The sequence below is a fragment of the Trachurus trachurus genome (genome assembly GCF_905171665.1).
Source record: "Trachurus trachurus genome assembly, chromosome: 20".
Classification (NCBI taxonomy): domain Eukaryota; kingdom Metazoa; phylum Chordata; class Actinopteri; order Carangiformes; family Carangidae; genus Trachurus; species Trachurus trachurus.
In genome coordinates this window covers 10,568,375-10,840,521 of record NC_139911.1, presented here as the reverse complement: position 1 = coordinate 10,840,521, position 272,147 = coordinate 10,568,375, and the positions used below count along the sequence as shown (strand labels likewise).

The 272,147-nt window shown below is 41.5% G+C and overlaps 4 protein-coding genes across 6 annotated transcripts; all 4 read left to right on the top strand.

Annotated features, from left to right (window-relative positions):
• Positions 1-49,371: 49,371 nt before the first annotated feature.
• On the top strand, positions 49,372-112,566 carry neto1l (neuropilin (NRP) and tolloid (TLL)-like 1, like; the record flags this gene model as incomplete). Its single annotated transcript, XM_083995778.1, has 11 exons — positions 49,372-49,399; positions 50,198-50,254; positions 50,356-50,490; positions 50,883-51,131; positions 91,344-91,385; positions 91,674-91,801; positions 99,361-99,443; positions 100,496-100,641; positions 106,971-107,084; positions 110,986-111,613; positions 112,506-112,566. 11 exons carry the CDS (start codon positions 49,372-49,374, stop codon positions 112,564-112,566), a joined length of 1,671 nt encoding a protein of 556 aa, XP_083851904.1.
• A 4,538-nt stretch (positions 112,567-117,104) lies between these two features.
• On the top strand, positions 117,105-119,256 carry timm21 (translocase of inner mitochondrial membrane 21). Its single transcript, XM_083995786.1, has 6 exons — positions 117,105-117,693; positions 117,925-117,987; positions 118,078-118,175; positions 118,349-118,422; positions 118,602-118,707; positions 118,806-119,256. The coding sequence occupies exons 1-6, from the start codon at positions 117,336-117,338 to the stop codon at positions 118,896-118,898; spliced, it is 792 nt and encodes a 263-aa protein (XP_083851912.1). The 5' UTR covers positions 117,105-117,335; the 3' UTR covers positions 118,899-119,256.
• Positions 119,257-120,261: 1,005 nt separating this feature from the next.
• LOC311003802 (uncharacterized protein) lies at positions 120,262-129,952 on the top strand. 2 transcript variants are annotated; one of them, XR_014596283.1, is made up of 6 exons: positions 120,262-120,758; positions 121,007-121,105; positions 121,740-121,899; positions 125,309-125,441; positions 127,633-128,541; positions 128,574-129,952. XR_014596283.1 is itself a non-coding variant. In XM_083995667.1 (5 exons), exons 2-5 carry the CDS (start codon positions 121,086-121,088, stop codon positions 127,851-127,853), a joined length of 534 nt encoding a protein of 177 aa, XP_083851793.1. In that variant the 5' UTR covers positions 120,262-120,758; positions 121,007-121,085; the 3' UTR covers positions 127,854-129,952. The 2 variants fall into 2 exon arrangements, 1 of the variants encoding a protein (XP_083851793.1); XM_083995667.1 differs by having other exon boundaries at positions 127,633-129,952.
• Positions 129,953-148,048: 18,096 nt separating this feature from the next.
• sema5a (sema domain, seven thrombospondin repeats (type 1 and type 1-like), transmembrane domain (TM) and short cytoplasmic domain, (semaphorin) 5A) lies at positions 148,049-268,313 on the top strand. 2 transcript variants are annotated; one of them, XM_083995338.1, is made up of 22 exons: positions 148,049-148,308; positions 177,799-178,010; positions 190,953-191,052; positions 194,070-194,115; positions 204,199-204,261; positions 207,574-207,672; positions 212,874-213,087; positions 214,408-214,693; positions 216,941-217,076; positions 221,861-222,065; positions 225,716-225,923; positions 227,593-227,710; positions 230,321-230,502; positions 231,371-231,514; positions 235,859-236,006; positions 245,301-245,526; positions 256,257-256,466; positions 258,712-258,882; positions 259,134-259,289; positions 261,145-261,186; positions 262,606-262,817; positions 266,900-268,313. In XM_083995338.1, the coding sequence occupies exons 2-22, from the start codon at positions 177,863-177,865 to the stop codon at positions 267,017-267,019; spliced, it is 3,234 nt and encodes a 1,077-aa protein (XP_083851464.1). In that variant the 5' UTR covers positions 148,049-148,308; positions 177,799-177,862; the 3' UTR covers positions 267,020-268,313. The 2 variants fall into 2 exon arrangements, with proteins under 2 accessions (XP_083851464.1, XP_083851463.1); XM_083995337.1 differs by having other exon boundaries at positions 261,142-261,186.
• Positions 268,314-272,147: the final 3,834 nt, after the last annotated feature.

The window sequence follows — 272,147 nt, the reverse complement described above, 5'->3', positions numbered from 1 at the left end:
ACTAAAGCAAATTAAGACAGATACGTCAGGCAGACTGCCACGCCGGTACCTGGGCCATTGCTCGGAAACCTGCCAAATCATCCGAATGTTGCTGAGTCACAACGTTTTGATTCAGCGTAACTACTGTACCGCACAGGCTGTTCACTTTCATCACCGATGTTTATGTACAGTATGAAGTTTCCATTACCTCTCGTGACACCATAACATTGTTTATTTGCTTTCCCTACTCTATGTATATGCTTTTACTGATTCTCCATCGCATGTCTTTGCTTTTTATGTTGCTGCCAGGATCTGTTTTATGAAGCATATAAAATGGATGAGACTCACTTCTGCTTTTACTGTGGCAGATACCCTTGGATTAATTTCCCTGACCTCACTGGCCATTGCACAAAAATAATGACCCCTGGATAGGGCAACATATGATGTGCTCTTCTGGGTAAATGCCAGGAAATAAGAGCACATTATCACCACCATTTTGGTGCAGACTGAAATGCCTTGTCAAGTAAATTATCAGTTCCCTGTATTCTGTGGGGGAAGGAAAAATCTCAAAATCAATCAAATGGATTGATAGAAAAGGTTTTCAGAAGATGAAGCGTAATGACTGTGGTTTTAGGTGGAGTGCCTTGACAACTATTGGATGAATTACCATTAAATTTCAGGGTTTCAGGCATGGTAGCATATTAGCATAGTGAACAGCAGCAGCATTTCATTGTGAGCATGCTGACATTAGTATTTAGCTCAGAGCACTGCTGTGTCAAAGCTCAGTCTCACAGCTGTAGACTGTGAGTCATGTTTTGTATAAGGAGGATAAAACCAGCAGAGCAACGTGAGCGAGCACACTCAGCAGTGTTACACTGAACAGGATCATACATTCAATCTCAACTCACACTCCACCAAAGTCGAAGTGGAAAGTAAAAAGGTCAAGTATGGCGCACCTTGCTTCATTATGCCGTCATCTTAATCAAATCCAATTCCCTTTACTCACTCACCCATTTCATTATTGAATGTGTCAGATCTATATGGGATTGATGAATGTTGCTTTGCCAGAGCAACAATCCCTCAGGTGCTGTGTTAAATAATGATCAACATATCTGACTAATGAGCGCGGTGAGTGGTGGCTGAGGTGAGGGTTTCCGTTTGTCTCTCTTCCGCTGTGTGGTTTGTGATGAGAGCTCTCCATTTGCAGGTATGATGATGATTGATACCATTAAGCCCCAACTTTTTCACTGGAGTCTCCACACTTCATGATCATTCACCTCAGGTATTAGTAAGATGAATGGTCTTCCCAAGTCTAGAACCAGAGAGGTAATTTTCTCTCACGCTCGTGTGAAGGCAATTGTGGGAAAGAGAGAGAGAGAGAGAGAAAAGGAAAACATATGACAAAGAGGAAACAGCTTAATGGTGATTGCTGGAAATAGTAGGGATCATTTTTCATGTTTGCATAACTTGTCATGCCGTAAACATCCCCTATAGCTCACAAAGCTATGTGTAGGCTTCGCAATGAGATAAGAGGCTTTATCTTTAATCACAGAGAAAATCATAGGCATTACAGAGAAGAAGAAAAAACACACTGGATTTGTCTGTTTGCCTAAGAATAACCTTTAAAATGTATGTTTCATGCTATTCCTCAAGGTCATTTATTTCTAATGTACTGTGGCTACTGGCAGTGATGCACTAGTGAGCTGGGAGCTTGGAAGAAAAGGAGGAAATGTGGCCACAAGAAGGCACTGAAGCGCCTTGTGACTCCCCCAACCCTTTTTTTTTCTTCTTTTTACCTGACAGAGAGCAGCTATGGCAAGAGGGCTTTTTAGTAACAAGATCTGGTCTTGTGATCTTTTACATTTACAGTGTATGCACTGTATTTTTCCTATAATAAAACAACCACACAGATCATTCCTAGACCTGAGAGTAATTGAAGTCATTTCTGAGGATTGGACAGGTCATAACCCAAATGTTTTGGCAGAAATTCAGAAAATCTCCTCATATATATTGCATGAAAGTTTGCTTGATAATCGGTTTTGTTGTTTTCCCGCAAAGCTTGTTTGGACTGATTGCTGGTCATGGTCAATAAAACCTCGATAATATTGACCCAGTACTTGAAATGAACGATGAAACAGCAGTTTAGTTTTCATGAAAAAAAAAGAAAAAACTGCCTTGCTTGCCCAGCGACTTAAGACCAAAAGCAAGGCGGCAATAGTTCCCCTAAAAAAGACTTTATTTGCAAATGATGCATAAGCTTTTGTCATTTCAGCATCTGCCAAATGTCCCTCTCCATTTTATGCAGCAGATACAGTATAGATATGAAAGAATTAGATTGTTCTGTTGTTCCGTTCATTGTGTTGTGTTAGCAAAAATAAAAAAGATACAGATTTGAGAAACAATACTGGTTAAGCTGCTGTCATTGGTTGTTTTAATCAGTCCATAACACTTTACACAATGGATTTGTCAATTTTTGCTTGCACAGACTCCAAGATGGCAGAACAACGAATTAATTAAGACAGTGGCACTGCTGCAAGAACCCACAGGGGAATGAAACCATGCAGACTGTAGTGTAAGGAGCTTATCTTAATATTTGTTGTCCAAGTATAGTGAGATAACATAAGTGTTAGGAAATGTGCCACAGTATGAGAGTAGCTACTTATGCTGTAGGTACTCATGGTTTGTCTAAATGGGCAGAAGAGAAACACCCAAAACAGATCATGGAAGAGAGCCGCTGCAGACGACTGGTCCCTATGGGGTTATGGCACAAATCATTTTCAATCAGCAGCTCTCGTGACTCGGTCCCCCATCCTCCTCCTGTGGCCTTGCTGTACTGGCTCCCACACCTTCACGTCATCAGTTTTTTGCTGTACTCGCAACCTTGTGGGCCAGAGCGCACACTGCATCTCATCAGAGAATATTACCTAACACTCGGAGGACAACATTCATCAACGTCATAAGGCTTTTGCCAACAGTGCATTTCTTTCTATGGTTGCCCCAAGTCCATTTCAGTTGTTCCAGCAGCACCGCAGGGTACCTTGTTGTGCGACCTGTGCCACTTCAGGAATGCACACGCGCAGTATCTCTTTCAAGGTTCTTCTGTATTCAGTTTCTGCTGATATGAACAGTTTCTTCCATGTCCTGGTATCAGTGCTACTCAGCCAGTGCCTCTCTGTGTTTCCATAAAGATACTGAAAAGCTGGCTTTGCTATTTTCTGCCTTTGCTCCTTGTTAGCAAAAGTTAGTCACATGTCAGTGGTGTATAAGTGTGTGTGGACCGCTCCACTGGACTCACAGTTGAGCATTCAGTGTAAATTACGAAGTGAGAAAAATTCAGTACTGAAATAATGAAGACTAAATCACCCCAGCCGATACACTGTGAGCTGATTGGCCAGTATAATGAAACAAGGAAAAACACTGATGGTTACCTAATTTGCTAAACCTGGCTTGGCTTCCTTAGGAGATAAGATTTCTTTAGTATTTGTTTCCTGTTTTCTGAAAAAGAAAAAAAATACACAACTCCTGAATTCTGTGTAGCTTACAGACAAATTCTCAGCATATAGGAATAAACCATATCTAAAATGCAAAACCCGATTTGACTAGTCTCCAACCCCAACATCTATGAATTAATTGATCCCCAAATCTGAGCCAAATATGTTCATGAACAGAAACAGGGGTGTAACTATCACATCCTTCCAGATGGAAAATAAATAACACATTCAATATGAATATTTCCCAGAGTTTCTTTACTTTTGCTGTATAAATAGTGGTCTGAACCCAAACACAACACCTAACATGCCTAAAAGCATGTTAGACATTAAACTTTCATGAGCGCATGTACACAAACATCACCATAACTTTGAATGGCAAGCGTATACTTAGTTCAGAAGTCCACTTAGTTTGCAGTCCTTGCATCACTTATTATATCAGTACATAGGCAGGCATGGCATAAGCACAGCTCTGGGGGCTGCATATTATTCAGAGCCTCTTAAGAACAACAGCCGTCCAAAAACCACCCTCGGGAATTTACAATGATCCTGCTATCTTCGAGAGTCACGTAAGAGCTACAGCCAACACACAAATGCAGGGAAAATCACATTAACTACTAGAAAGCCTTTTGATTTAAGAAGCACAAACACGTAAACCCTTTTAACTAGTGAGCGTCCTTGGCGTTTTTAAACACTGTAGGTGTAAATCTTGAATATACAGTAAGTGTTTTGAACAAAAGGGACAAAAAGTGTTTGGACCATGATAAATGAGACAGAAGGAGATTTGAGTATGACTAAGATATTCCAGACAGCTCCTCACCCTATGGAAATGAGTTATATGTGGATCCCTTTGAAACCACATGAAAGATAGAGAAAATAATTGCAGTATATCTGAATATAAATATGAAATCACAGGGACGAACAAAGCAACTATTAAAATGGGTTTTATGTGGCATATAAATACCTCTGTTCTTCTCCCTTATGATATAAATGTTCCACTTTACTGACATGACATATGACTAAGGGCTCTTTCTTGGGTGAAATTAGTAATAACAAGGCAGAGTGTGTTATTTCCCACCACAACTCATCTTGCTTTGTGTCCTTTACTGCTTTGCCCTTTCTTGTGGCTGATCAGTGCAGCAAGAAGACGACCTGGATCCTGGTGTATACACACAGGTAGACCAAAGCCAATTTCAGATGTGTCAGTGGAACTGATGCTGCCAGCTTCCTGTGACAGCTTGAGTGGAACAGCCGCAGTCCTCCTCTCAAAATCACTGCTGCTTACTGAGCGGAAACCGTTCGTCACATATGCCTGAAACGCTCTGTCAATCCCTGTCAGCACACATCCATTATATTTATTATGTCATTATTATTAGTATTATTACTATTGTCAGACAGAGCCATGCATATTCTCCTCTGTGGTGTAATTGGCCTTTGCGTAAGTCCTGTGTCCATTTTACGAGCTGTTATGCTCTACTTTACTATGTCATGTATATCTTGTATTGGCATTTCTTTAATTGTATTATTTTCTATACATGGATCATCAGGAGGATGATGCTTTTTGCAGGTTCAGTCCTAATTGTGTATAACACAGGCAGATGTAGCCATCATGTGTATATGAAATGACCTTTATGACCTTTTCAACCTTTTTAAACCCACCTGTTTGAACCTAATTTGCATACATCGCAGGCACACCTAATACAGAATAACTGTAAACCCAAAATGCATGTAAAACATCTCCTGAAATGTATTACTGTATGTTTTAGTTTATGCATCCATATTTCACACCCCCTGCATCCTATTGGTCTGAGGGCCTCCCCCTCTGCTCTGATTGGTCAGCCGAGACGTCCATCTTCCTACTGGAACGTCACAAGTCCAACTTAAAAGTGAAGGATATTTGTCTGCCACTTTATATAGCTTTTCTTATTCTTATTTATTTATCTAATTTTATTATTTATTTATTTCATTGTCTTTTATTATTCTTTTGTTTTATTTATTTATTTTTTTATAGTTTGTTTATTGTTAAATATAAATAAAGATAAAAAGAAATGAAAATGTATATCTGTTTGGGTATGTTACAGTAGCTGTCTCTCTCCAATTCGTCAGAAATGAACTTTGTTTAGCTCTAACGCCGCCATTTTGTGGCCAGAAAGGTATCAAAAACAAACGCACCTGTTGACTGACGCATGCGCAGAAGCAGCAGGAGAAAGTAAGTGAATGAGCGGTGATGGAAAGCAGGTCAAGGTGTGTTTGAAGTGGATTCTCATGAATATAACTCATCCTAACTAACTTGGATTACCCTCCTTTTTTATTTTTTATTTTTATGAAAAAACCCTTTTGATTTTTCTGACCTGTGGACCTGTGGACGAACAAAGGAGTTTAAACAATGGAGGAACGGACGAAATCTTCTAGAAAAACGTCTAAAGGTAGGGATGAACATAACTGGTACCTGTGCTCGGGTGATTGTGATTAGTGCACAATGAACTTAATAACTAATGAGTCCATGCACGGGCCTGTGAGATACGTTTTCTAGTCTAAAACATAAGGAAACATTGAATGAGTTATCAACCGGGCTAACGGTTTAGCTTTAGCGCTACACCTGTTGCAAACAACAAACTTCAGAAAGAGGACATGGACAAAGATGCTAACTTTCATCTGACAGAGTTTTCACCAGCTAGTCTCAATATGACAATCAAAGAGATCTTAGACGTATTAAATGTGCTCACGATCATGATCTACGATGATCCATAAGGAGTGACTTCACTTTTACCGGTAGCCTAACTTTAAATGGCTTTTAGTGATGATGACTAAGCAGCGGTGTGTTTGGCAAACGGGCTTATTGGCTGGGGCTGTTAACTTCCCCAAATCCAATAAAGAACAGTAGGGAGCTGCCAACATCGCCATAACCTCTGAAAGCAAAGCAGCATACACTGTTTTGCTGTTGTTGTTTGTTTGTTTGTTTTTTGTTGTATCCTGTAATCTGACAAACCTGTGTGTGTAATGCTGCTTGGCCTTGGAAAAAAAATTCTACTTAAAATTGTAAACTAATTAGCTAAACATACTAATTAGTACACACACACACACACACACCATGTGGAGAAATCCAAAGTATCTTAGCCTCTGTTGGAAATTGCTGTCTGAGGGAGGGAGGTTTAGCTTATGTGATTTAACCCCTTAATACACAAGTGAATCAGCCTATAGATTTTCTTTTTGTATTTTTTTTTTCCTCTCTTGCCTTTTCTTAGATGAATGCCAAGTGTATTCATTAGCTTCACCTCCTCCACCAAAAGCTTAACAAGATTTTGCATACTCTTCTCCCTCCTTATTTAATTTCTGTGTTCTGGGATCAGTGAAATAAATCTTGTCAATGTAATTGGAGCCTGACAGTACACCACAAACCTAAGGCTGGGTGCATACCGTCTGAACTGAAGCCATTCCCCCCCCGACATAAAAGCAGAGGGTTAGCGAGACAAGCAAGAAGTAAACTTTAAAGAGTACAGTAATGTATGCGCGTCCCTCCGTATTTGATGCTGCTCTCTTGCATAAAGATCCATCCCTCAATGCCCATATTTAATGTGTCGAGTTGGAGCTTTTCTGTGTCACAGGGTTGCAGCAGAGCACAGCGGGTGTCACTGGGGAGCTGCGATCACACAGTCGCGCTACAGAAAGCATTCTGTGTTTTCCCCCAAGGAGCTCATTCAGCGTATTTCTGCATAATTACCTCAAAGTGATTACAGAAATCAATGGAGTACTGTCTCTGCCGAGGGCACTCTCCCAGAACCTGGGATAATCACTATATATACATACCTGTCCAGCTTCCTGGGATAAGATTTTTGTAAACACTCAACATACTCGACACACTTCAAATAACACACACATTTGTCCTACTCCAACTTGTTGCCCGAAGGACTTCATACAATTATTGGAAGTGTGAGAGTGGGAGTGTTTCCTGCATTTTATGAAGCCCTGGAGACAAGAGTCAGGACGCATCCCCCCCATAGTAGCCTACTAACTGCATTTTTTATGAAATTTGGTGCTGGGATATGATGACTGAGAGCACAGAGTCCACTAAATCATCCATTCTGAGACTTACTTGGCAAGAACGGTCTCTTTCTAGTAATAGCAGCACACCAAATACACCTATAGTTGCTTAATTTTTCATGCTGTTGACAATAAATGCAAGTAAACCCAGAAGTAAAGCATGACCTTCAGGAAAAAATGCACAATGTAGTCTGTGAAAGAGAAAATGTGCCCAATGTGAACAGTTCACGTCTCCACTGTGCCAACAAACAACAATATTGTTGAATTTGCATTATGCATAATTGGCATGCATTTTATATGACAGACAGGATGTTATCCCCCTCTGGTCTATATACCCACGCCTTTTGCTGAGATATCTTCATCTCTGGTTGGGACAAAATTTGTCCTCCTCATCCCCCAAAGTGATAATGGCAGCGGTGAGTCAGGTTGAGTCAGTGAGGGTTGATACGAGCTCAGTCTGGGAACACACACGCAGCGTGTTCTCAGTGAGTGAGTGGCAGCCACACTGAGAGAGGGTGGTAAAAACCTAATGGATTTTCTGACCGGCCCACTGGGATTTCTCCCGGTGCTCCCGATGGCCAGTGTTACCGTGGTCAAGTCGAGTGCAAACAGCAATGAAATCAGAGTGGAAGTGTTTTGGCATGCCGGCCGGGCAGAGTGGCGCTGTCCGTGGTACTTAAATGGAGATTTCATCCTTGGGGATACTGGGTTTTTACCCAGTGTTACACCTTCTTGAACATATACTGTCCTTGAAATAGTGAAGTTTAAAGGAATAATGCATTAAGATGACAAAAAAAAAAAAAAAAAACCCTGAGCAACAAATTAAAAAAACAGGCACATACCTACTAGCACCTACTGTACCCAAATATTCACACCAGGAAGGTCATATTATTTCCCATTCACAAACACAAACCAGTAAATAGCACAAACGGCAAACTGATGGATATTACTCATAGTGCAGACTGTTTAATTAAATTTTCGGTGATATGGGAATGTGCCTGTTTTTCGCAGCTCAGGTGAGGTTGTCATAGCAATAGCTCTCTGAGAGCAGAAGACATTCATTGCATTGCTTTTTTAGTGAACACATAGCTGTGAAATTGCATTACTTATTTATGGCACATGTGATTTGCACGCCATTTAATTCTAAGGAGACATAACGTGGTTATGACTTCCGTATTGTGTTCCTATTATTTCCATGATCACAGCCTATTTGCAAACACCTAGGCTATTCATTTGGTAGATATGACTAAATTTGTACACTACACACGGTAATGTGATACTTGTCAGGACGACCATTCATAAAATGGAGGTTTTTGCTGGGAGTGCTGACACTGTAATGCTGCAATGTGGTTGATATACGATAATGACTCCCGGGTTGATTGTGTTGGGCCTGTCAAGGACTCCTCACAACACGCTCAGTGCAGAGGTCAAAACCATAATTGGAATTTAGGAAGCTGACATGCAGGCTCGGTGTAATATGCTGACCTTGGACCGGAAAACCTGAGACATGTACGGAAGGAGGTTAGGGAATATGAAGAATGAGGGTTACACAGAAACACATGAGGAAATATAACATGGGTCGCAGAGAAAAAAATAGATTTTTGGTAATTTGTTTGTGTGTGTGTGTGTGTGTGTGTTTACTTTCACAGCTCTTGTATCATTTTGAGACAATTATTTATACATGTTGATTTTAATGAATTATACTTTTACTAATTTAGCCCGCTAATCAAGCCCACTTCTACTAAATTAGCACTTTTACTAATTTAATACGAAATTAGCCTGTGTTTTTTGATGGAGTTTCTGAATAATTTTTGTAGGATATTTCATATAAAATGCAATCAATTGGAGAAATACAGGGTGGCTTTTATTGTGAAGCACTGTGTGTTCCCGTGCCATGGTGGCGTGGCTTTGGAGTTTGGACTTTTGGATTGTGTATTTCAAAAAAGTGGCCTGCTCGAACGTTTTTCCAGGGTCTCCTCCTCTCCCTTTAACTGTGGCCATGAAAGTTATGGATATCTAAGTTTACTGACACAAGTCATGTTCTTATGCATTGATAAACTCAGCATACTTTCTTTGACCTTTTTAGGTTTTGCGGTGTCTCACATTTGTAGCCAAAAAACACATCCTGTAGCAGAGAGACATTGTTTGTTTAAACAAAATCCAATTGGGCTTGAATTATCTCTTGGCATCCCCCCCTGCTCCTCTGTGACACTTCATCATTTGTTCTCTTTCACCAGCTTCTCAGTTCTCTGCAAATGCATGAAGCAAATGATGACACAGAGTTGACAAACAGCCTCTGATATTGCACAAGCTTCACTTTTTCATTTTACATGACACCTAACAAATTCTCTCTCCGTGTTATCTCCCACCACTACAAGGCTACATTATTTAGTGTGAACGCTGAAGGCATTAACAGTATTGTTATTCAAATCTTTCTTTTTATTATTCTTATTCTTCCGTTCTTCAGCATCTAACTCCTCCTACACCGTTTGTGCTGCAAAAAAACAGTCATCTGTACAGTACAGCATACTGAAAACATTCATTATGTCTTCAGGATGATCAAGAACAAGAACTCTCTTTATACAGGACAGTGGTTAGTACTGTCGCCACTCAGCTTGGACGTTCTTGGTTCGATTCCCGAAGAAGGAAGGGACAGAGCATTATAAAGAAGTGTAGGTAGGAGTAGAAGTACAGTAGTAGTAGGCCAGAGGCAGCAGTAGTTAATAGCAGCCGTAGAAGGCTATTCAATTAGTAGCAGTAGAGCACAGTTAGTGGTGCAGTTGCCTCTCAGCAAAACACACACACATACTGTACTGGACCTTCTCTCACACACACACACTTCTTACACTCAGGCCTCTAAGCTTTTCTCAGATCAGATTCTAGGCTACTGCACACATTCTTTCATACAGGTCTCAGGTCAGATTTTTAGTGTTTGTACAACATTTCCAAAAATTTCCTAAACTATCTGATGTTCGGATGGAATTCATCTCTCTGACACGATTCCACCTTCGGCAATGAATTGTTTGGCTTAAGCTGTTTCAACATGTTTCGCTTCTCTCTGTTGTAGCACTTCAGGGCTGCTTTTCAACCATTTTAACATCGCTTCCGACTATTGCTTCTGATTTGGCATTGCATATCTTGCTGGTAAATTTCACACAATTTCACATTTTTCTCTCTTGGACATTTTTCTACACTATTTTATACTCATCTATTAATGTCAACTATTTTATGCCATTGAACCTCTTGCTTACAAGTTTTATTTTTTTTTTTATCTTAAGCTATTGCTTCAGCAATGTTCCTCAGCTGTCAGTTTGTATTGTATTTAAGCAGATTTCAACTTTTCCAACTCTTCAGCAACACTTGAGCTTGTAGGGTCTTTAATTTGTTTTTCTTTTTTTTAACAATCTGCTGCTTTTTAAACCATTTAAGGCCATCCAGCTTCCATCGTAAAATATTGCTTTTCATTTATAGATTCAGCTTTTTCAGCATTGCTTCAGTGTTTTCTTCCGCTACTTCACCATTGCTTCAGCAAATCTCATTAAGCCTTCAGCATTCAAACATATTTTCCTCGGAAATCCTTTTTCTAGTTTAACCTGTTGTTCGTGATTGAATCCATAAAAGTATTTCACTTTGAAATGTAGAACACATTGTGCTTCAGCTTTCCCCCAAGCTAAATTATTAACAAGATTTAGTGAAAGTCCTTTTTTTTCTCCCTCCTGTTTGGGGAGTATTAAGAGTGAACTGTGCTGAAGGGGAAGCTATTACTCTCCCTCCATCCTGTGAGGGCCAGCAGAGCAGGATTAGATGATAAAGTGCTTTAACCTTCAGTCATAAAGCATCAGGAAAGTGCATTTGTTTTGCCTCTTATGATAAATGTATTTCATAATAACTCTAATTTTGACAGGGACAAAAGAAAAAACCTTGAGAAAAGGTGAAATAGCCTACAGTACCACTTTAATGCATTGCATGTTAACACAGGTTGACTGCTGTAATGTTTTGCAGAGGTATTTTTGGGATGTGTCAGATTGGAAAGAAACAAAATCTTGATAGTTTGTTGACTGTGCAGAATCAGACTGAATCATATCACGATCACGATATTAGCACAAAATACTGTACTGTACTTGGCAGTGTTAAGCGCTCAGGTACCTCCAGTGTGTGTCCCACAGTTGAACCTGTCCTTAATCTCCCTCCAGATGCTGAAGTGAAAACTTTCCTCCGTGGGTAAATAAAAAGCAATAAAGTATAGATATTATTGTGATATCATTAAATCCCACACTGGAACTGACAGGCCAGTTAGTTAAGCTTCATTTACTAAGCCTCTGTATGGAGTAAGAACAGTGATTTAAAATCATTTTCTTGTTTTGTTTCTTTTCTACTTGCCACTTGAAAGCAGAATGAATAAGTTGTGAGCACGACACCGATAAATTATAACCTTTAAAGTTGATCTGTGGAACTTAATTTGCTTATTTTCATTTTGTTACAGATTAATTTGTAGTCAGTCTTTGAGCTCCATGTTTAGGCTCCATGCACCAACCTGTTCAGGATATGTTTTGTTGTTCAGCTTCTAAATGCTCCAGTGTACTGTGTACACCAGCTTTTTGCTACAGTAGGTGTCTCTGTGGTGTGTGGTGCTGAGGAAGCAGTGTTTAGAGCTGAAAAATGACACAAAAAACAAAATAATACACTATAGCTAAACAATAGGTTTGCCATAAAGGGTTATAGGTCCATGTTCACACTTTTTAAGGACTTAAAGTAAATTGGACTTAAGGTAAATTGAGGCATTCAGGAGATTTGTGTTGTACAATGACACTGAATTACTAGATCAAGTAAAGTAAAAAAAATAAAGACTATATAATAATAGTAATAATAAAAGACTATAGTCTGTAGGGATGAGTAACTCTGAGATCAAACATCTTGCTGACCCACTTTTTTTTTTTTTTTTTTACATTAGGCCTTCATTTAAACTCAAAACCATTTAGGGCAAAGACATTGGGCAAGGAGAAAATAACAAGAAGATGAAAGAACATAAACTAAAACAAAGAGAATTACAAGTAGTAAATAATATAACAACAAAACGAATCAAAGCATGTGCAGAAAATTAAATGTTAGATATAATGGCTTTTAAATGACCAAGAGGTACCAACAAATTTACTATTTTTAAAGTGCTTCGTGCTGATCCAGGTGGATGGTGGTAAACAGAAGCAGTTCTTCCAACCTCATGAGCTTGAGGGACATGAAGCGTTTGCCAGTCATTAGTCGTGGTGCGATGCGGTCCAGTGGACGAAACGACCACGGAGGCAGCTTTCCAATAAGGGCCTTGTAAATGAACAAATACATATGCAAATCACGCCTCTCTGAGCGAGAGGACCACCAAACCTTTTTGTACAGGATGCAGTTAAGAAGAGTGTTATAAGCATCACCAGTAATGAAGCTGATGGCAGAGGAGTGGACAGCATCAAGCGGCTTTGGAGTCGCAGCAGAGGCATGTGTGTACAAGATGTCACAGTAATCTTAAACTGATAAGAAAGTAATGTTTTCTACAACGCAATAGAAAGCAGAAAGACAAAAAGCCAGTCTTCTGCCGTAACACTCACCAGATTTGAAAAAATCTCACAATCTAAATGTCAAGATATAGATTGACTCATACTTTCATTATAATCCCCTCAAATATGACATATTGCTTAAATAAAGGAAATCGCAGTCAGTATATCAGAACAAGACTAGAGTCTGGTTTTGGTAAAGGCTAATGAGTGTTGAAGGGAAATAATTGACAACTAAATAATCAAAGGGCGTTATCCTGTCAAGCAAATCAGTCCATCAGCTTCAAGTAACAAAGAGTCTGCTGAAATAAGGGAGGCGTAAGTGCTTGTATATGGTAATCCTACACTGAGCGAAGCATGTGAGTCAGATTATTAAAGATGACTGCAACAGGCTTATATTAATACTCAATATTTTAGAGCATGTGCTGTGGCATGGCTGTGGAGTGAGCATACTGCGTGACGGCATACCTTTTCATGTTTGTTTTTTGTAGGATGAATAAAAAAAATGTCCATGTTTTGCCGACACCTCTCCGACAGCAGCAGCAGGTTGGCAAAAGTGTGAGATTTACAGTCGGCAAATGACTAACAGAGTGGGAAACTGTAGGATACCGTCTGCAGATGTGCTCAAAGACGCTGGCGGTGTTCAGAAGGCAGAGACAGAGGAGAGGGAGAGACTTAAGATTTGTTACAAAGTTTAATGCGGCACTTGCTCAGCGAAGCCCCGACCCTGGGACTCTTTGCAAACTGAACATGCAATCGGCCACGCCGGCGTGAAACCCGCCCAAGTTTATTTGTATCAGAAGCGCTGTCCTGCTGCTCGACTGACTGATTACCTGTAACGCCTGACGTAAGCTGCACGGCTGCCTACTGCAGGCCTAAACGCTTTCCCAACACCTCTGGGTTTCGCTCTTTGAATTTCAGATGGCTGACGGTGAAATTGAACTGTTTGAAACATAAACAGGATTAGATGATCCTTCTTCGTCTCTCGGGGAAGAAAGCAGAGATAACCCCCACCACCGTCCATTCTCCTCTGCTGGTTCTGTAATGATAAAATGTGATTGATATCGATCTTCTGATTATTTAATGATGTTACCTTGCTGCTATGACACGGTTGGTATGAAATATGCGGTCCTTGTTGCATTGCAACATCGATAAGCAAGTGGGGGAAAAAAAAGACCACAAGACTCTTCCTGTTTAAATTCATTATACCTAATATGCATGTAATAGCTAAAATAATTAATGCTTGATTACATGTGATAAGCCGCTCTCTTCAGAGATCCATTGATTTAAAAAGATCAAATTAGATGCATGATGATTATATCATGTACGAGGCTTCTGTGCTAAAATTGTGATTGTAGACGGTCATTTCCACACCGTGAACGCTGGGTCCAGACATGTTGTGGTATTAATTTGCTAATGATTGCACAGTTAAGTTTCTTTTAAAGTGAGTATGAATGAATACATACCGGCTCGGTGCATTTAGTCCTGCATTAAAGGGATAGTTCAACATTTTGGCAAATTGGCCCATTGCCATAATCCCTATAGTCATAGCAATAGGTTTGTTACCTTTAATTGTCGATGCAAGCTATTTTTAGAACGGCGGAGCAGAGCCGTGAGCTGCTCAGAGCTACACTACAGAGGCTCATGGGATTTCTTGGTTTTTCTCATCAAACTCATCAAATATACAATTTTGCAGGGCCGCCCCATGTGTTGAGGCTATAGTCCTCACTGCAGGCGGCACTATCCTGCGTGTCATTCCCCCCCTCTCTGCCTCCCATTTCCTGTCTCTCTCTGAACTATCCTGTCCATTAAAGGCAAAAAAGCCCCTAAATATATATATATATATATATATATATATATGTATACAATTTGCATTTTGGAGTTGTTGGATTGTGTATTTGATGAGTTTGATGAGGGAAACCAAGAAATCCCATGAGCCTCCTATACGATAGCTAAGTGCAGCTCGTGGCTCTGCTCTGCCATTCTAAAAGTAGCTTGCACCGACAATTAAAGGTAACAAACCTACTGCTATGACTATAGGGATTATAGCAATAGGCCAATTTGCCAAAATGTTGAGCTATCCCTTTAAATAACCATGAGTAATGCATTAAATATGCATTACTTTAACATGTGTATGTGTAAAAGGTTATCTAAACGCTAGATTTTCTACAACACATTTGAACATCACACAAAGCCAGAATATTTCCCTCATATTTGAAGTCTTTCACTCACAAAAGAGGCTAAGCAGCACAGAAGAGCTAAGCCTTTTTGTGGTTCAGTGGAGCCGAATCTCCAGCTGCGGAGATGCGTCTCCTCTAAAAATAATGCAGACATGTAGTAGCTAATAGGAGTTCAACATTTTGTTCAAAGACGTCAGACTTTGTTTGTCTGTCGATGACTAAACAGGATGAGTCACTGCCGTTCCCTCCCCTCAGTCATCTCCTCCGGTAACTCAACAGGATCAGATTCAGCACTCCCTCCAAACAAAGACTTGAATCAGTTTTCTTTCGAAGCTTTGCCATATTGATTTGCGAACTGCAACCGGCGGATACCGCCTTGTCTAAGACAGGAGACTTAATTTAGCCCGACGCCACATTCTGTATCATATTTACTTGTGTAGCAACATCACCACAACGCCGCATGTAAAGGAGCTTCGCATGCATCGCCACTGCTTAAAATCCACTGATCTCCCTCTCATGACCTCCCATGTAGCATTTTGTGCTTATCTTAACTGACAAGCTCAACTGTTTTGCATGCAGGGTGGAAACATTAAAGACTGAGTTAATCCTCTCTGATTCCCTGCTGCTGTCACTCACACAGTCTGACTAAGAGCCACAAAATGTTCCTGAATCAAATTACACAGCTTCACACCGCTGTGTAATTTAAGACTAAAATACAGTCAGGACTGCATCGTTTGAAAGGATTGCGACTGCTTTTTCGGCAATCATCTGAGAGATGAAAATAAGAAATATAAGGGTCCTACCACTCCAATTTATCTGCCTATATCTGCGTTCCTTGCCCCTTGTTGTTATGTCATCAAGGTTTTACCCTTTAAAGTTCCACTTGATTATTGTCTCGACCATTAATCTGATGATTAATCATTTCAAATCAGTCAGGAGCAACTTGCAAATTAATTTCCCTGGCATCAGTGTGTTGCCTCTCATTAGCATCATGTTCCATTCCTTGCCAAATAAACTTGTTCAATAGAAAGATAACAAGCCTGTGTATATGCAAATATCCCAATGTGATTTTGGCCGTGGAATTAAAACTTTGAATCTTTTTGTACCTGTGCCCAAAAATACATTCCAGTACAATTAGGACGATTAAATGCTTTTGTACTGTGGCCATTAAAATGCGCTGTTAACTTGATTTACTCGATGGAAATGTTTTACTAGTAGCGTTTTATGCCTGTGTGTGTGTGTGTGTGTTTTCGTCATGTTCTTCTTAATCCTCCCTCTGTAAAGATCAGTGAAATCTTTGCCGTTCTCCATGAATGAGCAGACTGCAGGAAGTCACTGGTACATTTAAAAAACATATCTACACAGCGCCTGGTGCACATGGGCATTTTCGTAAGTCTTCTGTTTTGCCCCCTTTTCTTCCATCTTCTTTGAATAAGGGCTCCACCCAGTGCTGCTATCATTTATTAATCTTTCCATAGGCTGACAGCTGTGCACAAATTTCTGCTCAAAGTCATACATTTAATGATCTGTCAGATCAAAAGGCTAAACCCATGCCGCCTTCACTTGTTTACAAATTGTCTGCTTGTGGCTGTGCAAATAAATCAAAGTGGGAGATAACGTCAAAGTGATGCACACAGTGTGCTGCGCCCTATCTTTTAAACTTGATTATTCAGCATTAGATTAGAAAAGGCCGGGACACAGGCCGTAACGGAAAGTTAAGCATCTTTACATTAGTTACTATTGAAGGATAACAAATCCACACAAGTCCACAAGTCCTAACTCTAAACTCCCCAAAAAACATGAACCTGTTCCTTTAAGTCAGGTTTATAGCAATGCCCAGTGTTGAGTATTTTGTTCGTTGTCATGTACTGGTTCGTAAGTCACTGCATTCAGTTGTGTACAGAAGGAAAACGTCAATAACTGATTAACTTAGTAGCTGTTAAAATATGGTTTTCACTTCTGGTTCTGGTCCTTTTCATTTTTATTAAATTATAAGAACTAACTGTCATGATAGATGATTCCCACACCCTACCCCGCCCAAATAATAATAAAAAAACTGATGGGAAGAAGAACATCTTTGACAGTGATGGCCGACACCAGAGTAATAAAGTGCAGACTCAGTGATTACACTTGACATTTGTTTGGTTGAGGTCAGATCTGTAATTTAATGACCTTACTTCACTCCCATGTATTTGAAAGTGGTGAAAGAAAGGCCAGTCTTTATGAGGCAGGCAACGTGTGCAGCCTGTGGACAGGCACCAGCATGCATTATTCAGGGGATGGAGCATCTCTGCTCTATCTCACATATGCAAACTCCTCTGAATCTCCTCTTGAGCTTAGGTTCCCCCCTCCTCCCTCCAGCCTCAGGACCGAGGTGTTTCCCTCCTGAACAAGAGTCCAAGTCCTATTAATCCATCACTATAACCTGCCATATGGATTTAATAAGTCATTGTATTCTAACATTCTAACATAACTGTGATGATATTTAATGGCACATCTTTCAAAACTCTTGAGGACTCACTTAACTTTAAATTATTTCTCGCCCTCGGAACTAAAACTGTTTTAATTCAAGGTCTGCTTGCTTCAATTCTTCTGGGGCTTTCAGCTGCACCTCATCAGCCTTCATTAGCTCCGCTGTCATGATGAACTAAGAAGTATTCATAAATAATTGAAGGTGTGATTTTAATCAAGATGAAATATGGAGATATGATGACAACTCTTACAATAACAACAGTTGTATGACATTAATACATATCAAGGTTTAAAATTCAGAAGTGAATATACCTGCTGCCATTTATCACCAGCTCATGAATGTTAAATCAACTGTTTTCAGTCTACTTGAATCTCCCCCGATTCACCAGATATACATTTAAAGTCTCCATATAATTCGTAAAACTACACTGTGTACAGTATATCCTTGAGTTCTGCAAGCAGCTGCTACAGGTAAACACATATGCGTGTAATCTCATTATTTTCTTAAGCTTCAGTATTTACTGCACTGAAACCTTGTTGTGTTAGTGTCGCCCAAGTTTTTTCATTCAAGTTTTCCTCTCCTTTGTATCATTGGCAGATGGAAGGACTCAATTTCCAATTTATCAAATGCATGTGAGAGGGGCTTAGATGAACAGTTGCAGTTTTCAGCACTTAAACCTTCATGATGAAGATGAAGGAAGAGACTGCCAGCTCAGGCGGCGACGCTCCTGTAAGTAAATAAACAAGCAAAGTAACATATGGTTGCTGTTTCAATCCACTTCCTCTTTAATTATTGTCTCCACACTTCTCTATAATGTCCCCAGCTTTCTCCAAAGTTTGGAATAACTCTTTGAAACGTCTTAATGTGAACTCGACTGAGGATGCATCATCTTCAATGACCTTTTAAAGACAAATCCTCCAGCGTCTCCGATGCCTAGAAGTGGTTCAATAGTCCCTCGGAGAGTGTCTCTCTTGATGGGCAAAATCAATAACTGGTTTTCCACACAACGTTCATCTTGGTGTTTGCCTAATCAGCAATAGAAAAATCACTGGCACTCTCTTCAACTCTCACAGGCCCCCTCAGTAATGATGCTGTGTGCTAATGCTAATCTGTTATCTCATGTGTTGTGGCATTTTCTGCTGCAGAGTTCTTGTTAATTGCCCGTGCTGCCCTGATGTTTGCTTATTAAAGCTATAGCTTCAGACCTCTGTCTCCTCCTCATGTCTTCAGTCCTCACAGTCCTTAATTAGCATATTCACGCATGAGCATGAGGCAATCAGCCATTCAGGCTCTGGATGTTTCTACAGTATAAGGCACAGGAAGAAGAATTTATCTCTATACAGCCACTTTACCTTTATTTATGTACATGTAGTTTTTATCATTTACGCCGCGGTGCACACGTCATGTATCTGGTAATTACTTTGTGTAGTGTTTGAAAAATGGGATTCCAGGAATCATAAGTTTTCCTACCTGCGTCCTCCTTTCTCTGGCGATTATTTCACATCAGACAGGTGTTTTAAAGCATTTGCATTTGCACAGCGCGCACATAATCCACAAGAAAAATCGTGTTCTTAATTTTCTGCAGTGCACGTCTTCTATGAAAAGTGGCCAGCGCTTGCATTTTAAAGGGAAGCACTGGGGGCACCAGCCTCACCAGGACTTGTTGACAACTGGTGAAATTGAACAAGGATGAAAACATGATTGGAAGCATCAATGCTGCAGACTGAAAAACAAAAACCCTTTCTGCATACCAACCACACGGAAACTTTTTTTTTTTTAGCACTGACACATCTGCACGATACTTTGCCAAATATGATTTACATTCTTTGCTTTGATTCATATGTACAGGGGCCACATCGTATCTGGATCTTCTGGTCTGTTCGTCATGGTGCCGTCGGCGTCGAGCCTTTCACAGATGTCAGCACAAGGAGCCACTATATTTCAGTTTTCAATCAGCTTCTAATCATTAAAGTCAGCAGAGGACCACTGATCTGTCTCTCCCCGAGCATCTCCAAAGGCTCCCGCGCGGTCACGGAGCCACACATGATCGATGCCTCCTGCACTGTTCTTGTCGCAGAGGCTGAGCAAAGGCAATAACCAGACCATGACCCTCTCAAAGCCGCTCCCCTTTGTCTTGAACACCTCCTAATCCCGCAAACATTCAGACCGCGACACAAAGACCGTCACACACACACACACACATGTGGAGGAAATACAGTACATTCAGAAACACACACCCCCCGTCCTCTGGCGAATCAGAGCTGTGAGTCAGCTATTGGAAATGTGGCAACTAAGGCAAGCACTTGATATGCAGGCATCTGTTTTGTGGCTTATCTCCACTGCTCAACTGTGCAGAGCAATTGCTGCTTGGCTGGCCCCGTAAAAAGCTTTCTCTTCTCTCTTTTTTTTCCTTCTCTTTTCCCTTCCCTCCTTCTCCTCCTCATCATTTTCTCTGCCTTCCTCCTCAGTTTGGTTCTCTCAAGTCGCCTGTGGCTTCACTGCTCTTAATTGCTATTTTGGAAAGACATTATTGCAATCATTTCCAATTATGTCACTTGCAATCAAATGGATGATTTAACCCTAATGTGAAAGATGGTCCAATGCCATTTCAAATTACGTTGGCGTCGGAGCGGTGTGTCGCTCATAGGAAAATGAGGGTAGTAGGATGGAGAGCAAAGAGGTGGGGAAAAGAAACTTCCTAATCTGTGGTACAACAACGATAAGACAACTAAGTCACCAAGGTAATCTAAAAAACTACACAACTACACATGCCAAATTAATCCTCATTAATCCTCATTATGCGATTATCTCCATTCCAGAATATTAAAAACATTGGCTAAGCTTTCCATCTGGTCAAAAACATCTTTTGGGATTAAGGATCTAGGACCTACAGTACTGGATTCTTACAGTGTTTTTATATTTGCCACATTTTCTCAGGCAATTTTATGGCCAATTTTAAACCCAGGCTAGGGTCACACCCCGCCAACACTTTGCACAGTAAATTTGCTTCCAGAATCAAATGCGTTTTTCTTTTTGCAAAGCCTTTTTGTAGTTCGATTTCTGTAAACACAAATACTATATGCTGCACTTCATTCAGTCTTGAGCAGCAGGCTGTGCGGCAGTGTTTCCTTAACGTAATCGTGTTCATCTTTTGTTTGCGAGCCAGCTTCCAGTGCTGTGTGACAACAGAAATACGCCGCCGTCTGGTTCAGCTACAGGTCAGACTCAGTTTACCGCCGTCAGTCACGCAGGTAGTGTGAAAGAGAGACGCCTCAGTCTTGTGTATACAGTAACACACACAGTGGAAGTTGCATCTCAGTGTGGTTTCTTTCATTGCTACAATGAGCTGAAAAGTAAAGCTCTGTAAAAACTCAAGTAGAGTGGCGAAGTTGGCGAAAATCTGTCATAACAAGACACCGTCACACATTGTTGCATCACTTTCACATCATTGTCAATAATGGGACCGAATGGGACCCACTTTACTCTCATACAAATGGACTAAACACATCAACACACAATCATAACCACAGTTTTATTGTTTCTTTGTTATTAAACACATCATATTGCTCGTGTAGATAAAAATGTTAACCAGAAATATGAATTAATTAATTTTTATTTTCAAACATGTATATAAAAAAATGTATGTAACTATTTGTACATACAAAAGAAAGAAAAAAAAATAAAAATAAAAATAGAGCTAAGACATAACAAACATTGTTCGAAAAAGGAGTGGGAAGAAGTACAAAACTTTTAATTTCCCACCCCTTTTTAACTATTCTTCAGTTTGTAACTATATATCCTTATAACTACTGTACATAATACACCTATATAAATATATACCATATAGCCTATACACTTCATAAATATCTATATAAATATATAATTACAAAAATAAAAATATACTACATTATAAATAAATAATAAATAGGTATCAAAATGTTTAGGTCATAAAGATCCTCAAGATTACAAGTTTAATGGCCATGTTATAGCCTATTTCATTACATCACATGAAATCCAAATTAGTGGATGAGAATCATCAGTGAGCGTTGATGTTTATGCTTTCTGTTGATTTTCCACCCCACATGGTTTATGGTCAAGTTTTTATTCATGAGCACAGTAACATGACACAAGTATACTCCACATGTACTCTATAGCTTCTTTTATAATTGTATAACCATTAGAGCCCTGCTTATTTCATTTCACTGTGCATGGAGCACATCTGAAATGTCACTTGGACTGTAAGGAATGATCCAACCCAGCCAGTGGCTCAAATGAGATATTAAAATATTAAAAAGTTGAAGGTTTCCCCGGCATGGAAGAGAAATGCTAAATGCCCGGAATCCATTGAAATCTTCACCACTTTTCTATAATGCATTCAATCTGCTAATTATTAAAAGGTCATAAGAATTTAACAACCCCGAGGACACCGCAGGGCTTCAGGCCTGTATAAAGTTTCATTCTCAAATAGCACAGTGGATCTGTCATATCAAATCGGTTATAACTCAATGTAATCAAGTTCTATTGAGTTAGAGATAAAGGAATGTACAAAACTCACAAAGCAATTGTTCTGCGCATTACTATGCTCAACAGCATGAAAGTAAATGTTCATAATCGGCCACTGGCATGAGGAACAAAAGGTTAATGTAAGGATATAGCAGAACAGTGCTGAAGAGCTGGTTTACGACATTTTCTTTTTTCTATTGAATTTCTTTGCCGTATTCAATTACACCCCTCTGAAGTGTGTCTGAATTCACTCTGATGTATAACTGAATAGCACTGATTATTATCACTAAATAGCCTGGCTGAATTATTTTGTTGCCACCTGCTCAGTGTAATTTGCAGCTGAGAGTCTTTCTCTGCAGTAAACCTCAGACGGGATTCATTTATTTTTGCCTGTGTACACGTTTTTGTATAACCTTTGAATACCTTTCTCTTTTTTTTTTTAATTCCCAGACCAGTGTAACAAGGGGAAAGTGGCAGACAAATGATAAGGACTGTTTGTCAGTTATTCCCAGTTCACAGCCATCCTATTATTTTTTTTTATAAGGGCGTGTGACACCTTCCCTGATGCCCACATCTATCACTTAAGTTTCCTTATGCTCTCCAGCAATAATCAGGTTGCTCGCACAGTCTATATTTAGTCCATTCAATGTCGTGTAAGGACAGGAGGAGATATTCATAGCGTAAGCATAAAGTGAAAGAGGTTGTTAAGGCTGCTGTCTCTTATGTTGCCCTCACCTCTGTACACAAAGCACTTCATTCTCCGTGGCATGGACTTCACACAATCCCTTTGAGGTTTTGGCTCGTGCTAACATGATTGTATCACAACTTCTGCAGGTCTGTCAACTGCACGTTCATGCTGCTAATCTCCTGTTATAGCTACCACATCCCGAAGGTGTCGAGCTGGGTTCAGATCTGGTGCCTGAAGAGGCCACTGAAGTTCACTGAACTCCACCTGTTTAACAAGATTAAAAAGGATTTTTTACCTTAACAATGCTACATTTTTACCTTAATCAAACAACTTTGGTGTAATTGTGGTGGTTATGATTTGAAATGACTTGTAACTTTTTACAGGGAGAATGGAGGCTCTCTGCATTCCACATACCGTATGTCAGGGGTCGGCAACAGGCGGCCCGCGGGCCGAATGTGGCCCGCCGGACCTTCCAATGTGGCCCGTGACTGAGTTCTAATAGTTTAAGTGGGACACGGAAACACGTGTCCCAGCCTATGGTCCCAGCGCATTGTTTGTGTGTGCCTGTGAGCCCCAGCACTGGGCTAAGGAAACGCCTTGCAGCCGGCCGCAGCCGTTGGAGAGCCGGCTGGACTGCAGGGTTTTCCCTGCCTGTCTGCAAAGGATATGGGTGATTTTGGCCTCGGTTCACCTTCGTGTGTGCATCATGCATGGGGGGCCGTTCAGATGGAGACGCGCGTCATGTGCGCTCCCAACTCAAAACCTGTAGCGGCGCGCATTTGATGCAACGCGGTTGTTTTTCCGTGCACGTCCGCGGCGCACAGTTGCACGTGGTTGCACGGACCTGCTTCTCTCCCTTCGGCCTGTGTCTCTCCTAAAGTTTCCCACTGAGCTCTGCCTCGTTTGAAAGGTGAAGGAAGCCCGTGAAAGAGTCGCCTCTGAGATGTAGAATGTGTGTTATAGAAGAGAAACACACATGTCAGGACCAATGACTTGTATCATGAGAACAGACCTGATTGTCAGCCTCCTTTCATATTTAAGATGAAAATCACAGGGCATGTCTCAGGATACAAGCCAGCAGTGTAAAGTTCCAGCAGCATATGTAAATGATGATATGATGGGCTATGTCAAGATTTTTAATTTTATATCATACAAAACAAAACACCAAAGATGTGTATAAATAAAAAATGATGTGCACAAGAGAAATAAAAATATAAAATATAAACAACCAAATTATTAAGCAAAAAGGTGAATTTAATTTCAATCTAGGCCTATTTGAATGTCCGGCCCTCGGGGTGTCTGTCTGTCCCTTCGACAAATATAGTTGCCTACCCCTGCCGTATGTTGTCTTGGCTGAACACCAACCCTGCAAGATCAGTGCCTTTGACCCGGTGTCCCTATTCTCTCGTCTCAGCAGCACCGTGACACAAACACGCCCTGTTACCTGTAATCTCTTGTTTATGATAGATAAGACTACACAAACATACACGTCGGAACATCGTATATGATAACGTTATCCATCGCACCATGGATTGTTTTTCTCGGCAGCTTCATTAAAAACAAATGCACATGACTGGGAGGAGGGTTAGCAAAACAGTGGAAAAGCAACCAGACTTGCATAGTTCCCCTTTAAAACACTTAGAAAAGCTACATTTTCAACTTCCCCATCCACCACAGATCATTTTACACAACTGCATCGTATTAATACTAAAGGGATATAAATTTAATCCATGGTCCAGCACGGTGACTCTTCGTAAGACCCCCCCCCCTCGAGAGATCAAGTCTGCTGACTGCAAACTTCTCTAGTTGTAGCAACTTCAGAAAAGACTGTGCGATAGCAAAACACTGGAGTCTGTATCTCCATGAGCAAACCACAATCAAAAAAGCCACTCATAGGCACAAATAATGCTCAGAACAGATACATACTTCAGAAACAGTACAAAAGGGGTCCCAGCACATAATACGAGGCAACTATCATGCGGTCTTTGCTGAAGTTGCGGTCGGCAGACTTGATCTCTCGAGGGGGGGTCTTACTCTGTATCACGGTGTGTTAGACCATGGATTAAATTTATGCCAGAATATCCCTTTAAACTAATCCTCATATCTTGCAGTTGTAGTTCATAATAAACTTCGAATGGTGCTTATGTTGCCATTTTTTAAAGCATGTCATTTAAGCCTACTCCCACGCCTTTCCCTGCACTAGTTCCTCTACTGTCTCTCTTGTTCAGTGTCAGTTATACTTTTAACCATTTGCCACGCTGCCGCTGATTACTCCTTCCACCTCCATTATGTAGGCTATGTTACTATTAACTTCTGATGCTCTCCCAAATGCGAGTCTGCTAATTGAAATGAGGCACTTTGTGAAGGCTGAAAGTGATTCCAAAGTATTCGCCTCAGTTGTTCTCACTTGTTGTGTGGCGCACTGTAATACAGTTATCTACTGGCTGTCAGATGTAACTGCTGGGCCAGGGAGACAAGTGACATTGAGTGCCTCCCTGTTGTCAGATAGAGCGCCTTGGGGGAGACTTTTAAGTGTGGGTCCAGTGTAGTGACTGGTTGATAAACTGTTTTGGTGAGATGTGGTCAATATAACTGATGCTGTCATGCTTAATGGACATGGACAATGGTTTCATGTGGTTTTTGTTTAAAAAAAGAACAGAGAGATACAGAGTCTTTCAAATGCAGAGAGCCTGACTGCAGAGATTTGCTTTTGAAGATGAAGAAGACAAAAAGCTGAGTTTTTTTCTTTTCTTTTTTTTTTACTGCGCATCAATCCACCTGCGCGACATCCATCCCGTTTGACAATGGTGGCATGAAATATGACCGCGGTCCAACAGCGTGTGTGATTGATAATTGCTGTACTGTGGCTGCCCGTCTGCCATCTCCACCGTGGCTTGCCAATTCATCAGGCATCAGAGGCAGATTGGGCTGATGACTAATGTCTGCGTCTGTCTGTGACAAACCACGGCTGTATGCTTTCTTGCTGCAGCCAGACGGCGTGCCACTCGCAAATCTGGCTTATTGGTGAGGTGACAGTCCAACCTCTTGAACCTGACATCAAAAAATGATATGAAAGGGAAAGAAATTGTTTGTAGTTGCCTAACCTTCCTGATACTGAAAAAGTCAAAATAGAGCCCATAAGTCAGACTTTCATCACTTCAAACCAAGCTTTTTTATGAACCGTATTGCTAAACAATTTTATTGATTGATTGATACTTTATTGATCCCATTGCTGGGAAATTCAGTTTGCAAACCCCAGACTATGCTCCAATGGGGAGTACAGTGTGGGAACAGAAAAAAATGCTCAGAAAAACTGCGCTAAATTAGCGGATGCTGCCTCCTGTATACACAACATCATCCCTGGTGTTAATGAGGCACTCTCTCTGTTCTTTGCTGATTGGCTTCCTATTTCTGGCCCCGGTTCTTAGATAGGGTCTGTTATTAAGCAAATGACTTGCTGCTCCAGCGGGCTTTGCCATCAGATAGCTGTGACTGAAGGTTAATGACAGTGTTGTTCAATGGGGAAGTAGAAGTGCAGAGGGGGGAACTCGCCAAGCATGACGCCCAGCTATGTACATGTGGCCCCCTGACCTGCTGTCACCTGTGTGGTGCCCCGGGCTCTGACTCCCGGGGGTTTGCAATCTGTGGAGAACAGGCGGCGCCAGATGCTCGATGCTAAACAGAAACAACATCATTAATCAGTGAAGGTAGAAAGGTGGCTTTGGTTTACTTTTTTCCTTTCATAGTGTACATAGCTTGTTTATGTAGCACTGTACACCAAGCAAGTTAGCCAACAATCAAGGGAGGCTGACTTGAACGTGCCCAAGGTTATTTTAAATTGAATACCTTGTACAATTGAATTTTACGCAGTCAACACACCACACACCCAGTGGGTACGTCCAAGGATTGTTCCTCCTATTATTTCCTATTATGTTGGCGGTGATATTATTTTATGTAAAGATGCTTTGCTGCTGGCAATGTTATAATCAAATGACTGTTATGTGCGTTATAGTGACAGAACAGCTGGACCACAGAGTGCATTATGTACATAATATCATTATAACGCAGCTCAAATTAATTGCTTTCCCCATTTGATCCACTGTTTCTTCTCGGCCCTAAGTTTCCCTCTTGTAGTAATGTGTTGTTGAACTTCACTTAAGCGCTCCGTGTTGTTAAAGCCATTTGCATCTGCTTTATAATTAGGTTTTCTGCTTTGCTCCGTCAAAGCGCACCAAGCGACTACAGCAGCTAAGGAGTTTAGCTTCTCTTTTAGAAACATTCAAAATCCGCACCAAAAATCTCTTTTGCCGTAGGTTAATTGCGCCGTTTGAAAAGTCAACCCCCTTTTGCTGGTCTTGTATGAATCCTTCCTTTGTCTCCTGTGTGCCAAACATGAAAAGAAGAAAAAATAAATAGCTAGAATCCTTAGGGCTGGCAGCGCCAACAGACATTGCGCTTGGCTCGATGCCTGGTTTCAAGAGAAGATTCTTTCATTTACAGCAGGCTTTCCTCCCTTAACAGGGGGATAGCGGTGGATTTTCCCATATTACACCAGAAAATCGCTCTTTTAATTTTGAAATCTGGGTATTTTTGTCACTTTTTGCTTTCAGGGGGGCAAACATTGGCAGTTATTCTCAAACAAGTAACAGTATATTTTAATGTTACATTCTGGTATTAAGAAAGTGACAACAAAAGAACACAAACAGCTTTTATTTTGATGTTAGTTTTAGTGGTTGCGCTCAGATGAACACCACGAGACACAACTCTAGTCAAGTATAAGTTTTGCCTAAGGTAGACCTCTGTTAGCACTTTCCTGCTTTTGTTGGTGTTTGAACTCCTCAACAAATCCCTGTGTACTTTGATAAACATGAAAGAGGTTGCATGATAACATCACCTGATATCAAATGAGCAAAAAAAGAAAAAACAGGCGATTGAATCTAACCATCAACTGTACACAGTTTACAGGGGGGAAGGTGCTGCTGATGTGTTTGATATTCTTCTTATTCCTTGGTGCATGCTGTAACTGGCGTAATATTGTGATAGAAAGCAGCGCCACCAAACACCAAGGACGCACTCTCTGCAAGGCAGAAGCAGTGCAGCTGAAGGATGTGTGTGAATGTGTGAATGTGTGTGAGTAGCGAAGAGCTTGACTCCTTGCTCCACGCAGCGGGGAGGGATAGAGTCCATGGAGAGCTCTTTCATACGGGTTCATGAGAATTGAACTTGCAGGTGGTGATGCCGACACTAATGCACCACATATGGTTCTCTGATGTCAAAGAGGAAGTGGTTCGGATGAAAGGGGTCAAGAAGTATCGTCTTTTCCTTTTGGCTTGCTTTGACACTGAACACACCAGCCAGCAACCTTCGCAGCCATTCAAATGACATGCTGCGTTTTGTTTTTTTTTGTCTTGGAGATAGAAACGAGGAAGAGCGTCTTCTGTTGGGGCTCGAAAAAAAAATCACATTTTGTATTGTTTTCTATAAGCACAGAGAAAGGAAGAGCCTGTCAGTCAGTCCTCATCTCCATATCCTTGTGTGAGAGTGTTGACATTTTCAAGGGTGATGGGAGCTTTTGCTCATTTCTTGTGTTCACTTGCTGTTTTACATCTGAAGATCTGTGCTTTTATCTTCAAGGCCCATAGAGGAGGGCAGAGAGCGCCAGCCACTTAATTAATTACAGTACATCATTACTTCCTTGGATAAATATTATGAAGGATGGCAGATGACACAAGTATAAATAAATTAATAAATAATTAAATAATGCAAAAATAAAAAATATGCTTTTACATGTATATATTAAGGCGTTTATTTATTCATTCATTCAAGTATTTATGCCAAGATGGGAATAGTGTTGCTGCAAGGTCAGAGTAGGACAGTTAGACAAACAAACTGGTAGATTTTGATGGGCGAGACCATGGAGTCTGTTTCGTTTCCTACCAACAACAGGTTTTCTTTAAACCATAGATCTGTGAAGAAGGAGTAGTTGGGGAGCTACAGTATTTTCAGGCACTGCTGGTTCTGATAGAAAAAAGTCATAACTATTTTTTTTGCAACAGGCAATCTTAGGTCACCCACCGATGGCACACAGTACGAAACTCTGCAGGTTGAATTATTAGATAAAAAGATTGACGACTGCTTTAGAAACGATCCAGTTCTGTGATAAAAAAAAAAGTGTCATTTAGGTTTAAGGACTAATAATTGAATAGGATATTTCAGCATACAGTAGTCATACTGAATTAAATAAGAATTACAGAGAGAAATTGCTCTCAGTTGCCTGGACTCTGAGCACCATGATTAAAGCTTTGCCCATTGATTTCTTCATCATATTACTTGATTTCTCACTCTCTGTTCTCTTCTTCCAGTTCAGACTAATGACTTATACATGGTACACAGGGGAGTGTTTCTATCCCATCCACCTTTTTCAATTAGAAATTAATTATTTAGAGAGCGATCTCAGTTAAATGCCAAACCTTGCCATTTGGACATCTATCATTGCCCATTTGATTAGTGATCATTTGTTCATCAGCTTGATAACTTTTAATAGAGGGTGTCCACGGACAGCTGAGTCTGCAATTCGGAAGTGGCCATCACGAGAGAGAAAAGCCCAAGGGTAATGATTATGTCACAAGTTATTGCTCTTTTCTTCATTTTCTTTTCTTTTCTTCTGCCCTTTCCCAGCTCTTCTGCACAACCATCAGTGATCTGGCCCAGAAGTTCAAACATTTCATCTCCCAGTGAGGAAGAGGAGCAAGCAATTAGACCCATAAATAAGAGAGAAGTCCAAACTAAAGGGAGCCAGACTGCCTGTTTCGTCATTGCGCTGGGTTCACAACGAGGTCGAGACTTAAAATGATCCACGGTCCCCAAAACAGCAGAAATGGTGAGGAGCAAATGTCGTGCAGTCTGTACACCAAACAATGTGAACAAAACACACATGTCACAACCCACAAATACAATCTTAAATGATTCATGTTTCATTTCCCATGACAGTACGTCTATCTGTTAGAGTTGACCCATTTATCATATACACTCGGGGCAATAAATTATGTTTTGTATTATTAACGATATCTCTGAAAGACAATCGTCACCCTAATCCACCATGGAGCGTTGTTCCCAATTTATAATTTATGTTGTTCAATTAAGTTGGATCAAACAAACTAGCTTGGCTTTTCCCAGTGTCTGTGCTATTTGGGTCTTTACGCTCCATGGAGACGTACAGTATATCAGCATCAAATATGATAATCTGGGATAAGACTTTACTTCAAAACATCACATTTTCATCTCCGACGCAGTGTCCGGCTTAAAAGTGAACATTTTTCTGTATCTAATTTAAATCTCCAAAGCTGAACTCGCCACATTTCCCACATCAAAACCAATTTCTTCTAACAACTTCCAAGACTAATCAATTTAACCTCTCCTTTGTAATTCCTTCCCAAGTATTCTGAACTAAATCGGTTTGAGCGGCTCCAACCTCCATTACCTACTTCACCTCAGACCGGTAGCTACAGTACGAGGAGGGACTTAACAAAATACTTAATGAAGGTGAACTGAAGAGGAAAGCTGAGGTCAGTGCTCAGTGAGAACAGGTGTAGCTTCGAGTCGGCCTACTTCTGCCAGCGTGTTGCACGTGCTGGAGCGTGAGCTGCTACAAAAGCGGAGGCAGCGGACCTTGGGATACGGATACAGTATCATGCGGGTCACAGTGGACCGAGAGGAATTCAGCAGCTCTTTATCACAAAGGATGGGAAAGGACAGACAGTGAGGTGGCATATGCCTTAAAGCATTGTTTATCTCTCCTGCCAACAGCCAGTCTCTTTTTCACACTATCCATGATTTGTGGGAGCAAGGCTACAAGTAGGCCTATAGGCACGTCATATTTTGACCTAGTATGATCAAGAAAATGGATTATGATGGGGACTTAAGGAGGGCAAGAACTAGATTGTTCCTTAAAACTCACAGCCCTATTTTAATTAATAAAACAAGCTAACACAAGACTGCCACACTATCCCCTTTGTAACTAGCCAGATATGAGAAATTTTGCAATCAGTTGCCTGTTTTTATACCCAATAGATCATTAGCTTTCATTTAGATTAATTTGTGTGTCCACCTGATGAAAGTGTGTCCAGTATTGAGGCTCTTTTTAGCTAAATACTACGCAAAGCTTACAAGCTAGCTGCTAACTGCTCTTTATCACAGACCAAAAATAAATTAGATGTCATTGTGGGTACATACTGTATCTTTGAGTGACTCCAGTTCTTTAGTTTATAGCTGTTTTAAATTATAATTACAGGAATGGATGATTCATAGTTATATAGTTATAGTTGATTGTATCGGTGCTTAATTATAACCGAAGTTGAGTTGATCTTGATTTAGCCACCGTTTTTTTTAAAGGTTTGTGCAGTCAGTTCACTCTTGGAAAAGAGGTTTTAAATCTCAATGAGTTTTTACCTGGTTAAATAAAGGATACTGATTGTCGAGAGATTTAATTGTCTTTAACAACGTACTGTCAATTACCATAATCTATTCTACCAGCTTTAAGATAGTAAAAGAGTCTGTGGTGTTACTTCTCGCACTACACTCGCAAGTTCAACTGGATAAACTCCTTTCCTGAAGGTTGCAAAAAAGATGTACGTATACCATGTGTGGCAATTTCATGGCCCTTGTATTTTTCTTTGAAGCCACGTTTAATTAGAAATCATTTGAGTGTGAACAGTATCAACAACAAGCTCATTACAGGTTTGCAAATTATATTTAGAGTTAACAGTTTGTTTAGCCCATAATACTTATTTGCCACTTATTTTTGATGAAGCAATATGAGGAGAACATCATGTTTTTCCGGTGAATAATAAGAAGTTATGTACACCCATATGTCAGGCTGCTTCATGCTATGCTTTCGATATTTTTTAGCAACGTAACAACAACGGGCTCTGGGACACAGGATTAGTGAGGAGTAACTGAGGATGGTAAAGTTTGGAGAGCTGTAGAGAGAGCATGGCTCGGTGCTGTTTGTGTGTTGAGTGATGAGTTTTATTAGTTACCCAATTACAGGAACATTTGAGTGAACAGCATAAAGATATAGGAAGCTATTCATCATGTAGAGCTAAAACAACTGTGCAGGTAATAAGGAAACACCCATTTATTTAAAACGCACTGAGGAATGGGATTGTGTGTGCAGCCCATTTCAGCCTGTTGTCACCTCTGCTGCCTCTAATTTAATGCCTGTTTCAACCAGGACTACAGTTAAATGATTGATTGAGTTACTAAATACTATTATTATAACATGATGTCATACAATATTGGAGTGGACTGGGATTCTTTTTTAAATGATCAGCGTCATCCATCTCGTCTCACCGTCTCTTCTTTCTGTGAAACCTATTTATCCCATTGATTTCTCATTAGCCATTAAATTACAACGCTTCCATGTTGTTTTCCTCTCTTCTCCCTTTGCTGTAGGATATTCTCAGGAGGTTTGGGTTTGTAATGAGCTCCTGCTTCAAGTTTAAATGGTGACTCACGAAGAAAAGGCTTTTTACATCTGCTCTCTGATTCAGCTTCACTCCCGACCCTTTTTGTTTTTGAGTGTGTTTGTGTGTGTTTGCTTTGAGTAGACAGTCAGCAGCGGAGATGACAGGAAGAAGATGGAGAGGTAACCTCAAATATGTACTATTAGCCACACAGGCATTTTGTTTCTTGAGTTTAGCAGACAGCTCCGTCAACAGCGATGAGTCAGCCACAATAATGACTTCAGACCTTCAAACCTCCACGGCACTGGGGTGTTTGTGTTTGTAACCTAGTTACTAACAAAGCCACAGTGATTGTCATTTGTCCAAAACTGCCTGTCCAAAGAGCTTGTTTAACAAAAATAACCTGAGGCTGACAAAAACATATTGCATCACATTCAGGCTGCCAGGTTTTATTAAAAACTCAAAGTAGCATCAAATACGAATAAAAATGAAACATTTGCCTTCAACACTCAAAACACTCCCTAGAAAAGCCTTGTCTAACAGTGAAACAATACTTTATACCAGGAATTTGACTTAATCCTTGACTACACTGTTCACGCACACCACAGAGCTGCTAATTTTGCAGGCTAACCCCATTTTCTGCAACCACCATATAGTTTAGTTTCAACCCTCTGATTCCATCCATCCATAGGAGTGTGTGCCATGGTTTGTGTGTGTGCATGCATTTATCATATCTTCCCACCTGTATGGAAATTACAAGTGCCCCTCTCCCCACGTCCTTTGACCCCAATAATTTGAGTTTGATTAGGGGCCGTTTCCATTGAACACGGAGGTCTGCTGAGATAATAAATATGGGAAGTAAATGTGGATGTGGACACTCGCATATGAGTGCCTGGAAATACAAGCACCCAACAGCTCAACTCCTGCTTTAATTTGACTGCTCCTATAGTGCACTAGCATTTTTAATCCGTCTATTGTCTCCTATAGTTAAGAATCTGTATATCGAGGCCTGTTTGTCATCTTATTATTCTTAGAGCAGCTGCAGACAGAAAAGCAGAACACAGATGGATGTGCCTCTGTCATAATTTGACACGTTGCTGTTTTAGCTGCCATATCTTTGCTTTTATTTTGATAGTCCTCCGTGCTGCTTAGTGGAACTACAGTATATGAAAGGACTCTCTTCCCTTCCTTTTAATCTAACCATCATCAGATACTTCACATACTACACATAAAGGGCGAAAGGCAAAAAGGCAGAATCCTTGACTACTGACTTTGGAAGCTAATCAGCCTCGGCGCACTGTGTGTAATATGTTGAACCTTCTGGACATTAACAGTGGCTTACTGGCTGCAAGTGACAGCAGAGTGCTGTTTTTCAAGGCTGCCGGGCCTGGAGATGCAGGGTGCTGTTTAATATGCATGGACTCACTAATTACAGCCCTCTTACTCTAATGATGTGGCCTTGAGACTGCCATGCAGAGGAATGGGCTCGAATATGCATGCATGCGCACACGCTTGGTGTCTTTTCGCAGGCACGCACACACACACACACATACACCAGTGCGCACAAGTCGGTAAAACACATGACATCCAGTCTGGCTAAAATGTAATCAATCTGATGAACAACTTGAGCGAATCAGCATGTTAGTGGATATTTGAGATGCTGGGTGTGTAGGTTGATAAAGTACAGATGCCACAATAGATCAAATAAGCCATGAATACAGATGTAGAAAAAAAACATAAGCAGGCAAGATCTGTGATGACAGCATGACACAAGACACCCAAGATTTATGCCACAATTAGTTAAAGTATACATGAGGAAAAGCGCACACAGAGAGAATTGTAATGTCAATTGACAGATCAAATTGGTAATTTTGGTTTTTGGAGTCACAGCATGAGAACCTCACGCTGTGACTCCTTCAAAGCTGGCACCAGGACGCCAACCTGGGAGGCTGCCTAGCACACTGTCACCCGGTGTCAGTGAGTAATCTGAAGTCTCCCCTCTTGCCTCCCTAATCAACCATCTATTACGCCGCTGTCTGCAGCTCTCCAGGAAAACACCGCGGCTCACATGTGCATCACCCCCTCTGTGCACACACACACACACACACATACATCCATGCAAAATACAAATACGCACCTCCCTCGGTACTTTGGCTTCAGTCTCTGTCTTTCATACAGAAACACACACACCCAAACAAAAAAATAAAATAAAATAAAAGTAAATACAAACTCCTTCTCTCTAGCACTCTCCAAAGGCACTGTGGGAGTGTGCTGTGGTGGAGACATTAAATACATGGAAACAAAGTATCCTGTTTGAGCCAGGGCAGACTGACACCACACTGCAGCTATAGTCTTTGATGAATGCCCAGCTGAAATTTTACAAAAATACATTTCAGCAAAAAAAAAAAAAAAAGTGCTGCACATTCAGAAAACAACCCTATGTGTTGCGGATTTGTGGGAGGTGGCGGCTGTAGCTGTGTTTGAGGAACACAAAGCAAATTAGTAATTCAAACAAAACACAAAGACGTGCTCCACAATTTACACAGCACATTTGCGTAACCATTGTGCTGCTTTTAGTTAATGATAGAACAAGTTTTTTTTTAGTTTATTTTTAGGGGTCTCTTGTACAAAGATGCGCTGGCAGCTCTCTTGAGAGAACTCAGGCTGAAATTGGGAGCAAGGCATCCTAATTGTTCCTCAGCCCTCAGCAGGGCTTCTGCTTCTACATGGCAGGAATTCCACAGCTCCGTCGCAGCAGCGGCAGCAGCAGCAGCAGCAGTGGGGTGGAGATTATAGCATTGTGTATGCTTTCTGAAGCCAGATCCTCACCCTGCACCGCGGGTGGTTTTCACACCCACAAAATGGATCAATTATCCAGTCACAGACACCCATCCACACCACTCTCACACAATTAACTCAGCCAGACACATGACAAGACGACTGGATGATTTGGGGAAACGCTTTCCCGTCAGTCGTAAAATCGATCTAAATGCAGACCCTCCCAACCTTTACCAAATCTAACAGAGCTGTTTTCTGTTTCACTCCGGCTCTCCTTCAATCACAACTTAGACCATCTGTGACTGCCTTATGTTTTAACGGTAAAGGCAACCAGAGAGGACTATGACAACCAGAACTGCTTGGACTTAATTAGACACGCGTAAAAAGCTCTCAGACTGAGCGGGCGCAGTTGTTTGCACAGTCTCCAGCGTTGACCCAATTGGCAAAGTCATATTCGTTACAAAGTGATACAGTATGCTCTGAATGTGAACAACCCAACCCACCCACCCCCTCCCTCCCCCGCAGGTGGTTCTTCTCATGTGGTTGACAGAGAACACAATGTTGCTTTAATTGCTGTTTTGTTCTGTGCTGAGATGCAGAGGACACATGGAGGCAGGCAGGAAGGCAGGGACACATTTCACCAGTGCTTTGAGTGTCAAAATGTTTGACATGTTTTACTCACCTTGTTTGGCCTAGATTAAAATGTGTTCACACGAGAGGCTTTTTTTTTTTTTTAGATTTTTAATTATTTATTTTAGAACAAACATAAAAGCATGCTTAGAAAAACAAGCATGTCCTTCAGTGAGGCTCCGAATGAGTAAGCAGACTCTCGTACAATTAGAGATCTTGTGTTGGGCAGGAAGACATCACTGTTGGAAAAAAAAATTGCTCAACTAAAAATAATTACTGGTAGCTTGAATTTGGTTTCTTTGCCCAGGCTCTTCACAACTTCAAATCCTCTCCACTGATGTCAGAAATTCTGTAGGCTATTTGAAATACAAAATGCTGTATTTTTACAGTGACAGCTATCTTAACGATGATTGTAAGCAACATCCTTAGCAAAGCATTGTGGTAAATACTAATATTATTACATTTTTCAGTAACCATTGGCAAGGATTATAATTTGAAATTCAGTATTTACATTATACCAACATTAGCCCAGTAGCCTATTGTTTTATTATTTTGACAGTTAGCATAATGATTTTAGCTAGTAGGCTAGTAGTGAAAATACGACCGCTGGTAACTCTGAAGTTGTTTTTTTTTTTGTTTTTTTTTTTTCTTAATATTTGTTTACAATAATTTCTCTACATATAAGGGACTGTGCATATTAATGAACGTACATTACACGGTTGCCATACTGTAAATAGGCTACACCTGATATAGCACAACTGCTAGTTTCCATCTGTGGTTACATCCCGCCTTTCCGAAACCCTGCCTTTCCGAAAATAGACTTCCTTTTTATCGTAATAGCGGGGTTTTCTATTTTTTCTAAAGACCCCACTATTCCGAAAAGGCTATTGGGGAAAACCCCCCATTTCGAAACCCCCCCACTCCGAACGGACAGACGGACACAATCAGGAAGGAGGGCGCATGACGTCTGTCCGACTACCCATTTCTCCGACCATACATTTCTTTATTTTTGCGTCCATTAGTCCGACCTCCCACTTCTCCGACTTAAGTAGCCCTAACCCTTAACCTTACCCTAAACCTAACCTTAACATTGTAGAATGGGTAGTCGGAGAAATGAGCCGTCGGACTTTTGGGCAGTCGGACTGACGTATGCTCCCCCAGGAAGGAAACGGAGGCTGCGCATTGATACTTTTTTCCTTTTTGGGATCAAACGGATCATGTGCATAATTAACAGCGGTGTTTCGGAGTTGGTGTGTTTCGGAACAGCAGTGTCTCGGAATGGAGGTGTTTTGGAATGGAGAGCCGTCCCCTCCATCCATAGTCCCAGCAGTCCCCAGACATAAAAACAATATCACAAACATAGAGACAGTACATATCACACAATCCAAACGACAGTTGCAATAGAATAATACAGTCCTAACAAGGTAGAGCTACCCAAAAGTGCTAGATTTTAAAGTGCGTACAAGGCAGGAGCCTGTCTGTGCTTGTTTTTTGTGAACACAATTCTGATTCTTATTCAACCACCACTGATGTGCCTAAATCCAATTGTTAAATGATTTTATTCAGAGGTGGAGGGTGAGTTAACCCTGCCGGCTAGTTGTTAATTGTTAGGAAAGCTGTCTGAAATGCAGTTTGGCTGTTTCCTGAACCTGCATGTTTCATTTTCTGTTGTGTTTGCAAAACAGCAGATTTAAGTTTATTGCGGAGGCTATATCGAGGTTGTGTTTGGAGTTGTTTAAAAAACACCTTTCGGGGAGCCGCACTAATGTAAGCAAATTAACGAGTCAGTCGTAACTTGTGAGGTATTGTCGCTCCTTCAAAGAGTAATTAATGACGTTTGTGAAGCATCTCGCTTTATACACCGAGCGCACACACATCCGCAGACATACTGCTCGCACATACGCCTAGCTGATGAATGGCTGTCCCTTTCAACCCTGATTCTGCAGCTAAAGGTAAAAAAGCGTGCAGCCATCCATCGTGTTGCCCACCGTGAACTTGTGCATGCATATGTGTGTGTATGTGGCCAGGAAGGTAGTGAAAGAGGAGAAGTGCTGGAGGAGAGTGAAAGGCAGTGTGGGTGAAACAAGTGGAGAAGGACAAAGCCATGGCCAGTACACTGACTCCAACAACCACATGACTTCATCATGCTTTGTGGCGATCATGGCTCTTACAGAACATGAATTTAAGATCGGCCTTGCTACATTTCTCACGATCTTTTTATGATTTCATACATAGTCACGTCGTGGCGATTACTTTGGGACAAACCCCTCGGAACAACTCACATTTCCATTACCATATTTTCAGCCAGACATTTTATTGCCTCCCTGGATTTTTTTTATTGCTCCAGCAGATGTTCTAGTGGCTATCATCAAAGAGATTTATGCAAGCTGATTACAGCCAAAGAGTCTCCAGAACTGAATAAACATATTGAAGCCGGAAATGGATCCAGGCTCCTTCTGAAGCTGAATATGGTCTGGCTACTTTTGGTCTGTAGTTTAACCTACATGTGGTAAGAGACTGGATGGGTTTGCTCTAGACTCGAGTGTGCTGTGCTAATAGCAATCCTTAAAATCTTAAAATTGACTATAATGCACACAAGAAATGTGCAAGAGAAAGTAGCTGCTTTTTTCCCCTTATTCTCTATTTTGCATTAGTCCCACGGCAGCAATTCCACACATTATGTTATCAAGTCATCCCCAGGTCTTAAAATGTGCGTGTGATTTCCAAAAGTTTTTCAGTTTTGTCTCGTCCTTGAAATGTTTCTGCAGGAGATGTCCAAGTTATTTGGGAAGGTTTTTAGCAATTATCGTTGTTTTCTGCAGTAAATGACCAGATTCAGTACCAAGAGCTCAGGTCAAATAATGTCAACTGTAACGTTAACAAACCAACTTTCCTGCTACTTACCAGACTTAAGTTTTCCAGAAAGTTTCCCAGGCAGTGTTTACTCCTAGCAAACCCCTCCAATTAAGAAACGATGTGTAAGCCTATACCAGCCCTTCCTCACTCCAGCATGACATCTAAAACTCCTTATTTTGTCTGTAGAGATTATTGGGATCAGTACAAGCTCTGGGAATGGGAACTACTCCATTGGATGAATTCAGTTTGAAAGCCAACAAAATTGAACAAGATGTAACATTCAGCACTTATGATCATGTGTTACTTTTGGTGAAAGCACATTATAATTATTTTATTATTTCCCCTACTTTTTTATGGCAAAATAACAAAAAAGCTTTGAAAATGTGTTTTCCATTTTTCAGAAAAGCTATTATAAATTCAGTCTTAACTGAGCCACATAATCAGAATATACTCTGAAGCTTGGCGGGATATTTTATTTGCATTCCTGTCTTTGTTTGTGTATGTATTTATGTATATTTTGGCTTTGTTTATTTCCACATGTTCTGTTTTGAACCTGTTGCCAGTGCTGGAGTCAGTGACTGTGAACAGTGGGGCCAAGAGTGGCAGCTGACATTGTTATTTGCTTGTTCCCTCTCAGTGCCAGCACCACTGAAGGCAATGAATTAAGAAGTAAACAGGTTGTTTGTCTATGCCTAAACACTTAATTACCAACAACTTCCAACCGAATGCCTCCAAATAATCACGCAACGTCCCCAAACGCCTTCGCCGGCCTGTGGCCTGACCTGTCGATCAGCGCTCAACTACAGGAGGCATTCAGTCTTCAGTGACACCAATTCATTACCGACAGGCAGCACCACGGTCGGAGACCACCGAGGTCTCTGCCGCTGCCGTCTCCTGGGTCTGAGCCGTCGACAGCCAGTCGGCCCAAACAGTAATTAACAAAATAACCTTTTACATTAATATAGGGCCCGGCCCTTAAATCAAACTGGAATAGTAAATACCTCACACTGTATTGCTCTCCTGTGTGTGAAATTTACAATTAATGCAGCACTGGGGCATTTGGGTTAATGAATTCTAGTCAGGACGAGAAGACATTTGGATAAAGTCATACATTTTATTTCCTCACATTATGGATGTGAACTACTGTTGCCTGTCAGGAGCGTGATCCAGATCTGGATCAGCCAGATTTGTATCAGTAGACTGGAGTGATACAGAGAGACTCAGTCACTGAAACCGGCTGAACAGTTCCTGTTTGCTATTCAAAATGAAAATATAGTTTATAGTTTAAATGGCATTTATCCACTTTAGAGTGTGTGTTGCCCTTATCTGTGAGGGTAATGGGATTCCCCCATTATGTTAAAAGCATAATTACAAATGTTTTCCATTTAACTACTCAGATGTTCATTAGCTGCTCAATGGGAGGGTTTTCCAACATGACACTTTGTTGCAACATCAGAGTAACATCTGAGCAATTAACGTCCTCTGTTATTGAGCAAAAAAACCAAAATCTGCTCATGACGAAGCATGATCCTCCTGTCCAGTCCAAGGAGTCCCGTCGCTTTCATTGTGAGTTTTTGCTGAATGCCGGTGATATTGATTGATTAAAACACTAGAATTATATGTCTCATGGCACAATTAAAATCATTGATTTTCCAGGGGGTGGCTAAAAGGGTTTTTCTGTCCTCATTGATTGTTTGTCCATTCCAATTTCTTGATTATTTCGATTGATTTGAAGCTTTGGCGGTGATGACACCTCAACGAGATAAGTGCAGCTTTGTGCATCAGGTTCATCCGATTCTCACATGGAAAATAGTGAACTGTCAAGAAAGATAATGGCTTCATGTGCAGTAATTGCTATTTTTTGTCGTTGTTGTTTTTAGCAGAAGAGCATACATTGGAACAAGGAATGATTTCCTATACAAAAGTCTCATCACAATTATAAGCTCTCTGCTGCTCAGCCTATTATGTTATTGTCTAAGTTAATCTAGGAGTTCAAACAATGTTATGTCTGAATGGAATTACTCTAATATTGTATCCTATATAGGCTACTGTAAGGATTAACTAGCTGTGCAGCACAGAAAGAACAATACTTTTTTTTATTTTAACATGTTGGGGCTTAAACCTCGGTGTTTTAGCATCATAGCATCAAGAGCAAGATTGTGACAGTCAACAGACTCCTTTTAAACCAGCGAGGTCTGGTTTTTTTAATTGTTTTTTATTATTTGATTAATCACTTAAAACTGCAGATGCCCCATGTTCAAACAGAAGGCATTCATAAACGATCAGCTCCTCTTTCGTATTTGTGGTTATGGTTGTGCAGCTGTAGACCTGCACCAACACACATACAGTATGCTTTCTCTCTTTCACTCACATACACAAGTTGGATCAGAGTTGGTACAGTATGGGCCTGTGAAGCGCCTCCTGCTCCCTGTGGTCTGCTGCTGGCTAAGCCTCTGTTAATTTCACTAACCACCTTGGCCATCTTCTCTACAGTCATCATTAATCATCTCTCTCCTCTCCTCTCCTCTTCCCTCCTCCTATCTCCTCTCCCTTTCCGCTCTCTAGTCTACTCTCCACCCTTCCCCCACATCCTCCCCTTTATTTTCCTCTCCTAGAGTATTTTCTCTCCTCTCTTCTGCTGCCTGGTGCTCCAGTATGTGTGTAAGAGCTGCAGTGATGAGATAGCACCAACAGGCCTAATGGCAAGAATGCAGTAAAGTTAACAAAGAACCCAGGACAGACAAATAATGCAGATAATGTTCTGCTGCGACACTGCTGTGACACTATTAACTAGTGCTATAACCCATCTCCAGCATGAATATACATTTTTTTAATTGCATTTTTTTTTCATGATGCAGCTCTTTTTTTTAAAGGCTGCACACTTAAATGTTGAGCATAACACAGAATCAAAAAGCCGTCACCCTTTTAATCATTTCAACATGCAGTTTAATGGTTTTCTCATTTGATGTGTTGGAGTTGAAGGGGTCAACTCTTGCAGGGAACATCAGCTCATTGAAATGAGAGATCACAGGGATTCTCACCAGGATCTCAGGAAGTGAACATGGTAGTAGATTAGGGCAATATGGCAAGAGCCTGCCACCTAGATTAATTATTGAGCTGCCATATTGCAGCATAAGGCCAGACCCATGATTCACTCATGAATCCATATGCTTCCACAGCCTTTTGTGTTTTTGCTGAAAATAACTTATAATTTAAGGAAGTTCATGTTTTTCTTGTTGTTTTTCAATTTAACAAACTGTTGCAATTACTAACTGCACACATGCCGCCGGCAGAGGTAGCCAGGGAATACAGCTACAGTATGTGTGCAACACTTTCTCCTAGAAACTAATATGATAATATGATACTAAATCTAATATACGTTCCTGTAGGGATACAGTAACCTTTAGTTGAAGTTTATTTAACTTACTGCATATCTGTGTACCGGTATTTACATACTTTAATGCAAGCAGTAGAGATTTTCATAAATCATCAGCGAAATGTTCAAACTGAATGTGTCTGGAAAAAAACATAAAACATACTTAGTGTTTTTGTTGCTATGGTTTGGCAACAAAACACATGGTTGAAGTCAGGGACAACACATCAGTTTAGTTAAAGTTCGAGTCCCGAGAAACGAGCCCATTGATCATTTGTGCAGCAGATTATTGTGACTTGTGGTTACGTTTTGTTGCTATGCCACATCCCTATCAAAGACCTGCGCTCTGTATCCCACTACCTGCAAAATTAAAACACAGCCTACAACCTCTTTCACTTCAGAATCATTTCCACTGATCTTAGTCCAGGAGGCAATTATCTTTGCACTGAAATATTTAGGATACAGTGTTGGTGTGCAACAACACATAGTTGGTAAAGTGCCAGTCAGCACCACCAAGAATGTCTGCTGACTTTCTGATTATGTCCTTTGTTCATCATTCATTATTGTTGTGTCTGGTCATGAAAGCAACAGCTATAACAGTAGTGAGTTGAACTATCTCAGTTTTCTGGATTTTGATTGTTCTGTTGCTTCCCAACTGCACAAAAGTGTCCATTGATCAACTGCACACAGTGACAGTAGTTTTAGTATTTGTGTTGAATACATCCCCACAGGCATGACCACAGCAAGAATAAATGTAATGTCAGTGTAAAGAGTTCTGCTTCAATAATGGAGGTAGAGGCAACATCCACAGTGGTGATGATGACTATACATTTCTTTTGGGTTCAGATATTCGTCCCCACAAAATCAAACTTGTGAAGTTCAACTTCAAAGTTCAAACTTTCCTCTTTCACTTAGACAAAATGATTTCTTCCATTATAGACATTAACTTCTGCCCTGTGCCCCAGAAAGCTGAATTTCTCACACATCAATGCCTGACTTCACATTTCAATGAGCAGGTTAGGACTTTTTCAACCACAGCACTTCCTGAAAGGAAAATGAGAAAGCTCTTGTTGGATAGTCAAGTTATGTTGTATAACTTAAAATACATACAGGATGTAATGCTATGTTAGAGTGCTGTATTAAATGAACCCTTCTTGATAATAACTGGCAGCACTTCTTATTTCTGGTTTTATCCAACTTATATTCTTCAGAAGCAACATCTCTTTGAATCCTGAATTATTTCCCCAAAGTGAACATGTACTCGACCGTGACATTTTCCAAAGCAACATCCCTCACTGCAGTTAAAGTGAATGAAATGTACCGTGGGCAAACAGCGAGGTAAATGACAATGTGGATGTCAGAGCCTGGAAGTGAGTGTGAGAGGATCTCAGCAGCCAGGTTCTGTCTTCAAACATCGTGGCCGCTCTGAAAGGTCATCTCTGCCCACTACACTGAGCCCATTCCAGCAGAAATGATCTCTCTCCCTGCCAACGTACAGCGGGATTCTTCAACACAAGACAAGGACGAATAACACTTTCACACCTCAGCACAGGAGTGTAAATTAAAAACAACACTTAAATATGAATTTGTAAGGGTCATTACTGGCATGACCTCGACATTTTGTTTGCAATTAACTATTTTATTAATATGTGGCTCTACTGTAATTGCTGCTACACCTGTCAGGCTTTCCTCTCTAGCATTGCATGTAAGGCGTTTGCAGCGGTTCTACTTCTAAATGAAGTTTAGTACACATAATTAATCAGGTTATAAAAACAAAAGCAGGTTGTTTTGTTTATTTGTAATTGAAAATCCTAATCTCTCTTGCAAATGTCATCAACCGTAGCTAGTTAACATAAACTAATGCTGATGATAAAACCCACCGTCTCCAGCTGAATTTTGAATCTTTCCACATTTTGTAAAAAATAATAATGTTGTAAAGGAATCTTAGATATGCACTTGGACTTGATGGACTTAAATGTAACGCAATATTCCAGTCCTGGACATTGATTTTTCTAATGTAAACTGTTGACTGATAAAATAGTGTAGTAAACAAGTCAGTGTGGCATGTTAACATTTGCACCTTGCATGAGAAATAATAAAGCTCTCTGTTTCAGCAGACCTGATGAGCCTTCTTCCAGTTGCTAGACTACTGGGTATTTAGTCCATTGCATTGCATTTTCTAAATTGGATTCCACAAACTACACTGCATAAGCTTCGCACAACTGTTTTGAAATCCATCCGATTTGAACCAAATGCAGGAAATAAGCACAGGGGTCTATCTAAAAATGTATTTTGCTGGTGGTATTACATTGGTGACTAACTCCCCCATCAGGGGTGTTATGGCCCACAGAGTGTCACTCCACAGCATCCATGGTACCCCCCCACCAAGTGGCTAATGAGGTCAAATGATGAATTACACAGTCAGTTTAACCCAGAGGCTTGGGACTGCATACACAGAACAGATTGCAGAGGGTATGTTAGCCCAAATCCAGGACACCTGTGATGCAGCAAGTCACTGCTTCCTTCAAGTGTGATCATAAGGACAGGAAGGCAGCATGAAAGGCCTGCAGAGAAAACAAGAAAACAAAAGATGTGTTCAAAAGCACTATAAAGACAGCCCTCTCTCGTATAACTACTCTCCATACTACAACTAGAGCAGGAAACTGCCGACCAGCCCCAGCAGTTCTGCACACATTTAGGTTCATAGACAGTGCAGCTGCCTCTCTGGGGCTGAGATTAATTGCTGGATGGATAAAGCCACAGTGATTGACAGATGACTTGCAGCATTGAGGAGACAAGAGAGAGAATAGGCGTGTAGCAGTTAAAAAAAAAAAGTTAAGTCCTTTTGGATTCCTGAAAAGAAAGTTAACTAAAACCATTGTGACAAACCTGGTTGCGCATTCATGCACTAAAGATTCTGTTGATGCTTGGCTTTGTTACCTGTGCACTGTTTTGTGTGCTCAGTATTTTCCTATTAGAAATGTTCACCTGAAGGTCACGTATCTCATGTTGCCTCCATCTGTAATTGTACACGTGTACAAAGAACAAAGTAAGGACATTTGACCTCCCTGATGTTCTGAAACACAACCTGTAATGAAATCCTGTTTAAAGAAGGAGTGAAAGCATCAGACAGTAACCTTTAATCACAGGTTACAATCGCCGAACAGTAATTACAGCCTCCTCCAACCATCTCATCAATATTCAGCTTTAACCATCGCTGTACTCTACAGTTTTTCAATTCAAATGTGTCAGGTTTGTTAAATTCAATATAATTTATGTTTATTTGTATAAAAGGTAAATAGTTGATCTATTGAAAAAGTTTCAAAGTAATTTTCTCAAGCTTAGAGTATTTACAAGATTCAATTGTTGTGAATATTTGCCACTTTTTGTGAATCTCAATTAGTAAACAAAGATACATTTACTGTAGGAATTCAACTGCCAGTCAGTTAAAACAAGCTATTTTTAGGGATATTTCTGTTTGCTGACATTTCAAATACCAAATCATTAGCTAATTAACTGCCCAAATAATTGGCAGATTATTTGATTACACCACTAATGTGATTTTTCTACATGATAGCTGCACAAGTAGCAAATACATATTCTCGTCTCAGGCTTTTGGCGTCTATCTGATTTTTTTTTTTTTCTCTTTTTCCTCGGTTCTTCAATTTGCATAATATAAAGTTGGTCTAATGCTTTTTGTTGAGAGATTGAGAGCGCGCGGAGCTCGAAAAAGCCAAGCTGCATTGCAAACTAACAAAGGCGCTTCAACAAAAACTGATACCACAGGTAGTTCATGAGCTATCATTTGATGGAATTATTCTCTGACTGGCTCCAGGTGCAGGGCCAGGATAAAGGCACCAGAGACCCGGGCGGCTAATGTAGCATAAAGAGCAGCTCAAATTTTGCCTGTAGTATGAGCGACCCTTTCTTGTAACTGGGTCCTGCTTAATGAACTACAAGGCGCCTTGAATGACAAATAAATGATGTTTTTTTTTTTTGGAGGTGGGGGTGCAACAAACTGCTCAATGCATCACTAATAAGGTTAATTTGAGTCCCACCAGACAGGAGGCATTAGCCTAAGTGTTTATCCGCTTCAGCACTGTCCCCTGTTAGAGTGACAAAAAGAAACAGTGCTTGCAGTGTCATTAGAATGACACTAAGTAGAAGGTGAATGCCCAATTTAGCCATCGGGGTTGAGCCAAATGAACAGGATGCAATCATGAATTACTTACCGCTTTGTTTATGCTACACGATGACAAACTTGTTGTGACAGTGCATTTACTGTACCTTTTTTAAAGTAAAACACAAGTGCAGCACTGATTTAGACAAACAAGCTGGAGGTTATATGTACAGCAGTGTGTGTGTGTGTGTGTGTGTGTGTGTGTGTGTGTGTGTGTGTGTGTGTGTGTGTGTGTGTGTGTGTGTGTGTGTGTGCTGGACAGTTATGTATGTAAAATGTGTGCTTCCTGGCCTGGATGTCCTATTTTCCCTAAACTGATTCCAATTACAAATGTAGGTGAGGCCGACGCAGCACAATAGTTATCAACAGCAAAAACGATAGACTTCCTTAATTAAAAATGGCAGACTTTGAGACTGCAGTTGAATGAATTATTTCTTAGAGATGCGCCACAACTGCCTCGGTGCAGTTCAGTCAAACACAGTTTATACATGCCAGGGAGCTAAACTGGAGGCTGCTGTTGAATTCTCCAGGGCTACTGTTGCATACAGTGGGCCTGATAAGACTCATTTGAATAATTCCCATATAGCTGTGCTCCCTTTATCTCGGGAGTTTACCCATCAGAAATGTGTGGCGCTGCGCTTATAAAGTTGTCAGACAACGCAGCGCCAGTGTTAATCAATAACAAGCTTTGGGCGCTGCATTGTATTTTGGCTCAGATATTATTGACATCCCCTCAGACTGTAAGATCTATAATAGGCTTTGCCTTTGCAGGGAAATTGACATTTGAAATTCTTTTCGTCCATGTTTTTGTTGCGTTTGTGAATTTTTTTTCGGAGAAAGCAGAGCGCGCTACGCTACACTGTTTGTTTCTAGGCTTCGTGGAAGTGGACTGCACATAAGCAAGAGTGTGACTGACTAAGATATGGAATTGTGTTTTGGGGGGTGGGGGTGGGGTCTAAATCCCCAGTCCATTAAATCACTCTGTATAACAGATTAGCAGGAACCTATTAGCTGAAAGGAGTTCTGTGATTTCCCACTCCCATACGTATTCTCAAAGTCAGCGTGGCACCTGCAATGTCTGCATTACCTGCTATGAAAACCAAACACTGCGAGTGATGAGTAACAGGCCAATCTGTGGCACAGGATGTAATTAAGAGGAGGGTGTCAGACACAATTGTAAGTCTTTATCTCTGAGATCTCAAGAGGGTTTCTGCACTGGAAAACAAAACACAGAGGGAGAGAGAGAGAGAGAGAGAGAGAGAGAGAGAGAGAGAGAGAGAGAGAGAGAGAGAGAGAGAGAGAGAGAGAGAGAGAGAGAGAGAGAGAGAGAGAGAGAGAGAGAGAGAGAGAGAGAGAGAGAGAGAGAGGACATCTTTGTAGTCAAGTCTGTCATTGGCACAACTCCAAAAGAGTTCACACAGACATCCACTGTCATTAACGTTTTATTTCAATCCGATCCCAATCGTCCAGCGGATCCTAACCGGTGACATCAACATACATGCAGACGGCCCGGGTCCAAGATTGCCTCTGCAGCAGGAGCATCTGAAGATGGATATTGTCTGCTGGGTGCCAAGACTATTTTAGGAGCAGGCCTCTGACTTGTCCCTGGGCACCCTCTGATCAGCTTTGTCATCAGGTGTGAGAGCTGCTACACACTCAGCGGATGAGCGTGGATACATCTCGACACTCACACCTCAGGAAACTATAATGTGTCTTTGTCATTTCCTTAAGAAAAAAAAAAAAAAAAGAACACGTGAGGAGGGAAAAGGGGGAAAAATAGTGCAGCCTCTTTCTGCCTATTCACTTTATCTCTCCGGTTCTTGTAGAAATTGGAAACATGGAGAGGTAAAGAGGAAAATCTGAAGATGCCATCCATGATAACCTTGGGAGTGGGTGACATATGGGGTTTTTATTTTGGGATGCAGCCATAAGAGGAGAGTGATAGTACTATAATGGTTCTTTTGAAGGAGTAAAAGCTTGAGTTCTGTGACTGCGATTGACCAAAACCAAATATGAAAGGCATGATTTTCTATCTCTTTATGCAAAACAGAGCTATAATTCTCCAGCCTCTTTCCCTCTGCAGGTTTTTTTTTCCACGTTTGATGACGCTGATAGACTCTTTGACATGTTCGTGTCTCTTCTGCTTGTTTATTCCATTTCCTCTCCCATTTATTGTCTTTTCTGCTTACCTTTCCATTTTCTTTGCGCCCAGGATCCAGCGAGCTGTAATGAATTCTGCGGCGCGTGCTTCCAATAACACGCGCGCGCACACACACACACACACATAACACGTGCACATTAGCGCTTCCTCCTCTACTTTTTCTTTCTTTCTTCCTTTCTTTCCTTTCTGGTGTGTGCTCGTGCGTGGATGAAGTCGTGTCCTGGAGAAGTTTTCAACGCGTGCGTGGAGGAGTGCACGAGGACAGTGGCGCATTGGACGACTGTAGTCAGTGTTGGAGGAGCGGAAGGAGGAGGGAGATCATACATTAACTCCTGCTGGCTGCGGGGACTCTCCAGTTGATACAAGCCAAGACAGAGGGATGCACTCACTACAACACTGACAGCTTCTCAGAGGAGCACGGGATGAAACCTAAAGGAGATTCCTCTTGATTTCTTCAATTTCTCTTTTCTTTCTTTCTTTTTTTTCCTTCAAATTTGGCAACACCGTGTTTTCCAGGGGATTTTTACGCACCGCAAAAAGAGTGGAGAAAACGCTGCAGAGATGAGTGTTGCGCGGCTCTACATGCTCCTGAAGGATCCCCTCTCCTGATAAAGGGACCAAAGAGGACAAAACAAGGCTGTCCATTGTATTTCCCAAAAAGAAGATCGCAAAGGTGGAGCGATTAGAGAAGGGCTGATGACGGGACTATTAATCCTTTCAGTGCATCAAAAGCACCAAAGGGTATTAGAAACGTTTGGATGGAAATCGGGCGAGTGTTTAGAACTGTTTTTGGTTTTATATGAAACTGGTGATTAGTTGTTGTGACACATCTGCAAAGATTTTTTGATTTTTTTTTTCTTCTAAGGAGTCAATTTGCGTCTTTTTCCAGCGGAACGGTGTATGGTTGTATCTGAGCCTGTTCCCTCCGGCGTGAAATTTCCCACAAACTCTCGTCTCAATCTTTATTTTTCTTTTCAAGTATTCCTACATCTAAATGGAATTAGTTGAGTCTGAAGCCGGTTGTGAAAGGAACAGACATGGTACATGGACACAGCTTCCATCACGGTAAGACATCCATGGATTCATCAGCTGAAGCTCACTTTGTCCAAGCTCTTATTGCTTCCTTACACCCTGATGAAAAAAATAAATAAAAGAAGTAGCGTACAGTGATTTTTATTTTTTTTTATTTTTTTTAATCTGCGTTAAAACTCCAAATATCAGAGCAACAGATTGAAAATGAGTGAAAATAGGAACAGACAGTATGAGGTGAAACACTGACATCCTGCATCTTACAACCTGTAAACTCACTGTTGAAGGTCAAGCAGTAAGTTGTTAAAGGGTTTGTTTTTCTTTTCATTCATTCATTTTTGTGTCTTTTTTTGAGGAAAAACTCATACTAATTAAGAAAACTGTTTTCACTGCAGATGTTTGATCATTTTTAGTCATGTTTAGTTTTAATTTTTCCATTATTATGTAATTGGAAAACATGATTTTACACGTGATTTCTAAACATTATGTACAGTATATGCAAGTTACAATGAAAGCCTGCATGTTTTCTTTCTTTTATATATCGCAGACTATTTGAATCCTCTTATCTGAGATTGTAGTTGCTCATTTCGATGATTATTTTAGGTATTGTTTGGCATTATGGGATTCTTTACAGAGGTCACACACAGGGCAGGTTCAGCATTAGCATAATGCTGATGTACAGGACATGAAATCCCAAACCTGAAATGTGTTCCTCGCTGACTCAAGCCTCTCTCAGCAAATCAAAGCTGCGCACAACAACAGAAAAATGGCAAGGAGCTCATGTCACACAGGTCTTGATCACAAATGCATTTATTTCCCTTTCTATTCTTACAGTTGTTGCAAGTCTTCTCATACTTGGGTTGTCTGGGGCAACAAAAAAGGACACAGCAGGTAATCATCATCACCAACTCTCTCGTGTTCAGATGCTTCTTCTACTTCTCCTTCTTCTTCTCTGAGCCTCAGTCTCTGTCTGTTTGCTTTCTACGACTTAGTGAAAAACAACTCTGGAGTGAAGCCTGCAGGTCAATGTGGAACGTGGGTGAAAGAATCAGAAGGAGGGCTCTTCACTTCTCCCAATTACCCAAACAAATACCCCCCAGACACAGAGTGCGTCTACATCCTTGAAGGTAAATATTCTCTTTAAGCACTTCACTAAAGAAGCAAGGTGATCCAGCTGTTTATTCTGAGCCAAGGCCTTCCTGGGGTTATCCTGGGGTGGGGAGGGGGGTATCACAGTAGCTGTTCAGGGAATGACTGGTTTATTTGAGCAGGTTTATTAGGAGAAGCCATTTTATAGATCTCACAAATCAGTACAGGTAATAAGGTTAATTTTTTTTTACACATGAACAAGGAGACTGTGTTTTAGAGATGAATTGACTAACAGCAGTCCTTGCCGGTGTGTATTGAACGCGTGAGCCTCTAATAATGAAGTAGGTTGAGGATCCATCAATGAAAGCATGACTAATGTCTTACTCCCCGGTTTGTGCTAGGTGGTAATTATTTTCATTGTGTCTTCTAGCGCCCCCAAGGCAGTGTATCGATCTACATTTTGAGGAGAGTTATTCAATCGAGTCGTCTTGGGAATGTAAATTTGACAACATCGAGGTTCGGGATGGACCGTTTGGCTTCTCCCCAATTCTCGGACGCTACTGCGGTCAGCAGAGCCCACCTGACATCAGGAGTAGCGGCCGATACCTGTGGATAAAATTTGTAACAGATGGTGAACTGGAAGCGGTGGGATTTTCAGCATATTACAACTTCACTGCAGGTATGTTTTCTTTTTTTCCCTTTTTTTCTGGTAGTTGTTTTGCCTTACTGCCACTGTCAGATCATTTCTTCCTTTGGAGGCATATCCATGCTTTATAGCTCTAACGGCAAGGCTCCAAATGAATAACAAACATCATCCAGGGAACTCGGCCTTGTGGGAGCCTCTTGCAGCTTTATTGATTCTCTGTCTACAGACACTCAGTATTTCCATTGGCAATATACTGTCATTGGCTGGGACACTCTTGTGACGGGCTGGGCTGTTATTTCTCCTCCCTTCTCTGGATCTGGAGTGATGTGGAAGAGTGTTAGATTTTAATTCAGTTCAGCAGCACCACTCCTTAGTTTACAGGCCAGGAAGAAGCTGAGAGAGCGTGGCAAAGTAATCTGTATTGTTGAACATAATCATGGCAATTACGGTTGTGTGTAAAACCTTGACTTTCTTAATTTGCCTCATCTTTGCTTGAGATCCCATTACTGAGGCTCTGTGAGGATTGATGACAAGGAATCAGGGCATAACCATGATTTAATATTCCTTCACCTACACTTGACTGGGTTTAATAACACTGTCAACTTTTTTAGCGTGTTGAAGGCTTGAAAGGCACCGTGCCAGGAAACATGAACAGTATGCCAATTTGTCTCCACATCCACTGCACGTTCAGACGAAGATCTGAGAGTCTCATTGTTTATATGACGAACACTTGTGCATTTCGTCTGTGACACATGCTACTACCTACAGGCGTTGCAAAGCAAAGAAGGCGAGGTGAGGAGGGGCTGTAGATTTATGTGTAGCTGCTTTATGTGCGCGCTGTTATCAAGAAATCAGAATGCTGAAGCTCTTCATTGGAAATTACGGTGAAAAAGTGCTTTCGGTCACAATGAAATCTACTGAGAAATGAAGTGAAGAGCCTTATACCATGGATTGTTGAGCAGAAATACTGCTACAGAATGTAAAAATATACTGAGGGAACGTGTCGTTGCTCAAATGCATTGAGTTACACAGTTACACTGTCAGTTATGATATTTTCCATACAATTCAGAGAGGAGCTGGGAAGAAAAAAAGGAATGTTAGAAAAGTAAAACTTGAATCAACACAAATTTCAAGAGTGTCAGGCGCGGTTATGTTCTCTGCTTTAGAGATTGCTGCCTGCCGAGGCATGAAACTCTTATCCTGCTGCTGGGTTGTACACATCATTCGCTCTATCAGCTTTCAGTTGTTCTGCTCTTAAGAAATGTGCTGTGATATATTCCATCAGCAGGGGCAGTTAAGTATCCAATTCTGTTACAGGCAATAGGCTACAACCAGGTAGCTCATATAAACTATGCCACCATTAAAGGAGTGAACTCCTCCTTTGATTTTAGCACTGATTTCTATTGAGCTTTAGATATGAAAGTATGGATACCACCCATGTGTTTGTGCAACAAATACCCAGTTAACTTGGCTTTAAGTCTAGAACCAAGAGGGAACAGCTTGTTGAGCTTTGTGGGGTAATGAAAGGTAATGAACTCTGTCTATCACCACATCTAAAGGTGTTTTCTGGCACAACAAAAACAGAATTTTCACCTTGGGGTTTATTTTTATTTTTATTTTACAAAGTTGACCACTGGATGGTTTGTTTTGCTGTGCCCCAAACACTCCATGTTAAATCTATTGAGATGTTAGGTAGCTTTAAGCTACGTTAGCAAAGCGCACCCACCCCAGGCGTGACTGACCTCACAGCCTCAGAAGTTATTTCACCCCCAGTTTCTTTCCTCTTTCTTCTCCTCTCTGTGCGTCCATGAGATAGACCAGAGAATCAACACCGATCTTTCACTCAAGGTGAAGGATTTCCATTTCAAGCGATGCATCTCTGCTTCAGTTCACGCCATAACAGACCGGTCTTCTTTTAGGACTTTGCAACCACATCAACTCTGAAATTCAGCTCGACATACCTGTACAGCTTGAAACTCAAGGATTAACACATCACATTCTCATACATAAATCAATCTGACGTTTTCTTTTACAGCTATGTTGCTAAGCTAACCAGCTGCCAGCAGTACACCAACAGTGATATTAATCTTTTTACCTCTCAACGTGTCAGAAATAAAGCGTATTGTCCAAAGTATTAATACAATAGCATTTGCTTGTTGACATTTGCAGCCCATTTTGGATTGAGTTCATATCTAAAATGTGTAAGGGATGTTCTACAAAACTGTCTTCCCTACTGGATGTTTATGAAAAATGAAGTAAATCAGAAACATCACTACTGTAACTCCAAAAAAATTCAGAGCTACACAAGAGAGATAATTTGTTGTTTTCAGCTCTTATAGTCAGACAAAGAATCTAGACTAAATTTTCTGTAATGTGCAATTGAAGTATTATTGCATCTTCCTGCTTCTCTCGGGAGTTTCATTGAAATTTTGCTGAGAGGAAAGAAAAGAAAAAAAAGCTCTGCCTCTCGACTTGATAGGAAATATCTGTGGCATATGATTTACATAATTAAAGAAGATAAAAGTCCTGAATTCACTTGACTTGATACTCGAGCAGAATCTGGCAGTGTGAATAGTGTCTCACATCTGCAGCTGCTCTGCTAACCATGCTAATTCACACAACCCTCCTCTGATGAATGGGAGCGGGGGGGAAAAAATAAAAAGAAGCAACAAAGGTGACATGAATCAGCTCCTACTACTCCTCTTCCTCAGTCATTTTAGTAGCTCAGAGATAAAAACTCTCCTGCCTCTCCTTCACATTCTGCCAGTGTCCTTTCAGAGCCTCGTGCGCTTGATGACTAATGCGGCCCGCACCACAGCAGTGAATAAAGAAACAGCAACTGGAATCTCACAATATCCGTGTCATATTATATGCGAAGCACTTAAAGTCTGCAGATGCTATTCATTCAGTCGATATGAGGCATCAGAGGAAGGAGGGAGCTGCTGTTGATACAGACATGAGAGATTCACTCAGAGCAGTGATTAAATGAACTTGGCTGCCACAGTGATGTGATGTGTAATTTATTTGTCAAACAGATTACACCCAGATGCCTCATAGTTGGTCTCCTTTTACGTCACAGAAGAATCAGTCTTCTTTCACCTCAGAAAAAACTTATTGTAGGTAACTTTATGTAAGAGTCTGAAAGGTATATGGTAGCCTGGGTACTGTATACCCATACTGCCTTGTGTGCGATGTTATTCGCTCTGCAAGTCAGCCTGGAAACCATGGACCCAATTTTTTACTTCAATGACGGAGCCAATCACAGAACGGTGGGAGGGGGCAGCAAGACTATGACGACACACCGAAGCGACTTTGTTGATAGCTTGTCGATCCAACATGGCGGCAGACGCTTTCGATGCAGCGTTAGAAAGTGTTTTAAGTAGACCGCAAGTTTATTTTGAAAAAAGAGCAACGTTTAGCGAGCGGATTTCTGTCTCTCTACATACATTCATAGGGTTGATACGATTGGCTATAAGCTATACGTACAGACGCATTTGATAGACAAAGAAGGCCTTTCGTAAACCACGCCTCAAATACGAAAAAATGGGGTTTCCAGACCGAATCTCAATCTACATTGATATGAGTTCTGGTGTTAGCCAGGCTAGATATATGGGGCAGTTTGATAAAATGTTTAAAATCATACAATCTGATCCATTATTATCCAAGACACACTTTCAGCAATGAGACTGTGAGGCACCTTTTTAGTCTTCAGTACACCAAAGCTTATTAGGCTGCAGACTCCATCTGGCAAGCTGCATGTGTGACTCACTTCAGTTACCCTACTGAATGAGCATACCTCACACTAAAAAAAAGGAAATACCTTCGCCCACCTATCACATGTGGGCCGACAGCTGTAGATCTACAAAAAACAAGAGTACACCCAGAGTAACAATTAAGCTTTCTAGGAGGCACACTTATTCAAATGTCAACACCACTCATGTGTCCTTATGGTAAATACAACGGTGCAACTAACAGCTGGTTAGCGTAGCTTAGCACAGCTATGTTTGACTTTTAGAAAAATCAGCCAACATGTGCTTTTGAAGCTCACCAAACATATCTCACCTGTAAAGGCCTAATCGGTGCATAAAACCAAAGTGTGAAGACTGCACTGTGTTGTAAGGGGGTTATTTCTCCACTGATGCCCTGATAACGTCAAAATGACAAAGACTCCAACAAAGCACTACAGAACTAGTCCAAGAAATATTTCCACACACACTTTAGTTGAGTCGAGTCGTAGTTATAGAGTCCTTGTGCTTAGCTAACAGGCTGTTGGGAGCTGGCCTAACCCTAATAGCAGTGGCTTCACATTAGGCATCTTCTCCTCTGCTCAGACAGAAACCACATATTATGAAAACATGTTTAATAAGCGGGTATTTAAAAAAAAAAAAAATGCCACTATGCATTAGACTCAGCCTTAACATATTATCCCAATACCACTTTGAAGCAGTATGCAGAGCTATAGTGAGTGTAGGGCGAGTGATCATGCACTAAATGCTGAACAATTGTGTACATGTAAATATAAAGCATTTCCGTCAATTAAGATAGGCAGACCTGGGACTGAGGAGGAAGCTGTAAACCATCCACTAGAACAGTGTTTTATGAAAGAAGAGGAGGCCTCGGGCCAGTGAGGGGAAGACTGTGTTTGAATTTACAAAATTAATTCTTGAGATAATTTGTTGTATACTTTATGTCTTTCTTTCTCATTATTCTGTCCAAATATATTCATAGTGAAGCAATAATTCAGTTTGGAAATGGCTGCAACTTGTAGAAAGTGTGACATTGAGCTATTGTCTGTGCGGCATGGTGACGCAAATGCAACCAAAGCATAATGAGTAAAAATTTTTGCTGTCTGCCATAAAAAAACCCACTGTGGTAACAAGCTTTCTATTCTTCATAGCTCTGATGTTACCTCGCCCAGATTCACATCATCTCTATAGAGGTCAGCGACGAAGCAGAAGGGTTATTTTGTGACAGTCAGCCCTGCACTCTAGTAATGACACATAATATAAAATTGCAAGTGGAATACAACTTGAAATCTCACATTGGACACAACATGTGGAGCAGAGGAAATGGAACCATGGTGTGTGTGAATATAAATGTGTATGTGTGTGTGTTAATGTGTGCAAGGCTCTTGGGGGACTTGAGCAGCGGTCTGGTATTCAGGTCGTCCTAGGGCGCCTTGACCTCAGGACCCTGTGGACTGGTAGATTAAGTGGTGTTTCAGCACCAAAGCCAGAGCAAATAAAAGCTGCAAGTTCTCCCACTCCTGCTCCCTGCTCTCTGATCGCTGAACATGCTGTTTGCAGAGTTGAGACCTGATCCTGAGGCAGATGTTGCCATAGGGAGAAACTGTATTTTCCTCTCTGGTAATATATTGTTCAAATATATATATATACTGTATGTGTGTGTGTGGGTGTGTGTGTGTGCGTGTGCAGCACTTCTTAGATGTGCTGTGACTTGAAGTATTTCACCTCTCTGTGCTCCAGGAAAAATGACATCCTCTCTATAGGATTTGTGTTGCTTTCCATTTGTGATGTAAATTTTGACTGGGGAGAATGCTTCGTCATATTTAATTCCTTGGATCTTTAACATTTGTAATTTAAATGTAAAAGTTGTACTAAACATGAACTGATATACACCAGTGTGTAAAAATAGATCCTGCGGAAACAGTAAAATACAAACTCATCAGCTTGTCATACAGCCTCATATGTTACATTGATTTGCATTGTAAGAATACAGGCCGTTACTAATGAGTTTAATCAAGGTGACACTCATTGCTCCAGGTGCCTCATCGCCCCACCAAGCTCCAAATGGATGAGAATCATTTTGGAATAAAATGAGTCAAATGACATTTAAGATTATATCTGGAATAGGATATATGGGCCTATCATAAAGGAGGCAGAGTCATGAGATTGAACCTAGATGGACTCAAACTGGAAAATTGAAAATTGAACCAAAGAGATTGACTCTTTGCTCTTGGAGGGAAGTCACAGGTACTGTACTATAGTTGGGTTGGACAGAAAGTTCAGTAACTGCCTACGTGGTTTCACATCTGTCTCCAAAGTCATTTGCTGGTGGAAACCTAACATTTAAAAGTTTTCTTTTAGCGGTTTCATTCAGTCACATCCACTAAATTCTCCATACCACTGCCATTATAGAGAGGCCTATAGTAATTGGTAGTAACAATTGTCACTTACTGCATTGTAAGTTATTCTTTATCCACAAACATGCAAACAATCAAGTAGATGGTGACAGTTAGAAGTCGGGTGTTTTGTGTTGGTGTTGCAAAATTGAGCTGTCATTGGCATTTGCTGCTTATTTTCAAAAAGCAAAAACAAAACTATTACCCAACTCAGTCTGTCTTTTAAGGGTAAAACGCTCCATGCAGTTGCAGAAGCATGACACATAGTATAAACAGATTTAATTCTTGTCAACACAACTACATGCTCACGAGATGTCATCTGGCTGTTTCTATTGCTTTTCCTTCTAAATCCAAGAGAAAGAAAAAAAAAAACACTGTCAAGCTGTTGTCCCATACTGGTATAGCACCCAAGGCATTGAGAGTAAAATTTCATTTGCCATGGCCTAACACTAGTCGGGGCTCAGATTCACTGTGGAGCAGAGGAGAGATGAAATTCATGAGTAGAAATGGGGAGAGAATTCTCCTGTGGTGCATTTTCTGGTTTTCTCCCAAGATCTGTGTGAAGGGTGTGTCTGCCCGAATGAGTTGCTTGCATGTAGTCACTCCTAATAAACCGTGCCACCAAAAAATACAAGAGCATCTTCCCTTCGGCGTTCTGCTCTAATGTTTATTGTCATTAGTGCTCCCTGTGGTGCGGGTCACATTTTCTGGGAGCTCTCTCGCTGATTGTTCAGTTCTGCCATACTGTTTCTCTGATTGTTACGGGTCTGTCTTTTCTCCGCTGGGAAAATGTGTAGGTGTACACTTCTCACAGCTTAGGTTTGCTTCTGGTGTATAATGCAATTTCCCTAAAGTAATGCTATCAGCTTGAAGGGCCTTGGCGAAGCAGAAATAACCCTCCTTTCTTTTTGTGTTTATTTTTCAGATGACTCATTTCAATGTAAAACAGCTGATAGCGGTCTAGAGAAAGAAACAGACCTGTGTTTGGAGAGCTGGCTCTCTCTCTCTCTTTTTTTTTTTTTTTTTTTTTTTACTGGGGATTCTCTCATGGAGCCTTCAGGTGTTTTGCGATCTGGCTGCTCACACCAATCTCATCTCAATGAGACCCTCCTCCGCTCAAATGTGGTGAGGAAGAATAACAGTCGCTGCGTCTGAGCTCAGCCGACACGCTTCCCTTCATACTGCCTCTGTTAGCAAAACGAGATGGACGGAGCGAGTTAGCATTGCAGGCACACCACTTGCAGCTGTGGAGGAGGTCGGTCGCACCCTCACTCCCCTCGCTCCCCTCGCTCATCTCTCTGTCTCTCTCCTTTTGCAGCTAACACTACTTCTTTTCTTCTCTCCCGTCCTCTCCTGCCTGGTTCATGCCTTCAATGTTGCACTACCAGAACCAAACAAACCAAACAAAAATAGAAAAGTAATTTGCTCACCTGAACAGTAAACTTTCCATTATTAAAGATCCAACACAGTTTACAGACATCAGCCTACTTGAACCTGATCATTGCAGACAATGCAGTATTTATTCTTTTCTTTTTATTTCACCTCCAGATAAAGATAATTAAGATAAACCTGTCTTCCATGGATCTGGAGTTTCCATGTCTCCAGATCTTAGAAATGATGGACAGACACGTTGGACAAAGCAAGGCTTTTATCTGCACTCTTGACCAATCACACTCTGCCCCACTCTGGGGAAATGCACAGATTTTGGCTTGAGATGGAAATCGATGGAACCAAACATCTCTTCAAACTGGGTGGCTATCTTATTAGCAGTTATCTTTACCTTTACCTTTAGTTTTCCAGTTCTACCTGTGGGTTGTTAGTGCATCACTAAGTTTCCAGAGACACATAACCTCACCTTGTGGAGTTTTGATGAATGGTTCTCATCGGTTTTCTCCATCTTTCACTTCCTACTCCACTTCTTCCATCCTTCGCTCAGCCGAGGATGTTCACCAGCTTATCAGTCAGCAAGGGTGTCGGAGTGCATTGCTCCGGAGAACTTAACTCACTGTGCAGCAGGGGTGGCTGATATTTACGTCCTTTGGTTTTGGGTTTTTTTTTTCAGTCGCTTCTAGCCAATTACCCGGCAGATCAATCAGTGACTCAGCCTGCCTCCTGCCTGCCTCCTGCCTGCATCCTCTGTGGCACTTTGTTAACCAGGCCTGCTGTTCAGCTGCAGATGCTGTGTGGGTCAGGGCACTGCACTGTTGTAACTGTAAGTCTGCAGTATACCATAGTGATCTGTGGCTTGGTTTAGGGACTGGAGTAGAGGGGTTGTGTGTGTGTGTGCGTATCTACTGTGTACACACACACCGTATGTATCAATACCCATGTGTACATACAGCACACTGGATATGTTTGTGCTGTACATCATACATCTTTCCCGTCAGTAGCGGGGCCTTGGCTGCTTTCCTATTCAAACCCCTGCGTCCTTCCCGTGCTTCATCCACAATGGAGTGACCCATTGTGTATTCAGGCATGCCTCTTTCTCCACGTGTTGCGCATGGTCTTTGCTCTCTGAACTGCATTAGAAATTAGCCGGGCTGCTGTAAGTGCCTTTTATTCCACAGCTCCCTTCCTCAGTAGGCATAACAGCTTGCCTAGGGCTCTTTGTTTCATTAGCCTATCACCGTGGTAGATCCCTGGCTGTCATGCTGAGAGCCCGACTCTCTCCATTATGCTGTATTAGGCAGCAATGAGATTGAGCTGTGTGTTTTATCTCTGCACACATTAAGGCCTCAACCCATCAAAAATGTCTTGGAGAATTATTCTCTAAAGGGTTGATAGAAAAGGTCTTTTTTTCTCTTTTTTTTGTTCTTTTTCTTTTTGGAACGTGAGTGAGTTACGTTGGCTCGGGCTTCTCATTTGCAGCCTTGATTTTGAAGGACATCACAGAGCAGATTGCTTTCCATGCTTGACGAGTTTTGCTTTTGTTTTTTCATCTCCTCATCAGTGGGATACCTCCTCGGGGAGTTAGTGTATTAACATACAGGGTGTAACTGGCTCTAAAGGAGTATGAATGATGAATGCTCTGTTTCCATTATCTACATGTTTCTCTCCCATTTTCTTCCATCCTTTCTGGCAGTGGATTGCACTCGCCATCTTATCGTCTAAGAGCAAATGTCTGATTCCAAAGGGAGGCCTAAATCACATTTGGCATCATGGGTAATCTAATAGGTAATGGCGAGCTTTTGTTTTGCCGCTGGGAAAAGGATGTCAACATTCAACAATGACAGAGGGCAAGACCATGATGGGATTATGAAATGTGGAATTTGAGTAATCCTCAAAACATTTCACAATGATAAAACAGTTGTGGATTCAAGCAGACTCTCACAGCAATATGTAATACCCCCTTGCAGGGAATGACAATGCAATGAGTTGATGGTATACATTTCATGAAATGAAAGTGCAGCTTTGGTCATATAATGCCTTTCCTACGCCACTGTACTGTTGGGACTGTGTTGGAGGGTTAATGCATATCATTACCATTTGATAGGCTTATAGAATAGCCATGACAAGTGGTTTAGGGTTTACTGCTGACAGTAAATCTGCAGCTTCTCTCAGTCCATCACATTATATTTATTCCGGGGTCGGTTGGGTTCAGCCAAGGAAGAAATATTCAATGTAATGATAATAGGACAAAATGTGTATACAAAGCAGAACACAAAAGCCAATATCAGTCTGTATCAGTTCTGTGTTTGGAGAGGTGGATGAAGTGACGCCTTATTTTGCACCTCATTTATAACCATAATGGCAAGATTTCCAAGCAGGCCGGGGACTAAATTTTCCACAAAAAGACCTGCTTAGTTCTTTTCCACCTGCATCTGTTTCGCCCTGTCTGTGTGAAGGATTGCCATTGCACAGAGAAGATTCATTATGTGAGCTTGCGGGCTGCTAAACAGTTCCTACAGCAAAGACCAGGTTAAATTTGAATGTTTACTGTTTGGCGTCCCAAAGGTGCAGGTGACATTTGGTGTCCTCGAGGTGTGAAACAGATTGTGCAATGTTCTATGCAGTCGTTTGAGTACACTTTTCCGCCATTTTGCCGAAGGTGTCGAGCATTTGCTCGGCTCTGAGACCTTGAGTCAGAGCGACTGAAAAGAACTGTCAGGATGACAGCGAGGTGTTGGTTTCCGTCCGCTTTGCTCGCACATTTAGTCGTCTTTCATCCTTGTCAAAGCTCAAATTGCTCATCCATCTGTGATTATTGAGGTGCAGGAGTGTGTGAGAGAACATTTTTATTTCCTCCTCAGACCACTGACTGTACACCGGCAGAGTCCAGCAAGTCAATTAAGACCATCTTCTTCCATTGGACAACTGAAATCTCTCTGGCAGATTGCCGAGAGCAAGGACCTGGAAAAGTTAGCAAGTCGATCATGTGTGTTCATATCTGTTTCTCTCTCAAACAAACACTAACAGCCTGCTGAGCAGCATGGCCTTGCTGGCATTTCATTTTCCATTTGGCAAGCTCGATTAATCACAGCGCTCCTATACAATGCGACGCACATGGCCACCCACCAGCGCTGGCTCTCATTATTCCCCGTTGCAGGAAAATGTACAGCTAGGGGAAAGTGAGGCAGAGGAAGAGCAAGAGGAACATCACAGCTCCACTGCTGCACCGACTGTACGTGTGGGGGGACAAAAAATGTGGCAGGAGAAAAACGGAACAAGAGACGAAGAAGGAGGAAAGGAACCGGGGATTCGGCGATAGAGAGGAAGATTTGGATCACTGTGAATAGGTTATGGCGATGCTGTGAGGAAGACTGATAAAAGATTGGGGCTGCTCCATGTCCCCTCAAGGCTCTGCCCCGATCTGAATATTCATTGAGCTGACACTGGCTTTTTCTCGCCACCGTCTATAAAAGGATGCCAATTGGCTTTTTACCTTGTGGCTTCTAATAAGCCTCTGTGCCTAACATGCATACAAACAACTCTTCGTAACACTGAGGCATACACAGTGATTCCTGCACTTCCATATAAACAGCTTTTAAACAGCTTTAAGTGCCTGAACAGTTTGCTGTCCTTATGTTTGAATTGTCGTGCTCGAAAAATGCATTACTAGATAACAGTCTCCCTGTGACGGTTGTTTGGCTTCATATCTCCAGGACTGAAATTGAGACTTCCTGACTTTATCTCCCTTTATGCGTGCACTATGATTGTTTATTCATTCTGTATAATGAAATGTCTGATCTGCTGCGGGGGGATGAAATTGTTTTTGGGAAAAACTACAGTTTGTCAAAAAGAAAGTTGATTATTCATCCGTTCAGCACATTTATATAATTTTTAAACAGTCACAATCATGGATAGTCAGAGTTGGAGTAATGCAACATTTTACAATATTCTAACACTGTGCACAGGACAGAGGCTGACAATGCTGAACCAGGATCAGCTTTCTGGAAAAATCTGCACTCTGCAGATAGAACACCCTGCAATGATCTCCCACACTGAGTTTGTTTGTGTAAATAAGAGAAGTACTTTTTTTTTTTTTTTTATATTCACCATGCACATGGGTGGGAATCATGCACATGCAAAAACACAAGGCTTCTCTTTATTTATTTGTATCCTAATGTGCGTAGAGGACATTTCTCATCCAAGGCTTGAGACAAGCTGGATTTTAGCTGGAGGAAACCACTCAAATCTGTATGCTACTCCTAATCCCCTTGCACAAACACAGACATGCTCCACACTAGACCTCCGCTGAGTAGCTACGGCTATACTCTTAGATCAAAAAATCTGTCTCATTTTGTTCTCCAGTTTGTTTGGAGGAGTCACGATGGTTCTCGGTTTGTATGCCAGAAGTGAAAACAGGCGTGGAGAGAAAATAAGGTGAACTTGCTAAGCAGCAGAGATTTAGATTCATGCGGGATGTACACACAGCAGAGAATAATACTGAACACATTTTGTCCATTTCCATCAAAATACTTATTCATAACCACCAGTGCCATGTACAGCAATCTTAAATATTCAGGCATAATCCTTCTGGGGCTCTTCTGGTAAGATGTAGAATTCAAGTGAGATTGAAATCATCCCTTCCCTAGATAGCTGTGTGCCACAAGGACATAATTTTCTTTTTCTTAAATTAGAAAAGATTAGGTTGAATCTGGGAGGCTCGGCTGAGAATTTTGTCACCCCCCGGGCAACACTTTATTTCCTAGTATTTCAAAACTCTTCCAACTTTACCTTCTGATTTAGTTGATATTTCACAGTTTCTCTTTAACTCCCCGTCTCTTTGTTATAGAAGCGGGGAATATGTGTGTGGCTTTACCAACTGGAAAGTAATTTGTCTTTGTGTGAAATGAACTCCACTTATCATTTCCAAAATCAGAGTCATACTTGAGTCTGTTGTTTGATGTGAAGCGGAAAAAAAAATGTAGAAAAGCGGTGTAAAAGTTTCAGCTTTTATGTAACACCACACACACACAGACACATTCAAAGCATAATTTATTATGTTTATGCCCACACACCCATTAATTAATCTCTACAGCCACAGACATCATCTCACCACATCATAAGAGAGAGGTAAGATAACCTGAGACAAAACCACAGGGTCAGACATCATACAGAGAAATAAAGAAAGGTGGCGGGTGGGAGATGGCTGCAGGATTAGGTTCAAACCCCCTTAAAAAAAACCTCATTGTGTGTTTGTAGCTTATAAGAGAGACTGACTGTGATCGGGGAGGGAAGTCTGAGTCATTGATTTTATCGTGCTCTGCCTGTGAAGAGGCGAGGCTTTGTGGATACTTAGATTGTGGTTGAAAGAGCTCAGTGAAAATTCTTAAATTGAGTATGTGGAGTGGAGGGCTTTGGTGTGGCTTAAATATTCATTTGCTGGTGGCGCTAGCTCGGCGGTGAGGTTTTAGCTCCTAACAGCGGATCTCTCAACACACTGCTTGTCAAACATCTGTGGGTTTTGCCTTTTTCACAGAAACAAAGCGGATTTCAAAACAGTCTGGCATTTTAAGTGTCGAGCAGCAGCGCAGCATTTGTTGTTTTCCTGGAAGGAATCTGTTTTCGACGGAAGCCTTGGCTTTAATGAAGAGTCATGCATCGGGCGAGTTACAGGAAATATTATTGCAATAGTCTGAATTCTGGTCACAGCAGTCAAATAACTCACAGCTGTATATTTAATCATGTATTTGTGTGGTTTAATCTGCACTGCAGTCCTTGTCATTGTAAACTCTACACATATTTCTCTGATAGTATCTGTTCATGCATATTTGGCAACAATTCAAGGAGTTCATTTCCCAAATTGTGTTTCCGTGCATTGCTTTCGAGTCACAGGATCTTTTATGTTCAAATCGAAAGCTGCGGCCGTGACAACCTTCTTTTTCCATCCGTTCAATAAAATGCTTTTACACCTTTGAGTCGAAGCGAAAACAGCTGAGGACATCAAAACGAGCATGATCGGGTGTCACTTTCTGCCGCCAGCGTCATGTCGCACTGGGTGACTTCTGGGACTACAGTAATACCCTTGCCTACACTTAAATTAGCGTGTATAAGTCGTTTGTAAACCTGCTAAAAAAAGGCAATTGACTCCTTTCACACTGCCAGAGGAGTTTGCCTTCTGTTGGGACTGAGAGGACACGGACACACAACTGTGGGGGGGTAATGTTATCACATGCACACACACACACAGAAACAGACACAGGGGTGGGAATCTTAACAGTTTCAAATAGCAAGCTGCTAGCTCCTGTGTAGATGGGTAAAATGGATCAGTTGCTTTTATCCTTGGGTCGCTGCTCCTGCAAGTGTTGGAGCTCACATGTGAAACGCTTCAGTGTCCGTATTTGCATGTTTTTCAAACTTATTTCAGGGCTGCAGATGGTTTAGTAACTGTAGCATTTCTGCTAAATCGATCTGATATGGGCGACGTGTTTACATCACTAGAGCCAGTAAATTTCTGTGACGACTGCAGAGTCAGGAGTGAATTTGGATTACATGCTTTCACATCTCAGACAAAAGTTGGTGGGTTTTGTTTTTCCCACAGTGAAAAGCAGATTGTTGCACCTTGAGGGTTTGATTTCATATGTATGAACAGAGGTTATGGTGGGATCACACTAACTTCTGTATAGCCTACTCACCTCAACTACCCAGACAAAATCCTTCACTAGATTCCCATCGCTTTATTGAACTGCATAACTCTATAAAGCTTTATTTGAAGGTGAAACCCATAACTTTCCACTCATTGTAGCCCGTCTTCAGCAGCATGGGTAACTGTAATGATGCTGCCATGTCCATATGTTGTAGTCATGACATGTGGGTTGTTGCTATGGCGCATCTGCTAAAAATAAAAATTGTGCCAGCTATAAAAGTGTGCTAAAATAGTTTTCAGCACAAACTCGGTATATTTTCCTTTTACAACAAGTTCTCCAACCTAAACGCCCATATGGGTTGTTCTCGTGGTAACAATGATAAACACGTAGTTAAGGTTAAAGAATCACAGTTTGATTGTGGACTTTGCGTCACTGTCGTCATGGTTACAATGATAAAACGTGACATTTGTTCCTTTTTCTTTTTTTCCCTTATTTCTCCTGTTTTAATTACTATGGTCGCTAGAAGTCATCCAACAATAAAATGTAACCATGGACGACTTATTGCCTGCTTTTTTTTTTTTTTTACAGGAGGACATTGTCTGTCATTGACATTTGAGATACCAGTCTGAAAGGTATTTTTGGTTCAGTGTGTCCCGCTGTAGTTAAACTGATGTTACTTTTTATCAGCGAGTGTAGTGCTAATGTTTTGGCACAGCTTGTGTTTTGTCAACAAGCCTCAAAATCTCTTTTGGATGTTCTCTGCGCGATCCTGATTGGGACTGAGTTTTTCATTTCATTAAATGTGTGAAGGATTTCATCAGCCCGAGGCAACAGTTTGCCCGGGGTTCAGCGGTGTGAAGCAACAGTAACGACGGAGTTTTCCCCCCTAAACCAGCAGATGGGATTGTGAAGCAGTGACAAAAGATTTTACACGGGGGCAATGTGTCCTTCTTTTGTGCCAAAGGTTTCATTACATGTGATATAACGGAGGGACACTGAGGTCTTAACGACTTTCCCTGCTTCCTGTGCTGCAACTTGGCCCGTGTGATTGGCCCGCACACCAAAGAGCAGCGTTTCATTACATTTGAGGGAGATCTTTATTTGATCCTACTTTTAGCACATTTGCCTGTTAATACCCTTTCTGATGTCTGATTAAAACTCTCACAGTAATGTGCCCAAAACCCCCACCTACCCACACACACACACACACACACATGCACATCGACACACACTTGCACACACATTTCTTTCCATCGGACACAAAAAGACAGTTTGAGAAAATTAAAAATCTTTTTAAAGGATGTAGTTATCTCACCCTTTTCCAACGGACATTTTTATGTAACTCAATTGATGCATGACTGCTTCCATTAACTTCTGATCCCTAAGTTGGTATAAATACTCTTTTCAATTTAGATAGTGGTGAGTGGTGAATGGGGCGTTGCGTTGGCGTGCATGTAGAGTACCGACCTCCGCCAGACTTCTTGACGAATCATTCATTCTTTTATGATTAAGCTGATATCCACCTACTACTGCGACTCTTTCCCCCTGAGCCGCCTTCATTGACGCGGTGATATACATCTCTCAATCTGTTCTGGTGACTAAAGCCTGAAATTGCATATGTAAATCTTTTGTAACACACCCCCATGTGCCACTATCTGATTCCTCCACTCATTCCCCGCCATCTCAATCAATTTGCCTCTCCGCTTTCGAGCGGCAGATACGGGTTATTTATCTTCTTCATCATCCACTTCTTCACCCACTTTACCCCGGTCTTGTGCCGTGGCAGCGGAGCAACCTTGTGTTTTTGCCCTCACACCCATCCCTCGGAGGCTCATAGGCTTTAAGTGTGTGTGTGAGAGACACACTCTAATGGGGTTTATCAAAGTCAACCTGAATACTCTAACAGTCTGGGCCTGAACATCAAAGCCCTACTCCCCACTCCACTGCCAACTACTCTGGACATCCATCAAACACCCAGGCTGAGGGAAAGCCTAAATAGGCTAAATTGGATGACGGAAATGTTTGTATTGTAAGGACAGATACTCTGATGAAGGTCTAATCCCATTGTGTGTGTGTGTGGCTGTGAATGAACCTGACATTTATGGGGGAGTTAGCTCGAAGGCGCCACAAGAAGCTCCTTTCTATTTGAAACTACATGGAGAGGGGGGGGGGTGAAAAAAAAAAGAGTAGGCAGTCATCCTCATTGGTACAGTAGATTATAGCAGAATGCTGCGAGGTCTGCTCCAACATACTTTATGACATGCTATCGATTCAAGAGAAGATGAAAGGAAATGCTGTGTGATTTGATTTCTCATTCAGGGGTCTTAATTCCCTTTGACACGCATTGAGAAACAGACGGTCCTTTTGAATGCAGTGAATCTGACCAACAGTGTTATTCTCTCAGGGAGATCAGAGTGTTTCTCCACGTTATTTTTATTAGACTTCAAAGGGTTACATGCAGAAATATATGCAGTGTGTAATATACAGCATATATATTCATCTTTTTGATTACTGTGGACATACTTATGTCAATCATAAATGTGAGCGTCTATTCATTTGGCTGTCGACTGCAGTCTGTGTACTTTTCCTGGCGGTGATAAATAAAACTCTATTTCTATATTTAACAAACATTGACGCTCTCTTGCGCGCGGGAGAAATTCCATTATGTGAATTGTGTTTTGCATTTTCCACACGTCACAGAAAGACATATTTGCATAAAGTAGATCATGCCTCACTTTGAATAGTGACATGGTGAATTGCATAGTGACAGATCGTCTTCTTAGCAGCCATATTTTGCCACTGTTAAATGGGGCTTTCTAGTTAGGCTTGGGCACCAAATAGAAATGGATTTTGATATTATGCTGCCGCTCAGTGAGATTGCAGTCCCCCTTGTTGGGTGCATTAATATTGTGAGAGGAGAGGGTTTGAGATGAGATAAAGGGACCGTATTGACCGTGTGCTTCAGTTTGTGGCCTGAGTGGAGAAGGAAGCTGCACAATCTTGAGCAGACGCATTAAAATCTGTCTTAATCATTTAAAAGGAATTGCAGAAATTGCTTGCACCTCCATATACAGGCAGGTATATTATAGGCAGGATAATGGAAACGACTATAATCAAAAGAGGAAAAAAAGATAACAGTTCAAGCTAATGTATAGCAAGTATAATGTTCATGGTCCCCATATTAGTTAAGGTGAGTGCTAAAATATGCTATTTTGAACAAAGATCGAAATTCGTCCGAGTCATATTTGTCACAAACCAAAGTTTAAGCATTATGGTAAACTGCCAGGACTGCCATCTCCTTTTGGAATATGTCTCAGTGTTTCTCTGTTTTGTGCAAAGTCAGCTTCATTTTACTGTTTACTGAACTGAGCCATATTGTAGCTCTATTAAGTCACTGCTAATAAACTGAACTTCTGGCTGTTGCTGCTCTTATGGCTTTCCATCCTATGCCTCAGTGCAGCTACCCCTCCCCACTATAGAAAAACCCCAGAGGTCAGCTGAGAAATGTCAGTCCAGAAAAAATGCTAATTAGAAACTGTCTCTCACCATTACAGGTAATCAGCTAGTTAAACCATGAGAGAGGACAACAAGTTGATTTTGAAAGTGGGTAATAACATAAAAGTGAAAAAAAAATCTCAAGATTGGTTTGGTAAAATCCCCAAATCAATTTCAATATCATGCCACAAATATCCAGTATCACCGTGGCGATCAGGAGCAACATCACCATCCAGGGCCTCGCTGCTAGCATCGCTACAAAGATACAGATACAGACTGACAAACATGCTCGACCCTCTGTCGCTCATATACCATATATTTCTATCTGCCACATAGATGCAGTGTAAGCAAACTGTAATAGTCAATGCACCAGTAACACACACACACTTTTAGGAGTGTGTGTGTGTACGTGTGTGTGTACGTGTGTGTGTACGTGCGCAGCCAGCCACACACCTTAACTGTGTAGTTATTGATTGCTCCTCTCTATTTTGCTGAGACAGATGCTGTCTCTTCCAGGATGGTACTAGAACACTTGGCTGGTGGCCGTTTTCTTTCCCCTTTCTTGTGAGACAGCTATCCTTCATCTGCAGCCACGCACACACACACACACACACACACACACACACACACACACACACACACACACACACACACACACCTCGAGTCATCACATCACTACTAATCACCTGCCTCTCTCATCTGAGTCAAGACAGTTTGCAGTCCTTCACATTTGTCTTTTTTTTCCTCCGTCAGACTCTGTTTTACACATTTCCCATCACTTGCTTTTCCCATTTCTCGATACCGTTGAGCAACGAGTTTTCTTTCACTTCTTTCCTTATTCTCTTTTTCCCCTCCATCTCTCTCTCTCTCTGTCTCTCGCCTCTCACTATTTCAACAGCCAAGACCGATTTCATTTTTGTCCATATCTGTCTTTGTGTGTCACCCTGCTATTCCTGCCATTTTTCAGTGGACATGTTGTACCCTGTCTGAGCACCATGCTGGCCATCTCACTGGCTTCCCACTCAGTACCCCTCCTCAGTTTATACTCTCTATCCCACTACTTGGTTTACCATCTTCTTTTTTCACACTTTGTTTTTTAGCATGACCGCTATATTGACTATTAACTCCTGTAACAATTGTTTTTTTTAAATTAATGATAATAATGATCATTTTTCCATTTGATTATTTTGTCTAAAGTCTTCAGAAAATATTTGCTTAAACTCCCAAACCAGTGAGGCACATGTGTCTAAAAAAATATAAAAAAAACATTCATTTTACATATGACCACTAAGCATACAGTAAGTAAGGCTTCCACTGTGCAAGCAAAGAGACATTGCACTACTTCTGCCTTTGGATCCCATTTACAAGTTGCATCATCTAAATGTTCTGTTTACTTAGTATATCACACAGTATTTCAGGGCAAATTGCAACATAAGTTTGTCCACTGCATTTTAATACAAAAATAATTCCAAAAATAGCAAATTTGAAAAAAGGCTTCTGCAACGAAAAAGCAAACAAGCTTTATTTATACAACACATTTCACTCCACGTGGAAGCACAACGCTTTACAGAACATTCAACAACACAGTTAAAACAATAAAAACAGTAATGGGCCCCCAAAAATCAAGATTAATAAAATAAATAAATAAAATAAAATCCATAACAATAAAAAATAAATAATTAAATAAATAAAAGTAAAAATAAAATAAAATAAAAACACAGTTAAACAATAAAGGGAAATTCAAATTATTTATAAATAGGCGGGAGAGCACACCACCACACACTCCTAATGGCTGCTCCCTCATCGTGTAGAAGTGGTGTATCAATGTGAGTGTGAGTATTGTAAAGCACTTTGAGTCAATAAGACGAGAAACTCTCTCTAAGTGCAGCACATTTACCGTTTATGCTTTCATTATATCTATGCCATGCACCATGGGACAACATGGAGTCTGCATTGTACGGTAGGATACATTTAAGAACTTCTGAATCCAGAATTTCACTTTCTCCACATTCCTGTATATGTCACACCGGTTCCTTGGAAAGTCATCTCAGCGGGATGTGAGTCGCTGATTGCTTGCAAAGCCTCTGACAAGCACATCCAGACTCAGGTGAAGCTTTCGCTGGGTTCAGCAAGGTGTTACCGAGCACTATGCTGTGACTTTGACATTTCCTTCTTACTGTAAATCCAACTCAGGCAGCCCTGTGGCTTTAAGCAACTGTATGGAGGAATATGTAGCATTTTGTTGGATTATTGAATAGACAGCACGCCAGTGTATTTTAGCGCAGGAGGTTCTTGTTTGTATTTGAGTGGAGTCACAAGCTGTTTTTTTTTACATTGCTTATTTTGCTTGCGGGAAATAAGCCGTAGAGGTAATGGGGCCTGCATAATTGACTCAAGTGAATATTGAATTTGGCAATTTGACCACTGTCCTTTTACCAATTACAGTTAAATGCGAGAAAGTTGTTTCAAAGTCAAAGAAAAAAATGGTAGTGCATTCAAACAGCCTGACCACTGATGTAGTTGTACATGTCGTGGGCGTCCCTCTTCACCCCAGGCTTCCTTGTTTTCTAACAAGTGAACTGTGACCTGTTGAGTAATTTGGTTGTGGGAATCACGGTTGGTTGGAACAGCTTAACCAGCACTAATCTCCTCATCTGGCACTATGTGCTATGCGTCGAGCACAAGGGTGCTTTATTTCACTTATTCGTTGGCACCCATCAAAAATAGATATAACTATTTTTAACTTGGCACCTGTGAAATAATGCATGTGGGGAAAGGATAATGAATGATCATAGCAGGTGTCAGAAGTATTCTGGTTGAAAGCCTTGGGGCGAGGGGGAAAATTGGACAGATCTTGCTAAGTTTATTTATTCATGCCCAAATCTGGCAGACATGTAGCAAAAGCTATGTTGCGGTACAGATTCCCACTGCTTAGACCCTACAGCAAGTGCTGAAGGCTAATGCTTGGCTAGCTTCCTGTTGCCTTCTTATTGTGCTGGTGGCAGGCGAGAGTCCCACTGCCAAGTAGGCCTTATTCGTACTTAAAGCTGCAAGTACTGTGGTTGGGGGGTGGGTGGGGGGTTGGATAGAGATTTAATTCATTCAAGCTAAAGTTGTACTTAAAAAGAGGTGGACAAAGTTCACAGCCCTATTACTTGAGTGAGAGTGGAGATACTAACTGCCGTGTTTTGATGGCCGTGTTTTTAGAGTGCTTTGGTGTATATTGCGTATAGGTGGCCAAGTCCCTTTGTACTGTCTCTCTTCTGTGTAATTATCACTAAAGCCAAAAAAAAACATTAATCAAATTCAAGTGAAAGTTATGCAATCAAATGTTTACTTGAGTTAAATATTGACTACTTGCTTAAAAAAAATCACCTTTTCATGTCAACACATTTTTGATTGATCCACATTTGAAGAGCCTATAAACAACCTACATTACTGAATGACCGATGGACTGTAGAATGAAAAGCTTGTAGATTATGATACAAAGTCAAAACAACTGATTCAACAATCAATACATTTTGATGTTTCCTTTTTTGATGATTGGTAGTGGTAAACACAGCAAAACTGACTCTCTTTATTTGTTGTGTTGTTAAGATGTGGCTATGGTGCTCTGGTGAAACAGCTGCAGGTTTTTATCTTGTGATGAACTGGTCACATTTACAAAATATATATATATATATTTTTTTTAATACTGACGGTAACTACTGATACTAATTATATTATCTTAAGTACAGCAAATTGCAGTGTTACAAAATGTCAGAGTTTCTGCTTAATTTTCTTTACAAATGATCTTCTTGTTAAGGCCACAAAAAAGACTCACTTGTTTGTGTTCTCAAGCTCTGATGATTTAATTAAAAGAAAGGCACAATCCAGGAAATCAACACCTCCTACTTCAAATAGCGACTGCTAACAAATTTGAATTTCCAACGACTGTAAGAGGAAAATAAGTTAAATTTGAATTTATGAATCTTGTTAGCTGAATAGAGAGCCTAAGGAGAAAAAACGCTTCAGCTGCGCTCACATGTTGGCTTTTTTTCTTCTTTTTTTGTCTGTTATATATCCTGCTGTTCTTTACATAAACAGAGACACAGATGCACAGACACTGGGAACAGATCCTGTCACACGAACTCCATCAGAATCTGCACTGACAGAACAGAAGGCAGATATTTGCAGAGATTGTGTTAGTTGTGATAAATTGTGTGTTTCTCAGACTGGAGGAGGTTGTAAATGTTCTTTTATTTCCTTTACATTAAGTGGTTTTCCTCTGGATCTCTATAGCGGATGTCCAGTAATGTGAACACTGTGTTCCTTGTGTGTTTTCACGGAGCTTAAAGCGGAAACCTTAAACTTAAAGCTACAATTAATCACTTCAAGAGGAGCTGCGGTTGCATTTAATGGACTCTCTCTCTCTCTCTCTCTCTCTCTCACAGACACACACACACACTAATACAATTTATGCCCTAAATTGAACATCTTTATCTGTACACCCAGTATGTGTACTATACGACATGTACTGTACAATACACACAGGCTAGTGCATCTGAATATTGTGCCATCAAAACTTCCACACAAGGCTGTGTCTGTGTGGTCATAACCTGCAACTTGTTGAGATTACACTCAGAAAGTAGTACCGTAACAACATCTATGTGTCTGCACATACACATATTGAAGGGAGTTGTAATTGAAGTTTTCCTCAGACTCATAAACAAATGCTGATATAAAGTTGTTGATTTACACTCTGCACCAGTCTCCATGATGAAAATGTAATGAAATAAAAAGAACACTCATATCTTTGTCACATTTGCATGACTTGTTGGGAGTTTATTGGTCTGTGAGACTCATTTGGACCCAGACCTATGAGCACTACACATTTTAACACTACTATATAAGCAGCTTGATTTAAAGACTGGAGTTGGCCATAGCAGGAAGCAAACGGTACCTCACACACGTTAGGATTTAGACTTTATATACATTCAAGTGAATGGGAAAGTGGTGTCAGAGCTCAGCCCACTATATTTTTACGCAGATATAAAGTCGATGAAAGGCCACAGGAGGAACAGTGTTAAGAGTTATCACATGAGAAAAAGATAAACCACAGGAATGAATTTGACAGTGCAATATATTATTCGCAGATTTCCATCAAATTTGCATTTATTTTATTAGGCCTATAATCACAATTCATGATTGTTAACACAAGTGTACAATTCAGCATTTTGTCATAATGATATGATTATATTAATGTAATGCAATAATAGTAATAATCTCAAGTCAAATAATCTCAGCTCAAATCATACATTGGGTCATGTTTCATACATGTAGTTGTGGTAGTAGAAGTTGTTGTTAGTGCTGTTATTGTATAAGTATTATTGTTTGATAGAAAAGAGCATTTTGACTGTGTACTTACTCACGTCCGTGCATAGGCACAAGCGCCTGTAACATGTGATGTGTGAGTGAAAGTGCAACCCTGACTCTTATTTAGACACGTTTTCTTATATTAATGCACTTTCATCTACTTTTTGAAGTTTGAGTCTGTACCAATGTCCTTCTGGATGTGTACATTTCCCTTGGGATCAATAGAGTATCTATACATCTGTAAAGCATCTGCAATTGCAGCCTTGTATATCATTAACCTTGTAGCCTACATGTTGCTGCCCATCACGTTGGGTGCCGCGACACAGATGTCATGTCACTAACAGCGCAGCGCCCTGCATCCCTGATGCAAAGTGATGCTAGAAATGTGTGTGACATGTTGAAATGATGCAAACCTCAGGGTCTGAGCGTGGTGTCTCTGTTTCAGCGCTGCCATCGCTCTCGTGGGTCCAAGGTTAGTGACCTTAGATCTGCACAATGACAGTAGAGCACAGAGACCACAGCCACAGAAAGCTACGCTAAAAGTGTTTATGTCAAATACGTGAACTCCAGGATATGGAGCCTGGATGTTAAGCAGTAACCGATACAATGCGTACGTTGGACTCTCAATTTGATGGGTGACAATGTTGACAGTGTGTCATACAACTGAACAGTGACTGTCTGTTTGACATTTCCAACTCAAGGATGATGGGCAAAGCCAGAAGGATGAAAGAGGAAAAGAAAGGCTTTCCTAACCCCTCTCTGTTCTGCACCATGGGATAGAGAGCACGAGTGGGGAGAGGATGACAGGACAGGAGAGGGAAAGGTTGGCATGTTGACAGCTGCAATCTCTCTCCCCTTGACACACACACATACACATACACACAAATATGTATATACATAAACAGAGTAGCAGCGGATGTTAACACAAAAAGAGAAAGACATATAGGATACAGCGTTGCACTCCATTTGTACTGTGTAACTCTTGTCTGAGGTCAGGCGAACGGCTTCTCATCAAAACTCGCTTTCAAAAGTAGTCGCCCTGTCAACACTATCACCTTCACAAGTGAACTATAAAGTTGGGCTTTTAGGATGCAAGGTGTGCCAGCAGCTCCCTAAAGAGCATTGTTAAAATATTTTAGCAAGATAATATTAAAAGTGAACTGCAGGAGCTGATGGAGGGCAAAGCTATTAAAACTAAAAAGTACACAGAGCCCACAGAGAGGATTATTATCTCCCTTTTTTCACTGTTTTCTAGATTAAAATCAACCAAACTTTTACTACAAAGTGAAGACGATAAAGAAGCAGTCTGTGTTGTTTGTTTCTGATATGGGGTTTTAAAGCCTGAAGAGTAATTTTCAGTTTCATATAATTATGTATATTTTTCCATTATAAAGTGCCTTTTCAGTGTAAGTTACAGAAGAAATTCTGCAATCTTAATGTATCTGCCCAAAAGGATTACTGAATCGAAACTCATATCCAACAATTTCTTTCTTTTTATCCACAGCAGAAGCGGATATTTCAGTTGGCTGCTGAGGGGTTGAGCGCAGTGGCTTACAATCGAGATCGAAAGTAGATAGTGGGGAAGGGGTAAATGAAAAAAAAATAGGAACAGGATATGACAAAAGTCCAAAAGAGGCAGCACTATGATTCAGTCATTAGACCTTTTTCCCTTTTCTCTCAAGCTTCTGCGTCCTCTGACTGTCCAGACCTGGTTTTGCTACATTTCATGGACATCCTAAACACCAGGGACACATATAGATTATCCCTCAAGGGCAGTCTCACGGCGAGCCCTCGGTACAGACTGATTATAGATGTAGGTAGCCTGTTCTGCTTCTGCTTCGACTTAGGATATCTGTAAAAGGGGACAATACTCAGTGGTGCTGGATACTCTGCTTCCTTAAGTCACAGTGAAGTCTGTAGTAAATATTTCACCACTCGCTGTCACCGGTGTCCTACCTTCACAATTTGCCCATCCTGACAAGGTTTTTTTCTTTTTCAGTAACAGCCTACTTTTACATTCGTGTGCAGTAATAAAGTTTTCTTCTTCCTTGGATCTCACTCCAAGCAGTTGGCGAGGTGGAGTGAGTGTTAGCTATTCACTTTCTTCTCTCAGATATCAACAAGAAACCCTCAAGCCCGCCTCTCTAACCTTTTTGACCAGTTGCACCTGCTGTTTTTGTTTTTTCCATCTTTTTCTGTGGCCACAGTCCACTGCTACATGCCCAAATGTCTGTGAGGGAGTGAGTGAGTGACAAAGTTGAGTTTGTGATGGATTGGTCAGCCAAGTAAAGGATTTTTCCCATTGGACATCACGCTGTCAAAATGTTTTGGCATGAACATTTTCTATTATGTTGTCATTTGGCAGTTACATTGGATTCAGGACATTTTTATAAGGTTTATACGTGTCAAATCTAAAAACTGTTTAAACAAACTTTAGTTACTCTCCTTAGAAGTCGGTTTCCAGTGCTGCGCTCAGTGCACTTTGAGCCAGAGGCAAACCTCCAGCTTTATTTCTACTCTGTCTTGTCTGTGAGCTTTTTGAAAGACAAAATAAAAAGTTATCTATCTCTTCTACCCACCAACACATTGTCATACCTACATGACAAGAAAATTCTATGCAATGAAAAATATCTATGATTCCAATAGGGTTTAATTTTCACATTATCTTCCCCTCCCTCTACATGGACGTGAGAGTGCAGGTTATCAACAGCAGAGCATCTTAAGACGCGTGAATCGATGTCTTGATTCTGCCAGACACGCGACCTTAAACCTCTGCATTGTAGCCGGCATCTATTCATTAAACAGCAACACGAGCAGTTTCTCACAGCTCAGGGAAAATAAAGGAGAGACCATGTTGTGATCTAGTGAAGTGTCTGCGCTTTGTATGCGGTCAGATCGTTAGACTGACAACACGAACACTGAGCGTGGTTGCGATGCATCAGCGGTGAAAGTGCGGACTCGGAGCCCTTCACTAGATTAGAGGTGTGTCCATATGGCAGCATGTCAGAGCAGTCATAAAAGCAATCACAGCGTGCAGGGCAACAAAATGGAACATCTGGGCGCTCAAAGCCAGGCGTGCATGCAAATCTTGAAAGTGCACATGCAGCCACAGTAAGTGGATGTCGTCGGTGCTTATTATGTATGCACACTTGCACACGTGCAGTTTATGGACACATGAAGATAAATACACAGTTCCTTTTATGAACTCTCCCTCCAGGACGTGTTACCCACAGTTTGATTGACCACAACACCATAACATCCTCATATCTCATCCACCTCTCAATAAAAATCCGTCAGCGCTGACAACGATCAGTCATGTGCTGAGATGAGGGTGTAATGAAATCTGGTGTGTGACACTGAAGCACCCCCCTCCCTCCCTTATAGCATGATGATGGTGAGGAGAGGTGTGCGAGGAAGAAAAAAAGATGGACACAGTGTTGTGTGGGTGGGGTTCGACTGATCACGTTGCCCCTGTGTGCATGCTGATATTTGTTTCTGTGCCGAGTCGACAGAGACCTAATCAAGTGTCACTGCGCTGAGTGGAAGTATATTTATGTGTGCGAAACTATTTGTGTCAGTGTGAGAAAGTGGAGGGACTTAGTTGTAATGGATAAATCTCTACTGCGAGGGTGTTTATTTTGATTATTTGCTTTCTTACTGAGAGTTAGACGAGGACATTTATACCACTCTCATGTCTTATAGAGTTTATATGAAGCTGAAGCTACCAGCTGGTTTGCTTAGCTTAGCTTAGTTTAGCATTAGCAGGATCAGGAAATAGCTACCCTGATTCTGTCTAAAGGAAACCAGCCCCCCTCCCCAAAGCTGACTGATGTATCTCATTTGATTCATCCTTATGAAAATCTTTGAACTCAGAGCCAGGTTTGCTCTTTATGCTAAGCTCAGCTATCAGTCTGCAGGCAGTTCATATTTGCTGGACATATAAGAATGGTATTGATTTTCTCATTTAGCTTTCAGCAAGAAAATGAAACTGCAATTTTTCATAAAAATGTCAAAGTATTCCTCATATATTTTAAGATAGATATGCTGCCAAACTGCTGGTAGATAATCATTTACAAATATACACACTGTAGCTAATGTTATACAGCAAATTAAATACTCATTCACACCTGTTGCATAGCCCAAACCCTCAGTATTTGTAGTATCATAACTTAAAGAGGAACAATGCAAGTCCGATCGCTTTTCCACTGTTTTGCTAACCCTCCTCCTGGCCTTGTGCATTTGTTTACAACAAAGCCGGCGAGAAAGCAATCGATAGAGCGGTACATAACATTATATATCATATATGATGTTATGACGTGTATTATGTATGTATATGTGACCTATATTTGAGTATATATATATTTTGAGTCTTATCTGTCATAAACAAAAGATTACAGGTTACGGGGTGCGTTTGTGTCACGGTGCTGCAGAGATGAGAGCTGGGACACCGGGGTGGTGGCGCTGATCTTGCAAGACGTGACGAGGAAGGCAGAGAGCCGACATTCTCCCTGTTACTAGTTACATGTCATTTATTAAACCATCACAATTACTCCAGAGCTGTTTAACTAAGGTAAAAATGTAGCAGAGTTAACCTAAAAATCCTGCATAGTTCATCTGTAACGTATCTCCATATGGTCGCGTGCATGTGGATGTCAATGGCTTTGAAGTAGGCCTACCCATGTCTTGCTGTTAACTCCAGGCTCAGTTGATAGCAGAGTAATCATGACTGTGGGAGGACAGAAGGGCTGAGCTTTTAGACTTGGATCATTATGCCAGAGGAATCGACAGATACTTAAACTTGCTGCCCTGCTCTGCTCCACTGTGAGTCCAGGTGAGAACTGCTGTGCTGCCTGGGTAGTCGCTGCTTTAGAAAATGTAGAGAATCTGAGACCCTGTAGAGAATCAACAGGTCATTTTCATGGCAACAGCTAAGAAACATGTGGGATTATTATGACAGCCTCTTTGCTTGACACTTGTGTGAGTAGCAGGGTGTTTCTGCAGTTAGCACTGTTACTTGCAACAGCATGGAGGTTTTGGGTTCAGTCCCCGGGTCTGGGTTAGTGTTTCTGCGTTGAATTTGCATGTGCTACCTGATTCTGTGTTGGTTTTCTGGCTTCCTCCCAGTCCAAAGACAAATTAGGTCAATTGATGACGCTATAGTGCCTGTAAGTGTGAATGCGTTGTTTGTCTATAGCAACGTGTTCTCTTCTCACCCATATGTCCCCTTATTGGATATTCACAATGTGGCTCTGCTTTACTTGCTGGTAAAGCAGAGCCACATTTTCAGGGCAGATGCATAAAGCTTAAAAAAATATGTCCTTGCCTTTACTCCCAGTAAGTAACAGAATAAAATCTAGGACTGTGAAGCTTATAGACTAATACTTTGTGTGGATTTCTACAGCAAGCCTCATTTCAATTCACTGTTCAGACTTTTGTAGCTGTTTCATTGTTTCCAAAAATGTCCAACACTGCGGTCGCCCTTCATTACCTTCTCTGCTGGGAATTGTTTGGAGAAGTAAAACCTGAGGTTTCGAGTGTAAATGCAGTCTTCGGCGTGCAGATAGAAATATAATTCCCATTACTGACTACAGTACCACCCTTCCCTCTTTCAGCATCCCTCCCTCTCGCTGCCTCTGCTGATTGCATTTACTTATTTGGATGTAAGGGACCATGGCTGGAAAATATGCCATGCTGCAAGGAAAGCACTCAGCTCTGGATATTTGCCATCATTATGTTTAAGCACACGGGGTGATTACTTACCTGGTAATTTCATGCAATTTCATACTTAATGTGACATTTTGGGAGAACCGACAACAATCTTTGATGTACACAAAGTGAATTCTCTTAATCTCCAAATAACACCCGATGAAATGAGCGTTCCCGTGAATGCGAAACCAGATTTGGCAGATTGCTGCCAGTCACTCCATCAAGTAGTCTCTCCAAGAATAATTTGCTGACTGGCGGAAATATTTTCTGCTTGTTATGGCCTTAATGCACAATCAGAATTGCTTGGCTAAATTTAGCAGGCTTAAGTGTTTTGGAAATAGGCTGCGAAGGGGGAGTCAGGGAGGGTAAGAGCAAGACAGAGAGCGAGACAGTGCCACATGGTTTAGTCCCAGAACAATGAGGACGGTATATTACTTTTATTATGAGCTTATGATTTTGTAAAGAGGAAATTAATCCAACTGAATCCAATTCAAGCTGATCAAACCTACTTTTGCTGTTTATGAAGCCACGATTATGTAAAAAAAAAAAAAAAAATACTGTATGTAAAGGAGGAAACTAATCCAGCTCAGTTTGATTCAATTTGAATACTGGAATGAATTAACAAGAGGGTCAAATACAGGCTCATGTGTCCTCATACTGTGCAGTTTCTGGCTGAGGAGACACCAGCCCTGCAGCACGGATTATCCTCCGGGGCTCAGTGGTAGTGGTGGGGAAAGAGACCTAACACAGGTAGCCCAACACACACCAAATATTTCCATTGTGATTCAGCCAATTTAACGGCCGCTGTGTCCCAACAGACAGAGGTCAGAGTGAAGAAGACAGAAGATCGAACCTTGTGGGTTTGCGCCATGTCAGGGTCCAGTAGCCTCACAGCATCTTTCCCCATCACATGCTCACTTGGTCCGGTCAGTGTTTGTGTGTTCAGAGGGGCCGATGTCGGGGTGTGAAGAGAAGCTACAGTACATCTCCTCAGTGACAACAGAACGCAGCGGCTTGCTGACATGTGTCGAAGCGTGTTGGTTGACCTGCCAGGCTGCGATCTGCACACAGGTTAGCCCCATTTTGAAGTAGCGTTTTGGTCCAAGTGGATGTTTAAATGGATATTAAATTATCATCATCATCACATAACTGTTTTCACAGGCTGAGTTATACGCCACATGCCCAGTAAACTAAAGTATTCTCCTTTTAATGTTACCATGTGTGGAATATACCTATAATAATGCTGTTTTAAAAGTCATAATATCAGGTTTTAGCAGCCATTCCCCAAAGACAGCATCTAATTAAATTATCTCATTCTCCACTATACAAAAATGTCAATCTGAGCATTTCCTGGGTGACATTTGCTGTTTTCTCAAGTGCTCAGTGTTGAAAATCACTTTTAGATTACTCCTCAAATGAAATGTGTCATTTTGTAAACGCCCCACTTGTGGGCCAGTAAACTACACTTCACGCTGCCAGCTTTGTTTCCAGGAAACACAAACACACACATATTAGAAATAGATGTGAAGTCCGTGTGCTGAAGGGATTATTTTCTCAAAGGGAACATGAATGTTAGAAATGTATCCGGCACAGCTGACAGTTGTGTTTGTGACCAGAACTGAAGGTTTTATAGCTCGGCTCAGCCTCCGGTCTAATGACCAGTTCCCTTCAGGGCTCTTGTGCGACACAGCTGCACTGGTGGTGTAATATTCTTAATGCAGCTCTAAATCCTATTACAGTCCTTTTCAAGAATTTGTCAATCACTTTGGTGATGGAAAAGTGTAAGAAACTGTGGAGCTCAAGGACCAAAATCTATCTCAATTTCTCCCCCTCTCTCTTTCTCTCTCTGTTTCTTAATCTCTCTCTGCCTGCCAGTCTCTCCATCTCTTTCCGCTTCCACGCATTTTCTCCCCTTTATTTTTCCTCTGCTCGTTTATTCTGTTTATTTAAATGCTAATACTTCACACAATTTCTCCTTGAAATCACATTATTTCTAATCTTTAACCATAAACCTAACACCATCACTGTTACTATGCTAACATGGTAAGCAATTTGTTCAGCATCCCTCCCTTAAATCCACTCGTGTTTCGCATTGGCTACTAGCTAAAGTGTGTTTGGCTGCAGTTTATCACCCCACTGGGTCAAATTGCAGCCTGTTGTTGGCTTAGAAAAAGTCTGTGAGCCATTGATTCCCCCCTGGGCCCTCAGCAACAGAGGCAGAGCGGCAGTGAAAATTGAAACAGGAGTCTGCTACCCCTCATAATTCCATGACAGTGAAATGCAACACTATCTCAAGTAAGCAATCAGACTCTCAAATTACCTGTCTTGGGGGGGTATTGTTTGCAGATCAGCAGAACTGTTGTCGCTCTGTCCCTTTATGTCACTGTGTCTCTCTCTGTCTCTCTCTCTCTCTGCCCCTCAGACACTCTCTGTGTGCAGTAATGAGTGGCAGAGTGGAGATGTTGTGTTGATTTATTGCATGGTTGCCCAAATGGAACCTGGATGGAATGTGTCTGTCATTGGGGCGTCACTTAGAAAGAAACACCTGTGATGCCTAGGGACGCCTAACTGCTCCGTCAGGAATGGGTTCCCGCTTTAGCCATCAGTGTATCTCACACACACATGCACAATGACACACAGACACACACACAGACAGACACACAAGCAGGGTCAAGCAAAACTAGATGCATTTTGTATTGATAAAGCTCCACAGTTATTCACATTCACATATAAGCAATGTGCAGCATACCTTTATACACTGCAAAAAATCAAATATCTTACCAAGAATATTTGTCTTATTTTTAGTCAAAATGTAATTTCTAGTCAAAACAAATCTCATTAAACTTAAGATAAGACTCATCACATTAAAAAGCAGCTTGTTTTTAGACACTTTTTCCTTCTTTCAAGCATATTTTCACTTAAAATCATCTGATAGTGGAGCAAGTTTTTCTTCCTTATTACAAGCACAAAACACCTGCTTTCACTGGCAGATTTTTCCACTTATTTCAAGTGAAAATGATCTAAAAACAAGTAAATTTTTAGGTGATGAGTCTTATTTTAAGTGGAAAGGAATTGTTTTGACTAGAAATGAGACATTTTGACAAGACAAATATTCTTGGAAAGATTTTGAGTTTTTGCAGTGTATATAAATGTGTGTGTGTTTTTGATTACTATTTTCAGTTCAACACACTGTTACTAATCCCAGTGATGCTCTGTTACTTTGACATTTTGGAGGTTGGCTGTTGTGCGTGGAGTTGGATGGTGTGAAATCCTCTGAGGGCGGGACTTCTGGAGAGCTGTGTATACACTCCAAGGCTAAAGCAGCTGTCAGTGAATCCCTCCAGTAGGGTTGCCGGCTGGTGAAGGCAACACACAAAGTCTCATTTTCTATTTTTGCAGGTGATCAATGCAAAATATGCAATGTGTGGGTTTTGGAGGATCTGGAGCTTAAGGGTGCACCTTTTGACTGAATCATGAAAGCAAAGTAACGAGTAATGCAACTGCTGCTTTTTCTGCAGCGTAATGAGTAATTCATTACAATGACAGTTTTTAGTCACTAGTGCAGATAAAAGATTTTCCACACAAAACATTCGGTCGTCTTAACGAACAGAAAAGCGCTGCTATGATAAGCTATACCCGATGGCAAAGCTGTAAAAAGCCCCACAGCGTATCCGCCTACCCAAACACCACAACACTACTGCAGTATATCAGCGCTTATCCAACACATGCGTTCACATACAGTAAACACACAGGACTGTGAACATTGTTCTCAAGGTGCCGGAGTAGCCTTGTTTTGAGTGTCAGCTTTGTGCCGTTGTCATTGTTTCCCCAAGGGCATTCTGGGAGGAAGGAAGGAGGAGAGCTGCAGTTAACAGCTTGATCAATGGAAGAGATGGAAGAACGCTCACACTCACACCCCTTCAAACACACACACACACACACACACACACATACGAACAGATGTGCGTGCACACCGACACAAAGCCGTAAACAGATTTCTCAAATCCATCACCGTGAATAAAGGTGCAAAATGAAGTGAAACTCCATCCCACCAAAAAATTCCCTGCCGTCCCCTCAAAGCCAAAATCTTCCGTTCCATGTTGCGTATACACTGCGAGTGTTAAGTCGACTGCGGCGTTTGCTTTGTCGGAGCGTGATACAGGGGGATTTGAGGACAGAGAGGTGGATGAATGGACAAATAAGCAGATTAATGAACAAATAAGAGGTTTGCTCTTTCAACGCCAATATGCTCAATGAGCTGGAGACGTTCGGTGACATTTAGTCATTGAAATCAAAACTAATTAAGGAAGTAAATGAACAGAACACACTATTAAAGACATTAAAGCCCATCAGCGTATTTTCATAATGCAATCTATTGTATACTGATTACAGGGGTTTAGTGCAGTGATTGTCAACAAGGGTAGTTGCACCCCAGGGTGTGTGGAGAAGCTCGACTATTTACTGAGTCAGCTGTCACCCCTGAGCATGAGCATTAAAGCTAGTTAGATAGTGAGCAGAGCAGCTGAAACGGTAAACTAAAGAATAATGAATAAGCTTGAAATTGCTGAAACAGATCAAAAGTATTTTGTAATATATCAAAGGCTGAATTTATGTTCACTCTAAAACTCATAGTTTGAATGCAAACATAACCTGACTCGATCTAAACCATGACGAAGCTGTAAGTAGACACTGTGGTATAATAAATGCTGTTACATAACATCCAAATAAACACATTTAGAACACAGTAGGTGGTGTTGATGAAGAGCTTGTTGTTGTTCTGCTGGTTAGGCCGTGCATGGTGGTGCTAAGTCGGTCGGGAACCGGCAGCAGCGGCGAGGTTAGAACCCGGAGAGTCGTGAGTTCGCTCTGCTGAGGCGTCCTTGAGTGAGACACTGTATCCCTGCATGGCTGTCCGCTCCGAGAGCTTTTCTATAGCTGCCACCCTTATGGAGATCAATAATGTATCATATGAATCATTAGTTCACACTCAAGGGCAGAGATCACACAGTTCTTGTAATGTATATGCCTCTGAAATGCCGGGACAGTCCGTCCTCCAAGCACTCACTGACCTGACAGACAATCTTTTTTTTTTTTTTACTGATATATCTGGATGCTGAGCAGCTCCACTGGGGTTAAGTGCTCTGCTCAAGGGCACTTGAACCATTGGTGGTTGAAATAGAGGTGGGGATTACTCAGAAGCCCCCTTTTTTTTATTCCACTGAGGATTTCCCAGTCACAAGCTCACCTCACTGACTATTTGTTGGATTCAGCGCGTTTGGTTTCGGTGGTTTCCATGATAAATAGAGGTCAAGGTCACGCTGTCTGTATGAATATAAAACACACTGAGTTAAGCTCGCCTGGATAAATAAAAGAAACAAATCATGTCACTTTTCGCACCATAAGCACAAGGCGCGCTCCTTTTTATTCTGCCTCTTTTCCCTCTGCCGACGCCACAGTTCAGTACGGTTCTTAGTGGGCTCGCTGGTGTGTAGCTGGTGTTGTTCGTGGCGTGGCATCGGGGGTACACATCGCTGCTAATCGCCATTCGGGGCACACACCCAGCTCACTGGCCATGACACCCAGGGTGTGGTGAATCCTATCAGTCCTCGGCAGATCCTGTGGCCTCTTCTTCTCTTCACCATCCGCCACCGTTCTGTAGAGTTACGGCCGTCATCCGCTGGGTCAACAAAGCACTGTTGAGTGGGTATTAGCTACGTATATGGTTAATCTTTACAGCACTGTTTGATCAAAAAAGGGTTTTCACAATAGCTCTTTGTTTGCTCAGGCAGTGTTTTTGAATAGTCCACTATGTAATGTGTATATTTGTTTTTGTTGGGAGTAGTGGAGAGAGGAAAACAGCAGATGCAAACTCAATACAGGAAGCTGTGAGAGTACGACGGAGACAATCCCCTCGGCCGAAATAGTTCTTTCGCTGTGATTGAAAGGACGGGAAGTAATCTCAGTAAACTGAAGGAAATCTCTCCTTTTCCCCCCTCTTTCTCGTTTTTTCCACCTCTTTTCTTTATCTGTCTCTCCAACTCCATCCACAGCTGTGCCTAGTGTGATTAATGGCAGCCATTCATTAGCTTGATCAACCACTTTAGCAGAGATTATTAATCAGATGCTTATTTAAATGTCACTGCTGAGCAGCTGAGAGGAAATGAGGCCACTGGGAAATTGAGTTTTTGTGTGTGGGCTGCTTGTCTGTGTGTGTGTTGTGTGTAGGGGAGGGGAGGGGAGGGGAGGGGGGGCACTCTGCATGTTTGAGTCCTTTGGATCCGGGAATATTGCCACACAGTGATAAGCATGGGCCTCATTCACATGCTGTTTTACATACATCGAGCTCAGCAGCTAATACTGAAGGGATGTGTATGTAGCAGTGGAGCCTAATGTTCAATTCCAAATGAGATGAGTGTCTCATTAATAATACATAGTGTTGTGCCTGTATTACAAAGGGGCGATACAATACTTTAGGGATCGAATAGTTATTAGAAATTTACATCTCCTGACAGTTCTGCAATGCTCGGTTTCATTTCGTGCGCGTGTGTGTCTGTGTGTGCGTATTCTTTCCCGACAAAGGACATTTCCCACGACACAGCTAAACAGGGCTAATCACCCACTCATCATCTATTTTAGTTTTTCTTTTTTTTTTTACTCAAACAAATTCTTAATGATTGTTTTTTTTTTTGCATCTGCCAGCCCAGCTGAATCACCGCTGCTGCCCTGCTGCTGCTGTTGCAAACATGTTTTTTTTTTTCGCTGCCAACGTGACGACCACATTGGAGCTGCCATTTGCAAGCTGCTTGTGTTTGTTTCTCGGGGCATTTTGCACATCATTTCCTCTAAATTCTGATTTGTCACCGCGAGTCTCTGCTTCGACAATCAGGTGCACTCCTTGCTGTATACACTGGTGTGAGTCAGTGTAATTGTTTTGTCAGGATTATGCTTCGCAAGGATGATGACGGTGTTTTGCTCTTGAAGTATCTCAGTGTGTGTGTGTGTGTGTGTGTGAGTGGAGAGTGCTGCAGGGCAACTTAAAGTCTGTGTCCCGAGCTTTAAAGTGAGCATTTTCTGTGTAGCAGGGTAAATACAGTAAGCCTCAGAAGATTACACTGTTAGCAGAGCTTTATGAGGAGGGAAGAGGGCGTGGCCATGTGTGGATGTGCTCTGAATTCAGCCTGCTCAGGCGGAGGCAGTTGTACAGAGCCGTGCAGAAGGCACCATAGAGCAGCTGCAGTAGGAATACAATGGAAACACAGGACACACAGGAAGGATACAGAACAGTGGTGAACCCCCACTACCTGCCAATGCGCTCACCGTGGTGTGTTTGGTGTTGGGATGCTGTAGACGTGCGATGTTCAGCCTGTAATCAAATATCACATAGTGTGACTGAGCTGAAGCATCCAGATTAATAACGGGGTTAAATCACCCGCCGTGGAAAAGACACACACATAACACATACACATTCTTTATGTAGTTCATCAATCATTTTATCAATCCAGATAATTGATTCAATCGATTAATCAAGGAGGACAGAGAAGGGGAGGATGTGATTGATGGCGGAGGGGATGGGTCCGACCTGATTGAAATTCAGGAGCCAGAGTCTAAAAAGGTCAAGGGTCGCACGGGAGGCATTTATAGGCAGAGCAGCCTCTCAGTGGGACCTTTGTTGCCATGTTAAGACTAGCCTTTATCAGAAAGTGCGTATGTGTGTGTGTGTGTGTGTGGTGTGTGTGTGTGTGTGTGTGTGTGTGTGTGTGTGTGTGTGTGAGCACATGCCTGCTCAGGTACATGCATCTTTTCCTGTGAGGTTACTTGGCCTTGTGATCGTGGCGGGTTAAGTGATGCCAAAGCCCAATAATAAATCTCTGGCGCAACCAGCACAGATGACCTGAAGGTCACTGTTTCATTAAGTGTCTTCCACTTTGATTTTCTCATCCCTCATGCTTGTCTGCCTCCCTGCCTATACCTGCCCACTACACACACACACACACACACACCCCTAAACATCCAGTGGAAGGTAACATGGACAGATGTGGATAGAGGACGAAGGCTTTCGTTTATGGTACAAATACATGTGCTTTAAGGTAGAACCTGAACACTGATGAACCTGCTTGTTGATAGTAAGGTGAGAAGATTAATGTCACTCTCATATCTGAATATTCAATATGAATCTGGGATAAGACTTGTTATATTAGCTTAGCATACAGACTGCCAGCTTTGCTCAGTCTAAATGTCCACTGAGCAACACATTTTAAACTCAGCAGTTGTGGTTTTAATTGTTCAAGATCACCACACAGACAGATAGATTTTTTTCTTATTTAATGCTGACTCAATGCTAAGCTAAGCTAACTATTTTCTGGCTCCACCTTTAAATTAACAGAGGAAGGAAGTGGTGGTGGTCAAGTGGTCAAACAGTGAATAAACATATTAACTGTCATCCTATTAACATAAACATCAGCTGATCAGTGTTTTTGTCAATTAACAGGAAGAAAGAAAAAGAACAATTATCATAATCTACTGTTTTCTTGTTTGTCCTGATTTGATTTAAAAGTCAATTAATATTGACTGTTGGTTCAACAGAACAAGCAAATTGAACATGTTTCAGTTTAAGGAGATGATGCTTTGCATTTTCTCTGTTTTCTTTTGTTTTATAGACTGAAAACAGCTGAATAATAGAGAACTAATCAGCAGATTAATCTATAATGAAAGTAATTGTGAGTTGCAGCCCTACAGTGGCTGTGTGGTTTCTGACTCAAATATTCAATCACTTGTTCATGCGAAGACACTGATGAGTCACCTTTATGAGTGATGGAAATCAATACTGTCTGTGCATTTGTCTGGCCAGAGAAAGAGGCTGGGTGGCTTTGATCCACTCATAAAGATGGAATTACAGAGTGAAAGAAATCTAGGCGAGTGCATTTGTTTGAACTGTACAAGCAAAGCACTACTTCCCCCCAAAAGTTATTCACCACCACTTAGCCGTCCAAGGCCAGAGGAGCCACTTGTGTTTTTCAATTCACTGGTATTCCCCATTCAGTTTTTTTTATAAATCGAATCATTTGAAGCTTTACTTGAAAGCAACAATTAATCGGGAGGGGAAATGTAGCGAATGCCTGAGCAGAAGCTCTTGAGCAGACTCTAAGCACCTCTCGCGACTGCTTTTGTCTTCACACGAATGTTTTACTTTGTCCCGGATGGCGTTGAAAGCACCAGGGGGAGAGGGGTTTTTTCTGTAGCCTTGTTAGATTTGTCACAGGTATTCAACTTTCTCTTTTTCCTTTTCAACGTAAGGGGTGGTTCATCTTTTCTCAATCCCCACAAGAACACAGCTGAAATCGGGCCAAGAATCGCTCTCCTTTGATTATAGGTTTTATCCAGCGAATGTCATCATCAAACACACTGACTGCTCATCCTCCTTCACCCACTGTTTCATTCACTTTTTTTTCTCTCATCTAGTTTTCTATCACCAGGCGCACGGCGTTGCCAGGTATATGGGTCTTGCCCCTCATGTCTACTGTGCACACACTGAAGCTCTGACTCATGTCTAGACAGAAAAATTAGGGCATACGTACAGACACACATACACACACACACACACACACTCACACACACAAAAGAATGGTGACATTTAGGCAAGGTGTTCACGCTGTGCAATCAGAGTTCATTTTCCACAGTGAGCTCAGTCAGTGGTAGCCATGCCTCGGTTTGGTAAGGAACAATCAAATTTAATGTGAAGCCTTTTTTGTGTTTCCTGTTTCTGCAGAGTGAATGCAGCCCCGAGCTCTCAGCTAAAGGCTGTGAAAGCACAACTGCTCTGTCACTTTAGGTTGGAACAATCAGCAGGGTTGCATTTAATGCTGTGGAAGTTGTTAAATTTCATTGTTGTATGCAATATAATATGCATTGCAAGCTCAGTAATAACCAGTGATTCATTTGTATTATTTTTTCCTTTTAATCATGTGACAAACTATTTATTGGTGGTATATACACATCCTTATGGAGCACATACTGTACTAAAGTGATGACTCTAGAAAACCATTCAGATTGTTCAAGAGTCAGCTTCTATCTTATATTGATATACTATATACTGTATATTGGTAGCTATCTTTCAAGATAAGATGAAACTGTGATGTTGCACCGGCAAGATGAAGCAACACACCTCAGCCAGGCCTGGCCTGTTGATGTAATTTATTGCAATATTATACAGAAAAACTCTTAAGAACCTTTTCTGCTTCAAGCTGACTTTTAGAACTTCACCAGACACTTCCCTTATCTCGTTCACTCGACTAATGTATGGCCTGAACTCGGCTTTGTTCAAGTTCTCACTGTGTAAAAGTTTGGTTAAGGATTAGATTCATAGTCCCCAGCGGTCTGTTAAATGTTTCTGAAACCTTTCTTTAGGACATTTTTAATGTTTTTGCTCTTTCATTTATCTCTGTTAAGCTTCAGCTCTGTTTTTTTCTGACGCTGCGAAATAGAACAAAGATAAGAACTTAAACTTACTGGGGGAGCTCTGACTCAATTTTTACTGTTGCAGTCCAAAAACATTATTCCTGTTGTGTTCTTATTGTGATTTCCAGCGTCATCAGTCGCATCAGTCAGCAGGTCAGATGTCACATGACAGCGACCTGGCCATCAAAACACCTGAGCACACCTACATCTTTAAAAACCCCAGTGAAAAATCAAGTTTTTAATCTTTTAAATATGTCCATATAGTGTTTTTAATGACACACGAGACGTTTTTCGTGCAGGAAAAAAAACAGCCAACGCCCTGACTGAGTCTTTCCACCTTGTAACTGAAATGAACCAATGGCAGACTGATTATAATGGATTCAGTCAGGCAGGGATTCATACGTCATGTCACCTAAGGAATCGATCTTGTCAACCCAAAACCCCGCCAGTACATGTGCTGAGAGTTTGCCTCAACACAGCCACTAACACTGTAACAATGTTAAAATAAACTGCACGTCACAGTTCTGATCGTCTGAATTCAGTCCAGTGTTTTTCCTGATAGGCAGGGCCTGATCCATATTTTTTATAACAAGAAAGTAAGCTTGGATGACCTTAGGGGCTCAGTTTTCCTTAGTATTTTTACACATTAAAAACAAATCTGGACCTTTAATATCACTGGCTGTTATTCCTCAAGAAAACAATAGTGGTCAACCTGTTTGTTTTATCTGCACCAATCATTTTTTTTCCTGCTTCTTTGATCTGTGTATCTTCAATCTTCAAAGGGTGCAACAATCGTGCATCGCGAGTGCAGGTTCAAACGAAGAATCTCACCTTTAGGACTTTCATGGCCTGAGAGCACGAGCCTCCGACTTGTGACGAGCGGTGACTCCAAAGAAGAGAGAGCGGCAAAAAAACATTTAAGGATTCCAAAAGGATCCCAGCTATTTGTAGTTTTCTGTGCAGGAAGTTCCTCGGTATATTGTTACACCTGGTTGTTTTTCCCTCTGTGGTTTTGTAATCATGTATTAAAAATGAATGCCCCCTCTTCTGCTCTCTCCTCAGATCCGGACTTTGCAGATTTGGGAGTACCTCCACCTCTACCCTGTAGGTATACTCCTTCTCTCTCTCTTTCTGCCTCTGTTTTTTTCCTTTCTATCTTTCTGTCCCCTCTTGTCTTTACATTCACTCTTTATCTTACTAAAGCCCACGCTTGTGTTTCCTCCAGTTACATATATATATCCTTTGTGCCTTAGTTGTCTAATGTCTGGTGTGTACGTGTGTCATATTTGTGAGTCAATGTGTGTTTGCTTGAACCGCACATGTATATACGTGTGCATGTGTGTGTGTTTGTTTGTTTGTGTGTGTGTGTTCATGCATCTGTGTGTGTTTCAGCATGTCAGTATGACATGGTTGGTCCAGAAGGTATCGTTGAGTCTCATCAGATCACCAGAGACGGGAAGGCTGGCGCCGGCGAGGCCGTCGACTGCAAATGGTACATCCGCGCTCCGCCGCGCTCCAAGGTTAGTGACATGAGCCGTACTGTACTGTACGTTCGCATCCAACTGTGAATTAGATTTAGAGTCAAATTTAGAAATGTCACGTAAAGTCAAATGGAAATGAAATTGTGTTCCCATCAGCTGGGTTGATGACAGCAACCCTTATTAATTTGCTGTTTCCATTCAGCATCCATCCGCACATGCAGCGAGATTGGAGCGTTGCATCAGGAAGCTTTGATATTGCATGTGGGTTTGTCTGCAGCTGTCAGCAGTATCCCAGTGTGAGTGTTCGTGACTGCGGGGGGACTTGTTCCTCTGCTGGGGTCAGACAGATAGGCAGAAGGGTTTACTTGGGGTCAGGCCCATTTTTTTAATCAGCAAGCTGTTGCCAAGAGGAACAGAGGGATGGAAGGGGAACGGGAGAGAGCGATAGAGGGAGAGCAGGGGAGTGGGAGTGGGGGTAGACCGGACAGACAGAGAGAGGGAGGGAGCGTTAGCGCTGATGAAATAGTGTTGCCATGCAGTCTGACCCTAAGGCCTGCAACAGCCTTTATTTGTTTTCTCTGCCAGTGTTCTCCACGCTGCCCTGCATGCATATACAAATACAAATACAGGCATGCTTATGCACACACACACTCGTACACACACACCTATGCTGCTTCTAATACAACCCTAGACATGCTTCCTTATCTAGCAGAGGTACCCGTGCTGCATTAATGCTGCAGGATTAAAAGTTTCCCGAGGGTAGAGCAGCAGTGCAGGAAAAGGCCACATTTTATAAATGTTATAACTTCTCATAGAAGTCTATGGCTCGATCATATACGCCCATACCCAGTCCAGTCTATGACTGCAGTAAATCCCCTGCTGGAAAAAAAAAAGTGCTGGCTCTCTTCTGGGTGCATTTAATTTAACAAAATAAGAGCTCATTTTTTCTTTGACTTTTAAGGTTTGAACAACTCTTTCAAGGACAGGAATTATTTTATGAGCCCACAACACAAAGATATAAAAGGCTCAGTTATATTTATGATTCTGTATCACTACAAGAACCTTTTTATTTAGATATTTCCAACATATGTGTGTGAGTGTATCTATGATAAAGATTTAAAGCCTCCTCCAACCATAGTACTGCAAAATGTTATTGGAGCCAGTACATAAGAAACAGTGTTTATATTCCTCTCAGGGGTGTGATAATGCAGCTGATATGGCAGCTTAACCGTGCCACTATTTGTTTCACTAATTCAGCGCCTGTTAATACTACGACATGTTATCTTTTCCCATTTGTGGCCAACTGAGAGATCTCTTTAAAGTCATACAGCACACATTAGGAAGCTTTTCAGCTGCGTTCCACCTCTGATGAAAACTTTCATTTGAATCTCAGCACTTTCACGCAGGTTTTTTCATTCTGCGCTGCAGGCTCTGCAGGCTCCCGCACCGTATACACACACACTGGTTTATGATATGTCTGGCTGATAATATTGCAGTGACTGTAATTCACAGCGACAGCAGTTGCTTTTATCTGGCGTATTCTTTGGGCTGCATATTTACAGCTAATGCCCTTGATTCCTTTCAGGCACGTCCTTCAGATTCAGCTACTTTAAGCCTCAAGGCCACACTAGCTGCGAGACTACGTCACCTACCGGGATTCATTCTCTTTATCTTAAGCACTGGGCAGCTAAGTGTAACATTGAAACAGTTTCAGACCTGGCCCTGGTTAAATGTTGTGGTTGATTCAAAAAGGCAGCAATGATTCCTCAGTCTCTCCAAGTGGAGCACATAAGTCAGCTGCTACATCGCAGCAACAGCGCCAAGGAGGCCCATAAGTCAGTTTTGTGTGTGTCACATGCATGCATCCATGTGTGTGAAGCTGGGCCTGGGTATGTGGATGAAAGAGCAACAGAGTGAGTGAGCCTGGCAGCATGATGTATTTTACCTGGTCTGAATCAGTGTCATATTTTGCCCTGCAGGAGTGTCTCACAAGGCGAGTCATGAGCCACAGGCTGACAGTCATTGGCACTGATGGACAAGGCAGCAAATAAAATTTTTAGCACAAATCTATCACACAGTCCTGAAGCCCTCACTTCCCCCCACCGCCGCCGCTCACATCCACAGATATGAAACTTGCAGTATCTTCCTTTATCTCCTTTGGTTTCTCGTTTCATCCCACTAACTAAATAATACACATTCATGCTCACATATGTCTCCACCGACGGAGATGATGGAGAAACATGTGTGTGTCTGCATGCGTGAGGTTGCGCTGCATGCGGGCCAGGGCTTTCATTTCCCTATGCTGATACAGTGCTGCACCGTACGCAGTGTGCCAGAAACAGCAGAGAGATAATGACTTCCTATACCGGAGGCTCTAATTAGACTGCACCGGAGCGCTCCAGAGAGAAAGGAGGAGAGGGGGACAGAGTAGGAAAAATGGGAAAGAAATACTTAATAATGCATCTTATCGAAGATCTATATAGGGATGGAGTTTAGGGGTGAGATGGCAAATGGCAGAGCTATGAATGGCACATGAGTTAAAGAGAAAGGGGATATACCTGCAAGTTAGCAATAATGACCAGGTACTGTTGCCAGAAGTGTCAGCACGGCACCAATTTTTATATCAGGTTGTGACTGTTTTACACCACCATGTGTCATTTTAATTGCAGCTTTTCTTATTCATAGGTTCCACACAAAAATAACCAAATTAATTTGGTTTTACTGGGAAACCCTGAGTATCACTTTTTTTAAAACATGTTTCCAAAATAAAAGCCCATGGTGTGAGTAAATTAGTAAATGATGACATAAATGATGTAGCAACTTGTCTTCCTCGTGGTATTTCTGTTTAGACAGCTGTCCGGAGTCAGCTGACAGTTGTGTGGAGGAATATTTTTACCCGCTTCATTTTGACTCCTAACAGTTATCCACAGGCATCATTTGTGTCCTGTCTGGATTTTTTTTTTTTCCTCCACCACACCTGCCTGCGCCATCTGACACCGTCTGTTTCTTTTCATGAAGATAATGGCCAGAATATGGACATTCATTCGAACTGTAATGAACAGCACGAACACTGTTACAGGCGCCTTTTAAAAAACAGTGAGAACATCTTCTTCCCCCAGTCAGTGATGGATTCAGCGCCATTATTGGGCGCCGCAGAATCAATGAAGAGGCAGCCTATTTTCCTGCTGCAGCCAATCTCGTGCCTTACAAATTGGTGATTGTATCTATCTGATCCATTGCCGTCATTTAGCTTTGTGATGCCATCTGCACTCTGATTTTTCTTCATCATCGGTCAGATAGAAGAGTTCGGCAACGGAAGCTGCCGAAAAAAACAACCTCGAGAGCGATTATTTTTGTATTTCTCAGTCTCTTTCACATTCAGCGATGAGGACTTCTTTTTACTAGCATCTGTCAGGCATTGCTTTAGTGAATGCAAATGCTGAGCAAAGATATCGCAGGCGAATTACAGTTATTAATCAGGTTGTCATCTCAATATAGCAGCATGGTTTACTAAAAGCTTTTTTTTTTTCTTTCATCACTGTGTTAACCCACTCTGCCAAAGTAGCACTAACTAAAAACACTTTTGTACTCGGTTAAAGCAGATATCAGCTTCACGGCCGTTTCGGCTAATGCTGCGTTCAAGGCAGGCTTTTGAAACCGTAAGTTACAGCTTCAAGTCACAACTACGACTTGGTAGCGTTCCAGGTAACCCGTAGCTCGTGTTTTTACCATCCTGTTGTCTGTGAAAGTTCCCTATAACGGCCACTCGTAACTTCCGACCCGTGAACTCGTACCAGATCGAACTGGTATGACTTCACAGGAAGGAAAAACACAAAGTACGAGTTTCTTTGAACGCACCATGAGTTAGCAGCCCCCGCCCTTGTCAGGCATCAATTGGTCCTCGTGCTACGTCACCACATTCACGCGCATCCCTTGGCTGCACACACAGCCCTTCATGCCGTTCTCTCTCCTCATTGGATAACACTTGTATCCCACAAGGAAAATTTTCTCCTCGGGTTACAGCAGAGCAGAGTGACGGAGAGACTCGTGTTTAGGCTGAAATACTTCATGTAAGTGATTGCTGACGGAAAATAGGACTATTTAGGACTTATATTAACAAAAACATTCCACTGATATCTGCTTTAAGCCTGTAACTATTATCTCTTGAAGTCACGGCCATATACCAAAGCCTAATTTCTGTTCGTCCTTCACTAGTGTTTTAGGTTTTACATGTTACATTTGCAGCAACAGTAAAGTAAAAAATATATAAAAAAGTAAATAATTTATCTCTGGTGTCTTCTGGGTACAAAACCCAATGAATAGATTCAGCGAGGTGTGCTTGATTGGTATATTTTGCATGAGCACATCAGAAATTAGTATTTTTCTGTCCCATTGCTCCTATTACACTGCAATTCCACTTCAAACATCCAGGAACTAGGATGACTAGGAAACTGTCCTCATGGGAGTACAAACATGAGCTGCAGCTGTAGCATGAGGTATACTGCAACACCTCCAGGCAAGAGCGCAGGAGCCCTAATTATTCTCGTCTGCTTTGAGAACAATTATGATCCGTTACCTTCTTGTGGAACTGCGTGAGGAGTCAGCAAAAACCTGCAACTCATCTCTGATGTTAATGCAGTTCTTCGAAGCTAAGGGAAGTTGACTAAGCTCTGTTTAATCAAGCAGGTCGTGCATGGCCTGAAAACATAGATAGAGGGTATTCACACTAGTGGATGTGCTAATCTAGTCAGTAGCTGTTGAGTTTTTCAACAGGATAAGTTATAATTTTGTGATAATTCTGGGTTTCTCTTCAATGATTAATTTATTCCTGAATTCATTCAGTTGTAAACCAAAAAATGAATTGCTTTGTATCCGTGATTAGATGATTGATTGAGTTAGCCTTTATTGAACAGTTTGCCGCATTTAATAAATTGTTTGTGCTGTGGGTAGAAAACTTTAAGTCTAATTAGTCTACTATAAGATAGTTACGTAGAAGCCAGTTGGCTAATTGCTAACCATGCAATGACGGAGCAAATGTCCTAATTAGTACGCTTGTTACTTTCCCCTTTATTTTCCTATTGAACTATAAAACAAATGGAGACAAATTTGGCGAGGCCACCTAACCATAACCTTAACCTTGACTACAACCTTAATAATTACACATTAAATCTGACTGCTTTGGCAAAGTGCCGCATGGAGCGAAGCCATTTTGCAACGTCATCCACCCAGAGCAACTTTGTTCATAGTCAAAGTAATTTCTGAAAGTTTGCCCTCCATCCTAAATGTTTCACATATCTGAAAAACTGATTTTTAATGCATCCGCACCGGCGACATCTGTGGCCTGGAGCATTATGTTCGGCCATAACTTCACTGTGATATCAAAAATGTTCTACAAAAAACATTTTCCATTTTTCCACACCATAACACAAGATGATTGTGACTATATTTCACATTTGGTCAGACACTGAATGGGTGGCAGTACGGCGGCCCCACCTTGAAACTGTGGTGATTGTATAGATCTTCTGTGCTGCCAGACTGAAGATGGATGTGAAGCATCCAAGTTTTAAAATGTGTGGCTTCTTTACAGAAACAACATCAACATCTGAAACACTGTCATGGCTTCAACCTTGTGTCCTGTCAGTAACATCTTTATTGGCTAAGCTTAATACCTTGTATTTAATTTATGTCTTCATTGATTGGTTGGCACAGGCATACAATCATGGGGCTGTAATTCTACTTTTATTTTACTAGCTACAATGTCAAGTGACATTGCTCTTACTGACCTTACTGTCCTTCTGGAAGTTTCCCCCATCTCCACACAGGATCTCTGAAGCTCAACCAGAGTGGCCATCAGGTTCTTGCTCACCTCTCATATTAAGGCCCTCAGTTTGGCCGCTCAAGGAAGAGCCCCGGTTGTTCCAGACCTCCTCTATTTTGGGAGTTCTTCGTATAGCTATCCTCAGATCTACACCTCAACACAATCCTGTCTCTGAGCTCATGAAGCTTTGGCTTCGCCTCATGGCTTGTTTTTTGGTCTTATAATGCATTGTCTTCTGTGAGACCTACAGTAATCTAGACAGGTGTGGGTCTTTCCAAATCATGTTCCATTGATGGATTTTACCACATCTGAGCACCAATAAAGTTGTAGGAACATCTCAAACATGATCATGAAGAACGGAGGTACCCAAGTTGTATTTCAAGTTTCATACAGATTTTCCTTGGAGACTTTCTTAATACACTGCATTGATATTTTGAACTGCTTTGAATTGCACTAGTATAAATTAAGTGTGAACATCTAAATAATTGTTTATAGCATAAAAAGGTCTGACAGTATCAGGGCCCTGTGTGTGGAAGAGTGCATCATGTGATTTTCTTCAATAGATAACTTTGTTTCAGTGCAGTGATCACACCATTGTCGTTGTCGTGGTATATAATTTTTTGTTTTTTAAAAGAAAACAGCTTGGGCTGAATTTTACGTTTTCAACCACAGTTTCTGCACATTTCTTGGTTGACAATAATACAAGTCTAGATGATTTGAGGGGCAAGTAATGTTTGGAAAAGACACATTTACTCCCCATTAACGTCCATCTTTGCATCATGAAGCCAGCAGGTGATATTTAGCTGTGTTTCATTCCGTTGTCGCACTATTAAAAAAAAACCCTGTTTCTTTGACAAAGCCAATTTAGCCAAGACACTGGCAGAATGTGACATATTTTTATTAGATGGAAGATTATTGACACCAGTATGAGACCTCTGGGGAATTGGGAGCTTGTTTTCGGCCTTTGATCCATTTCACTTGTCATGTTGTTGAAGCCGAGTTGACATTGCATGGTCCATTATCCTGCTCCATCTGCAGCTTTCGTCTTTGGGCATTTAAAGCATCACATTTCCCTGTCACAGTTCGGGAGTGGTCCACTCATTAACAGTAATGATGGCAAGTGCTGTGCGCGGCCGACCGGAACCAGAGCTGTGATTGGGTGATCTCGGCCTGATGAATGAGTGACAGACAATAATGCAGAGGCAATCGGATGAGTCAAGGTGGATAGCAAGGTGGATATTTCACGTAATAGGGGGATTGTTAGGATGATAAAATAGTTCTTATGCTGTAGAAAAATGTCGTGGTATTAAAGTCTTTGTTATATACTGTGGGCTATATGTTTGAATTTCAAAGGAATGGTCTCTTAAGTGGATGACATTTTCTCTCTTGAACACCCAAAGCTTGTGGCAAAATGTCCAAGGTCTACTTAAAGTTTAACAAGGGTGTAGGTTTTTGTGTAATGCTTTATCTCAACAGATATGGATAATGAGTCTAAAGCTAATAGACTCTGTCTGTCTCTGAGTCCTCATTTGATATGCGTCTGTAATGACTTTGTACAAGCTGCAGTCTGTCAGTCTTATTTCATTACAGGGCTGCTATATCAGGCACTGGTACAATGAGGAAGATGCAGAAAGCTGAAATCCTGTTTCTCACTCCTCTTTCCTCTGTTCTGTTCACCTCTCTCCACTGTCATGTCCAAATGCTGTAGCATCCTCACTTGATCTCTTCTTTCTTTTTTTTCTCTTTTCACCTTTCCTCTCCTCTCTGCCTCTCTGGACAGATCTACCTGCGTTTTCTCGACTATGAGATGGCCAATTCCAATGAATGCAAGCGCAACTTCGTGGCTGTGTATGATGGTGGCAGGTGTGACATGTTGAATCTCTTCATTTTAATAAATCCTACAGAGGCTCAAAGGCACCGTAGTTAATTTTTAGGCTCTTTATCTCATAATCATGACTTAATCGTCTCTTTATCTTGCAGTAACGACTTACATTTTATGCTTTTCTTGTGAGCAAGATTTAAATATATAATTATATTAAGACAAGCAACTAATGCTTCTCATTATTATTTTGACAAGTTACAGTATCCCTGCCCCTGTGTGTTATATTGGCCACACTACTGAGATTCATCAGTGAGCTCCTTTTCAGTCAAAGGAATCTTTTGATATTTTAGGAAACACACTCATTTGCTTTCTTGTTGAGAGTTACACAAGGCGATGAACACCACCCCAACACCTGGAGAATAAATATTCAGCTCCTGCAGCAGCTGGTTAACTTAGCTTATAGCTTTACAAAGTTGGAGAAGTTTTGAAGTGGGAACAGAAACGAGCTGTTTTGTTTGTCAGTGTAATATTTTCAGGCAACTAGCGAAGCCCTTAGGCAAGCACTGCACCCGTCCAAGAAATACTCATCACCCGATTGTAACGGCGCAGCCTGTAACTTTTACAGTTCTTGTACTTATTAAATGAGCAAGATTTAATGTGTTAAGTGGTGAGCTGTAGGGGAGCTGGTAGGCAGATTGTATTATCTTTTCACAAAGGAGGCTGGCTGTTTCCCTCTAATTCCAGTCTGTACGCTAAGATAAACTAACCAGCTGCTGCTGCAAGTAAGAGAGTGTCAATCTTTTCATCTACAGTAATGCTCAGCAAGAGGGAAAATGTCATATCCCCCAGATATTGAACAATTTCTTTAATAGAACAGCAAGAATACACATTAACAAGTTCACTGGAGGAGCAGTAACTTTGTTTTTCCATGCAGGAGACTCATGTTAATATCATGCTTAAAGAAAATAGCTCTTGATATGATGACATATGTTATGTAATGTGATCATTAACTACAATGCACATAGAAAATATCAACTCCAAGTCACTTGATATTAAACTATGTTTTTTTTTTTCTCCTTCCAACTCCTACTAGTTCGGTGGAAGACCTGAAGAGCAAGTTCTGCTCCACGGTGGCCAACGACATCATGCTGGTTTCCACGCTGGGCGTCATCCGCATGTGGGCGGACGAGGCCAGCCGCAGAAGCCGCTTCCGCATCCTCTTCACAACCTACCAAGAACGTAAGGCACACTGCACTCGGACTTTTTATCGTAAAGATGTTTACTGAAACATGATCCACCTAATGAGGCATAGCTATCGGCTTTACTACCACACGTTGACGGCCCGAATAAAATGGCTTCAGTCTGGGGTGGTAGACGCGGAGATGGAGCCATAGTGACCACGTTTATGGTGCGTTCTAGCGGATGTCATTCATTGGGAAGGTGCTGTCACAGGTTTCCATTTATTTTTATGACCATCTAAACTGCGGCAGGCAGGAAACCAAGGAACATGATTTCCATTCTAATGAGCATTGCCTTTGGGTGATTGTGAATGACATTATTGGTGGATTTGAGCTCGACTCTATAGAAACACCACAGGTGGGGGCATCTGCACTGGTTAATTCCCTTATTGTAAAAAGGTGAAGAGATGAAGAGAGAGCGAGGGAGAGAGCGAGCCTGAGACAAAGGCATATCAGGGTGAGCTACGGTTTGTTCGCATCTTTGAGCCAAACACCATAGGAGAGATTAAAATTCACACACACACACACACACACGCACACAAATGCTCACACACAGCCTTTCTCTTTCTCATTCACTGGCTTCTCAGTGATGGAGCTTGTAGTTTGACAGGGGTTGCAGAGGGCATTCTTTGTACTAGTGAGGTGAATGAAGAGGGTCTGAGGGCTTTGCTGTGCGCACACTACGTCAATATCATTCAGGGCCCTTCAGTGCCACAAACACACAAACCTACCTCCACTGTTGAACGTTGCATCTTCGCGGCTTTAAGTGAAATCTCTCAAACTGATACAAACACAGGAGTCGGGTTAAATCTTTTCAATGCATTCCTAAGAAACACTGTTCCACTGATATTTCAAAGAGGCGCTTTGGATTTTATTTATATTGTGACAAAAGGACCCTCTATGCGAGATGCCTCCTTTCAGAATGCTCTATTAATGCCACACTGTGTCATATTGGGATTATGGCTACAGAGGAGCAGAAATAATGCATCTTGGATTAAGGCATGTACAGAGAATGGTTATTTGAAAGTGAGCTGAATTTGCTTTTCCCTCATCCTGCATGGTTGATTGGATTTACTAAATGTCAAAAAGTACACCCACACCAATAAGGAACCATCGAACGCTGAGGGACAATCAGTTGATGCTGCTTACATAACTACAACATGTCTACAGGGGATTGCATGTGCATGTTGCAGCGATGAGATAAGATTCAGCTCTAAGGACCAGTTTCTTCAGAATAGGTGACACCGGCAGCTCAGTTGTTTGTGTTGTGAAGTCAGTGTCCCCTTTTGTAAAGGCCTTTTTTCACCAAGCACAGCCAAGATGTGCTGTTGCCGGGGTAACGCTTCTGTCTAAGTCACTCAGGCGAACCCCGGCCAAACCTCAGCCTTTAGAGCAACATCCACCACAGCTCAGCAGCACTGCACCAAACCTGTCAACAGTCAATGAACAGGTGTATCAGGGCTGTGGAGAGCAGACACAGCAGAGCAGCTAATTCAGTCCAGTCCACACTCTTACCAACTCCGAAACTTGTTTTTTAGTGCAGACGGAGCAACTTTTTTCATGGATTCTGTAAGAGTAGATCACAATACTTTACTGGTGCTTGTGAAGTGTGGCAGCTCATTTATGGAGCAGCATCTGGCTTAAAGAAAACAGGCTGAAAGTACAGTGGGTTTATTAGAAAGAATACTACATTAAATTGACTAGATAGATAGATAGATAGATAGATAGATAGATAGATAGATAGATAGATAGATAGATAGATAGATAGATAGATAGATAGATAGATAGATAGATAGATAGATAGATAGATAGATAGATAGATAGATAGATAGATAGATAGATACCAGCGTACCAGGAGCTACAGCATTTCATGAAGAGATATTGTCTGCCAGAGGGAAGAAGGACAAACTGGCAGCAGGATGCCCTGTAGGTTCATTTACAATATTTAAGGAACAGGACAGAAGCCTTGAGCTGTAGATGTCTTCTAGATCCCACATCAGTTTATTCTCTTTTTCTTCACGCACTGACTTTTTTAAATTATTATTCTGGTAAAGTGAGTGTTAACTGCCATAATCTTCAACTGAGAAATTAATTGTTTAGGCAGACATACTGTAGTACAGATAGATGATTCTACAAAATTTGGCAACATTGCTCCTCCCTCAGGGACTGAAAGGTCACCAAAGTATTTTAATGACTCAACTAAGAGAACTAGATTCCACCTGACATTTATGTGAATAAGCTTTTAAAGGATAAAAACAAACCTTTTACCTATCTGCTGTGTAAAATGCACTGTTTTTCAATAAGTATGTAAGTATTAAGAAGTCACATGTTGCACTCACTGAACTTACTTTAAGTTATGAGATGCTGTTAAAAGCTTTGGAAGAAGTAGTAAGGGGACCTTGACAGTATGACAGTATGTGATTCCTTGACAGCTGTAGGACTAAAGCACTGCTCCCCTCACTCAGGTGGAAGGAAGGTGTTGTACAACTACAAGCGAGTGTGTGTAAGCGTGTGTGTGTGTGGGTGCGCTCTGTTACAGGTGCACTAGCTGGGTTTGCAGCTTATAGACCATTTTTTACAATAAGTGTTCCCTTGCCGTAGTAGATCCTGAGCCATTATATTTTTTTTCACAGCTGCTGGTTCCCAGTGGGACCAGCAGCTTTTAGAGAACCGTTCACAGCTGCTGACTCCCAGCGAGTTGCTCCAATGGGAGAGACCGACGTTCCCAAATGCTCACATCCACTTTTATCGCCCATGCTTTGTTCACGCCTACTGATACTGGTCTTGGTCTTGCTTCGTTTTTTTTTAAATCGTATGCGGGGCTACAGTGTGAGATTAGCTATGTGAAGTAGAAGAAAGTGAAACCTATCCTTACCCACAGAGCGATTATGTCTCAGGTGATGAATCTGCTCGTGTGACGTCTCAGCTGTCAGCGTTGTTACGCCTCATCAACGGATATCAGTCTCTGGGGTTGTAGATGGAAATTTGCTCTGGCTTCACTACACACATCACTTCTGGTTTCTTGTAAAGCCTCTTTATTGTATGCATGAAAGCATTAGAGGCCAACATAATATGCTGATGTCTGCTAACATATGGGACTTTACTGTGCCTTAGATCAGATTACATCATCTCTACTCCCTTGTTATCTCGGTAGCTTTGGGATTAAGAAGAATACTGCGCACTAGGTAAATGTAATCCATTCAATTTGCTGAGAAAGCCCACTGTTTTTGGCTTGCACATTTTCTTTTACTACATGTAGTGTAATCCGTGGCAACACTTGCAGATTAACTCTCTCTGCAACAGAGGTCAAGCAGAATACAAACTGAATTTTGTACATGTCACATGAGCCAGAGTATAAGTCAGAAAACACAGACAGAAGAAGACAGATAATATGGGATGAATGAGGAACAGACAAAATTGAACCAGGCTCATGGATATATTAATTATTTAAAAAGTAATAATTATAAAAGTGCCTCTAAGGGACAATTGTAAAAATGTGCTTGGGTTTTAAAGCGGAGGTAAACCGCTCCACCGTCTTGAAACAGCGATGACAAAGACGCGTTCACCTTCGGACTTTAAAGGTCAGAGGCGTCTGGACATGGACATGGAGTGAGGTGTCCAGGAGATACAAGCTGGTGCTCTTTGCTGTGCTGTGCTGTGCTGTAAAAGCACATAAAATAATATTAAAATCCTTTCCACGCTATTTGTCACCACGGTAACCTGTGAAGGGAGACCAGTAGTTTCATCAAACAGACAGATGGGCTGTCGTTACTTGGTAGCAGCGATTTGCATTTTGAACTTGCTGCAGGCAAAGTAGATGATGATAATAAACACTCTCACACAGTGTTTATTATCATCCATTTGAATTGTTAATTAATTGTTCGCCGAATTACACAGTGATAGCAAGAAAATGTGTAACGAGGGATAATTACTACTATCATTATGGCAAAAATGAGAATAACATTGATAGCATCAGACAAAATAAGGGCATAGACACGTCATCCACACAATGCAAGACAAATGTGTAACGGTTATTTGAGTTGAAGCATCCTTGATGTGTGGCTCCCAGTGCTTCACTGCAGAAGCCTCTTTGCTCTTAGAGCTCCCCTCTGCAGAGACACCCAGACTATTTTCATCAGCCACTCATTTAGGAGTTAATTTATGCTTCCAGCAGTGACTGTGAATGTTTCTGTGTGGGCAAGAGGGCACTTTTATTACAGAATGTCTTGGAATTAATTTTGCAGAAGATTAGTGTGGATCGCGCTCTTTATAACGTCTGGTCTCGCCCTGTGGTGTGTGTGTGTGTATGTGTGTGTGGAGGGAGCCAGGAGAACGAGAGGCAGTGAGCTCCCTCTGGTGGTTATTAACTTAGATAAATGTTGCACTTTTGGCAGATAGCGTATGAAAGAAAAAAAAGGGGAGGGAGGAGGGGGCAAGAACAGAAACTGAGGTAGGGGGAGAAAATGAGAGGAGTGTCAGAACACACACAGAGAGCCAGTATGACTCAGGAAACGCTGGCAAAGGCCCAGAAAGGATGGGATACAGAGAGAGATGGCGATAAGTCACTCTAATTTGGTGTGTTATTTTTCACTTGGGATGAGTGCAGGGATGAAAACAACTATACATCACAGTGGTAACACTGTCAAATAGTCCCCAGCTCTGCCATACCACTGGCAAGCTGCTTTTGTTCGCAGTGCCAGTGTTGTATGTGACAGAGGGGAGAGTGGGAGATAAAGAGACAGAGTGAGAGACACACGCTGAGGAAGAGAGAGAGGGAAGGATGCCTCCCCCTCTACCAAACTGCTAGCAACGAAATAGAGCCATCCATTATGTTCACGTTAGTGGCACAATAAGCAACTTTGGGAACAGTGGGGAATTTATCGTGGCTATATGTTTCCCCCCAGGCGGATAATACATGGTTCGCTCTTTAATACTCTTCCACAATGGCGGAGCCTAACGAAGTACATTTATTCAAGTGCCACAATTTTAGCAGGCATGTTTCTATTCACTTATACACTACCAGTCCAAAGTTTGGACACAACTTCTCATTCAATGGTCTTTCTTTATTTTTATTGCTTTCTTTTCCATTTACTACATAATTCCATATGTTCCCACATAGTTTTGATGTCTTCAGTTTGAATCTACAACGTAGAAGGTGATAAAAATAAAGAAAAAACATTGAATGAAAGGGTGTGTCCAAGCTTTGGACTGGTAGTGTACTGTACTATAGTTTAATCAAATAGTTCAAATGACCTCCTTAAACATGTGTAAATACATTTAGCTGATAATATTAAGACTAAGAAGGAAGATTTCACAGTCTGTTGTTGATACTTTTTCCTAACTACAGTGTGAATTCAGAAGTTAAATGTGGTTTCAGCCAATCTAGTTAAATACATCACATTAAACCGATCCACAATTCCCTATATCAGCCTTTGAAATAAGTTGTGTTGTATAAATCATGTAATAATCCTAAAGCTCTGTGGGTAACTTTCAGTTCAATTCAATAGGACAAGCTGTTACAGCCTGTGGTTAGTTTGCAGTGCCATTGTTCCTGCTGTGATTGACAGCAGGAAGCAATGAATTAGCCAATCAGATGGCTTATGCATTAGTATGATTGGTAGCTGAGAGCAAGGGCACCTTGGCTTTAAATTATGTGGCTATAGGAGGACGGAGCCTGTAACATTACCACGCTGACTTTATGACCATGTCTCGTTGATGGGCGGCGTGGCTCTAACTCTCACTCTGTTGTCATGGAAAGGTGGAGGTTGGGGCGGGGCGGGGGGGGCAGGTGTCATGATGGATCGTGTGCTTGAGGACACGCTCATGTTTATTACCTGCTTTTGATTTGTGTTGACAAGTGCTGTGCACAAATAAACAACTTCTTGCATAAATAGAGAGGATTTGTTCGGGGGGTTGTTGTGTATGCAGATGATTGTGAAATGTCATGGCTCTCTTTCTCTCCAGACACAGCAAACACACACTTGCACACACATTTCAAGAAATCCATTCACATCCACGAGTTGTCTCTGCAAATGTTTGAAGAGGGAGGATGAGGATGAAAATTCATGAAGAACAGATGGGTTCAAGGGGAACAGGTCTGATTTGAGTAATGCCCATCCAGTTTTTTTTCTTCAAAATCTGGCACACTGGAAAAACTCTTCAGCTGCACGATTTTATCCCTGCAGCGAGTGTCCTACTCATTCACTACTCTTAATTAAGAGAAAATCACTAAAAAGAAAAACTGAAACTGTTCCAGATTTCTGTAATCCCTTAATTAATAAATAATAAGCTCTTACAACTCTTGTGTTAATCTGCTCTCTTCTCTTCCAGCTCCATGCGATGCAGATGCCTTCTTCTGTCACAGTAACATGTGCATCAACAACACACTGGTGTGTAACGGCATGCAGAACTGCGTGTATCCCTGGGATGAGAACCAATGCAAAGGTAAGATGTGACGTTCCAGCCTTCCTCGTTTATCCCGCATGAACTGAAGGTTGTAAGTTTATAACACAGAGCTGATTCACATGAGAAGAAACAAAGGTAGAATGTTTCAGCACCACGGACAGCGACAGATAGTGAGCCACCGGGTCTGTGTGGGTCTTTTTAACCGAGGAAGGTCCCAAACTGAGGGAAATTACCCAGAAGTCTGTGAGCAGCGGCAGCAGCAGCCATGATAAGAGCTGGTCGAAGTCTTTCAAAGATAAGGAAAAGGAGCTTCAGTGCTTCCTATCTTATCTCCTTCAGCATAGGGAACACTGGGCCTTCCTGGATGAAAGAGAGGAAGAAACGCTGTCCCACAATTCCTTACTGCAGCAACATTTAAATGCACAAATGTAGTTTCACCACAACAGAGCAACTTTTCAGTTAAAGTTAGTTTTAAAGCAGTTGGATTTTCTTCTTCTCTCCTGGGTTTCCTTATGAGGTCTCCTTCACATCTTTCCTTGACCTCATGACGTTTTCCATCAAGGTCAAGAAATAGTGCGTAGGAGAGGAGATTAGTTTTACTTTTCAAGCGCAGCCAAGGTTTATAGGCACCGTTATTTCCCCAGTGACAACTACAAACTAGCAACAACCGTGGACTGTAAAAATCTCATCCACTTGAGTTTTGATCAGGCATTTAGTGCAATTCACAACTCTTCTGCTTTTCTCCCATTTAGCCTTTTTTTAATCTAAATATCCAAAAAAAAACTAATTTAACACTTCAGATTAAAGGCATTAATCTAAATATCCCCCAAAAACTAATTTAACACTTAAGATTAAACATCTTTTATAGAAATGTTATTGAAGTTATAAAAACCCTAACCATTATAATCTAATTTGCCTAACCATTATAATCTAACTTGTATGAGACACGTGACAGTTCAACCTCAGATCCAGGTCTTGGTCCTGACTGATGCTTTGTTTTATGGTCTTTGAAGGTGCCCTCACCTTACCTTTGTTTCTGTGCCTTGAGGCAGACAAGGTCCTGTGCACTCATACGTACTTGTGATCCCATCAATTTCTTCTTCCCCATTCAGAATTTAAAGCCACTGGATCTATACATCGATCCCCGGTGTTTTGCTACAGTACTGGCAGCTCCATAATTTATACACACCTCTGACTTGAGATTTCCTCGATGCAGCATCTTAATATGACGCTTTTCCAGTAATTATCTGTGATGTGTTAAGACTCTTGGGATAAGCTACTTTTTCCTCTGCGTTATATTGCCGATTAATTAATCTTCTGTCCCTCGACCTTTTTCTGACCCATCACTGTAATCCAAGTACATAGGGTAGATCAACACTGTAGCTCCCCTGGGCCCTCTTACATCAATAGGAGCAATGTGTTTCTGATGATCATTAATGTACACTGTTTCTACCCACACTCTCTCTCTCTAACCTAGTTAAGCTTTTACACTAAACCTCCGGCTGCAGTCAACCACAGCTCTTCAAATCAGACGGAAAAGTGTTTTCTGTTGTACTGTAACTCTCTGAAGCTTTAAACAGAGGCAATGACAAATTGAATCAATTAAATAAATCCTTTACAGCCAATTCTTCACTCAGACCGAGATACCTTTCCACCCTGCGGTCTGAGCCGTGTTTGAAAATGTGCAGATCTCAGCAAGTGGAGGCCTTGTTCCTCGGCCTGTTCTGCTTACTCTCCGCTCTAGTACCGCGTAGGTCCACCACAGAGCCCACATTTGTCCTCATTAGTGGTAAAATGTCAAGTTTTATTCCCTTCTCCTTTACATCTCAGAATGTAACCATCGACTGTCATTGAAGCTCAGCGTGCTGTGCTACAAGTTCATCCAGCATTTAAATGTCACAGATCTCCCCGCAGATTGCCTCTCTCCACACCGTTGGTCCGCGCTACCCTCCGTGGTTTCTCCGCTGATAAATAGACTCTAGCTGAGACTCAATATGACCTTTTGTTCTGTTTGATACCTCATGAAGGTCGCGGCCTTAACCTTGTACATCATAAGAACCATTTGTGCAGAGATATCTTTCCGTGTGAGCTGTGGTTGGTCTCAGTCAATGAGCTGTTGCTAAGGACACCTTCCCTACATTTACAAGTCCCACCCCTTCAGTTTCAGTTGCCGTGCCTGTCAAGTGTCTCCTTATGCAGTTTACAATAATGATAATTGCAGATTATGCTACTGTTCAATAGAAATATTAGTAATATGAGCAATGTTATAATTAATTTGTCCTTTTACGACAGAAGACTGCAATTCTCGTTTCTAGCCAGTGACAGCTGATTTTACTGGCTGGAATTATAATATCAATGGCAGTTAATTAAACTAATGTTGAGTTGGTTGAATGCCCAGTCTCTACATGACATTTTAATTTTTTAAGTGGACCTGACTTAAAATAAAACAAGAAATCTGTAAAATATTCCTGAACCTGCACTTGGTGATTACATTATGTAGAAGATATGGAACAAAAGGGAGAGCACAGGACCTGTACTGTAGTTTAGAGCCAAGTAGTCCAAGTATTTGTCCTATAGTCCAAGTATGATTAGGTAAATTGTGAGGTCAGATTTAACATAACCCTGTTTGATCCATACTTGGCTAGAAAAACAGAGGTCAGATTCTTTAAAGGTGCAGGAGATGCTTAGACACTTGGGGTTGGCCACCAAAGCATCAGTGTTTAATGACCGAGGCCATGGCTCTGATTGGTGGTTTTTGGTCTTGCTAATGAGGTTAGTGGGTTTAAGAAGGAGCCAGAGGGAATTTGTTTTCATAAAAGTTACCTAATGAAGCTAATGGTTGGTTCACTTGACAGTAACAAGAGAAAAGGCTTTTAGGATGAGGAATCGATCATGTGACTGGTGAACGAAACACCATCTTGGGCACTAGATAGAGACAGATTGACTGGACCTTCTGGAGTGTAAACAAAATCCAGTTGAGCAGGGAATAAAGTAGGTAATATTATCTTAGGGTGGCTCGTTTGGAGCAGTTGTTCCGAAACAGGGAGCGGTTAACCCCCCCAAAAAAGCTCTGTTTGTTTGGGCATATGTGAAAACAGCAATGGTGCTCGGATGCAGGATAAAACAAGCGGGCCAAGATTGCTTAGAAGGGGTGGTCTCGTTTCGCTTCCATTCAAGTCCTGGAGTGGTTCTTTGCAGTGAGAACGTAATCGACTCAGTAACCGACACAACATGCGACCTGCTGATGATGTCCCATGGCTCTCAACGAGCCAGGCCGGCCCAACCGGTTCGAGTCAGGTTTGGGACGAAAATAAATAGGATGACTCGGGTCGGCTTACTTTTTGTTTTTGGCTGGGGTTCAGGCCAGAAATATATATATGACTCAGATCAGGTTAGGTCCGGGCTTCAACCACAGTTGGGGTCATGTCGGACTCGGGTTTTATTTTCATGCCCTCTGAGACCTCTATCCCATCCTTCTGGGTAAGATTTCTGACCGATGAGAGAACACATGGCATTTGTTTACAACTTTGAACCGCTTGGGACTGTTACCGTGTGAACACAAACAACACAAAAGAAAAACAATTGCTGAACAACAATTGAAAGTCAACAAGAACAACAATTGTATCGTTTTAGCCATTGAAATGGAACAAAGCAAACGAGCCACAGGTCTGAATACACCCTTAAACTCTGATGAGGAAACGTTTCTTCACAGTGGAAGAAGCATCACAGACTGAATGACTGACTCAGAGCTGGACGGGTCTGCTGCACCTATGGTTACTAATGCTCAATTAACTAGGAAACGGTTGGCATTGGCAATCACAGTTAAAATCACACTCTCAGATGTCATTTGTTTTGTGATAGTGATAATTATCTTATGATCTTATAAAGACTCAGGTCATTTTCTTATGAAAACTCTCTCTCTCTGTTCTGCTTTGTACAGAGAAAAGGAAAGCCAACATCCTCGACAACCTGAACAACACCAACGGGACCATAATCGGTGTCACGTGCTGCATCGTCCTCATCCTCCTCATCGTCTCTGTCATCGTCCAGATCAAGCAGCCGCGTAAAAAGTACATCCTGCGGCGCGAGGACTTTGACCCCACCATGTTCCAGGAGGTCTTCGAGCCGCCTCACTACGAGCTGTGCACGTTACGGAGCGCCACCACGGCCGCGGCGGCCACGGCGGACTTGGTGGACCTGGCGGAAGACTTCGAGAACTACCACGCCCTCCGCCGCGCCTCCTCGCGCTGCGTCCACGACCACCACTGCGGGTCCGTCTCCAATCCCGGCTCCGCCCACATATCCCAGCTGTCCCTCAGCGGACGAGGAAGCCGCGGAAACCTGAGCGCTCGGGACGGGGGGCCCGCCACTCTGCTCACAGACCTTCCGCAGCCGCCGATGGCAGTGCGGCCCTTGCTGCCGGCCACAGGAAACCGCAGGAGCATCCTGGTCATGAAGCACAGCTATTCGCAAGAGGCAGCGGACAATGGATGCGACCTGGACGACGACCTGGAAGAAGTTCCCACCACCAGCCACCGGCTTTCACGCCACGAAAAGGCAGTACAGCGGTCAGTATCTATAGATTTCTGATGAGGGAAGAACAACAACCCTATAGAGTTAACCATGGGGATGTTTGAAATGTGTGTGGGATAATTACATTTATTTAAGTTTTCCTCTTATTTTAGCTTTGTTCTTCCTCTTCCCCTCATTACTTTTTTAAGGTTATGATAAGCTACTTTTTTTTGCATTGATCCTTGTTCTTTGTTCCCTTTCTATCATTAAAAACCTTTTCAATTTTTCCACAAAGGGCTAAATTACAACAGATAAATTTGCCCCCTCCTGCATGCTCATCCTTGAACATGTCAAGCTATAGCTGCTAGCTTTCCCCACATACCTGCATCTATAAACACTACTGTAGCCTACTTTGAGGTTTGTCATGAATCTTAAAAAGTCAGACCTCATATTTTTTTTAGTTAATTCTATAATCAGACCAGTTTCGACTGTTAACCCAAGGGCTTAACCTGGTGCCTGGTATCATAAATATGCAGTTGTATTCCTAAGTGTGATACTGAAAATATTTATGACTTATATTCTATATAGCTTAATATTTTGGCATGAACAGGATTTTCTATATTTGAAAAAATATATATATTTTAATGTGTACTTGCACCTTGCTTGAAAAGTAACTGTATATGTTTCCAAAAAAAGAAAAAAAAATATGTGAAAGGTATCAGAATACAAAATACTTTGAAGATGCAACTTTCTCCTGCATGCACTTTCTATGTGCTCTTTCCAGAGCGTTCTTGACTGACTATTAGTTTTCTACAAGTCTGCATGCAAGGATCCCAGAGACTAGCAAAGCACTAATGAAGTTTGTTGCCGTTATGTAGCACAGTATGCATTCTGACCTCTCTATGCAAAAGGAATTTGATATTAAATGAAAGAGCCGTGACATTTCAGGTTCTGCCTCATTGGCTCTTTGAGCAAACATGAATCAGAGTACAACACAACTAGGGTCTAAGAGACAATCTCAAGGTAAGAACCCCTTATCCAACAATCAACATCTATATATGTTGTGTAGTCATCATTTGCCCAGTCAGTATATATTTTTTATGTGAGTTATTTTTTCCTCCTTTCTGTGATTTTTGCACAAGTTTCTATTTTGTTTGTTGTTGTTTCTTTTTTATGTTTTTTTAATTGTTCATTTTCACCAAGATGGTTTTCTTGCTTGCAGCCATCTTGTCCTCCTATAGTGAGTTTGTTTGAAGTCTTTGTGATGCTCAAGTTTACTGTATGTCCTCTTTTCCCGAGGACATACATTTGATCATAAATATTCATTAGCATGGACTTTTTAGTTGAAGCTGTTATCAGTTTATATGTCTAACCTCTTTTTCTCCCACAAGGCCCACAGCAAATAATTTATATCAACAATGTAAAAGTCAAAGCACAGATTTAAAAGCAAACACAGTCCCAGATATTTTTCATTAAATAACATCAGTGGGATTTTTTTGCACACATTAAACAAAGCACACTGAGATTACTTAAATACTTTATTAAGCTCTTTGTAATTCACAGATCTTTACTGACCACACACATACAGAATTCCTCTGTAGTTCTGCATGATTGATGTCACTTCTTGTAGTATTTGATTTTGTGTTTGGTTAATGGTGAAGCATAGTATTTATGCCTGTGTGTAACATTTCATGTGCATGCTCCACAACTATGCTTTCATGAGGTTGTTGTAAAGCACAATTTAGGATATTAATATTACAAATTAGTTGCATAAACTGCAAAGAACTAATGAGAAACCTTTTTTTCTTCCAATTCTTCATTTTAGAACTTAATTAAATCCAAAGATAATCAGTGGAGAGCTATATAAGGTCCTGCTTGCAGCTTCGTGCCAGCATATAATGGAGCAGTCACATGAAGTGTTACCCATTGTTGTGTCTTTTGGTGTGAAAAATGTGCTGTCCTGTTGTGTGTATGTGTGTGTGTGTGTGTGTGTGTGTCTGCTTATGTTCTACATTATGTTGCATTGTCTCCATCATGTAGACTTCTTGAGAATAGTGAAATCCTGGATCAGTACGAACGGGCGTCACTGACATATGAAAAAGCGGAGCGGAGATTTACACCAGCATGATGCTGATGATGATGATGATGATGAAGGGACACAATGACGAAAGGATACTGAATATGTGTTCATGTGCAAAGACGAACACAGTGGACAGCTGCAGTGCTGTTGAGAGGAAAATTCGGTCAGCTTTGTGCTCTACGTACTGTAGTCAGTCCAGATTTTTTTTTTTGTCTCATTGGAAAGATATGGACCTTTAAAATGAACATGATTATTGATTATTGATTATTGAAATTTCAATTTTGAACGTTAGTCAGAAAACTTACCTGTCATTATCATAGATTCCTCGCTGATAACAAAATTAATGTGATTCCAACATCTTCGAGTTAGTTTTGTAGCATGTGTTTTTCAAATTAGTGGCATACATATTATGATTTCAATGGCACAATGTAGATGCTTGCAGTTTGTTAAAGTTGGGAAATTTACTTTATTAGTGAAAATTGGAATTAAACTCAATTAATTACTAACCTAGTAAAAATGTAATACTGTTGGAATAACCAGAAGCCGTTTAATCTGAATAACCACTCGAGGTCCAGTTGTATGGCTTGTGCATGCTTCCTTTATATCCATTGAAACATTAACATACTAACGTTAAAGTACAAAAGGCCCCCTCCACTAATACATTAGTCATATTGTCATAAGAAGCGACTTAAAAAAAAGCATCCTTAAATTCATTAATTGCATTGCATGCAGTTGCTTAGCTACATCATTAGATAAAGAGAAATATGCAAATTAATATCACCATTTTCATTTGAAGTCAAACTCCCTTTGAATTGACTAACTTTTTGACTAGCAGCTTTATTTCGGCAAGGAGTATTTTTTTTTTGTTTCTCTGTTGTTGTCGTTGTTGTTTTGTTGATTTGTGTGTTTGTTTTTTGTTGTTTGTTTTTGGCAAACATATTTACTTCAAGTCTGTTTGTCTTCTAACCCTCTTCTACTGTAAGAGCTTCATATCTTTGTATTAAAAACAGACTTTTCTACAAGGGCAAATTGAAAGGATGACAGTTTTTACAGTTACTCAAATTTATCTTTCAGGGCTGATTTTATTGATGCTTTGTAAAAAAAATAAATAACAATAAAGCTTCACTTTTTTTCTTTGTTTTATTGTCTTTTGGTCAGTAGTTTCTCTCTCTATTTAGCACATCCTCAGACCGTCAGCACATTGCATCCACATCTTTCTCAAGTCATGTTTTTCAATGTCTGTCTATTTGTTGTGGCTGATTCTTGTCAGAAGAAGAAACCAAAACCAAACTGAAAAGATTTATTTCACCAAACAGGACAAAAAAAAGTGTAATTCGATCTTAAGAATCAGCATCATACTCCATTAACACTCACTGTTTGCAGACTGGTTCTGTAGGAATAAGTTGAGAAAAAAATCTTAAGTGGAAAGTTATAAAAGTAGATCAGAGCTGAGCACCATAACAAAAGTCATACAACGCACACAGTCTTCCATAATGCACATTTTTCATCAGCTCAGTCATGTATCAGTGAGTATTTTTTCCATTATGTATACATTATTTAGTATTATGTATATCTATGAATTATGTATTCTTTACATCCATACTTTTCACTTTCTTTTACTTTCATTCAGATCCTGCACACAAACTTGTGTTCCTGCAGATACTGAATAAAATATATATTTTTTCTTTTCTATGTGAACATTGTTGCCCTGCGTGTTGTCTCTTCGTTTCACATCTGTGCCGACAGAAATTCAGACATGCACACATTCACTCCTCTATCTCTGATTCTGTGTTTTTTACTCGTTCAACACACACACACTTGTCACAAATCATCTGCCAGTATATAGATGGAGGAAGACACCTCAGTAATTAAGTAAGTCTGAAGCAATTTGATCACACGCGGCCCGGCAGCAGATGAAAAGTGTAGGGCCCAGAAGAGACTTCAAGTAATAGTGTTTTCATTTCTCTGCAGATACATCAGACAGATGCAGCATTCCTCTGCATCTTGCCAAGTTTGACAGCATTTGGAGCTAAGGTTTCTCTCCCTTGTGCATCTTGAGTGAACTGTTGCCCAGAGCAACTTTACCAATGTAGAGTGTTGTGATGAGAAAAAAAAATACAAAGAATAAAAAAAAAAGGTTTGTGATGTAAGCATCAAGTTTTTCTTCTTTGCTTTGGACCGCAGAGGTGCGTTTTCCCTTCTGGTGCTCCACGACTGGCTGGAAATTGAGGAGCCATTGGAACACTGATCATTTCAGATACGGGACTGAAAGTTTGTTTTATTGAGAAATAGAGTACCTTTAATGTAAAGTTGTTCATTGAGAGAAAAGAAAACACAAAAAAAAAACAGAATCAGGTTTTCTTTTTTAAACATTTTCATGTAACCATCAAAATATGAAATTGCACATTTCAGCTGCTGAATTTACATTATATTTCTTATTTTTTACGTCATGTCTTTATAGTAGAGTATCAGGTTGTTTTTATATATAAGAATTACCGAGAGCCCTGTTGAGAAGAAAAACTAACAGGATGTATGAAATAAAGTGATGTGAAACTTCAAACATGACTCTTCTTCAACTAACTTTTCTTTATTCCCACTTTTACTGATATCTGAACATGACTTATTTATATGTTGTTTCCCCTTGTTTCATTGCACTGTGGTATTTTTTAAACCCATTTGAACATTTATTTGATATCACATAAAGAAAATGCTGGACACAATGTTTTCAATAAACTAATGTTTACTGATTTTATTGTGATTTTGCTACTTGTGTCTAATTTCCTATTCTGATCTGTTTAGGACTAACACTCACTCATTTTAGTTATTCAACAATACACACAACACTTTTAGACTACAGTTAGACTATACAATTTGAGGTATACTTCATGTGAATGTGACTGTTTTCAGGCCAATAGAAACAAGATAATAGATTTAGTATTTTCTCACCAGAAGTCCAAACCATGTGTGAAGACCTTGAGGCATAGATAAATACGGAAATAAATAATAAAATGCCTAAATAAATGCAAAAAATAACTTGCTAAAAATGCTATTTCTGTGTTTATTTGTCTTTTTATAGGCTATACTATATATATCACTTGTTGTCCTTCATAGATTTAGACTTAGCCTACTTTATACTCAAACATATCTGATAATGTTACAAAATACATAAAATGTACAAATCCATAGCCTACTTAAAGCTACTCTAATGGATGTTGTGACAATAGCCTAACAATAGATAAAATGTGAATATTGGACAAAAAAACTAAATCAAAAATACTCTTAGATCTAAACTTATTGTGTCTTTATTGAGTTTTAAAGTAGCTTTTACAACATTTAGCAAACATCAATAAACTAGCCTAGCCTATTCTCTCTGTGAGCGTAGCATGGTGTTTTTTTGTGTTTGTTTTGATAAAAAAAAACTCAATCTCCCATGAACCCTTTGGGTGAGTGACGACACAAGAATGCGACTCAGGGATACATATTAGTTTGACAGTCAGTCCTGTATGTAGCTTGATAAGCTGCTGCAGTTTAGTAGTTAACGTTGAAAATTGTGCACTGATGTCCTCACTGTCCGCGGTAGGTCTTTGACTCGGCTTTATCCGTGTTGTCGGTCTTCGTGCCAACAGATAAACTAAGCTGCTAAGCGGCTGTGGCTGGTGACAGGAGTTGAAGCTAACAACCCAGCAGAGGACACAGCCATGATTTACACACGGATACTCCAAGCCCTGCACCGACATGTGCAACAGGCAGCGACAACAACGACAAACTACACCGCGCACACACACTACAAACACACGCACACGTTTAGTCTGCTCGTCCACACGCACAGGACAGTGTCCTCCGTGTCCACGGGGAGTGGGACCCTCCTCAGCCTCAGGACAGCCCGGGCTCCTCCTGCGTGTGTCCTGCCGCCGCTGAGCTGCTTCAGCGGGGCACAGACACGGAGAGGGGTCTGTCTCACCGTCTCAGCCAGAAACAAGAGCAGCCCCGGGGACAGAGACCAGTCAGTGTCCAGGTATCAGGGGGGAAGTCCAAAGCCATCAGCTGCTCAGAAAGGTAAGCAAGACACAATGTGATTTCAGTCACTTTAACTTTCGTTTTCACACTGCCAAAGAAACTTCATCTAACGTTAACTCACACATTTCACATATTCTGTTATCCTGAGGAATATTTTTGACCAACCTCAATGGCCAGAGGAAGAATGCCAGATCTCATATGTAGCGTAATAGCTATGTTACAGTATAAAATGATAGAAAATTAAATGACTAATCCAATGGTGTTTTGCAGTGAAGGACGCAGGCAGAGACTTCACCTACTTGATAGTTGTACTCATTGGACTTGGAGTGACAGGTGACTAGATAATCAAGCAGAAATTCTCACCTCATGTCAAATCAAATCAGATTGTAAATGTTTTGACCTGTGTTCGTGTGTGTGTGTCAGGTGGGCTGTTGTATGTGGTCTTTCAGGAGCTGTTTTCTTCCTCCAGTCCAAATAAAGTCTATGGGAAAGCCTTCGACAAAGTCAAGTCACACCCAGAGGTAAGAATGACATCACTGAATGACTGCTGAGGGCAAACAGCATCATCCTCCTCCTAAACTGTCATGTACTGTGTAGGCTGCTAGTGTGTATTGCTGCACAGATTGTGTAGATTTACCAGGACAAATACAGCTTCATATGTCTTGTGTCATACCTGGTGTTGTTGAAAATGTAGGTAATTGGTGCATTTGGAGAGCCAATCAAATGTTACGGTGAGACCACCCGCCGAGGAAGGAGGCAGCAAGTCAGGTACGAATTAAATTACTATGAAATAACAAATGTATTGATATAAGTTGCACATTAGTGTCCAATAATCACTGACTGAAAATATGAAGAAGGGAGCTGAACCTAAAATAAGTCAATTGGTAAACATCTGTGTGGTGCTGGTATAAATGTATTATTTGTGTGCGTGTGTGTTTGTTACTTAGTCACGTGGAGTATCTGAAGGACGGACTGAAGCATATGAGACTCAAGTTTTACATCGAAGGCTCAGAACCAGGTCTCAAAGGAACCGTACACTCAGAATCAAAAGAGGTTTGTATTTTTCTAATTCTTTGTTTAAAGACAACTTAAAATACCAGAACAAAGGTGGCACTAGGTACAAAAACAAATAACTTCCTTTTGTTTTACAGAATAATGAAACTGGAAAGTATGAGTTTCGTTACATATTTGTGGACATCGACACCTACCCAAGACGGACCATTATTGTGGAGGATAACCGGTAGTAGAAATGATGGATGGAAGGAAGGATGAAAAAATGTGAAAAATGTGCTTCTAAGAGTCAGGTTTGAGTTATCTGACAAATTTGTGATTAAAAGTTATGTCAAACATAAACAATGTACCTGATTTAAATGGACACCTTTGATTTAGACTTTGCTATGACATTGGTCAACATGTGGTGAAGAGCTTTGCAAATCAAAGTCTCTTCACAGATAAATGACCCTGTAAGTGTTTCTGTTTTCTAAAAATGTACAGATGCACTACAAATATTTTGTTGTTTGGTTTCAGATTTTTATTTTTGATGACTCTTGTAGCAATGTGTAATACAAGATGCTTTTAAATTGTAATAAAATGTTGGTCACATACAACAAAATTATGTTTTGATTGTTTGACAGAGTTGAATTAAAATGATGTATGTCACTATAATTTATCCTTATTGTATTGTATGTTTAGTTGGATTTGCACATTGGTGGTCATTTTGGTTTTATATGCACAAAAATAGCCTTGCATACTATAGGCCAGGCCACTCAGCCAAAAAGTAATTTTAAAGCATTGAGAATCCCTTTTACTCTGCTCAGACATGATCTCAGTCACATGCCCTTTCTCTATATATTTTCCTAGATTTACTTTATTAAAATATGCATATTTAATTTAGTATTTATTTAATGCAAAATTCTGAATTTGGTTTTATTTTCTGAAACAGTCGTTTGCAATACAAAACAATGGCCACTAGGTGGAAGCAAAGACTCAACAGAGGCAGCAACCTCATACGACCTTTTCTGTTATTTTATTAACCCTCATTCATTCATATCTTTTTTTGCAGTTGTTTTTATAGTAGACTAGTATAGTAATAGTAGTTAGGAAGACTCATTATTTACTAAGAATCGGATTTTAAACAATGATCGCCTGGATCACTCTGAAAAGAATAGTTTTTATTCTGACTTTTCGTGTATTGATATTAATCGTGTACAAACACTGACATTTTATGTACATATTTGGTCCCATTAATAGCCCTTTGTCTGACAAAAGCTATGCTGCCTTTGGAGACCCTCGGAAATACTGCAGTCTATGCTACACCACAGTTTTAAAACGCTCAAGTAATAAGTCGGAGATGATTTTTTTTTAATTAATTGATAGATATCCATAATGAAGATAACTTATCACTATTTATAATCGAAACCTGAATCGTATTGTTTGCTGAAATGTTTTATTCTCTGACTTAAAACCAATACATCCATGGTTAAAACATCATGAACCAACGTGATGTTGTCGGTTCTCTAATTTCCGTTGTTCCGTGAAGGCATAAACTACCATACAGTTGTTGTCAACGGTCGGAAGCCAAAGCATCATTTCTGGATGTAGCTAATTCATGAAACCAAACCATCAGATTAAAATTTATCGACCCTGGTGTGGGAGTGGCCGCTCTCCGGGAAGCAGCGAAAGCAACCCGTCCCGTGAACGCCGCCCACCTCTGTGAGACTGAAACCGACCGAAGGCAGCAGCAGCCGCCGCCGTCGTGATGAGCGCAGTCAGGGATGTGCTAACTCAGTAAACGCTAGCTAATTTACTGAAGTTTAGTTGTTTCTTCCGTGTTGGAGTTTTACGAGCAGCTCTTTCAAAGTGAGTGTGAAGATAAAACCAAAAACAAGAGGGTATGTTTATAAAAACAGGTCGACAGCGGTTGTTGTTTTTTTATTCGCCGCGTGGGTAAAACAGAGTCACGGCTGTTGTTGTTGTCGTTGTGGCCTGCTGCTACACGTTAGCTTAGCAGCTAAAGTAGCTTTAGCATCACAACCCCCAGAAATGACACGGGAAGCGGCTCATCTCGTCACCTAACTCTGGTAAAGTCAAGGAGCTGCTGCGACGTAAGTTCACAAAATCCTGTTAATGTGTTTATTTTATTTTGTAGCTAAGTTAAACGATCAGGACGTCGGTGCTTAAGTTACCATCTGTTTTAAGTTATTGTGTATAAGTGCAAGTACATTTGACTCGGTCGTAGCTCTGATGGTGAGATACATGATGCCTCTGGATTTACAAATGTAATGTGAAACAAAGAATGTAATATAATATAAATATAAAATAAATAAGTACTGATAATTGTTACTGTTTTCAGGGCAAGTTGTGTTTTTGGAGGGACCAGCTACATACCCCCTCAGATATGAGAACATCTGCTCAGTGACATCTCACAAAAAATGGAGCTGTACTGGTACATGTAAGTATAATCATAGACTGTAGTTACAGTGGCATGATGCAAACGTTTGGGTTACCCTTACCCCTCGTCAAAATTTCTGTTAATGTGTGAACAGATAGGTAAGCAGAAGATGATATGATCTCCAAAAGGCATAAAGTTACAGATTACAAATTCCCTTGTCATTTCATTTCCTCTTTTACATTTTCAAAATTACAGAAAAGTTTTGGGCACCCTTCATGGTTAGTACCTAGTAGCACTTTGGAAACTATCACAGTGTGTAAATAATGAATAGCTTGTCTGATACCTTGGTCAAAGTTATCTGAGAGCTCAAGTCTCATGGGCTTCTCATTCTTTTGCAGGCTGCTGCTTTGTTTCGCGTACTCTAAAATTGTAGAAAACAAAAATTATACACTGATATTGCTTAAAATATTGCAAAAGTGTGTTTCATGTGAAAATGTATGCCTTTCACAGATCATTTAATCTTCCACTAGCCTAACTGTTCACATTAACAGAAATTTTGACCAGGGGTGTCCAAACCTTTGCATGCCATTGTACATATCTCCTAATAATAGAAACATAGCTGAGAATAAATGCATAAATCTGTCCACTCCTCTCATACTCCCCATTCTTTATGCCTTTCTTCTCTCCGCTACAGAGTTGTCATCATATTCATCATCATCAAGATATTCTTCTATGTGTGCTGGTACCGATCCAGACAGAGGCAACTGGCAGCATACCTGAGCAACCCTCGCAACGCTCAGATAGTCATTGTTGGAGGAAGGGCATACCTTCATCAGATGTGTGAGAGACAGAGTGTAAGTACACATCGTGTGACCACAGCAAAGTATTTTCAAACTCACTATCTAGCTGACATGGCTCTGCCCCTTTAGCACATATCTCTATTGTGGTTTGTGTCTCTTTTTTTTTTTGGTATCAAAGAGCTGAGAGAGTTGAGTACAGCACACCACACAAGAAGAGTGAGCTAGAGAAAGTCAAATATGGCCATGGCCGTGTTACATTTCTGCAGAGGAGTTGTTTGCGCTCATGAGAGGACATGTGGTTTTCAGTTAGTCACTTTCACTGAAATGACAAGACGGGCTACGTGTTAGTTTCAGTCACATACTCACTTTGTGGGGTTGCCTTTAATTGGTGCATGCATCTGCTTTTGCATACACTTGTACATTGACATTTTTCTGTGAAGTTTGTTCAACCCTGTTGACGTTAGAGGTCTCTAAGGGCAGGTCACAGGTTTGACAGCTCCTCAGTTAGACAGAAACTGTGAGTGTGTGAGTGGAGGTTTGTCAAATTTTAACCCTGCATGTGAGGTTTTTGTGCAAATATGATCAGCAAAGATACAGACAGAAAGACAGGAGGAGACTGATTTACAGACAGCAGTGTGTGTCCCTCCAGAGGTCGTCTTATATTATTTATTCCCCAATGTCAGGCACAGATATTTTCTGTGCTACATGTTAGATGCTGCATTTGTTGAACTGAAATAGTTTTGTTACTATCTCTTGTCCCATGTGAATCATAAACCACACAGAACAACAAGCATAGTCTCCTCCAGTATTTAATTAGCTTGACATTGTGAACAGTTTATGTAATGTAGTCTGTTTCGGCTGGCACTGAAATGAGCTTCATAGTTGTGTTTCTGTTTGGTTTGCAACTTCTTCCATTTTGCTGGAATTTGTGCTATCCATATATATTTTGAAATTGGCTGTAAAATGCAGGTTTCTGTTTTATTGCCACCCCCGGGTGTTCGCAGAGATATATCTAGAATAATAATGCTTTTTCTTTGGGCTACGCCACAGGTGTAGACAGTCATCCTGTTTGTGCTTCCTCCAGGACCTGCCTACTTTACTGCCTCCCTAAAACACCTGGAAGCAATCTCCACGATTCAGAACCTGCACAGAAATGCTCTTTGAACATTCGCCCACGTCTTTGTAGTTTTTACAAAACGTTGCATGAATGACAATGATAACAACACACGCTTCCAAAATCAGATTCATTTGCATGGCTTTCTGCATCAGCGTAGCCATTTCTTCATGATCTTGACTGCGCACCTCCTTTTCACCCACGTTTAATCGTGGTAGATACATTCAAGAGGCACATAAAATGATATTTTTTAGCTACGTTTGGAATATTTATGCAACAGGAAATGCTACAAAAATAAACGATGCAGTTGAAAGTTAAGAAATGCCGTGGTTTTTGACCTTGGGTTTCCCCGGACCAGTTGCGACATCCTGTGTGTTATCTAAAGTGTTTTATTCTGGAGAATGTCCAGTGCAGCCTGAGACTTTGTGGTGTCAGAGATATGCATATATTAGTTAGTGGTTACATGTCCAGTGTCTGCTCAGTGACCCCTTCCACTTCCTTTTTGCATTTGAGCTTCTATTTTTGTGTCTGAGACGTTTTTCTCCTCTTCGGTTTCCACCAGGACCTGAGTTCACCTTGTCCTGCTACCGTTCGGTCAGCTCCCACTTCCTCCCATGCAGTCTTCTCTCTTCTCCTCTTCTGCTTTCTTACTGTTCCTCTTCCTTTCCCCCTCTCGCCTTGTTCCCTCTGACATCTCAGCTGTATAATGTTCCCTGTTTAGATTTTAATGGAATGTGCAGCAGGGAGGCCCCACGGTCATCCATAACCCGGCAACTGAAAGTTTTCTGGAGAGACGCCAAGACATCTCGAGTCCTGGGCTTAAATGAATCAAACACAGTAGGGGAAAGTCTTGATGTAGTATCACTCCCTAAGCCTCTTGGACAGTTTTACTCATGGCTACTTGAAGAAACAAAATGAACCCAGAAGAGCTATGGGCTAAATAGATGCATGTTGTCTGCACAGAGAGAGATGGGAGAGATTATTGATGGTTTACAAATTATAAGACCTTGGCTTAATTAGTTTTGGCTTCTTGTTTATTTCCTAGATGAATTTTAATTTCTTTTAATGCTGTGATTTCCAATACAAACCCTCCAGACTGGTACCAGGCCGCAGAGCGCTCACTACCTTGTTACTTTATGAACTATTTTAGGTTAATTGTGTGCTAATCACCTTGAACTCTGCGTGGTCTGTCTGTGCGCTGCATCTTTCCCCATCTCTCTCTATCACACCCACAACAACAGGATGGCAATTTTGAACTAATTAAGACATCAATCTCCAAGGTCATCAGTCTATCATCGCTGGACTCCCTGCTCGATCTGCATGGGCCTTCTTCCTGTTACCGTTGCAATTAGTCGGATAACAAGGGTAGAAAGGATTGAGATCATCTCCAGAGGAGATTGTGGAGATAAAACAAACGTGACTTGTAATTCGAGCTCAGCCCTAAAACTGACAAGTAGCCACTCGCTCTCCTCGTCAGCTGTTGTCAGACTCTTGACGCTTTTGTTCAGAAGAAAATTTAAGTTAGAAAAACGATAGTAACAGTGTAGGCTAACATCATAAATACAACCACTGCTTATTTATGTTATCAGCTGGCAGCCGTCACACTCCTGCATTTTGTATAAACAATGCATTCATATCAGGTTTGGGTTAGCCGATTCTTGGAAAACTTGTTGCACACAGAAAAGAGGTGGAAGACAGACGGCGTCTCTTTGTTCTCTAAGAATATCGTCTTGCTGTTTGTTTAGTGACGTTTGTACGTCATCATGGTTAGATTTGTGTGTGTCAGTGTTGGCCTGGAGCAGAGCGTTTCAGAGGGACGCACACTGGAGGAGCACATACGGTACATAAATTCAACCAGCAGCAGCACCGTCCTTTCCTGAAGTGTGTGTGTGTGTGTGTGTGTGTGTGTGCAGTCAAACCAGCCCAGTTGGTATCCCAGCAGTGCCAGCAGTGTTGACTCACATACTGTTAGCTTTTCAGAGTTCATCCCAGCACCGTTGTAGAGGTTCCCACGAGTGTGTTGCACTTGCAGGTTTCTTTGCTCTGACTTTCCGGCCAATTCTTACCAAACCCGCTCCAGGGTTTAGTTCTGGAGAGACTGCGCTGCTCGTACTTGTTTGGCTTTTTGATACAGACACAGCCCTACTACCTGCAGTGCAGTATTACCCTGATAATGTCTCAAATGTGTAGCAACAGAGTTAGTTTGCTTTAATGTGACCGATTTCTTAACCTTCTGTAAAAAGATGACTAAACTAGAACTAAGCTTAAATTTCAACATGAAAGACAAGCATTGTGTATTGTGTATACTTGCGTACTCATGAGTAACTCTACATTTCTCTGTTTCCACAGCAAACATCCGTGTGGCCTAGTTGGTATGGTGTTCAGGACGACCTGTCGATAGAAGAGCCCTCCACAGCCCTGCCACCGGCCGCGTCCTTCTCCCACCTGGACATGCCACCGCCATATGAGGCAGTCTCTGGAGGTAACACACACACACACACACACACACACACACACACACACAGCTAAACACTACAGTACACAGAATATTTAATTGTGCACTTGCTGCTTCCTCATTCATCGGGCCGAGGGAGACTTCTTCATTGTTATTTTTCCTCTTTTGTTACATAACTTCCTTTAGCTCTGAATTCTTGGCCACAATATTTTATAATTATAAACGCAGACACCGGGGGTTTCAAATAATAGTTGAGTGTTGAGGTCAATGATAAGTGAGACTTTTTTTGTCTTTTTCAATTTGCCTCATGTTATACTCACACTGTCTGAATAATGTAGACCGGCTTCTCGCCAATCACGGTTCTTGCTCTCCCTCTGTGGTTTATCTGCTGCTGCTGCTTTAGCCACATCATGTTGGTCACTTCAGGCTCTGCGCTCAACTGCTGCGACTCCTTCCCTCCCCGTTAACCACACAGAGGTCAAATGTGGATCAGAGTGCGTTTTATTAATCCAGCTACCTACATATGTCTGCAAACTCCAGCTACCTCATTACCCAGCTATGTCAGGACTCCATCAGAATCAGTACCATGAGGGCAAGACCGGAGATTTATGAGCAGAACTGATCATGGGGGTCATTGCTACAACCAGGAAACTAACTCCAGATGGAGTTTAAAGCACGACTCTGGAGAACACATCACGTGTGAAGGAGCGTTTCTGTTTGAAATTTTGATACGCACACAAAGAGTACGTTGTCTGTGTGCGTCAGTAACTTATAATGAATACAGTACTTCCAAAGTTTTCTTTCTATAACAACGCCTCATGTATCAGTCAGTGAGTCAGTCAGAGTTAACTCATTTCCGTGGTCAGTGGACAAATGGAGGAAACTGCAAACGTAACTTGAGGCGACTTCTTCTAAATCATTTCTTAAAACCCATTTTGATAGACTTGCTTTTGTGTGATGTTGACTTTTTATCATCTCCATATCGCTCTGCTGTTGCTTTTATTGTGTTGCATGTCTGTGTGTGAGTGTGTCTGTGTGTGTTTAGTGTGTATGGCTGCTCCCTCTATTTGACCTCATGTTGTTTACCCTGCTGCTGTGACTTATCCCTGCCTTGCTTTTGACTTTCATTGCGTTTGATTTGTGTTTCAAAGCACCTTGTAATCTATGTGTTTGAAATGTGCTGTATAAATACATTTATTACTATTATCATTAACTTGTTTCCATTAAGGGGCACTCGCGTCCCCAACACGCAGCTGATGCCTTGGGAGCTGTCACATCTTGCCCTCTTGTTCAATTAATTCTCTCTGCGCTCCCCCCCACGCCTTCCCCCAACCATTTCTATTTTTACATTTTTATTTATTTCCCTCACCACCACCCTGATGGTCTCCCCGCTTCTCAACAGTAATGTTTAAAGTAGGATAAAGCTTGTCGTTGTTTTTCCATTATGCTTCTAACTTTGTGTGTCTTTTCACATGTCGGATGACTACTTAAGTTTCGGTGTTCTCTTTTGTAAGACACGTCTCATTTGATGTGAAGTGCTCGTCTGACAGCAGGATGTGGTCTCAAGAGGGTGGAAATGGTTTCACCACTAATTGTATTACATCATGTTGCAGACGCATTTTCGCTCTCACATTTTTATTTTTTCTCATCCCGAGGTGGGGGGGGGGGTGGGGGTTGGGGGGGCAGTAGATGTATTTTGTGCTAATGCATGTGAGTTTCAACCTTTATCATCCCGTCTGTGCTGACACACTTTGTGCATGCCTTCTTTAACAAATCTGCAAATCAAAAAGTGTTGCAAGTGATGTTTTTTAAAAAAGCATCCTACAGGGTCATTTCAGGTGATTCCACTGCTCTGGGATCAGTTATTTTTGTCAGACCTTGCAATGTGTTTGCTCTTCCTTGCCATCTTTGGCCAAGCTTTATCTTTCTCATTACAGAGACTTATTCAGATCAATGTGTTGTCCTTCCTTCTAGCACACAATTTGTCACCTGTCATTTGCCGCAGAAAGGAGAATCAGGGAGAGTCTTTTTGATGCAGTGGATTTTGCCGCGAGTGCAAACACAGCAGAATCGTTGTCACATAAAAATGAGATTGTACAGAGGCCTGATCCAGATTGCGATCTCGGTTTGGCCGCGCAGCTGTTTTTGTCCTTGTGCTTGAATATATATTTCTTGACAGCTGACTGACTGGTTGTCCTGACTTGCTCTCTCCTTTCAGAGGACGATCTGAAGCCTCCTCCCTACAGCGAGTGTGCTCACGGCGACGAGGCCGACGCTCCCCGTCCCTCCCGTCACGCGCCTGTCATTTCCGAGGGCGGAGACTCGACTTGCGTAAACGAAGCCCCGCCCCCTTACACGCCGACTCCCCCGACACAAGTCAGTCAACAAGACGGCCCCGTGAGCCACAGTGAGTCCCAGTCAGAGAGCAGGTCCACTTAATCAGTCCCCGATGCCAGTTTGCCTTTTTCCATGCACTGCCTTCCTACATTCAACCTCAGTGATCGTTGCCAGCCTAACTCTCATCATGTGAGAGCAGATGTTTTATTTGAATGCGAGTGTGTGCGTGTGCGTGTGCGCATGAGTCGTGTGTGTGGTGGTTTTTAGAACCAAGATATTTTTTCTACTTTGTATTGTTTAAAAAAAAAAAAGTAGTGATGGTCATCTGATGAGTTTGGCAATAACAGATGACATCAGCAAGCCTGTGTGCCTCAGTCACGACCGCAGAACCTGCCTCCCGGCTACAATGAGGATTATTCCCTTGACCTCTAAGCTCAAAGGGAATCTGTGAGATACAGATAAGCAGAGAGAGATGGAGACTCAAGAGTGTGTTCAGTTTTTTTTCTTATTTTTATGTAAAGTTTGCCTTCATCTGTAAGTCTGAGGCCACTTCCTTTCACAGATTACTCATTGAAGAAGTATGATTGGGGAAATGAGCAGATGCTTGTTCTTAGTTCCTGCTACTGTGATAAATACTGTATGTGGGACATAATTTCATCTTCTTGTGTCTGTCTATAGACATACAACACAGTGGTTCAGTAACAGGCCACAATGAGAAATTTGTAGTGTCTAATTGGTAGATATTGGGTCTTTTTGGGATGTACATGTGTATGTTAGATTAATTGTTAATGCCTTCAAAGTGTGTTCTTGTCTCTCTCGCAGTTTGTCATGTGGAGATCTGTTTTAGAAATGAATGCACTAATTGTCTTAAATGACGACCTCATTAGCATCACTGCTCTTGTTTAATATATCTTGGTGATTATACGGGGACATCAGGCAACTCAAGTGCCTATCGCATCTGTGAATGGAAGTGAGTGAGGACGAGCAGAAAAAGGGTGGATGAAATAAATGAACACACCACGGCAGACGACAAGAGATCGTTCTCTGTTGGTAATCACCGTTACTGCTGTTTCTGCTCCACATGCTTGGTCGCAAGTTTCTGTACAAACAGTATCGATGTTCATCTTATGTCTGTGTCTTTCTGGAATTTGATGAACTGTCTTCAGATGTAACTTAAACCCAAATTTAACCCTAAAACACATTGCAACTCAACTACATTTTAAGTAGTTGAACCCAACTGTAAGATAATCAGATGCGATGTTATTCACTTTTAACACTGAGCTGTGGAATAAGGTGAAAAATGTTTAAATTAAGTGGTACAATCCTGAAAGAAATAGTGCCACAGCTGTGAGCTTAGGCTCCAAACATGAACATGCTGGATCATCATCATCATTCGTGTCCATTCAGTAATGATAATTGGTGCAGAATGAAGACTAACCAAAAGTTGTTGTCTTTTTTTATTTTTATAAACAATTTCTGTTCCTTGTAATGTTCATGTTAACCTGCCACAGGCTGGTGGAAGTCAGCCATCTTTGTGTATTTTCTGTTATAGTATTGCTTTTGGAAAGGTTATTACTGTGCATTTTGCTTTTTGTGTCACAGCATTTCTTTTTTTGTTGATAACTTGGAAATAACACTCTAAGATGATAAACCCAGGTAATCAACCTCCATGTTTGTGTCAGCAAAAATATAACCTGTTTCTGATAAAAAGAAAAAAAAATTGGAGAGAGAAAGGGGAAAAACGATTAATGCTGTATAAATGCATTTTTTCTTGGTCCAAGTATAAAAAGTTCTTTGTGGAGAATCAGAATTTGAAATGTCAAATGTAATGTGTTACAATGATAATCATTTTGTATTGTGATGACAAATCGTGGAGCATCTGTCGGTGATGTCTCCCACAAACATCTCCTGTGGTTTTACAATCTGAAGGATGCGACAGAGAAGCTGCAACGTACAAATATGAATTTAGCCTCAAATGCAGCAGCAGCAGCACGATGACGATTGACAAACTAAACTTTAGTGTCACAGGCTTCTCAACAGTAACGTACGTCCTGTTTGTTCACTTCATGTTCATTCCCGTGGTGGGTGACTCATCAGATCTCTCCAGTGAGTAGCTTTGTGACTGAAGAGGAAGTATCTTGTTTTTTTTTTGTCTGATTTGGAGGAAATATGTTTCCTGTATTAAACTGTTGTTCATAATATTGAAAGTGTTATTTTCTTACTGTGGCTTGGGTATGAAGTTGTATATTTCCCATTTATCGTTCAACTGGATGAACTCGATGTGTAAAATCATAGAGACCACTCCTTTAAAATGCATATTTGTGTGCATTGGTCAAATCATGAAGTGTGTCAAATAACCAAATACCTCATGTTTTATTGTAGCTTTTAACTGGTTCCTGTTAACAGCATGCACGACTGATCGCAAAGCAGCTTTTTTTTTTTTTTGATGTGGCACATGACAAACAGATGAAAATTGTAAAGGAAACGACATTCAAAAACAATGCAGTAAAAATTAGTACAGAGAAAATAAATTTAAATCAACAAAATGAAATAAAATACAACTTTAAGTCAAAGTTAGTTAGCTAGTGCAGTTATATTGTACTGTATATTATTTTTTAAATGACTAGATGGAAACTCATCAATCAATGGCTTTGAAAAAAGCTGCATTTTTTTTTCTATTTAAAAGTGATAGAGGCTGGAGTTGGGATGCGTTGGAGATCACCAGGACTTTGTGTGCAGCTTTGTATCTAAAAGCAGTTTCACCCTGTTAAATTCTGACCTGAGGGACGAACAGTTGACTGCTTCCTAAAAAGATCTGAGCTGGACTGCATTTTTATTCTTTCAGGAGTCACTATAAATCAGGGAAGAGGGAAAGTGGAGTAGCGTAGGCAGAAATGAATGACATGTTTTGCCCACCCCCTTAATGTTAAACAAAACTTGGGCAGCCATGCCAGCTCCATCAATATCACCACTGCTACATTTTCATCAAGTTTTCTTCTTTCTACCTTTTTTCTTTTCTTTTCTTTTTTTTGCCAAGAACTGGATGTGGTTCAGGAGATAGAAAAAACAAATCCTCACAGATGGCTGTTTGCGTGTGGGGTACAGACTGTCTCTCTTGGCTCCGATGTCCCTCATGTTTTAAACTGAGTTCAGGTGGGGGCTGAGGTGGCTCTCCGTCAAGGTTTCTGGCACGCTGCGTTGCGTCTTATCGCTGTTTTGATGCATCTTGTCTCCCCCGTCCTTGGCAGCGAGAGTGGATGGGCGACGCAGGAAGTAAAATAGGTCGGAGATAAACAGTTTTACTCCAGACTCATTGAGGCAAATTCCATCTGCCTTGAAAAGATGTCTGCTGTTCCAGAGAAAAGTTGTCAAAAAAAGGAAGACGGTGTAGAGGGAACATGCAGTGACAACCGTGGCGTTCATTGCCAACAATCGGCTGAATCTCTCAACCTGTCCTCTGACTGGTGGCAGAGGGGCCATTGACAAACATCTTGGTGTTCAATGAGCCATTTCTATTCAATAGATCAGTAACATCTTGTTTCGGTAATTCAGATGTGATAGATTATGTTGTTTCACACCCTCACTGCTCCATATGGGCACTATGAAGCCTCTAGAAAATGCCATCTTCATCTCCTTGGAAAGCAGCACATTTTTAAGTATTCTTACTGCTTCTACCTTTTACATGTTGATGCTTGTTACCCACAGTCAGACTCGGTGTGTCATCTACTGGAGAGGCAGGATCCTGCAGGAGTGCTGCAAATGCATATTCTGTTTTTTTTTGTTTTGCAATGTGTGTCCAAAGCTGTGGCTGTTCTTTATTGACTCAGATTTCCAGAGATCTCCAGTCATTCTTATTCATATCTTGGCCTGTCATGTTTTTGCTTCAGACTCCACCTCGCTTACAACACAGATGATCTCACATCCAGAGTGTCAAAACACTTCGATTCATCTCTGTAATTAACCTTTTTTTTTTTTTTTTAATGTGTAACCAACTGTAGAACAACATGTATTATATATCACAAAATTAATTATCTGCCATGTATGAATGTATAAATTCTGAGGGCAAAATCTCTGCCTTCACAGTCCAAACCTAGACATCATCTCATCAGTGTAATCAATTATAGATCACAAGACACTTAATTCCCAGCAAACAATCACTGCTTTCATTGTAGAGAAATCTGCCTCTTTCTTTTCCTAATTAATCAATCAACCATCTCATTAGAGAAATGTCTAATTGCCCAGAGCAGTAACAAAACCATATCCACATTTACTGTGCGTTTTCTTTCGTTTACTCACCGCGTTTTACTGCTGAGCTGCAGTGGAATGATACACAACTATAAATAGAGTAACGTGATAGGTTTAAGTGAAACTGCTCAGGCCTTATATGAGCTCTGGATGAACCTGTGCAGTTGTAGCCTGAGGCCACATTTCTTCACAGATACTATAGACAGGATGGATGATCACGTGGCAAAGTTGTTGAACTCTACAAATGGGCTTATGGGTATTGTTTTGAGGCAGTTTCCTATTTTCTTTCCACCACTGAGCCACTAGAGAGCAGTGTTGCACCACTGATGAGCAGGACCATATGTTTTAAAAGGCTCCTGCCACCTGTTGCTGAGCCGGCGAGAGAAAGAAAGAAGCTGCCGCCGGTTGATATCGCCTCAGTGTAGATTGATGTCTTTTATTACATATCTTAGAGACAGAAAATGGCATTGACTTCTGCTCCAAACTTTTACACTTTAGATGGAAAAAATAATTGGGCTCGATCAAGATCAATTGTGCAGCCCTCTTGTGGAATGTATAGCAGCGCAGATTCTCAAGGACATTCATTTTTCATATCTTAGCCTCTCAGCCACTGCTTCACTAAGCTGCATACAAATTAGCTGAGCATGAACAATTCACTGTGTGTATACACTTGATTATAGAGCTTTTGCGGTAAGAAAAATACTGGCTGTGCCTTTCACCTGATTAATGGAAATTTACAAGAAGAGGCAAAGAAAATTAAGAAACAAAAGAAAAAATAAAGTAAAACTACTGTCATTGTGGGGCAACTGGTCAAACTCTCATCCACTCTTCGTATGAATATTAGAAAAATACATTTTAATTAGTAATCAAAATAGCCTTGTACACATTTGCCAGGTCTAATATTTAGTTTTTTGAAGCTGTTATTCAAAAACCACTTTAAATATTGAAATGAAAGTAATCCACAAAGACTCCAGCCTTCACTCACTGATTCACGTATTCATGCGAGCGTGTATCCTGCGTCAGTGTCTGTTTGTCACAGCTGTATTCATGGCGCTGGTTTTGCGTTGAGTAATTGATGTTTTCAGGGGAAATATTTGCATATTTGGATACAGGCAACGATCCATCATTTAAGTCGCTTCACTAATCATTACATCTCGGTATAAACAGCTGTTTAATGCATATACCACAAAACACTCTCCTCAAGGATACTCACCGAGCCTCTTTCAAGATTATTGAGGTCTTGGAGGCTGTTTTTTTTTTTTTTCTTTCTTCCAGAGACAGAACAGCTCAATTACTGTGTGTTGTCTGTCAGAGATGTATCGCACCTCACCGTCCTGCATTCAGGTGAAGTATCAGATGACAAGTACTCGGAGGCTCGGTATGTGTTGCAGTGGTCATTGGAAAAAGCCACACCTTTTTTAAATTTGGCAAGAAAGCGCATTCCAGACATGGGTGAGGACGGATAAGATGTCAAAAATACCTCTGCTATTGATTTCCCACCTCAAAGTCATTTCAGAGGAGGATACCCATCACCAGTCTGACCAACACTCTTTAAATTTTTTATCTCGCTTCAGATCCGTGCTGCACATCCGCACCGCTTGTGCAGTGACAGTTCAAACATCAAAACACACAAACACAAGGGACCATAATGAGTTCAGCAGGTTATTAACTGATGCCATTCCTCTCCATCTCCCCATCTTCATCTGTTCTTTATTTGTTTGGTTAATTTTTTATTTGGCCGTATATCCAGGCAATTACAGTTTGGAATATGCAAACAATTTAATGATATGGATCATTTCCGTTATAATTACATGTGGGGAAACTGAGCTGAGTTGATAAGCGGTAGTTCTTCAGCTGGTCCTCTGATATTCAGCCTCCACTTTCACACCATATTTGTTTCAGAAATATAGTCTGTGGGTGTAATAGTAAAGCGATTTGTATGTTTATTGGCTACTGTGGTCTGTACAGAGAGGCTGATTGCCTGCCATGCATCTCTCCCAAGGTGTCCAGATCTTAACATCTGCTCAAATATTGTCAGTGTGTGCATTATGTCAGCACTGGAGTCTGATGTCTTCATTCAGTTGAGTCTTTCCTCTGTCGGTGGTTGCACTGTGTAGAAATCACATCACTTTTTGTTTGTTTTTTCAAGCAAAATCTATTTTGGAAACGGATTTGAACAATTTCAGTTGTGGCAGTTAAAACATAGTGTGACCCCTGGTCCTTTGCTTCATGTCACCCTCTTTTCTTTGTCTCCCCAACTCATCCATCTCTCTCTCTCTCTCTGTCTCGCTGTGCCTGAAATAAAATTTTGCCAGAAAAAATTAGTGTCTGGTTGGAGCTCAGTGTCACGTTGCAAGTTCCAAAGCAGCTTCACCGAGGAGACGTTTCTCCTCCGAATGTCTCACATTGTTTCATTTGAATAACTCTTTGAGGTTCAAAGGGGTAACTCCCTATTGTTTCACACAGAAAAAAATCAAAGACAGAAAATAATTTTGGGGGAAAAATGAATCCAGGTTTGAGCAGCAGAACTCTGGTTTTCTTTGTCCCTTTCTTCTTCCCCACAAATCATCTCATGGCCCATCAGGTTTATCTTGTGTCCCTTTGGGAGGTCTAAAACAACCAGTGTAATGAGCTCCACTAAAATACTACTTAGGGAATGTAGGATCAGCATTAACAATCTCAATGTCATATATAACAATATATCAAGAGAGTGCTTTTAGCTGATACTACTTCTGTATTTGTGTAGTATGTAAGAGCAAATGATCCCTCTAGATTGTCCTATAGGTTCTCTAAAGACTCTCGTCATCCAGCAGGTCTGCATGAATTATTTCATATGGGATTAGATCACTTATTTTATTAAAAAGTGATTCTATTGATAAGTGATGAGGATAATCGGAGGTTGTTCAAGGGGCAAATTAGAAAAATGTACCAAACTAGACAGTCAGTGTACTGATGGTTCCCTCTATACTACATCAAAAGGACTGAGTGTGCGGTTTACTTCACACAGCCTTTTAAAATACTGCTGTCCACACTTGCTTTCATCAACATCAAGTGTTGAAAGTATGATAAGCAGGCTCATCTCTCCTCCTCGGCCTGCCACTATAGATACAATCTAGAGGGCAGGGACATGCCTGCTCCTGTGTCTTTGTGATGACAGGATAAGTGAGGATGTCTGAATGTCAGGAAGGAAGGATGAGCACCTGGTGCAGACAGGCATGTGTCTGGGCATAATGATTTGTCAGTCCAGATAGCAGGTTGTATAATTTTAAAAATGTCTTATAACCTGCTGGATATAATAATGATTTATTCTCCTGTGGACTTATTGTTGACAGCTCCAGTAGTTACAAATCCTAGTAAATGGATCAGAGCCGCGAAGGCAGCACAGTCCCCCCACAGAGGTAATTTGTTGTTAACTGAAGTCAATATGTTTTTGCATTTTTAATTATAGAAAATGTCTCAAACTAGAAAGTTGTCGTCCAGGAAAGTGAGCGTGTGACCCATATCCTCCGTCGGCTTCCCCTGGATTGGGAAAGGTGAAAATTAAAAACACTGTGCTCCTGGAGGACCTGCAGCTCTCCTCTCCATTGGCCTGTGAAGCGAAGCATTCATCTGTCCCACTGCTGTTCCTTCAGCACTGTCAGAAACCAGCTGAAGGTTGGTGCCGAAACTGTCTGGAAAAGTCTACCCGGCTTGCAGAAATGTTATAATTCTTATCTGAATTCACTGTTCCAAAGTGTTGCATTTACCCTTCAGTGTATTGGGTTTGACGTGATGTGCATTGCTGACTTTTTTTCTTTCTTTCCTTGGCTTCTTGCACACGTCTCTCCACGTTTACAGTGTGTAGAGAAACTTCAAATGCGCAGGTACAGAGCAGATTGCGTTTTTTTCAGGCAGCTGTCAATAGAGCAAACAAAGACCTGCAATCCACAGAAGATACGTGTTGTGCAGGCAGAGAAGCAGTCGGGGAGGCGGCGAGAGACAAGACTGGTGTGTAAATCCCTCCGAATGGCCTGAATCCGGCCGACCTCCGACCTTATGTTAATTTCCTCCTGTCGTCTGCCGGGGCCCCGTTGCTCATCTCCAGCCCCACAACAACAACTTCCAAGCCTCTTTGTAAAAAGACGCCTCCTGTCTGGTGCCCGAGGAACTGAGAGGACTGTTGTTCCCATTTATCAGCTTAGTGAGAATTTACATTTTAATTGAATCCTGATGTTTGAGCCAAACTATACTTGCTAAGTAACTGGAGCTCCTTCAGAAAAGCAACTTACAGGCTTGAAGTGTGAGTCCACTGAAGATGACAGACAGTCAGAGCCGCTCACATTGACTATGCAGAATTTAACTTCATATGCCAAGATTGCTCACGCTGTCATCACCAGGAATATTCTTGGATTTTGCGCATGTAGGAATATCACAGGACTACAGTTGGGCTTTGTGTCTGTGTATTTACACATCAGTTTGTTTGTATTTTAATGAGTTTGTACGTGCCAAGATTTTTCATGCTTCCATTGCCAGGAAGATACTTGGAGCGTGTGTGTAAAGGCAGCAGGGAATTATAGTTGGACTCAAGGTGTGTGTGTGTGTGTGTGTGTGTGTGTCTGTATTCTCAGATCACTCACAGATCAACGCTCTATCATACTAATTAGGATGGACACGTCCACTCCTACGCCGTCTTTGATGTATCCTGTTGGCCAACTCTGCTGATGTGAGAGATTCTGTCTAATAAGATATGAGATAAAAAGATGTGATTCATCAGCACCTGCCTTTGTTTTGTCTATGTTTTACATATATTTAGAATATTATATCAGACAATATGGGGGCGCTTGCTGTGGGCCTGCAGTTAATTTTGCAATGCCTTGTCGGCTTGTGGTGTGTTTATTATTATACTTGTTCTGTATTGCCAGACATCTGGTTGGTTTAAACTTATTTTAAAGTAGTAAACTTAATTTAAGTTTCTCTTTCCTGATGGCATTTTAAACATTTTCTTGGACTGGAAAATATTCACCCTTGAAAACTGTCCTCATCTGTCTCTTTCAGTTCTCAAGTGTTAAGTATTCCCATTACTTCCTCGATCAATCGGTAAATAGTCTGTTCTATAAAATATTGGAGAGTATTTCAAATGTTTCCACAGCACAAGGGAATGTCTGAAAGCAGTGTGCTTTGTCTGACTCACACTTTGAAACTCAGAGATCTTCAACCTACTGTTGTGAAAAAGAAAAGGAAAAAAAACAACACATTTTTAACCAATTTTATTTTTTGCCTTTTTCCCTTATTATGGTTATTAATTGAGTAATTAATCAAAATGTGTCACAGAATAACTGTTTTTTCTGTCTGTCCATCTGTTCTCAAACTGAGGTCCAAAATGAATATCTCAGCAACTAGTAGATGGATTGCCATGAGATTTTGTAGATATTCATCGTCCCCGGAGGACAAATCCTCTTAACTTTCGTGAACCCATAACTTTCTTACTGGTGCCAACATTAAAGGGGACATATTATGGAAATATCACTTTTTGAAGGCTCTTTAACATATATTTGGGTGTTTGTCTTGCCTTCCGGCCCCCAAAATGCAAGAATCGACAAAAAAATCTGTAATGTGCAGGCTCCCTAGATTGAAATCCATGTGGTTTTATGAGCTGTTCCCTCAGATGTCTTCCAGTGATGTAACTAGCTTTCGAATTTGCATAACCCCACCCCTACCTGGTACCAGTAGAGGAGGTGGGATGAGCAGTGGCTGATTTGCATTTAAAGGGACAGGCTCTGAAACCAGCCGTTCTGGACAGGGCTGTTTTGAGAGGATGAAAAGAGCCGTGATGTTTGATCCCTGGGGTATTTTGACCAAAGCACGTCACAAACATGTCTTTAAGACACCTGGGAACTATTTTAATTTGTGGAAAAGGGGCATAATATGTCTCCTTTAACTTGATATTCGTGGTTTCCATGTTCCCATCAGCCCCTGCTGTTCTTTTTAATGAGCACACTAAACCAATGTGATAAACATAACAAACATAATAATGGCTTAACATCAATATGCTAGCATTAATTTGGCATTGTGTTAGTTTGAATCACCACTTTCCCCAAATAGCCAGGCTGTCTACTCTTAGACTTGTTTTCCTGTTTTAAGGCATTGATTAATTGACTTACAAATTGAACTCTTGTAAGACTCTCTTTGAGTTCTGGGCTCATGCCAGACTAAAAGAAATAAGATAATTTCACAGTTTTGAAAGATGTAGCTAAAAGTCGAAATAGAGCAACTTGAAAAAGTTCAGTCTCCTTGTAAGGGAAAGTTGCCTTTTCCCATTTCCTCCACAGAGCACCACTTCTGTCTCAGAGGTTTTGTTCTCTGTGTTCTCTTGTACAGCAGGAACCAGGTAGAGGACTATTGTTACGATTTGTCCCATTTGCACAAGGATGGATGGAGGCCGAGCTCATTAAAGAGCAATTAAAAAGCTAATTTCAATTGTTATTATTACATCATTTCCAGACTGTGGCACCTGCAGCCTTCATCCAACTGCTGTACAGTGTAACAAGATAGTGATTAACTGCTGCATTATTGCACTGATAAAGAGCAACTGAAAAGTCAAGAGCATAAATTGAACGACAGACTGTCGGAGCCAGTTTCCAAACGAAGCCATTAGGATTCTGACTAATTACATGAAGTCTGACCTTCCACTCTCATTGCTTCAAACCTGAACAAATAAACACTGCCCTCTCTGCTTTAATATGCATATGTGGAAATGAAAATAGATGATAGCAGCAACATTGTAACTTAAGGAGATTATGCCTTGGTGTGACACTGAAAATGTTATCGTTATAACGGTGAAGTTGATAAGAGTTAATTAACTGATAATGGCAGTCTATTCACTGAGACGAAGTCAGTGAATAGGAGTGAAAGGGTGGGAGTCAAAGCGAAAAAAATTGAAGTTCTTTAGATGTCAAAGAAAAGCAGATAATTTTATTCCCCCTGATTACGTTTCACATTGGGATGGCATGAATGCAGAGAATGCTGAGTAATCTCTATCAAAGCTGCCACAACAATGACCTGAACCACGGAGTATGAATTTCATCATGTCTGTTTCTATACAAACTGCACGACGAGCTTCTTGGAGAAAACACTACGCCTGTCACATCGCAGCCTTTGATCACTTGATGATGACCTCTTTCATTCACTGCTCCTATTCTTCTAAACCCCAGCATAAGACGGCAAGAGCAAATCAATAGCAACAGCACCACACAACCCCAAAATGTTACTGTTTTGGTGGAAGTAAACTTAACAAGAGGGCAAGAAAAACACACTTCTCCCTTCCTGTATGCAACGCTCTACTTTTTTTTTTTTTCCTCCTGGCTTTCCGGCTGGGCAAGTCAGGGGTTTTATCAGCTCTATCCTCCTCTCTCACAGATGAGAAACAATGTGCTTTATTCCATTACACTGTAAATCCAATCTCATGCTTCACGCTCTGTAGAAGAGTAGCAGAAAGAGGGAATGAATGAGATGGTATGGGGAAATGTTGACACAAATCCTACAATCCCTTCTGCGACACCAGTTGGTCATTGGGGTACAGTTGAGGGATTTTGAAGCAATTAACCAATCAATTAAGGGGTTGATGGGGCCGCTGTGTAGCTATTATGGTAAAACATGTGTTGCTGAAGTAAGAAGTGTGTACTAGGTTCAACAAAGCACCAAAGTCTGGTTGTGTATTCATTTTGTTGCCTACTCCAACCAAGAGGTCACGCAAGGGAAATCAGAGCCCTTCCTGAGGGAAAGCTTTCAAGTATACAATTAAGGAGTAATTAGCATTTTACTGCTCAAAATGTAGATTTGCACACCCACACTCTATTATGTTGTCACCACAGAGGGCAATAGAGCACATCCCGGTCTTATAAAACCGAATGAAAACTTCTGAGCATGACTGGCTTGAGAATGAGTGCCTTCTCAGATCCCTCTATTACTGCTGTTGACTCTCCCAGACATCTGATGAGCGTCTAAATTAATAATGAATCAGGAAGAAATAAATATTTAATTCTTTAAATCTGTTGCAAACAGCTTGTAATATTCACTGATCTGTCTCCTGTATGATTAACAGAGCAATATATCGCCTTTAAAAAGCTATATGCCTTTTTAATGCTCCCTGCAGCTTACAGCGGTATTCATCTTCTGGCAGCGGTGAGCAAAATGTCTCACATATGGAAGCGTCACTGCTAGGTGTTGAACACTGCCAAGTGCTGAGGAAGCTGATATGTGACTAATTACTGTTGATACTGATATTGCCACAAAAAAAAAGCCCTGCTCAAGCTCTCATATTGAATATTGCAACATAATCGCATCTGCTCACAGCAAGCTGCAAATATCAACTAACGACTATTGATATCTTCACTCAGAGACGTCGCTTAACTCGCTGCAGGGTTTAAACTGGTTATGATTTTTAATAGTGTAGAGCGTGGATTGAGATGTCTCCCCTCTGGTTTGTCAAGTTTTCTAACTACACTTTTGAAACAGTTTTGTTTTTTATTAATTTAGAAAATCAAGATCTCTGTAGCCAACCAAAATATGTAGCAGCCATTCTAGCTGTCTGGCTCTGATGGACGCCAGTGTCAGTGCAGTGTCAGTCAGTCCAAGCTTCATCCACCCTCAAACGTCTCAACAGTTGTTAGTTAGATTGCTATGACATTTTGCACAGACATTCATGGTGAATCATTCAATTAGCAGCGTGAGGAAATCGACTTTCTTGGCTCTCAGTGAAATATCTCGGATAAACTGTCATGAAATTTGCAACAGATGTTCTTAAATTGAAACATAATTTTGTGCATTCATGACTCGCAGATACCGAATTCAAATGATGGGGGTTGAGCTCATCAACAAGTTGACATTTACTCAAAATGTTAGCATTGGGTATGGTAGCATGTCATTGTTTAGCATTAATATATCATGGTATATCATCGATAATTATATCAACTTTTTTGAAACAAAGTTTTTTGAAGCAGATGGCTCAAAATACTGCAATACCCATCAGTCTCGATCTGTTTTCCTTTGGAGAAACCTGCCATTTAAGTGTGCACATCACAGACATTGTAGGCCAATTGATGTGACTTTTTTTCCCCAAAAAGCACCCTGGGATTTATAGGTAGCTCTTCAAAAAGAAAACACATTTACTAACAGGGTCTTTAGTGCTGTTGATTCAACTTGGAAAGATGTATGCAAAACTAAGCAGTTGATGTACACAAACAAAGATACACCCTCACCTCACAGCTGCTAACATGATTTATTTTAGCAGGAAGGATAAAGTTTTACATAGAAAAGACAGACAGGACTCCTCACATATAAACTGGTGGTTGTCTAATTTAGTGTCACCCCCTCTGAAGTCTGTAACCACCACATCAGAGTTGATTAATTACTTGACTTCATTAATAAGCAGGGCAAATTTCTCACTCGAATGGCATCCTTCTCCTCACCAAAGCATATCATTAAGAAATATATATATTTCAGTGATTTTTGACTTTAGCGTAAAGGCAATCAGTATGGCCAATACCATTAAACCATTATAAAGTGCCTGTAATTCCTTGATCTCCTTTGAATTCTTGCTTTTAGAGGCACTTTCCTTCACATGAACCGTCTTTGTACGGTTTGTCTAACATAGGCTGACTGAAGTGTTCAGACATTTACTTTCATCTTGTGCAGGAGCATGCCTCAAAGATGGGAAAAGGTGAAAGTGACTCTGCAGAGGGGGGCTGAAAAAAAGGCATGTTCAAAGCCAAAGCAAGAGTTTCTTCCTTTTTTGCTGAGTGGCCTAAATTTCCCAGAAACAAGCTGGTGCTTCCATCTTGTAATGCTATTTTGATGGTTCCCGTTCTACTGTGTGAAGACAGGTAGACTCTCCTGGGCTCACAATCTCCATCGGTAGGCAGAGCAACTTCAGACAAGAGTCTGTCTAAATATGTTTACTTGTCATCACCCTGGTGTATAGTTATGTCTTCTTTGATAAATGGAAAAGTAAACATCAGACTTTACCTCCTACACACAGCCTGGTCCAGGACTGACTTCTTACCTCCAACTGGAGTGTTGCCAGTAATTGAAATTAATTATCTTGTCCAAAGTGAGACAAAAACAATTACCCAAGCACCCCCTGGCTTGTCAACAAAGCTTGTTTCTCTAGAGAAGAATGGGTAGTGTGTAACTGTCCTTTGCAGTCGGCCACTACCGGCACTACCGGAGACGTGCAGAGATGATGGATGTCTGTATTTCCAGTTGGTGCCTCCTTTCTAATGAGTTCCTCTGCCATATTGCTGCCTCATTATGAAAAAACACAGAACTGCATCACTGAGAATAATAGGAAACGATAATATCCTGGTAATGACTATGATGATTATCAGTTTGTGCAACTTTTGGTGGCTTTTATCAGCTCTGTCGGTTATTTTCCTTTCTCTAATGTGCGGTTTATGAGTCGGTGACATCAGCTGTAATATAGAAAGACAGTGATGTGCTACATTTAACAAGAGTGTACATATTATAATATAGGTTAAACATTTCTTCCAAGGCTTTTGAGATTCTTCCATTTACGTGTATCTCTCAGACTGACAAACGCTGAAAAACCTCTCAGATTTTTGACATTCCTCGTTTCTGCTGCAGACCTGAGAAGCAAACACAAATCAAGGTTTCCAAAACTCCAGAGATCGAAATGCAGCGTAGCGCGAAGACCAATCTTGATTTCCTGTGCACACCTGCTTAGAGTGCATCACGGTTCACGCAAATACAAACTCCCCCTGCGCCCGTCGGCCTGAGATTGTGTAGGTGTGTTTTTGTGTTTGTGAAAATGAGAAGCACAGAGACCAAGGAACAAAGCATGTCATACACATCTGAAAGTGTGTGCATGGTTGTGCAAATGTACACCAAACAATCTAGTGTTTGTGAATGTATTATCAGTGTGTATGATATCTGTGCCCTCGGTTGCCCCGAAACACAAGATGGTGTTGAAAGAAACAAATTTCTTCTACTACTTCTTTGAAATTGGAAGATTTATCCCAGCTCCCTGAGACAGTTTGTTTTTGAACAATTGCTTCTGGTCCCCTGTGGCCATGAGGAGTAATGTACAGTTTATCTATCTGCTTAATCTCCAATGCTGCATTGATGTGAAGCTCCATTAAGGATGTTGTTGTAAAGGTGAGGAAGTGGTTGTGACTGTAGGAAACTTTTCAACAGATCAAATTGTCCTGTATTTTAAAATGACAGGATCATCACAGTTAAAACCAACCTTGCAACATCGGTGTCTCGTCTCTGCACTCCACGACGCAAACGCACTCCGTTACCCGTAATCTTTTGTTCATAACGGTTGAGACTACACAAACACACGCGCTGTAACATCGTATTTGTTATGTAACGTTTTCCACCGCCTCCATTCATTGATTTTTCACCAGCTTCGTTGTAAACAGATGCACATGGGTGAGAGGAGCGTAACCGAAACAGCGGAAAAGCGAGCGGACTTGCATAGTTCCCCTTTAAACAAGGTCCACTTTAGAAATAGCCTTTTACATTAGGCCACGCACACACTAGGTGCCATATGGCAGTTTATATTCCCACTGGACTATTTCAAGCTTTTTAAAATGAAATATGAATCTTTAATTGAGTGATATTCCCCCTTTAATTTGGGTCTGCCTTTAGAAGATTACAGTGCACAGGAGATGGTGCTAGTTTTCCCCACTGTCGCCACTCTGGATTATATGCGCCTTGAGTACTTACATAAGTGGCTTTATTTTTCTATCCATTTAGCCATGGGTAGCTTTTGCCTACTCTATCTTCACTTAAATTGCTTTTGGCTTCGCAAAATTACTGAGTGGGAATAAAATATCTTCTTAACACAGATGAACATCAGCAGACTGCACTCTTTACCATGAATGGCAAACGCCGTGCCCAGCAGTCACATACATAATTGTCCTCCACAGCCTCACCCTCTCCATTTTGACATTAATTAATCTGAAGCAATCTCCAAACTGCCCATGGGGCCAAGACCTCACGCCTCCAAACCTTCAATTCCCATGATTGAATTTCACAGAGTTCATTTCTCCAGCCCTTAACTTTGCCACTTCGCTAATGGTGATCGGAAAAAAAAAGAAGACACAAAAAAAAAAAGAAAAAAAAAAAGAAGAGTGAGGAAAAAAAACTCACCATCAGCCATATTCATTTTGTGATCCATCATGGGCTATAGAGGGGAGGACAAAGACAAATACAGCCAGCCAGAATCTGGGCAGAGAGCGAGAAAGATGACCCCTCTGGACTCTGGTGCTGCGTATCATTATCTCACTCAGTCCATTCATTCACTACCTTTGGATGGACTGAGCCCCCCAAAACACTCTATCACACCCCTACATTGCAATGTGTGGGATGGATGTGGACTGCACAGAGCCACTAGGAAAAGATAAAGATGGAGCAAACAGACATGGAGTCTAATAATGTTACGATGCTAAAATGCTAAAGTTTAGAGCAGCGTATAAGTTCGCCATCTTGCTTTAGCTTGTTAGCATGCTGACACGTGACACTAGCATGGCTAAAAAAAAAGCATCAGTAAGCGTTATTTCATCTCTTTAGCTGGTGAATTAGCACTTGGACGTACTTCAGCCTCTTTGCTGAGTCTGTCACCTCCAGAAGTGCCGTCCCCCCCCTGTCGCAGACATACTTCCTCTGACACCGTGACAGTTACAGCATCATTGTCCAATCCCTCTTCCCGTGGAGCGTGGCAGTGAAAGTAGTCGGTGTGGAGTCCTGGCACTACAAGGCCCTGGATGGTGCTGCTGCTGCTGCTGCTGCCGCCGCTGCTGCTGCAGGGACGCAGTAAGGCTGAGTAAGCCTGAGAAATCGCATGGCTTTGGCCCTGCTGCAGCGTGGGATGGCTCATTGAGTCTGCAGGTATGGATCAGTGTGAGGAATGACTGCAGTCTTTCACAGCTGGCCAGCTTCTCTCTGCCTCTCTCGCCCTTTCGTACTCTTCCTCCCTCTACCTGTCTGTCCCGAGCTTTTATTCTCCAGCTTCTTTTCTCCCGATAAAAGACCAAAACCTCCCACCTCTCGCAATCTCTCACTCACCTGTTCTCAACCCAGACTCCTGCACAATCACGCATAGTGCAAGTGTCTGAGTGCGCCTGTATCCCCACCTCCACATGAGAAAATTTATGGCACTTTATGTGTCAGTGAGTGTGCGTGCATGTGTGTGTTACGTGCCCCAGTGGTTGACTGGCTCTGTTTGTAAGGTGTGAGCTGACCCGGGGCTTGAAACAGCAGAGAAACCCGATGACAGATGGTGTGTTTGAAAGAGAGATTTGGGCGCTTGGCTACGGTCAACTGAGGTCTGGCACTGAAGTAGGAGCTTGGCCTGCTGTTAGTATATCTCCTCCCATCACTGTACACACAGACACGCAACATGGCCATGAATCATTACGCACGCACATGTTGACAAGAAGGAAACTCAGAAATAAACGAACAAAGATGTGACGGGGGAATATTCTCAAATTAGTATTTTGCCCTGTCTCGTACGCCTTTTCTCCTGTCGATAGATGAAATAGATAAAAGTTGGCCTTCAGCTTCTTTCATCGTGACATTACTTTGAAAATATTATTTGGTCACCGCACTTAGTAGACTTTAAAAAAAATGATCCAAAACTCAATTTCTTCAAAAACCAGAAAGATGAAACACGATAGGCTACAAACAAACGCACGCATTCAGAGCCACGCACAAACACACCCCAGAGAGATCATATACAACCAGGTGAAACGTACGGGGCTGCCTCTGAAACTGAAATTTTTTGTGGTTGCCTGGCAACTTGATTTGGTTTGGCTGACATCAAAACAGGAATGCTGAGCAACAGAGGTGGCCACACACGCACACACAAGCTAGAGGAGAAGAGAAATGCTGCTGTAGGGTTTTGCTTCCCCCCGTCTCAGGCCTCCTGTAAACTTATATTCTCATAACTATCCCTCATCACTCATTCAAAGACACGGCTTTGTTTCCAACCGATGAAACTTGAGGTGTGGCTCTGACAGCCAGAGACTCAATCTGATGTTTGGCTGCAGCTCCACAGGTTTTGCTTTTGAGCCTTGAGCAGTGAAATACAGGTGAAAAAAAACAGAGTGGTGTTGAATTACTGAATCAAGCAGGAAAAGTTCTTCTCTGCTTTCAGTCTAAGAATAAATTTGATTGCTAATTTTGTTACAAGAAATTAACTCAGTTTATTGTATCAAAACTTCATTATACCTGTCAAGCACTGTCACTGCCTCTGGCATGCCGTTTCTTTCTTCATCCAATCTGTTCTGATATTTTAAGAAAGCAGATCTAGTCCCTCTGTGCCGCGAGAGAAAGAAAAAAGGTTACCCACGCATTTCCCAGAGTTGTACAAAGTCCACTTGAAATGTAAATCTCAGCTTTACTTCTCCCCATCGTGGGTAGCCACATTTTTATGAAAATTACCTGATTTGAATTTAGATGTGGGTACACGGGAGCCGAGGCATTCACCGAGGCACGTTGCTGTTTAACGAAGAGGCGTATTAACAGGCTTGTTGACTCCGCTACGTGTCTGTCAAAAAGACAGACACACACTTTGTGTCATAGCCCTAAAGCTGTGCACAGCACTGTTTGGGCTTTTGGAGCTTCATAGAAGCTGGGTTCATTCACCGGGGGATAAATGGGTAATTGAACTGGGGATGTCATTATTAAAATACACAAAGGCACAGAAACAAGGTGCTGTCACTCTTTATTCTGCCTCTGCTCTCAAACACACATGAATACACACAGTCGTGTCTCCATGACTAAAGAGGACACTGACTCACACACATTTCCTGTAGACCTATCCAACTTTAATAATAGCTAATACCCCAAAAACAAAACAAGTCCTTAAAAAAATGATAAATATGTACAGTATGTCCTTAAATGTATTGATTTATTTTATGGGGCATTTTTGTGCCCAAAAGGGAGCTAAGTCCTCATAATGTCTCTGGAAAACAAGGTCCCCACAACATTAGTCATGCCTGAACACACATACGAGTCCCTGACTTCAGAGGACATAGATTTTCTGTAGATTTATCTAACTTTGACCTAAACTAGTCTACTACTTTAAACATAACCTAAACCAAACTTTATCCCAACCTCAAAACACAGTCTCCAGTAGCATATTCTAATATGTTTTGATTTATTTTATGGGGACTTACACGTAGGTCCCCACAACATAGTATAGGCTATGGTATAGTAATAGGACACACACACACACACACACACACATGAATTTAATTTTTATCATATGGCATTTTTGTTGTTCAGCCAACAGCTGACTGAACATTGGCCTTTTGTGTATTTTCTCAATCAAAAACGCGTTTGGCCGTGTGCTGCAGTCACAAAACACTTCATCCACAATTTTAGGCAGCTGCTCACGGATATGCATGACAGAGTTGAAGCCCCACTTTCACTGAGCATCCTCTCTGCCGAAGTGTCCTTGAAACTGAATCCTGACCATCTCTGTCACGGCTGGGAAGCACTTTCTGGAGATTTGCAGGTGAAAGGAGGGGGAAAATATTTTTATACTATTTTTTTAAGTTGTGTTTTTTATGCTGCTGAGATAATTACAGCACCATTACTGCACTGAGGTAAAATAGCTCAAACTGCCCAAATGTCTTCCTGTCCCACTTGTAGCTGCAGCGGTTATTGGACTGTAGTCCTCTCCTCCACCTGCAGCACAGCTGTGCGCCGCTGCCACGTCTATCCTCGCTGCTGTGGAGTGGACGCGCGAAGTGGGGGCGCACTCCTCAGCCATCAAAACCCTTCTGGTGAGATGCGCAGCTGTGTCTGAGAGCAGCACTGGACACACCACCCACCTCCCATCTCTCTTGGCTTTTGTTTGTGCACAAGCACTGGACTGTTTAGTTAAAGGAAAGTTTTGTGCGTGTTTTTTTTTCTCTCTCTCTCTCTCTTCCCCTCCTTGCCGTTGCTTTTTCGCACCCGCGTCCTCCTCCAAAGAGCGGAGGCATATTGTCTGTGGCGCAGCGCGACAGTGCGGTGTCCGATTACAACCAGTGCGCTGAGGAGCCACCGGCACAGAGCGCTCCTCTGTGGGCAGAAATAGCACACAGGGCTCCGGAGGGACGAGAGAGAGCGCAGAGGAATCTCTACAGAGAGAGAAGGAGTTTACCGAGGTCGTTTTTGTGGAGGAGACAGAGCAGAAGTGAGGATATTTCATCTTCAGCTCATCTTTATTTTTGTCTTTCCTCTTGCCACTCTTCTCACCGGGACAAGTCACGCTGCTTCGCTCCCTACTAGATGAACGGGGAGCTGGACACCTCACTTGGTAAGAAGAACCATATTTCTTTCTTATGCATTGTGCACCAGCTTTCGTTATATAGATTTGTCTTATAGGCTTGTGCAGCCATTCCGTTTCCAAGCGCAAGGCAGCATTTGTTTTCAGGAGGAAACAAAACACCTTTCCTGACTTCTCTTGCTCGTCTTTAACATCATTTCACACAGCCACATCACCTGCTCGAAGAGGTTTCACTGCATCTTGTTTAACGACAGCATGGCAGCATTTTTAGACAAACCATACACTGATCCACAAATCCAAAATTACACAACGTAAATAATCAGTTTCAGAAGTTTTGCATTTTGCTCTGCAATGCCTGGCCACTTGGTGGTGCTGGCAGAGTGCAGCCTCCACCAGCTCCATGTCTGAGAGCTCCCACCAAGTCTTTATGTTCAATAAATTCACAGCACTGTTTGGTTTTCTCTCTCCTCTTTCTATGATATTATGGGAATTGATTAGGGTCTGCTATCATAGGCAGCTGCCTCAGGAGCACATGTTTGATGCATTCAGTGCACATGTACCTATCAAGAGAAGCATAAAAATATTATATGGTCCAATATATTTTTCCTAATAGTCCAGGTGATGTCTGTGCGCCAGCAGCCTTGACAGATCAAAAACAAACTGGGAATATTTCCACAGATGTTTTTTTGGTCTCTTGTGGTGTTGTTTCGCCCTTTTTTATCATTTCCTTTGTACAGCAGAGCTGTGTCCTTAAATGTGGCTTTCGATGCATTATTTCTTTCTGTCTAACCCTTCATTTTTAACATTGCCTTTCTATTCGCTTTGGTGAAATTCTGTCTGTTTTTAATGAAATGCCACAGAGCTCATGCCCTTTATGAGACACATCGATTGTGTGCTGTATAATATTCAATTTTTTATATATTTGATTGCAGTATAGGACGATGTACCAAGCTTCTTTTATTCTCACCATACCTATTGAGGTTCTCAGACCTTGCAGCCATACAGACCTCAAACTCAAGTCTTCTCACACAAAGGCCGAGCCAGAGCTGAGTCCTTGAAAGTTTTTTATGTATAGTTTAGTTATTTGCATAAAAGCTCCACTTGAACTTTTCCTTACACTCAGCAAGTTTTGAATTAAACATATTGTAGCTTTTTTCACCAAAGTCCTGACATGCTCTCCACTCAAGTATTTGTCAATGAGCAGCTTCAGAGACAGAGTGGTAATAGCTTTACCTGTGCTGTTGCTGAAAACGTGACTGGTATTGTGTAGGATATAATTTATGTTGTTCAGGTCGCTCTGTGTTCATCTTTCATTCTACTCACTGATTAACTAAACATAACTTTTTAACTGTCACTCTTTCAGTGTTGAGTTTTTTAAGCCTAGGGCAAACATACAGACTCTTTTCCATTCTATTGGCATTCACTGTTGTTTTGATGGTGCTAGCTTCGGGGACTTTAAAACCGTTGTTGTGATAAACACAGTCAGCTCTCTGATATTATGGCCCCAGACGCATGAGGATGCTGTAGCGTGTCCGTCCTGTCACACTGCGCTCACCGGTGTCAAAAACTGCCCCTTATCCAGATGGTGGAATCATTTCAGATTCACAGTGGCCGGGGCCTTTATTAGACCTCGATGCTAAAATCCCCGAGGGGAAAAGAGATGAAAAAGAAATACTAAATGAGAGTGAGAGGGATGGTGTGAAAGTGCTGAATCAAGAAGAAATCATGTGACATGATGCCTTCTGGCAAACGATGCCAATTTAAATTGCAGCCGAAGCTCTAGAGAAACACTCCATGGAGAGAAAACAACATTAGAGGTGGAGTGGCTGTCTGGTTAATTGATTACTTGATCAACAGGAAATGAATCTGCAAATAGTTTAATTACTAATGAAGTCAGTTTTTATGCTAAAAACTCAGATTCTCCAGAGTTATTGTTATTATCATATCATATCGTAAAGAATACCAGGTTTAATTTAGTGGTTGTAGCTCCTCAGATGTTTGTAGGTGTTTTATAGTTGTATATTTATTGGATTTGGGCTGTTTGATGTATCAGATATACAAATACTGAATATGCCAGTTTGGGCTGTGAGCAGCTGTGATGTGTGTTTTTCACTGACACTTTGAACGTGTCAAAAATAATTCATTTATTGAGTGAATCACCAGCAGTTTAATCAATAATGGCCATAATTGATAGTTGCAGCCCCAAAGAACATGAGTGAGTCATTAAACAGATTAGGAGCAGATCCAGATGAGCCTGTGCTATGGAAAAAACCAGCGACACATTCCAGCGCTGAGTGAGGAAGAGCAGCGTATGATTAGTGTGATTGATATTTGCGCTGCGTTGGGAATTTGCCCGTGTGCTGACACCGAACAGCAGCACAAACACAGCAATTAGTCCCAGCCTGGAGAATTCCATGATGAAAATGACCTTAGTGGCCTCAGCGTGCTGTGTGGTCGCTATAGAAACCGATTGAATGACAAGCCCATTGTCGCCGACCTTTGTGATTCGGCATCTCCTCAGGGGTCGAGTCCTGTTGGGAGTGAAAGTGAAAGGCATTATCATGCATGTGTAAACTAAACAGCTATTACCCTCTGGCCCCTCGGTGCTCTTCAAGGCCCTTTGGTTACTTATTTATCTGACACCAGCAAGATGGGGCGACGGGATAGTTTGTCCGTGCACACACAGCCTCACAAAAGATCTGGCTTTATTGGCTGTGAATTGCTTGGAAGCCCTGATTTTACAAATTCTGCTCGGTGGATGATTTATTGCTCTTATGCAAGTAAACCCAGAGTCTCGAACAATAGCCGGAGTGGTTTGCTGTACTTCCCTGCCGTGCTTTGTCCTCTCACTACCACAGGCTATTTATACATCACAACCACTTTGCCATTATCTCCCTCGCTTGTTCTTCCTGCCACTTCTGATTTGAAGACTGTAGTAGCTTCAGAGAAGTAAGAAGATGCTGAGTCTCAACATTTGGGTTTGTTTTTATTGCGCTGCTGCTTCTTCATTTTTCTTTAAAGTTTTGTGGTTGTTTGTGCCAATTGCAGTGTATTCAGATACATTTCTGACCTATTCCTACATATCTGACATGTTGCCAGGGTGAAGGTAAACAGCTCGTTCTTTTCTCCTCCACCATTCTCGCTTATTTAGTGGGATGGTGTGACGTTGCTATGGCTACTTCAAGGTTTCCTGCAGGGGATTCAAGTGCCCGTCCATCAGAAAAGAGAAGGAAATGTGGGCAAAATAAAAGTTTATCATCCATGCCACTTCTGTTCTTTAAAGGCTAATGTGTCATAATGGTTGCCATAGGGATCGTGAGGAAACTGTCAAGTGGGAAGCACAATGCAAGCCCATCATCGCGTCTGTTGTGCGCCTTTGCAAACGTCTGCATGACGGCACGGCTGCAGCCGTCATGCAGATAAAGTGGAGTTGCATCTCTTTCCGTCAAGGTCAGCTAATGAATGACAAATGAAACATGCATTGTGCCATTACTCTTCAACACTTTGTCATTTAATTTACCATGGAGAATATTGTACTATAGCGATACACATATGGAGTATAGTGAGTTAAAGTGCACATGAAAAGAAAAGACTGATTAGTTAAAGGAGCTGAGGAAAGAAGTGGTTAAAAAAGCGCTTGTGTGGAAACACACATGCACACATCAAACACACATCAGTTGTCTTGTGGGACGGATCCTTGTAAAACAGGCAGAGGAAGCTGTGGTAATTTCACACTGCATGCTAAACAGCAGAAACAGCACAGGGGCAGGTGTAGGAAATAATTTGAGTTCACAGTGCGGTGGGGGGAAGCGCAGGCAAGCGATATGTGATCCTGGATGCACTATTATTTCTGCTGCATGGATCCAAGAATGAATGTCTGTGGTTTTTTGGAGTAAAACATCCAGTATCATGTCCACACGTCAGCGGGAATTAGCATGGCTAAACCAGCCTTCACTCGCTGCCACTGTTACACTACATCAGCTCTGTCCCTCTCTGCACTATACAACCTCAAACCCCACTCAAATAGCAGAGGAATCTGTCTTTTAACCACGATGCCAGCCCAGGAAGAAGAGAGACTCTATTTGGGTCACGATTAAATAATCCCCAAAGCCTCTTTTTCACTGGGGGATCAAGCCAAGAGGATGTTTGAAAGGTTAAACAGAGATGGATCCAAACTTCTGTGACAACAGGAGAAGCGATTATTGTAAACTTATTTAAGTTTGGAGTTTGTTGTACTTTTCTTCTTGCACTTGTGTTGGTATGAGGCTGCACGGTGTGAGCGAGCAACTGAGGAGGAGAGGGAGGAGGAGGAGGAGGGGGTGGAGGAGGAGGGGAGAAAGCAGCAGAGAGTGCGTGTCGAGGTGTAATGAGTCAGGGGAGAAGAGGTGAAAAGAGGATTTTAAAACCAGAGATCGAGGAAGAATGAGCGAAGAGGCTTTGCTGGTCTTTGTTTATCGACTGATTGAGTGCCACGCGGCCATTCGAAGGATGAAATGAGTCATGAGTTGTCACCACCACCACAACACACACAGAGACGTACACACTTTTTCACCTCTGGGCTGTCACCCCAGCTGTATTTCTCTGGAAGATGAATGAGTGTGAGGCATGAATGAGAGGATCATTTGATAGCGGCGCTCAGCTCGTATATTTCTCTTTTATAGGAGCTTCTTCTTTCAGGCAGCAGCTCGCACCTCTGAGGTGAGAGCAGAACTGGACTGCCTCCTGTGAGACTTTGACACTCTCCGCTATGTATAGTCACAGCTAAATTAGCAGCCTGCACCTATTATTAAAGCAGGTGCATGGGCATGTGCTTTGTGTGTGTGACATGATGTTGTGTTTTCCATATGTTTGTGGGGTGGAGATGTAGTTTAAGTCTCAAGGGTTGGATTTTTAAATTTTTTTTTGCTCCTCATGGGACGTGCATCACCGTGTCTTATCTTTACAGCGCAAATCATTATACGATAAGAAGCTCTTTTGATGTGATGTGTTTGGAACTATCTGAGCTTCATCTATCGCAGCACGGCAAACAACCAGAGAAGCTCTAATTTGATCAGTGAGAGGATATAAATACAGAAAATCCTTTAATCTTCAGCAAATGAAAACATTTAGCTTCACTTTGAAATCATTATGAAGGGGTAATCAGAGCAAAATCCTCGAAAAAAAAACATTCAAGTTGCAAGAGGATGCTTCCTTCTGCAGATGAATGAGAAAACGAAATTACAGAGTGCGCTATATTCTTTTTATCCAACCTTATATGAAAGTTTGCGATACCATCTAAAAGATAAAGCGGCCCACTACTTGTAGTTCAGCCATGCAGGAAAAATGGGAACGGAAGAGAGATACAGAGGGAGATTAGGGGGGAGATATAAAGAGAGAGAAAGGGAGATTGGACAGCGTAGATAGAGGTGAAAAGATAAGAACTTAAGTTTCCCAGACAAAGAGGGGAGGGGCCTGCTTTTTGAAAGGAAAACAAAAGGTAAGAGAGGGAAAAAAAAGGAGAGGAAGTATAAGGAGATAGAAGGGGGTGATACAAGAAGTGATGAGCAGACAGGCGGGCTGAACAGGTTTTGGAAGACACTTTCTCAGGAGGCAGCAGTCTAGTCGGTCTCCGGATGCAGCTGTCAGTGCAAGAGAAGGATGGAGAGAAAGACGGAGAGACAGGACAGGACGGGACAAGACAGAAAAGCAGGAACAGGGAGCGAGAAAAAAAAGAAAAGAAAGGAGGAGGTGGGAGATTCGACAGAGGAAGAAACAAAAGGAAGTACAGGCGATGGAGAAGACGTGTCCGTCACTTTTCAAACTCTCCTCACTCCTTCATTTGAAGTTTGACGTCCCGACTCAAATCTCTCCACACTCACACTGTGAAACTCAGACCTTGTTGCCACTAAAGTGCAAAAATGTCGACATGCTGCACCTGAGTTGTTTCAAACGCTGCCTTTCACTCAAAACAGTTATCGGTTATGAGCAGCGCTGAGTGATTTGGGGACTTGTTTGCCCTGGGTTTCGCCTCTCAGGCCACATATACAGGTGGAACTGTTGTACTCGAGCAATTTTAAAGTACTTGTACCTCACTGTATTTTTTTCAACACTCCACTTCTCCACATTTCAGAGGGAATTTAAAATCACTCCATTTGTACAACAGCTGTAGTTGTTAGTTCCCCACTAAATGAAGATTTCACATGAAAAAATCATAATACATAAAATGCATTATTAATGGAGACGACTTTTTTTTATGACAACTTTAAAGAAAATCTGTTTTTGGTTGTGACTCATTTGCACTTTGCATTGAGCTTTTTTCCCTCTAGACTTCTCATATGTTTTCATTTAAGGACTGAAGTCTGGAAAATAGTTTTAGTTTTATACAGTTTTTTTTTCTCTTTCCTGTCTGATAATGCTCTAATCAATCATGCTCTTTAACTCAAGATTAGAACAGAGGACTTTTATCTGCAGTATTGTCTTACTTTAAAGGGATATTTCTATCGATGTAGAGTTGCGTGAGGTCATCATATGTATTCAGTACGTTATCTGCAGTAGATTCTGTTAAGTGTTCTCCCTACTTGGAAAGCTGACCGGGAACACCAGGAGAGTGGCAGAGCTGTGTGCTGCTGTGCAGAAAAAAATGTCTGGTAGACACTTTTAAAAACTCACAAATATCCTTCTAAATATTTGCTTCACTTAGAATATTTACAGTGGTTTATCTTCCTGTGAAAACAGCACTTTCCTCATGCACTACTTTCTCAACTGCTGAACTAGTGTATCTAATCCTTACGCATCTATGGAGTTCACCTCACCACTCCGTTATTCATTCGGCTGACCTGCAGGAACTGGACATCAGTCAAAATGAGCAAAAGTTCAAAAGTGAACACACAGCATAAGCTATTAGAAAATATCCAGTGTCTATTGAATAAACCATACATTATTTAAATTGAGTTAAAGTGAAGCCGTTCACACCTGAGAAAGGAAAGGGAAAAACAAGTAGGAAAACACACACACCTCCAGCATTGTCTTCCAGAACCTTTCCTGTAAACACATACCCACTCCACACACACACACACACACACACACACACACACACACACACACACACACACACACACACACACACACACACACACACACACACACACACACACACACACACACACACACACACACACACACACACACACACACACTCTCCAGACATGAAACCCTCATGAGTCATGTCTTTTGCGCGGTCTGTGTGCAGTACGAATGGGAATGTGTAGTCTACCCCAGCAGCAGATACAATGCTGCCTCAGTTCTGGAGGTGAAACCACACAGAGGATGTGTGGTCTAATCTGAACCACCAGCAGTGAATAACAAACCACTTATTATTCCTTCTAAAGAACATTTCATTTTTCCTTGAATAAACCATCAGGAAGAATGAGCCCTCAGTCAGAGACTGGGCTGCCTGGCCGCCTGCCAGCGGCGAACACCTTGTTTTGGTGACTGCACATGAACAGTTGACTTGAAGAAGTGGTCACTTGGAATTGAAAACCACTGTACAAGAGCGGGAGTTGGGTTTCAAGGAATATTTTGTTATGGAACATTAAGTCTATTAAAAGTCTAGCCAGGTACTGGACTCGGGCGATAAGCATATCAGTTGCTGTAAAAGACAATGGAGTAATTCTAGAGGTATTACCAGGAGTGTCTCTTCTCTACAGTCTAGTGTTGGCTGGCTAATGCAGTCGTCTGATTATGCTGCTCATGAAACAAGAGAATGTTTCTATTCTCCTGCTGTGGCTCTATTGTGTTGCTGAACTCCTTTGGGAAGTGAGTTACGTTCAAGAGTTGTGCTGACTCGCGCTGCCTGTATACTTCTTCCCCGGTGCTGCCCTGTCGGGACTGAAGTGGATTGTTTAAAGATTCTCCAGGATGAGATGTGTGTTTTCCTCTCTCCTCCTCCTCCTCCTCGCTCCTTTGCGTAGAAAAGAAAAAAGACTCAAACAACAAATAAAAACCAAACCAAAGCAACTAAAAAAAAAAGAAAGAAATAAAAACACATATCCCAGTGTACACAAACTTTTTTAAAGTGGTAGGCTGTTCAAGAAGGCAACAGTGTAGAATGAGATTAGACAGAGACATGGAGAGAGGAAGTGGTGGCCAGATAGAAGATGAAACCGGCAAATAAATCCCCGAGCATAAACAAACCAAAACGAGTCGAAGCAGTAGCGACAACACGTGTACACGAAATATATGAAAGGGTTCCGCTCTTTATTTCTCACGTTCTTATAGGTGTGTGTGTCAAGCCCCTGGAGGTCAGCGGAGTGAAAGAAAGGCCTCCAGTTTCACTTTCTCCCAGGCGCCTCTGCTCCCGTCGGCTGACCTTAGCTCCACAAGACATGACCCCATCTCCGACCCCGAACCCCCCCGCCGCTCCCAGCGCTGCCCTTTTTAAATAGATGTACATGTAGCCGTGGGAGAAAGGTGCACAGGCGCATGAAAAGACACACGCTCTCCCTGTTGGCCGTGTCAGCAGGGGACTAAGAGAAGTAATTATCGTCTTCCTTAATGAGGATAAGCTGAGATCATCTCAGTCAAATCATTATAAATGGAGAATAGAATGGATTTTGTTGCAGGAAGCATGAGCAGTTGTTTTTGAGTTAAGCTGTTACAGATTTCTTTAGACGGGTGCAGTGAGGGAGGGAACTCCTACGCAGAGGATAAATTTCCTCTGGACTTGCCACAGCACAATACTTTGTTGCAGTGCTCTTGTTGTCATTAAAAATAGACCTCTGCCCTTCTGAAGCAAGGACCCTTTGGCATCCTGATCTATTTTGTGCTCCGTGCCGTTCCCCAAAGGCTCTATGGGTAGAAAAGTACTCCCTTCCCTGCTACAGTTAAGGGCAAAAGGGGACTCTTTTCCTGCAGGGTCCACGTCTTGTTATTGACTTTAGAAAAACACAACGAAAGGAGTTGTATCACACAATATGAAGAGGAAACTGTTGCCAGAGTCCGTCAAGCATCCGATACTCAGGAGATAACCGTGTGAGTCAAGGCTGTATACATTATGGGATGTAATTCCTTTCTCTCCCTCCCACTCTGCATTGAAAATCACAATATTAATAGATTACTTGATTCATCCCCTGTGGGAAATTAGCTTTTTTCTTCTCGCCCTCCTCCTGATGTGGAAGGTCATAGTGCAGCATTGGGATGCAGTAACTTATCCAAGGACACCGGTGGTGTTGTGTGTTCCTGGGATTGAAACAACAGCGGCTTCGGCTTCTCGGAGCTGCACCGGCCCTGAACGCCCCCACAGGCGGTGACCGGGCCCCTTAGCTCACAATGAGCCCCACTGTAACCTGTCATTGTCTTGAGCTGATTGCCACACACTGGCTCCCACTGCTGCACTGTCTGAGCCCCATATATCATAATTAACACTCTCTCATTCCAGACATACATCTCTTCATGTCTGGTTTTAAAAAGATGTGTGGGTTTCTTTCTCTTTTTTTCTTTTAAGTAATTGCATATGTGCACACATGCATGCTCTTAGTATGATTTCTCCCACTTCCATATGTCTCGGGTTTCATCAGCTGAAGCAATTACAGTAATTGGCAGGTTACACTCACATTTTCTCCATCTTTGATTCACCCTCCTGTGTGCACCTTTTTCGTGCAAATCGATGAACTCCTGTGTTGAAATTACACCTCTCAGTAGCTGTAAAAGACAGTTAGGTGTTGGCAAAATACCATGAGCAGAAAAGGCAAAAACACCCCTGACACAAATGCTCTGCATCCGCATTTAGTTGCAGAGCGTGATTACCGCGAAGGAGGTAAAGGATGTTAATTGCAGTGCACGGTTACGTGATTTACTGCTATTGTTGTAAAGCACTGGTAGCATAAAGCACCCTAAAGAAACAATTACACAGATAATACCGTTATTTCTGCCACAGCGGCGGGACTGTAATTTAGCCGCATGTCTGATTTAGCGTCTGGTCCCACACAGCCTGCCACTCAAAAAGACCTGTTTCCCTCTCTTTTTGTAACACATCCACACACTTCACAACCACTTCTATGCGCTCTTCACGGATCCCAGTGCAACTTGACGGGTTGATTAATGCAGCTCATCCAGCTGTTGCATTCTCGTGAGAATGGAAATCTTTGGCACATATTAGATACATGTTTCCAAAAGTGCATCGAGATGAATGTTCGCACAGGAAATGAATTTATAGATGGATATAAAGCAGTGGCTGCAAGATGCACAAAGTATAGAAGTGGACACCCACTTTGGTGCACTTTGGCGCACTGGGAGATAAAGAAGTAACAGAGTTGGAGTTAAACACACCTGGAGGCCACATGTGGATTTCACCAGCCGCCCCCACCAGCATCCTGGGCTGGAAAACTCCATCGTCATCAGTATAACTAAGGGTGGAGGGGATCATTAAGTCATTATTTATGTGCTCTCTGCTGTTTTATCACCTCCAGACGCAGTCTCACAATGCAGACACCCACACTCACAGCCCCAGAAGAATAACATAATTGTATGAGGCAGCCAGGGGGTCCCGTCTAATAGAAAAAGTGCAAACATTAACAGTCTGGCCCGGTTGTCGACGAGTCGCTGTTTTCTTTCCTCTCCTGTTAGGCTCGTTTACACCTTGTGTTGTTTATGTTTATTTACACACTGCTACCAGGATGAAACCACACGTCCAGATTTTCCTCCAGTTTGTGGGATGGCGGTAGCAAATGGGAAGTTTTCTTTTTTTACAGGCAATTTCCCCTTTACAATAACAGTAGATCGCTTGATAAGCCGGATAAAAACGCATCGCAAACAACACTTTAAGCTGCTTCTCGGCCAATTTCTGCCTCTTCCCTCGCAATATTTTCTAGCCTGTAAAAACAACAGGGTTGTTAAAGGTGTTTTTTTTGTGTGTGTGTGTGTGAGCTGGTTTATTTCAGGCTGCCTTTTCTGGTCAGGGAGGTTGAGCTTGAATCAATTTTCACCCATTCTGTCAGTATTTCATCTGTGATGGATGACTATAGTCGTATGATTGCAGTTTACATAAAACAAAACAAAGAAAAAACCACAGTGTGTCAGTGAAAACGGAGACAAATGGGGTATAGAGGTGGTCTAGGAAACTAAAAGACATGGCAAATTGGAGTAAAATTGGATGTTAAACAGATCTGCACTGTGTTGCACCTGGAGCTGTGGCTCCTGTGAAAGGCCATGGAGAGTCAGCTCTCTGGACACCACAGTCCCAGATAGTCTGAATACCACTGTTTCCCCCCGGTGTTTCCTTTCCCTTTAGTTTAAAAAGAGGGGAATTGTTGCTTTTCCAGCTGTGTCTGACCACCCTCACCCTGCCGCCTGTTGCCCTGTTGTTTTCATGTCCCGATTCAATTACCTCTGTGAGGCTGCTCCCCCGACACATGACATAGTGGACTGCAGAGATGTGAGGAATTGTAGTTTTATGGCATGTGGTGTGTGTTATTTAATCCCGCTCTCCATAGCAAAGCCACGCTCTCCAACCTTTCTCTCCTCTCCCTGAAGTGCCTCTAAACTCCTCATTCCTCTTCTTTCTTTCCATCTAAACTCATCTTCTGTTAATCCTCTCCTCTCCCCCCCGCACTCACGGCTCCTTTTGTTCCTGACTAACCTCTTTAACACCACTCTCCAACCCTCCGCTATCCATGCCCCGTACCCTAATTTCATCTCATCCAACCTCTACTCCTCATCCTGTCCTGCATCTCCCTCATCTTTTGTTCCTCTATTCCTCTCATTGTCACCGACCTCTCTTCAGTAATCTGCCTCAAGTGACCCCAAACGACTTTCTCGCCTCCTCTCCCTCTCCAGTCCTTTTTTCTCCTCTCTTTACGTTTTGAAGAGCAGGTCAGTGTGAGACTGAAAGCCATTACTTCTCCATGTCTCAGGCTTCCCACACACAGACGAGCAGCCGTGGAGGCCTCCAGGAATTCATGGCCAGACACAGAGAAACATTCAGTCATATGCACACTCATATGTCCACATACGCACATTTTCACACACACCCTGCACTTGGACAAAAATAATCCACACGGCAAATATATAATATATGCAGGCAAACAGGCTGGAGCATAAATCTCAGTGTCGTTACAGGGCATTTGCCACGCACATACATACTTAAATTTGCTCTGACTTTGTCCACCGACTGACTGCGTGCATTTGAACAATACAAATCAGTATAAGCATGTGATAATCTGCTTTTTGGGTTCTATGAAGGTGAAGAAGAGCTTTGCAATGGAACAAAGGCACAAATCATAAATATTCCCAGCTTGTTCTGTCTGCAAGCACAAAGAATAATATGATTTAGACTTTCTTCCTCCTACTGGGGAAATGGTAGAGAATACAACATATAGTGCAGATAATCAGAAGTACAGTAAGAAGTGCTACATTTCTGCTTATCTCATAATACTATAATTAAATATGTCGCTGTTGAAGATGAACATATTACAGTGAAATAATGTTGTCAAGTCCATGTGATCACAGCATCCTTCACAGAGACCTCTTGAGATCTCAAGTAGGGTGGTTAAGAGGGTTACAAGGGTGTTATGGGTAATTGTTGGTGGCAGAAGAGCTGATGCATACAGTACACCTCCCAAACTGTTGCCCATCTTGTCATTGGTCATATTTACACTGAATTCCATGTCTCTATGTGCAGAATCTGATGTTTTATACATTCATATGTCAGTCACACAACATTACTTGGCCACTTGTGCTACAAACGATTATTTTCATTACTAATTAATGTGCATCTAATTGTTTTGTTTTAAGTGCCCATTATGAATTCCTGGAGCCCGAGGCCACTTTACTATTTGACAAAGCAAAGCAAAAAGACATCACATCACATCTGAGGAAGTGAAATTTGTATGGCACCGATAAATGACTTAATAAATGATCAATTATTAAAGCAACAGCTGATCATTTTCTTTGTGACTTGAACAGCTGATTAATCAACTCAATTAATCAAATAATTTAGGATCTACAAAACATACACGCAGTCTTAAAAGCAAGAGGGGAAAAACCCCAACATGCCCACACTCAGAGGAAGAGACGTATACGAAAACCTCTGTGAGCTATACTTGTACATGTTGGAAATATAACACAAAAATAAGTATATGGAGGCGTAGATGTAAACTCGCACTCGTCGTGGAACATGCAAGTAAACATAAACTGATACAAGTGGGTCAGGTACACTCACTGACAAAGAGGCGCTGCAGCAGTAATAGATACATTTGGGTCAGGTAGGCAGCTGTGCACACAGACACATGCTGTAAGATAGTGAAGAAACCATGCACACACACACACACACACACACACAAAAAGCAGAAAAACACATAGACAGACAGGAACATCTGTTTTTTGGCCTACAATCAAGCCCAGATGGACCTCAGGGCTTGTGCGTCAACGACAGTGGAGACCACACATTAAATGCTCCCTGTATTCTTGCGACTCAACTCCTGGGGATTTAGAGCTCCGAGGGAGTATTAATCAGAACCACAACCTGTAGTTGTTATCATAATGACACAGGAAGGTTTTTTTTTTTCCAAATTAATAAGTGCCATCATTTCTGGGAAAATTTAGGTCAGTCGACCAAAATCCAAAGCATTTGTCGCCTTGTGTGGCTCCTTGGTGCTGTAATGTGTGTACGCTGCATGAATATGCATGATGAGGGCAAGTTAACTTTTTTTTTTTTTTTTACCCCAGAAGCAATATGACACAGAACCTAAACATAGAAAGTGAATTAATATACAGTATTAGAGTTAAAAGTGATGATATTCAGCTTTGATGTTGGGCCATCAAAGGCGTCATGAAACGGCGCGGTTCAGAGGGCCAGCGTCGCACTGAACTGTATATTTAGCTGTGAGCCCAAATTAGACTTGTCACAGCTATAGACACATGCCACGCCGGCTCGTGTGTGTCTTCATCTGTTGGGTGGGAAGTTGATGTAGCTGTTGCTGGAGATTAGATGGTATTGTTTTTCTCTTTTGCTTCCGGGTGGCACTTTTGGAAGGGTTATGGCAGCATGTATGTGTTGAGAAGAAAGAAAGAATGAAAGAAGCAGAGGATGTGTAATGAAAGACAAAGATTGCCGGTGTGTGTGGTTTGTTCTTATGGTGTGTTTGTATAAGCTTGACCTTGTGCGAGTCAATTCAGCGAAAGAAAGGGCACAAAGCACCAGGCCCATACCTGCCTAATCAAGTTAGTAGAGCGGCCTGAAGCTATGAAGGGCTGAGAGTTAATACTGGCTCAAATAGAGAAAGCAGCTCCTCAATTTTATCCCGGAAACCTTGGAGTTTCCCCCACAAAACTCATTAAACACCAACATGAAGCCTGGAGCCGCTCACACACACACACACATACACACACCTGCTCGTGTATTCTCTACCTGCTGACACATGCATTTTTACAACAATTATAGACCATCCACTTTTCCTCCTCCTTCTCCCAAAATGAGGGGATGAGTTTTTGATAATTCTATCTTTTCTACTTTTCCCCAGACGAAAAAATGTTAAAGATACACTACATTGGTCTGTTTGATATGTGATTTGTCCTGACAGATAGTGCTTGTGATCACTTAAACTCAGACATCTTTTTTTTTGCTTTTGTGCTCACAGGCAGACAGGCAGCATGTGTACTCTCAACTCTTTGTAGCCTCTAATTCCTGTCGCTCTCTCATTTTTTTTTTTTTTGGGAGGGAGGGAAGTGATGACACATTATCAAAGTGATTTCTGTTTGTTACATGGCTCATTTGGGTCAATTAGGGGGAATTTTGTTTTGCTTTGGCAGTGTTTTGGGGGCACAGTGGCACCGAACCCCATAGTCTGCAATTAGCTGTCTGACTGTGACGTCGTCAAATATTCACAAATGTTTGTCATGAACCGTCTTAAAAGGCTGCGATGTTGCCACAAGGCAGTTATGACATGATCTGAAAAGAGTATTGTTGTTTTGAAGACTGAGTCTGAGTCTGTGTGTGTGTGTGTGCGCGCCTGTGCATGTGGATGCATGTGTGCAAGCTATTATCAATTGTCTAGAGACGCTTCATAATATCAACCTCTAATAAATAGTAATTTTTAATTTCCATGTTTTGAATGTCCTCCCAAGTTGGCTGTATGTGGTGACATTTATTTTGAATTTCGCTTAAGTAACATTCATTATCATAAATTACTAAAACAGTTGGTGATACCACAAGCTGTAATATTTGCCTTCAAAGTGAATTACCTGTTTGGTATTAGAGAGCAGTTTTGACAAACAGGGGGTCAATTTCCTAGTGGTACAACACAATGTGACTGTTATTTCTTTTAAAAAATTCAGAAGTTGTTTTTGTCTATAAAATGTCAGAAAATAGTGTTTTTTTGTTTCTTATTAAGCACTAGGTGACAGCTTCCAAATGTTTGTTTTGTCTGAATAACACTCACAGATTCAAAGATATTCAGTTTACTTCAACATGAGTCAAGGAAAAAAGTTGAAAAATAAAGCGATGACTGAAAAGATGAATTTATTATTCTACGAAGTAAATACACGACAACTTGTCCTTCAGCTTTATGCTGTTTATGCTGCAGGATGACTGGTGCTGTGCAGACACATGGCATGGATCCTCCAAACAGCGCTGAGCCAATACTTGCTCTTCACATCTGGCAGAATGTGTGAAAACGTATTAAGTATTCATCTTAATTACATGCTTCATCTGACCAGGTCACCTGTGCATGTATTATTTCTTCGTCTTCCTCGCGATCCAAAGCCAACCTGCTGAATTAATGGTGCACAGCTCCTCCGTTGTGTTTCTGGCCATGCTAGGAATCCTAACATCAGTCTGTCAGGTGGTTGCTCCCAATACTTGATGGTCCAGACTGGAAAATCTCAACAAATAGTTGAAGGTTTACCATGAAATTTAGTGCAGATGTCCATGGCGCCCAAAGGGTGAATTGTCTCCATTTTATTGTTCCCCTGACATTTCCTGTAGCACCACCTACAAGTCAAAGTTTCCACTTATATTTACTTTTAAAATGCCTTTCTGACATATTCTAGTCTTCGATAAACCATACAAAATGAATCTTTTGTTATATAGGCTCCTGAAAATTGTATTTCCAGCACTTCCCAATTTCACAGTAAAGGTTTACAATTTCCTTCAGGTTAAAACGCTTCTTTTTTTAATGCACATCTCAGAAATGTTGATGTTTCAAAACTTTATTTAATGTCATTTCTAGCTGATACTGCATGTTAATTAGGGTCACTCAGACGTCCAGTTGCTGAATCCCTCCTTTGTATATGTCTCTGTGTGTCTTTACTTGTCGCTGTCAGGTCTGTACCATCCCAACTTTACTTTCCTCTGTCCATCTAATGTGGCAGGTTAATGATTTAGCAGCGCACCAGCCGAGTGAATTAAATGTGCAGTTCACGCTTTTCTGTCTGAACTTTCCTGCTTTTGAAGGAGGGCACAGTGTCACTGATCAGAGAGAGAGACAGTGTGGAGACATTACAGTGAGACCTGATTAGTAAGAGTGTAGCGTGACGCGCCGAGGGATCAACATCAATAATGACACCCGGAGAAAATCTGCGTGAGCCACAGTTTTCTACTTCTCTTAGAAGTTTGATGTATTCCCTCCTGTCCTTGTCTACAAAGTGTGGCATCTTCTCAGAAGCACCAGCACCAGCACCAGCACCACCTTCGCTGCTGTAAAAGTGTGTCATATAATGTGAATTTTATGGATTCCTGTGTAAATGCTACAAACAGAAATTTCCAATTTGACAGCTACACTGATGTTAGCAGTTCACCTTTTAGTCGGGTTAACATGTGCCACCGTTTTTTCCGTATCTCCATGAGTGCTTCCTTTATATGGGGGCAAAACCCTCATTTAACCAATGTTTCCGTTCTGGCACGTCGTCAACGTGCGCTCTAATTCACTGCTTCTCCTGACCTTCCAACTGGCATTTACAGAGGAAATCTACCTGCACAAAAGGCTTTGTCACAGTGTTTAATGAGCACACAGTGAAGGACAACATGGTCATTAAGCCTTTGGACCTTAGCATGTAGATAATGACATCTATTGATGTTGGTCAGATAATGATGGGGCCATATGTGTTGTGGTCTCGAGCCTTTTACCTTATAGCGACATATTTGTGTTGACTTGAATGGGATTCAGTGTCACGGGGGGAAACATGGGCTGTTAATGCCGTCAGCTATCGGCTTCAGAGCTTTATAAATAGAGAGTGAGTGGGGAACATTCATCCTGCACAGTGGAGGATGGCATTAAGGTTACAGAGTTATTTTCAACAAAAGAATGAATAAAGACGAGGAAGTGTGAGCTTATACCATCAAGCAGAGTTTGTGTGGCATTCTGCAGGGGTTGTGTTGTTCGAAATGTTGTTGTGTTGATAACCATGTTGTTGGAGGCTACAAGACTACAGTTTAAAAAACAAAAAACTCATTACACAGACAGCATGAAGCAGCTATGTCATGACAGACAGCTCCCCATCTTTTAACATTATTGTCCTTACTCCTCCTCGCTTTTGTGGTTTTTTCCCCTCTGAGAGTGTGTTGTGAGATGTGTATGTTGTTGTGTTTTTTCTTCTTCTAGAAAAAAAAACAAAAACGTCCTGGCCTCCCTCATGGGGAAGATACTCTGGATCACACAGAAGGAAATGCAATTACCGGCTCCCAGCAGAATCCTAATCACCGAGCCCTGATGTTAAAAGTTAGCCTCTTTAATGTGTTGAATTTCAAAGACGCAGCACAAATCATTTGATTTACTCACTCCCATCTTCACAGGATGTAAATAAGCTTATTAACCAGCCATTTTTAATATGTGCTTCCCATGACCTCAACAGGAGCAGAGGACTTTATTCAAATAAGGTCTCTGAGGGCTTGCAAATGAAATTAATATATTTACGGTGAATATGTTTATTGAACTCTTTTTTTAGTAAACCTGAAAAATTGTGTTGGTGTAGCTACAAACACTGACAACAAGTTGCTTTTGCTCCCATGTGAGTGCATGTGTGTGTGTGTCTGTGTGTGTGTATCAAAGGTACACCTGAACAAACATCCAACTTCCTCCAACTCGGCACTTTTTAAACTTGAAGTTTTGTGTCGACGCAACAGATTTCTTAATGTGCAGATGTTTTTTCTATTAATAGCTGTGATGTAGTATGACCACTATAGATGTGTTTGTGTGTGTGTGTACATATATACTATATGTATATGGACCTGTGTAGAGAGACTGCAGCTGTGGAAGAAGAAACACTGAGGCAGTACATTCCTTAGTTAAACAGAGGCTTTTGCCTTAACGTGGCCTTAATAGATCCAGAGATACAAGTTGCCTGCGGCTAAGGAGTACAAGTTGTTTTGAAAGTGGCTGCAAATCTCTGGTGTCTCTATTTTTTAGAAGACTAACTGTCAGAGTGGACTAGTCCATTCAGCTCATGGTGAAACACAATCCCTCAGACTCCACCCCAGCACACTGGAAAAAAGAAAGAGAAGGAGACAGAAAGAGAGAGGGAAAGAGGGGGGCGAGACGGAGGGAGATGGGTCTACATCTGTTTGCTTGGTCTAGCAGAGACACGATCACATCGGATGCCTGCAGGCTCCGTCTCCGACTCTGCTCTTCTGTTGTTCCAGTTTACCCTTGGGAGACGCGTTCTGGGAGACGGGGACTCAGGCAGGCACACACATGCACACACACACACACACAAACAACACACATAGACCACTTCTGCAGCATCCTCTCCGTGTTAAGTCAGCTGCCGTTAACCAAACCCATCTCTCCGTCTCATTAATGCTATAACTTTCCGCAATTGTGCCCGTCTCCGCCGTTAACGGGACAAAGTACAAAGGCCAGGCACGCAACACACACACACACAGACACGCACACGTGCACACGCCTGAGTAATTAATTGGTTCCAGTGGAGCCAAGAGCTAATTTACTATCCCTCCTGCCAGATACAGTAAGACAACTCCTTATGGCTTCCTCCCCATCTGTAGAACCTTTATGTGTGATGAAGTATATGTGTGTATGACTTTTTTTTTCTCACCAAAGAGGTTGTTGTTGTTTTTCAGGCATATAATTACAGAGCTGTAGGAGTTGGCAGGCTTTTAGGCTTGTTATCTTGGATGTGTTGATTGCAAAAACTGTAGGAAGATTGATTATAGTACACTTCCCTGCCCCCAGCCGCCTCATGCCTTCAACCAATTGGGACTTTTGTCAGTGAAGGACTGGATGAAAAAAAAAAAAAAAAAGCACAACTTTAGCTATTTCTGTCCATACAGACTGAACATGAAGTGCTGGAAAATCTGCGCCAGGCTGTAAAGGTCACTAACTCTGCTAGATCAAGACCACCAGTTAGGAACGTACTGTAATTAACACGTACATTAAAGTAAATGTATAAAATCCACATTAAATAAATTCCCATCTAAGAAAACCTTTTTTTTTTTAAACTAATCTTGTTCCTCAGTTTTATTTATACAGAACACAGCGCATTTGATGCAAAGGGCTTTAATGTTGAAGCTGATCAAATTAATTCAAATCTCATACTGTAATAGCCTATTACAAACACACAACGCAATGGCTGTGTCCACTTAAAAGTCTATGTAATACTGTTTAATGATATGGGGATGATTAAATACGGTTGTCAAGTTTTTCCATTTTATCAAAACAACTAGGAGATTTTTTGAAAGGATTTTAGCACGTAAGAAAAACAAGGATATACATATTGAGACTGCATGATGAAAAAATGACAAATTTCTTGAAGAAAAAGAAAACACATTAGCAAGTTTATACCTCCAATAACTCAATGTTTGTTATCCATAATATTTACATAAATAGTGATTACAGCAAGTGAAGTAAGTGGTCTATTAAGTACCACAGTAAAATGTGCAATAACTTTTAAAGTAATGAATAAGTCTCTGAATGTATACTGCCTACTACTATTATATTATCCTGAAGCAGTGCAGCTAATTAAAAGTACATTTTTCACTTTCCCACCTCTGCTGAGGAAGATCCAACAGTGCACACTGTGCCGGTGAAAGCTCTGTACAGTGCTTACACTTACTTTGCAGTGAGTCTTAGCACAGAGGGTTGACCTCCCCTGCAGTGGAATCTGTCTGTAAGAGATTTCATCCATCATTCCCCGAGTCATTTTCTGTCAGCCCTATAAAGCTGATATGATTGATTACAATATTAGTAATTGAATGAATCAAAACGGTCGAATTCTGCGCAGGAAAGAAAAGAAAGAGAAAAAAAACGTCTCTATCGACTGATTTCACATTGTCGGCTGAATGAGAGGAATCTACCCTTGGATGACTGTAATTTTCTTTTCATTTGGAGTCTGGTTAGCATCAAGGTAGCATTTCATTCTTCTACCAGGCATGTCTGTGCCCTTTTGGAAGTACAGATCAATGAGTTGCGCCTGTAGTTAGTAGCTACCCTTGATGCTGGCAGAGAAGCGAATGCCCTCGCTTTGCTTTTTCACCTCCGAGGTGCAGGAGGCAGGTCTGTGTGTGTCTGTGTGTGAATGGCAAGTAGACCTGCGTCTGTGCACAGCTGTAGACAGTGATAGTGTAATTTTGTTCCCAGAGAGACAGTCGCCTACCCGTTAGCCAAGCATGTAATTAAAGGTTTAAAAATGTCACCATTCCTCAGCGCTGGGCTTTATGCCCCTTATCGCTACAGTCCCAGGTGAGTGTGTATGTGCCAGTAAGAGCGCACAAGTTTAATGTTTGTGTTTCCTTCATGTGTGGTGAGTTATTTTGTTGGAAGTCTTGGGCCATCTTCGCACCGCTGCCTTGATCAGGCATCAGATGACACCTCCGGTCTCATGTGGATTGGCCCTGCGATTACAGCACACAGAGAACAAAAGGCCTCGAAATGGAGGAAATCTTTGATGCCAGTGCAGAAACCAAGCAGTTAAACGGTGAGAAAATGATAGGAAATTCTTCAAACATCCATGGGGGAATGGTTTTGATCGTCTTCAGGGTGAAAGAACAAAAAAAAAAAAAGTAGATATTATGCTTGCAAATCAGTTTAGGTTTGGGGGTCTGTGTTAATCTTCACTGTTACCTGTTCATTCAAAGTCATCGATGACTTTGGAATGAAAAACTTTATACAAGGGGCCTGGTAGTCACGAGCTAAAACTTGCTTTCCTGTCAGAGAGGTAACTTTATTGTACCTGAGCTTATTTAGGAAATATCGACTCGATTAAATGTAGTTTTTGGGGACAGCTGTGACAAACTATTGGTTTCTTCTCTGAGATTTAAGCCACTGCAGCTCTTCCAGGTTGTTGTGACAACTTGCTCTCTGTGAACAGTGCTTTCCTGACACTGAGAGCAGCTCAGACAGTAGCCCGAGGGTCTGGGCTATGTGTCAGAGCCGCTGTCTCAACAGCTGATCAGTGCCTGGGTCAGCCATGGGATTTTTTTTTTTCACAGGCTGACACTTGGTTATACAGACATCTCTCAGCAGCAGCAGCAGCAGCAGCACTAGCAGTAGTAGCAGCCTGGCTGTGGAGTCATGTTAATTGGCACTGAAAGGCAGAGCGTGTGCTGTCCATAGATCCTTTCATTCCCACGTCTACACAGCATATTTTTATTTTGAAGTCCTTGAGGGGTTTTTCTTTCTAAGAGAAGTTTAAAGGAAAAGTTTTGCCTTTTTGGAAATGCACTTGGCCTCCATGTTGAGGAGGAGCTGAGAAGACAAGATCTATCTGAGTTTAAAACCTTTATTAGCAGCTGGCTCATCTCTCTTAGCATAAACCACCCTGACTAATTGTTTAGCAGCACTTTTACGAAACCCAGTCATTAACACATTTTTTGATTGTGTGTTACAATAACAAAACGTCCTACGGGAGGTTATATGTCAGAATGAATTTCTTTGTTGGGGCCACTTACTTCCTGGAGTCTCCTCCGGTTGCTTGGCAACAGCCTAAAGTCTATGACCCATAAAACTTTGTAAAATTGTGATTTCAACAAGTGAGTTTGTTTGTTTTGCTTTCTGCATTTTTCCTAATGTACTGTATTTCATTTTAATTTGACAAATTAGTTAAATCAACATTTTGTTTTGTTTTCCTTTAATAGCTGAGTGCTAGACGAGCAGATCAATACCACAAAAATTGTGCAAAATGCTCAATCTGTCAAGACGCCTTGTGCTTTTAACATGTTAATTAATGAGCTTTGCAGATGGTTGGCTTTTGTTACCTCAGGACAGACTCAACTTAACCTGCTTTCAGAGATTGTGCTACCTGTGCCAGCTGCTGCTATCTCTATATTAGGCTAAGAAATGAAAAGTTTACTCTGTGTGACTATTTTCATACCCTCACCAATAGCTGAGAAGAAACCGATCAACTGACCTCAGAAGTAGCTACAGTAATACTTTTTTCTATACGTATAAAGGTAGATGTATAGGCTACAAGTCGTGCCTCTGCTTTACCATGACCTGAATTTGGTATTGAATAGATTTGAAAGCCCTGCTCTGTATTCAAAGGGTTTTTCCCGCCAGGCTTTCCGTAATAGTTTTAAGCCACAGGTCATACTGAACTACCTCCAACAATCATGGAAGCAGGAAGACTGGGCCAGGTCATGCCAGTAATTGCAGTCTAGTGGCGTGTGAGAGTCTTTCACGCACATTTCTCTGTCTGTTCGGGCATGATGTCACTTTTTCTGCCACATATAGCATCCCGTCTGTTGTGTAGACACTCGAAGACCACATTCAGGCACGACGCGGTAATGCATCAGCATGAGCGCTGGAGGATTTAGTAAAAATAACAGCAGGATTTGAGAACCTCTGGAGAGTTAGGGCGGGACTCGGGTGAAATTGCTGGGTGTGTTTTGGAGCAAGAGAGCGGAAAGAGTTTGTGTTTCTGTGACTCGAGGAGTGTCTGCATGTGTGATGTAGTGCACGTCCCGGATTTAACTGGACCAAAGGTCTGGTTGTGGTCAGGTGAGTCACCAGGGCTAGGACAAGACACCACAGTCTTTTGGTGTGTCAAAGATTTATTGTTTTCAGCTTGTACGGGGAAAAAGAGAAAAATACAGAGGTGAAGGTGTGTACCAGCCATTACTCAAGAGCAAGGGAGGGTGACATTATCTTAAATTGACCCTGAACTTTGAACCATGTATAAGAATACCTACCTGCCTCCGGTGAAACTCTCCTTTTGTCCCCGGTCCCTCGTGGCTGTGTCTCATCCGCTGTGTCCCTTCTTCATACACAGCAAATCACACCTTTTTGTTTTTCCAAATCTTTGCAAGCCCGACTGCAGATTTGAATCTAGCAGGTTTGTTCCAACAGGGGGGGAAAAAAAACTGATCCACAGTTTGTTCGGTTTAATGTTTATTCCAATTTAGAGGTGTTTGTGGAACAGATTGAAACTCAGACCGAGGCAGATTATGTGCAGAGGAAGATAGAGTTTTACAATAAAGACATATGCATGCGCAAACATAGACAAGAATAGCCCAGTGACTGTCAGAAAGAAACCTTTTTACATCCACGGGAAAATGTCCTTGGTTATAGCAGTGACAATGCAGTATGTTAGAAAATGTCAAGGTGGTAAAGAAAAAAAGAAAGATTTTTTCTTCTGGTTGATTAGTTATTATTTTCTGTTACTGACCCTTTGGTGAATAGACTGAGAGCTTAATTAGATAACCTGTGATCAACACTTGACATTTTGAGCACATGTTGTGTTCAAGAAAAAGGATGGAAAGAAGTGAGAAGCCTAGACTGATGTTAATACAATGTCGGATCCCTATAATAACTGTTGTGATGGCAGCTGTAGACTTGATGCAGTTTTTGTGTTTTCCCTTCCACAACTGTGGGATTTCCCACTATTTATGTGATAAATAGAAATAAGAATAAGAATTCAGCATTGTAATAGCAAAGTAAATATACTGTAAAACACAATAACATGCTTGCATAGGCCCCAGTTTGTGCCTCATACACGTATGATGACTATTCCCTAGAATCTGGAGTGTGAAATGCATTCTGGGATGGAGAGTATTGGGAGAACCGTTTACTCAGTGTGAGTGTGTCAGTGAGTGTGTGTGGAGACTGGAGATGCATTAGAGTATGAGGAAGAGCGAGAAAGGACAGACTGCTCATGTGCACATTTGATTTGTTCTTGACAAGCCACACTGTTCACCGCTGATAAGGTTGTTTTTTTTTATTTAAAACAAACAAGCCATTTTATCCAAGTTTACTTTTCAATCCCACTCCTGGACACACTCAAACATTTCTTCACACCGAATTAATCTGCCCTCTGATCTGGGGGGGGTCACCAAGCGGAAAGGCTCCCGCTGGGCAGCAATGAGCCTTTGATGGCGATATCATCACTCGGTCATTCTCTCTTGTCACCCTCCACTGAGTCCATGAGACTCCCAGCGGACTGAGGTGGACTGAAAGCATAAACTGTGAGGGGAAAAGGTCAATGAGAGGTAGAAAACAGAGCGGGGTGCGAGACGGGAATGATAGAAGTTAAAAAAGTCAGACAGATGGCAGTAAAAAAAAAAAAAAATTGGGGCCAAAAACGAGGTGAAGTCAATCAGGTGGCCACTTGTGTCAATCATGTTGTGAATTACACAGCGGACGTCCGGTCCGTCAGGCACCTCATCAGTCTCTCTGTCAGTCACCTAGTTCGTTATTTTGTCAGTTCACTTGTCATTCAGCCTGCGAGCCTGACACTTAGTCGGTCATCAAGCTTGTTGGTCACTCAGTCACCGAGTCAGCGACCCGTTTGATAAGTACTTGTAGTCGGGTTGGTCATTTGTCACGTCAGTCAATATTTAATTAGTTTATCAATCAATAATTTAGGCCCATCATGAGCTTATCAGTCAGACTGACATTCATAAAATCTGATCATCAGCTTCACGACAGCAAAGTAGAAAGCAAACATCTCTGTCATTGTGTGTGTGTACGTGTGTGTGTGTGTGTGTGTGTGCGTGCTTTGGTCTAATCACAAGATGCCAAAATCACAGACAACCAATTGGCAGACAGAGACAGAACAACAAACAGAAACTGGCAATAACCCGCCTGATAGACAGAGTGATAAACAGGCAAACACCCCGTCAATCGCATCCAGGCGCTCTGCCTTTCAAGCACACAGCTATATAAAGCAGCTCTGTAGTGTCTTTGTGTGCTCTGGTCTAAAGCAAAGTCTGAGCTGATTTAACTGGTGTGTGTATGTGTGTGTGTGTCCTGTCTGGCCAGAGAGAGAGAGAGAGAGGCATCTATCAGCACTGTGGTGTGACCCCGATCTCACACTCCCCTGACTGTGTTTGGACAGATGGATCATCACCGCACCACTCACATCTGACAAACCTGTTTATATGCAAGCGCGCATGCATGCATGTAGGTGTCAGCGTGATGAATACAAAGCCAGCCTTTATTTGGGAGTCTATTTATTATGTATAGTGTAATTTAACCATCATGAAGTCCCCTTCAGACAAAATCAATAGTGGTGTTAATATGATCCTCTCTCCGCCCGTTACTGCAGGAAGACTTCAATTGATTAGTCAGCTGACACCTCAACTCTTGAAATGAAGAGATGTGTGTGTGTTGGATGAGATGTGAGACTTGGAAATTTAGATTCAACCATTTTTTACCTGCTTCTGTAATGGTATTAAAGGTGTACAGAAAAGAAAAATGAATTTGATTCCACTCTGGGTCTTAACATTAGTGTAATAACTCATCTATCAGATGATGTTGCCCAAACTTTGTGCAAAATTCTATTTTCAAGTAAATCCAGGATGAAAGTGGGTTAGTTTTTTTTCGCATTGGATAATGCAGGCGCACGAATTATGCGTCACCCTGCTCACAATTCATCAGCCACTGATATTGGATCCGTCATCCGTCAATCAAACGTCTGAGACACACACACACACACACACTGAACAAACAAACATTGAATATCCCACCCGCTCGATAACGACCAATCAAATTTGTTTTCCTTACTCGGGTGAACTCGTGCGGCAACTTGTGGAAACTCGTAGAAGGAGGCGCGACAAACAGGACAAATGACCATTTCTGAACACCTTTAACTACAGTACATACAGTATTTGTTTTAAAACAATGGTTGTCATGGTGATTTGTTAGTATTTGTATTCTATTTTCTATCTATTTACCTTCCTATAATTTATACCTCTCTTCGTGACGGTTAATAAATGAGGCAGAATCAACCTCAGATATGAGCGTGATGAAAAATAATGTGTGGGTTATAAAGAAAGTTATTTTGATGATGTTCTCTGTGTTTTAATAATCGGAGAAAAGACTGTCAACACTATCTGTATTACACCACTCGGTACATGCGTTTCAAATGACAACATCGTTTACCCCATCTTCAGTTTTTGTGTGGCTCTGCTCTGTGTCCTGCATGTAGCGGGGTGTTATCCATCACCTGGTCCCTGTAGGTTATTTCAGTGTGTGTGTATGTGCTGAAGATGCACTGGTACTGTATGAGTGTTGTTCATGTGTGTCTGTATTTTGTGAGAGAGCCAGAGAGAGGAGCAGGAGCAGGAGCAGAAGGGGGGGAAGGGGCGGGGGGTGTTGGAGGTGGTGGTGGTGGTGGAGGAGGCTTGTACTAATGCCCTGGAGATGATTTAGAGTTTAGACCACCGAACAGCACAGAAAGCTCCTCCAGTTTTCTCCCACAGGACCCGTCAGTGGCTTGTGGTGAGTTAAAGAGAAAATAGGATCCACCAGAGATCACTTCTGGGGAATGAAATGGCAGTTCAAATGGTTCGGTTTTAAATCATGTCATAGTTGTCTGTTACTTACATTAAAAGGCATGATGCATATGCATGTGTGGGCATAAATCAGATCATCTGTGGGTCTTTAAAGTGACACATGTGAGCGTGTTTTTATTATTATTATTTATGGCTGGTAAATAAAAACAGTATCTTAGGTTTTAGAGGTTTTAGAGGTCTTAATTGTTTTACTGTGAAGAGACTGGTTTTCATTAGGGTTCATTTTCATGCAAATACAGAAATGGGTTCATTCAATCCAGATGTAGACTGTAAAGCAAACACAATTGGGTTCGCCTGCAGTTTGACTCTGACATTAGATATGCAAATTGCAAATGTTTTGTTTTCACTGCTGTCTCCAAAAGCAAAACCAAGAAATAACTTTTTTTTTTAAATCTTCCGGTACATGATAATTATTCTTTCATTATTCTTCATCATCAATTATGACACTCACAAGTGTTTGTGTATTTATGTGGTTAAATTAAAAGTACCTGCTGAGTTTTATGGCAAGACCAAATCTGACTGACTGACTGTTCCCCAGGAGACTTATTAATAGTTGTTGTCTTTGGCTATGCAAAGAAATGTAGTAAAGCACTAACATAAGCAAGACAGGAAGTAACAACACGTTTGAAAACATTGGTGTGAACAGTGCAACATGTTTATTAGCCCGTAAGGAGAGATAACGGGTGTTTTAGTGAGAAACACCGAATATAAACAAGCATTTTGTTTGCTTACAAGAAAAGTCCACAGGGTGTCTTTAATATTAAATTAAACTACAACTAGAACTGTTTTAAATTCTCTTAAATTAAAATGAGGGGAAAGCACAAGTGATTAAAAAACTAATAATAACAAATGGTTTCATGGCAGCTTGAACATCGCAGTACATATTGTACATACAAACAAGATGGTGGAGTTTTGTTTTCTGAACTTGCACATGTGTGTGGAGTCATGTGTGCGAGCTGACAGGAGGTCATGTGCAGAGCTGTAACAGAAGGAGAAAGGTCAAGAAAGAGCCACGAACTCCCTGGCTCTGGCTCCTGCTTCTGTCAGCTAACCTCTCTGCATGTCAGTGTGTGAATACCACAGCCCTTTTGAATCCATGACCACACGCACACACACACACACAAGACTTAAAATATCAATAATTTCATTTCCAAGTTTACAGCATGAAAGCAGACATAAAGGTTTATAAGACTGGAAAAACGACAGGAAGAATGCCCGAGCTAACAGACTACCTGGGGAAAATGAATAGCTCTCAAACTCAACAGGTAAAGTGGCTTTTCGATGGGGGGGAAAAATAGTTAAAACTGTCAAGTAAACTACCAGACAAAGAAAAGTGACATGTGAAACGACAGAGCGACTAAAGCACAAATACGAAAGAGTATAGAAACCGACGTGTGAGCCGTCAAGACGAAAGGAAAAAAGGAACAGAAAGAGCCAACTGGCAGTGGCTGTCACTTGCTTCCCCCGCCGTGGATGACAGGTGTTTTACATTACTCTGTGGGTGAAGGCAAACCACATATCCCTCTGCCTGTGCATTTATACATTGGACTTTGAATGAATTCCGTAAAGGCCCCAAGGTCATGAAGCTTATTCATGCAGACTAACGGCAAAGTAAACTTTCCATTCCAGGTGCCTTATCATACTTCAGAGAGGAGTGGAGACGCGGAGAGCAAATGTTCTCCATTTCTTTCTTTCTTGGCTCAGTCTGGCCTTTTTTATTTTTTTATTTCTCCCTGTGCAGATTTCTTCTGTGTTTTTGTCTTCCCACAACAAACACATTTTATGGTTAGTTGTAATAGTTTTTGCTTATTTCCAGGCCCACCATTCACAAATAATAATTCTCTACAGGTTCAGCCACAAAATACATTTCCAGATATGAAAACACTTTAGCAAAGCAAAAATTATTGGCCATTTCCAGCCAAGATCTCCAGTATCTCACTCCACCGTACTTGCCGCTCATAATGTGGTGTACAGTGAGCGAGGCGTATGTTGTGCGCACCATGAATCATTCCTGGTAATAGCATGGCATAAATGATTAAAAAGTAACTGGTCGAGATTGCTCATCAATTCACCCACAAGAAAAGAAAGAAATTATAAACAATTGAGTTGTGCACACTGCTTTGTTTGTCTTGAAGCAAATGACTTTTCCAGAAAGAATGAATCCGCTGTAAGCATTATATAATGACATTCACCAGTTTGATGTGAATGTGAATAAAAACACATCAGATTTACAGCAGCTATAGGATTTAATTGACCCATAAGGAGTGCTGTGTAGCTGCATACACGTATCAGTCACCCATAAAGAAATGGACTTTTAATAATGGAAAAACACATGAATGCACACAGCACACACACAGCAATTGATGCTCTTCATCAATAAATGCAACATAGCTCCTCTCCAGTGGGAGCAAAGACATGCTCAAAGGCACATAATCTTAAATATTAGAGGACACATTCACACAGAGGTCATGCAGAGCCGTGTCTGATTCACACAGCAAGTGTCAGAGGTGAGAGATGTCTCTAGGTGCCTTCAAGGAGCTCACATGCTGTTGCTCAGCAAAACTTTCCACTCCCTTTCCCCCCCGATCTGTCACACTCTCTCTTCTTCGCACCTCTCTCCCTTGTTGCGCCTTTTGTAAGGATTTATTTTTGCTGCTTTTCATCTCCCAGAGTGAACGCTGCGAGATTGTTGCGATACAGAAATGCTGTAGTGCATCAAGCTTTTCAGCGCTTGGATCAAATCAAATGTGAAATTAGCCTTTGTTTAAACCCAAACCTGTCTCTTTCTGTTCCCCTCTCCCAAGGTGTGTCTTTCCGATGCTCTTGGCCCCTGAGGCCTGAGGAGAAGTGAGCCAAGCTCAGGCCCTCATGGGACGCCCTGTTACCCAGCATGCACTGCTGCTGCTGCAGTGCCTGCTGGTCCTGTGGCCTGCAGGCGTGGCCAGTCGGAGAGGGCCAGTGCTGCTGCCTGAATCACCCTGTCACAAGACGGAGCACCCACTCATCCCACACTCAGGTAAGTGTTGAAACAAATACACACACACACACACACCAGGGTGAGATCATCGACACACCTCATTAAGTTTTTATTTCCCTACATAGTTAAAGTGAACTTTTCTGTATATGCCTGTGCAGTAATTTATATCCTTTCATCCTACATCCAATTCTCCCAACCCCCAGTCGTTTACTCTTACCTTAATCCCATCCTTCCCTCCATCAACATCTACCTTCAGTCTTTTTGTAGACCATATATGGACGTTTTATGGACCATTTCATCAAGACATTTTACTGTTGCTGGGAGATATACGCATTACGCAGACATGGGCAGACTTGTCTAACTCCAAATAGGTACATTTGATGTGAATTGACGGTTCACTAAACCTTTAATCTCGAACAATTATTGTTCCATCATAGCTAAGCCATGAGAGGTGTATTCAAAAGCTGCCTCGATGCAGAGCAGTACTGTGAACTGATTAAGTTTGGAGGGTGTTTTGTTTAGTGTTTATTTGCCTGAAAACCAAAAACAGAAGCAAAAATGTACAGGATGGAATAAACAGTGTTACTGTGCTCTAATGTTACTATAACGTTAGTTGTTAGCAGGCTCATCTTACTAGCTTGCTGCCTAATTAGCCATTACTTTAGACTGAGGGTTGTACTAACTCTTACTGAGGCTGCTCTTTCATTCAGCATAACACCCTGTGTGCAATATTTAATTCCAATTTTATCAGAGTTTCTTCTTCAGTCAGCCAGAAACATGAGATTTCTTATGCTAACTAAATGTTAGCTTAAGCAAAGTTCTGCATTTCAAGTATAATTTCAACCTGAAAGTCAACTCTTGGAGACTTGTATAAGGACCCCGTGTTTGTCGACCTTCGTCTGAAATCAAGTGTGTGTTGTTTAATAAGAGACACTAACAATTTAAAGTAGGAGTTTGCCGGTCACTATAAACTGTAGCTAAATGTGCTGTGCAAGAATGGAAAGATTGACAGGCATAGCCACAACTTATCAGTTGTGGACTTGAATATATATTTGATATTTTACACTGTCTAGGAAAGCTCTGCTTACCCTTCTTTTATTCCCTTCATTCTCTCTTTATCCCCTCCAGACACAATGCAGACATTTTTCCATACGAGACTTCCTCGGATGCCTTAACTACATGCCTCTGCAGTTTTTAGATACAGTATATTCTGCGTCAGATTTCATTGTCCGTACCCTACATCTTACATTACCATTGAACGACTAAACTGTAATGAAATGCTGTGAATTTGGTCGAAAGAAAGTATCGATAGCGATCAATGCAGCCCTGTCTACCCACTGCAAAGCAGCAACATATCATCGAGCTGTTTTCAGTCCAGCAGAGTCTCAGTCAGATAATCACATAGTAGTCTGTCTAGGTCGAAATTAACTGGAGCACCAAGGTCACTGTGTGTGTGTGTGTGTGTGTGCAAAGATCCATGTACATGCCAAAGCTCACCTTCTGTGCAGCACAGACACAAGCTCCTCTACAATCCTCTCTCTCTAGTCCGTCTTTCCTCCCAGGCTTTGTCACTTCATTGTTAGCTGAGGTGGCACTCTTCCCTCTGCGCCGACTGACGCAACAATGATGACTGACTGCCCGGCTAACGTAATGCATTTCTGCCTTGTGCTCTCTGCATGAAGACGGGGAGGGGGGGTCTCAAACCAGCCAGTGGTTCAACAGTGGTCAATGCGTTTGTGCTCTCTAATGTACCAGAATGGCCCATTAAACTCCAGTGGCCTAATGCTTTGGTTGAAATATAGCAGCATTAATAAAGAGGGTCGACATTTCAGTAAGCAATCAGACATGGTCCACTAACACGACCGCTACTGTACGGAAGAAGAGAGAAGAAAGACAGAGGCTTCACTCTCCGTGGCTTATTGTCTTTGTTCTTAGTGATCACCTGTGTTGATAACAGCTTTTCTCTTACTGCATAATGGTGGATAAGACTCTCTGGCTCTCGATGTCATGTGGTAACTACTCCACATTTCACAGCATTGAAAAAGCCTTCATTAACTTCCTCCTCTTGAAAACATAAAGCTCGAGGGCGCGTGACGCATTGAGCTGGTTCATTTACATCCTGATTTGACAGTTATTTTCTCCTGGTCCTACTATACCAACACATGACAAAGGAGTTAATTTCCTAGAGCACTGGTTTCTCAAAGTCGTAACGTCGACGGCCACCCTGGGACAACATTTAGACAACTGCAAATAAGCTATAAGCACATCCTTCTTGCACTTTACCCATAGCTATCATTGGATACTTACATTTAAAAATGTAATGAGTCTCTGGAAAGTTGTCAAGTGAAAGAAGTGTCATTTTCAGATGATTTCTAAGCGGCCTTACTGACATTAATTCAACATCTGGGATGATCTAAAAGAGAGCTGAGTGACTGACTCTGAAAATGAGGATGATAGTCGATACAAATTCACCTCACGTTAAGTGTCTTTGCTGCGTCTTCCTTTGTGCCTTTGCCTTCCCTCAGAAAACCAGAGCAATGTGTTTCTGTCCATCGTTTTTCTTATTAAAATCTCTGTAGGTTGCAAATGTCAGACACGGGAAGCTGTTGAACACATTTGCAAGCTTTTTCTTCTCAATTTGTGTAGCTGAAGTGAGAACAAAACAAACTCGGCAGTTTGTTTCCCGTGGGAATCAAAATACGTCTTGAACGGTTGTCTCCCGGTTGTCAGAGGAAGTTGAAGCTTTCTCAGCATCCCTGGGTGTTAGGCCACTGGGTAACATGAGCCTTGAGTTATGGTGGCTGGCACCTGGATGATATTTCACAGTTCAAATCCCAATGAGTTACACCCTGTCGAGGTTCTGCTCTTTTGGGAGTCTTAGGTTACATGGTAAACCAGACACACTCATTTAATGCTACACATATGAATTAGAAGTGTAAAAAAAGGTGGAACTGTTTTTCTTGAAATTAAATTACACTGATCCAGAAATACATAGGCTACACAAAAGCATGGATGGACTCCTGAAGGTCCACCCGAAGTTCCTCACAAGCTTGCTGACGGTGTGCCCAGTTCTGTAAAGCTCTTAAAGCCCTGCAGACTTCTCATGACTAGATTTGTTCTCTCTGTAGTATATGAGGACAGAAAGTTTCATAGGATTCAGGATTCATTATTATACTGCGCCTTGTTTCTATTATAATTTTTTGTCACCTTGTGCAAGAATCTTTGCCCTTTTTTTGGAATAGCTGTTAATTCCCGTTGTCTCATGGAGAGTTAGTTAACAACTTTTCTGTCATGGCTGATATGTGTTTTCCGTGCAGTTCAAACACAGCTCATTGTTTTGAGCTGTACAAAACAAAAAGCTTTTTTAGGGACTGACAAATTACATCCCTCGCTTTTTTTTATTTTGCAGTAAAGGCAAAAAAAATATGAGTCATTACAGAATATGCAATCACATATACTCATATACTCAAACCATGTAGGAGGGAAGAGAAACCTCTCGTTAAACCGATTATCATTCGCTTTTGTGAGTCATTGTGCTCCATGTAATGTAGAGTAATCCCTGGTTGTTGGGAATATGGATGTCATCTTTAGCCAAGCTGGGAGAACTACAAACACATTACATATACCCTTGTGGATGACAACAACCTAATACTCCCTCTCTGCCCAGGGCAAAGCATATCCATTTGGACATACACATAAAGTGCTGTGGCTTGAGTCTCATAGCTAGTACAGTTGTTTAAAGGGATAGTTCAACATTTTTGGTAAATTGACCCATTGCCATAATCTCTATAGTTTTGGGAGTAGGTTTGTTACCTTTATTTGTCGGTGCAAGCTATTTTTAGAATGGCGGAGCAGAGCCGTGAGCTGCTCAGAGCTACGCTACGGAGGCTGATGGGATTTCTTGGTTTCCCTCATCAAACTCATCAAATACACAATCCAACAACTCTAAAAACGCTCTGGTGGAAAAGTTGTGACCTGCACATATGAGATAATAACGGAACGTTACGTTGTTTTTTGGCAAATGCAGAGACTGCTTGCCAAAAAACTGCTCCCGACGGAGACGCGCATCAGCGGTTCTGCATGAATCTACTCAAAATCTCCTAACGTTCCGTTATTATCTCATAGCGTGGTTAATGTGCAGATCACAACTTGTGCACGAGAGTGTTTTGGAGTTGTTGGATTGAGTATTTGATGAGTTTGATGAGGGAAACTAAGAAATCCCATTAGCCTCCGTAGCGTATAGCTTGGAGCCGCTCACGGCTCTGCTCCATGGTTCTAAAAATAGCTTGCACCAACAATTAAAGGTAACAAACCTACTGCTAAAACTAAAGGGATTATGGCAATGGGCCAATTTGCCAAAATGTTGAACTATCCCTAGTATGATTGAATGCGCACTGAATATACTAAAGCTCCAGCAAATGGTTGGTTGGAAGCCCAGGAATGAACTAGCCTGCCTATGTCTAAAGGTAAAAAAAAACTATGTTTGCTAGGTCAAGATAGGGGGTGACAGCAGGGTGAAGAGTGTACTGTTTTCCTTCAATAGCTCCTTGAGAAACTGTATTTTTTTTTCTACTGCAGCTGGTTGACAGACTGAGCCAGTCTGGCAAAAGAAGAGTTAAACAATACCGAGCCAGAGTGGTTGTGACCCATCATGAGCAGCCAAGGTCAAGGTTTGACTGAGAGTGATTGTGGCCTGACTGTGGAAGGGCGTGCCCCACATGGGTCTGACCCCACAAGGCACGGCGGTTTTCTGACTTGGCACAACACTTGGCTGAGAGAACTGCTACTGTGGTGCGAGGATGCTACAGTCTAAACACTGCTCTCTACTTTGTGTGGCGGTTTTCAGAAATATTGGGTTTCAGAAAGAAAGTACACTCTGGAGTTCAGCTGCAAAGCTCCAAACGTTTACCCACGAGGTACGCTCGCTATGCTCTCACAATAACAGGTTTGAATATAGCCTCAGCAGAGGTTCAACGTATATGTCATTTTAGGAGTTATTTTAGGAGGGGTGTTAAACTTTATCACACTTTCTAGAGGATGTGTTTTAGCCAAAAGTCTTCTGATCGAGCATCTGTAGTCTTATTCAAGCTCAGAGCCCCTGAGATATACTGTATTAATAAAGTGTTGTATTTAACAAGTGTTCCTGTGTGTAGGCTTGAAGGCTTTTAAAGGTTATAAACTGTGCTGTAAACAATGCCTTCACAGGCCAAGCTGAGGGCCATGTCTCTGAGGAGTGGAACCAGCAGACTTGTTTTACAGCCACAGACCGAACCCAGCTTTTATCATCCCTGAACGGCTAACACATCGTTAGAGAGAGGGGAGTGAAAGCAGGAAAAATAAACAAATGGCCTCACGGCATTCATAAAAGGAACAGGCTACAACAAGTATCAGAGATCTTTTAATTGGTCATTTGGGGATGATTCTTTTTAAATTTAAAACCCTCCAAGGTTTTTCAGGCTGAAATTTCAAAAGATTAACTCCGCTCTATCTGTGGCCAAGGTCAGCTCCGGTCAAACCATGTTTTATTTTAATTTGCTGCCAATGAAATGATGAGTAAAATATTTCTGGATTTTCATATCTTTCATTCACCCGTCCCACATAATTTCCCCCAACATACTGTATCTATTTTCCTCTATGTTCTTTTTTCTTTTTCCTTTAGAGATTTGGTTGTTTTGTTATAAGGTTCTCTTCTCCTGCACCCGTACGACCAAAGACGCCGCTCCTAAGCACGCATTAGATTTAAATAATTTATTGCACACTTATTTGTGGCTTCACGGTGGTTTGTTTTACATGATTCACTTGTTGCCTCGGGGGCCACAGCACAGCCACGGTAATTTGGGTTGTAGTTCTTCTAGCTGTAAAAAAAAAAATGTGCTTGTTTTTCTTGCTTCAAATAACCTTCAAGCACAGTGCCGTGCGCATGGAGGTTCCAACTGACCTTGCTTTTATCTTTAGACTTTCCGAAAACTCAGGTGTTTATTTTTTCAACCGCTCGTAGCAAATCGTTTTCCTCGCATCAACTTGACCAAATAGTTGCCATTCTTCAGCAGCCCATTACCACAGGGCAGCATTTAGAGTGAATTGGCTCTTCATTTATGTGAGCGCCTACTGCCACCCTCTATTTACACCACTCACAGGAAAACCATTTATGTCCCAGAATTGGTTCCACATGTTGCCATTGTTGCCGGCCTCGGCCTGGCAGTACTGTAGAGCAGTAACTTTGAACGCTGGCAGACTCGAGACCGGCGTGGCCTCTGATGCTGAGTGTAAATATTTATATATCCTGTCATTTTGCCTTTGTGTCAAATGTGCCGTGTCAGAGCAGGGAATAACAAATGGGATGTGAGTGATGGGCTGTTCTATTTTGAGGAGGAGGGAGACAGGGGTTAAGGGGATAAGATGGGACCGAGTCGACGAAGAGGGGGGAAGTGTGTGTGTGTGTGTGTGTGTGTGTGTGTGTGTGTGTGTGTGTGTGTGTGTGTGTGTGTGTGTGTGTGTGTGTGTGTGTTTGTTGGTTTCATCTTGGCGAAGAGCTTTGGCTGCTCTCTAAATTTTTATCCCAATCTGTGTGTGTGTGTGTGTGTACAGTGTGTGCACGATTACGCCTCCGTGTCATCGGCAGCCAGTCTCCAGATTCGGGCAACTGCTGTACAAGCATGGCTGTGTGATGGGATTACATTATCACATGCATTTAAAGTGCAGCTGATATGAACCCGTGTAACTTGCAGAGCAGAACTGAAATCTAAGAAGTGAGATAGGGGATAGGATTTGGTTTTTAGAGGATTTTTTATTAGCTGGGGGTTTTCTTCCTCCTTTTCTCCTGGGGTGATCTGTTGGTTTTATATGGGATCAAGGAGATCGCTCTAAAATTAGCAACCCATCTGAAAACAAATATATGTCAGAGTTTAGATCACTATGATCGTAGCACAGCTTCTTGTTTTTGAAGTCTTTTCAAGTTTTGCATGAAGCTATATGTACATGCCAACCCTCATAAGTTTGACTCCTCCATATATTTAGCTGCAAAGCCTTGGGAGGGTCCACCCATGCTGTTTATGAATGTTTATGAATAGTCCTTGGCCTCGTCACAAAGGGCCATAAATTCTTTGAGTGCTGTTGTGTTCAATTAGGTCCTTTTGCCCCCTTTTGCTCACTCCAAAAAAATATCCCCTCTCTCTGTCTCTCTCGCTCTCTCTCTCTCACACACACGCGCACACACTCACACACTCCATCACCCCATTAGCGAGCCTCCCCCGGTGAGTCAGGGAGATTTATGGGGAGAGGCTGGGTTCGTCAAGCGCCGTCTTCCCCCCGGGGGGTGTCACAGCCACATTTGTATGCCAGGGATCCTCTTGATGGCGTAAAAAACAAGCCCAGTGGAGCCAAAGGATTGGCACATCCAAAACTTTGTGTATCCCTCCTGAATAAGCAGAACAAGAAGCCATTAAGCAAAATGAAATCTTTGGGGGGTGAAAGTTGGTCGTGATCTCCCAGATATTTATTTCTGTGCTTCTAATGAAAATGTATTAGCACTGTGAAACCTGGAGTCAGACACGGGATGCTCTCTTTCGCTGTCGTGGTTCTCTTGTACTTGTCGCTGGAGACTTGAAAGAGAACAAGGGAAAATGTCTTTGCATACACTGGCACTGTCTCAGAGCAGATGATATTGTTTTGTTAGGAGAGCCAGAGTTTGGTCCCACCACGTGAGCTGGAGGAGGCAGATGTTCTTTGGAAGCTCCCATTTTCTCGCTGTTTGTCTTCGTTTTGAATCACTCCGAAATCCCACGTTTGTCACAGAAACCCGAAGCACTTGCTTTTGATGCAGTCAGGGGAGAATGTGCTTTCATTTGAAACGCTGTCTGACAGGTGTGCCTGAAGAAGCAGATAATGTGTTTCGAGGAGGATATTCAAGCTGTCCTCTCCCTCTGTTCCAGCTCCTGATGGAAAGCTTCCTGGTAATTTGAAAAAAAAAAATTAAAATCCCTTTGAAATTGTTTAGTCTGGAAATAGCTCACAGATGTGGTGATGAATGATTTTAAAGACAATTTAGTAGCCATTGGTAAATGCTCAGTACCTATAAATGCTCAAAAACACTCATTTGCCCCCATCCTGGGACAATTTCCCATATATGGAGATGAGTTTCTTAAAGCGTAATCCGACCTGTGTGTATATACAGTAATAATGGCGTCGGTTCTGACCTTGGATCAGGCACGTGATGAGCGATGGAGTACACACATCGCCATAATGACTGATTGACCACCCTCGACTAACCCTATCGGATAACCAGACGGTAGACAGGCCGTCCTCATCGCTCGGCAACCACGGTGGGGCCTGTGATTCGATTGGTCAGGGGTTAATGGCTCGGGCGCCATGAGAACAGGCATGTTGTGTGGATAAGATGTCAGTGTCTGTCTGGGATCTCTCTCTCTCTCGCTCTCGTTATGTATGCGTCGGCCGTACCGCGTTGGAGGAGACGAGGACAGTTAGTTTCCATAAAACGTCAGAATCTGGTCGTGGTCTTCACGAGTATACGTTACCATGAAAGCACTCAATCAACAGTAGTTTTTAGTGGTAATTAGAAATCAAAGGACTTCCCACTGAGTCATAAGACATCTAAATTTCACTCTTGTAAACTTCCATTTATGAACAGAGGTTTCAGGGCTGGTCTTATGGGTTTTAAGAGAGGGGCCTGAGAATCACTAAATGTCTTGGTACTTTGATCCATGCAAAATGGTTTTTTTGAAGGAGTGACCTTATCAGCCGAGAACAGCTCTAAGCACTTTTGTTCTGTCTCCGTCTATCTCCTCTTCCTTTCCTCCTGTAGCAGAGCCCTGGTAAGACTTTGACTTTGACCTGACAAATTTCTTAAGGCACTGAAGAAGTGAAATGTGCTAAACTTTGCCATCATACAATTGCAAAAGTGCCTCCGAAACACAAAAAATATAATGATATAGATTTTTTATTATTATTACATTGGGAAAACATTTGTATGAGTCAACTTCAATATCATTTGACTCATACTGTATAGTGCCAAATCATAACAAATAATATCAAGGCACAGGTAAAACTCCTCTTTAACAGGAAGAGGAACAGACTCTGTCTATCATTATGTTAATAGCCACAATTATAGCAGCAGCACTAAATAATAATTTTATTATAATTTAATTACAATGATGAATGTTGTGCAGTGGCAGGTCCAGATGCTGCAGCTCCAGAGTCAGACATAGTTAACAGAATGAGGACAGAGAGGAAAAGGAAAAGTTAGCTGATGGCATGCAGCAGTTTCAAATTCAGAGAGAGATAGTAAAAGTGAAGCACTTATTACATCATGTCAGATCACCCTGTAGCCTTGGCGATAGTTGGGAGCTCACCTGAGCCTGCCTTAACTGTAAGCTTTATCAAAGAGAAAAGTTTAAAGTCTAATCATATGGAGATAGTGTCTGACTTCCAAACCCAAAGTGGGAGCTGGTTTTGCAGTGGCCCGACAGCTGAAGGCTCGGCCTTCGCTTGGAAACTCGAGGAACCACAATCTGGCCTGCAGTTTTAGAGCAGAGTGTTCTGTCGGGATAAAAGAAACTCCTTAAGATACGACGGAGCTCGGTCATTAAGGGCTTTTTTATGTAAGGAGGAGGACTTTCAATTCTATTTTGGATTTAACAGGGAGCCGATGCAGAGAAGCTAACACTGGAGGAATGGGATCTTTTTGTCTTGTTCAGTATTATTCTACCACTTTAACTTAATTAGCAGTTATTGGGACTCTGAGAATAAGGACTAAGACTATAGCCTGGAGGTAACAAACGGACAAGTTTTCTGTAATCATCTTGAGGATGCTTCTAATTTCCTCAGTTTTGCACTGGTGAAAGAAAGCAGTGTCATAGACTTGTTTCAGCAGATAACAACAGCAGAACTGGAGGCCAAGGTAATAGCTTTCAGAGCAACTGTAGTATGATAAGATGGGGGAGGTTTAGGGCCAAATATAGTAGGATTACTTTCATTTTTATCTGGGCTTAAAAGTGAAAAAGAAGACAGGTCATCCATATCTTAAAGACATGCCTGAAGTTTGACTACACCTGATTAGTTTCATCTGGCTTTATAGATAGTAAGGTGTCATCTGGGTAGCAATGGAAGTAATAACCCTAGCACAGAACCTTGGGGAACTCCATAACTTAGTGTTGTTTGCGCAGAATAATCACTGACCAAATTAGAGCTCATGCAATATGATCTCAAATCAGCATAATGCAGTTCTTTGATAAGATCTTGTGATCAGTGGTGTCAAATGCAGCACCAAGATCTAGTAAGAAGAGAGATGAGTCCATCGTCAGAGACCATGAGCAGATTGTTCGTAACTTTCTCTGCTGCGTCTGTGCTGCCCTACATCTAGAAAATCTTCAAACATACCATCCATATGCAAATATATCACATAATTGAATACCATCCCTATGCAAATAATCACACAATATGCTTGCAAGAGCTTTTTTAAGGCTTTTAGAAATAAAGGGGATGATCTATAATTGGCCCATAACATCTGGATCAAGAGTGGGCTATTTTTAGTTGTAATTAAGGGAAACTTTAAAGCCTGAGGTACAGGGCCTATTAATGAAGAGAAATTTATCAGCTCTAATACAGAAGTGTTAATTAAAGGTATGCTTTGCCTTTAATTAACACTAACATGTTGAACATCCTAGTTGAAGTAGGTTTTAAAAGACAGGTTGATGGTTAGATGAAGATAATGTTGAAGGGGAGAAGCAGAATAAATTGAGAGACTCAATTCTACAGACCACTCTACAAGGTAATATGTCCATGCCACTTGTGGGAAGGAGATGGATGGATTTTTTTTCTCTAATAATTAAAATTTCATTTGTATAGAAGTTTGTGAAGTCATTACCACTGAGAATTAAAGGAACACATTGTTCAGTATAGCAAGCCTGGCCACAGTGCTGAGGGTTCACCTGGAGTTGTTCTTATCTTCTCCCATTAAAAATGAATATTAGGTGGTTCTGACATTACAAAGGTTGTTTTTTTTTCTGAATATGTAATTAGATTATTTTTCCATGCTCAAAATTTGAGGCATATACAGAGGCTGCAGCACAATCTGCAATATCCCCAAGCCCAAGTTAATATAGTGATGTAATTCTTCCCTGAATTTAGTTTTCAGCATTATCAGATAGACGTCTGCTGTAATGGATTCTTTCTCCGAAATGCGGTGCAGTATGTTATTGTAAACTCACAACACAAAAGAGGTATTCGGGAAGAAATAATGAAATGCTCAATTTCTATGTCATAAGTCAGAACGAGGTGGATGATGTGATTAAAACAGTGAGTGGATTAATTTGCATTTGAGCCTAATAGTGAATTAAATGCAAAAGCTGTTGCTGTCAACATCTACATGAATATTGAAATCAAACACTATTACGACTTAATTTGTATTAAGAACTAACTCTGATAAAGTTGAGGAAGGCTAAGGTGGATATGGCGGATATACAGTAACTACTGGAACTGACTTTATGCTTTGGCTTTGGCAGAAGAATGAGTTTTAACCATGTTTAGATCCAGGGTTGATAATAAAGCTGTAAAATCGCTGTGACCTCTCCTCCTCGGCCTGCGTGAGAATTAATACGAGTGGGAGGTGTGGATTCATTTAGACAAACATATTCTTCTTGCTGCAACCATGTTTCAGTAATACAGAATAAATCTATGTGATAATCAGCTATGAAATCTTTAACTAGGGATTTCAATGAGGCCAATCTGATATTTAATTGCCCATATTTAATTGTCCTGCTTTATTGTGTTAGATGTATCAATTATTTTTTTGTATCAATTTTATTTATTTTATGTAGGTGGTTTGGTGCATACACAGTCTCTATGGAGTTTATAGCTTTAAGGAAAACAAGAAGCATGCAGAACTGCTTTAGCTCTCTATTAAACGTAAGGGCTTTGAAACCAGTCCATCCCAGTGAGGTCCTCCAATTTTCAATGAGGCATTTTGTGTGTTGGAAACCACCTCACTAGCCATACAGTATCATCACTGGTCAGATTTGGCAGAGAACGCCACTGACTCCGAAACTGTTCGAGAAAAAAAAAACTGATTCCACAAGATATTTGTTTTCCTCCAGGTGCCATTACTGCCAAAATGATGATTAACCTTAGCCAGCTGTTTTCAATATGATTCAGTTAGGTCAGGCCAGCCTAACTTCTGTCACCAAAATAGTTTCAACAACAAGTTAGACTGTAAATGATAATGAGGCATGATTCTCATTACGCAGAAAATGGTCCCTGTGGGTGTTATATCATTATATATAATAATATTAGATTATTGTTACTGATATATTTATGTATAAGCAGCACTTTAATGAGGTGTGAAGCTCATTTAGCTATATAATCTACTGTTGGGTAGTTTATTCTATAACAATGCATCATGTTTTGTAATATGTTTATTTTAAATGTCTCAAAATCATGGCCTTTATGATTTTGAGCTTGTAAAGTGATGTATACAAATAATACCATAGTTTGCAGCTGTAAATTCTGTGAAATGGATGGTGAACTGTGTCTTTACTGAAATAATATAATGTCATTTGTACTTGTATTTGACAAGTACACTGTTAATTATTTTTAATCACCTCCACCCCTTCAGTCTAGTATTGCAGGCTTTACTGATGAGTGGCAGCCAACAACCATTTGCACATGTCGATAATGTTTAGCTTTCATGTCCCATAACTAAAAGACAAAATATGTTTTCATTGTCAGAAATACTTTTTGAATTTACATTTATTGCCATCAATTTATGTAGAAAACTAAAACTAACACACAAGTAAGCTTGTTGCTATAATAATCCCAGCCTATGAGGAGCCTGCTCTTCACAGTCTTGAGGAGAGTTACAGCGGCCCTCTGAACGCTGCTAATTCATCAGCACAGCTGTCATCTGCAGCTATAAACTCTGCGCTCTGATTGGCTCACTGTTGTTATGTCCTGTGGTGTTGTTGGCAGAGATGGAGCCATGGATCTTCAGGTTCAAGGCAGAGGGCACGGTGGATTACTCACAGCTGACCTTTGACCCAGGCCAGAATGAACTGATCGTCGGTGCCAGGTACTGTTTGTTTTGTTTTTTTCTCTTTCCCTTTCTCTTGTTCCTTCTATCTTTTTTTCTTTCTCCCTGTTTTGAACAGGTTAAATCAGGTTGAAGCGTTGTCCTGAGTTGCCCTTTCACATATGCTGTACACAACAGGAGGCCGCACATGTCAGACAGTCGGCTTGGTGTGAAGGAGGCACGACATGATGCAAAAATATACGCTCACTGCATCATTAATAACCGAGTCTCTGGCCGTTCTTTCAATTCCTATGATGATCTTGGTGTCGACCCTTAAAGATAACATTTTCTGAATCTCATTCACTCTCCCCAGGTGGTTATTTTCATTTAGAATTTTTGTGTGAATGACCCGTCGTCTACATGTTCAGATATTTGTATTCTTCTGATTTCGCAGCATCACATAATAGAAACCTCGCTGTAAATTCTCCAGGCGATGATCTGCTTTATTCACACATGGCTCAATCGGATATTACATAGACTTTGTACCAACTAGCTGACGGGGTAAAGTCTGTTTAATGTCCAGTCCAACTAATCTGGACATTTGCGTTCTCACAAATAGCTCCTCCGGGTAATGTGCAGTGCATGTGGGAGACCAACTTCTGTCCTCCCTCCTGTTTCTTTCTTTTGTTGTCTGTCCTTTTATTTCCCTGTCTTTCTTCCTTTCTCCCTTTTTTCTCGTGTTTGTTGGTGCATTGCATGAGTAATGATCACTTTCCAATAGATGTCTTCAAAAGCCAGAGAGAAATGGCTTTGGAGATTGTTTTCACTTCCATTGTCTTTGTCAAGCCCAGCCAAGTGTGTATGTGTGTGTGCGTGTGTGCATGTGTGTGTGTGTTTCAGCCACAGACTCAATCACATGTTCTTTGTGACTGAGACACTGAATTTGAAAAGGATTGCTCACGCTTAGTTCCTTTAACAGAGCACTTTTGTATATGTGCACGACTACACGAGTAAAAATTAAACAGTGTTCTCAATGTGTGCCGCCTTTTGTGGGTGCCGTGCGGGTGCACGTGTGAGTGTGCGTGCGTGCGTGAGGAACAGGTGTATACATTCGTGCTGTGTGAGTCTCTGGCTGATTCCAGAAGTGTGCTCTCCACGTCTCTTAATGGCTTTAGTCGTCAATAGAAAGAAACACTCATGACAACATGAGTGCAGGATAACAGCAGGAAGGAGAGCAGCAAAAACAAACAGAGACAGAGCGATCCAAGGGAATTCACTAATGCCCCACAGGAACTTAGATGGAACAGCCTCATCAGGGAAAGTGTTCAGACAAAATTAGAGCAAAGGTCAGTAAAGGTAAATAAATTCCCTATCAATTATTATATTATATTATATTATATTATATTATATTATATTATATTATATTATATTATATTATATTATATTATACAGGTACACAGTGTTTTTGCAGGCTTTGTCTTTTTTTTAGTTACTCCTAACAGTCCTATCAACACATGGTAGCACTCGAAAGATCAAAAGATTTAGTTGAATGCTCGGGGTGAACTCTGCCTCTCACAAGTGTCTAACTGTGGAGGGTGATGTGGCTGGATGAGTGGCTGCAGGCTGGGTTGGAAGTATGAGTGATAATGGAAGGAAAGAGCGATCGATGTAAATATCAATACAGTAAAACAGTGGGTCGTGGCCGCGCCGAGACCTGGCTGATAGCCACTCTTCAGGACATTGATGGATCTCTGCAGAAGTGTTTGCATGAATGTGTGTGTGTGTGTGTGTGTGTGTGTGTGTGTGTGTGTGTGTGTGTGTGTGAGAGAGAGAGAGAGAGATTGTGATGGACTCTAGGATTTCAACTCAAAACAAAATCAGACATCTGCTTTATGAAAAAATAATGCTTGCTCTTGTTCACATGAAATAAATCTACATTATGGGTTATTGTTACAGCAGCTATACGATTTTCCTAAAGAGTCTAGTGAATGTTTAAGACAGTTTGGTGGCACGACTGACAATTTTTAGATAATAATTGGCTCAAAGAAAAAGAAAACACGAATGAAGCCTCAAACAGAGAAAATCACAGTGAACAATGCCATTAGTCCTAATTGTCAGGTTTCATGTGATCTCATACTGATAATGGTACATAATGGATTTAGTAGACAGCCTGAGACATTGTTAGTCAATATACAGAATATTCCTCCAGAGAGGGCGTTCATTAGTACATTATGTTTCTTGAAAAGTTGAAAATACCAATAAAACAATTTTGTTTGTGCTTTGCCAATTTGAAAAGCTTCAGGCACGACAGGATAAGCACTTATTAGAGTGAGGTTTCTCTGCCAGGCTTTGATTTTCTTTCAGTCTCTCTCACTCTCACTCTTTCACACACACAGAAAACCAGGAGATAGGAGCATACAACCTTTTACAGTAGCGTTGCTCAATCAAGACTGCTCTCCCTTCTAATTATGGGTCGGAGGAACATTGGGGTGCGTCATTTGTTGCAGTCGTGGAATCCAACCATCCGCTGAATTTGGTCTCTAAGAATACATACCCTGACTAAACTCTAACTGCTCCACATGCCACTGATTGAAATCTTCATTTAATGTTTCAGGTGCAGCAGTTTTAGAGGGGAACTCGACAGATTTAGTCTGTTTGCAGGTCTTGGGGGAGTACTTCAGCATATGCGAGGAACATTGTATAAAGCATGCCTTCAAGGAAAGTGGCAAAAACTCTGGTATATTACCTCAAGTATCATCACTCAAGGCAACATTGGCTCCAGTTGGAGACTACAAGTTTTGCTATTTCTGTTGCATTGAGATGCTTTTAAAGAAGATATATATATATATTTATGACTTCAATAATTGGACCACAGTTGCTGAGCAGTTTAAGTTTGTCAGACCCTTTCAACCTCCCACCTCACTGGGAGATCCCTTTGTACTGTGGGCTCCACAGCAATAGGAGAGTGTGCAGATGAAAGGACTTTCGACCGAGAATGCGGTTAACAACCTGACAGCTTCTTTTGTTTATTTGCAGGAAATGGCTCCATTAGCTGACATGTTGTCTTCTCTTTACAGAAATCACCTCTTCAGGCTCAATCTGGAAGACTTGACACTGATCCAGGTGAGTGCTCCCTCGGTCTGTCTCTCTGGTTCTCCCACAGTCTGACTCACCCACTTTTCTGGGTGAATATGTACTCACTCTTGTCTGATCAGACGTCTCCGACAGTCACACACTGGCACATGCATCCGGACCGCTGCCTGTCTCAGACAAACACGGCGCTGTAGTCGTAGAACGCTGCTGCTGCTGCTGCCAGCGCCCACAACTTAAAGCTGTTACAGTAAAATGGTTTAGCATTTCACATGTCACAACAACTTCCCATATGGTGGAGTGACAGTAGGTTCGGTCGTCAGCGCTGTGGCTTAATACACAGAGGGAGGGAAAGTGTGTTGATATAAAGTCTAGTCAGTATTAATACCCTTTGCGTTAAATCCAATTTAAAACTGTATATGGCATGCTCCACAGCTATTCTCTGTTCTTACTTCTCCACAGGGTATTAATGCCTCGTGCAATTTCTTCAATATGATGCTACCATTTTGTTTTTTCTAAGGGTAGCAAGGTTAAAAAATCCACACACAGAAAATCAAATGCTTAAAGCATGCTAACGTCAGGGATTTACCTTCTGCCTGTGATGACACGTTGTCATTTATTGTTTTATTTCTCTGCACCTTCTTACTTTTCTGCTTTTTTCTTTTTTCATTTTTGTATTAGCCCACATCCCCCCCTGCAGAGTTAAGCGTTTTGCAACCCACTGTGTTATCATACAAACATTGACACATTGAAGGGTTTTTTTCTAGGTGGTAGCAGCAAGACTTCTTTGATGGTTTGACAACTCTTGATGTTAGCCATTTACACCCTGGAAAACCAGGGGAGAGGATGAGGAGCGAGAGAAAGAGAAACAGGAGAGTGAGAGAGATTGGATGGAACAAAAGGGAGAATGGAGGGAGCGGTGTTGATATAAATCGGCCTGGAAGGGGAAAATAAGAAAAATGGTCAGACGAGACTGAATTTGTTGGATAGGAAGGAGCGCGGGGCGGCACACACACAAAAGATTCAGGGAGCAGTGAGAAAGCACACACAGACAGAGGGAAGAAAGCAGAGAAACCCCCCACGGAGGGAGATGAGGACTCATGCCGAGCCAGGCTTTTGTGGCCGCTCACTGGGACACAGATGCTTTTTAAAGATGCTCTTTGCCATCCGCGCACCCAATCATCCCTCTTTCTTTAATTCATCCTGCGCTCGGCTGGCGCTGCAGAATCAGCGAGGAGATTCCACCAACCCAATCAACCCCTCATCTCCAAGACGTCTTCTCTTGAGAGAATGGGACCTGGTAATCCCTGCCAAGGCCCGCGGCCAATTTAAGCTGACCTGTGCATTAGTCCCTGCTTTGCATTTGACTGGATCGGAGCTATGGAGTCAAGGGGAAGACGAAGTTCAACTGCTGAATTTTGAGGAGCGCAAGTGCTATTCTTCTATTCACCTCCTTCTGAAATCTCTTCCTTTACTTCCTTCTCTTTCAGCCTGGTATAAAACAGGAGATTACTTGCTCAGAGGTCTAGTTGCCTCTGTGGCTGGGTTTACATATCTTTGCCATTCTTATTGTTGGATATAAAAGAGCTGCCAGAGTGAATGAAGAAAGTTTTCACGCTCTGGCATTAGTAGTCCAGTGTGTTTTATTTCAGTTGCACCAACGTTCAAAAGAGTTGCATGAGGTTTTTTTTTTTCCTGCAGAAGGAAAACAAGCTAAAAGCTACACCTACGCTTGTCTTTGTGATTTCACCCGATCCCCATGCAGCAGCCCTGTCAGATAATGCCCGATGGCAGTGATTTGTTCTTGCATGGCTGGCAGCGCTAAGAGGGTGGTTGTGTATGGTTTGACACAGCACAAGGCTTAGAGCTGGTGTAATCCAAACAGCCGATAATAAGCTAAGAGGTGGATGTAATTACCATATGATCGATGGCTGGCTGATCTCATCTGGAATTTACATGCATGAAACATGGAAGAAGAAGAAAACAGACACGGTGGTTGTCTGCTGGATGATGAATCCCCCCCATCCCACCTCACCTTGCTCATGGTTGCAGTATGAGTATGAGTTATTTATTTTCAATCTTTCTGCAAGGCTCTCGGTGAACCCTGAATTCCTGGTAGTCTTGCTGCTGCAGTGAGGAAGGTTTAGCGAGTAGTGGCCCTGAGAGGTAGCTAAACACTGATGGTTTAACCCACTCATATAGGGCTAAGACCTAGAGATCGATAGAGCCTGAGCTCTATCAACAATAATCTCCTCATTAAATGCCCTCCTTGCTTGGAGGTAGAAAAAGATAGAAAACGCCACAAACATCAGAGAGTTGGAGAGAAAGTTTTAAAAGTTGCTATTGGGCAATCTGAGGACCAGGACGTGTCTTTGACAGCCACCCCTTGGATTTGGTCACATCAGAGAGATGCAAAGGTTTGTCTGAGAAACTATTAACACAACAAACACAACACAACCTTCAACATTATAACATTACATTTTACATTGTACAGGGCTTAAAGGGATAGTTCAACATTCTGGCAAATTGGCCCATTGCCATAATCCCTATAGTTTTAGGAGTAGGTTTCTTACCTTTAATTGTCGGAGCAAGCTATTTTTAGAACGGCAGAGCAGAGCCGTGAGCTGCTCAGAGCTACAGAGGCTCATGGGATTTCTTGGTTTCCCTCATCAAACTCATGTTGTTTTTAAGGTAAATTCATGCGAAACCGCTGATGCGCGCTCCCATCGAGGGCAGTTTTTCGACAAGCAGTCTCTGCATTTACCTCAAAAACAACTCTCTCTGTCTGTAACGTTCCGTTATTATTTCTAGTGTGGTGAATGTGCAGGTCACAACTTGTCCACGAGATTGTTTTGGAGCTGTTGGATTGTGTATTTGATGAATTGACCTTTATGTGTGTGGTGTGCTATATTGGGAATATCGGAGCAAACTGTTCAATCAATGATTTTTCATCTTTATGTGTGGAGTCTCTCACAGATTAAAAAAAAAAATCTTTATGTGTGTACCAGGCTTTAGATAGAAAGGGAGTGGCTAAATCATATACTGGTGTGACCGACTCAGAAAGTTAAAAGGACCAGAGCTACCAGTGGGGAAAGTTAGTCAGAAGTCTGTATTACATCAGGTTGCTAGCATGTACTCAAACTGAGTGGTAATTGGTGGTTGAAGAGGGAAGAGTCAGGCCTTGACACATGAGTCAGCCCTCCCTACGGCCTTGATTGGAGTTAATATCTGGTACTTAAAGCTTTTTTTTCCTGCAGTGTCTCAACAGCCTGAAGAGGCCTTCCTCTCCCTGTCAACCTCTACCCTCATCCTCACTGATCTGGAAAACACTGTCAAGAACAAAAGGCGGTTACCTCTCCTCCTTCTCCTTGATCCACTTTCAAAACTTGTGCAGTTCAAGTGCAAAAAAAAAAAAAATAGAAAGAAAGAAAAGAAGACAAAGACTTGACTCTGCAGCATGCACAACTAATGAGACATTTAGAGCCACCACGGCAAAGAATTAGGCACGAAAACAGCCTCCACAACGCACAATATCCCTCCTCCATCTACAGGTGAATCCCTCTTTATATCTCACATCTGTTCAGTATTGTCCCTCTGCCCTCTCTGTCCCTCATTCAGCCCCCTGCCCTCAGCTGCTGCCAACCTTTGGCAGGCAAATCAACGCTGGCATCGCGATTATCCACCTTCCATGGCCCACTGCGGAGAGGGGACAAACACTGATGAATTGGGCTCTTCTGCATTTGCATTGTATTCAGTTTCCCATTGTGTTGCCAGGGCTGATGAATGGCCAAGCCTGCTCGATGTACCTCTCAGCGTTGTGTTTCTCTCTGCCCAAGAGCTTCCCAAATAATATCCTTTGATGATGTTGAATACCCTAATACAGTGATCCCCTCTGCCCATTTATAGCTGCATCTGTACTTGTCCGCACCTGCTTGAATAACAGGTTACACACTTACATGCTGGTCGTGAAAGCCCAAAGTGTTTAACTTGCGGGTACAATGTGAGCTGGTTAAATTCCTCACATGTTAAGCAAATAAATAAAAATGAAAAAAAAAAAGTAGAATAAATAACACCCCGTTCAAGACTCCAATATTAGCCCGCCGTTTCCATGCAAAATCGAAACAGGATGCAGGCGATGGGGCCGAGTTTCAAGAGAAACACTGTGGCCCAGCATTAGTCAATAAGCACTAGGATGAGGAGGATCAGTGGCATTGTTCACCATTCAATACAGCACCAGAGGAGGAGAAAATAGTGGATATTCTCTCTCTTTCTCTCTCTCTCCGCCGGCACTGGCACATGAAAACACTATCCATAACAGCTCCCCTTGGCAACAGGCACTATATGGTGTTGTTGAGATGTATATTTTGCTTCAATTTCTCTTTCCTTTCTTTGCTTTGTTAAAAGGGAAGCAGACTCCAAAGACAACAAAAGAGGTTTCTCCAGCCTCACATGTTGTATTTCCTGGGCCTGTCTCTTGCAATTACACTTTGTCAGACAGACAATTAGCTCTGCTAATCAGCAACGAACAGATACTGTCCTCCATAGCTGTGGAGGCATCGGTAATTCAATTAGTAGATTCCACTAACTTGGCCATTTAAATGCATGGAATAAAAAGCATCAATGGGATTGGAGATGCAGATAGCAGCTTGCACAATGATATCATGGACTTTGATGGCATGTATGCGCAAGTGGGTTGTGAATTTAAGTAAGAAACCAAACAAGTGGCCATTGCAGCACAGACTGAACTCTGATCTTTTGATGATGGTATGATGATATGTGCGGTGACCTACACAGTAGCTCAGACATCAAGACATCAAGACCAGTTTCTTGTGTAAATCTTTCAGCAGCTTACATCAGCATACATCAGTCTAAATAGTAAACATTGTGCCGGCACATCAAAAGGTACTATCATCTATTCATGAGACAGATTATACTTCCCCGGCAGGATTTGTCCGGCTCTCACTCTCAAGCCGCCGCCCCCTTGTAATGAGACACACAGCCAGTCATTTCACAAAGCTAGACAGCTGTCAGCAGCGAGTGTGTTCTCCGGACCCTCTTTATGCAAAATATATTCAATATCATGTCTGGAAACAGAGCTGTTTTGGAATTCAGCTCCTCACTCCGTCCTCCGTCTCAGTGACTACTTCACTCTGCCCACACTGTCTCCCTTGTTCTGGCTGACTCCTAAGTTGGATTCAGTTTTCAGTCACAAAGATTCAGTCTTTGTTGTTTTTTTTCTGTCTGTTTGTCCGTAATTTTTCCCTTCTCTGTCCTTCTTCTGTCACTGCCCGTCTCCCTCGCTGCCCACTGGCTCCCTTGGTATCTCTCCTACATCCACCTCGCGTTGACAATAGCCCCTCAGTGTGAGGGTTGACGAGAGGCTCGAGCACAATGGTTCATCTCTGAGGATTGTGCCCATTACAGGGGACAGCAGAGAGGGTGGACTCACGAAACACAACAAGGATTTTTTTTCTTTCACTGAAGCGACAAATAACATATCAACTGTGCCTCTGCTTCTCTCTGAATTTCTGCATCTTAATCACACTTTATCTCGCTTACACAACTATTCCGCTTTATTTTAATGTGGGTTTTACAATCGGAGCTTTTAACCCTCTTAGGGCCTATAGCAACACTTTTTTTTCACATATCTTGTGTTTTTCCTAATAAAATTGTCACCAAGTGCCCCACATATTCAGGATCAGCACAACCACCACTAATTATATATGTCACTCAATAAAGACATCTGTTCACTATAATAGGGGTTAATATGACATAAAACAAAACAAAAAAGGACCTTGGACTGTTCCTTATTTTTATAGACTGGCTAAAAGCTCCAAACCATATAAATAAAAGAAAACTTTAACACTACAATAAACTCAGACCAACCTCTCCTCACTCTGAGCTCAGAATAGAACATTACTGCTCCCATTCAGTTCGGGTGTGCAGCCAAGGCAGGCCAAGCCTCTGCATCAGACGCTCTGACAGCAGCCGCTGGAGCCAGTGGTGATGCTGAGTAGAGTAGCGTCATTAGCAGAGAATGCAGATAGGAATCGATCGATTAAACAAACGGAGAGAAAGCAGTGATGTGCCAGAAAGACAGCGAGCGAGAGAGTTCTAAAGCTTTCGTAACTTGTAATGTTAGTGTATCGATCAGCTTCAGTGACTCATAGGCTACAGACAGACCTTAGCTTGTTAGAAAGCGCTGATTCTGTTGTTTAAGGAGAAAAATAAAGAGCTTCTTTAGCTCAAACTGCTCTGGAGTGATGGCACAATATATAGCCTCTTCATGCCTAATAGCAATGTTGAACAGTTCAGTAAGGGTTGACTTGGCTCCACCTGTAGTTACCGGTGGTATCAACACATGTGGTTTAATCCCACAGGTCACAGAGCTCTGATCTGAAGACAGCCAAACAAAGCTTGTTGTAATTCTAAACAAAAGTCAGGCAGTAAATTGGCCCTTGCTGTGAGCGGCCACGACCTGATTTTCTGCTCCACACACCATGAATCTGCGTCATGAGTCAAACAAACTCACATTTCCTGTGACTTCATGATTAAAGTCAACTCATGCTTCACCACTTAAGTGCTTTTAAATTGTAGCTTCAGCATTGATTGGTTTGCATTAGCAGCTACTTAATATAGAAGCCACCACAAACACTCAATTCATAATTGCAGTGCTTTCATCAGTGGGCTATAGGCTCAATCACTGTTGTGTTACCTAGATACCAATAGATTGAATGAAAGTGCTACAGTAAGTGAAAGTTGCTACTTTTTCATTATGACTACAGTATCAACAGCATTACTCAAACGAAATGTGATTGGTTGAAACGAACATGAGAAATTAGACAATCAACTGAGCAAAACTTCAGGTTCGTCAAAATAATATGACAGGCCCAACCATTGGTAAAACTATTATCCACTCCGTCAGTTGTAAACGTTCATCACAGTTTATAGATTGATTTTGTTCACCTTTGATCTACGGCTGTACTTTTTGCAGCTCCAGTTACTAATTCATCCCAGAGCACTGGGGCATTATTAATAGCTCCTTTTTACTTTTGCCCCTTCAACAAACAGTTTTGATCATCTGGATAAGCATTTGACTCGTTCATTTATCCGATCATCTGACCTATTTCAGACATGAAATATAAGCTGCCGCCCTTCCTCTGTTACCTCGAGTGGATCCTCAAATGAATGTTGTCATCGGTTTCATCATTTACCGGATAGAGGATCCTACTGCATACTTTATAAAGTCTGGCAGTCACAGAAATTGATTTTTATAGACTGATTTGACATGAGATTAATCTCCTGAACGATGTGAAATTGGCTCGTTCAGACTTTCATAGTTTATTAAACTGATTGTATTTTCCTTGAGCATAAAAGATGATATTTAACAGACAGATTTATTAAAGTAAAGGTGAACAAGGTGCACATTTAGTCTGCTGCTGCTGCTGCTGCTGCTGCTGCTGCTGCTGCTGCTGCTGCTGCTACAACCCAATTTTGAATCTGATGACATTCAAGTCAGAGTTCTGCCATGTTATGAAAATGTTAATAGGTTCAACTTTGTAAAACTGCCATCACTCCTTTTATGTTAAAGTGACACTCATTCAGACATGATGCCTGCATGTGCAACTCATATTCTCATAAGTGATTTAAATGTCAACACCATAACTGATTAAAATGATAGAACTATGAAGATAAATAGGTAAAATAATGTTGTTTTCATTAATATTCAGTGCAGATCCAGAACCACGCCACATATTATCTTTTTTTCTCTGTGGCCACTGGCCAGTCCCAGACGGACAACGCTATGTGTAGCTCACTAAATGTGATCTCAACCCTCTCTCATTCCCTCACCTTCTTTGTTTCCGTTTCAAGCCACTGCTTCACGTCTCCTCTAGGTAACAAAGCCACAGAAATAGTTTTTTTTTTTTTTTTGTAATGCAGCTTCCTGTAATAAAGCCAAGAATGATTATTTAACGACAAAGCAGCCCAGACATATTTCTGCACAAGACAAATTCATGGAGCACAGTGGCAGAACAATAGCATGTTAATGAGCTTTTAATGTTTCTTAATGACTCCGGTACTTGCTTTTGCATGGCTGCGATTCTGCTCTTTTACTCTGGACCATTGGAGACAGGGAAGGCAGAGAGGGTGGTTTCAGTGGTCATTGCTGCCATTGAAGTCATCCCGGCACTTACAGGCGTCCCTTTCTTCAATAGACATAAAGCTGATTCCTTGGAGGGAAGGAAGTATGATGCATTCTGAAAATCAGCCTCCAGCTATGCTGAATGATGATAAATACCATAATCACCCTTTAATGATAAAAGCAAGCACTTTACTCTCATTAATATGGTCTGAAATTGTAATTTTGTATTGTTTTATGATTGATTCTCTTACGCTGAACACGGGTGAGTCAGGTTTTAGGCCATTAACAGGTTTTCTCCCTCGATGCGATCAGTGAAAGCACTTTTTAACGCCTACATTCAATTCAGCTGGGACCGGTGCTGTGTGTGCTACTGTAGGCTGTGCCGCTTGTGCTGATGTGTGTGGTTTGTGTCTGTGGCGGCTGCACGGCCCCAGAATAGCCTGCTTTGGCCTGGAATGTGATCTGACACACACTCACATGCACAGAGAAGAGAGAGGATCCAGCTCCCATTAATACGCCATATCTTATCCTCCCTGAATAGTACCACACACCCTCAGCTCTCTCCTCTCTCTAAGCTTCTGTCCTGGTACTGACAATGTGTGCGAGCGTGTACATACGGGTGTTTCTGTGCTTCCGAGTAGAAAGGCCACTGAGGCGAAAAGCTAAGGCCTTGTCATAAAACACACAGAGGAAACTCCCAGAGCCTTCTGAAAAAAAAGGAAATGAAAAAAGTTCTTCCAAATGCAGAGAGGGGGTTCAGCTTTCCTTCCCCCCTCATGTCCTGGCATAAAACAATCCTGATACTAAGGTGAAATCTAATATTCTCACTCAGTTAGCGATATTTACTATATTCCCACAGAGAGACTCTCTCCGCCTTTGGCCGCTCGCCAGGTTATTAACGCCGGAGAGAGTCGAATCTCTGTGACAAGAAAAGAAGTTGGATAGTTTTGCTTTTGGAGACTTTTCGTCACTTGGCGTTAAGCGTATTATTGCACCAGCCAATTTTCCTGTTAAGTATTCCTCTTTCTGCTAGTCATACAGAGCTGGTGGGAGTGACGGCTAATTCTGCCTGTCACAAGCGAGAGTGTCTTAGCGGCCCGGTGCTGTCAAGAGGCCAACTCTCATTTCATAAATAGAAGAACTTTTATCAATGAGGAACCTCGGCTCTCAACCCTCCCAGGAGGTCACGCTGAAATTAAATGGACAGAAACTGGAGCATGCTGGTGTCTTCAACCTAGGACGAGACGAGACAAGGTTTTATCTTCCTCCCTCTCCTGTTGTAAAAATGTAAAAGGCGTCCCTCTGTTTCTTCCTCACATGTAAATTACATTTCACATCCTTCTCTAGGGACTCGCCTGTTATGTCTTCAGATCCCTCCTCTTCCCCTCACACATAAATCAAATTGGCATTTGCCTCTGCCTCCTATTTCTTCAAGTCCCCGCTTGGTATTCACCTTAATTGGATTCTGTGTCTGTATTTAACATGGCTTATAAACTTCTGTGTACTCTAAGTGTGTGTGTGTGTGTGTGTGCAAGCGTTTATAAAACTATAAGAGAACAGTGAGGATGTAACGTCAAGTTCATTTACTGTTCATTTCTGTCTTAATCCACTTCACCCACACAAGTCAAAGAATAGTCCACACCCACAAGTGACTGCTGCTGACACCAGTGTATCAAGCTCAGTATTTTTTTTTTTTTTTTTTTTTTACTTCTTTGCTGTGTTTTCAAGCACCATGTGGTGTTTTTTATTGCCGGGCTATCTCAGACAAAGTCACCAGACATCACATTGACTTCACAAAGGTGGGAATTTTTTTGCAACAGTTGAAAGCCAGGCATTGTTTTGCTTGGGTTCCCTGAGTGGTTTTCAAAGTGGTTCATGGTGACAAGGCACCAAAATGTTTGTGATGTTCGCCTTGTCTGGATGGTTTATTGGGAAACTTACGCTGCTTCTCTCCTTCCCTCTCTTCCCTGCAGGAGGCTGAGTGGCACTGCGATGAGTTCACCAAAGGAGCCTGCTTCAGCCGTGGAAAATCTGAGGTGAGTTTAAGTGTGATGCCTGAGAGCCTGAAATGTCAGTGTTATATTGCCTTAGCAGACACTTGTCACTGCATTGAGGAAAACAAGTTTCAGTTCTCTATTTTGTTTACAAAACCAAACAAAAAAAAAAACATCTTGTCCTCTAAACGTGTCCTTCATGAGTTAGGCTTGGTTTCCACTTTGCAGCGAAGTGAAGCTGCTGAACCTGTCTACCGAGAATTTGGCATTTCTTCGCATTTGTCAGAGATGCAGCTCAATATCATCTCTTCATTATATCTGGTAAATGCCAACGTATTTCAGACTTCTCACCTTGTCTGCAAGTGGAAGGATCTACGGTACAGTCAGTCGGAGAGAATCAGTGCACTGTGCACAGCTCTATATAATATTCTATAATATACAGCATCTTATTCTATATTTTATTAATTTATTTATATGTATATATATATATATATGTCAGTAGGGAAGGTCCATCTGTATGGTCAGGAAGCATTTACATTCACACTGTTTAAAGGATGTGGTCTCCACCTCCTCTGGGTGATCAGATGTCAAATGCCTCCTCGGTGCATCTTGGGTGTGTTCACACCTCCACTCACTTGAGATGGTTGTTAATCCCAGGTGTTAACAAGGTCTTGCGCTGCTCATGTAGCTAAAGATGTCCGCTCAATATTGCCCTCCAGAGCTTCCAGGAGAATAATGTGTAGAAAGTATCAAGATGTTTGTGTTTAAAGTACAGTATGATGGCTATATAAACAACTATACAACTGTACAATCTCCACCACAACCTTCAAAAACAGCTGATGATTTTTCAGCACTTTCTCGTTGCTTTCTTCAGAAATAACCCACGGATAAATACTGTTTTCCAGTGGAACTTTGGGACTTCCCCACCAGCACTTCAGAGCTGCATAATAGTTTTGGCTTAAAAGGAAATTAAAACCTCTACGACAGAAATCATGGACCTTTCTTCATTTTAACAGACAGTGTTGAATCGGCTCCGGAGAGCTCGATGAAATTAAAAAATGTAAAGTTATGATGAAAACACAATGAAGCCTGAGAAGTGCTCAGAGCTCTTTATGCAGGCTTAACATATATAGTCACTGGGAATCCTGTCTTTGTATAGGGGATTGGTGACAAAGAGGATTTAAATCACCTTTTTGGTACAGTAAAAACACTCCCAACCACACCTTAAATCTTATTTATAGACCCCGCATGGAGGGGAGTTCCTATTGTTTTTGTAGTTTCTTTTTGAACTCCAGTGTATGTTTTTCTATGTGGTTTGCTGGCATGGTCTTTCTACCAAACAGCTGGTTTTCGAGCTGAACTTGACTTGTAGGTGAACTGCCCAGCCCTGATCACTGTGTGTGTGTCCACCACTGTGTATTTATCCTCCTGTGAAAGGTGGTTAGGGACCTATAATAGGCATACACGGGTTGGCCGGCAGATAGCTGTTGTGAATTACAGACCCAGGCTACTCCAGTCCATGAGAGTCACTGCTGTCTGGTGGAGTCGAATTGTTTTGCTCACTGTTCCCTTCTGAGGATCGGCTCCTGTTCACTAAAAATAGCATTAAAAGACTTCATTTTCCTGCAGTTGACAGGGCTTTCGATGGTTTATTACCTAGCTCAGCGCACAGCAATATACCATCGCTTAAGCTATTACACAGATACCTTACCTCTGCTTTGAGTGAATTTACAAGTGATTGTATTTTTTTTTTCCTAATGTACGCGTCCGCTCCTCTCTTGCACATTTGATTTATTCAAACCAGGAGAAGAAAGGCGAGTTAAATTGACTTGACAGGACTTGATTGCTGCCTCTGTTTTGTTTTATAATGTGAGAGCCAAGTATAACAGCCTATGTATTACAGTATGGATGCGGAACATTTGTCAGGAAGTTTTCATAAACAAGTCAAGACTGTAAGGCTGGGCAAATATTAAATATGTAGTTATTTACCATACAAACAAACTGCAGAGAAGTGAATTATGCAGGCCCCTTCACATCCCACCCCCACGCATGCATGCACACACACACACACACAAGCAAAGAGCACAAACAGGCTGTACAAATAGCACAGATATGTAGGCATATATAATGAGCATAACAACACACACACCCGTATGTCATCTATTTTGAACAGGCACGCACATAAACACACACACACACACACACACACACACACACACACACACACACACACACACACACACACACACACACACACACACACACACACACACACACACACACACACATGCTTAGGCTGTGCTTAGCACCAGGAAACAAGTTGTTTTATGAGTCAACCTCCATCTTGATAGGGGGAAATAAAATACCTTCCCTGCCTCCGTCCCTCCATCTCTCCTGCGGTGCCCTCCACTCCTAAATCAGACCCCTGAGAGTGGGAGGGAGGAGGAGGAGGAGGAGGAGGAGCGGATGGGCTGGGTCGCCATGGGCACCTCGAGTGGCTCAGACAATAGCAGATTTACAAGGTTTTAAATTTCTACTAGCGGCCCTCGTCAACCCAGCCGTGGCCTCCTTTCAAATGACGGCGACCCAGAGTTATAACTTTGTCCTAGGACAAAAAAACAAACGCTGCTCTCTGACATGAATACTGACTGCTGTTGTTACATTTACTGTGACTCTGTTGATGGAAATCCCCCGGCAAACCTGCATGAATGCCTAACAGCTATGTCGAGGGTTCACAACGTTCAACAGCAATCAATCATTCAATCAATCATTTCGCTTCGTCAGACCCACTTTATTTGTCAGGCGTATTTAACCAAGTGCTGAGTGGTTTGCTAGAAACCCAAGCCAAATCCTCAAAGGAGGAACGAGCCAAGAAAGGCATGGTGAGCATGTACTTATCATCGCCATAATATAGAGAAAAGTGGTTTGAATTGATTAATGCAGAGAGCAGGAAAAAAAGAAACATGATTGAATGAGGGAGGCTACACTTTCATTTCACTTTTTGACCAGTCAACAAAGCCAAGGCAATTTTCTAAACTAATCCTGATGGGTCCTCGCCCACGCCTGCTGCATTCATCTGTTCTCCACCTCATTTAGATCCAACTCCAAATCTGGTCCCTGTTGAATTAAGATGTGACATGGCTAAGCCGTATGGGCATTAGCCTTGATTTAACTCTGTCAAGCTTGACCACGTTTGAGAGTAGCCCTCCTGTGGCTGCAGGTGTTTGTCTCATTTATTGGCATAAAGTGTAATTCTGTCCCTCCGCCTAATGCTGCTGCTTGTCAATAGATAGATAATGGTGCCACTGCTAACGGCTAACTGTGATGTGTGTGTTTGCTGGTGTCTTTCCACAGGAGGAATGCCAGAACTACATCAGGGTGCTGCTGGTGAACGGGAACAGGCTGTTTACCTGTGGAACCAACGCCTTCACCCCCATCTGCACCAACCGAACGGTATGAACCACGGCCAAGTTTCATTTTCGCTGCACCCCCTGTTCCCTCCATGCTGCTGCTGTGCTGTTTGATGAGGCTCACACTAGGACTAATTATTCTCAGTGCAGTTAAGGCAACCATTATTATTTTAGATTACCTTGTGAGCTGTCTTGCGTCATTTTGAACACTACGTCCTTCAAGTAGTTGTAAGGTGTCAGTCATGTAAACTGATTCATTCTGTAAAGTTGTGTTTATGTAAACCACCTTGGCTTTGGGTTTGACTTCTTTTTTTTTTAATTAGTTTTGAATAACATAAACAGACAAGTGCATTTAACAGCAATTAAATTCAGCCTTCAGATTTTACCAGTAGACTTACTTGATTAGGGTATCAACAGTAGTTTATGGTAGCTAACATTAGCTCATGTTAGAAAACCTGCAGTCGAAGGACGTCAGTGAGTCATTTAAACGAAAAACGCAGCCCACTCCTTTGTCAAAGCTAAATCAAGCACATTAAAGAAGTGTTTTTCCTCATTCTGTAGAGCTTCATTATTTTTTAAGTGGGCCTATGTGTTTTAAATTCATTAGGCTACCCTCTTACTGTACAGCTGATAAAGACAAGCTAGAAAAGCTGCCAAAACATTCGCTCTGTGGTTTTGTGACGCCTTTGTTTTTTTATCAGTGACATGACCCTCGTCCTGTAGCCTGCAGCAGTCCCACTGGTTTCTTCGTCTATGCTGCAGTGCAGTATAGGCTATGGAAGATGACAGCAGCTGTAGTGGCTCAGTCTTTGTTGACTGAAAAATGCTTCATACACACTTAAGAAACCCATAAGTCATTATCTTTAAATCATAGGGATGGTACACGCAGGATAAGTCTGATTATTTCGCAAACGTAGTAGTAAGACTGAACTGTTTTTGATTGAAGTTGCAATGTCAGAAGAAAAGTTCAAGGTTGATCAGCACATCTAATCAAGATGTGATTGAGCCGTGATGTTGGTATCACAGAATTTGCTCCGTAAGACTTCACAATTGCTCTTGCCTCCTGGTGTGCAGTCAGGTAGTCTAATTATAAGCGGAATCTTATTAAGCCTGGTTATTTAAGAAGTCATGTTACTTCAATCTTGTTAAACGCCGCAATCAAAACATTGCCGTAAGCTCATTACTCCTGATAATCATTGTTATCGTTGGCCTACAAGTAAACACATCCCGTGTCTGATCCGTGCAGCTTTGCCTGTCTTTGTGTGTCATTGCAATTATTTTGCTTCTGCTTTATTGTATCAAAATCTTGCTGTCTTGTATTTAGCTTCTCTCTCTCTCTCTCTACTTTCTACAAATTCTTTGCAGCTCCTAATCCCATGTTTTAAAGATATATTTAGTCAGACTTGTCTGTGTGAGCTGTTGCTGTGTGTCAGCAGGTTCTTGACACAGTGATTTTTCTGTAAAATCAACAATCGGTTAGTAATGTGCTGCTACCCTTTTATTTTTATCACAAAAGCAATAGAGTGCTTTAAACCGAATATCAGCCAAAAAAGGTTTTTACACAACATTGTGGGTGACTAGGGCCCATTGAAGTTAAGTTTAGACCAACATTGAAAATGTCTGAGTGTTGTGCTTGCCATGCAGGCAGCAATGATCAGGTCATATCAAATACCTGGGCTTTGTACCGTGGGATTTCAGAGGAGAAAGCAGGAGTTTACTAATATGATGACATTTGTTTTCGTCAAAAAAAACCACTGCATCCAAAGGTCAAAGGCTCATAATGACTGTTTACCACTGTGGAAATACATATAGTTGAAATGTCATGACATTATTATAGCAGTATTTCATCAGGCGCTGTCATATTTACCCACTGAACGTCCGTTAATGTGAAACACTGGTTGGCCACAGCTACGGCAGTGGAATCACGTTCAGACAGATTTACTATCAGGCGTGATGGATGAACAGAGAGGGAGCAGAATATTCTATTAGTTTAATAAGTGCTCGGAGGTTATAGATTAAACAGCTGTTAATTTCTCTGACTTTGAGCCATTTGTTACTGAAGAGTACCATGATGATGATAATGATAGGGATCACAGTGATGAAAAAAGTTTCTCAGGGAGGAGACTACTCCTATAGTTAAAAAGATAAGTCATTCACAGATGTCTCCGCCTAATAACATAAAACATAAATTAAATTTTTCTTTTAAAGCTTTCTCTTTTTTTTTGAAAAAGCAATTATATGAAAAAGTGGTTTGGTTTCATTCCCGAGAAATAATCACTACTGCAGCTACAGATTGCAATCACATGCCCACTGACTAACACGACGTAGATCAATTCATTCTATTCCTGTCACAGTGAAGCATGCAAACCCGGTACCTGGATCTGCATCTGTGACGCATTCGAAATCTCCTCAAATCATTCCAGTGAGTGGCCGCCGTGTAGAGGGGTCTGAGATTTGGAAAAGCAACTTCATGCATTAAAGATCCAGTGTGTAATATGGGGGTAAAACCGTGATATCAAGCGTTCAGATTCTAGTTTGCAGCGCTCACTTGCTTGCTCACACTCACTCCTCCCACTGGCAAAGTGACGGTGGCCTCTGTGGACAAAAAAACTTGTTTACCATGACTGGCACAACTGGGAGTATTTCAGGAGCATGGAGCTACGAGGTGAAGATAGAAACCATTTTACAATATGTCTGCTGTTACTCCTTCTTTCTCTTCGTCTTTGGTTTTTTTATTCACGTGAAACTCGCGAAACACGCTCTCTGGCTGGCTGGATTTGTTCGATCTGTTCTGGCTGCTGTACAAACATGGCGGCGCAAGATGGCGACACTCTCTAAAACAAACAAATTTTATTTTATACAGTAGCGATTCTACACTTATACAAATATATTCATGGGTAGTATAGTCAGATTTTGCCAATAAACCTTGCCAATTATTACACACTGTACCTTTAAGAACCTTTAAGTATCTTTTTGTGCATTTTCAACTTGTGGCGCGAAGCCCCTTCAAAAACTCTGGAAAGACATCATCCTCTAAAATATCTTCAAAACAGCTGCACTTACATGAGGAGGAGAACCTGGTGTATCAGAATAATACTTGCTATGGAAAAAGACAGGAAATAGGAGACTGTAATAATCCTGAAATATATGAAACAAACATAAATGCCATATTTCTAGTAGGTTTTGCATTGTTTGCTGCTATTTTAATAATGAATGGCACTCATTATTATTGTCAATTTGTCATGTCAATGGTTTAATTATCCCCAGTTGAAGTAGCCTAGTAACACCACCAACTGTTTATCTGAACTCCTTATCGTGGCTGAAGATGAAAATATGCATTTAATTCTTAGTCAAATTGGCTATTTAATACCAGGTTCATGCATCGACCTATATGCACAGAGAGAGGACTTGATATAGAGAAGGTGTATATGACATTGTGCTTGTCATCTCAGAGAGCTGTGTCATTTTCGAGCCATCCACTGTGGACTTTCTGTGACTAGGTCTCAAATCATACATAGGGCAGGGTGGCTGAAAATGATCTCAATAGCTACAATAGTGTCTCAGTATCACAGTACATAGTGTCCATCTGGCTCTCACTGCAGCCTGTCTAAAGTGCGAGCTGTCCCTTTTCCAAAAAGGTCTCTATCAGAGGCATTCAGAGTCACTTCAGCAGCCTCCTCGCACAGCTGCTGGTTCCTCTACAGAGATGACTTTCTCTTCACTTCCTCAAAATGCAACGGATGCACTGCAGTCTATCTATTTATCACTACTCCTCCTGTTTTTCTAAATGACCCAATTGACCTCAAAATGGCTATTCCGGCCCACATTACAAGTCCCATCAATACCAGGCTTTCATCTCAGGCCGCCAGGGCTCAGACAGGGCTGTTCTGTTTTGTTATGGGTTCGGGTGAGGCAGTGGTGGCAGGAGTTAACAGAACCCTTGATCCAAATCGACCGGCTCCAGGAAATTGGCTAAAGAAGTCGCCTGTTTCCCCCCCCAACACATGCCCTCAATAGAGTCTGGCCTCCTGTATGGAAGAGCTGTCCACAGATTATTCAGTCAGTGGAAATGAGAAAATGTGCAAGAAGAGAGGCAAGGCTGAGCTCTGAATCTTTCAAGGAAAAAGTTCTGCTGTCACTTCAGGTCTTCTCCAACCGAGTCAGAAATGTGGAACCTGACTGACTGATATCTGTCAAATAGAATAATTTTAATTGCATTTTTGTAGATTTCAAAACCTGAGATTAGTGCAGTCTTTTCTACTTTGCATCATGCATTTGCCCACAGAACCTGGATGGAGCCATAGACCATGATCTAATCCCTATATACTGTGTTTACTTTTGCACCATAAAATATAATTACATCTTGGATTTAAAAAAAATGCATTACTCCTTTTTGGTATTCAAGGCTGAGTCACTGAGCTCTAGCCTGTATTTTTTTATAAGTAGGAACCAGTGCAGTGTGTCAGGACTAAGCCAGGGTCATCCTGTAAAGTATTTTTAAAAAGCAGGGAGTTGGATTTGGCTTCGTATTCAAAGGCAGAATGTGAGGCAAGACTGCAACTTACATCAAGCCTCTTTTGAATTCAGGGAGGCTTCCTAAAGATGTGGTATAATAATGTTATAACCAGGCTGACAGCTGGCTGTCCTGTGCCGACATCAGACACCAAACCAAGGAAACACGGCAGTCGAGAGTAACTTGATTTAAGGAGCCTGTTGGAGGAGTTTTACTGCTCCCTTAACAGGTGGATTCTTAACATTTCACTTGAGGCATTGCTCTGTTTACATGTTTAACGCTGCTATTGATTCAAAATGTGTTTTCTGATTATGTTCCCTGCTCTTGAAGACTTCGTTCATATATCTCTCAAAAGTGAATCTCGCCGTAGATGTTAACCAAACAAAACATAATGAGACTAAGTATTATTTTGAGTCTGCACCATTTGCATATTGGCAGGAACAAACAAAACATTACCACACTTCTCTGATTTGAATTTTAATGCTGCCCTTTGATACTCTGTCCTACATATGTAGGTTTTCTACAATCATCCAGTGTTAAGAAATAACAAGAATGCATATTATTACCATGGATGTTGCATCTTGTTGTCTTATTCTCTTGACTCGAGGGATATGTCTTCTACAAACTATCAAAATATTTTTCTCCTACTTGCCACTGTCTGTGCCCTGTATATTTTACATTATAAACCTTCAACTTTTGTTCTCTTCCATTTCTCTCTCTGTCTACTACAGCTTACTAATCTAACAGAGATCCACGATCAGATCAGCGGGATGGCTCGGTGTCCCTACAACCCCCTCCACAACTCCACTGCCCTCATCACCTCCAGCGGGGAGCTTTATGCCGCCACCGCTATGGACTTCTCCGGGCGAGACCCCGCCATCTACCGCAGCCTGGGTGGCCTCCCACCGCTGAGAACTGCCCAGTACAACTCCAAATGGCTGAACGGTAGGGTGTTGACAAAGTTTGGGATCCAGAAATATGTTATAGGTTTTATAAAAAACATCTAAAAAACACAGTTACATAAAGATGGGCCTTTTGAACCGAAAGAAACTCAAAAAAATAAAAATAAAAAGGAGAATGTGTCTTGTTACTTTTTTGTGCAGCTATTAAACATCAATCCTGCAGCTGGTGGGGATTCAGTGTTTCGCTCAGGGGTACTTAAGCATGTCAGATGCTTGTCTAATGTGGGAGTTGGTATCTGTTTCTCTTAGCTGAAGGATTGTATGCCTTCTCAAATCACCTCTGTTGCTGCGCAAAGTAGTCCCTCCCAACATAATTGTTCTGTTGTTCCTTTTGTCAGTAAAACTATTCTTTCTGAAGTTACTAAGCTACTAGAAAATCTTTATATTCATCTCACCCTTTCTTTGAAGAGCATGAATTTTTCAGGAATCAATGTTTTTCCCCCCTTTTCCCCCTGGAAGCTCTGACTCACTTCACGCACTCAGTGCTGGCCGGAGAACTTTACTTGAGACAGCTTAACAGTGTCCAGCCAACAGAGAAAGAGAAGTCAATCCGTATCTTGTCAGCACCTGATTTTTTTTTTTTATCAGATTCACATTTAAGCCAAATTGAAAAAATAAATTAAAAGCCACCACATACATTGCTTTGCAGCAAACTCCTGGGGAAAAAAAGGTTTAATCACTAATTTTATGGCAAATTGATTTTTTTTTTTCCTCCTCTGTCTCCCGCTGCACTGCCCTCTGAAGGTGCAGACGAGAAAAGGGTTGAAATGAAGAAGGGGGGTGGTGGGGGAAACACTTTCATTTAAAGGTGAATTAAATCAATGTCAGTGAGAATAAAGTGTGCGGTTTAGATCCAATAATGTCATACATAAAGATGAAAGCCTTAGTCGACAGTGTTGTGGAGGTCGCGTGTTTCAGATAGGGCGAGAGTTATTACGCTACACCTGTTTTGGCCATTTCTCATCCTAACCTTTAGGTTTGGGGAGTGAAAAATTAGTTTTCTTATTACAACACAACACCATTAATAACTTGGCCTGTAGTTATTAATCCCAATCACCTGCTGTTGTGTGGGCTGTACACTCACACACATGCGAGTCAATCAGTCACAGCCCATACCCATTTACTCTGCTGCTACCTCTCACTCCCACAACCTCAGATATTTTTCTTTTGCAATTTCTTCTTCCTCTGTCTGCACTTCATCTTTTTCCTCGGCTCTCCTCAATTTGTTTTAATTTTTATTTTCTCTCTCTGGCACCCTTCCACCATTCATTTTCTCCCACTTTCGTGTCCTCTCCCTTCACAGAACCAAACTTCGTCTCCTCCTATGATATCGGCAACTTCACCTACTTCTTCTTCCGAGAAAACGCGGTGGAGCACGACTGCGGCCGTACGGTGTTTTCCCGCGCCGGCCGTGTCTGCAAGAATGACATTGGCGGTCGTTTTCTCCTGGAGGACACCTGGACCACCTTCATGAAGGCTCGGCTGAACTGCTCCCGACCTGGAGAAATCCCCTTTAACTACAACGAGCTGCAGGGAACGTTTTACCTGCCAGAGCTGGAGCTGCTTTACGGCATCTTTACTACCAACGTGTGAGTAACACGACAATGTGAAGTGATGACAAATAACTTACCGCCTAACTGCTCAAAAAGATTTACTACCTTGTATCAATTATACACAGTGAAATTTAGCATCAGATAGCCTGAGCGTAGACTCCGTCACACTGGTTAGTTTACATTCTCGCACGTAAGAGGTTTGCAATCCAAATTGCAGCAAATTTACCACCATAAATTCTTTCTAATTCTAATTTCTTAAACAATTCACTCAACGGACGAAGGCATACATCTTTCTTTTAAGCCTGCGGTTTTGAGCTGAAATATCAATCGTTGCATATCTTATTTTACTGTAGCTAACTGGCAAATTAATCTACTGTATCATTAGCTACAGCTAAGTTGATTGAAAATGCTGTCTTTTTCTGACCTTTCAAAGCTAATTTAAAAATAATAATATATAAAAGTTTAATTAAATATGGCTGTATACATGTCCCGCTAAATGCTAATGGAGGCTCAGGCTACAGGCCCCCAGCAAAAAACATCAACTCCTGCTGATTATACACACAGAGGATATGGAAATTAAAATAATAGCATTGCCATGTATTGCAATGACCAGCACCCTGTGATTTACAGTTTCCTAATAGTCCAGTCTTTTTCCTAATTTCAGCCTAATATTACCTTGTTTGACTGCTTAGCCAACTTGAGCAAGCATGGCAGCATTTGTGATTTATATCTTTGTTTGTGTTTTAAAAGTTATATATAATTAGTTGTTCAACAAAACCCATTTCAGTAGTTTCATTAAATTTTTCATTTACATAATTTCTTTGTTTACAAATTGCTTTCTCCCCCTCCATGAGAGATCTCTTTGTATATTTTTCACAAATTGTTTTGTTTTCCATTAGTCTTCATTTCTTGGCTGTTTTTTGTTGCAATTTGCATACTGTACATTCATTCTTTGAAGGAAATCCAACCCTCATGTAAATAAGATAAATAATTAATTGATTAAATCAATCATAAACTTATTTGATTTAAATTTTTTAAGTGATTTATAGTTATTTTCCAAAATAGCTTTCAGTTACATTTGTATGTTTAATCGTCTGCAGAATTTATTTAGTGAAAGATGAACCAAAGTGAGAACCAGCTCATAGCATGTCAGTATCAGGTGAAAAAATCAACCCATATCATCAAATGTTTCTTGTATCCTTTGTTCTACACAGACAGTAAAGCCTCATATATAATTCACAGTGTTTTTGGCATTACACTATACATTTTGTAAACACACCTCACCATGCAGCCACATTGACTTGCCATGATGTGACCTTTTTGTACCATACACACAGAGTGTACAACCTGCATGATGAATGACTACTGTTTACAAAGCCAAGTGTATCTTGAATTTAATTAGAAATAGAAATCCTCTCACGTACAACATGCACAAACAAACATTGTGTATTCCAGCAGCTATTTGACATTTACAGCTCATAAAAGAAGCTTATTATCACTTATTAAAAGTGTTCACTTTATCACACGTGTGGAGGACATAAGAAATCGAATTCATCCATGGATAAAATCTATTATTTTCAATTTTCACAAACATCACAACCCTGTCCTCTTTTCGTCTCCCCCGTCTCTTTTCTTTTTTTTTTCTCTCATACTCACAAACACACACGCACACTCACGCACAGGCACACACCATTATTAAAAGCTGAGTAATCTATTCTTTATGGTCAGTGCCTTCACATTGCTGAAAAAGAAGTCTTTTGAAGGGTATTGGAAACATTTCCCCCTCCAGGCACAGAGTTTAATGAACAGCCGCGTTGGATTATAATTCACATCGCCGAAGTCTCACAGTTTGAGTTGAGAGTTAATACTCTCATTCTTTACTTTCTCTTCGGAGGGAGGAGACCAGTACTTGTTGAAACTGACAGCTCAAAAAGTCAAAGCTGTATTTCAGGCCCGAGATCTGTACAGTTAATCAGAGGAGCTGAACACTTTAATTGTGTCCTCTTGCCTGATTTATAATCCAATAATGACAATCACTTACAACAGCAGTCTGCGTCTGTCTGCCTGGTGTTTGATTTGTATTGTTGGTTGAATGTAATACAAACACACAGAGGTCAGCTTTCCAAACACCAACAAAATCTGAACAGAGTTTCCTGCTTGTAATGCACTGTTCTTTTCTAAATGTGTTTCTGTTTCTCTCTTCTCTCTCTCATTCACCACTCCCTCCATCCTCTCGTCCCCCCTGTGTTGGGTGGCTCCTCCCTTTTCTTTCCTGCCATTCAGAAATAGCATTGCTGCATCCGCGGTGTGTGCCTTCAATCTCAGTGCCATATCACAGGTCTTCAACGGGCCCTTCAAGTATCAGGAGAACTCCCGGTCGGCCTGGCTGCCCTACCCCAACCCCAACCCAGACTTTCAGGTAACAACAAGAGGAATGAAAGGAATGAGTCCTTTTGTGGTAACACTTTACTTGAATACGGGTTCATAAGATGGACATAATACTGTCATAACCATAACATGACGCCTGTCATAAACATCATTGAATACTTATGACAGCTGTCGTTAAGTGTCATTCTGTAAGTTATGTCACTTTTGATGCAAAGTTGACATTGTTTGAGATGTACAGTACTTGTTATGAGAACTTGACATAAAGACAACATAACCTATCATAGCAGACCTAATTTTTAACAAGTACATCTCAAACAATGTCAACTTTGCATCAAAAGTGACATAACTTACCGAATGACACTTAACAACAACTGTCATAAGTATTCATTGATGTTTATGACAGGTGTTATGTCATGGTTATGACAGTGTTATGTCAGTTTTATGAACCCGCATTCAAGTAAAGTGTTACCAATTTTGTTAAACAGGACTCAAAGTGTCTGCAGCCATGCTCTCAAAATGAAAAGATGTTGATGTTTAGCAAGTATACATACTGTACACGTGTCTGCCATGTTTATAATCTTAGTTTTGTGTAATTAAATGCATCAGTTTTTATTAGCAGTTTTTTTTACAGGGTAAATAAAAACTTTCAACATGTTGATGGTGTTGGAGGAAAGTTGAATAGATGGCCATAGGATAATAAAAATGCAGAAAATGTCACAGCAATATACTGTATCTAATACCTATTTAAATTTTAGAGCATAAGGATCAACTAACTAACCAAACAACCAACCAACAGACAGACTTCCATCTAGAGCCATGCTAGTTGTATTTAATTCAAAGCTAATCTTTAATGATCATTTGCTCATTCTTGAGGTAATTTGTTCCCAAGACACTGCCCAGTCAGTCAAACTGTATGTGCCGCCGGGTGCATATATAAGAAGATGTATGCATTTAGTATATATGCGGGTATCGTTCTGAATAAATGTGTGTTCATGCTGATGAACCTCCCCGATGAGTGTTTCACACTCGTTAATTTCACCCCTCTCTCTGCTCGTGAACGTGCACATTACAACCGCTCGTTATAAAATCCAGTGGTTTTTACAATGGCACAGTCGTTCCTTTAAGATGTGTCACAGCCTTGTTCTTTGAACTGCAGGCCTGTACAATAAATCGCCCTTGTTTTGCACAAGTGCCACTTTATGTTTATATTCCGTCCTAACACCTCTAGGGCAAACCAAGCCGCACTGGGGCACCTTATCCCAATATGAGGCCCTGCATGATAGTGATGACACAGAGGGAATGTTTTATTAGCAGGAGAAGTGGCTCTCAGATGTATCAGGCTTAGCAGATAGTGAGGGAGCTAATCCACGCAGCCCTCCACGAGGGATTGAATTCCCTCTGAGGTCTGCGCTGCCAATGTGTGACACACGCCTCACTTCCACTCGTCTTTCCTTTTACGGCCCCTCGATCATGTTTCCGTCAAACCAGCAGATGCCTGCTATCAAGAACTTACACTCACATTATCTATAATGACATGCTCATGCAGAAAAAAGGGGATGAAATGCCCATGCAGAAAAAGTGCTAGCTGTGACAGTTTAATAAAGAAAATAAAAAAATAAAAAAATATGCACACACCCATGAATCTGTAACACATGAGGCATCTCACTGCTGTCATGAATTCCTGTATCTACATGTCAGCAGCTAGTCAAGTAAAATTCACTTACCTTCAAGGAAACCAATTTTCTCTATCTGGTCAGTGCTGACCGCAGTTTTATCCTGTTCAGCATACTGTAGCTACATCACAGAGGGGTTTCTATAGACCACTGTCTTTCATAAGGCTGTGTTCCTCAAGGATAAACCAGGATAAGTTGTTCCTCTATATCCCCATCTCTCCACTTAAGCCCTTGCACAATAGCTGCCCCTCACCGCTGGACCGATGCGCACTTTATCTAGGTTTCAGTGACATCTTCATCAAGCATTTGTCAATGTTGGGGGATTAGATTTACGAGCTCAGGATTTATGGCCTGTCTGTTTTCATTCCTTTGTGCACACACACCTACACTCATGCCCATGCACAAACAGACACCTACACGACGCCAGCACCAATAGAAGCCACTGACCCCATAAACATATCCCCACACATGTCTTATGTACATGTATACATGCACAAATATAGGGTTATAGATTGCTGCCAAATAGAGATAATTATGACTGTGAAGTCATCACTCAAGATGCTCACACCGGTCATTGATTGAGAGCTTAATTCCCTGTCTGTCTGCAGAGAAAATCCCCCCATTTATTTGAACCACACGGATTGATCCAACTGGGTTTATTCAGGCTATGAGTCATGTTCGTTGTGCATTAGGAGCTAATACCGTCTCTGTGTTGTATAGGTTTTCTGTCACACTGTAATTGCTTACTGTAAAAACACATTCATTGTTAAGCTCCATATGAAGGAAAATATGTTAAGCGAGACTCTGGGCCAAATGCTGATGGAAAGTTTTGTTGTCTAATACATTTCAAAGAGGAGCAGCAAAAAGGTGTCAGTTTTCTGTGCTTTCCCTTCAGCATTATAAATGATTCCATTAAAGTAGTCCCAAAATATTATAATCGGATCCTATTTGGATGCAGAAATTTAAAATAACCTTGTGTGTATTTTAAAGAAAGCCAATGTTTAAAAAAAACATACTGTAAAACAACCATATTTCTCAGTGGCAGTTAATTTCCTGGCAGAGGACAGTCACTGATGATGAGCAGGACAGCTGAGTGTTGAATGGGCCTTCAGCCAAATGATGTCCCTCACCTTGACTGCACCATGGAAATCACAACATCCATCTCTTTGTACATTCACAGATGCCATAGACCGTCACTGGTCAGCGCTTAACATTGTCTCGCTGTTGCGGAAATGCGATCACGCCAACACTTAAGTATTCACACACATGCAATCCAAGGACAAAACCACAAAAGGAAACCTTAGACATATGTTATTATCTAGCCCACACCACACCCACGCAACACATTTTTGCCATAAACAACAGGCACATTCGGGGCACACAAGCTCATGTACACACAAGTGTTGCATTTCCCCGTCCTTCAGGGCTTTAATTTCCCATCTCCTGATGTGGCGAGGGCACTGATCCATTGCCCGTTCCAGGGGAAGCCCTCCATGTTTCTCTCATCTGTCATTCCCGGGAAGGCCAAGGATTGATCTGTATAGAGTCTCAGTGCTGGCGCTATACTGTAGCTGGTCGGCAACAACTAATCACCACCCAAGGCCCAGTTTTCAGTCTCTTTCAAGGAGGCTGTGTGTATATTATCAGCCTGGAGCAAATTCGTGCAGCCCATCTGAGTTGCTATGCTCCGAACGAAAACATACCAGTCATTTGGGTTTGTGTAATTGTCGAGCGCAGCTTATTTTTGTTTTCTCTGTCCTGTGTCTTAGTGTAGGCCTATTCTTTGTGGAAGGGGCCTCAATCCACAATCCTGATCCCAGTCTGGGATATCTTTATACTGAAAAGGACATGCATGGTTAGCCGTACTCATCCAGCTCTGCCTTGGCTGGACTAGGTTTAAGCTTTACCTTGTCCCGATCTGCTTTCCAACCCAAAATACAGCAACAGCACTGTCCTGTGAAAACCAGCACATCAACATACAAACCCTAAAGATGTGTGATTTTCACAGGACAGAGAAAACATGGTACAAAAATTCACACTTTGTATTCTTTCTAGTCGGTTTTTTAGTAATCTTGTGGTGCCACAGTGGCTGATGATAATGCAGCCTGTTTCTGATAGCAGTGTATTATATAATATCCAATGCTGGCTGGAACCTCTTTCAGCTTGGAAAAGCAATATTTCAAAATGTCAAAGGTAATTTATTAGCTTGTTTGCTGGAAAAGGAAAGAGGTACAGTTAAAGTAATGCCATTAAATTGGGAGGAATCAATATATTTTAACGTTAAGAACACTCAAGATCTTTTGTATCCTGCAAAAGCACAACAACATATTTCTGAGGCTTTAATGTCTCTTCTTTTTACTCCCATTTGGAATCAGTTGAGCTTATTGAACTCTTTTTAATAAATGAACTAAGGGAAATATCTTACATACCGGATATTTCACATTATGACAAAGTGCTCTGATACCGACTCTGCTGCAGTAGCACAGATCTACTGGGACATAAAAGCACAACTTTTGAGTCAACAATAGCTGATAAAACCAAATTAATATGTGTCAGGGAAATCTACCTATTTATATGAGATATTTCCGTTATTAAAGTTGTTATTGAGTGTTTCCTGGAGTCTAAAATCTTGGCTGCAAGTCACTCTGATACTTGTGTTATTGAGGGAGTCCTTTGTGTGAATGATACCGTTGCACTGAGAGACAGCATTTAGTGAGAAATACTAACAGTAGTAATAAAAGCTCTGAAGATGAAACCGTTTTGGAGATGTTAGCTTATTTCCGAGGTAAAAATGAACAATCAAGACACCATATTATTGGGTTACTAATAAAACTCACAAGCAATATATATGCATATGAGGAAGAGATAAGTTGCTCAGTCAAACGTTCATTCGCTCTCCATCCAATCTGTGTTGACTGCAAAGCCTTAAGGTTGTGAGGATGGTAAACCTTTGCAATGAGGCTGCAATTGACTTTAAAACCTTGTTCGCTTAATCATCCAATTCCTCACTTTTCCCAATCTATGCATGTACCACTAGCCACAGAAGTGGTAACTTATTAATGCAGCTCACCATTTCAAAGACCTTGGCTTAAATATTATAATCGGTCAAACCCTCTTCTTCCTGACTTCCCCACCTCCACAGTGTGGCACCATTGACTCGGGCTCCTACGTCAACCTGACCGAAAGAAACCTGCAGGACGCCCAGAAGTTTTTGCTGATGCACGAGGTGGTCCAACCCGTGGTTCCCGTGCCCTACTTCATGGAGGACAACGTGCGCTTCACTCATGTGGCCGTGGATGTGGTGCAGGGGAAAGACATGCTGTTTCACATTATCTACTTGGCTACTGGTAGGTTCCTCATACTGAGTGTGTGTATTCAGATATTTGTATGCAGTGTATTTATTACAATCTGCTCTGTCTTTTGTGGAAAAAACATACACATTCTGAGAGATAGAGTAGTTGTTGTTAATTTGTGTCTGCGCTCATGGGTTCACTTAGGGCTTGGTTGGAGAAAGTTAATGTCATAAACTTTGTATTATTCAGTTTCTAGTTTTAAATGTTTTCTTACGTATGAATGCTATGGATTAATACTTCTTTGTAAACCTTTGAAGTGAGTTATTTGCATAAGAAAACAGGCCTGTAAGAAGAAGAAGAAGAAGAAGAATGAAACGAATAGATATGTAGTTCTGAGGAGACATCAAAGCTTCGTCTGCTGACACCAGTTTGATCGTTTTTCACCTCCATATGTTCTCCATATGACAGAACATACTCGCGTATCACACCACATATCACTCCTATGCAGTCCTTACAAAGAGTTCATAAACAGCAAGCCAACATTCATGTGTCAAAAGAAGACAAACGGGTAATTAATAATACACACACACAGCTTACGCATTTCCACTGTTTGAACTGCCTGGCTCTGCCTGCTTATCAGTACAGTGTTTGATCACACTGGTGTGACAATATGTGATGTTAGACTTTCCAGAGCGCCGAAAACAGTATCAGCAAAATGTCAGACACACATCAGTGTCTGTTCTGTGTTATGATATAACACACTGTATGGATTAGGGAGGGGATGTACCGGACACAATTTGAACGTAGTGACCCACGTCACTGCGCTGATGTACCATAGGCCCACTGGGAAATGTCAACATGATCTTGCTGTTGTTGTAGCATCAGTGTTATTTTAGGATATATCGCATGCAGCACATACACACACACACAAGCTGACACACAAGCTGACACACACACACACACACACACACACACAGACAACCTGTTCCAGTTCACTGCCTCTGTGCTTGGCATCTCCCTCAAAAACTCCCCTCTCATTGTTTGCATGGTGCTGTGATCAATGTAGCGTCAGACCAGAGCTGCCCACACTGCAAGTTCCCCAGACACTAACCAGACGCTAATGAAAACATCTGAAACACTGCCAAGGCCATTGGGTGGCATACATACTGTACCTAATCATATCCTATTATTAACGCCTAAATGCACCCCAGTGATTGGGGCCGTTATGGAGAAGGTGGTAAGCTCTAAATTGGTTTCCAAAGGGGTCAAAGTGTCGGCTTCTTTTACACGATGCACACGGTTTGCAGTAGTTTCATCTGAATTGTTATTCAGCTCTCGTCAGTAATTGCAGCACCTTTCTACTCCTTCAGTCAGCGTGAACAAAATTCAGCAAAACGCTAAAAGATTAACTTAAATAGCTGCAGTTTGAGTCTTACTAAAGGTATGTACCTTGAGAAAAAAAATTATTTATTCATGTTACTCATCGGAAAACTAATTACTTCAGTAATTTCTCAACAGTAATTACTTGTTACAAATGCTATGCTACTCAACCAAGCTCCATCTAAGTTCCCATACTGATGCGTCACACCCTCCGTATCATAGCACAGAGGAATAAGAAGAATTGAAAATGGAAACATTATGAGATATGAAAAGCTTTTATTGATCCCTGAGGGGAAATTCAGATGTTGCAGCAACACCAAGACAGAAAAGCTCAGATAAATAGATAAAGGTAAGTAATAAAAAATACAGTAACCAAAATATTTATAGCTATACAAGGGCAATTTAAATCGAAATTTCAAGGAGCACAGTACAGTATACATATAATATCTATAGTTGGTGGTGGAATAATAATAGTGTTGTGCCCTCTCACAGCAAGTGAAATAGTGCGGTGTGATCAGTAGTATTTCAATAAAATCTAGTTTTTAAAGGTCTACCGGTGTGGTCACATATGACATATCACTATAATACATACTGTCATATCAATATTTTGAGGTTATAAGTGCGATGTCAACAAAACTACATTTCTGTATGAAAGGAAGAGGTGACAGGTTTTGAAAACCTTTAAATTGATGCACAAAATGTGTGACAGCCAAATGGAGACGCTGATCAAAGTGTTCATTACTGAGTTTACTGTTGTGCAAGTTTTTCCACCGTACTTGTTGTTGAAAATGCTAATTGAGTGGATTTTCCATTTACTCTGCTGATAACTTGATGTGACAATTTCAGCCGGTATCGTTTTTATGGTTCTTACCACTGAGGTCTGGGGACAAACATATTTGAAAATAGCGATTGTTTTAAATTAGTAAATTAAGCATTGCCGTGTCTAGTCATGCTTGAAAACGATTTTCACAGTCAGCCTTTATTTGCATTGGCAATTTTTGAACATGTCTTTCCACCCTTTTTTTTTTTTTTAACTCAGTCTTTTAACTCAGATTTTCTTCTGACTCCCAATTACTGGCAGCTCAAAATGTGTGTATGAGGTTTCATGATAGCCATGTAACATCCGCAAGTGATGCGAGTCAGGTTGCTTTGAAATGTGCTTCAGGCCCAAATTAAATTGTGTGGAGTTTACTTATGAGTGAGTATGTGGGCTCTATGTAGAAGGCTATAAAAGAGGATCAGATATTATATTACATTTATGATATCATAGTGTGTAGCCTATATAATGTTACAGTGTATTTATCTGCAAGCGTAGAAAATATCATATAACCTTCATATGGTTTAATAATAGTCCAGGCTTCACTCTGAAGCGTATCTACAGTTTTAGAGTTAGCCACAGCTAGCACACAGCTAAATGAGTGAATACACCCTCCAACAATTAGAAGATAACATTAGTAATCCAGCTAATAACATACAAAAAGAAGAATAAGACAACTTCCCTCCTAGGTCAGTCGGTTCAGTAACTTCAGAGTCAATTTGCTGATTGGGCAACTCCATAATTCTTTCTAAGACAACTACCCCTAAAAAGTTGAAGTAACAAAATAGCACAAGTAACTATATAATATCTGAAATTCAAAGTTAGTACTTTGAAGTAATGTACTACTGCCCAGCACTGCTTGGGGCAATACTTAACTTTTACATTCCCTACCTTGAAACTATCTATTAGCAATTCACCCCTTCTTCTTTTGGCATCACTGTGCACCTAATTACTTTTTCTTCACCCAGGGGATTGCATGTATAATAGATGATGTTTGTTTTAACTCTCCCCAAAGACAATCGGCTTCATCCCATGGGGCCTACCTTACATAAAATAAAGGTCAGGACATATTCACAATGACATGGATTTCCGCACTCTTCTCTCCCTGAACTACAAAATGGTTTGGAATATCCCCCTTAAAGAAAAGTAGGCCAGTAATTGTGTATTCAGGTGCCTTACCAATTCCCTGGTTGCATCTACAGCATTGCATGTTGATGGCATAACCAAGGCTGGCACGGCAGCCAGCCCCCAACATTTTTTTTTTTTTTTTTTTTTTTTTTGACGTTGTTATTTAAGAACCTCTCTGTTCGGGAGTGATTGTTGTGTGGTTCAAATTGAGTTCACGTCAGTTTGTGTAAAGTTTTGTTATCCAGGATATATTGTGTGTATATATATATTTATGTCCTCATTAACTCTCCGTCGTTCTTTTCGCTGCTACTTTACCTAGATAAACACCTCCCTTTGCTCTTTCTGACCCAATGCTCTTTTCCCCTTCTTTCACTTCCAGATTACGGGACTATCAGGAAAGTGCTTTCCCCTCTGAATCAGTCCACGGGCCGCTGCCTATTGGAGGAGATCGAGCTGTTCCCGCCCAGGAAGAGGCAGCCGATCCGAAGCCTGCTGATCCTGCACAGCCGCAGCGAGCTTTACGTGGGCGTGAGAGACCAGGTCATCAAGATCCCACTCAAGAGATGCAGCTACTACAAGAACAGAGAGTGAGTACATGTAACGCACAAACACCATTAATCTCAGTGGAAACCGTCAAAAGCAAATGTGCACACAGCAAAGTTTTAAAGCTCCCTCTTTCATAAGATGGTCTTTATCTGCGAAGGCCAGGCCTGTGTTGTTTGTCAGAGGCCTTTGCTGAGATTTAAAACCCTGTAAATCAGCTTTTGTCTGAGCCACTGGAGGTGCCCACGGCTAGCCTCTGTCCGTCTGCCTCACTGTCTGCCTGCCACTAGTTGTCACTGACCCACACAAGAAACTGTGTGTTTTTCTGCCTCACACAGCTCTGCTGCAGCTGTGTGTGTGTGTGTGTGTGTGCGTGTTTATCAGATGTATTGAGTTTCTGTCTGTCTGGAAGACAAGCCGTCAGGACATAAATATTGCTAAAGAAAACCAGATACAGAGGCCAAGGTGTGAACACTCACCACAAGATTGAGATCCCATCCATCATTGTATCCAGGAAGGGAATCACACCTACATCTCTTATCTCTCACACAATGAGCAGTTATTGGAATACACAAAGTTAAGGCTTCATGTTACGGCTGTAACTCCGTGATAGATGCTGCAGCCATTATGCCACTTCATCACCTCATCTTTCACGTTTTCTTGTGCAGAAAAAAATACGACGACAGATAAAAGAAATAAAACCGTTCGCTGGCAACTAAAGAGGAGTTACTGGGTGCATCGCTGACACTTCTTTGAGCTTTACCTGTTTGAAATATTAGAAGGCTGTCGGTCTTTGTTTGGCTGCGCTGCTCAGTGATGGGTGGTGTACAATCTGCAAGGCCCTTAAGGCTCTCTGGGAGACAGGCATTAGCTTGCGTCTTCTCTGTTTCATTTTGCACTTCTGTCGTCTCGTCACCCTTGATATCCTTTCCCGTGCAGATACAGTCCATAACTCTCTGCTTTCGGTCAGCCACCCAGACGCTACGTCAGCCACCTTATGTGTGCAGGCACGCACAAAGTGTTTGCCTTTCTACATTTTCATCTGGATGGATGCATATGATCTTGTGCTCTTGCATAAGTGCACTCGTGTTTGTGTCTCAGGCAGCGCAGTTCATTGTTATGAAACCCACGGACAGTTTTGGCTACATTTCACTGGGGGCATGTCAGACTGCGTTGATGCCTGTGGCTCAGAGATATGTCATTGTGCTGTCATTGCAGGCTCATATTTGCATGAAAAGAGTAACATCAGGCTTTTTATTGCACTCAATAAACCACCTGAAGCAGATACGACAAAGACAGATCAGGCTATCTCTGCACCAGTGTACTCTGTGAATATTCCTTGGGCTGATAAGCTATATGAGCCAGAAATGAGTGTGTGCGTAGAGTTGTAATCTTGTTGTTTGGCTGAAGATCACCTGAAAAAAAAAAAGTCAGCACATTGCGTTAAGACATAATTTCACTATGCTGATGCAATGTAAGCGTTGTAGAACATCCCAGCGCTCCGAGTTCATAAATAAACAAAATGAATATTAATATTTTTCTCCTGCCTTTCTTATTTCTCGCCTCCTCTCTGTCACTTTAGCTTCTCTCTACTCCCTCCTTTTCCCAAATTCTCTCTCCTTCTGCTTTTATGCTGAGCTTTGTGTATTCACACATGACAAGTTAATATAAGCCCATTAAAAGCAAATGTCTATTCTTATTCTCTCTTTCCAGGTCCTGTGTTGGGGCCAGGGATCCATACTGTGGCTGGGATCTGTTGCTGAAGAAATGCACCACCCTGGAGGATAGTGTCCGAATGAGCCAATGGGAGCAGAGCATCACCAAATGCCCTGTGAGAACCCCCAATCTGTACATATACATCATTGTATTGCACAGTTTCTCATTGCTGTGCATGCCTGTATTCTCTGTTTTTGTCTCTGTTTTCAAACTTTAAAGTTAGTTGAAAACAGAACTATCCTCACCCAGCCTCCATGCTTACCCTGCTCGCCATATGAATTTAATACTTACATTCATCTGTGCTCCTCTCCTCTGAGACCCTGCTCTGTATTCTCTCTGTACACTCACAACTTACAAGCAACCGCTCCTAAAACCAGCCTTGGAAACACATCCGCGGCAAAGAGAAGCATCTTGGGACTGAACAACTTGACTTAAAGGGAGCGACGTGTACTCTGGGAATAATCAAGAGCACTGCCTCAATCATTCACCTCTGACTGCTTGTTCATTAACAAAACAGCTCTTCCATTTATTTTAATGTGCACCAAATTTGGGAGCAATATTAAGGGGTGGTAAGCCTATCAATTTCAGTATGGCTCAGCTTTTTTCTGATGTTTTTTTTTTTCTCTCTCTCTCTCTCTCTCTCTCTCTCTGCACATCATTTTCAAGCCAGTCACAGCAGAGAGCACTGTGTGCCTCCCTACCCTTTTATGTGGCTTTGTGTTCAGAGGAATATTTGGCACTGAGTTCCCAGTGGCGTCTGTCAGTAGAGCAGAAATCTGGCCAACTCTGCATCCACATCGGCATTTAGACATATACACGGACTCTGACACTCATGGATGCATATATGCATAATCAGGGACACACTAACTAACCGTGCACACCAAATACACACTGTCATTTCACCAAGTCAGTTTTGCTGCATTGAAAATGTAAATACGGCGCTGTGTCAGGAAGCGGTTATCTGGAAACAGCTAGCCTGGCTATTTCTAAAGGTGAAAATTTTCCACCTACCAGCACATCTAAAGCTCAATAATTAACACCGTGTATGTTTAGCAGTGGCCAGGGTGTCACTTCCTCCCCCCCGAGTACAACTTGTCCATTTCACACCATATCTATGCCAAGCCAAGCTAACAACCTCCTGGCTGTAGCTTTATATTAAATGGACAGATAAGAGAGTGGTGTCAATATTCTCATCCAGTTTCTGACAAACAAATATGTGCTTCTCCAAACAACATAGTAGTAACCACCAGGTTTCCAGCAGCAGTGTAGCCACTAATCCTTGATATATTTTCAGGTGGCCACATACCACTGCCCACACCACCGATGGAATATGTATTTATTCACTTAACCTTGGTCTAACCAGGTCGATCCATTTAGAGTGAGCATGAATTAACATTGGCAGTAAAGACTTTGAATGCTAAAAGCAAGAGATGGCCGTACAACACCGGTTCTGATGCCAAACCAGAATGGGAAAATTATCTGGTTGCAGCAGTTTCATGCCAAGATGTGAAAAATTGAAAGAAGAAAAAAAAAAAAAGAAGTTGTCTTTTATCACAGTTACAGTTTCACTCCCTGTGTATCCACAAGCAATTTTCAAAAAAGATCAACTGGCTGACTGTGTGCTCCAAATATTTGTGTAAGGGGCTTGGCTTGCCTGGAAGTTATTTTAATCAACCCCCACTCTCAAAAGGAAATATTTAGAATAAAAAAAGAGACAGCATTTATATTTTCAGTCTGTGAAAATTATTTCTCTCATAATACATAAACATGAGTGGCTTCTTTATCCTTCAGAAGTGATCTATCTACAGTACACTATCCTCTGTTTCTCATGTCTTTATATTTTCTATATCCTTCCATTTTAATGATCGAAATCACACAGTAACTTGGTCACTGTTGAAAAGATGTAATTATTTATTTGTGTTTTAAGAGGGCACAACAGCACATAAGCCATATAATTAATGGTCTCAGCTGTAATTGATGGGTGAGAGAAATATCTGTCTCCTTCAAGTTGTTTGCCGAGCGTTGATGCAAATGGTGTCTGTCTAAGCCAAGCGGCGGCCATTTAGGCACACAGCGGAGTTCAATTACCAGTAAGAGCAGAGATGTTAGATGTTATTTCTGCTTCTGCCGCAGCAGCTGATGATCACGCTCTCTTGTGTGAAAGTGTTTTTTGCATTTTTAAATCACCCTGAAGTACAGCCGTGACATGGCTCATATCATGTGCGCCTCTGAAATCTCACAACACTGCTTTTGTATTTAGCTCATACGGCCTCAGACATCACTGGTAATTCAGCTCCTGTAATATCACAGGCTTCCTGTTGCACTCTGTTTTGCTCCAAATATCTATTTATGCGGACACTTTTATTTCCTCGTATTTTTGGCATTTCAATGTGTCCATTCACGGCTTTCATTTGCCTCTCCGAATCTCTCTTTTGGTGCCCTGGAATCTCATCATATCCCCAGACAATTTTCATATATCTTCCTCATGTTTACAGCTTATTTTTGTCCCTATAACTGCACCATTTTAGATGTGATGTAATGCAGTTATTCTTGCACCTATTTGAAGAAAATTGATTTCTGTTTCCATCCGCTGTAGCCATGCGATGCGTTTCCCAGAGCAACGCATTCCTGAAAGCATCAGTCAAATTCAACAACCAGTTTCTGAGAAAAGCTATTACTTTCAAATGTTTTATTTCGGGGCCCCCTTTTTTTTTGTTCCTAACAGGTTCGTAATGTGACGGTCGATGGTGGCTTCGGTTCCTGGTCCGGCTGGTCCATGTGTAGTCATAACGACGGGGGCAGCGCCGGCTCCTGTCTCTGTCGGACACGGGCCTGTGACAGCCCAGCGCCTCAGTGCGGCGGTCAGCATTGCTACGGCATCAGTGTGGAGGTTGCCAACTGCTCACGGTAAACACCTGCTCATATCTGTAAATCTATCTCCTGCTCTTATCAATGATCCTTTACCATCTGTGTATCTAGATTTAGAGATGCAACTTTAGAAGGATCCACATTAAGGTTTGTTAATTAATTCCATCCATCCTCACACTTAGTCACTAGAAAAATCCACATGCAGTAAATTGTGCCGTGTTGCATATTTATTCTAAGTTATTTGGAGCTCACAAGTGTTGATTGGCTGTTTTGTGTTTTTTTCACTCTCTCTGCTGACATATTACTGATTTTAACACTCTCAGAGTTTAAATTAAGATGTTGCAGCTGTACATCAATCCTCCCGCTTGCTTAACGGGGCATGTGAGCATTTGTTTCATGACAGATGAGCTTTGAGAGTGAAGCAATTCATGATTATTTTTAACTATCATGAATATTTTAGTGTAATAAATGACTGTAAGTAATGATAAATGCTTAACACAAGTAGCCAGAGCCCAATATAAAGACTTAAAAGCAGACCAATCAATCAGTTCTTTGTTTTAACTCTAACTGGCCATGCTGTAGCAAGTCATATGGTATTTTGACACTGTTATAAGGACAGTAGATCATAAACAATACTATTTGGAATTTGACTGATGACTTTTAGCATCAGGACAGTGTTTATTTCTTATGAAAACTAGTTTTAGCATTGTTTGGGTGTCAACCAAGGTGAGGAATGAGGTCCCAGCCCATGAGTGATCTATAAATGTACATGAATCTGGCAAAAGAAAAGCTCTACGGGGCATAAATGAACATTTTGTTGTTTTGATGCCGTGATCTTCTGGCCACCATCGCCACTCATCCTTGGCTTAAGTAACTTACAGTGATGTTGCACTCCGCCTCTCTATAGAAATGGAGCGTGGACTCCCTGGACCGCCTGGTCTCCCTGCAGTACAAGCTGCGGCATCGGCTTCCAAGTCCGTCAGCGCTCCTGTAGCAACCCGACCCCCCGCCACGGAGGACGAGTGTGTGTGGGCCAGAATCGTGAAGAGAGGTATACATACACATATGCGCTCCCACACATCTTCCACATTTACACAAGTGGTCACATGTACTAATTAAAGCGAAGAAAAACCTGTACATGCATGTGGGGAACTGTGTGCGTGTGAGACACAAGAAAAACAACAGTTTTTTGCTTGACAATTTGCAACCTGCGCTTAGGAAGCATGACTTTGACTGACTTTTTCTTTCCTTTTCTTCCCTCACTTTTGTCCAACTTTGTGACAGCCAATTAAGGAACGAGCAGGGTAGGCCTGTGCTTGGGTAATTATCTGGCTTTCACACATAGACTCCGAGTCTGAGTTTTGAAGCTTTGGAGGCTTTGGCATAGAATAATCGTCTTTTTAAAGATGTTTGTGTGGTTTCTAAGCAACCTTCAAGGCCTGAAAAAAAAATCTGTTTCTCAAGGAGAAAGTATGTGAAGAAGAACAAAGAGACATACGAAGCAGCTCAGGTTGAAAAGGTCAAGAGATTAAAGTTATTCGTCTCTCAATTTATTCTGGTTATCTGAAAGTTGAGTTCAGCGTGAGCCAAATCAGAGAAGGACTGAGGAAACTTTTGACAGCATCCATTGTGTTTGAAAATTCCACGATGGTTATATTATATTATTATTCCAGCTCCATCTTAATAAAGACTGGCGTTCCCTAATGATCTGAGGCGTTCTGTCATTGTCCCCTCGGTGTCTGTGTTGCGCATGCTGATGTGTTTCCTCCATCTCCCGCCATTAACCAGTGGTGGAGGCAGAAAAAGAGCAAATAAATACAGTTCAGAGTGCAAAGGAAAGTGAAGAAGAGAAATAAATTGTTACCAATCGTTACCCTGGCAACTGAAACAGCATCGCAATGGATGAGTAATTGGATACGGCCTTCAAGGATGAACCTTATATTGCATCCTTTTTTCCCCCCTCCTCTTTCTGCACTTTTTCATTTCCTCTCTGCCTGCTCTAACCTCCCACCTTCACTTTTTCTTAGTCACTGATGCTCCTGGTGGAGCAGTCCTTTCTTCAAGGACTGCTCCACCAGGAGCGCTGCTAAATATATGGAGTGACCGGCACGGCCAGTTACTCATGAGCCGCACCAAAAAAACACCGTCTGGTACTCAAGACCCTAGCAAGCCAGAAGCAGGTTTCACCGCCCCCTTCATTTTCTCTGTCTGAGCTTTAATCTCCTTTGTTTCATCTCCTGCTCCTGCTCTCTGTACTTGCACTGTTCAGCTATTTAAAACACCTTAGGCCGGTTAGGAGCCAGCTGTGAGGCCTGGAAGAGGATCTTTGTGAGGGAGAGAAAGGGAGAGCGAGAGAGAAAGAGAGAGAGAGAGAGAGAGAGAGTGTGTTTGTGGGAAGAAGAGAGATAGACAGAAAGGGATTGAAGAAGAAAAATGTGTTAACAGATGAATTATGCCGTGTCAGTTTGAGTCTCTGAGGGAAGAAAAGATAAGATGGAGATGCTGCAAGTGCGTGTGTGTGTGTGTGTGTGTGTGTGTGTGTGTGTGTGTGTGTGTGTGTGTGTGTGTGTGTGTGTGTGTGTGTGTGTGTGTGTGTGTGTGTGTGTGTGTGTTTAGTTTGTTTGAGCATATCCAGGTGTGTCTGGAATGTATATCACCAATTTTAAAAACAGGGAGTAAACTAAACTCTTTGGACGTTCAGCCTGTGTAAAGACGTCCAAAAACAAAAATTCCACCACATCTGTTGGTTATAGTTGCCCATGTGTGAAATAGGTGAAGTGTTCGGTGCGAGCTTTTATCTGCACAGCATGAAAAGAACTGGATCTTTATCAGCTTTTGCACACTGAATAATTCTTTTAATACTGTGAAAGGTTTTTATTTTATGGGGTGCAGGCCTGCTTTTAGAGGTGTTGGGTTTCTGTTATAAGTCTCACCACACGCTTTTTTTTTTTCTCCCATGTTGCCTCAAGTAACCTATTCAAATGAATGCATAGGCCTTTTGTTAAAACATGCATGTGGCGTGTGCTCCTATGTACACAGACACACTTATGTACAAAGGCTTAAAAGTTTCAAAGACCAAACTAAACGCTCCTCTCTCACCTCTCATCTGCTTCCTTTGTAGCCAACAGGCTTCCCATAAGTTTGGCCTTGATTGTTTGCAGCAGGCAGGGCTTTTAAAGATAAAGCAAATGTTCTGAAACCAACCGTGCACAGCAGTGCTATGGGCTTAAATCTGGCTGGTTAATGCCTGCATTTATGAACCTTCTGTTGGTATTTCCCCCCAGCAAGCTGACATGGTCCACACTGCTTACTCAGCCTATAGTGAGTAATTAGCAGAGGTTTAGTCTGATCAGCTCTGTGCATTACAGAGGGAAGAAAAAGAGGCCAAGATAAGATGGAGCAAAGCAACCGACTTGTCTGAGATGATTACAGTGTGTGCGATGAAGATATTGAAGCTCTAAATCTGCTTCATATTGATCACAGCATTTTTTTTTTATTGTGCTGTGGTGCACCGTGGGTATTTTGCGTCTTCATACAACCCAGAGAGTATAAATGTCTCTTTGAGTGTGTGTTTGTACATCCCGCTCCTTCTCTTAGGCATTGGCTTGATTGTAATCCACACACTTCCTCACTTCTCCTCCCCACTGTATTATCCCACTACAAACATGCAGATTAGTAAAAGTGGAAAAGAGCACACCACTCTAAGGATTTTTTTTTTTTTTTTTTTGCAACCAGGGTATGTAGAATGTAGCTTTTGATTTGCCATGAACAATAGCAGAGTATTTGGGAACAGTACAATGGCAATATCCAGCCTGAGCCTCTGGAGGAAGGGTTTAAAGTTAAAGCTATTTTAGCACAAGAAGACTCGGTTTTCCTCAAAAGGCTGTCATATGCCAAAAAACAACAAAATAGCAATAAAAGCAATTTTATAGCATGCGTAAAAGTTATAAAATAAATTATATGGCTCTAATAAGGCTGGCAATCGTCTGTCGTTATTGTATAATGAGGACTGAGTAATTCAGTATTTTAGACATCGCAGTAATCCTGTCTTGTAAAACGATGTAATTAGAGATGATGCATGTATCTTTGTGGCTCTTTTAATAGGCTGTGTCAATGAATTATGCAAAATGCATATGCATGTTCATTACGATTTGAGATGGATTTTCTTAAATGTACTTTTATCTAACAGCGGCCATTACAAAACACACACACACACACATACCAAGAACGAACCTGTCTGCCATGACAGGATTCAATCAGATGTTCACAGCGCACCATGTTCTCTGCTCTCCGTGGCCACATCAAAGAGATGTGTTGGGTTTGTAAAAGTTTGTTTTAACTGAAGTTTACATGGTTTTGCAGACATCCCTGTCTTGTGGTACAGACTCTTTGTAGCTATTTCAGTTCAGTGGCAAGGTTTCAAAAGTGTGGTGACGTCTTCAGAGCCCTTCACGTGTAATTTTAGCGTTCTGTCATTTAAAGTAGCTATTCCGTTTTCCACAAACAATTCAAAAGACACTGTCATACATGTTTTGGACACACTAAATACAACTGAAGTTCTATTGTTAAAGAATCTAAACCACCTCATATTGCCTCTCTTACTTAAGCTGTGTAAGCGCAGCACACAGTCTAGTAATTACATAAAGTGGCACTAATCTTTTTTTTTCATCGACGATATATGGAAATCACCATGTCAAATTTGAAAGGTGTCACTTGTATAGTGACAAACCCACAGATAATTATCACCTCACTCCACAGCTCCTCTCAGCTTTACAGTATTTTTAGCACATTTCGGTTCGTTATTATGGCCTTTGATTGAGTCTCGCAGCTCTCTTCAACCTCCTTTCACCTAATTATAGCCAAGAACCTCTGATAAATGGCAGGTATACAGAGTCAGCAGCTGGATAAAAGCTAAACGGAGGGAGATCTCACATACTTTTGTCAAGCTGCTGTATTTCTGGTTGTGCTGGATATTGAAATGCACAAGTGTTTTCGAAGAGTTTCTCCCAAAGCAGCGTTAGAAGGTGCTAATATATCATTATCGCATTTTCAGCTTATTGCACTGCCGCAGTTTGGTTGCCCAACCAATCAGTTAATGCATGTTCTAAGAAAGGTCCAACACTTTGGGAAATGCATTTATTTGATTATGGTTTTTAAACCACTTGTACGCCTGTCAAGAAAATAAGGACCTACAGTCACAGGTCGACTATCGTACTTAAAAAAAATTATGTTTCCTTTAATTTCACATTTCTTTAGGTGCGATGCAAACAGAAAAACTGCTGGTTGTGTGTTGTGTTGCTCTCAGTGCTCTGCTCTCTCCTGATCATAATAAAACTGTCTGATTAAATAAAGTTACATACTCATCCCCCTGCGGTCGCTGCTCTTCCTTTGCCAGGTACTGTAACGAACACCTGCCCTGCCCGCCTCACGTCTACTGGTCAGCCTGGTCGGCATGGGAACGCTGCACCGTGCCCTGCGGCGGCGGCATCCAGGCACGACACAGAACCTGTGAGAACGGCAACGACTGCCCCGGGTGTGGTCAGGTACGTCACAGGAAAACAATAGCTCTCGCATGCACCGTCCCTCCATCCGCCTCTTCTCTCAGTCTGCCCATTGTTGTAGGGACTCGAGCTTAAGCCATTTGATGCGATGAAGAGTCAGCGGTGATGAAATTGGAGCATCTAACATGACTAAATCCCCTGGCTATATTTATACAGTGGCAGCATTCATCAGATTTATTACCAAGACCTATTTAATACCACACACACATACAGTAATCACTCCACATATGAATAGGCTTATTTTCTGCCACAAAGCTTTCTTCAAAGCACGGATGATGCAAGGAAGTGTTGAAATACGAGTGCTCTCCTTGTTGACAGAATGATGTGATGCTCATGTTATTTCTGGTGCTATTTTCACACACACACACATACGGGCGCAGTCACACTCCCTCATCCACAGCCCTGGTAAAAATAAGTGGGAATGAACATGATAGCTGTAGCCTCTCATGTCCCTCTTGGAAATGGATTAAAGAATATGGGTCAGGGTCTTATAGATGTATGCTGCCTCCCTTGAAGTGAGTTGTTTATTTATTTGCTTTGTTTTGTTGTGTTTTTTGTACGTATGTGAGTTATTTGCCGTTTTGATTATCGTGCTATAAAGATAAAGCTAAGATCATTAAACCATCATTTTTGAATCTGGTTTAGATTTAGGTGTATTATTAAGATTATAATGGATAAGTTGTCTTGATCTGTCTGTGTCTTTTTTTTTTTTTTTTTTTTTTTACAGTACAGTTTTGTTTTTAAAAGATTCTGGAAAAAACATTCAACAGCCCAGATCACATTTAGCTGAAAAAGCACACCCTACAGGTTGTGTAATGGCCTCACTGAAAAGCTAAATAATACACTGCCAGCAGTATGAAACATCCCACACAAGGCCTCGCAACCTCCAGAGCATATATAGTATCTGATAATTGCCCATGACACATTAGTAGCAGCAGCATACCCAAATGAAAAGACTGACCTCACATTAGGTAGCAATTTACAAGTCGCACCATATCATCTGCTGCTACGGGTACTTACCTACTTTCTCTCTCTGCACTCTCACACTCGTACGTGCACGTTCCCATCAGATAGCAGCTGTCTCATTTCTGTCACTGCACGGCGACCATTATCCTCAGTGAAGCATCCTGGGAATGCAGCGGCCATTCCTAGAGGAACTCAACAGTTCACAAAAAGGAGAGTGATGGCGAGCTCAAGGGAATCTCACTGTTGCGTCACCGCTGTTTCTAAAAGAGGAAGCCTGTCTTTGACTTGTCAGTGGTTGTGGGTTGTATTTTTTTGTTTTGTTTTGTTTTGTTTTGTTTTTTTGATTTATCCTCTAGTTTAATGACAACCCAGGGGTGGGTGAGCAGGAGATGTTAGAGATGTATTGGTGTCAGGGGAACAGACGGTCTGGTAGCGATTACAGACAAGGAGGTGACATAGTAGATGGAGCTGAGTCGGGTCAGTGGGGAAGGTCAGAAGATCACGCTGTGTAAACTCTCTCCGTCTAATTCACCCGTTCCCTCTCCTCCTCCTTTCCACTGCCTCTCTTGGCCTCTATGACTTTCTGTCCTTTCGTTTTGTTTTGTTTTCTCATTGGCTCCTTGTCTTCTGAAATTATGACACGGACTTAATTGGGGCCATCTCCACAACCAGTCGTAATTACATGCAGACTTCACAAGCACCTTCTCCTTCCCAGGGAAGACTTTATTTGGACAGCTTGGCTAACTTGTATAATAGCTGCATATTTACTCAGATTAAAAAAGCATTTGCTTCCTTTCATTTACAGCTCCGATAAGGTGCTTAATTGCACAGCTATTAATGTATAACAATTGCCTCGGTGCACTTAAAACCCTTTAAGAGGTGCAGCTTAAGTGTTTGATGGAGAGGACTTTGAAATTCAAAGCGATATCCACATCTCCAATTGAAATACGGACAAATGAATTGTAATTCACACTTGAAGATCAAGAATGATTTGAATATGTTCATTTAAATTTATCTGAGACTCCCCCTTCCCTCACAAAAGTGAAAAGTGTGATGGAGTTCGTTTTTCATGTGCCATCTGTCTGTGTTCTCTTCCCCCGGACAGATCCATGTTTAATTAAACAGAAGGAGACCACACACACACACACACTCACTCACACACACATTGCAGCTTCTGTCATCACAGCTATGCTTTTAGCTCAGACACCCTACTAAGACCCAAGAAGATGAAGACTGTGTATGTCTAAGACGCTGCTGTGTACGTGTGTGTATGGGTGTGTGTGCATTCATGTTTACCTGTCAGGACTGATATTGCTGCAGCCTCCTGTGGTCAGCTCCAGGCGTTTGCCAGACATTAATCGGCAGCGATGAGCTAACATCTGCTGGATGCTTTACAGAGATGTCAGGCAGAGAATTCACAACAAATAGTAACTTTTGGAGAATCTAAAGTGAAGAAGATCATCTGAAGTTGGCGATAACAGCTTCTTCTATCAATGTAGAAGGTCAACATCGCCAACATGGTGTAAAGTGAATCTTTGCGCACGTAATCTATTCAGTTTTTACTTTTTTGACATTCTCTTTTGATCCCTGAAGCAAAATTTTCTACACTTATATCCTCTCCACAGGGAGCTCACTGCAGAGTTGGGGACAAAATAGCTCAATAGCGAGTAGGAATTCAGGTCAAGGACACTTAAATTTAAACACAAGTGTCTCTACTCACATGCACCTCTGCTTCCCTGAAAACAAAATGTTGCCACTTGCGTGGTTAAAGGAACTGGCTCTCAGAGTGCTTTATTTCCATCAAACCTGCTGTAACGTTGACCTGTATGTCATTGCCTTAAGTCCTGAGGTGCTCTGTGCCTAAATTTGCTGATCTAAAAGGCCACATGTGCTGTAACTTCATCAGTCTGAGCCCTGGTCCATGCAGCGCTGCTCCGTCCCTCTTTGTTTCACCGTACAGTATCTGCATTACAGGTCCGAATCCCCCAGAGAAAGCAGAGAAATCTGGGCTGGAAGTAAACAAGTGAGGCTCTGGTGGCCCAGCAGCGATGTACAGCTCTCTACCAGGATCACAATACTTACTGTGTTCTCCCCACTGTGTGTTGGTACAGTCAGGCAGCCATGGATAAATTGGGAGAATTTGTTGTCCCAAACATTGCAGTTATAAATAACTATTCATTAACGTTCAGTCGGAGAAAACAGACGCAGAGTTTATGGCAAGTTGACAGGAAGACCATTATTATGACAGAGGACCGAAAAAAGTTCAGTAACTTACTTTTTGCTATTTGTGGTTATTATCAGATAATAGAGACAGAAAGTGTGACGTCTCTCATATATAACCTTCATTTAATTAGGTTGGCCAATATTATTGAGATAAAGATCTCTAAAATGAAAGAAAATTGTACAAAGAACAGCTATATATATAATTATACCACATGGTTAGTGGTGAGTCACCGCTGGTGATGCACTTCTCTCTGATTGCAATGCAACAAATCATGGTTTGTCATGAGCTTTATTTAAGAACAGAACTTAGCAAGAAGTTTCTCTTCTGCACCAAGTAGCACTGGCAACTTCAGGACTGCAGAATGAGCTGTGGGTTTTAGTTTTGTGAACAACAATATCTTGGGAACTCCTCAATGGATTTCCTTTGTGTTTGGCCCAAATGTTCACTTGGACTCAAAAGTAAATTGATTAGATTTTGCCGATCAAAGAAAAAGATACTCACTGTGACATTTTTCAACCATAACGCAAGAATGCACATTGCGATTATGACAAAATTCCACTTTCGTAAATTTCAAATGGTTCATATCTTATATGATTCTTCCCTAATCCCATCCTAGAGCGTCACCTAACTTCATCTGTTGGGAGTGTTGTGATTGAGAAACCTACAGTGAATGTAAAAGACCGTACACACACCCACAATTACAGGATACATTTCAAAAACGTATGAGAGAAGTTAAACTAGGTCTCGCCATAAGTCATAGAAGTACAATTGTAAGCGCCTCGCTGTTATTCTTTTTAATTCCTAGTATCAGATGAAAGAAAACTTACTCTGGAGAAGTCAAGTATTCGGGAAGGTTCTATATTGACGCTGGTATTTTCTACTTTCAACAGTTAAATACATCAAATATCTCTCATATTATCCAGGCATCAAAAGGAGCCATTCTTCTCTTCTGAATGGCTCATCTTGACTCTGCCTCTCATAGTTAAATAAAAGTCAAATATGGGCTATGCGAAAGTGACGATGCACAGAGGTGCTTAATGGCACCGAGAGCTGTTCTATTTACCTTCGAGGAGCTCAGTTGTGCAGCTGGGCTGTGAAATGAAAGTTAAGTACCCAGTGTTTGTGTGGGCAGATTGATGTGTGAACATACTTGTGTGTTTTTGCACTGTTCAGTGTTAGTCATTGTGTGTGTGTGCGTGTGTGGTTGCGTGCGTGTGTGCACTGGTGTGTAGCCAGGAGACCTGCTCCTGGCCAACAGCAGGCTTCATTATGGAGTCAGGCTGGTGGGGAGACGGAGTGAGAGAGGAAATAGCGTTTGACAGAGTGTGTTTTGGTCGGCGCTGCTAATTGAACTGATGTGTCACAGAGACTTGAGGAACATTTGGCCTCCATCTCCACAGACTCGACCACAACAGATAAAGATGTCGGCGACTGGAGAGGATTAGTTGCTCTCACATCTTGCATCTGGACCGTTCCCTTAAACACTGCGGTGCTATAAGTGTGTATTTGTAGGCAATAGTACAGCAAAACACATGCTTTCCTTTCCTCTTAGTGTCTCTGGGTCACACACACACACACACACAGCTCGCCCAGTTCAATAAGAGTATAATGGGTGTAATGATGGTAGGAGGCTGGAGAGGCATGGCTCCTTATTATTCACCTCCCACAGCTGGCTGGACACCACAGAGAGCCTTTTGTACCTACACACATACACTCTATGAACACATACACATATAAAAGTCAAGACATTCAGTGTGTTTCACCCTCCACTCCTCACATATACATTTTCCAATCAAAATCGAGGAGGAAGGCTGAGGGTTTCGACTGCTCTAACACTCAGACGCTGTGCTGACACACTCACACCCTCTCTCCTTTTCTCTCCTTTTTTTCTTTCTTTATTGCTTTTTTTTCTCCTCTTCCCTCTCAACTTGTATCCCCTCAGCGTATAACACTTAAAAAGTAAGCAGAAAGGTCTGTGGCTGGAGACTGAATGAGATAGGAGCAGCCTGAATCCATAACTCAACCATGCATAAACTCATAAACATGCACACATTTCACACACACACAAAAAATCAGTGCCAAAGTGCCAGACTAAAGTCAAACTTTCCCTCATCGTCAAGTGGAAACACACACACACACAGAGAGAGAGAAGCCTGACCACTGCATCTATACTGACCAACCAGGCAGCTTGTTTGTGCGAGGCAGTAAAGATGCTATCAAGCGTCCTCCCACCCACTCTACTGAGCTCCAGCCAGAAACACATTACAGTGCTGCCAGTCGCAGAGCAGCTGCCTGTTAAAGGTGCTGCACAGCACAAAATCGCTGCTCTCCATTTGCCCATAATGCATATCACTACTCTAGCCAGGGGGGGTGCAGATATGAGTCGAAATCAGCGGACTAATTGAATCCAATTTTGTGTTCCACATGCCACTTGTCACATTCGACTGCTCCACACCATGTTTTCACTTTCAAGTGATTTCTCTGAAATTGAGCGAAATGTGAGCATGGCTGAGTGAAGACTGCAGGAAATGTTTCCTGGGTTTTGTTTTGGGTTTTTTTGGTTTGTTTTCTGGCTTTTTTTTTTTTGGTAGTTTTATTAGCTCACCATATCAATCGACAAGAAGGAAATTTTACATTTTTTGTGCTTTTTTTTCTCTTTTGACTAAATCTTTCAACAGCGAATCAAAGTTTTATTCAAACACAACTCCTTCTTTTTGTTCAGACAGTCACATTTACATAACCAACATGTTATGTATGTCTAAGATGAACTATTCAGCACTCTGCACCGAATTTCATTTGAATGGGGTAATTTCATGTGGGTGCATGGGTTCGTTGGGGTTATGGATTTTTATGCTTAGACTGGACTGGACTAATGTTTATTAAACATCCTTGGGTCAATTTTTTATGTATTATTCAAAACATGTGAAAAATTTCCACTCTTGAAGCAGGGACTGTTAATGTTTTTTTTGTTTTTTGTTTTTTTCATTATGTCAGATTTTATATTCGCATGTGTAGTTACCATAACAACGCTCTTTATGTAAGGAAAAAACACTGTCCACCATCCAACAAAATTGTGATGGATGTAGTTGTATAGATAACAGCAGGGGTCCTCAACTATTTATTTCACATCATTAGGCCCCAGGTAGTGCAGTCCTCGTGGCTTTGCTTCGCCATTATTATTTCATGTATTCAATCTAATCTAACCAGCATAATCATTATTATTATTCAACTATTTTTTATTAAGTTTTTCAAATAAAAAGTTCACCTTTCACATCAATAATTTCAGTCAACATGCAGTCACAAGCTTATTCCTGTCCCCTGCGAATAAATAATTGAAAGATAACACCCAAGTTGTACATTTAATGACTGATGCAGAATTTAGTTTGGTTTCACTTCAGGTCCTCTGAGCTGCATTTCCTGTTTGAGTGTCCAGATTCCTACAATATTAAACACATATAGAAATAGATTGGCACGGTTCTCCATGACCAGCTCTGAATCTATTGTAGTTTATTGATTACATCAATATCTATTACTCCTCACTCCTAAGCCAATGCTCCTTAATCTCCTCACCTAGAACTCAATACTGTTGTATGAGCCTATTGCAAACACAAACCTCCTTCTTAGATATCCAGTTACACTGCCTAGTTACTAGAAGTTAATTAACCCGCCAGCCAATCGGAGAAGAGAATGGTATAAGATGAAATATCTACCGGTACTAATTTATCTCATGGAAGCGTAAAGAAACACCCTCCAGCTCAGCCTTTCAAAATAAATCCGCTCTTCAGGCTCTCCACAGATGCTCAGTATTGTCCTGTTTCTATTTATTGAATAAACTGCGCTCTGTAATTGTGAATTAAAATTATCCCATTATTGGATTAAAAATGCTATTAACAATTCTAATTTTGTGATTTACCACGAAATGTTAGTGACACGCCGCGGTTCCCACACACTGGGCAGTGACTCCCAGCGCTTTTAGCTCGTGACCCCTTAAAATGAAACCATCCCTCTCCCACACATGCACAGCAAACAAGCCGCAGAGCCTTTGATGTCGCTTCAGTCAGAGGAACGCATCTCTATTACTCACACTCTGACCACCTTGCTGCATATACCTTCACTTGTATTTGATGTGAATGCCTTTAGAGACCTTGAATGAGGTTTTGCTTTAAATCCAGTAATTATCTCTTCAGCCCTCTGCACCGACACTAATCCTCAGAGAGTACAGGGAGAAACGCTTACCAGACAAGCCTCATTAAATATTTACTGTGTTTGGCCACCATCAACAACTCACTAGACAAACACCCACAGATCGTTTGCCTTTTACCCCCTCCTCCAGTTCATGTCATGTGTTACTTTCCCCACACTGTAGGTGGCGGCGAGACGCTGAGGTGCACTTTCTCCCTCTTTTTCTTTTTCCTTTTTTCCCCTTCCGTTTTGTTTCTGACTGATAATCTTAGATTGTGGTCTGGTCTGTGATGCGTGATGATGTTAAATATTAATGTCTGGAGATGATTACAGAGCTAGATGGAGAGAGGCAGGAAGTGCGGCGGTGGTGACACCCTCATTCATCACGGGGCCCTAACAGAATCTAAATCCTCCCTGTGTTTTTAACCTTGGTACCCTGGGGAGGAGAGACAGAGGGAGTGAGGGAGAGGAGGTGAGAGGAGGAGATAGAAGGGAAGGCGTATAGGGAGAGACAGAGAGAGATGAAACAGCGATACAGAGGGGAAAAAGAAACAAGGGGAAGGAAGAAAGAGAAGGCAAGCTATGAACATTTTGTGAAAAAGAGGGTGAAAGAAACATAAAGATAGATAGATGAATGGAAACGACGCCAAGAGAGAGCATGAAAGACGAAGCGAGAAAGTGAAAAATAGACCTGCGTACTGTATAATGTATAGTGCTCTTCCCAGCTGACCTGTCAGCCGATCCCATGTGACAGGCTGACAGATGTGCAGAAAGGAACTCTTATCTTATTTTGTCAAGGTCTGGCAGTCACTCAAGGCCTATTCAGCATAAATAAACAAGTGGTGAGGAAAATGGCAGTCGTCTCACCTTCTCCTCTGCAGTGTCATTTTCTCCAGACGTATCACTCCCTCCACCTCTTTATTTATTTAGCCAGCTGGGCAAAAAAAAAAAAAAAAAAAACAGCGGTCCAAAATGCCTATTACCAACCTATTATCCTCTCCAGTCGTTTCATCGGATATGGCTCCGCAGTAGACGCATTATGTTTTTAACCAGTGGTCCAGATTGGCTGAGAGAAGTGGAGGGAAAATATACACTTATGGCCCTTCTGAATGAGACTCGCATATCATATTGTTAGAGCTTCAATGCTGTATTATTCATTTTAACTGCCCAGCTCCCAAAAACCAGATGCATATGAGAGCAAGCGTTGCCATTATTGCCTCCTTTTTTTCCTCTCCCCCCATCAATTCTTCACCTCTTCCTATTAACTTCTCTCTGGCATCACCACCCGCCCTCCCTCACCTCACCTCACCTCACCCTCTTCTCTCTCTCTCTCCCCCCTCCTCCATCCATTCCTCTTAGTAATAAATTCAACTTGACCGATGACCTTTTCTGCCTGACTTGTTTGCCTCTTGCCATGTTTAGCAAGTAGTCTGATGGGAATGTATCCTTAGTCAGTGCGTCGTGCTGGCAGAATGACAGGCAGTGTTGGGGACAAGCAAACAGGGCCTGGTTGGTTCGTAAAGATTGTTTTATTTTTTATATTTTTCTCAAAGTGGGGGTGAGTGAGTGGTACTGAACCCAGCTACATACAGTAAACCAGCCAGAACTGGAATCAGGAGGCTTTCAAGCATGAGCGACAATGAAAGCTTTGAAAAGGTTTTTATTTCCTCATAAAATAAGCTGTTTCATTTCATATTAGTCACTGCTGAGAATTTCAAAGGCTATTGTCCCGTTCATTATTATGCTTGGGAAATATACCAGAAATTTCCGTCTGAGCTTGTTTAATTATTGCTTTAATGATTTGTGATTATCTCTTCCTACGCTGTAGACGTGGCAGATCCACTTCTGCAGACGTACAGTTCTGTAATGCGGTGAAATATTTCCATGTCTGTGTCTGTCTGCAGGAGTACCAGTCGTGCAACACCCTGCCCTGTCCCGACCTGAAGAAGACCACTCCCTGGACCCCCTGGACGCCCGTCAACATCTCGGACAACGGGGGACACTACGAGCAGCGATTCCGCTACACTTGCAAAGCTCGCATCCCGGACCCCAGCCTGCTGGAAGTGGGCAGGCAGAGGATCGAGATGCGCTACTGCTCCAGTGATGGATCCACCGGCTGCTCCACTGACGGTGAGGCCAGAGACAGACAGATGGTCTCTTTCCAACTATCTCAGCCTCTGGACGTTTCTGTTATCTCACTCCAATTGGCTGTCTGCGTCTCTGTAGGCTAGTTACCGGCCTTCTCGCCTCAAGCCATTCCTTCTTTCTGCGTGTCTGTTGTTCATTAGACCTTTTTTTTTCTTGCTTTCTCAAACTCTCCCCCCTTTTCCATCCTGCAAAAAGTTAAGAGAGCACCGTTTTAATCAGCCCTCGTGTTTATGGTCCCATCCTCCTCGACTTTATCAGTGGATCAAAGCATCACACATGTTAATGAACTTTCAATCCACAAATCCGATCAGCAGTTTACAACTAATTTTAGCTCCTCCACGCTATCTTTCACACAAACACACACACACACACACAGAGAGATGCATGCGAGAACTTCAATTACAGCGCACACTCTTTATCCGTCATCCCAGATATTCCCTTTTGCCTGAGCGGGTGCTCCAGCTCCACACAGTCTCAGTCAGCCACACCCCTGGTGAATTAAATGCTGTAAACGTCTGTACAAACAGGCTGCTAATTGACAAGTTGTTTATGTTGTCGAGAGGAAGGAGGAGAGACGGGCGGCGTGGCACCACAACACAGCAAACAGACTTCACATACAGATGCATCAGTTAATGTTTGTATATAGCCGCTCACTGCCTCAGAGGGAAGAGCTGTTTTTTGGGGTTTTCTTTTTCTTTTTTTTTGAGTTAGCGCCGGGCTAAGCTGCAGCGGCCTCGTACTGCTTTGAGTTCATCTGTGTCTCTGGGTGGTCTGTCGCTACACCTATCACATGCCACACGCTGTGGTAATCACCGAGCTTACCCTTAATGTACACTATCAGTGGGGTTTTTCTGTCTTTTGATCCCTCCCTCTTTCCACATTTCTGACTATAAATCTCTGTCTTTCCTTCAGTGCTGTCGCCGGTACAAGTTGTTCTCTTCACACTTTGAAGCCGACGCTTAAATGTTCCTGGAGGCTTTTAAATGAGCTCTGGCAGGCACAGAGAGAGAGAAAAACCTGACTGCAGACTCAAAGCCTGAAGAGACTGACAGCCACACATCCAAGACATTAGCGAACAAAGACTTGAGCTTTAATAGGTCTGTCTTGTTACTGATTAGCGAGAGGAAGTAACAGACACAATGTGTTTCATTAGAGGTTGTCACCAGGAGCCCGACATCAGATTAGCTTCAGCGTTAATTACACCAATTGAAAAGCAAAGGCTGCGATTTCAGACGTCAATTCTGGCAACGTGTCAGTCCGTGTTGTCGGATGTAAGCGGCCTATAGGCTGCAGCGGGCAGATGGCCATGTGTAAGCTTCAAATCCATTCGACGACACTGTGCAAACAAACATTGGTGTTGTTTTCTTGTTGCTGATAACAGGAAAAGATGGGAAACGCTGCTCACTAAGCTTCATTGATGTGTAAATTCTGTACCAGCAGTGCTGCAGGTTACATCTACAGCCCCTTTTTTGGGGGGGAGAAGGTTGTAATTTTCTCGTTAATAGAGACAGACCTCATTATACACTGTGCCAAAGATAATCAGCAGCAGCCACTTGTCTTGACGCTATTGAACTTGATTTCCACTTATATTGGCATTTTAACGAGATAAATATTAACATCACTTCAGGCGATGTTGCTGGTCTGCGTTCCCTCAAAGCATGGCCTTGTGGATAAAACTGAATGTGATCAACAATGTATTTCCCCATTCACTATTTGTTAATGTTAAGTGAGCTAATTTATTCTTTAATCAAACTGGTTTTACATAGTTTTTCCCTCCATCAAAAGCTTCTTTTCATGTGAGGGCAAAAAAAAAAAAAAAAACTTCAACGTATAATATGAGATGATTTCTACATCCTTGAAAAAAAAAAAAAAAGACAGACTCAGTCTGGTTGTAATGTAGTGTGGAGTTTGATTGAAAAGAAGACCTGCTGAGGTGTACATGGCCTCAGTGCTACTCTCCACTTGTCCCAGGTTGATTGTTCATCTCCAGACTTTGATATGATTCACTTCTCGGAGGAGTTTTAAGTCGTAAGAGTCAAAGAAAAAAAGAAAAAAAAGAGGGTTGAATCCGGTGATCCACTTCTTTATTTCTACCATTATCAAACTTGCAATCCATCTGGAGAGCAGTGGTGTGTGGATTTTGTGGGTGTTGTGTGGGAGCGGGTTGACATGCATCTTTGCCAGTGTTTCTTGGTAGGTGGATGTGTGTGTGTCTGTTTCTGTGTGTGTTTGCATGCTGGTTTCCCAATATGTCCCCCTCCCACTGCCCGCCTCTCATAGATACACGGGGAGCTTGAGCCCCGGGGATAGAGGCTAACTTTTCTTAAAGCAATAGGCCATCACAGGATAATTACCATCAAAGTAGCGCTGTGTCCTTATGACCACAACTTGGGCTTTTACTGCAGGATCTGCTATAAAACAGGTTGCCATGTGAACAATGAATCGAATCGATTACTCGTTTCATAACATAGACTAAAAAGTCATTTGCATTACTGAAGTAATTGCTCAACAGAAAACATAATTAGTACTTCTTTCTTATTATTTTTTGTATTGGCTTTGCTCCATCGATTGCACTTTTAAACAGCTCTAAATGATCCACCCACACACATCACATCTTCTCTATTTATGTGTGATATAAAACAAAACAATGTGGTTGCAGTCAGCATGAAGGTTTTCACTCACAGTACCATCTACAGTTTACATTAGTTGCAGGGATTGACCAATCCAGAGAAGTCCCATCCTTAACAGAAAAGACCAACTGGAGGTACTAGGGAGATCAATTTCTTTTATTCTGGTAGGGGCTAACCACTTTCTCAAAACCCCCCCGCACCTGTGCTCCAATAGCGCATCTCACAGCAGTCTATCCTCTGAATGCATGGGGAGGAAATCGATTTCAACCCTCCATTAAGCACCCAGCAAGACAGCAAACCAGTGAACCCCCAAATTGTTAAAGTGGGATACATGTGATTTATTTATTTTTTTTAGAAATTTTCTAATTATAGTCCACCTCTCACATCATTGTAAAAGGCAATGCATTCTCAGCTCTCATTGAGATATAAAGGCAGTAATGGTAAAGAATGTGTACATAATATGTATGCAAATGAAAAAAGACCTCCCTCCGAACATCTAAAGCAATCAGGAGCACAGGATTTCAAGTGAAGGAAGCCAGCACGGCCTCCCTTTTGTGTTTTCTCATTTGAAACCAATTCATGAACTTTGAAAGGATCTTTTGCTGTCTCGCTCCCCCACTGATGTTGTTTCCCAGATACTCAAAAAAAAAAGCCCATCTTGCTGCGTTGTCTGAGATCTTCCTCATCTCTCCCCTGCTCGGGCAGAATGTCACCATGTTTGAAGCTTTGAGAATCAAAGACATCAGATATGCCTGACATTTGACGATTTGGATTGTATTCACGGGCGCAGCGCATGTTATTGACACACCTGGACCTGCACAGATATGGAGAATTAATCCCCCATCAATAGGGAGAAAAAATAGATCTCTGAGATATGCTTGTGACTTTCCTGACCTCTCCCCAGCTTCTCTCTCCTTTTGTTCCAGTGTCTCTCATACTGAGATCTCTATCTATCTTTATTATGAGAAATAAATTATGAATATATAGCTTAACCAAGCATTTACAATGAGCTTTTATATAACATACTGACTTGTTTCGTTTCAGCGATCATGGCTTAATGATAGCGATGAGTTAATTACTTAAGATCTGTCGTGATTTAAAGACCCCTCTTGTCATGTACACCCAGTGATTAGTCTTTTAGCGATTGTAGACATTTTTCCTTTTTATCATAACTCACATTCCTCTATGAAAAACCAAACACTTGAGAATTTGCATAATTGCCTGTGCAGCCATGTATTTTTAAATGTCCTTGAAGCTAAATTCTATAGACAATTTATAAAACATGGGGTTTTCCATTTTCTACCCATTACTTGAGTCCTCTCTTCGCCCACTAACATATTATGTCTTCATTTAATATTTACACAGTTAATACTACAAGGTGGTTTACACAAGGCAATTGGTGTTTGCATATTCTGTATATCCTGTGCAGTGCCCTGAACCAGAACCAGGGTTTAGCCTCAGAGTCTTCCTAATCATAACGATGCTAATGACCCTTAGGTGGTTACTATCTGTGTCAGCCATTAGATTCTCACACGACACATGTTTACAGCGATAATGGCATTAGATGCACCATTTATGCCTGGAGCTATAATACGTGTAACTATACTGTAGCCTATTTCCTTCTCAATAAAGTGAAGCAATATAGTGAAGTAAAGGTAAAATTGTTACCAAAGTAACAATAATAAGCACAAGAAGAAAAACACTAATTAGCAATAACAGATTTGTTTGTTTGTTTCATTAGTTATTTGGTTATGTCAACTGGGCTGACATTGGACTGTTGCTTGGCAACACAAATACACATTTTCCTGACCTGAGCATTGGCTTTTTCAAATGTGCGCTGAAGCATCCAGGCCTCCTTCCTTCCCTTTGTCCTCTTCTGACAACCACACATTTTTTAATTCAGATGTTATATCTGGAAATATGTTCAATTTTGTTGTGCAACATTTGTTGTAATCTTCGTTACAGCATCTGTAACGTGGATTCCTAGTTACAGTTGTAAAAGCATAAATACAGAACTCTGTGTACAAACATCCCACATTTCACATATTTCCTTCAAATAAATAGTTTGTTAAAGGGATAGTTCAACATTTTGGCAAATTGGCCCATTGCCATAATCCCTATAGTTTTAGCAGTAGGTTTGTTACCTTTAATTGTCGGTGCAAGCTATTTTTAGAACGGCGGAGCAGAGCCACGAGCTGCCAAAAGAGCGTTTTGGAGTTGTTGGATTGTGTATTTGATGAGTTTGATGAGGGAAACCAAGAGAATTCCATGAGCCTCCGTAGCGTAGCTCTGAGCAGCTCACGACTCTGCTCTGCCGTTCTAAAAATAGCTTGCACCGACAATTAAAGGTACAAACTTATTCCTAAAACTATAGGGATTACGCTGATGGGCCAATTTGCCAAAATGTTAAACTATCCCTTTAACGATGACAAAGGAGGGTGGTTGGTCAAACAATGCTGCTGCTAAGGTTGGACTGGAAATTATGGTTTGTTTTGGGGATAGTGGTTTGAGAAAACACCAGTTACTGTGCCAACCAGTCCACTGTAGCCATAGATGGAGCTCCACATCTTAGCAGGCTTCAGACCAGCAGCCTGCCTGCCATCAGTCAACTTCCAACAATAAACATTTCTTATCAGTCATTCCCTGTGCTGCTATAGGCCAGCCCACCGCCCCAGTAGACCATTTCAGTGATATTTTCTGCAAAACCACATGTCAGTAAAACCGATCTGCCTGCCTAATTCAATCAATACCCCTGAATAAAGCAAAGGAAAAGTTCAGGAACCTCATATTTTATGACAGAGCAGTACTAATATTGAATTTAAAAAGTTTTTTTATATTAGACATTTATCCAAGTTTTTAGTTTTTTATTTTTTTTTCCACTTTTCAATTTGCATCACACAAAAGACAGAAGCGGATGCACCAAGAGAAAAGAAAGCACTGGAAAGATGAAAGACATTTCTGTAGAGGCTCTGTGAGTTTGTAATTTTACTGGCTTGTGTCGGTGAGTGATGGCTTCATTTTTTTCCCAGGGAGAAGCGGTGGCGTGTCAGCAGCCTGATGTGTTTCACTTCAGCTGATCTAGTATCAAGGCCAGGGCCTTCTCATGGGCTACAGATTAGTTTCTCCTGCATGGGTGTCATGAGCAGACACTGAGTAGACACAGGACAGTGCTGAGGGATGCCTCTGACGAATGACAGCCATTCCAGTATCCTTATTGTCTTTTCTGTGTCTGTTGCCTCGTTCTCTCCCCCCCTACAGTCAGCACTGGCTTTATCTGTGGCTGCAGTGTTTATCAAGAAAGAAGCAGAGCGAACAAATGAACACACGGTTTATGTGAGTCATAAAGCACATACTGCGTCTTTGTGGTGCCTCTTTATACAGTAAACGGTTATAGAATAGTACAGTATATGCAAATTTAGACTTTCAATGAGAAAAAAGAAAATATCTTCCGTGTTGAACTTCACTGAGAATATATTGTACTGCATGTTACAAAAATGGAAATACATAAAGCCATAATTGTTTAATGCTTTTTTTCTCCATCTGCCAGTCTGTGTCCATTTTCCAATCACCCATTCCTACCAGGTCAGCCAGTTTTATGATGTTGAATGGCTTAAATGCTGTAAGCTATCACAGGCTCTTTTATAGAATAGCCATTACCAAGTTGTTGATGACAAGTTCTCTCCCTCCATGTCTCTCTCGGCCTGTTATCCCTCAGTTAAGTGCGTAACCCATGGCCTCGCCCAGATTACTGTCAGACAGACAGAGTTCAGAAACCTTACTGCAATTATCCTTGACACAAAATTTGTAGGGCACCATTGAACTGTCAATGACATACTGCCTGTTTCACTTCTGCCCCCACTCATGGAGTGGCACAGAGTTTGGTGACATAGAGTCAACGAATTAGCAAGTCAGCGTAGGCGATGGAAAATAAAAAAATAAATAAATGAAACACTGTGTGACAGAAAGAAATCCACTTTGTTGCCAGGAAGCCACACCTCACCCAGGACTCCTGCAGGAAATCATAGCTCTGATCTCTTCAGAAGATTATATTTCGATGGTGTTTTTAACAACAAGGAAAGTTTCTGGTATCACATGACGTTCGGACTTTGAGATGAGCTCGTCCGCACCTGTCTTCTCTGACATTAGCTCACTTTCCGCTTTGTTGAGTTTTCTTGACCAATCAGACGTGGTCGTGCTTCAGAGTATAGAGAGCTGTGCTGTGGTACTTCAAATTACCAGAGAGAGGGAAAAGGCTTTTTCTTTGATGGAAGCAAGTTTCCATAAGGTGGGAAAAAAAATCAATCCGGTTTGCACTGGTTGTTGGCAATTTCAGGTTGTTGGAGTTGGCTCATTCCTTTGAAAGCACAGGACAAACATGCACTTGAATCTCACCACTACAGCCAGCAGCACCAGCTGGTTTTTTGTGTTACCTGTGATTGTATTGGCAAGAGCGATAAATGGGGGGAAATTGGTCTTGAATTTCCTCTCTTGATATTTGCTTTTTCTACTTGACACTAAAATGCAACAAAAAGAGAAAGAGATCACATGCAAGTGTAATGGACCAAGGTCAGTCAACACCAGCTAATTCATACTGAGGAATTTGGCATACAATGATAGAATTACTTGAAAATGGTATTTAGTTTAATAAATTACTCAAAGCCCCAGTGATTTCTGTACTTAAACACATCAACGTCACATTGTAATTTATATAGCTTCCAACAATTTTCTAAAGCATGCCATGAAGTTTTGGCCCTTCTGACCAGCTGCTGGCTTCAGTTCATTTCCACCCCCGGTATAGAAATCAACTTACAGAGCCTTGAAACCTGCATGTGGAAGGCAATCCATCACAGACAACATTCAGTCGCTTTAATTTTCTTGTCAGAACTGTGTTATTGTTGCAGTTTGGAGCAGCAGGGACCATTTTCAACACTTTACACTCTCACTTTGGCGGTGCATTCAAGGGCAAATTGTCAGCCAGAAGCTTAAAATCATATCACACGATGCTAAGTTACATTGTTGGAAATACGATTTAAAGAATATGCAATAAAGAAGCATACTGTAGGTGTTGATAAAAGGGTACTGTAACATGAGTTTAGTTGTTTGTTGCTTTCCGTTTGGCAGCTGGGTGAGATTGTGGATGTCAGTTGTTGGCAGTGAAGGAAAGGTTTTGTCATTTGATGTTCACAGCATAGAAATGTAACTATAAAGCAGAGTTTAACCTTCTCAAAATGACTTTTATCACTCAGCCAGTAGACAACACAAAGTAAACAAATATGGGACATGTAGCGGTAGTAGCACAGACAGTGAATTAAACCCCCTCAGTCCAATAAATCCCTTTGTAATCAAACCTGTTTGTGGAGAATGGGTTTCAGCTCATTACACCACAGTATGAAAGTGTAGGTTGGGCCTTTAAACCTCATTTTAAAAATCCCACAAGTTCACCTCAAGTAAATTCAAGTACATCCTATAACATTCAGCGACTCCCAGGACTCCTATCGTGTTTTGCTATCCTTGTTCTTGGCTGTTTGTGTGGCTGATTCTGTGCATTTACATGCACTGATCCCTCATTTGGGAATGTGTTTTAATTGCACCCTTACAAACCTTTAGTTCTACAGAACAACTCTCCGGGGGGTTTCTCCATCCAATATCACTTGGCAGACCTCAGACAGCACAGGGAATACTGTTGTATAAGCAACCACAAACCCTCATTTTGTGGTTTTCTAAGTGTGATGTACAGTATGTGAACACAGCCATACATATGGACTGTGCATACGTGCGATCACATGCACATTCGAAGAAATTAGTTCCTCCGCAGGGAGGCAAGTAAAGGAGAGGGAGGAGGACAGAGAGTAATGGGGAGTAAATGTGCAGTTGAGAATCTAGGACAGGCCAGCCGAAGCACTTCTGCACTTTCTCCTCTCAGTGTGGTCCGGCGTTACTCTTGTGTCGATAAAACTTTGTTCACACATGGCAGTGCATCTCTCTTCGCTGGTGAAGGTTAGCGATTTTTCCACCTCTCCGTCTCTCACGTCTGCATGACTTAAAGCTTAAAGGAGTTATCTCCCCGGTTTGCAGATGTCATCTCGTCTCCCTCTCTCCGCCTCTATCTCTGTCTTCCCCACATCCTCTTTCCTCACTTACAGTACATTGGATTGCACAGCATTGCGTGTCTGTGTGGCCTCAGAGTCCCCCCGTTCCTTCTTTTCCCCACATGCATACGCCTGTATAGTTCCTACACACACACGCTCGCTCGCAAAAGTTTGTTTACAGTGTCTTCTGCCTTTGAGGAGGGTGAGATTGAACAAGAGGGAGGGAGAGGGGAACTTTTTTAATGTCCTAGTTTTCTTTGCAGTGGGGACTATTGGGTGCCTCGCCGCTGTGTCCTTCTTACTTTTGGCTCAGCCCGGCTCGTCGGGAGAGAGAGGATTAATTCTCCCCAGCTGTGGGTGGTTCTCGTGCAGATCGATAAATCCAGTTGCTACCTATTTGAGGGGGAGGGCACTGCGCTGTTTGTTTTGGTGACGGGAGGGCAGCCCCTGTGAGGTCGCATTAACAACACCCACAGAGCAGTCAGAGCAGTCTCGGGGCCAAAGTCTGAGCAAGCAGAGTGAGCAAAGGAAAGTCCTGTACGAGTGTTGTGGGAACTTGGATGTCTGGATTTAGTTGAGTTTCCTGCACTTGTGTGTTTGCATGTTTGACAAGCATCGCAATGAAGTACGCCAGTGTCATTAGAGCAGCAGTCCACAGTCTCTCAGGCTGCACAGGCCTTGATAAAGAGTACAGGACACAGTGGCGGGCGGGGGGCTGTCCGTTGCCACTGCCCGCTCAGAATCGATGAAGAGCGCGGGCCCTCGACAGGCCTGTCAGCGTTCACGCCAGCTTGATGCCAGGATGTGTCGGCCTGTGCACCGCCAAGGTCGCGCGTTAAGTTATGAGCAGGTCGAGGATATGCTCTAGGTAAACACACCGTCCGCTCCGTGAGAATACAAAGCAATGGCGCCACGATAACTGTCAGTGAAAAGAGCGAGCTGACAAAACAGCGAGGCCGGGTTGGAGGACAGCAAGGGAGTGAGACGAAAAGCAAGGAAGGTTAATGCGAAAGACGGAGAGAGGAGGAGAAGGGTCGTCGTGAGTTTGCAGTGAGCAAAACAGATGAAATAGCGACACAAAGGGGGAGAAAAAAAGAAAAGTCTGAGATTAAAAGAGAATCAGACAAAGGAAGAAGGTTATTGTGGTATGGTTGAGTGGCTAAGACTGAGGATCCAGATGTGCCACTGCTGTCAGACTGGGGCAGAGAGAGGGATGACGCAAAGCAGAAACAGAAACAGCAGAGACACAAACTGCAAAGACTTGTGTTGTTATCTGAAAAAGCAGATAACAGCCCAGTTTGTTGAAGGAGCGAGTCATCAGAGAAGTGCTTGGACAGTGACTGTAATTCCATTGTAGGTGATTATTATTCTCTCAAACAGATGAGTTCACTCTTTTCATTCAGAAAAGGCCAGAAGCTTTCCCTCTGCTCGCTATCTCCCACCACAAGGCACATTTCCACACCGCTGATTAATGCATGCAGTAATTAGAGTTTAATAGAAATTACGGTTTCATATTTCATTAGGAATCCTCTATTTGAGCCATTCCAGATGAGAGTACACAGATTAGTCAGCTGATGTTTGATAAGCGAGAGTGTTTGCGGGTTGACAGGACACTCTGCTCACACTGAATCCATCTCTTAGACAAGAGGTCTGTGAGGAAATGGATGATGAATGACATTCGTGCAGCTGATTTCTGAATCCATCATTGTCTATCTATCTATCTATCTGTGCATATGCGTATATATCTGATCTCCTCTTTCAACACAAATCAAGTGTGAGCTTTTAGATCTATAAGACTAAAGACATTCACCATCAAAAGCTGTTATTGACTCTCTGCCCTCTTCTCTTTAGAACAAAACCACAAAGCGACGTCAGGAAGGGAGAGGGGAGGGGAGGGGGGAGTATCATCAGAGAGATGCTGTCTTAATGTTTAGACACTATGAGAGATTCACTATACTCATCTTGTCTGCTCTCTCTCTCTGTACTTTAACAGGTGAGGTGCTTCGTCTCGGGAGGATCTCGGGCCACACGGTGAACGGCGGCTGGACGTCCTGGAGCTCCTGGTCCCAGTGCAGTCGAGACTGCAGCCGGGGGATCCGCAGCCGTAAGAGGACCTGCAGTAACCCGGAGCCCAAGTACGGAGGTCAGACCTGCCTGGGGCCAGCGCAGGAGTATCAGGAGTGCAACATTACCCCATGTCCAGGTAAGAAATGGTCACATGCACACACGATAAAAGCCGTTTTAGATGCAAAGATACAGATACGGCACACAATCACCCCAGACGCAGTAAACAGAGGACAACAAAGAGATAAGAGCATTTACGAGGCCAGGAGTCAATTATTCATCCAGCTCTCTTTTTCAGTCAAACAGATAAATACACAACTCCTGCCATGCTCGGGCCATGCTTTTCCTTGATTAATGACTAAAGAATTACGGTGACAAAAAATAACTTACCGAATCATCAGGAATCACAAAAGAAATCAGATGCGGATAAGAGGTGTGATGAAGACTCCAATTTACACCAGGAATCAAAGAGAAACTCCCCGTGGCGCTGCACTATGTAATTACATTGCTGGGTAATTATGCTGCCAGCTATGGGAGGCCTTATTCTGTTGTGAAAAGCCCTGAGACAATGCATTTTCAACACTCCTCTGGTGGAAGACGACAAGAAGAAGCTTTCTAATTAAAAGAATACTCTGTCTGACAAGAGGAGTAAAGCTGTCTAAATGGAAATCCAGTGCCTAGTTTGGCATAAACCACACCTGGTGTCCAGCACAGGTGCCAAGCAGAGAAGCAAGACGTTGTCTCAGATGATTATTAATCAAACGCCCCAGTAAAGGGCTCGGATATCGCTCTAAAAGCCCCGGATCTGCGTATCGTCCTCAGCGCCCGCGATCTGTCTTCATAAATGCTGCCGTGCTGTAAGCAAGCGAAAGAGACAAGAGAGTGAACGGCCATCAATACTATTTTTACAGCCTGTTAATTCATTCATGCCACTCTGCTCGCCAGCAGCTTGAGCGTGGACGCTAACTGGGGCCGTTCTTCACAGCTGCGAGCTTACATGAGGACTTTGGGTGGATTTAAGAACATTTCCTTTATCCAGGAGGACTCTGCCTGCAAGGATGCCCCAAGTGTTCCCCTTGAGTAAAATGTCGAGTGAATGCACTTTGATTTCCCTGCACCGCATCACTATGCTAATACATGTAGTACACCCATTCCGGGATGTTGACTGTAATAATACCATAGCTACAGTATGTTGATGAACAACTCAGCGCTCTTGTCCCCCAAAGGAACCGACTTAGCCCAGCCTGAGTAGCAATGAATACTAATGCATACTCAATTAGAACCCCGTTGAAATTGAGATATTATTTTGAGGGATGCAGACTATGCCGGTAGACCAATTGTAATCCTCCTGTGGCTAATCCACAGCTTTTTTTTTTTTTTTAAATGTGTTGGTGCACTGTGAATGAGAGGAAGAGAAAAGGTGTTATGCCTACCATCCATCTGGTTTGGAAACAAATGAATCCGTGTTTTTCTTGCGTCTGCGCCCAAGATGAGACGATCCGTCATTGAGGGCCAGGTATCGACTTATGTGTCACTTTGTGATAGAGAAATTACACTGAAATGACAAAAAGCATCGGCAACTTCAATTACCTGCACACTGCTGCCAGCTATCCTCAGGTCTTTAAAAGCAATTCTCAAGTGTTTCCGAAAAAAAAGGGAATTTCTCTCTGCCACAATGAAGTGAGGTTTTATCCAGATGATTGGTGAAGGATATTTCCCACTGTTGTGATTCACGGCCAAAGATTGCCCTCATTTTATTGCTCTTTTTCCTCCTCTCTTTTTTATTTCTTCCCTATCTCCCTCTGTCCCGCTATTCATGTATTTATGTTCTCTTTGTGTGCCAATTCTGTCATGCATTTTTCCAGTGTTCTTAACAGTCAGTTGTTTGCCAGTTGGCACAACATGAAGGGAAGAACAACAGCAGCAGATCGTGATGCTTCATTTATCTTTATTAATCAGACGACTGTTGAGTGCAGCAGGATGGAAGGAGAGGCGTGTGGGGGGGAGGGGGGGGTCAGACACTTGTCGTAAAAGCTGGATCAAGCAGCCTTCCTGTCACTTCATAACACTCTTTCACACACATACATGCACAAATATTCAAATTGCCTCATATTTTTGTGTCACGCATCACTGTTTGAAATTGCTTGGAATGACTTCCAATCACTTGATGTTCAGGAAAAAAATGTCTTTTGAAATAACCTGGAAACTAAATCCTAGAAAACACGAGAACACACATTTCGTGGAATATTTTCCCGCAAACAAGGAACCACGAAATGTATTTGACTATTTTCCTGCCACACCGTATAGTCACAGATGTAGAAAAGTTTGAACTACTGTAATACAACATCATCAAGCAGTTTTTAACAGCAATGTTTTGGGTTTAGTGGACGGCAGCTGGTCGTGCTGGTCTTCATGGTCCAAGTGCTCTGTGACGTGCGGAGGAGGACACTACATGAGGACGCGAACCTGCAGCAACCCTCCGCCAGCTTACGGAGGGGACATCTGCCTGGGTTTGCACACTGAGGAGGCGCTGTGCAACACACAAGCCTGTCCAGGTACACACAGACACACACACACACAGCCTCGCACACCTCAGTGATAAGCAGCTTAGGGCCCCGACTCGGCCACCAATCCATCACAGGTTCATTGCTTATTTTCTTTAGTCTCTCTCAGCCTTTCCAGGAGACACTCATGCATGACTAATATGCAGCTGAGGGGGAGCACACACAAACTCGTACAGCGCGCACACACTTACATGGGCACACGCTGGACAGGTTGTAAGACATGCTGTCATTGTCGTTTCCAGAGAGCTGGTCCAGCTGGTCGGAGTGGTCCCACTGCGACTCCAACGGAGCCCAGCTGCGCGTGCGTCACTGTGATGTCCTGTTCCCCACTGGAAACCAGTGCTCAGGAAACAACAGCGAAACCCGCCCATGCTCTCCTGACTCCAATTTTATACCAGGTGATCACACATGCACATTCACACACACACTTGAATGGCTGCCTATGTGAGCGCACACACGTTTCTTATCTTTAGGGCGCTCATGCATGACATAACACACAAGTCTGAGTACACACACACACTCTTGCACCACCCACCGCCAGATGCCCACAGCGGTAATTCGGTTAATTTCCAAGATTCCTGTGATAATGAAATACACTATTGATCCCTCGGAGAGACTTGTCTCAGGTCAGAGGTCAGGTTCAGCGACGGGGCAGCACTTTTGGGGATGGTTGGTATTAGTGTCTTGCTCAAGGACTTCAGAGTGCGGCAGGTGATTACATGGGGGCGTGAACCCGGGTGCTGCACTTAAGGGCAGTCTCTCTACTCATTCCAACAATCCTGCCGCTGTATTAGCTTCATTATGAGTCTCAGAGTCGTGTCAGGCCATGCAAAAAGCACTTACTCCAGCAGTTTCACTTCTTTCAAATGCTGGAGGAAGAAATCGTCTTTATGTGCTGTTTTGTGTACCTGCTCATTCAAGCATTTAGTCATTTCTTTCATTGTCTTTTTCTCTGACATCTATGTTTCAATTGTGATTTGCCCTTTTAATAATGAGACTCTTCTTAATTGGACTAATTGCAGTCAGATAGACAGTGTGTGGCAGCTTTTCTTTACATTGGTAACAATGCAAATCCAGCAATTCTTAAATGTCAGCAGGCTTCTCATTTTCAAACGGTAACCTTCAGTTTTCCAAATAATGACTGCTACTGGAAGAGTCACAGCTATGCAGCTAATTGAGCTAGCATTAACGTCATCTTTAGCTGACCTTTTGATGTTTAAAGATTACTTTGAAACCAGAAACATACACCTCAAACATGCCACATGCATGCTAATAGACTTACAGTAGGCTAAAGCTGCATGTCCTGCAAATTTAGGTTAGCAAGACATTCTAACATTTGCATGTTGGGAAAGACCATTATTTACTTTTTTCAGTTCATTATTTATCATTTTTAGTATGATAAAATATTGACACCCCCAAAACCTTTGAAATGTTGAGACTGACTCCCCCACACACACCAATTTAGCATGTAGCATGATTAGCATAGCTTCTATTGGAAAATGTACTCTTCAGCCAAGAGGTTTTGCAGTTGCTTAAAATTACTCTTTGGAAGACTGAAAGTTGAGAAGGTCCTTTAACCTAAATACACACACATAAACACACACACACACACCAGTAGTATTGATATCTGCTTAGACAGGCATCTCCCTATTGATAGCCAGTAATGTGAGACACTCAAGACTATTGATCTGTGCTACTTAGAGATCATTAAAACTTTTAACAAAGGATGTTATTCACATTGTTTCACTGTGCAAACTGCAGATGCAATGAAATGTTTGTACATACATACAGTATGTGGATAAAGCGTGACTACAGCTTGAAGTTCCTAAATCAGGAAACATTAATTATGAGGTAGAATAAACATTTGATTGAAACATAAATTTGTAACCTTTCTGTCTTAATTAGCTGGGATATAATACTCATGAAAACCCTTCACAGGTCTTTGTAGAATTACCCATTTGCTTTATACCTTATCATCCATCCCCTTTAATGGGAAAGATAGTCCATTAAGGTTCATTAGCAATGTCTTGTACTTCATTTCCTATAATGAGAGCTGATACTTTTCATAAACCACTCCAGGTGCCACAGCCATGATTAGCTCATGGAGTTTTTACGATAATCTGGTTCGTATTGAGCACAGCTTTCATCCTCACACTCACCTTCAAGGGTACAATTTGTCACGCTAACAGGAGGGTGTATGATTTTTGGCCCTAATTCTGCTGCCTTGTGCTATTTCTTTTCCTTTGTCAGAAGTCTCGATTGCACGCTCCAGTCAGGAGGAGAGGAACTGTGGAGGTAATTTATAAAGATATATACGTATGTGTGTGTGAGTGTGTGAGTGTGTGTGAGTGTGTGTGTGTGTGTGTGTGTGTGTGTGTGAGGGAGAGAGAGTTATGGTATAGCAGCTGGTATTGCACATATACAGTATCTTGGGCATTAAGATAGATTTCCAATCTTAAGCCACTCATTGCCTATCTGGAGGAAGATGCACTGTATCAAATGTATTTATTTCAAATGCAACACTCTTCTCAAACCATGAAGTCCAACTTTCATTTGCTTCATCTTTACAATAATATCTAAGTTTTGGAAAACTTGATGCATGACCAATACTGTAATTTAAACAGATAGTGTTTTGAGTTTGAGTGAATCAATAAAATCATTCATAACTGTCTCCTCTTGCTGCCCAGCAGCAGCAATCCTCATATAAGAATGCCCCGAGTTGATAAAAATGCAGATAGACTAATTTACTGCCAGTTGCCTCGACTGGTACACCTGCACTCAAAGCAATAAGCTGCATAAGAAGAGAAGCAATGCTTTAGAGACCTGTTGTGCCATAAGTGTTTTGCCTCTTACACAGGCTGCAGAGTGCTCTTACCGTTGTTATTTAGCTTGTTAGAGGCTGTACACTCTCTGCAAAAAAGCTTTACACTCTGCTCACAGGAATAACACCCAAACTACCACTATCTCCTCCATGTCATTGAAGCTAAGTCTGAAAAAAACAGCGCCTTTACACAGAAAAGTAATTAATAATTTGTAGCTAATCAAACACATAAATAGTCTTTACTTTGAATTTACAGTCATATTTAATTATCTACAGTATGTTTAATGAATAAAGAATAGTTCTCGTTGCAACTTGTGTTGTTATGGAGGAATATGGAAAAGCATCTTCACTGATGTCATTAACTGCTTGATATTGATGTTTGTAGAAATATAATAATAATATTTGTTTTAGTGTATGTAATCTGGTTTATTTTCATTCTCTCTGTCTCTATAAATGATAAAACAGGAGCGTCATTGCAAATTAGCATTTTGGAGAAAGAAATTGAATAAACTGATGGCTGAAAACATTTCTAGTATCATTAACAGCCACTTTGAACAGCAACACAAGCTGCACATTGATACCGGAGGCAAACTGGGCATTAGTTTTGTGTTACTCTGGTTTTGGAAAAGGTACAAATTTCAATCTGTGATATCACACAGAAAACAGGTGGAGACGGAAAAGGAAGCCACACATATACTTTATTTCCCCTTAACAGTCCAGGAGGCTTTTTTTTTTATTACCATGTGAATTGCAGCTTCAATTACCTCATCTACTTGTGTGAAATGACAGGGAATTACCTCCAGTCTCTCTCTCTTATCCCCCTCTGTCCTCCCCTCTCTCTCTCTCTCTCTCTCTCTCTCTCTCTCTCTCTCTCTCTCTCTCTCGTCTACCAGACTTCAACCTCTTCCACATGATCGCCGTGGGGCTCAGCAGCTCCATCCTCGGCTGTCTGGTCACCCTGCTGGTCTACTCGTACTGTCAGCGCTACCAGCAGCAGGCGCACGACGCCACCGTCATCCACCCCATCTCCGCCGCGCCGCTCAACACCAGCATCACCAACCACATCAACAAACTGGACAAATACGACTCCGTGGAAGCCATCAAGGTCTGTGAAAAGGTTCGCTGTGTGTTGGGGTTCACTGTGGGGTCACGCTCGAGAGATATTCAGATGTGTAAGAAGAAAAAGCAGCAGTTTGTAACATTTCTTTGCCGTTTGACTTAATTGATGTCGCACTCCCACTCCGACTCAGTGAGCAATGGTTTGCCTCTTCCTCTAGTGTCAGTTGTGATTAAATACACTTCTTGCTGCATGACTCTCACTGTCGCACCACCTCCTGTCATGCGCCGACACTCTCCAGTTGTGTAACAGATAGGCAGTTGTGCGTACATCCTCTCCCCCCATGTGCTCCTCTGCTGTGTGTCCCAGTGTGTGACTTTGTTCTGTGTCAGTGGTCATACACTGCTTTCTCATAACATACTAATGCAATTACGTATCTGTGCATGGGTAGGTAATCAGCAGAGAGGCGCCACATCTGCACATTTCCCAGCTTAGACAGGTCTTTGTTTCATTATTGCATCCAAAAATGCAGCAGAGCCAATGACAGTGATCCAGCTACTCTCATGGTACACTCAGCCTCTTATCCACTGATACATCAGCCCTTTAGTGCCAGACTGAGCTGGTGATTAGTGCTTGTCCACTGCTACTCCACACTCCAGCTGGGCTTTTTTTTTTCTTTTTTTTTGAAGGATTCCCAGGGCTCTGTATTAAAGGGTATCTCAACTACACCACTCCTTTTTACTCCACAAAAAGGATATTTAAAAGCAATGAATCTAGTAGTTGTTAAACTAATGATGACATTTGCCACAACATATTTTTAAAAACAACATTTGTAAGATTGTCTGGCACTAGTTGTCCACTTAAGTGGCATCTATTTGTCTTACTTTTGACAGTTTTATTTCAGTCATGGTTGATCCAAAACGACTGTTCACTAAGCCTCATCCCCCTTGGTTGCTGTTACAGATGTTTTACAGTCTCCTTTCTCACAGTACTGTCTCTATTTATTTATTTTTTTTACATCCTCTTCATGGATGAGTCAGTTCCTGCTGACTTTTTGCTCAATTGAACATGCTATTATGTACTTAGCGATCATGCATATTTTTATTTATTTATATTCCTGTATTCTTTATACATTTCATTCAACCTCTTTTATTTTGGTTCATATTCTCAAGTTGGAGTTTTAGCATTAGCATTACCTTACAATTGCAAGTTAATGTTGCTGCATGTGTTGTTAGTGTTTATTTTTCACTGCAGCTTACACTGGGGCACATTTCCCCCTCAAAATGATCACAACTGGCAGGTTTTCAGGCTGAAATTAAACATCTTTAGCTGTAGTCAGTTAAGTTAACGTTGATTTTGTGAGATATTTGTTTGATATCTAATCTAATGATATTGTGCAACAAGACTGAGGCTAAAACTGCCACAGGCAAAACGCCCAGTGCCCTCATTTAGGACTTGTTGATTTTGTTTTTTCACTTTTCTACATCACAAGAAATAAGGATTAGGAGGACTAAACTGTGAGGTTGGTAAATGTAAATCCTTGAGAAAACATCTGCCGGTGTTGTCTAATCCAAAACTAGGAAAGAATAATAAACCTTCATGATACGAGTAGCTCCGATAGTATTCATTACTCAATCAGGAGATACTAAATAGTGGATGTGACATTAATGAATGAGGCTTTTTCTTTCTGATGTAATTCGTTTGATGACAGTCTTTGCCTTGGATGTGGCACCAGTTAAGCTAGTTTGCTGGATGTGCTTACATTTCCAATTCACACTCTGCAGATAAATGCATTGTTTAATCTATTCCCTATTACCTGCTTTGGCTCACAGTCTTCCAAGTTTTACACCAAAACTCATACTCAGTTCGGTGTTATAGTCAACTTGATTTTACTTGCTGAGTCAGCATCTCCTCAGGCAGGTTTTCTTTTGGTGATAAAGTGTCTGATGTCATAGGAACTCTTAAATGTCAAATATATATAATAAATATATGAGTGAGCGCTGGTTACAAAACTACTTCTCATATGAGTGTTTAGTAAAACTGCCATAGTGTGAGAACAGAACCTTTGGCTCCGAGCGAACGTCTCCAAATGTAATTTCATTGCAGAATAAAGGTGTGAGCAGCGTTCATCTGTCATACAATTAGAGTCAGGAGCATAGGACATAATTCAGTTAGTTCAGTTGCAGATAGAGGCGGATATGAATATAGACAGTCCATGTGAAAATACAAAAGGAGCCACATGACAGATGAGCACTATCTAATTTTCCAAAAGCACATTCTGCCTCAATCTCTCACTCACTGAGGCTAAACGGTTCATATGATGCAGTGGATTTTCGCCCATTAAGTGCGCAGAGCAATAATATGCCTCTTTTGAGTGTTTGTAGGAAGGAATGATGAACACCTGATGCCATATTTCACACTCGTTGGCTGAAATCCTGATGTTGATGGCACATTAGTCACTATTATTATGCACCATGTATCCCTTCATGTTCATTTCTTGGCCAACTGGAGTGTTTCCAGCAGCACTAGTTTACGATAAACCAACCAAAGTCACTATTTAGCCGTAGTTGTGTGCAGTTTGTTACAACACCAGGCTTCCTGTCAGACAGAGTATGGCTGTAGGGTTTCGTTTTGAGGATGACTCTTGCCCATTCCTCTCCTCCTTGCAGCCAGATGTGTCGGTTCTCTTGCCCTTGGACGACCCCGCCATGCACCAGCCTCTCTCTGCTAACATGGGGGTGTCCATGCGTGGCCTGGAGATATTCTACTAACCACTGACCTCTGACCTCTACAACATCCCGCCTCTTGATCCCCCCAACAACTCTTTGACCCCAACCACTACTACTTCCTCTTCCCCACCGTGCCCCGCCCTTCCACTTCCTGTGGCACTTCCTGTGTGTGGCAGGTTGGAGTACAGTACTCTAGTTTCTCTTTCTCTGCTCAGATGCCTTCATCCCTCCATCACAAATCCCCCCACTCCCACTCCCACCCCCACCCGCTCCCTCCCGGCTTGTGAGAAGGCAGTGTATCCCTCCCTTATTTTTCTCTTTCAACAAGTGCTACCATCTGCATTTTTTTTTATGTTTGTCTTGCTTGTTTTAACCTACATTTTTGACTTGATTTGATGGGGTGAGAAAGAAAATTGATTGTGCGTCTCTTTTATTATACTCCTCTGTTACCTCTCGCTCAGTAATGCCACTTCATAGTAGAAGCAAATTTTGTTTACAGCTCCAAGAACTCAAATGTAATCATTCTTCAGCCAATTAGAGAGGTTTAAGGCAAGGAGACAAAGCAGATGATGCAAACAAGTATCCCTGCACAGCTGTTTAAAAGCAGCCATGGGGCCACCTGCAGAGACACATAACCGTCTCCGGGGCTGCGGGACTGGTGATTGCTTTCACTTTGTGTGCAAATCACATAATGGGAACGAAGCAAATATACGAGTTTTTTCGTCCAACACATTTGTTCCCTATCAGAGTCTGTCGGAAACATCCATCAACAGCAAATGCAGCATCATCAAGTGTTCAATTACGATGCCCCGAGGGACTCCTTATATATACACACACACACACACACACACACACACATACAACAGAATGGATATGAACACATCCATTTGCCAAATTGCTGATGTTGTAGAGAGCGCCACATCAGAGATTCATTCTATGTTTACCATGTCACGCAGGGACGGAGAAGATGCCCCTATGGCACTTCCTTATTGTTTAACAGAAAAGTGACTCTCTTTTGATCGATTTTTATGGCTTAGATTGTCCTAGAGGACCAACAATCCAAGAGCCATAAAAACTGCTGATGCTGGGTATTAGAGATGACAGAGGTGGACATATGGACTTGCATCAAAATAATTTAGCCCCGTGGTGGCTTATCCTTTTTCCAGCCTGTTTGTAACTGCTTTGACCTTGCTCTGTGAAATGTATGTTTCATTCACTGAGTGGCCTCCCATTGATTTGTGTTGCTCCTTTTTGTCTTTTTTTGGGGGGGATAGATGGATTTGCTTTTACCTTGCCATCTGGGCTGAATAATCACTTGATCCATGTGTCACAAACAAGTTCATCCTGACTCCTACCCCTTTCTCCTCTCTCTGTCTTATTCTGCTTTTTTTTTCTCCACAGGCCTTCAACAAAAACAATCTGATTCTGGAGGAAAGAAATAAGTACTTCAACCCACAGCTTGCCGGGAAGACCTATACCAATGCATACTTTGCCGACCTCAATACCTACGATGACTATTAACCTTTAATTCGGCAGTTCACACTCCATACCATAGTGGGAACACCAACCCTATCATCCGATTTGACTGTATTCTTTTCTTTGTGCTTTGTATTGAGATTCGTGACACCATGCGTGGGACAGTCCCACTCTGAGACTCTATGGCAGCTGGTATGTAATGAAAACACAGACACACAGTGTTGCCAACAGAGGGAAACGCCCACTTTCTCTCAGGTGCCTTGGGGTACACTCGGAAAGCTCTATCTTTGGGGGCAGATCTTGCCTTGACTCTCGCAGAGAAACGGACAACTGGATTTCCCAACGTGGACAAAAAAGGGAAAAAAAATAAGAACTCAACTCAAAGAGACTGTGAGAAATGTGATCCCTTTTAACTTTCCTGTGACGCCTCCAAAACAGACCTGTATTTGTAATGAGGGGAAATAACCACAAAAAAACGCTTTGCATGACTTCATCTGACGTGTTTTTCTCTGTCGTTCTGTTTTGTTTTGCATGATTGATCGCATTCCAGGGTTTGGGGAATTGCAAGCAGCGTCTTACAGTAGCTGGTCGTAGAGTTCAGGACTGGTTTTGGAAGAAATAAATGGCTGCGATGATGCTGGGTGATTTTACCATTTACTGCTGCAGCAGTCTCCAAATGGATCAATATCCACCCCCAGTCCTAAAATCAGGATGTAGATATTCGAAGTCTGTGGTCAAATTTTTCTTTTCTTGTTTTGTTTTTTGTTATTTTCAGTTTCAGGCTCTTGCAGGGTCTAGCAGCTAGCAGTGATTGAACATTGTATTTCCTTGTTTTCTTTTTGCTTTTTCTTCCTTTGCTTTTTTTGCTTTTAAAGGTACATATGTTTTTTTGTACAGGAAGTTAAGTTCAAAACTTATGTCTGTAGTTTTTCTAAATACTTTTATTCAATGTCTCAAGTGTTTAAAGAATTAAATGTTTTCTTTTGAAAAGAAAAAAAAAGTTTATGTGAATTCTGGCAAGTAATCGGGAGTATTCATATCAGCCTGCATCAAGTTCTTTGTCACCGTACTTTTTATATTTTTTGTAAAAAAAAAAAATAATAATAATGTTTTTGAATTTTGATAGTGTTCGCTCTTCCTTTGGCTTCTGAGTTAAATATGTATTTGTGACAGCAGGATGTTAACGGCATTTACTGTACAGCTGGAGCGTAGCAAACACTATTTTCCTGAACCCCGACTGGAGTGCAACCCATATACTATAAGATGAAATTCATTCATCAAGTTGAGATATTTCTGTTGAGAGTGTATAACCAAATATTAGGTTATTCAATGATTCAGTTGCAACTAACTCTTTTTACATGTCTGCTTGTGTTACTGTGCATAAATTAAAAACTGCTTCGTACACAAATGACTTGTCAGAGTTTGAGTTACAAAAAATGAAAAATGAAGATCTCATGTCTTTATTGTCAAAAACTATGGCTTCAAGTTGAATGAAAATGGCCGGTGATGTGCTGTAAGTGTGAGGCGCCTCTGTCCGGGGAGGATTGCTCTGACAACTTTGGATACTTTGATATTCCTCAAGCAAAAACACTGTAAAGCCACAGCTCTGTAAGCACACTCCAGCACCCCATAAATCACTCAGAAGCAGAGTAAGAGACTCCCTCCACCCATTTTTAAAGGAGTCTTCAGCAGGGCCCCGTAGTGACGAATGGCATCGAAGGCAGTGGAAGGGTACCTGAAGGATACAAATCGCACGAGGCGGCGGGGTAAAGGTGGAAGGGGTGCTGTCTGATGCCCGAGCTGTAATCTGTATGATGGGGTGTAACACCACACACCGTGCTGTTCTCCATCAACCTTCAACCTGACGTCCCATCTGTGTGCAGAGGGTAATGGAGGGGGTGTTATTAATCACCCCGCTGTTTGGTCGGTTGAGTTTGGGGGTGGTGGGTGGGTGGGGGTGTTGCTGATCCAGCCCAAAGTACAGCCCGACTCCGTCTGACTCCAGAAAATCAATCTCTCCTTGCCTTGAGTCCATTCCTCCTACCTGAGAAAACAATGTAGCAACAGAAACACAGACAGTTGTGTAAGAACATAATGGGGCTAGAACCGGTGGAAATATGTGCATGTGTGTGGGCAACTGTGTATTAGAAAGTTGGGGTTGGTGTGAGCAGCTGGAAACGTGTGGGTGCAGTTTGCTTTCAGAACTGTTTCTCCTCAAAATTCATTCTCAAGACAAAATGCAAGATGTATAAAGCACTTGTTCCACACTGACCGCACCAAACTTTTCATAGACAAACAATTACTTGATGCACATATAGTACACAGTGTCTACATGTTTCCTGCACATACACACATCTACAGCTGAGAGCAGAGCGGGGTGCAAGCTCTCTTAAGCACCATCATCCAGAGCCACACAGCTCATCGTCAGACACATGTGACATTCCACTTGAACAGCACGGCTGTGGACAATAAATGACTTTCCCAGAGTGGCATTTAGGGGCTGTTAAAGGTCAAAGCTAAAGGTCACGAGAGCGGGATGTCTTACGGCTGTCAGGGAAACTAACTGCATGAGTGCTTGCTTGTCCTGCTTATAAAGAAGTCAAAGTGTCTCGAGATGTGATAAGGCGGGTCACAATCTGCACAATCTGGAAAGATAAATACAGAAATATCTCAACAATGATTAGCAAAATTGCTGTGAAGTTTTATGCACCGACTTTGGTGTTTGTTGAGTGTTTTCTCTAGCGCCTCCTTGAGGTTCATGTTGCTGGTTTTGAGAGAATTGAACATCTATGATCATGAAATCTGGGGCACACGTTCATGCTTTGGATGAAATTGGAGAATGTAGGTTATTCCTAAACATTTCATCACTTGGCATCACAAAATCAAAATTTAATTCCGTCTAATACTTAAGTTAATGACCAAAAAAATCGTTTCGCCTCTGGTGTTTATTGCTTAGCAAAAATTAGCAGTTACTGTGACACATGAAACTAAAATTAAACAAACATGGTAGATACATGCCAAATCTCAGGAATGTATGCGCACGTTGGCATGCTGATGTTTGACTTTAGCTTAAAGCACTGTTTTTCCTCTAAGTAGATTATTAGAAAATGTTGGTCATAAATTTGTTTATTTTTTCAAATGATAGTAGTTACAATGTAATGATTTCAATTTCATAGGGTACACATATTTATCTCCAGTATAAGCACTGCAATCATGGCCATTTTCTGAATATTAGTTTGCATGATACCCATATTATGTTTGAATTTGAATACCTAATGCATTTGCTATAAATAGCCATTTTCAAATATGAGCCAGGTTTGCCTGTGCATGTTACCATTTTGCTCATAAAGCATTCAGGAGCTGTGTTAATTAGCAACCTGTACACAGAGGCCTCTGAGTGGCAAACAAGGTGAGTGAGTGAGATTGTTCCTGTCAGGCAGGTAACAGAGCGTGAATATCCCATTAAACACCTCTTTTTCCTCTCGATGCCACATTTTCTCTCATTCACATGGATCACTGTGATTCATACTGACATTTCAGCACATCCCTGAGCTACATCCACCACCCTGTCGGAACAGTAAAATCAGAAGGCCTTGTATACAAATGCCTCAGAATTACATCCCCGGATTACAAGTGGGCACTGTGACGGCTGGTGTTGTTCAGCACCAGTTGAGAATCCAGCCAAAACTGTGAAGTCATCTGTTAACCACGGCGTCAGAGGATGTTATATAGCTGTAAGTCTGGGACTAGGCGCCATACAATAAACACAGTAGAGTGTAAGAAAAAAAACTCTTGTGACGAATGTATGCTGTTGTGTTATGTTTATATGAGCTGGGAGAAGTGATGGAAGTAACTGTTGACTAAACAACCCCAGGGAAGACTGAACACTACTGAACAATGCATGAGCTGTCATAATGTGTTTTTTTTTGCACCAGGGAAATAACTGTGATTACCGACACCTTGAGTGGAGGTTGGGATGGAGGGTGGTGTGTGGGTGGGGATTTAAGTTAGTGCAGGTCTATCTGAACAAACAGAGATGCTCACTCATGTGTTTTTCTCGCACAGTGATATGGTATACTACTCTTGGTGCAGCCTGTTGATTTCACTTCTGTAGCAGTTGTTACTTGATATAAACCAACTTGGACAGAAGATACTCCAACTACTTCTCTTTGTGTTAAATGAGTGGTTCTCATCCTTTTTTTTAACTCAGTTCAAAAATTGTTGTTTTCGCCAAAATTGCACTCTTTACTGTAGCCCACAAGTTGTGAATCACATTGCATTTTAGTATCCCTTAAGTATAGTTGGCTGAGTGACTGAGTGACACCGTTGGTAGGCCAAGTGTTAGACTTTTGTCATTGGTTTGGATTTTTCACTAACATATTCTATTACATCGTCAGTGGGCATTTGCATTTTCAGACCCTTTGGCTACCTTTAAAAAAACACACAGTGCAAATCTTTTCTTTATTCTGCCATCTGTAACCTTCAATCTGATTTTACAGAGAGAGAGAGAGAGAGTAGATTAGAGTAAAACTTTATTCAGCCCTGCCGGGAAATTCAGATGTCAGAGAGCTCATCAAAAAAAAACAGATAACAGCAGCCACACTTCCAAATTCATCCAAATGAGCACAACCTAACACAGTATAAAGACAGGCAGCACAGGGGCATACCATAAAATAAGTTAAAATGAATTAAAGTGCAGATGTAAAGTTTAAGATAGAATAAAATTAATCGTAAAATCAGGTAGATGTAAAACACTGTGAAGCAATACAGTATGTGTATGATAATTCTGTAAGATCAATATTCGAGCAAAGCAGAGCAGCATCTAGAAAATGGCTTTAAAGTTAACTGCTGGTTAACACATGGCTTTAAATGTGTGGTTCTTAGGTCAATATCACTCACATTGTTTGAAAACTTTATTCACAGGTAAAACAGAATTAAAAAGTGAAAATTTGCCATTAAAATACTGTGTATGTGAGCACAGAGTTAGAGATAAGCAAACAGATATGGTAAGGAGCTGAAACCAGCTGACACCAGCTAGAATGCAAATATGACATAAAGGTGTCATGAATTTGTTAGTATATTACATCATGTTGTGACCTCTTCAGCAGGTTTTGGCTGCTTTCCATTGAAAGTGCTTGTTCCACAAGTTTTCATCGACTCCCTCACAGTCCAG

Excerpts from the sequence above, each read along its gene's own strand:
- timm21 (XM_083995786.1), top strand. The coding sequence starts at position 117,336 with ATGATTTACACACGGATACTCCAAGCCCTGCACCGACATGTGCAACAG. Across the intron at positions 117,988-118,077 it reads CATTGGACTTGGAGTGACAG|GTGGGCTGTTGTATGTGGTC; the intron begins GTGACTAGATAA and ends TGTGTGTGTCAG. Across the intron at positions 118,176-118,348 it reads AAGTCAAGTCACACCCAGAG|GTAATTGGTGCATTTGGAGA; the intron begins GTAAGAATGACA and ends TTGAAAATGTAG.
- sema5a (XM_083995337.1), top strand. The coding sequence starts at position 177,863 with ATGGGACGCCCTGTTACCCAGCATGCACTGCTGCTGCTGCAGTGCCTG. Across the intron at positions 213,088-214,407 it reads CAACTCCAAATGGCTGAACG|AACCAAACTTCGTCTCCTCC; the intron begins GTAGGGTGTTGA and ends CTCCCTTCACAG. Across the intron at positions 261,187-262,605 it reads GGAGGAGAGGAACTGTGGAG|ACTTCAACCTCTTCCACATG; the intron begins GTAATTTATAAA and ends CTCGTCTACCAG.
- LOC311003802 (XM_083995667.1), top strand. The coding sequence starts at position 121,086 with ATGGAGCTGTACTGGTACAT. Across the intron at positions 121,900-125,308 it reads AGATGTGTGAGAGACAGAGT|CAAACATCCGTGTGGCCTAG; the intron begins GTAAGTACACAT and ends CTGTTTCCACAG. Across the intron at positions 125,442-127,632 it reads ATATGAGGCAGTCTCTGGAG|AGGACGATCTGAAGCCTCCT; the intron begins GTAACACACACA and ends CTCTCCTTTCAG.